We start from the raw sequence: 222,696 nt of genomic DNA, 5'->3' as shown, positions 1-222,696 counted from the left end.
CGTGTGATGTAAACAAACACACTCTGAGTTGCGCGCGCACACACACACACAAACACACACACACACACACACACACACACGCATTGGCCCGCCTCAGGCTCCGTGTGCCGCCTCCCCAGAGTGTCTGCCGGCTTTACTTTTATTGCCCGTATTGATCACGCCTCTGGCACGGCGCGTGGATCAATATGTGGGATTAGAGAGGAAAGTTAAGCAGGACCACCCCGGCCAACCCCCCCCCCCCTTTTGCAATCACCAATGTCAATGTCAGTGTAGGAGAAAAAAAAAGACATCATCTAATCTGAGCCACTTTGAAGTGATTTACAGAGCAGCACTCTAAAGCAGTAAGTCCATCTTGCTTTTTCCTTGCAGCATCGCATTGAAGGAGCAAGCGTCTTTGCCTTCCTTCTCAGACACAAGACAGTGATCAGGAGTCTTATGGCCGCTACTTAGGTATGCGCCGTCTTCTCGGGCGCTTATTGTAATTCATCACGCTCACCTTGTATTGTCCCATTCATCTAAATAGACTCGCAGTTGTCTTCTCTTTTGCTCCTTCATCCCATTCACTTCTCCCAAAAGCCTCCCGTCCTCTCCAAACATCCTCGTCTCATTTCCCACGACCCTGGAATAGATTATCTGTGGGGATAATTAAGACCTGCTGAATAATTAAGTGGGCAAAAATGGTAATTCGTGAATTATAAATGTGTTTATGATGGTCCGGGCGTAGAATAGCGCTTGCGTCGGCGCTGACAGGAAGATTGATGCGACGGCCTACGTGCGAGACTCTCTATCTCGCCAGCGAAGAGCTCATATTCATCACCACATTGGCGCTTTGCAATGTGCATAATAGCACGTCCGTGTATAATTGACACGCACGTGTCGGTGGCAGAAGCACACGGGGAAGTCGACGGGAGAATTCAAGTGGTCGCTTTTATTGTTCGTACTGTAAATACTTGGCCATCTACGCCTTGAGATAAGAGTTCAATTCATTCCGTTGGTCACTCGTATGTCGCGGCACCACTGGACCCGAGGTTATTATAGTTAACTAAATGGAATGAAATAACTAAAACAGAATAAAATAGAGTCGGCCACTTGGGGGCGGTACAGCACAGTCATATAGAATTGAAGAAAAAAACAATAGTATATACATGTGTTGCGCCACCATTTGTGTTCAAATATCCATGAGCCCATCTATGGCGTTTTTGCACTGTGTTAGCATTACGCTAGTGGATGAGAAAAACGTCAGCGCCTTTCTTGGAGCCCTTTTAAAACTCCTCACATGCCTGCACACTGAATGCAGTACATTGAATGCATGTTCCTGACAAGCGACTCTCATCCAGCCTGCGAGCAGCCCAGCTAGTGTGATTACATTTGCGATTAGCGCCACAGAGGCCAGTTCTGCCTGAGCACTTTCCTCGCCAGCAGCGGACAAATGAGGCATCCAGGCAGCGTTCTCCACCGATGCCACTTTGGAGGTCACCGACAGGAAGGAGTCGTTCATCACTCTGACACGTACGGGGAGGGGGTGCTGCAATCATAACCTCATTATAGTGTTAATCCGACAAACATGTTTGGGATTAATGCACTCCCTTTAACGCTGATTTTTATGAATGCACGCACGTTATTCTTTTTCTGATGGCAACAAAACGTCTTTGTCACTGCTGCTTACCTGTTTCCCGTGCACGTAATCAAGACAAATATGGAAATATTGTTGGGCTGAGTGTCTAGATAAGACTCATTATGTCCTGGATGGATATCAGAATCAGCTTTATTGAAATGGTGAAATTGTCATCATGACAGGAATTTTTGTCAGGGTCAGTCGCTTGATGCTAACACCGATTTTTGCCAACCGCTGAAGAAGCTGGCCCATATGGAGCTGCGTGTAAAAGTGCAAGATTTCACGCAGCAGGGTTATTTATAACCGTCTTGCTGGAGATGCATGGCCTCGGCGCCTGATTAGTGTCTCCCCGCCTCTCCTTCACTTCTAATTCTTGAGATCTTGGTGATTATCCAGATGTCGGTGACACCGTCTTCCGTATGGCCGTGACGCATACTGTATGTACAGATGGCCTGATAATTGCCCGAACATAACCAGCATCACTCTGCTTTTTAATTACATTCACGTCTAAAACATCTTTCCCACTTCAATTGAATGGAAATGGCATAAATGTGTTACCTGTACTCAGTTGAGTGTAAGAAAAGCATTTGCTGCGTGGTTCCTGAGCACAGTATCGAAAGATAAAGCTAGGGTGTCGTGTGATTAATGGGGCTTGAAGAAAAGGGAAAAGTTCCTGCATACATTTGCATTCATCTGTGAGAAATGCCGTTTCAAGTTTTCCGGTGAAATCTTGCATATCCTTAAGTAATACGTTGGCAAATATGGCAGTTGTCCAACCACAAAAACATCTGCATATATTTATTTAAGTGATACTTTTGTTTTCAATTTGAATCACTAAATTACTACCTAATAGTTATTGATGTTTTTCATCAAGGCTGGTGCTGTAAGCCTCCTTGAACATACATCAGATATACTGTATAATGTTTCCAAATTAAAGCAGCTTTGAGTGGCACTGAATTTTCCTGATGTTGAATCAGTAAAGTTTTCTTGTCCTGTCCTTGACTTGACATGTTTAATGTTTGTTTAATAGAATAATAAAGTGTAAAATAGCCTTTGGGAATTTGGTAGAATATAGTATGAGAACACCCCCCACACACAAAACATTCCCTAAAAATAGCGCCCTCGTGTGGTCTAAAGTATCAGTGCATGTCTCATGTTGCGCCGGTGACGCGTCAGTGTTTATCTCACGACCTCGTTGCTTCTGCGCGTCTCACGCGCATGCGCACTCCCTCCCCCAGTCGTGTAAAAAAAAAAAGGGTCGACAACAAGTACACGCCGGCGAGAAGCGCATCCCCCCCCCCCCCCCCCCCCCAGAACAGAGAAGAGAGTGATGAAGGGGCTGCAGTTGTCATGGCAACGCCTGGGTGGTGGGGGTGGAGCCTTGACGAGTGGGACCAGCGAGTTTGTTTTGTTATTGAAGGTCACGTGTGAGGCCAAGCTCCGCCTGCACAACAGACACACGCACACACACACACACACACGCACACACACACAGCTTCCAAGTGCGGTGTTGCTCGGATCGGTCACTTACTACAAAATGGCTGCACAGGCTCCACCACCGCCGCCGCCGTCGCCGCCGCTGACAACGACGACGACGAGGAGAAGGAAGCACGACTGAACGCTTCGACGGTAGGATGTTTTTTCCTTCCATTCAATACGAGCTTCTGTCCACAAATCGCTTTTCGCCCGTGCAAAATGCGGAATTCCTCGGGTGAATACGTCAGCGATCATGCAAGAATGTTTCCAATGCAGCCCACTTTTGACATGCAGTCCAAATGAGCGCTCTTTCATTCTTTTCGAGCTCGAGCGGACAATTTCGCAGTTTGCCCCTGACTACGTTGCACACTTGATACGATTCAAGGACGTCGTGTGTTTACATGCATTGACAGTGACACTCTGCTTCAACTTTTTTTCAAAGCAGTGCAATCAACTCGAGATAAAAGCCACGCAGAGCGAGTGCTTAGCACGTCGGCATCGCAGTTGTGAGGTTGCGAGTTCGAGTCTCGTTTCCGACGACTCGAGTTTTCATGTGGGTTGACTCTACACTTTCGCGCTCCATCAATTATTATCTATAATTTGATGATCAGGCAGCGCGATGAGCTCGTCATTGGTCTCCCTGGGTTCAAATCGAAGGCCGGCCTTACTGTGTGGAGTTGTGCATGCTTTGCAGACATGTTAAGAAAACAACAACATTACAGATAGCAATGTTGTACTTGACAGGCCATTAACCAATGAAACGATGTCATTTTGCTTATATATCTTTGTTATAGGCCACTTATATAGATAGCAATATTGTACTTGACGGGCCTCTAACCAATGAAACGATATTGTCCTTGTAATTTTGTTTGTACTTGACGGGCCTTTAACCAATGAAACGATATTGTCCTTGTTATTTTGTTTATCTTTCTTATAGGCCAGTTATACTGTTATTGACTACCAATGACACAGGTTAAAAGCAAATCTGAATCTGAGATCGTTTTATGTGTCCTAAACGTATTATTATTATTATTTTTGCCTATTTTCCTTGCGCGTCAGGTTTTTAATGTTTTCACTTCAGTTCGACTTATAATTTATAGCTATGATGTTTCAGAAAAAAATTCCACCTGTTGCTCAACCTAACCCTTTGTGATATACTACTATATGTTACTAAATATAATCAAAGTCAAAGTCAGCTTTATTGTCAATCCCTTCATATGTCAAGACACACAAAGAAACCGAAATTCCGTTTCCTCTATCCCACGGTGACGAGACATAGTACACGATAGACATACAAGTAGACGACACAAAATAAAAACAAGAAGGCACAAACAATAAATAATAAATAAATAATATGAGCGATGAATAAATAATAAACAAATAAATAAATAAATACTAGATTACATTTGAAACTGTCATAACAAATAAACCTTAAAAGTTGTCCCTAAAAGGCCAATGAATATTCAAGACATAGAATCTTCATCATCATCCTCGCAACATTCCCAGTCAATCGGCAAGTCGGCGGCAGTACCCGGATGCTCGCAAAGGCCCGGCTGACGTCAGCCGCTACTTTGCTAATGTGTCGGACGTCCCAATTTGGGGGTTAGGAAAAGGCGGCCGCAAAAGGCAAACAGAGAGTTGAAAGCGGGTCGGTATGGAGAGGCCAAGTTGCGGGCCCCTCCGAGCCAAGTGTATTCACGGAGAGGCGCCGAGGGAGGCGGGGCTCCAGAACGCCAACAGACCTTGAAATACTTCGATTTGTCTGGAGCTTCGGTCGGGCAGAGAGCGCAAGGCCGAGGGGTATGCCGTGCCCTGCCCTGCCGTGCCCTGCCGTGTGCTGCCAGTCTTGCTGGGTTTTGGTGTCGGCGCTCAGATGCTTTCTTGAGTGGTCAGCGTGATCTTCCATGCTCTCAAAGGCACACTATTGCTGTCTTCCAAATCAAAGCCACTTCCCTTTTTCCAACAAACGACTTTCTTTTCTGTTTGTCAATGTGGGAGACAGCTCTGGGCTGGCTAAATAAGGGTTCTGTTAGACAAGCACGCCCTCAGGTACAGGGACTGTCCTTGTAAGACACATTGTCCAAATATGCTTCCATTACGCCATCTATCTGATGGTGCGCTCCATCAAGTTAGCCTCCGGGCTTTTGTTTGGAGCGCTTTCTTTCTTTCTTTTCTTTTCTTGTCTTTTCTTTTCTTTTCTTTCCTTTCCTGCTTATCAGAAGGCATTAGAGAGGTTGCCTCTGTTCACAATTGCTTGATGCTAGTTTAGCCGGCTAAGAGCTCGCTTGAGTCTTTGTTTGAGCAGAATTGCACCGTTGCTTTTGCAGCTGCTGCTAAACGTTCCTCCAAAAGGTTTGCCAGGCAGGCTCTTGTTTGGTCTGCAGCTTCGGCATTTCTGGCACCACGCCGAGCCAGCGCCTGCCTGCCTGCCTGCCTGCCTGCCTGCCTGCCTGCCTGCCTGCCTGCCTGCCTGCCTGCCTGCCTGCGTGGCTGCCTGCGTGGCTGCCTGGCTGCCTGCGTGGCTGCGTGGCTGCGTGGCTGCCTGCCGTGGCTCGCCCCTCCCCCACACGTGCAACGGAAGCGACCCTATCAAACGCTGAAGAGACAGACAGAAGCCTTTCCATCTTCACAGGAATGAAAGACATTCAACAGACGCACGTTTCGCCTCGTGCACGCCCCCCCCCCCCCATTCTGCCCCCCCCACTCTGCCTGCTGACGTGAGGCCGCCCTCGGCGCGTGCGTGCATATTTCTGTTTTGATTGTGCCTGCCTTCGGCCTCCCGGCGAGCGTCTGCTTTTAAGAGGGCTGTTATCCCATTGTTCTGATGGGACACGACAATGCTCAGCTCATGGGCCGCCGAGCGATGCGCACAGTAGAGCCGCCAACGTAAACGCACTAACAGCCCATCGCTGTGACCTTTACGTCTTTTTAAACACACAAACAGATTCAAAGCGATTGAGCCCAGAGCTGATGGCATATCCAAGATAGGTGCAAAGGTGATAGCCTTGAAATGATTCCAACGTCTTGTGATGTTTCAGCTGAGAGAAGAAGCCGCAAATACAAGTATTCGAGAACCGTTTGATGGAAGAGAAGAAAAAGAAAAGGCCAGAAGAGAAGAACAAGAAGGAAGTTGCTTCCAAAAAGGTGGGTGAGCCCTCTCTTTCCGTTCAACTGACAATCAGACTGACTGACGGCTGTCAATCAAGATTTTTTTTTTTTTTAAACACACTTAGAAATGATAATATATGAGGAGCCCTTGTTTGTCTTTGAATATATTTCCGTCCTCTTCTTTCAGGACACTGAACAGACAACCAAAGGTGAGTTGATGCTGAATCATATCAACAACAACAAAATTGTAGTTGTCTGTAATTTAACGAAAGTCAAAGCGACGTTGACAAATGGATGATGTGACCTGACTTTCCGACTGTATTAAAAAGTCCAAGGCCGAGTGACGGGTTGCTGTCACTATGCGTGGGTTCGCTTGAAATGGAAATCAATTAAGTTTGAGGAGAAGCGCTGAGATCAATACCTGCGGCGCAAATCCATTCACTAACGAACGCCATAAGGTGATTTCATAGCAACAGAAGATCACATTGTAGAGAAAAGTCCATCTGCGACCTAATGAGTCTATATGATGTTGGTGCACTGCATACAGGGAAGGGAGGGAGCTAATTAGGAGCCCAGGGATCTTGTGGAGTCTGAATAAACAGATACCCTGAGCGCCGCCATAGTAACAGAACGTGCCCGCATCCTGGGACCGAGCCAGCCAGCCAGCCAGCCAGCCAGCAGGAAGGAGCCGAAAGATGGGATGACTTGTTGTGCTTCTAGTCTTGCAAGTGAAGTGAAAGAACCCTAACCCATGCCTCTGGTTGAGTACGAAGGGAGAGAAAAAAAGCTAGCGAGGAAAAGAAAGAGACCGAACGGAGCACACACTCTGCTTTCCTGTTTGCCTGAGGGGGCCCATTGTGGGATCCACCGACCCGACCTGACCCGTCTGTGTGTGTGCGCGTGCGTGCGTGCGTGCGTGCGCGTGACACCAAGTCGGAGTCGCTTGTCCCCGTGTGACCGGCAACAGTTACAAACCTCCCATTTTTCTTGCTCAGCGCCGTTCGCCGTCTCTTATGATCTTCAAAGAGCCTACTTGGACCGTCTAGGTCTTTGCAAGCATATTGCAGCGGACCGACCCCCAACCCTCCCCCAAAAAAACAGCAGAACAGGTTTAGCGAAACTGAATTTTAAAACCTTCAACACGATGACTTCGACCACGCTACTTCCTGGTGCGCAAGCATTTCTAAATACGGCTAAGCTTGCCCAGGATGGCCACTTTCCTTGCCAAAGTTGTAGAAAATAGTCTGGACACTCTTTGAACAAACCACACCGCTCGGCTGTTTTTAGTTAAATCCACGTCGCTGGTTTTTGGGCGGCCATGTTGTTTCTATTCCCAATTGAGCACGTTTTGGCTGAATATTTTGTGATTTTTCTTTTTTTTTGGGAGGGGGCAAAAATAGGCAGTATAACCTTTGCCGAGAGCAGATCCAACAAGTTGCTAGTTTCTAGTTAGCCTGTTCCAAAAGTGACACGGTCGCCACCTCTTTAACATAATGGCCGCATCTTTCTGTTTTTAAATGACTCTTTTAGTGGCTTGAACCTCCATCCATCTTTGGCTTGGTGGTTTTTAAATGATGATTTCACATATGAAAATGTCCGTAGATCATGTTGGTTGATAAACACAGCCAATATTTGTAATCACGGTCGTTAGCGTTTAGCGTAGCCGCTATTTGATGAATAGCCCAGCCGAGTTTGCTGTCAGTGCAGACAGTGCAGCTCGTTCTTTTTCAATGTCTTGCATGGAGGCCGGGCCGGGCCGGGCCGGGCCGTCTTCCTTAACTACCGTTTCACATTCATTCATTTCTAATGAAGCATTTGAATCGTCTCTCTTGTGAGACGCGACGCGACGTGGCGCGGTGCTCTCATTTCCCAAGCCCCAAAGACATCACATCAATGTACGCACTTTGATTGACTTCTTGCGAGCTTTTCCCACTCATTTCGAATTCACAGCTTTAAAAGCCAAGGTAATCAAATGTGCACTATCGTTGTCAGATGATTGTAATGTCAAATGAGCAATATTAGTCACATGAGCTCCCCCGATTCCCAACTGAACCATACCCCCAAAATGATGAACGCAACAGCGTATAGCACTTGCGGCCTTGGTTTTGCAGATTAAAAGCTCAGCTTTGGGAAGCTCCTAATCACTCACTAAGCAAAGTTTGCGGAAGTTCCAATGCGTCTGCTCGCTCCCCCTTGACGAACGGAAGCGTGGACGGACGACGGCGCTTTAGGCGGAAGCGCTCGTGCGGTCGGACGCGTCGCCAATCCACACGCTAAGTACTTTTGGCTTTAAGCTGAGCCAGGATCAATACTGACGAAGCAAATTGCTAGTTGAGCGTGAGCGTGGAGAATTTGATGACAGCTGTTGTTCAAACAAAAGCTTTGACAGTCGTTTGACGTCTTAAACAGCCTGCCGAGCACGCTATCATCTTTCCTATCCCAAATATTCCCAACCCCTTTCAAGTGGGAAATGAGGAAGCCTCATCCATCCGTGTGAGGCGCGCATAGCCTGCAGGCCGCCGCCGCCGCCGTCGGATGTGCATTTTTGATGAAGCAAGCGGCAATTCTCCCGTGAGGCTGTCGGAGAAGGTGACTTTTGACAGAGGGCTGTGCTCGGGGGACTTTCAAATGATTATTTCTTTTTTGGTGCGATCACACCTGTCTTGACATTATTTTGACGCAGCGGTTTGCTTCTTTTGAAACAAGACTGGACAGCAACGTGGCGTTCTGTAGGCAAGTAGCGTTCTAATTGTAAGCGGATTTTCGACCTAAGCTGGTTTCCGCCAGTGAGACTGGAACTTGCAGAGGGGGCGGAGTCTCTTCTTTTCATGGCTTGCTGTACCTCGTTCCCTCTGTTCCCGTGGATCCGCTCGCTGGCTGGCTGGCTCTCGCTCCCTCCCTCCCTCCCTCCCTCCCTCCCGCCTGCCTTGGTTTTATTTCTCCTCTGTGATTGGCTGGGAGAGCAGCTGGCCCCACTTTCCCCTTCCCCCAAAGCTTCCAGAAGAATCGACGTCACGCGTCAGAGTCTCGACGGTGTAAAATCAGCCTCCATAAATGTGATTAAAGCGAGCTTTTACGTGGAAGTGGCAGTCCGTCTCGCCTTCTGTGAGGAGAGCGTCCAAATAGTGAATCAGAACGAGGGCGGCGGGGGGGGTTAATGACATCTGATGAGACGCTTCAGCCGCCAGATGCAGGGGTAACCGGAGCGTTCCAAGGTTATAGCCCACCGGGGGGCACCGACCGATACGACACAAATACACACTCTCCGACTGACCGTCAAAATGCAAGCGGCCGGCCGGCCGGCCGGCCTCCCCTCAGTGTGGGCCTCAGCGTTGCATAACGCTTTTGTTTGTGTGTGTTGGGGCTGGCCTGGTGTGTGTGAGTTATTCATTGCTTCAATGCGCACACTTGGAAGCTGAGCCAATGGCAGAGCGCCGCTCTTCCTCACTCATTTCAAAGTGTTTATTTGACGCCTGTCGTTTATCAGCACGAGGGAGGGAGGGAGGGGAAAACATCCCCGTTGGCTCAATTTACATCCAATAATCTCCTCGGGCACGATGTGGACGCTGCTTTGCTTTATGACCGACTGTCTGTTTACATTCGAGTTTACCATCGTCCATATGATGTAATGTGGCCATTAGCCATCGTGCTCAATGGCCATGTGACCCACTCTGTGACCCGCCAGGAGATAATCCTATTTGACCTCGGGCCGGGGGACCTCCTGACCTCGTACCTCTTCTCACACATCGCTCGCTATTGAATTGTTACCACCATAAGATAGATGTGCTGTCAGATGGTTAGCAGCGCGTCTGCTTTTTTGTGCAAACAGTGCCGGACTCCGCCAAGCTCGAGCCCGTCCCTCCTGTCCCGCCCGTACCCCCGAGCAGCGGCGATGGCAAGCGCGCCCCTGGCGCCGCTTGCCAGCAGCCTCCTCAGAGCTCCTTGCAGCAGCAGCAGCAGCAGCAGCGTCACCCGGCCAGAGAGGTGCCCCCGCGCTTCCGCCAGCACGAGCACAAGCAGCTGCTGAAGAGGGGCCAGCCGCTCCCGCCCGGGACCCTGACGCTCGCCGCCGCCGCCGGCCACCTGGAGTCCTCCTTTGCAAACCTGCCCACAGGTAAGCAGAGATTTCTTCTGCTCAAGGTGTTTCAACACCGCTCTTTGATTTTCACTCGGAAGAAAAAAGGCAGAGTCAACACAGCTGGCACGTTTGTGTCTTTTCCTTCCGGAGAGTGAAGCCCATCCATTCTGGGGCGTTTTCTGTCGACGCTTTGACCAAAGCAGCTCCATCTCCGTGGCAATCAGACGGTCATCCCGCACCTCCTCCTCCTCCTCCCACACTTTGTGGACTATTTCCTCTTTTGGGGGGAAGAGGCTTGTATGGAGCTAGCTAGTTGGCTGGACATCTCGCTGGGCCTGGTTTGGCATCACTCGAAAGCCCAAGGAAGAGAAAGATTGGTGGAGCGAAGCGAGCCTGGCCGAGGTCCAGCGCTGTGGGCTGGAGTGAGTCACGGCTTACGGTAAAAGCTAGCGCTTGTCTCCTCCCCTTCTGCCCTCCCTCCCTTCCTCCCCTCCTGCCCTCCCTGCCCTCCCTCCCCTCCTGCCCTCCCTCCCTTGTTCGATAGGCCTCCCCGGTTCTCCTTTCACTAGTGCTCTGTGTCAGCAGTGGCTGAACGCACGCCGATTCTTTACTTTGCTTTGCCGACGTCAACAAAAAAGGTCTTCTCATGTAGAAGACGGATGGAGTCGATGTGCTCTTGTGATGACGCCAGAGCGTCGGGGATTCCCTTCTGATGTGATTAAACATTGACTCTCCATTAAGAACGGCGCTTGATGTTTGCTATCTGGGCCGCAAACTAGCCCCGCCTCCTCCTTCACAAACAGCATCGCAGCACGTAGCGTGTAGCTGGCCACGGGCGAGCGGGGATTAGTCCACGCTACATGTATGTCTGTCGGCTTTGCCATTATTCCGACAGAGTCGCTGCGTTGCCATTGGCTCGGCTCGCACTCTGTATCCTGAGGCTCTTTGATGGAGAGGAGGAGGAGGAGGAGGAGGAGGAGGAGGAGGCGGCGTGTGAGAGGCAGCTATTTTAAGACTGGCATGTTGGAGAAAGCCCTTGACCTGGTTTATCCTTTCAGGGGGGGAGGGGAATGGAAAACATGACAACATGCATGTGAACTTGGAAAAATGCATGCCTCTCCTGTCACTCTCCTGGTTATTGAGCTATTTGTTTGATTTGCTTCAATTAGGAAGCAATTTTTTGTTTTCTGAGGTGTTGTTGTACTGGCTGGCTGGCAGCATGCATGCTCAGCTCAGCTCAGCTCAGCTCCAAAGCATCCGGTCCGCGGGGGACTTCATTAAGCCGGCCGGGATCAGTCCATCTGAGTGAGGGCCGCACATCCCTCCTGGATCACTTCCTCCTTCCATCACTCAACCAGCATCTCGCAGACGTCATCTCTTGTCTTTGCTATTGATCTGATTTCAGCAGACAATGGCTGCGTAATTATAAAATGAGAATTGGGATTATTTGAAGACAACTATATTTTTTCTAAATAACATTTATTATTTGTTTCATTCATTTGTTTATGACTTATGTTTCATGCAAACAGTAGATCCACAGTACTGGCAGTTTTCACCGAATGTCCGGAGCCTCTCTCCCTTCCATCTGCACAATCATGAGGTTCAGTGGGCAGAACCTCCAGCATAGCAGCACTGTTTTCCACTAAACATTGATGTATTGTGTTGTGGTGCGTGGGCACTGGTATCACTAGTGCACACTGGCAGCCTTGATCCGGGGAGCTGCTGACATTTTCTTTTTTTTCTTCCTCCCCGTTGCCAAGCTCTCGGCTCCTGCTTCTCCTGTTTCCTCCATGCCTTCCATTAATTGACAAGCACGTCATCCTCTGTTGCGTTGCTCTGCTTTGACGCTTCTCCAGTGACATGTTTGAGTCCAGATCCACATGAACTTGCTTATTTGAATCCAACAATTGCCAGAGCAGCCTTTTAGAGCTGCAACATTGGCTGCTCTATGTTAATTAAGAATAAACATTTATTATCATGACGTCATGCCGGTTGCACGTGGTTTTTGCTTGTGCTATTCAAGAGGTTTGCAATTGTGCACGCCGGTGCTAAATGCACAATGAGTGAGTGGTCTTGGTTAAATATTTGGTGCCATTTAGTGAAAGGTTAAAAGCTCCGAGGCTGTGTTTAGAAGAGCCCCGCTTTTGTTTTGTTTTACCTCCTCATGCCATTTGAGTGCTTGGCGCTCCATCCATCCAACCAGCCACCAACAATACTGCTCCCTCCCTCCCTCCCTCCCTCCCTCCCTCCCTCCACATTACTGTCTGTCCCCTCCCCTCCCCTCGCCCAGCCTGCTTTCTCTTTAGGGCTTCCATTTCCAGCGAGGGAGCGTATCAGTCGTCGGGATAGGAATAGAGCATGATATAAATAAAGCCAGTGGGGGGGGGGGCAATAGATTGAGTCGGCGAGACCCAGCCAAAGCAATGTTGGAGGGAGGGAGGGAGGGAGGGAGGGAGGGAGCATGTGGGGTGAGGAAGGAAGGAAGGAAGGGAGGGAGGGAGGGAGGGAGAGGGGGGTGTCTCACGCCGCGCAAGAGCTGTGCAACTTCTTGGCAGCATTTCAGAGGCTCGGTGAGGCAAGCAGACATATTGAGACAAGGATGGTCCCCGTGTCGCACAAAACCTAGTTCCTTGCACGATGGTCGGGAGGCACCTCTCCACAGGTATTTGGGCGCGGGGAGCGCGGCGGAGCTCACGCTCGTCCTTTCCTTTGCTCCATGCTTGCTTGCTGTGCAGTTATTTTTGCAGCGGCAGTGCATTGTGGGCACGCGCGACACACTTGCGCTGCGCTCCTCCGCAAATGTCATTGCGAGCGAGTGAGGCGAGGCAGGCGTGCATGCTTTTACACGTTGCAGGCAGAGACGGTAGCTCAGCTCACAGCCTTTTTGGCTCAAATTCAGGACTGAGAAAATGGCGGTCCCGCTCCTCTTAGTGGAGTGACGCTGGAGAAAGGCTGCGCTGCGCTGCGTTGCGTTGCGCTGCGCTGCGCTGCGCTGCGTGTCAGAAGCACAGTGGCCCCTTTTCGCCTCACTCTCGCGCTGCTTTCTCTCCTCCTTCCTTTCTTCCTTCCTACTTACAGCGTTAAAAAGTAAGCCGGAATTAAAGGCAAATGCTCAGTGCAATGCGATTGCCGCCAAGGCTCCCCGTTTGCATGCGAGCTTAACTCGTCGAGGACGCATGTAAACAGTCGCACAGTAGAAAGGTGAGATAGAAAGAAAGAAAGATAGATAGATAGATAAATTGATTGATGATGTGGCGTCGTCGGTCGGGGTGCTGATCAATGCACACACCGCACTTGTATTTGCATCAGCGTCGTGGAAGCGGTCCAAGAGAAAATAATAGCGTCTTACTTTGAATTGTCAAAGCAGTTTTTTATTTAAAAAAAAAAAATATACGTATATATTTCTATGTTCACTGTTTCTTTTTTTCAATATTTTTAGAATTACAAAAATGATATATTTGCTGCTGCAATTTAACAAAACAAAAACCAGCCAATTAATCGGATGTTTAATCCGATCGGTTAAACGCGCATATTTACGGATCAATTCTAATTTGTTTTGAAGCATACGACAGCTGTTTGCAACTAAGTTGAACCGTCGAATGTTTTTCAGTCATCGAGCTTGCAATTAAGAACAGAAGTGGACTTGTTCCGTTGCCATGGTATTTCACGTTGTATGTGGGCGTGATGACGTACTACGTACCTAAGTTGAAAGCCCTTCCTCAGCCAATTTTCTTTTTTTGTGCTTCTCTCCAGAACTGCCCCCACAGAGCAGCCCGGGAACCCAGTATGAGAATCCCCTTTGGGGGCACCTGCCAGCCGACAGGAGCGCTGCAACTTGCGCTAATACGAGTTGCGGCCATCAACTGATCATTGACCAGAAGGACACGGAGGCTTGGCCTTCAATTACGCTCAGCCAGAACAAGGCCCGTCAAGGACGATGCTCTTTGGACACTGAGCCCGGTCACATGACCAGCAACAGTAGCACTTGTAGTACCGACAGTCGTAGTAGTAGTAATAATAGCGATTGGTGTTGTCATCCGACGATGGCCACAGGGGCCAATAGCCAGACGGGCCACTTCCCCGTCAACCACCTCAGCAGTAAGGCCAACACTGGACTCAGCCCTGCCAATCATACTGGAAGCAACATGCACTCAAGCCAGGTTGCAGCCAATCGCTGGGGTTCCGGGTCCGGACCGTCTCAGTCCTCCGCCGGCGGTGAAGGGAAAAATGACGGCAGCAGAGGATGGGGCTCTTTGCCAACCTCCAACTGTAACTTGAACTTGAACCCTAACGCTAACCCGTCGGCGTGGCCCGTGTTGGGCCACGATGCGGCGGGGGCAGGCAGCTCAGGGGGAGCCAACGTCATTTCACCCCCTCAATCCACTCCAAACTTCTGTAATCCCACTGGCCCGCCGCCGCCGCCATCAAGCCAGACCAGCACCCATCCCGGAGCCAACACTAACAGTAACTCCTCGGGTATCGGCAGTGCCTGGGGTAGCATCATGACCTCTGACGTGTCAGAGTCACACCCTTCGCCATCCACAAATGTGTCTTTCAGTTCAGAACCTCAGAACCTTAAAACTGACGGACCAAATCACACAAATAAGCCGGAACAAGCGAGTCCCGCCCGCCACCTGCCCAGTTGGGGCAATGCATCCGCGGGCCCGCCTCCAATGGGGGCCAAGCAGGTCAACGGAGAAGATAGCGCATCTTCGGGATGGGGCCTCGACGGTGACTCGAAGGCGCCGTCCTCTAAAGACTCCGGCTGGGGCCAGGCTGGAAGCGGGTCGGGAACTCCCGGAGCCTGGGGCGAACAGTCCGGCGGAGACTGGGCCAAGAAGCAAAGTGAAGATGCTCAAGCGGGCTGGGACGGCCCCAGCTCGCCTCCCCAGGACCCGGCGGCGCAGAGCGGCTCTTGGAACCGAGCGGTGAGCACGACCGCTGCCAGCGAAGGAAGCGGCGACAGCACGGAAGGACATCCCCGATCCAAACAGCATTCGTCCCAAGATACCCCCGCTCCTCTCTTGCCCGCCCAGGATCTCGACCCCAGGGTCTTATGTAATACGGGCTGGGGGCAGACCCCCGTCCGCCAGCACACGTCGTGGGACATGGACAATACTAAAAAGAAGAATGACATTGCCAGCGAATCCTGGGACTCTCAAAGTGGTCCCGAAGCCCAGGGGCCTTGCAATACTAACATGGGTCCCCCGCAAAGAACTGACACTGGGAGCAAAAGCGAGGGAGCTTCGGGTTGGGGGGGAAATTCAGCCGCTGCTGCTGCTGCTGCTGCTGCTGCTGCTGCCGCTGCTGCTGCTAGCAACCATCCCAGCCCCGGCTGGGGAGATCAACCCAACACCGTTAAGCCCCCGAGCGGCCCAGGTGGCTGGGGAAACCTGCCGAAAGGTGTGCCCGCCTCCGCTATCCCCAAGAATCAGTCTTGGGGTGACGAGAGGTCGTCGGGGTGGGAGGAGTCTCACGGCAAGCCGACGAGCCAGAACTGGGGAGAGCAACCTAAAGCCTCCCACAGCTGGGGCAATAGCGCAGTGAGCAACTCTCCAAATGACTGGGGAGAACCCGAAGAGAGGAAAAAGAATCCAAGCAACTCTTCCTGGGACGGAGACGCAGGGGGCTGGAAGGAAAGTCCTCGAGGCTGGGGGGGGGGAATGCAAGGCGCCACAGGTGCCGGAGGCAAAGCGGGCTGGGGAGAGCCCGTTGCTCCGCGGCCCGGCGGCCCTCCCCAGGGCTGGGTGGCAAAATCTCAGGACGGACCCGCCGGCGCGGCGGGGGCCGTCGGCTCTTGGAGCGGCGCGGCCTCAGTCAAGCAGGGCTGGACCGGCGGCAAAGCCGAGTCGTCTGCCGAAGCCACGGGTTGGGAAGAACCCTCGCCGCCGTCCATCCGACGCAAGATGGAGATAGACGACGGGACCTCGGCCTGGGGCGATCCTGGTACCTACAACAAATCCGTCAATCTGTGGGACAGAAACAATCCAGCTCAAGCTAAAGCTAGCGCTGGAGGCAATAACGCTGGCGCTCATCCCCACAATCACGCCTATCAAGGACCACCTGCACCTTTACACGCTCACGGTCCAAATTCCCAAAACCCAGCGCCCACTGGTGGCGGCGGCGGCAGCGGATCCATGGATCCCGTTTTGCATCACCAGTCGGGCTCATCTCACAACAGGGGGCCCATGATTGCGCAAGGTAAGACCATGACATCATGATTTCGACATGGGCAAATTTAGCAAAGGAACTCCCCTTCTGTTTTCCTAACCAAATTGATGCTTCGAAAGCAAACGTGATTGATGCGCACATGGAGCAGACATTCATTTCTTGTGTCCAGATTCTCGTTTCACTTCTAATTTGAAGTCAAACACAAGCTGGTGAGTTAGTTAGGGCAGCACGCTCTTAAGCTCCAAGCTGTTGATGGACTTAAAGGTCAAATCTTGACCTTGCTGCTGGCCCCTTTTACATCTAATTAGCTACCCAAACGAGATAAGCAGTGCAGTCCAATCTCAGCGAGGCTGGTCACATGACACAATATCAGCTGCCTTCATCTTGTGCGTGTGCGTGTGTGTGCGCCTGGCTAACCTCGTGGCGAGCAAAGGAAGTAGAGGAATGGTGTTTACAAAAGCGCCTTTTGAAAAATGAAAATGATGAGATGGGGCTGACTGGCTGGCTGACTGGCTGCCATCTGTGTTGAGGGGAGAAAGTCCCCAGTTGAAGCGTGTTTGGGAGAGCGCCCCCTGCTGTTGATATTGCCCTTTTATACATGTGTAGCTCATGGCTTTTTGAAAGAGCAGAAAGTTTTTTTTGGTTGGGTCCATCCAAGTGAAAATGAAGCTAGCCTTCAGCATAGGCTCTCTTCCTGCGCTAATCTCCCCCTGGCACCATCGTGCCAAGACCGACCAGGCTGCTGTGCCAGTTCTTAAATGATTGACTTCCCCTCCTGTTCACCTGTTTAACCAAACACAAAATGAATACATACATTGATAAAAAGATGAATTGCTTGTCAAGTGGCTTTTCTCTGAATGCAAGAAAAAGAGAGAGAGAGAGAGATCCAGGAGGTGATGAATAAAACCACTCTGGTCGGTCCTGACAGAAAATGCGTTTACTATGATCTTTCTGTGTCCACCGCCAGGCTGGGGAGAACTTTCCAGCTCTCACAGCAAAGCAGAAAGCTCTTGGGGGGAAAGTGCACATTCAACAGTCAACGTGGACAAGGGTACGTCGGCCTGGGGGAAACCCATCGGGGGCTGGGGCGATGGCAACCAGGACAACTACAGTAGGGGGAACCCAGCTATGACAGCCGCATCTTGCAAACCCGGTAAATTATGAACCTAACTGACGATTTTCTTTTTTTTAATGTTACTGTCCTGCATGTTGTTATTGTTCCTGCTGGAGGGTTCTCTCAAGATGCGTCAAGGTCATCATCGAGCGACCGCTTACGGCCAAGCGCGACTTTTCCCACAAACCTACCCTGCCCTCTAGTGGCCCCAAACATATTGCAAGGCCCGTTTTTAACACGCCTGTTTGTTTGTTTTTTAATCCCCAGCCTCCAAAGCTATGCAAGATGGATGGGGAGGCGGAGGTGAAGAGTTGCTCCTCTCAGGAGGTCAGTGGGATGCGGACGACGGAGACATGTGGAACAGCGCTGCTTCCCAGGAGGGCAACACCTCCACCAACTCTTGGGGAAACGCAGCCAAAAAGATGTCGCAAAAGGCATGAGGACCATTTTGGACAGCATCTAACCAAAAGTGTGTTTGACTGTGATGTTCTGTCGTTCCAGGTCAAAGTTCCAGGGAAGCCAGAAGATACCTGGATTATGAATCGTCTTATCAAACAGCTGACGGACATGGGCTTCCCGGTAAGGATTTTTTTATTTGATATCCAATCGGGATTCACATTTTGTCATTGAAAGATAGATCTTTTGTTTGTGATTTGCTTCTCAGCGGGATCCGGCAGAGGAGGCTTTAAAGAGCAACAACATGAACCTGGACCAGGCCATGAGCGCCCTGCTGGAGAAGAAGACAGAACTGGACAAGCGGGGGGGAATGGGGATGGCCGCCGGACACGACTACAACAACGGGCTTCTCAACAAACCCATGAGCTGTCCTCGACCTCCACATCTCTCCAAAGAAGCCTCCACGGATCCCCGCTCACCCTTCTCGGACAAAGTGAGTCGGTGGCCGGTGCCGACGTCCGCTGTGAAATGCTAACGGGTCGGGCGGGTCGTCTGTTCAGCAAATGCAGAGTGGAATGTTTGGTGGTGGTGGAGCAGCACAAGCCCGGGCCATGCCTCAGCCGCCGCCGCCGCCGCCTCCTCAGCCGCCAGTGCCGCCTCTCGGCTCTTCTCAGCAGCCGAGTCTCCGCGCTCAAGTGCCTCAGTTTCTCTCCCCTCAGGTAGGTCCATGGCGGCGGCGGCCAAAGCTTTCAAAGGCTTTTTCCCCACACCGTGCTATCTATCCACCCGCAGGTTCAAGCACAGCTCTTACAGTTTGCAGCAAAAAATATCGGTCTGAATCCTGCACTTTTAACCTCGCCAATAAATCCTCAACATATGACTCTTCTGAATCAACTCTACCAGCTGCAACTGGTGAGTGGCGTTCGGACTCCTCGCCATTTTCAACATGTCTTCTGAGACTCCTTCAAATGGGGCATCTGGTTGACTTGCAGGCTTACCAGCGTTTACAAATTCAGCAGCAGATGTTACAGGCCCAGCGCAACGTTTCTGGACCCATTCGACAACAAGAGCAGCAAGTGAGTTCCCGCTCAAATGTTTTTCGTGGGAACGGCTGGGATGCTTTGAAAAACCATTCTTGAGCAGTTCCCATCGTTCTCCTTCCAGGTTGCACGTACAATCAATAACATGCAGCAGCAGATCCAACAGCACCAACGGCAGCTGGCCCAGGCGCTGCTAATCAAGCAGCAGCAGCAACAGCAGCAGCAGCAGCAGCACCACCACCAGCAGCAGCAGCAGCAGCCTCCCCACTCCCACGCGGGCCTACATCACGGCGGGACCAAAAGCAACCTGGACTCGTTTCCGGGCCACCTCCAGGCGCCGGGCCTTCCCGACCTGCAGACCAAAGAGCCGCCGCAGTCTTCTCCAAACCCTTACAGCCCGTATTCGCTCTGTAGGTGGATTGATTGCTCCTTGAGATGAATGCAAATCAATTGTGTGTGTCTTTGTCAAACTCAGCTGGACTGAATCCAAACATGAATGTAAACTGCGTGGAGGTGGCCATGTCCGCCAAGGAGCCACCCCAGCCCCAGTCGCGCCTTTCGCAGTGGACGCACCCCAACACTATGGAAAGCCTCTCTGGAAGCTCCTCCCCCTTGGAACCCAAACACGGTGAGGAGCGAGGCGAAAGCATAGCCGCCAACTTTGAGCCAACTCGGTGTTCCACGTTTTAGGTACCAACCTGGGTCCGCCTGGCAAGGCTGCTCAACTGGATGACTCTTACAGTCCTTATAACCTGATGTCCAGCTCCGAGTCCCCCGGCAGCCCCCTTGTGGGCCCCGACAGCTGGGGGCCGCAGGGGAAGGGGAGCAGCGGCGACAAGATGGCCAACGGGACAAACATCAACTGGCCGCCGGGTACGACAATGTCCGGCGCGCGTTGCCTGCCGTGGCAAAAAGAATGGCGGCGGCGGCAGCAGCAGCATTTCAACTTGGACTTTTGCAGAGTTCTGCCCAGGCGTGCCCTGGAAGGGTCTCCAGAATATCGACCCAGAGACGGACCCCAACATGACGCCGGGCAGCGTCCCGAGCGGTCCCACCATCAACACTAACATCCAAGATGTCAACCGCTACCTGCTGCGAGACCGAAGTGCGGGTGAGAGTCCTTTTCAAATGGGGCCGGCCATGTATTGTCATTTTCCATTTGGATTTTGCCTGCTCTGCTTCTTCAGTTCTCTTCACCATTCCTTGTCTGCTTTTCTTTCATGGCATTTTCTCTCTGCTGCTTTTTCTTTTTCCTTTTGTTTGTCTGTGCGCTGGCTGCCGTCTCGGGCGGGCCGGGCTCAGGCTCTTCCCCCACTTCATCTCAGAACGAGGCTCTGCCTCCCTCCTCTGATTGGTCAGTCAGTGCCTACACTAGCTCGTTCAGTCTGTCGTCCCCGGAGATGGACGAAACAGGTACACGGATAAACCCCGCCCCCAAGTGCAAATCAATCCTGTCCTTTCCCTTCTCGTAATAAAACACCATGACCCTCCCGTCATTTCACCTGATTGAATAGGTCACATTAGACGGAGTGTCCATTTTGCCAGCTTGCCGCCCGCCGTGGTGTTGGTGACCCTCCTCCTCCTCCTCCTCCTCCTCCTCCCCCCCCTCCTCCTCCTCCTCCTCCTCCTCCTCCTCCCCCCCCTCCTCCTCCTCCTGGTGCATGGGAACAAACACGGACGGGATAGCATAACTTGTCGCATTCATTGTTTGAGTTTGCATGAGCAAGCAGGTTGCATCTGGTGGAAGGCAAAGTTGTTACATGACTAACTTGTTTACGTTTTGACAGTTAGTTGTGCTTTTGCCCTGGAAAGCTATTAGCATGGAAACCCCTTTTGAGGAGCTCAGAACTCCATGTGTTGACTCGACTATGATAAGTGCCGTTGATGCCTGAGCGAGCTCTTGTCATTCTTTTCCTTGTCTCCTTCCTTTTGCTTGTGTCGGCGCGTAGGTAAACTGTCCGAGATGAAATCCACTTGGTCGCCGGGTCCCGTCTCGCACAGTCAAGCCTCGCTTTCCCACGACATGTGGAAAGTGCCGCAGGGACCCCGGAGCAGCTCCACGGCCCCCTCCCGCCCGCCGCCCGGCCTCACAAACGCCAAGTCGTCCTCCACGTGGGGGGGGAACTCTCTGGGTCTCTCCCAAGGCTGGAGCAGCTCTTACACCACGGGTGGGTCGGCGAGCCCCAAGAAGAAGAAGAAACTACTTCTCATTCTACTCAGTGACACGTGCTCTTTCTTCACTTGCAGCGGGCACCACGTGGAGTACAGACAGCGGCAGCAGGACCAGTAGCTGGTTGGTTCTGAGGAACCTGACCCCACAGGTAAGAGCACTGGACGCATGCAAAGGTGGGGCACCGTTGATCCCCCCCCCTCTCTCGCTCTCTGCGGCAGATTGACGGTTCGACTCTGCGCACGCTGTGCATGCAGCACGGCCCACTCATCACATTCCACCTCAACCTGACACAGGGCAACGCTGTGGTGCGCTACAGCTCCAAGGACGAAGCTGCCAAGGCTCAGAAGTCCCTGCACATGTACGTATCGGTCAGCTCCCAGGCCATCGCCCCCCAACACCCCCGTCATGTTGTCATTGCTGTGTCTGCGTCCAGGTGCGTGCTGGGGAACACCACCATCCTGGCCGAGTTTGCCGGAGAAGAGGAAGTCAATCGCTTCTTTGCACAGGGCCAGTCGCTGGGCGGGACCACCAGCTGGCAGGCCGCTCCGGGCGCTCCCAATCAGAGCAGGATGGGCGGCTCCGGCTCGGGAGCCTCTCACCCCATCGGACACGCGCCCCACTGGAACAACAACAATGGAGGCTCAAAGGCGGGCGGAGAGCTGCTGTGGGGCGGCGTGCAGCAGTATTCCAGCCTGTGGGGGCCCCCTAGTGGAGAGGAGGCTCGGGTCATGGGGAGCCCCAGCCCCATCAATACGCTGCTGCCCGGAGACCTGCTGAGCGGGGAGTCCATGTAAGGACAACGGAGCAAAAACCTTGAAGAAGACAAAAAAAAAAAAAAAAAAAATCAATATGGAGATAATCAGCGTGAAGGTGAGAGGAGTTCATATCCTCGCCCGCCGCTCCACTTTGTCGCCTTCCCCTGCTTCTTCTTCTTGTCGTCGTCGTCGTTGTTGTTGTCAAGTTACAGTTCTGCCAAGTCGCACTTGGAGACACAGGAAGATGTCTTTCAGTCATTTCAAGAGAAACACTTTCTACACATCTTGAACTCCGCTTAATCCCTCTCTGCCTTTCCGAGGCAATCGTACCGCACCTCAGAGACCCGCGACGAGGCGTCATTCCCAAAGTCCAAAACAAAAACGTCGTCAATCAGAGCCTCTCCTCTGCTGGTTGTACTCTTCGGCTGACTCGCAGCACTAATATTGGCCTTAACCTCGTTCCCGCCCCGCATACGGACGGACGGACCCTTGCACACAGCCCCTTATCTCTGAGCCAGTCAGTCGAGCGCTTGCTACACTTCTACAAACAGCGCAGAGCCCCCCCCCCCCCCCCCACACACACACACATGAACGCTCTCAAAGGGAATGATGCAACTTGTGTTCGCCTTGTTCAAGCCATTTATTTTTGTAGTGCAGTTAGTTTTCTTTCCGGAAGCATTGCAAAGAAATTTCAAAAATGCTTCTTTTTTTCTCCCCCCCCCTCAAGACTTATTCACCTTAGCGGGATGTTTGGGTACATGTGACAGACTAACAAAATGAACCACTGCTATTATAATGACCATGCACTTCAACCGGCAGTCTGACCTTTTCACTGCACCTCAAGACAGGAAGAAGACAAAAAGTGTGTGTGTGTGTGTGTGTGTGTGCGTGTGCGCGTGTGTGTGTGTGTCCCCACCGACGTGCAATATAAGCCACAACAGACTGTCCCTTCCTTCCTTCCTTCCTTCCTTCCTTCCTTCCTTCCTTCCTTCCTTCCTTCCTTCCTTCCGTCCATGCTCCCTACTGATGGAGAAAAGAACCACAACCTGCAGCACCGCAGACTGCCACTAAATACTGTCAACCCCTCTGGCTGCCAATGTGTGTGTGTGTGTAAAGAGAAGGCATCAAACCAAAACAAGACCTGTTTTTACTACCCCCCCCCCCTTCTTTGTCTTCTCGTTTGGCCCAAATGAATGAAGTCCATGTGAAAGACCTGGTCTGATCTAGCACTTAAGAGGAGTTTGCCCCGCCCAGACCCACTGTGCCCCACCCCCTTCAAGGAGAATGACTGACTTCAAACTTAACACGAATGTGAAGATGTCCGTGGGGGCCCAGAATGAACATGGTAGCAGGAGAATGATGGTGGGAGGGGGCAGCCGGGAGTTTTCTTTTTTTTTTCTTTTTTCCCCCCGCCTTGTTTTCTGGAGAGGCGTGTTGTACTGGCGTCATGGGAGGCCAGCCAGCCGGCGTCCTGGCGTGGCCGCTGAGTGCCTGCCTGCCTGCCTGCCTGCCTGCCTGCCTGCTTGCACTCTGCAAGCAGACCTCAACTGCCTCCCTCTGTCTCTCCCCCCCACCTCTGCCGCCACCCCCAATTTCCCTTCTCTTCCTCCAGTTGGAGAGCAGCCTGCCTGTATTCCGTGTATTACTACTATTCTACTACAACTACTACTACTTCTATAACTACTACTACTGCTGCCCTCAGCAACCTCCACTTCCACTCTGAGATGGAGGCATTATTATGATTTTTTTTTTTTTATATAACTCACATGTTACTGTTGTTTGCTGTTACTCTTTGTTTCATTGCGGATTGATGATCTCATGGCTTTATGCAGTGTTCAGCCCCTCACTCCCATCAAAACGGACGACTTGTAAACACGTGAGCCCGCTTCCTGTGTCCGTCCAGCGAGGATGAGTGGGTGGTGGTAGTGGGGGGGGGTCCTCCCTCAGCATATGACGCACTCACGCACGCACGCACACTCCGCCACACACTGGTGCTTTCTGTTTCACCTCTGGGAGCACTCAGTTCTACTTGGAGCCACCTCCACTGAGACGCAGCCTTCCATTTCTATGCAAAGAACAAGGAGGTGTGAACTCGCAGCCATTGACAAGCCCCGCCCCCAGCCATCCCTCTCCGTCTGCCAAACGTCACCACTCCATTTGCCACCTTTACTCCCAAGGCAGCTTCCCGTCAAAAAGACCACCTGGACGCCCACTCGCGCTTGAGAACCTTCTTCAGACTCGTGCCAACTGACATCCAAATATCACGATCATGTGACGACGCCTCCTCACTTCATGGTGGGAGGAGGAGGAGGAGGAGGAGGAGCCGCCCACGCTGCTCTTTTTTTCATCATGAGAAGGCAGTTAGTTATGTGTCTGTGCACTGTTTATGGGTCACATCGGGTACATCTCTTTTAAAAACCAAAAAACAGGATTTGTTTTTGCATAAACATAAAAGAAAAGTACAAAAAAATGTTTTAGAGCTGTGCACTCCAAATCTGAGGTGTGTCTCCTGTTTTTCTGCAAGCTGTCGCCTTCTCACGCTGGAGCAATTTGCTCCTCCAGCCGGAGGGTGGAGCCAGCTTGAAACAGGAACACATCTCAAGTTCGGTACCAAGTCTTAAATTTCTTTTATTATTTCATTTGTTTCATGTGTGTTTTCGCTCTCTCTCTCTTTTTGAGTCACTTTTTAGACTGATCATTCAACAAAACAATCACTAATGCCTGTTTCTTTCTTTCTTTCTTTGGTGTGTGTGTATGTGTGCATTTTTACTCCACACTGGATTTGAATCAAGGAACGGGACAGTTAGAGCGGGTGAGCGGTATTTGCGGTTTGGTCTCAGATGCGCCTTGGAATTCTCGGCGCAGCACCAGCACTCAGAGCCCCGCCCACTTTTCCTCCCACTTAATCCCCCTCTTGTGTCGGAGGTCAAATGTGCTTTTGTTTTTTGAATGAAAAGTTAGTTGCACGAACTCAACGGTGACTGGAACAAAGAAACAAAATGAAGCGTCTCAATCATTGATCAGAAAAATGGGCTGGCTAAGAATCGGCTCCGCAACGCTCGATTTGAAGCGGGTTGGGCAAGTGTCATTCAACCAATGTTGTGTCTGTTTGGTTGGGGGCTTTTTTGAAGAAGTTTTTGTTTCTACAATTAACATGGCTGAAAAATATCTGACAGGGTTCCCTAGCCCTATTTTAAACAAATGCCTGGGTGGAATATGCACATGCTAGTTTACACACGTCACGGGTATGTGTGTGTTTGTGTGTGGCCCCTTGTACCCTCCCCAACATTGAAGAGATCCTTAACATATCAGAAGAATACAAAAATAATAACAACAAATACTTGAATCAAAAGAAGCGCCAATAATGTAATGTGAACACTTTTTCTAGGTTTTTTTGTTGTTTCCAAATCAAGAAATGTTGAAAAGGATTGACTTTGAAAAGGCAAAACAAACGTGTGTATGGATGTGTGTTGTGTGGGAGTGTCTGCACAAGGCTGCTTGTAGTGTAGGCCGGTGCGAGCATGTCGGCCATTTTGTTAGTAAACTCAGTATTGTTGTGACTCTAGCCTCTCTAGCGAGCGTTGCACTGAGTGTCCTCATCCAGCTAAACCCAACGACATGACACAAGTACCCGAGTGGGACAGTTCTCGTGTACGTGTTTACTCAAGGACTACAACAACAAAAAGCGGGAAAAAAAAATACGTGTGCGTATGTTGTTTTGTCTTCAATGTAATGTTTATCTACCTTTAGTGGCTTTCATTGTGGACAATAATCCAAGGAAAGTATGGGTCGTTGAGTATTGCACCAATTTTCAGACGACGGGGTGTCTGAAAAGTTCCAGGACTTGTGTAACAAACTATATTTTGCACTTGAGTGTCTGAGCAGAGGTCTGAGCATCTGACAGTTCCTGGCAGAGAAGGCTGTGAATTAGAAAATATCTTTTGTGGCACCATTCCTGGGATATTCCTGACGCAACTCGTAAAAACAGAAAAGAAAAAAAAATCCAGACGTATGTATAAAAAGAAAAGGACACAAAAAAAGGTATCTGTGGCCATCGAGGTTTGGTGGGGGGTAGAAGGACTTCTGCTGTCTGAGGTGCCTACCTATTATTATTTTTATTTTATTTTTTCTCTCTCTTTCTCACATTTCATTTCATTGTAAACGCCGGGCCACTGACAGTTTACAAAACACTTTTGTTTCCTTCTGGACTTCCAAAAGAATTAAACGATGGGAATGTCAGGGGGGGGGGAACGGTGTTTAAAAAAAAAAAAAAAAAAAGGATAAAAATGACAACAAAAAAAGAGGACAAATGCTTCCATTTTTCAAAGTGCAACCGAGAATGGCGATTTCTCGTGTTACTTTAAGAACTCTGGGATCGAACAGTGTTGTGTATCTGTTGGACTATCTGAAAAGCCTGTATGTTGTTTTTTGGTTGATTCTCTATATTTTTGACTTTATACAAAACAAAACAACAATGGAAAAAAGAAAAAAAAAAGACAATTGCTCACTATCTTGCACACCTGAAAAAGTGGATCTCGTCTCAGGAAGGCCAGGGTTCCAGAGTACCAACTCCACATCATTTTAATGTACATTTTGATGACAAATATTATTACGAACCATCTAAGCACTGAAAGTTATGGATTTGGAGAAGGAGGAGCAAATACCAGTCGTTTCTAAATCCGTAGCAGTTACGTAATAACCAAATAATGGACTTTAAATGACTATGGAGTGCTTTATATATCTATATAAAAATCTATATATTAAAATTGCTTTACATTTCAAAACAGAAAATGTGGATTGTTTAAAAAAAAAAGTCAGTGAATAAGATGCAAAATGCTGTTTAGTGTTTTTCTTTTTCTTGAGGTCCCATCCAGGAGCGTTGTGCATTATTCTCTTACCTTTTTCTTTTTTTTTTTATTGTGTGTGTGTGTGTGTGTCACATGAAACGATGAGTTTTTGCAGAACATTTGTTCGCACGGCAAAGGATGTTTGTGAAAACGAGGAGCTGGTTGTAAAGGAACACGAAACTATGCACAAGGGTCGGAGGATGGCCATTTCATGGCCTACACTGGCGTGGTTGATTTATTGGGGGGGGGGGCGGGGGTGTCCAGTATGCGTATTGTTCATTTGAATATGTTTGTCCCCTGGTTCCGATCGACCTAGCGTCAGTCACATCGCCATGCTGTGTATTCCTATAAACCAATGAGCGTCTCACTCTTTAGCACTGTGGGATTCCAGCCTGTCACCCTCAAGGTTTTTACGAGGATTCTTTTTTTTTTTTTCTTCAAAGGGGGGGGATCAGTGGGTGTTTGGAATTAGGGCTGCTTTTTCCGTGGGGGGGCGTATTAAGAGAAAAGAAATGTCTGTACTGAGATTTATTGATTTTCAAAGTCAGTGGCTTGTAATGTTTTATTTTGATTTTTCTCTGTGTATATCTTCTTCTCATAGAATGTGATTGTTCAAACGACATGCACCGAAAAACAAATGTTTTCATGAACTATGGAGCTTCTTTCAGATATGAATAAAATAGCGATTTTTCTCGGCTGTTTCAAAAAGATTTGTTCTTTTTCCATTCAGGCTTTGAGTTTGATGTGTCTGGGACAGGCATAGTAGTTTTCCTGCGACTGTCTCAAAAGGGTGTTAGCATGCAATGGAGAGGTGAGCTCCTCCTCCAGGGCGTTGTTCGGGGGGACTCCAGAGTTTTCCTCCTTCCTGCTCATTTCCTCATAAATAGGAACAGCAGCCGGCCCGGTGGGAGGAGGACGATCGGCCTTCACCTAAAAACCAAAATATTTCACGTGGCTAGAACGCAACTAGAGTGAGTCCCCATTTTGGTGATTATTCTTTGGGCCTACTCACACAATCTCCCAGAGCGAGCCACAAGAGCAAGATGAAAATGAGGACCGTCGCGGAAAAGATGGCCATGAGCAGAGGGGGGTAGAGGGAAGAGCACTGACACCCTGCACAAACAAACTCGCTGGGTGAATTCATGCCCAATTGGACCTCTGGAACGATGAAAAGGAACATCATGCTTACCTGAGGCCTCAACCAGCAAGAAGAGCTGAGTGGCAGAAACGCCCTCGTCCGGGTTTTCACACACGTACATTCCCGAGTCGCTTTGGTCTAAGTGCGACAGGTTGACCTTGAGCGCTGACGAGTTGCACCCACCCGAAAGGTTCAGACGGCTCTTGTAGTCGGGGTCCAGTTTGAGCTGGCCCCCTGGACCCAGGGACAGAAGGGTGCGCTGAGCGGAGCCTCGGCGGTGGTACAGGTGGAGAGTGGTCAGGTTGCCGCGTTCCTGCTGAAGGGGGCACGAGAGCTCCAGAGATTGCTTTCCTACCAGCTGCACGAAGCTCACATCTGCATTGACTGCACACACACACACACAAAATGACATAAGCCAAAATCTGACACTGAATTTAAAATGCTGCTCATTCTTACCCTCCAAGAGCCAAAGAGCCACAAGATAAAACACGATGCCGGTCTTCATCATCTTCCAACTAAAGCTCAGTCACAATGAGCCTCCCACCACATCCTGCGCTCACTTGATGTTGTTCTTTGCCACAAAGCAGGAAGAAACATCATGGCCGGAAGCAAGCCACTCTTATTATTCTTATGTACCTTCACTATTGGCTTTCACACTTAATAGTTAGATGAATAGACCACTTATTACTTTCCTAATGTTCTTCATTGCTTTTCACTACTCAAATGATCTATTTCAGAATGAATGAATAAGTGAATTATTTTACTAGTCCTGACGTAAAATGACAGCCATGTTTTGTACACTTTTATCATTTTATTATTATTATTATTATCAGAGAGTTATTCCAGGCACAGATGTGTGTGTGTGTGTGTGTGTGTGTGTGTGTGTGTGTGTGTGTGTGTGTGTGTGTGTGTGTGTGTGTGTGTGTGCGCCATGAGTGGCTGATAGGACTCAGGTGTGCAGTTCCAAGGTCACGTGACCTAATAAAAAGGTTCCCAGGTGAGGATTGTTCAAGTCGGCAGCTCTCGGTGCAGGCAGAGTGTTTGTGTCCAGAGGCCCGCAGCAATGGCGCCTTTACTCCTCGTTCTCGTCTTAGCAGGTGTGACCTCCACGCTGGCTAGCCTTGACCTTCTCTTCTCCAAAAAGAATCTGTTGGATTATCACCATAAAGAGCCCGAACGAGTTCCGGCCGACCAGCGGCGGCCCCTCAACACGGTGCGGGTGACCTGCCGTCCCGACTCCTTGGAGATCCTGATTCAAGCCGACCTGTTTGGCGCGGGGATGCCGGTCCACAGTTCCGAGGTGCGCCTCGGAACCGCGGAGCGTGAAAACACCCGTTGCGGCGCCACGCCGTCCTCCGATCAGGAGTACAAAATAGTGGTTGGCCTTCTGGACTGTGGCACCAAATATTGGGTAAGCTATTGGGTCAGTGTTTCTGAAGCGATTCCAATTTGTCTGACCAATGTTGTGTCCACAGATGACTGACGTGTCTCTGGTCTACACCAACCTGCTCATCTACACTCCGGCAGCCTCGCCCGATGGCCTGATCCGAATGGACGGGGCGGTCGTTCCGATCGAGTGTCACTACGCCAGGTAAGGAAGTGTGTGTGTGTGCGTGATGTGTTGCTATGAAGTGATTGAAATGTCGTGTTGGTGTTTAGGTGCTACAGTCTGTCCAGTTCTTCCATCATGCCCACCTGGATCCCCTTCATGGCCACACAAGCTGCAGTGGAAACTCTGGACTTTAAGCTCCGAATCATGACAAGTACGCCGCATCGGTCACGGCTTCCCTTTTGATAGCCTCCTCAAATGTCTTTCTGTTTTTTTGTTGTTGCTGTCAGACAATTGGCAGTACGAGAGGAGCGCCAACGTGTACTACCTGGGCGAGCCAATTCTCCTGGAGGCCTCGGTCCGCCGGGGCCATCACGTGGGCCTGCGAGTGTTCCTGAGCAGCTGCGTGGCCACGCTGCAGCCAAACATCCACTCTGTGCCCAGATATGTTTTCATCGAAGACGGGTGAGAAATCCAAATCACAATTCCGTTGACTTTATTGAGGCTGCTATGGAAACGACAAGTTGTATTGAACAGGTGCTTGTTGGATTCCAAGCTTCAGTCTTCCAAAGCTCGCTTCTTAGCGAGGACACAAGACGATAAGCTGCAATTGGTGATTGATGCCTTCAGGTTCCACGACGAAGACAGAGGAGAGGTGAGCCGTTGCCTCGGTTTGAAATGTGCATCTGCAGGCTGTAAAATGGCCGCCCGCCACACTTGTCTTCTATAGCTTTACATCACGTGCCTCCTGAACGCGGTGCCCGTCCACGATACGGAAGCGCCCAACAAAGCGTGTACTTTTGTCAACGGGAGGCAAGTGTCTGCTTCCATTTTGTACACTGTAAAGCAACAATATTTTCAAGAAGCACTTTTTCAGGTGGCGTTCGGTTGACGGCAACGACTACCTGTGCGGCTATTGCCAAAGTCAAGGCAAAGTTGGCAATGCTCACAGTCAGCCTGCCAAGTTTGGTCCTCGTGGTTTCGGCAAGCCAGCGAAACCACGAGCTGCTCAATTGAAGAGCAAACTTCCTGCCGGTGGTACGTTTCAATGTCCCACTTTGCAAGCGACTGCAATTTACTTGACTGTCTTGAGGGATTGTTGTTTTTTTTGTCCGCCAGGGTGGGAGCATCAGGCCAAAGTTGGTCCCGTGTTGGTTCTGCCCAAGCAGAAAAGTTGGACTATTCCTGAAGAGGAGCTGCCGCCAGTGCTTCAAAAGATGACTAGGCCTGCTCTGTACGGCAGCCAGTGGCAGAGCGGCCTCAAGCCTTTGAAAGGTGAGTGCCGCTCTCCAGAAGGAACTTCTACGTATCTCTGCTCAAGCTGCACGTCCTGCTTTAGAACCAGAGAAGGGGGTCATTCCTGGCCTGTTCACTGAAGACCTGCACCAGGATGACCTCACCTCTGACGGAAACGTCCACCTCATTGACGGCACAAGTGAAAACGACCTGAAAGGTACAAGAGATGCTTTAAAATGGGAGAACTGGTTCTTAATCTCTTTTTTCTGGTGCAGATGGTGATGATGATGAAGAAAGTAAAGTCCCTGAGCCAACACCCACCCTGCCAAGTGGACATGACTACTTCACTGAGCATCCTCAGGTGGATTTCACCCCTGTCTCCAACTTGACTGATGCCTCTGACAAATCTATGAAGGAGTCAAAGAGATAATAAAAGTTGCGATCAAACTTGATTTGTTTTGAATGGTGTCAGAATTTCTTTGGTCTGTGGGGCAGCTGTGCTTGAGCCCAATAAATTCTGCTGAGCAACACCAGCACTAAATGCTTCCAAATTGATAGTGCCTTACCCACTTCTGCTTTATATACATATCTCTTGCTAAGGCATTAGCATTGATTCTCTAATAGTAGAATGTCAAAAGTCCCAATGATGGTCACACACACACATCTGGGTGTGGTGAAATGTATCCTCTGCATTGAACCCATCCCCGTGTGATTTTAATCCATCCCCTGGGGGAGAGAGAGGGGAGCAGTGAGCAGCAGCGGTGCCGCGCACGGGAATCATTTTGGTGATCGAACCCCCCAATTCCAACCCTTAATGCTGAGTGCCAAGCAGGGAGGCAATGGCTCCCATTTTTATAAGCTTTGGTCGGCCGGGGTTTGAACCCACAACCTTCCAGTCTCAGGGCGGACACTCTACCACTAGGCCACTGAGCCAGTAACACTGCTGATTCTGAAAGGAAGCCTTTTGAGTTTCCTTCATTTGATCATGCGATGTCTGCTCAGTTTGGGTCACATGACTGAAGTTGGGAAACCCCGTTGGTAACCATTGACCTTTACATGATTGAGTGAGGAAATTAGGGAGTTGCGATTGAGCTATGAGCCCTGCCAAGTGACTAGTTTTGTTTTTGACATTTTTAGAATTGCCCATAGATGCTACAAGATGGCATTCAGTGAAGCTCCGCCCCAAACTGGTCTCCAGCCAATCAAGTGCCAACAAATCAATTGAGAATTGCTTACAGCTGCCTATCTCAGGTGACCTTAGTATTAATTGGACCGGCACGCCAATTCCGCTAACAGGAGAACGAAGGATGTTTGCCTCTGTTGGTCAGCGCACCACATTAGCAGCAAACACAATGCCGGCGGCCTTCTTCTGTCTCTCGCTGCTCCTGTCGTCTTGCGCGGCCATTCGGACTTTGAAGGAAGGGCCCATGATTGACAAAGACGGGAGGGAGTACAAGTCCCCCGTGGTTGTGGTCGATACTGACGAAAGCCCATCCAACCCGTTGCCTCCCGTGCTGGTGACGTGCACCCCGTCGTCAATGATCATCCAGGTGAAGACTGACATGTACGGACCGACGATATCTCCAGAGGAGCTTTTCCTGGGCGAGGAGTTTTTGGGCCTCGGACAGTGCCAGGCTTTTGCTGCTAGTGACTCTGAGCTGGTTATCAAGGCTGGACTCCAGCAATGTGGCACCCAGCTAACAGTAAGTATCTCACGCGCATACCGAGGGCCAGATAAAAGGACTAAATGTGTCCTTTTTTTTTTTTTTCTACCAGTTGAATGTTGGCAGTCACATGTGGCTTGAGGCGTTCTATTTACAGGACTGCAGTTTATTTTCACAATGGCCCCTGTGGTGTGAAAACATCCTGGTTTTTTTTACTAACCTGACACTTTTGCCTCTACGTAATTGGAACAGAGCCTATGTGCCCAAAAAGAGTTCCCATAAAACCTTTTCCATCTGCAGATATCTGAAGACTCCTTGATCTACTCAAACCAGCTGACCTTTTCACCTGTTCCCTATCATCATGACGTCACAAGGAAGACCCAACGTGTAGTGCCCGTGTCTTGTCACTACAAAAGGTGACACTAGTGACTCTCCTACATATTGTAGTGTATGCGTCAATGAACACTAGGACTCATTATTGTCCAAATCTGCATTTCTGCTCAAAGTACCAGAAATGTATTCAAAGTCTGCTTTATTGTCAATTTCTTCACATGCCAAGACACACAAAGAAAATTCAAATACGTCTTCTATTGTAAGTGTGTATTGTGTTTGTACAGGACACACATTGTGAGCAGTCCTCCTCAGGCGCCCCTTCAGATTCTCGCTACATCTCGCAAGACCCCGTCAGCAACCTCGGACTTCTCCTTGAAGCTGATGTCTGGTGAGAGCAGCGGCAGCTACCTTTTGTGTTGACTTTGCATGTTCAGCTTTGTGTCCTTGGTAGATGACTGGACAAGACTGAGGCTGTCCAATGTCTTCTACTTGGGAGGCATGCTCAACATGGAGGCGTCCTACACCAATCCCGGTCCGGAGCCCAGACGGCTCTTCGTTGCCGGCTGCGTGGCAACGCTGAGCCCAGAGGCATCATCCGTGCCGCGATACTTCCTCATTGAGAACGACGGGTAAGATGCAAAGTCTCAAGGAGGTCCACTGGTGTCAAAGTTGTCTCCCTCCCTTTCTCTCAGGTGTCTCGCAGACTCTAAACAGCCAGGATCTAGAGCACGCTTCCTGTCCCGGACCAGGGCGGATGTTCTGCGGCTGCAGCTGGATGCTTTCCTCTTTAACCGAGATGAAAGAAACACTGTGAGTTGCTTCGAGTGAAATGTCACCGTAGACATTTCCAACCTTTTTCTTTTTTTCAGCTTTTTCTAACATGCCGGCTGAAAGTCACCTCTGATATGTGGAGGAGCAGCCCTGTCAACAAGGCTTGCACTTATGTGAATACAAGGTAAGCGCCCTGAGCGTGTTTGTGTGAATGTGCTCAAAGTCCTTTCTCCATCAGATGGGAAAATGTTGACGGGAGCCCTGACGTGTGCCATTGCTGTGATGACACCTGCAGACAATATTCCCACAAGCATCTAAAACTTGATGGTAAAATGCAAACAAAGCCTCTGTAGCGAATAAATGTATTGACCCCATTTCCTTCTTTTGCAGGTACCAAGGTGTGTGATGTGATCAGTCTTGGCCCACTTGTGATTCTGCCCAAAAAGTAGGCAAGCAACAAGGTTGTCAATAAAATAGTTATTTTCACAACTATCTGTTTGGTTTTGTCCTCCCTCACTATTCCAAGAGCATGCATGTTGGCTGAAGAAGACCGCTTTTGCTTCCCGGGAAATTGCATCGAGACGAAAGTGAATCTGCAACGTCAATATCGTTGCAAACCACCTCATCGTCTTTCAGGCGCGACGCTATCGCCATCTTCTGGTCAGTCTGTGAAATGAGGAGGAGCGGTCGTGTTACGTGTCGTGCGGGACCAATGGGCAACTCTTACTTCAAGCACACTTTTTAAAAACGGTGTCCTTACATCCTGTTTCCAATTGCGACTTGCTGGCTGCAACTTCTTGACTCACTGGACGCATTCTGCTACATGGAAGAAAAAGCCCCATGCAGTCAGTCCCTGCAGGTAGATGACGTGGAGCCTGCATTCTTCCAAATTGGACATCAGCTTTTGCGTGGAAAGGATAAAGTTCCTTGATTGATGCAGGTGAGTGACAAGGCACCTTTGTTTATGTTGTATATGATATTGTAGTCCCCTCCCCAAGCAAAGTAGCTCACGGGAGCCCTCTTAGAATAAATATAGATGCATATTTAAAATCGTTTCTTTATTCAACTCGGTGACTCTGTCATATACTACTACCTCTATTGGTACAAAGTTATGATCATTACTGTATTTTTCATTATAGACGGCAGCTATTGCTTCAAAAATGTTTACTCCATCCACCGACGCACACTTTGAAATGACAATTCATAGAAGAAAATATAAAAGTGCTGTATAGTGAAAAATAGTACATCAAAATACTCCTAATAAACGGTACAGCAGAATCCATTCTCTTTAAATGTGCATTCAGTCATGTGTATGGAGTTCATATCTCATGTTATTTGTATACAGTCTGTTGAATTAAAAAAAAAAAAAAAGACTTCAGCAGATATTACTCATGAAATCTTGGAAACCTCATTCAGCATTAAAAAAACCCAATACGGTGCATTTGTATGTATAAAAGAGGTAATAGAAACAACCAATCATTTCTAACATTGCAATATCAAATTGAAAATGTCAACAATTAGTCAAAAGTCATCACACCTAATATTCGTGTGTCAAGTATTGAGTATTTCGGCCGCTGTTGGCATGAAGTGCTGTTCGTATCCCGATGCGTCTTGTTCCTCTTCTGATGAACTCCCAGCGTCATCCACTCCGCTTAAATCCTTTCCCTCCGCCGAGTCAACCATTTTGCTGTACTGCTCTTTGCCATATTGTCTTTGCCTTGTACATCCTGCTGGGTTTGTGTGCTCTTCAGGGAGGCACTTGTGTTCACATACAGGTGGCTGGGTGAGCACTATCTCTAACGTAGACATGGTAGGATGTGCTTCATAGATGGGGACGCTGATCCAAGCCAAGGCCTCATTGGCCTGCTTGGCCTGCAGTCACACAGTTAGTTAAGACATTTTCTGTTCTAGCCTTTACTGTGTGTTATAGAATTCAACTCACCTGATACTGGAGCATTTGGAAGATGGTGCTATTGTACGGATCTGGTACGTTCTCGTTTATACACAGACACGTCTTGCTTGATCCTTGATGCAAACTGTCATACAAGCATGCTATGTTAGTGACGTTGAAACGGGAACAAGCATTAGCATCAGACAAAATAATCTCATATCTCACCTGTATAAAGCAAAAAGACAGCACATTATGACCAAGAGACAGAGCAGGGGGGCAAATATGTGTGCTGACAAATAGAAAGAAGGGGATGGATGATGAGATATATATATACGTATCTATATATATATATATTTTCATCAGAAGGCTCATTGTGAGAAAATAGTTACATTTTGATTGCAACACAAGATGCTCAGGTTGCTTTGTGACGAAACTGGTGGTGACGTTGGCTCCTGGCCCAGCTTCAGTCACAGCCTTGATCCACACTTGACACTCCTGATTGGGCTTGAGATTGGCCAGCTCAAACGTCTTATTTTCTCTCTGATGGGAAGCGCTCACGTTGTACACGGCTGTAAAGCAAAGTAGGTTGCTTGAAATCAGGTCAAGGATCATTGGATTTCAAGGATTGCACGTTTGCACTTTACCCATTTGTCCATGAACGCCGATTTGGTAATAGAGGATCTGCCCGTTCTGTTCCGTCAGCACTGCAGGCTCCCAAAACAGTGTCGCATGCGTCGCAGCAATGGTAATGACTTTAAATGAACGCACTTTGGCGGGAACTGAAAAGAGACCATTCATCGTGACGATTTTTAGGAGGGAATAATAACTGGATGGATGGATGGATGGATGGATGGATGGATGGATACCTACTTCCATGACAAGAATATCCAATCGCAGATGAAATAAGACGGCTTTCTTGATTGCTCGTAACAGCGAACAGTGACACCTGGTAGGCTCTGTATTTTTCAAAATGACCTGTAAACGCAGTCAAAGGCCATGATGAAAACTATGTAGCAATGACATTAGCGTCAAAAGTAGCCAAAGAAAACCAACCTGTAAATGTAAGTGTAGTACAGCTTTTATTGACTCTGATCCAATCAAATCCTTTGCCCAGAGGACTTCCTGCTTGTTTGTATTGCACCACATATTCCTTAAATGATTTGGCATCAGGGAGATGAGATGGAAGATTCCACGAGACGGTGAGGTTCGCCATATTCATCCTGACATCGATAGGGTGCTCGCTTGTCACTTTACCTAAAAAAAAAAAAAAAAATCCTCATCAGAGAAGAGCATTAGCTACAGCAGACATTTTTGACAATCTGGTCAAGTGATACCTGGCGTTGTTGGAATTGTGATGTAAGCGGGCAGAGTAGCACCATGGGCGTTGTAGGCTGATATAGCGGCCGACGATATGTTCTTTAGAGAGGAGTTGAGATAGCAATGCGGCCCGTCGCACACCAAGCGGTCCCTCGGCTCAGCGGCGGAAATATTCATTAGTACACTCGTGCCGTGTTTGGAGAACAGCTTGACTTCGTAGCCCAGAATGTGGCCACAAGCCTGCGATAGAGGAAGCTTCTGGGGAGGGGGGGGGGATAATGTCGCATGAGGCAAGACATATGACTATATTGAATTATATTTTCTGTTCACCTATAATTATTACAATGACTAAATTCTGTGTTGTCTACCTTCCAGGTCATAGCGCAGTCCAAATTTGTGGCAGGCACGCCGCAGTCCTTCCATACATCTATCTGTCCAGTGGGGGCTAAACAAAAAACCCCAGGTGTGCTCCAACCATTAGACGAGTGAATTTTTTGAAATGGTGACTTTGAAACCACCTCCCTCATAGGTAGGCTTACCTGTTTCAAGGCTGATTCTGTGAATTGCACTCCAGTCACTGCTCAAGCCCGTGGCACAGGAACAGCGAACCTGAATTTCATACACGATACCAGCCTCCACCAGGCCGTCAAAGTCGTAGCTGCCTTGCGCTCCAATTTCTTCCTACACCAAAAGTAAAAGGCATTGCTGGGTGAGCAAATATTTAGATTTGCACCTAACCCCTGAAAATCTATTTGGAAAATCCATGAGGATTTGCAGCCATTGACAGTTACACCTCATGCCAGCGTTTTTCTGCTTGAGTCCGAAATTGCACATCACACCCTCCCAAAGAGAGGTGCGGCTCATCGCAGATGGAACTCCAGGATATTTCCAAAGGATCTTGGGGGCTCGATGAAATTACAGGAGGCGACGGCTTCACTAAAGGCAGAGAGAAGACAGAAAAATGTCAACTCAAAAGAAATACTGTCACTATATTTCCAGGACTCACTAATGTCTCCTGTGTCGAAAACAGCCACTTGAGATGTGGCAGAACCGTGTTTGTTGTCAGCCTTCACCCAAACTTGAAGTTCACTGTTCATGGAAAAGTGTTCCCGGCCGATCATCCCACTCAAACTGGCCCCAGTATCCACAAATTGCTCTCTGGAGAGGATATTTGGGGTTACTTTTTCCACCTCTGTCATTCGCTGGTCAGCAGCGTCATGTTGCTCTTACCTGCCGTCTGCTGTTTTCCAGTGGAGACTGGACTTTGTCGGAGGATCAATTCTGTGATTCCAATGACAGTAAATATCAACCCCGCAGCTGTCATGACATGGAATGTGGCACTTGGGTTTGGAAGGGGGCTCTGGAGGACCTAATGAACCCAAAAGAGTAAGTTTCAAAAAAAAAGAAGAAGTTCAAAGTTGCAATGCAGCAGAAAATAGAGCTCTGCCGGGCACTAACAGGAAATGAGCAGACGGTATATGATTTTTTCACAGCACGTTTGTCTCAATACGAGCGACAAGCTTAAGTGTGTGTGTGTGTGGGGGGGGGTCGCAAAAGAGCCTACCTGCAGCGGCAAAAGAAATTGCCATGTTGACTATTAAGATTGAGAAAAGCCATCTTGGAGCCATTACATTTGGATCAAGTCCTCATCTGCCTGTCAAAATAAACACATTGATACTCTGCTGTTACTCATCAAATAAATATGTAATAGTTGTGTCAACGAAAAATGTTGCTTACTGAAACCGTGTTTTTCGTGTATGTCAAAAGGAGGTATTCTGTCAGCCAGAGGTTCCACTGACTTGGCAGGCCTTGGGCAGATCCAGTATGTGCTGTCACAACTTGAAGGCACAGGTAAGTGTATTGCGTTGAAATATATGCAAATCAGTTGATATTGATTATGCCTCGATTAACACACAGCACAATTAGTTGCTGGACAAAAAGCAAAATAGTAATCAAATTCTTCTTTTAACTTTTTTAATTTAGTATTTGATTGTTGCAAAGAGACTCGTTTACACCATAGCAAGTGGTTAAGCACACTGTTACACAACTCAAGGTAGAATGACTTTGAATGTGACTATTACAGCATCGTGGTGGTTATACCTGTTATTTTCTCGAAGTTAATCATTTTTATCTTAATACTAAACAGAGTTCACACAGCGCTAAATGTGCATACTAAGCACAACATTTTCTTATTTCCTTTTCAAAAGTTCGATTGGTGTACTTCCAGTTCTTCATTTAAGCAAGTCTTGACCAGATTGACGACTGGCAGACCTCAGATGAAGCGGATTTTACAGGCACAAAGCAACTTAGTGTCGCTGAAATGTTGATCTTTTTACACAGCACGTGTCGAAAAGGTAACATTTTTAAGTGCGTTAAAATGACCCCCCCTCCCTACCCCCAATGACGTCACTTTACATTTCCGTTTACCGTAATCGAAAACCCAAACTTGCTGGGTGGAGACGTTCAGTGACTATACTTTGGAAGTTTCAGTCTAAAATCAGAATACGCGTGATGAATAAGTATGATATACGTATATAGTAGCGTCGTACCTCATCTCCGATGAGAGCCCAGATGTGAACGAGCTCGCTTTCCGTCAAGCGTATGTTGTCGCGATGTCTCACGTGTTGAGCGGAAACAATGGACCGCCTCGCCCGCCAGCATATTGATGACGTAACCACCACGTGATACGGAAGTCAGTGCCTTCGCGTTCTGAGGCGTTTATAGTCGACGGCCCTTCAAGGATAAATGTTTTCCAACGCAAATATTTTGTGCTATAATGACATAATTCTGTTACAATTCGTCCATTCATCTGACAAATGAAAACAGCTCAGTTTGGATGCTTTCACACTGATACAACTGTGAGTGTCAGTTTCAAAGGTTAGATGTTGTATAGTTCTTGTCACACGCTTATCTTAAACACTGTGTACAGCTGTTGCTCATACCCTTTTGAAGGTGGAGGTAGAATGTCCAAATGGAGGTAAGCAGGCATGCAGGCCGAGGTAGAGAGGCGATGGCAGGCAGGCAGGCCGAGGGAGAGAGGCAATGGCAGGCAGGCAAAAGGTGGTAGGCCAAGCAAGGATAGGGGGGAGAGGGAATGGCAGGCAAACAGGTGGCACACAGGTACAAATCCAAATTGTTTGTAAATCAACTAAGGTTTCAACATAAAGGGTTCAAAGAAGTAAACTAAAGTTTGGTTCCTAAATTCCAAGAGCTACAAGCCTGGGGCAAACTTGAAGTAGCTTGAAGCGGGCTTTTTAGCGGTAAAAAACTATGTCACTACTGTCTTCCTTCCTTGTCTAACTGAGACTAACTACCAAGTGGGAGCAGCCTATTTATTTCCCTGATCAGGTGACTGATCAGGTGACCAAATGCTTTGTCAAATAACGGTCCATGGCCCAAGGCCAGCGAATCTTAAACAAAAGTAAGAATTTAATCTAAGGTAACTAAATTGGCTCCAACAACAACATAACCAAACGTTCATGAGGAAAAAATGAGTGCATACATACATGTAGGTGTGTGTTTAATTTCAATAATATACAACAAAATAAGTGTATGCAATTCTGCAAATCAGCAAAGGGAACTGATTTCACTCTTGCTGCAGCCCCACTTGCAGCACGCATTGGAAAGACCCAAAACCACTTCCCGGCCCTTGCGATCCGCCTTCCTCAGGGCTTCAAGAATCTCTTCGGTGATAAAAGAACGAGTTGGCCGGCTGAAGATTCCGTCTTGGTTTTCATTTGATGTGAAAGCAAGATCTCTGTTTCTGTGGAGTATAGTCTCCATCACAGGATTGTGACTCAATTCCTCCGAAGACTCTTGATGGGAGTCGACTAGGTCTTCTGCTGCAGTAAAGAGCAAAAGATGAGTTTGGAAGGAATTCTACAAGTGCCATCCATGTCACTACAATTGGAAATGACAAAATTCCTTTCCATAATAGACAAGGATACTGTCTCACCTGCGGTTCTGAGCGAGCGTCTCCATCGTGAGCCGCCACAAGTGAAGATGACTGATCGGATGAACTCCCGACCACAGAGCTTGACGCCGTAAATTGGATGGTCCATAGGCTGAGCTTCATTTGCAAGCAGACATAGCGCCAGAAGCACAACTTTCCACATAGTACCCTAAGGGAATCAAAGCAGAGAGGGCCAATTACTTCTGTTGTGCCGCAATTAGGTTCCTGTGTCCCTGTCTGCAACGGCTTTGACTATGCCACTGACCCAAGCGGGCTTTATAAAGCTCTCTGAAGTAAGGGGGACATGCATATTGCGCATGCAGGATCCCCTGACAGATTGGAAATGGAGATACAGTCCGAGACCTTTATGAAGAATAAAAAGCGGACCAAAGGTCAGAGGCACCTGAAGTGCTTTAGTCACTTTTGTTGTCATTTGTGGAACTTTTATTGTCCCCCGAGTTAATAGTGTAAAGCGAGCTCTCATCCTGAATTGTCGGTATATTGAAAGAATCACAATGGTCACGTAGAAAAGTCAAATGATTTTAACAGCATAATAACTCAAATATTCATGTTTTGAATTCATATAATTTCACATTCATAAAGTGCTCTTGTGTTGAATTTCATGATACTGTGACCTCATATTGTGGGAGGTGAGTGTATATGCCCCTCTCACTTAATACTTGAATCTAGATCCTTTTGGGGTTTAGTTATTAAAATTCAGATTCAAAATTCTTCAGATGTTAATACAATACTTACGTAACCACAAATAAATATCACTGTTAAAGGTGTACGTTCACCAACGTCACGATAATAATAAAGTACATTAAACCAAAATCACAATTGCCTTTGTATGGTATTATCCTGCCACGTTAAACCACCAATACCAATTTGTACGACGTCCACATTACCACCCTGTCTTTTTGATAATCCTGCCATTGGTTGAACACAAAGGTGGGCAGAGAGAACAGAGCCATTACTGGTGACATTTTCAAAGTCCGATAACATGCAACTCTAGTTATGAGTCACACAAAAGTGAAACACATTTTATCTGTGGAGCCACTAGTCAAAGGTCATTCATTTGGAAAATTACAAAAGTGTGATGAATTTGTAATTAATATGACAATGGCAAGCAAATGGCATTTTAATAATGACATTCATTTGAAAAAACTCATAAATGTCACCTGCAGTTAATGCCTTCATATCTGTGCATTATTATAATCAACTAAATCCGCAGGTGTTCTTGCACCCATCCATTTTCTATACTGCTTGTCATCGCTGGGGTGGCAGGTTAGCTGAGGTCGAACCCAGATGAGGCAGGGCCCATTCTGGACTGGCTGCCAATCAATTGCATGACACAAATAACCACTCACACCTATGGACAAGTCATATTGGGTGTAACAACTGAAGTTGCCAAATATCATTTGTCTAAATCTCATGCTTTAACGTAATAAGTTTCATGTTCCAAAGTTTTAATGTGATAAGTTTCACATTTTAAGCGATAGGTTCATGTAAATGATCAAATATGCTAAACATATTGGTTTTCTTGCTGTCATTCCAAGACTATTTATCCAGTCATGGCAGTCAAAGGGTCTTCTTTTTGGTTTGTTTATTTTTTGCTCCAAGAATATTTTGAAAAAAGATGAATAATATGCAATGAAGCTCAATATATTTGACAAGCATTTTCATCACTTGCATCTGCTGGGGACGGTCAGAAAACTGGGCGTGTTGGGCTTTGTCGGAACAAGGTCTTCTTACTGTCACTTTAAGAACATTTGCTCGTAGCCGGCCAATCAGAGGGCACGCAGGGGGGAGGAACGGGAACGGGAGCGGGGTGGGTAGCAACAGTTGCCCTGGTGAGGACGAAGCGCCATAGCCACGGTAGCCCTGGCGACAAGAACCCGGCAACGAGAATCAACAACAACAACGACTGAATCGGCTCTAAATTTAAAAGAAGAGCTTTTAACGCCGGGAAATACACACGTGGAATCACAGGTGAAGCCCGTGGCACACATGGAATATTTTGCGTCCATTATGCAGCGAGCTTCTTTTTTTTTTTTTTTTAACCCTTGTTTCTGTCAGGCAGCTGGATTCTAATATTACTCTGCAAACTAACCGTAATGGCGATTATGTATCGCGTGGCTTCCCGGAGTGTGGCCATTTGCGCCCACTCGTCTTTGACTTGTCAGTCTGCCTGCAGTGACGACGCAGCCACGGATGCTGCGGGCCGTTGTTATGGCGATGTCAAAAGCGAAAGGTAACAGTTACAAAATGGCGGTTGTTGAGGCGCTCGGGTGCACTGTTGGGGGAATTCGAGGCGTCAGTAGAGTCACGCCACACCTGGCTCCAGTTGTTTTATGCCCCCACGGCGTTCTAGATCGACTTCCTCGTTATATTCGCCCTTTTCCCACAACGCGGATTCAACAGCGTCGCAACACAAAAGCGTCAGATACACAAAGAAATGCCGATTTAGGATTCGAAGAACGTGCGAACAATAAATGCGATAGTGTTGAAGTAGGGAAAGGATCGTGCTGCCTTTGGTTTAGATACTCGTAATAATCGAGAGAGGTAGCCAGCTTGGGCATGTGGCGGACATTGACGATTGAAGAGGCGTGGCAAGAGGGGAGCGTCTGCGTGGGTGTCACGTATTCTTCGTTAGAATACAAAATACATGGGCTCATTTTTCTTTTCAGTCAAACATTTGATGGAAGGAATGCTGTCGTTTTCCTTGTCGTTCTCAATACAAATCGATGATCAAACAGTGGCCTGTTTTGGACTTTCAAACCACTTTTGATGGAAGGAATGCTGTCGTTTTCCTTGTCGTTCTCAATGCAAATCGATGATCAAACAGTGGCCTGTTTTGGACTTTCAAACCACTTTTGATGGAAGGAATGCTGTCGTTTTCCTTGTCGTTCTCAATGCAAATCGATGATCAAACAGTGGCCTGTTTTGGACTTTCAAACCACTTTTGATGGAAGGAATGCTGTCGTTTTCCTTGTCGTTCTCGATACAAATCGATGATCAAACAGTGGCCTGTTTTGGACTTTCAAACCACTTTTGATGGAAGGAATGCTGTCGTTTTCCTTGTCGTTCTCGATACAAATCGATGATCAAACAGTGGCCTGTTTTGGAATTTCAAACCACTTTTGGGCCGAGTCACTCGTGTCCGTGTTTTCTAACTCTTAATTGAGCCAAGGAGGAACATACTTGAGATTAAAGAATATATCATGGCACACCTCCAAACAAAAATGTCACAAAAAGTACATTTCCAGTGAAATAACCATGATCTCGACTCACTTTACGCATCCATTTTCTTAAGCAAAGCTCCTATCCTGTCTCAAAATGTTTGAATTTGTTTGTTTCCTATACCCGAGCAACGTATCATATTTATTTTGCTACCTTGTACCACAGTCAAGAGGCTGTGTGATCACATTACAGGGAATAAGACACTAATGCTGCATCTCACTTGTGGCTTCCACATTAGCAGTATCATTAACTGGCAAGCAGTATTTCACAATCATCATTTCATCCAGGGAACAAATAGGAAAACTCCTCCAACTGCCTGCCACTTTTACGTCAAATGCCTGATTTTAAGGGTCTTGATGTGGAAAGGTAATATCATAATAGCTCCCTCCCATTGCCTGTGTTCCCTTTTGTATTTGACAAATTGCATTCTAGACTATCTGACGTAATGATTGATTTTTTTTTTATGCTACTAAAAGGAAAAGAGGCGTTATGCTGTCTGTGTTGAGCATACTTGTTCATGCAGAATTGAACCCCCAGCGGCCCGAAGATCATGGAATTTTCCTTTTCCTGCTTCCAGGGTGATCACCCAGCCAGTATAATGGCCACCACGGGCTATGTCGGCGAGATCCAGCCAACAGCCCCGCCACAAGGGACCGTTGTCACATCTGGACCTCCCGATGCCAACTCCGCCTCGGCAACCGCGCCCCAGTTCCTGGCTGAGATTCAGACCACTGTGGTCACCCCCACCGTTGTCACCCCAACAGCCCAGACCGCAGCCACCGATCAAGCCGCTTCCAGCGGGACTCAGAAGCCCAGTGGCGGCAGTCAAACCCAGGCCCCGGCTCCGACCCAGCCGGCGCAGACGCATTACGTAACAGCGGAAATCCAAGGCTCCCCCACGCCGTCTGGAAATGGCCAAAGTGCTCCTCAGTACATTGTTGTTACAGTGACAGGTAATGCGTCCCGACCTTTAGCTCCGTCTGTCTGTGTTCAGCATAGGCCGAGATTCTTAGAGTCTTGGGAATCAGCGAGCGCCCTCAAAAAAACAATGCAAAAATTGTCATTCGTCTAGCAGAGGGCTCCCTTCACTCGAGCGACAGCGTCTCCGACTCCAGCTCCCCTCCAGCTGCGGTGCAGACCGGAGTTCCCACGCAGGTCGTTCAGCAGGTCCAAACAGCCCAGCAGGTAAACAAAAGACTTTTTGCGTGTTGTCTCTCGCAAGCTCCTCATATCTTTGTTTGCGCAGAGGTCGGTGGTCCAGGCCACCTCGCAGATAGCCAAGACTGAGCCCGGCACACAGCTCAATGTCGCCAGTCTGCAACCAGTGCATATCAGCCCTGAGGTAAGGTCAGACCTAAATATGATTGACAATTAAAAAAAAAAGTTAAAGTTAAAGTCCCAATGATCGTCACACACACATCTGGGTGTGGTGAAATTTGTCCTCTGCATTTAACCCATCCCCGTGTGATCTTAATCCATCCCCTGGGGGAGAGGGGAGCAGTGAGCAGCAGCGGTGCCGCGCTCGGGAATCATTTGGTGATCTAACCCCCCAATTCCAACCCTTAATGCTGAGTGCCAAGCAGGGAGGCAATGGGTCCCATTTTTATAGTCTTTGGTATGACTCGGCCGGGGTTTGAACCCACAACCTTCCAGTCTCAGGGCGGACACTCTACCACTAGGCCACTGAGCTGTGACAGCAAATCAGCTGTGACAGCGAGGGGCTAGTTTGTATTGCGACTTATCAAGACATCATCCACGCGGTGGTGGCGCCATGTAGCTCCTTTCTAGCGGTGGAGCGACAACATTAGTCAGAGAGCAGATTCGACAGAAGAAAGGCATCATGCAGTGTAGGACAGTCAGCGTATAGGCCTCAGAGCCAGCCCACTGCACTCTGGCAAAGTCATCTAGATCCCAGTGGACAACATTCACAGTAAGCAGCCATTCTTCTGGCTCACCAGCTGCCTGCTGCTGATACCAAGTAGGTCGTCAGAGACACCAGCGAGATAGCACTATTGGGTTTTGGTCCCTTAGGATATGAATTACATGTTGTCGTGCGTTTTTAAAAAAAGCCCATCAGGCGGATATTTGCCGATTAGTAGTTGCTCGGGACTTTTATTCATCTTGAACTGTTTGTTCATTTGTGTTTGTGTAGGTTCAACAGCAGCTCGCGCCAGTACAGGTGCAACATGTCTACACCAACCAGGTGCAGTATGTGGAAGGAGGAGACGCCAACTACACCACCAGCACTATGTTAGAATCACTTCCAAACCTTTCCCAGTTTCTCTCGTCGCGGGGCTGACATTCATTTGACTCTCCCATCCAGTCGTTCCGGCACCTTCCCTTACACCGACACGGCCCTGTACGCTCCGAGCGCCGCCGGCCAGTATTACGAAGGTCAGCCCACCCCGGGCTCTCAGGCCTCCACCCCCGGTACGCCTCTCACCGTCTCCGTGACCACCGGCACGACAGGAGCCGTGTCCATGTTTGTGGCTCAGCCCGGCGGTGCGACAGGGGGCGGGACCACGGTGGTAACCGCCGGCGGTACCGCCAACGGGTCAGGGGATGGGACAGGCGCTAATGGCGGCGCCGCTGGAAGTTATGTGATCCAGGGCGGTTACATGTTGGGCGGCAGCAGCGGCAGCGGCAGCAGCAGCAGCAGCAGCGGCGGCTCAGCCGGCAACAGTCAGAGCTACTCCCACACCGCCCGCGCCTCCCCGGCCACTGTGAGTATAACGGAGGGCGAGGAGAGTAGCGTGCCGTCGGCAGACAAGAAGGTATGCGGAGGCTCCGAGCCAAGGAATTTCTTTTCATTCTGTTTTCATCCGCACCACCCGACCGACGTGGGCAAGTGGAAAGCACAATTAAAAATGCCACGCACGAGCGCAAGAGAATTGGAATAGCACCCGGTGCCCAACAATCTTCTGTTGTTCAACCCGTTTGAGGCTCTTGAAGCGGAACCATATTTTTGACTGTGATTTCCATTTTGAAGAAAGCCAAATCATGACCTCATTGCTTTCACACCATTGCAGTGCATGTGCTAGCGGGAGGGGCGCCTTTAATTTGCCTGAAATGCCCCTCAACTATATTTGCCATTCCCAATCATACAGAATTCCATTTAATAACGGTGAGCAACTTTTGTCTGGCAGACATTCCATCAGTATTTCAGGTCATGAATTCATTGCATACCGATGTTGTAAGCCACGGCACGCACGCACGCACGCACGCACGCACACCAAAGTATTTGTGTTTTCATTTCCAAACTTAAAGTGTTTTCTGTCTGTATATCAAATCGGAATATTGGAAAAGCGTGTGTGTGCGCTACTCACTAAAAGCAAGGGATGTTGGGCCACTTCAGAATGATCTTTTGGATCAAAATCCACCCGACTTTTTTGTGACTAGTGTTTGTTGATGTTCTGATGGCTTTGCTCATTGCATCAGCCTCCTGCATTTGTTTCCCCCCCCGCCCGCCCGCCTGCCTGCCTGCCTGCCTGCCTGCCGGTCAGGTACAGTGGTTGCTGGACAACTACGAAACTGCCGAAGGAGTCAGTCTGCCACGTTCGACCCTCTACTGCCACTATCTGCTGCATTGCCAGGAGCAGAAGCTCGAGCCGGTTAACGCCGCCTCTTTCGGGAAACTCATCCGATCTGTTTTCATGGGACTACGGACACGACGCCTCGGCACGCGGTAAGACGGGACGGGACGACTGCGTAAAGAGCTTTCTACTTTCCAGTACAGATTGGATTTGTGACTTTTTCTTTTTCTGGACAGGGGCAATTCTAAATACCACTACTATGGTCTAAGAATCAAGGCAGGCTCTTCTCTTCTCCGCCTCATGGAAGATCAGCAGCATCTGGCTATGAGGCAGCAGCCCTTCTCTCAAAAGCAGAGGTACCCACATTGTTTTGTTTGGGTCATTATGATTGTGCCTGTATTGTCTCGCTTTGTTCTGGTCCAATCAGGTTGAAGCCTGTGCATAAAGTGGAGGGAATGACCAATGGGACAGCTTCAGGAGTTGGACAGCAGCAACTTCAGCAGCAGGCTTCTGGACAGGTGGACATCAGCACTCAGGTTCAGCAGTACCAGCAGTTCCTTGGTTGGTTATTTTCTTTGGCAAATCAGCCTACCATCCGTCGTTTTCTCTAATTGAGTTTTCCTTTGGTCAGACGCAAGCAGAACACTTCCCGAGTTCCCAGATATCGACCTCCAGGGGAAGTCCCTGCCCGAGGGTATTGAACTGGATCACATAAAGAGCTTTCAGCTGCTCTACAGAGAACACTGTGAGGTAATGAAGTCAGACCAATCGGCTTAGCTGGTCCCAACACATGAAATGATTTCATAACTTTGTGGTCAAGACATGATCAAATCTGAGCCAAGATGCGCTCTGATTGTTGTTGTTTCTTCTCTTTCTCTTCAGGCCATACTGGACGTGATGGTCAATCTTCAATTTACCCTAGTGGAGACCCTTTGGAAAAGCTTCTGGAGGTTCAGTCAGAGTCAAGCTGGAGATGGCACACTGGCTGTGTGAGTGGTTCACATTTCTCCTAAAATGATGCCCGTTTTTCACAAAATGCTTTCTCTCCAACAAATGGAGAAATAGAAATGTATGAAGGAAAGCTCCGTCCGTGTGTTCCCAGTCACGATGAATCGGAAAAACGTCTGCCCAAGTCCTGCCTGGTGCTGCTGTGCAAGTATGACCCGGTGCTGCGCTGGAGCCGGGACTGTGACAACAGCCTCTATCAAGGCCTGGTGGAGATCCTCATCCCTGATGTCCTCAGGCCAATTCCCAGTAAGAAATGTCAAAAGAAGGAATCTCACACTTTTAAGAACATCTGGTTGTCTGTCGTCTTTACCTTTCACATTTGCCTTCTGCCCTCAGGTGCCTTAACTCAAGCCATCCGGAACTTTGCCAAAAGCCTGGAAAGCTGGCTGACCAACGCCATGATGAACATTCCCGAGGAGATGGTCCGCATCAAGGTACGTGACTGCTCAAATTGAAAAGTGGCTTCTTATGACAGCATCGCTAACGTCACTTTCCTTGTGGTGCCAGGTAACGTCAGCCAATGCGTTTGCCCAGACCCTGCGTCGCTACACCAGTCTGAATCACCTGGCCCAGGCGGCTCGCGCCGTCCTCCAAAACACGGCTCAGATCAACCAAATGCTCTCCGACCTCAACCGTGTCGACTTTGCCAACGTTCAGGTCGGCGTGCTTTCTTAATGCCGCCGGCCGGCCAGCGCAGCGCGCGCGCGTGGCACCGGGCCAAAGCCCGTACCGACGGCTGCTCGCCTTCTTCATCCCGTGCAGGAGCAGGCTTCGTGGGTGTGCCGCTGCGAAGACCGCGTCGTGCAACGACTGGAGCAGGACTTTAAGTTGACCCTCCAGCAGCAGAATTCCTTGGAGCAGTGGGCTGCCTGGCTGGATGGCGTGGTTTCCCAGGTGTTAAAACCTCACCAACACAGCGCTGCCTTCCCTAAGGCGGCCAAGCTGTTCCTGCTCAAGTGGTCCTTTTACAGGTGCGCCCGCCCACCAGCACACAGTATTTGCATGGGGGCTGAATTCATCCATCTCACCTGTTCTCCAGTTCCATGGTGATTCGGGACCTCACCCTGCGGAGCGCTGCCAGTTTTGGCTCCTTTCACCTGATTCGCCTTTTGTATGACGAGTACATGTACTACCTGATAGAGCATCGAGTAGCCCAGGCTAAAGGCGAGACCCCGATCGCCGTCATGGGAGAGGTAAGCATCCGCACACAAATAATCAGCATCGTATTTAGTACATCCTAACTTTCATCTTCTGCTTAGTTTGCCAGTTTAGGACGAGGTCTAAACATGCTGGATGGCGAGAAAGGTAATGGCGCTCATATACGGCAGCGAACATGTCAAACATGAAACTTTTTTTTCTCTCGTGCTTCAGAAGAAGAAGAGGAAGAGGAGGAGGAAAGCGATGAGGAAAGTCAGGAGCTGTCCTTGCCCTCCGACGCCGTGGTGTTGGGTGACGAATCTCTGGAGCCCCCCGCCAAGCTGGCCAGAACGGACCAGAGGGTTCTCTTCACCACAGGACCGCCTGAAAACTAATCAACGTCAAAGAAGAACAAAAAGAAGACACGTGTAGATACAGCAGCTATTGTAAATGTTGTGAACAGTTTTGCTACCGTCTGTCCTGCTTACTTTGTCTCTCGCTGGTTAATGCACGCACGCGCGCACACACACACACACACACACACACACACAGAAGAAACAAATCCCGCGATACAAAAAAGATGCAGTGTGCATTTGACCTTCACTTGTGTAGATTTTTACGAGGACATTTTTCCCCTGTCACCGCATCGACGGAACATTGGCTGTCTCCTGTTGGTGAAACGAGTGACCGTTTTAGCTCCAAATGTCACTGCTCATGGAAGAATCGTTGAACCCACTGTGCTGTGTGTATCTGCAAAGGTAACTTGAGGTCAAGCAGTGTGTAAAACTGGACCTTGAGCTCTTAATGTCTGCCATTTCTTTCTATTTTTTTTTTTTTACAGGAAAGTCTCATTTGTGGGGATTATGAGGGTGTTTCGCTTACGTGTGCGACAGAAACAGTCCAGTGCGCTCTCAGTGTGTTTGAGTGAACAATGAGATCAAGTGTCTGATTGTGTTCTTGTGAATCACGACACGGTTTTCACCTGCAGGCAATTTGTTCACTTCCTCTACTGCCTGTAAAGAGACATTTGTGCCTGTCACAGCTGCTGTACAGACAAAGGCACAGCTTTGGGGGAAGGACTCTGGTGTTGCTGCAAAAATCTCCAGTGTGTGTCATATGTTTCTTTCAAGTGCTTCATTCCAGTTTTATTTGAAAACATGATGTGCCGCTGGGAAATGTTCTCCTCTCATTTCATGGTGTTTTTATTTCTGTCTGTGCCAATCGGTTTTTGTTCCATCCTGGTTTGAAATGATTTTCCTGTGCCTGAGTAAGAACAGTGATGTATCCCGCTATTCATGTTCCATTTTTGGAGTTTTATTGTCACTAAGTGAACCTGTTGTGCAGTGTAAGGTGCTGTGATGTCACACATTGTAGACAACCCTCGTGTGAATTTTTGTTTCTACCTTCTGTCTGTCGCGAGTCATATCTGAAGACTTATCCACACGCAGGCTAAGACCGAGCCTCTTTGCACATATTGTCTTACCATACATGGTCGAACGCAATTCTCTAGATGTTTTTCCATTGTGTTTTAAATTGTGAGGTGCAGATGTCACATTTTGACACCCACCCCTGCCTGCGGTTTCCGAGGGCGTTGTGACGGCCAGTCTGCTCTGTCCTCCACCGCATTGATGCATTCCCGCCAATGGCTTTGTTTTGCTTCGCAAACCCATCTTCGTAAACACTGTCAGTCACGATCGGTTCATTATGATATGCCACTGTTGGAGTCGCTCTGACTTTTTAGTCACCGCAATGTAGGCCGACTTGTTTTTAAGGGCTGTTTGAAGCCTCAAACCAGCACGTCTATTATTTTTAGGGAGTCCAAATCGATATGCCGGCTGATTACATATCACGCCATTCTTTGGGTGAAAAAAAGTCATTGTTGAGTAAAATGTTAAGTCTTTTTTAAAGTGCATTGTTTCTTATAATAATAATAATAATAATACAAAGTCAGTAAACTAAAGCTGTTCAGTGTTTTATGGATTTGGTCTACTTTAAGTATGACTGTGCCTTTGGAGGTGGTAGAATGCAATTCAGATGTTTAATTTTAAATATATGAATTAAAGACTTTTTAAAATTGCATTCCTTCTCTTGTTTTCTCAGAAATTCACCTTTGCGAATGCATTCTGAATTTGAAGTAAGTTCAAATACATTTCAGCAGTATTTACTCAAATCTGCGTGCCAGACTTGCAGCTGAGACTTCCTGGGGGTACTTTTTTCTGCAGCATAGACCAATGCACTGCATCAGAAACCACAAATGAACACAAAAGTAAAAGTTCTGTCATTGCAACTTTAAAGTCGATGAGTGTCATCATTTGAGAAATGTATGCACTTAGTCTTTATGGATGATTTCTTTTCATTTTTGAGGCACACTATTCATTTAACATTCTGGTGCAATCCATTTCATGTGAATTCATGTTTAAATGTTTTTTTTTTCTCAATGTTTAGATTAAGCACAACAATTCCAACTTTTTGAGAGCTTGGTCATAATAACAATATTACTATTATTATCATTATTAGTTTGGGAGAAACACTGCAGTGTCAACAATGACTATACAGTAATGAATAGGAATATATGACAATAATGTACTTGCGCCTCCACAGACGCTAGAAGTCGCTGTCATTTTACGGACACACAAAAGTCACCGAGCGGCGCCATTTTTGATTTGGTCAAGCGACGGCAAAACATGGCGAAATTGTGCTCTCTCCTCTGATTGGTTGAATTCCTCGACGCAAAAGGTCACGTCTTGTTGGCGCCCTTGCGTCTCAACAACTGGCGCGTTTTTGAAATAGTCCTTTGGAAGAATGTATTTTTCGACCTAAAACGTGGGCCTTTAGGAAAACACAAATCCAACACTTCTACCTCACGTTCTTACGACCAAAGGCGACGCTCGCAGGATGTGCGCACCAGTTTGGGGAACTGTTGAGTGGCAACGTTTCTCTCCGTTTTACTCTGCTAGCTTGTTTTCGCCCGTATTTATGCTCGCAACAAATAGACGTGAGGTCTCTGATTAGTTTGCTGTCGACACGGACACGCAAACAGGAAAGCAGCTTGGGGTAGTTTCCGAAGTGTTCCTGTATTCGGTAAGTGTTTTGGGCAAGAATATGACCAGTGTGGCAGTATGAAGCACGCAGCAAGTGTTGGGCTCTGTCTTGGCAATAATAATGTGTTATTACTAGATTATTACTTAGCTGTAGAGCTTCACAGTGTCATTGGTGCTTTTCTATGTGGGTGATGTCAAACTCATCAGCAAGCTAATTGCTTCCTCACAAATGCCATTTGTATCAACTGATAGATAGTTTTAGCTGAAGTATTGCCTTCTTGTAATGATTGTTACTTCTTGCCTCAGGTCCTTATTGAGAATGGCTGGTGTTGTGGCAATGGCGTCTGTCATAGAAGATTTTGACACGCAGGTATTTTCACATATCCGTATATAGTAGCTATTACACCGTTCGGGTCACATATTTCAATAACTTTCCCATTCCCAAATGTTTACAGCCTTGCAAGAAATCTAGCAAAGATGGCGGCAGTGCTGTTGTCAAGACAATCACCAGCTATTTCTCCCCTGTGGCCAAGGTTGTGGAGAAAGCCTTCTCACCTCCTCGCTCCAATAACATCATGGACTATTTTAGCCGTGCGCCTCTGTCCAGTCCCTCAGAACATCCTAAAGGGAATGGTCAGAAGTCTTCAGAAAAACGCACCAGCCCAGATGTAGGTGTGAATCAGCTGTCTCGCAAACAGAGGAGAAAGACAACGAAAGCCGCACGTAAACTAGTCGATCTGGAAACGGTTATATCAAATGATGAGGCAAGCTCCTTTATCGTGAAAGAATCCGACTTGGCGACAGATTGCCCAAATGTCTGCGCTGTCCTTGGGAGTGATACAGCTGCTTTGCTAGCCCAGATTAGCGCCGATGCCTATAGCTCTAATCGATCGATGGAGAGCGACACTCGTCAGCTTGTTAAGCAGGCTCAAAAAGATGAAGCTCACAAAAGTGCCTCTAAATGTGGGAAAGATGCCCAACCTGAATCAGATGAGTCAATCAATAGCGCCTCATCTCCGGTTGTACATGCAAGAAAGGAGGTGAAAACAAAAGCTGTACACAACTCAAGAAAGAATAAACATAAGAAGGAAAATCACTTTGAATCCGAGCTGAAAAGTGCCGAGAGGTCTTGCGCTGTCCACGCGGAGGTTAATGAAGACACTGAGTCGAAGAGCAACACAGTCATGATCTCCTTTGAGGATTTCTTACGCAGTCAGAGCGAGGTCAAGGGTGAAGAAAAAAGGACCGGTGTGCAATGTGAAGACATAAATATACCTCAAGAGGCTGATGAAATGGACACTCACCAGTCGGACACCTCTAAACCTAAAGAAGACGACTCTCTCCAAGTCTCACCTCCAACCATCTTGGTTCAGGCTCAAATGCACACCATCTCAAACCCCGAGAGAAGCGGAGCATTGCAAATGAACAGGAGAAAGGCTGCGAGCCGTCTTACAAAGGAAGCGTCACCTCCTCACACGGCGTCCCTAACAGCCAAACGCAAATCCAATGTGGTTCTTGAAGAGGAGGATCTTGACCTGGCTGTGCTTGGGAGTGAACCCTTGTGTCCTGACGTTGAGAGAAAACAGTTCATGGCGGCCTTCAAGCAACCCGGCCTGGATGGCTCCAAAGCAAAGCTGGCCAAGAACCAGGCCAAGCAAAAACAACCGATAGAGAAAGATGAAGAGGAAAATGATTTTCAGGAAAACACAATGGTTATAAGATCAAAAAGAAAATGTAGGAAAGCCGCACTCAAAGTCTCAATCGATGGCGTCCAAGAGGAGCCCGACGCTCCTTCAAATCCTTCTATCGCAACTTTGACGAGGTCAGCCTCCAAAACAACTCCTGTTAGCAAAGTGGATAGTTTGAAGGATTCTCATCATTTATCCCCCTCCAAAACACAACGCAAGTCCAAACATGGAGTCTACGAAGTAGAGATTGTCTCTCCGCCTGACGGTGAAGAGTCTCCAATCAGGTAACACGTGAATCATATTCGCATTTAATATTGATACACATTTGACAATCAATGACCTTATCATATGTTCCATCAGGATAAAATTGAGAAGACTTCAGCGAAATGTATCTGAAGGTGACAAAAATCCTCCTTTGGCGTGCCATGTGAGTAAGACATGATTGATGATAATTCAGCGACGTTAATAGACAAAAGACATCGGGATGCTCATACTGTTTTGTTTCTTTCAAGGCGTCGGATAACGCCACAAAACACAAGAAGGCCAAGAAACTGGTGGCGAAAGCCAAAGCCGTTCAACAGATTAAGAAAGACGCTGTGGAGAGTAAGAGCGCCTTGAGGCGTTCGGCAAGGACCAAGGCTTCCATCTTGACGAGTTACTCTGAAGACGAGGTAGGATTTTCCAATTGGAGTCATCTGCGACTTTCATGAGGACAACATGGAGGAATTGATGATGGCACCTAGAAATCTTGATTTTGAATTTTGTTCTCTGCCTGCTTCACCTCAGATGGAACCACAAAAAAGTCCGACTAAGACTAAGTCTCTACGCAATCTAAATGACGTGCTGGGAAAAGCCCCCAAAGCTCCCTCAGGTATCGTTTGACACATTTCATGTTTATCCGTTCAATCAGTCCCTGAATGCTTCTGTATTGTCCTTGGGAAAGCTTCCTTGGCAGGCCTGGAGAAGACCGCTCGCAAGTCGTCTTCTGTGATTTCCATCTTTGACGAAAGCAGCCAGGAGGGCTCCCAAAACTCTCAAGACGATGAGCAGTTCAGGGCTCGCCGAGAGTTTCTCAAGAGTGGCCTGCCCGAGTCCTTCAAGAAGCAGATGGCTAAGGCTGCTGCCACCAAAGAGACGTACACACTTTCCTGTGCCTCTTTCCAACCGGTGCTCCACGTCACGCAAATACCCACAGGTATGCTTTCAAATCTCTCTCTTTTTTTTTTTTTTTACTTTTATGGATGTGTTCTCTCAAATTGATCAATGTTTTTTTTCTTCTTCCAACAACAGATTGTCCTCTATGGAGTCTACCCTGGCCCGAGTCTCCCCAACTGTGCCATCTCAATGAGCTTTCCATCCAAGTTCCTGAGCCCTATCTTCCTCTAAACGGCCCCTTGGGCTTGAAGGCAAAAGCAGAACGTGGAGTCTTTTGTCAACGAGTAGGTTGAGCTTTTCGAAGGCTTTTTATCGAAAATTAGCCCCGCCCACTGTGGCTGTTCATCTACTATTGTGTGAATTGTGCTTTTGCCTCCTGCTCCAGGGTTCGGGCTGGAGGCTTGAGATGTCTGACAAAGTTCGTCAGCTTCTGACGGACGAGGTCATGGCCACAAACCCTCTCTTCCCTGCTAAGACGTTCCTGCCTCGCTTCTTGGCCCGACGTGCTGATCATCAACACCACTTAGGTAAGTCTGGCGTGTGGACAGTTACACAAAAACAGAGGGACTGTTATCTAAAACGATGAATTTTTTGCTTGGAAATGATTTTTGAACACAAAAAAAAACAAAAAAACAACCGTGGTGTTTTACTGACTTGACACAGAGGCTGCAAGCACTCGGTCCTCACCTGAGCCAGTGGGAGGGAAGAGGAAGAGGATGGACGACAAGGTGGCCAAAGTAGCTAAGAAACAGCGGGCTGCCCATGATGAAGAAAACACTCTGGAGCCAAAGAAGGGAGGCCGCGCCAAACGAGCCCAGAGACTCCGACTGACAAATAAGGCAAAAGACAAGCCTTCGTCGGGAGATGACGATCCTAGAATTGCGCTCGATGACTTGTGTGTGGAAACGGACAAGAAAGGTGAGTGATTACATAATGTCGGGCCTCTTGGCTTTTGTGACCCCGAATGAAATCAAAGGACAACGTTTGCGTTTTCCCCCAGTCGAGGCCATGGAGGATGTGTTGTGGACGGAAAAATATCAGCCGCAGTGCTCCGGCGACATCGTCGGTAACAAAGCCTCAGTGCTGAAGCTGCACAGGTCAACAACCAAAATGGCTTTTTTAGGTTGAAATAACCCGCTGACTTATTCGGTGTCTATTTTTGTTTTTGCGCAGTTGGCTGAAGGAATGGAAGCTCCGTGCAGACAGGGAAGAGAGAAATAAGCAGAAAGAAAAGACACAAGAGGAAGGCAGCATCGGTGTGTGATTGAAAAATAAAAAGTCTTCATTTGCCAACAATCTACTTTGGTGAAATGAGTGTGTGCATATTTCCTTTGTTGCAGATTCTGACTGGGACTGCGGTGACGAGGACCCCTTGTTTGCCGAAGACTCCTTGTGCAATACCGTCCTAATTACAGGACCCAAGGGAATAGGAAAGACCGCCTCAGTCTACGCCTGTGCTCAGGAGTTGGCTTTTAAGGTCAGAAAATGACAAACCACTTCATCTGTCCTGTGGGTGCCCGTGGAGCTTTCCGTGACATTTTGGTCTGCTCCTCCAAGGTGTTTGAGGTGAACGCTTCTTCTCAGCGGAGCGGCCGTCTGATTCTGTCCCAGCTGAAGGAGGCCACTCAGTCGCACCAGGTGGACAGTCAAGGAGTCAACGCCAACAAGCCGGCATACTTTAACAGCTACGGCACAAGCAGCAGCAGCAGCAGCGCCGGCAAGCATGGATCCTCTCCAAGTATGTACTACAATTGTCCAGAGAAAGAGTCTTCAGTCCTCTCAAGTCACTTCATTTCTTTATCATCCAGGGAAGCCAAACTCTCCTCGCAAGGTCGTCTCATCTCCCAGGAAAGCGCCCAACTCCCCGAGAGGTGCCAAACGAGGAGGCCCGGCTCCGACCACTTTAGCTAACTTCTTCAAAACGAGCCGAGCCGCCGGCGGCAAGGAAGCGCAGAGCGCTACGCGGGATGAGCAAAAGAAAGTCAAGCCACAGGAGGACAGCGCAGTCAAATCAGCCTCGGCTTCCGAGGAGCAGAGCAAGAGGACGGCAACCTCGCTCATCCTGTTTGAAGAAGTGGATGTTATCTTTGACGAAGATGCCGGCTTTCTCGCCGCCATCAAGACCTTCATGAGCACCACAAAGAGACCGGTCATCCTCACCACCAGTGGTTAGTCGAAACACGGAGGCCACGACGGCAAGTGTACCTGCCCATTTTGACGAGATGTTGAATGGTTTACAGATCCCGCATTCCGCACCATGTTTGATGGCAACTTTGAAGAGATCCATTTCAAAAGTCCCCCTTTGGTGAGCGGCGACCTCATCGGGGGGTTGGGTTCGTTCACCGCATGCTTCAATTGCGCCTCACCGTCTCTCCTGTCTCAGCTGGACGCGAGCAGCTACCTGCGTCTGTTGTGTCTGGCCGAGGACACGAGAACCGATCAGCGCGACGTCGACGCGCTGCTCCGACTCAACGGCTGCGACATCCGCCAGAGCCTGCTGCAGCTGCAATGCTGGACCCGCAGCGCCGGCGGGCGCCCCCTCACATCACCCTCGGACAACGCGTGCGGTAAGTGCGGCCAGTCGTGTCAGTTATATTCACGGCTCCTATCAAATTACTGCCATGATGGATTGTTGAAATTAGGAAACGAACCCAAGGGTGAGAGCAGCGGTGAAGCGGCGGACGCGTGTCCTCGACCTCCACGTGAAAGCGGCTGCACGGAGAGCCGGCTGGGCCTGCTGAATATTGAACCCGAGAGAGATGTTTGGGACTTGCTTCGGGTAAACTGCACCATGACTATTATACTAAAAATAAATCACGTGTGTTCTAGCGGTTCAGTGTGCGGCGGCAGTCATTGAGTCATGACGGTATATTTCGCATCACCAGATTGAGACGCATGAGACGGCTTTGTGGGAGCTGCTAATGGAGAGCACTCGCCAAGGAGTTCACTTGCTCTACTCCAACATGGAGACCCTCTTACCTTTACCACACACGACGCTGATCCCCGCCTACAAAACGGAGTCCCTCTCTGAAATCACACCTTCCCACGCGAGGCCGCCGCTGACGTCTGAATCGGCCGATTGCTCAGATGACGACGGTCCGTTCAAAGTACCCCGCGGAAAGAAGAGGAACAAGAAGAAACGCGTCCTACCTGACCTGGATGGACTGCACTCAGACTCTGACTCCGAGGAGAGCTTCCTCTCGCTCTGCAAGCAGCGAGAGGGAGCTCGGGCCAAAGAGGAACCCACTGAAAGACTAGTTCCACAAACGGTCAAAAGGAAAGCGCTGACTCCTGCGGAACATCGAAAGAGTCTTCCTGTCTCCCAATGTCTACAATCCATAAGTGACTTTTTCGACACTATGTCCGCTATGGACTCCGCGCTCGTTCATTACGGAGACGGTCCTCACGGGGGACCTTCCCGAGTCACGGCGGCTCTGAAGGACGGAATGAGCGACGAGTCCAGAGTTGAGCCCGACACGTGGAGCTGGGCGGTAGGCGAGCGTGCGCTGGAGATCCAGACCGCCGTGGAGGCCCTGAGCTTCCACAAGTGTCGGCGCTCTGCGGCCGAGGCCTGGGAGCGAGCCCGGCGGCTGGAGGCGCAGCTGGCCCGAGACGCTGCGGCGGAACTCACCCTCCCTGTGGCTGCTCATTGTCAACAATACAGCTTCACTCAGAGCAACCTCTGTCAGCCGCTGTGAGTCCATCATATAGCCACGAAACCTTTCTTTGTGTGAACCTTCTCCAATCAGAAAATGAGCTTGTTGTTTACTTCCAGAATAATGCAGAGGAGAAGAGACGCTGTGGAGAGTGTGGCGTGCAGCACATTTGGCGCGCTGGGCAACAGATCTGCAACTGCTGTGGACTACATGCCTGCCCTGCGCACCATCTGCAGGTCTGAGAAGATTAAGGAACGAGGCAAGGTGAAACGACGGTAAGCATGACAGGATGTGGGTAAGCGGTTTTTTTTGGGGGGTCTTCAAGCAGCCACTCACTCAGGGCTATGAATAAAAGTGTGATCTGTTCTTCCGTCAGGTTCCTGCACTACCTGGACTCCATCCATCTGGGTCTCCACAAGAATACTCTCCAATACCTTTCCCGAGACTTCCCCTAATCCTGGGAGAAAAGGCTACATCCACTTGTGGTTATTTTCACAGTGTGTTGTCTGCTGGCCACCAGCTACATTGGTAACCCACTTCATGAAAGTGGTGCGACCTCACTCATCACATCAGTGTGTTTGTGTAAAGCGTCGTTATACTCAGTAGCAATTCTATATTCTTGACTTTGCTTTTGGAAAATTGTTTTCTATTGGCTTTTCAGAGCAACTATGAATCTGTCATTTTTGGTGTGAAAAAATAGTATGAAATTGATGTGTAGAGGGCCCCATCATGTGGCCTTCCCTTTGAAGGCACTTAATCACATTTTTACATTTTTTCTACATTCTATTTGGACACTTTCACATTGGGATTGTGTTTTGAGTGAATAAATGTCTTTTTTTTTTATAAGGTGTCCTCCTGTTCGCGTTTATGAGTGTGAGAGAAAAAAAAAAAAAAAGAAGCTCTTGACACTTATAAGTGCAGTGAAGAGGAAGGGCTCGCCTTGTGTTGTGACATTAACCACACCTCGCCAGTTCCACTTTTCGTTTGAGACCTTGTGTTTATTGGATTTGGCCGCTTGTGAAACTATGTAGGCACCATGGTTCTTTTCGAGGGCGCCGCTCGTAAGCCGCACTGTGGAGCGCCATGGCAAACTGGGAGCGAAACAAGAGGATCTTACTGGAGCTGCTGAAGCTGCCCGAGAACAGACTTTGTGCAGATTGCGGCGTGCCCGGTGAGGCTCGACTCAGATGTTCTCCTGTCGAGAACACCAACCACTAACCTTTTCATCTCCGGCAGATCCCGACTGGGCGTCTTACAAGTTGGGCTTGTTTATCTGTCTGAACTGTTCCGGTATCCACCGTAATCTGTCCAGTCGGGTAAAGTCCATAAAGCTTGACTACTGGGAAGATGCGCTTGTAGAGGTAGAAACACACGTGATACTTTACAAATGTTTTGATGAAAAAAAACAAACAGTTGGAGTGCCTAACAGTTCTCTAACAGTATTTATTTTGCTGTGCCTTGGAAGTTGATGAAATCCAGCGGCAATGCTCGAGCCAGAGCTTTGTATGAAAAAGCACTTCCTCCTTACTACTACCGGCCACAGCAGACTGACTGTGCGTAAGTAGGTTTTTATTTTCAATCTCAAAAATGAGCCCACGTCATCTCTTTATTGGTCACGTTGAGCGAAAGGGAGGTAGGTTTGGGATTAGCTCGAAGAAACCTTTGAGCTTGCAAATACAGCTTCTCCTCCCTCATGTGTGTTTGTTGAAACCCCTAGAGTGTTAAGAGAGCAGTGGATACGAGCCAAATATGAAAGACTGGAATTCACAGGCGAGACCAAGTATCCACCTCCGTCTTATAGCACAGGTGTTGTTTGCTCCTCTCTGCCACGAATCAGCCATGAACTGTCGTCGGGTTGAAGTTTCTCTTTTTTTCCATTTGATTCCAGGCTTCTATGAAGGCATGCTATGGAAGAAAGGCAAGGAGAACACACAGTTTCTCAAAAGAAAGTTTGTCTTGTCTGAGAGGGAATTCACGCTGGCTTACTACAACAAGGACAATGTAAGTTAGCTTGCAAATAGCGCTCAAGTATTTTGACCACCAAAAGGGATGTGGCATGTCTACATTTTCTTTAGGAGTCCAAAGGTCCAAAAGCGCTCATTTCTATCAAGCACTTGAATGTAACATTTCAGCCAGAGAAGATTGGTCATCCCCATGGGATGCAGATTACTTACCTGGACAACGACCACACCAGGAGCCTTTTTGTGTATCATGAAAGTCCTGAGGTGGGACTGCGTGATCATCTGAATGTTTTTCCTTCCCTGTTCTCATTGACTTTGGCGCTGCTGATGGGTTTCTTTTGCATTCAAGGAAATAGTCACATGGTACAACGCCCTTCGTGCCGCTCGCTATGCATACCTAAAGACGGCGTACCCGACCGGGACAGACGCCGACGTAAGCACCCAAAACATTTTCAATGATGAACTCTGATCAGATGTATGAAGTGAGAATCTCGAACTGTCATTGTCAGCTGGTACCAAATATAACACCAAACTACCTTAAAGAGGGATATATGGAAAAAACAGGGCCGTCGGTAAGTTGTTCCACTCCAACTGCATCGGCCATTTGCTTGTATTGTATTGTATATGTTCGTACTATTTTTACCAGCAAAAGGAACCATTCAAAAAGAGGTGGTTCATTTTGGATTCCCAAAACAGGAAGTTGCTCTACTTCAAAGGCTGTTTGGTGAGAACAAAAACAAACGCTTGTATTACCTTGTGGTCAAGTCCCTCGTCTGAAAGTCGTTGTGAATGTAAGGATGCTGAGGAGCTGGGGGTCATCTTCCTTGGCACAGAACGCGACAGCTACTCTGTTAGGGATTGTGTCCCAAAGCACACCCGTGGAAACAAGTGGAAGTTCGGCCTCATGGTGGAAACACCCGAACGGCAATTTGTCTTCATGTGCGAGCGTGAGAGTGAGCAAAGAGAGTGGCTGGACTCACTCAGACAGGTCATGTCCAGGCCTATGACACCACAGGATTATACTAGTAAGAATGGCAATTTGGCAATTGTGAGTGAGCACAAGGGTCGTCGGCAAATGGTCATTATTTTTGTTTCTTTGTCTTTGCAGCTGAAACCAACATCAGGAATAAGCGATGAAAATTGGAAAGCAGGATTTGAATGACACAGCAACAACATCGGCAGTGTGCCATGAAATGACTTTGTTACTGTTGAAATGACAATTGGAATCGTTTTTATCGAGGACTTACATTTATTTTGGACTATATACATATACTTCTGACAGTCCATTTTTCCAACTATTTCCTTATTTTGTAGCTCAGGATTTGAATGACACAGCAACAACATCTGAATGCTCATCTGCAGTGTGCCATGAAATGACTTTGTTACTGTTGAAATGACAATTGGAATCGTTTTTATTGAGGACTTACATTTATTTTGGACTATATACATATACCTCTGACAGTCAATTTTTCCAACTATTTCCTTATTTTGTAGCTCAGAGTCATTTTGTATCGTCATGGCTGCACTGTAGCCTTTGCGAAGCATTTGCAGTTCACCTTTGTGACACCTGGGGGCAGCATTCCACGTTTTATAACACCAAATGAAGTTTGTCCGTTTATGACTCGCCGTCTTTGCCGCCGGTTAGTGGAGGTCAGGCGTGCGAAATACTATGGGACCGCCGAAAACGTGAATTCCATTCAGAAATCGTGGCGCATAGCAGTCGGCTATTTTAAAAATGCAATAGCACTGAGCTCACAAAGTGTCCTCTGTTCCGTAACGTGTGAAGAATTTGAAGAGCGACACCAAAAAGCCACCGTCCGTTTTGTCCTACAAAGGCAGGCAGGCAGGCAGGCAGGCAGGCAGGCGCCCAGTTTGACAGTAGTGGCTGGCTGGGCCTGACGTAAGAGCAACTACCGAAGAAGTGACAGCCAACGAGGGGACTTCATGAAGCAATAGACTGTCCCTTATTCTGGATTAAAAACATGAGGAAGGACGTGAGGATACTGCTCGTCGGGGAACGTAAGTAGCGAGTGTGTTGTGGCTCGGCTGCAAAGCAAAGCGCTTATCCGCTTATGCTGTGGGCTAGCGAGGAGGCTAATAGCTAGCACTTCACTGTCCCACTGTGATGCATGGCAACAAACAAAAAGAAGCTCTACGAATATATCTTGCTCATCATCCGCGATCAGAGTATGTTTAGGATCTATGGTTTGCCACCTGAAACAAAAGATCAAGTGATGATTATAAATGACATTCAATACATCCATTTTGATGGAAGGTTTTTATTTGATTTTTTTACATCTGCACAGCCAAGGTGGGGAAGACGTCACTGATCATGTCTCTGGTCAGTGAGGAGTTTCCTGATGAGGTGATCATTTATACATGCAAATCTTGGTTAAATAAATGGATTGTTTGTTGGTGCTATTTTCTTTTTTTTGCCCAACATGTCAGGTTCCTCTGCGAGCTGAGGAAATCACCATCCCCGCAGACGTCACCCCAGAGAGGGTCCCCACACACATTGTGGATTACTCGGGTACTGTGTTGTTTGTTTGCTGTCTGGTCTGCTCCAACATGGAAAAACACCTTTCTTGTTTGTTGACATCTTGCAGAAGCAGAGCAATCAGATGAGCAGCTCTATCAAGAAATATCTAAAGTGGGTTTCATTTTTGCTCAATAACTTGTTTCAACAGTTTGCAGTGTTTTCCCTCCATAAATGCCAGGCTGATTTGGACTATTTTCCACAGGCAAATGTTATCTGCATAGTGTACTCTGTCAACAACAAGAAGTCAATTGAAAAGGTGAGCCAAGATCCTGCCGCTGTGGCTGTTGTTGATTTGGTCTGGGTGTGTCTCGAACAATGGAAATGCATCGTAGTATTAGTAACCCTGAAGCGAACCTACAAGCGCATTTATTTACTGTTAAAACTGACAATCTAAAATGGAGCATTGTTAACGATGTAAATGCCGATTTTTTTTATTTTTTATATACATATTATTTTTCTCCCAGGTGACAAGCCACTGGATTCCCCTTATCAATGACAGAATAGACAAAGACAGCAGGTGGGTGTTTTATTTTTTTTAGTTGCGCTCCGTTTAAGGTGCTTTTCATCCAAATACTAAAAAAATATGATTGTATTGTTGCATACATTGTATACATGATTGTATATGAATGTCAGTTATAGCTAAATCATGTTTTAAATGGTGGTCATTAGGTTTAACATGGTAGTACTTTGGTGCTTGTGACGTGTGTGTGTATATATGTATATATTTTTTCTCCCCAGGGTACCATTGATCCTTGTGGGCAATAAGTCTGACCTGGTGGAGCACAGCAGCATGGAGACCATCCTGCCTATTATGAATCAATACCAGGACATTGAGACGTGTGTCGAGGTAAGATAACATGACCAGATGGAGACCCGCTAATTTGGAGGTCGGAACGCGCCGACTGTGCAATCGTCATAATTACGATGCATATTTGAATGGAAAAACACTACTCGGCCCCAAATATATAATTGAGCATGCATGGCAAGTCGTGTATGACAAGATGAACCTGTACTTGAGACAGCTACAAATATGCGAGTCAAGCCCAATCAGTTGCTCACAGGCTTCTGACCTCGTTTGCGCCCCGACATTAAATGGATTGATATCGTTGAGCGACCAATCAGGCTTGGGAATGTGAAGGAGTCTGGTTTTTGTTCGGCGACGTGAGCCTTATTGACGAGACGAGCGACAGGCCAGGCCAGGGTGTTAGATTAGCTGCAAAGCCAAAGTAGAAAGAAGGGAGGACAGGACAGGACAGGACAGGACAGAAGTGTGGCCACTTAGAAGTGGAAATAGTTTGGACACTCCATCATGTGGCAATTTATCTAAACAGGCATGCCGTGCCTGCCATTTCTCACCGCCAATAATAGTTAAGCGGATGCTCCTTTTTTCCCCTCGTAGTGCTCGGCCAAAAATCTGAAGAACATCTCCGAGTTGTTCTACTATGCCCAGAAGGCAGTTCTCCACCCGACAGGACCTCTGTACTGTCCAGAAGACAAGGAGGTGAGTGTTGCAATTTTGCCGATGGAGATATTTTGCTCTCGGAATTTTCAATATAGACATGTGCGTGTTTATCTGTCTGACAGCTGAAGTCTTCTTGCATCAAGGCTTTAACTAGAATCTTTAAAGTGTCCGACCTGGACAACGACGGCATCCTGAATGACAACGAGCTCAATTTCTTTCAGGTAATCCGTCATCGTATCGCGTCTGCGCTCAAATACTGCACTTTCCGGCGTCATGCTGACATCGTATCGCTACAGAGTTGTGATTATTATCTTGTTTGTTTTTTTCATGTAGAGAACGTGCTTCAACACGCCACTGGCGTCCCAGGCCTTAGAGGATGTTAAAAATGTAGTCAGGAGAAACATGGCCGATGGAGTGAAGGATAACGGGCTCACGCTTAAAGGTTGGACGTCGTTGCTCAACGCTAATATGAGAGGAATTGTTTGCTCAGCTCCTCTCCTCCTTCATTTCAGGCTTCTTGTTCCTGCACACTCTTTTCATACAGCGCGGCCGACACGAGACCACCTGGACTGTGCTCAGGAGGTTTGGTTACGACGACGACCTGGAGCTCACGCAGGAATATCTCTTCCCTGTGTAAGTTGCTTTGAGGCAGTGACTTTTGGTGAGTGGCTCACAATTTCTCCCTCTTTCAGAGTCAAGATTCCTCCTGACTGCACCACGGAGCTAAACCACAACGCTTACCTCTTTCTTCAGAGCGTCTTCGACAAGCACGACAAAGTGAGTGCGACAATGTCTCGACATGTTGTTCTCAGATTAAGACTGTCGAGGTGTGCGTCTTCAGGACCGAGATTGTGCGCTATCGCCAGAGGAGGTGAAGGACCTGTTCAAAGTATTTCCCTACACGCCGTGGGGTCCGGACGTCAACCACACAGTGTGCACTAATGAGGAGGGATGGATCACATACCAAGGATACCTCTCCCAGTGGACGTGAGGGTTTTTTTTTTTTTTTACTTTATGTGTTTACAAAAACTCACGTCCAACTGCCTCGCAGGTTAACGACATATTTGGATGTCCAGCGGAGTTTGGAGTATTTGGGTTATCTGGGCTATTCCATCATCTACGAGCAGGAGTCCCAAGCCGCTGCGATCACAGGTAGACGATGCAAGAAAAAAAGAAAAATCTGAATGAGAAGAGTTAATATAGGTCTGCTTTTGATTTTCAGTGACACGAAACAAAGGCATCGATCTACAGAAGAAACAGACCCAGCGCAGTGTGTTCCGCTGCAACGTCCTCGGCGCCCGAGCTAGCGGGAAGAGCGGCTTCTTGCAGGCCTTCCTGGGAAAGAACCTTCAGGTCGGTCCACGAATGCAGGACAATCCCGTTGCGATCGACAAATGAATTTAGCCCTCGGAAAGGCCACCGGCGAGCTAGCGCGTTAGCAGTCGTTTGATTCTCATGGGTTTTGTTTTTGTCCCCATAGCGACAGAGGCGGATTAGAGAAGATCACAAGTCCCTGTACGCCATCAGCACAACCTATGTGTATGGTCAAGAGAAGTACCTGCTGGTAGGTGACTTTTCAATTGCTTCGAAACGATTTGCTCGGTCGGTGCAAATGTTCAAACTTTCTGTATGTGTACATCCTGAGTGTAGTGAATTTGAGAAGAGCTCTAGAGTGAAGTTGACCATGTTTGCTTTTCACCAAATCTCCTTCCAGCTCCATGAGATGATGCCCGATTTCGATTTCATGTCAGAAGTGGACCTCGCTTGCGATGTGGTCTGCCTGGTCTACGACGTCGGCAATCCGCGTTCTTTTGAATACTGCGCCAAAATCTACAAGGTGTGACACACTTGCTTTTGCGCTTTTCGCCCAACGGTGATAAAGTGCAAATGTTGTTTGTGTGCGTGTGACAGCAATACTTGATCGACAGCAAGACCCCGTGCGTGGTGATAGCCGCCAAATCGGACCTGCACGAAGCGCGGCAGCAGTATAGCCTTTCGCCGCAGGAGTTTTGCCGCAAACACAAGCTCCACCCGCCCCAGCCGTTTACGTGCAACACCACCGAGGCCCCCGGCAAAGACCTCTACACCAGGATCACCACCATGGCCATGTACCCGTGAGTACCCGACCGGAGCCTTCGATGGACATTGGAGGTCTTTGAGGGTGTCTTAACTCCTTCAAAACGCTCCCATGAGATCGGCTTTCCGAGCAGATTAACCGCCACTAAGCCGCTCAAGCCCTCGGAATCGCATTTGAGCTTTCCGGAAATTGTGTTGTCTGAACGCGGTGGAGTGAACTAAATGGCTTACTTAGCTACAATCAATTTGGCTTCTGATTGACTCTGTGTTATTTAAGCAGGCAGCCAACACAGATGTTCTTTTTAAAAAAAGCAAAAAAAAAAGCATCCCTCCTCTGCTCTAAGGTCTCCTCCATCCCGCTTGCATGTGTTTTACGCCTGTTGTCTGTTTTGCATGCGCGTGCGTACACGCATTCTCGTGTGTGTGTTCTTGCCCCCGCAGCCACGCCCGTCTCCGCTGCATGTGCGCCTGCAACAAGTGCACCTATTGCCTGTGTCAGAACCTCCTCAAGATGGAGTTGCTGCGCACCATTAAGGCCCAACTGCGCAGGGTCGTTCACAACAGGTTGATCATGTTGAGCCATATCTTGTGTTTGGGCATAGTCGCTCGCACTCCTTCTGTCTAGTTGTGGAGCAGCTGCAGAGGTGACGTGATGGCAGCTTCTTAGACGCCCCGCCCCGCCCCGCCCCATAGTGTGCGCCCTTGTGTCATATTTGAAAGATGTACTTGAAATGGTAAATGGTAGGGTTCATTAGCTGCATGATAGATCATACAAAGCAAAATCTTGTGTTTGTTGTTCTTTCCCCACTGTGTAGTGAAGCGCAAGAAATTGTTCCAGATGTATATTTTGGAGATGCAGAAGTGAATGTGCATTATTTCTAAAAACAAAACAAAGGAGCAGATTACATCAATGTTAGCATCTCACCTGGTCTGTGTTGCCGTCTCACCAGGCACATGGCGCAAGCAGACCTGAAGAACTCCACTTTCTGGTTGCGGGCCAGCGTAGGCGCCACCGTGTTTGCCGTGCTGGGCTTCGCCATGTACAGAGCGCTTCTCAAACAACGGTGATGGGACGGCAGCGGCAGACGTCTGCATCCTCTTTCCCGCCGTGGTTCTCGTCCCGTCCTGTCCCGTCCCGTCCGGTCGTCACCCGTGCGACCGACCGGCTTACCTACTGCCTGCTTGATCCCGCCACATTCATCCTTTCATAGTAAGAAACCATTTTATATGCATTTAATCATCAAGTGTCAATCCTGTTTTGGTTTGTGGGGGTTGAAGTCAAATGCAACTTGCGAATGCCTACCAGTCAATTCTCAGACACGGACATTGTGTCCATATTTGTTTTTAGTTTTTCTCAGGTCAAGTTGAGGCAACCACAACGGGACTTGAGTGTGTTAATAGATGTGTATATGCAGTATATTCTGGATGTTGTCCTGAAAAAGGTTTTAGCAATGACCTGGTGGCCTCTTGCACCATCTAGTGGCGTCCAAACAAACTTCATTTTAACACTCATGGATGTTATGCAGCCGTTTATTTGGATTTAATTTATAAATGTGTCAACCTGTTCACATGCTACAAATATATTTTTCTTGTATTTTTGTATTTAGCGCTCTCAAGGCTATTTCCTCGCTGTTTTTAACTTGTCTTGGTTTGCAACTAGCTCTGTATGTACTTCTCGTTTGTTAGAATAACTAATAGCCAAGTCCCCCTTCCACATACACACACGGCAATCTTTCACAACTTTGTGTATAATTGGGTCAAATGGCGGCTAATTTCACAAGTCAAAGAAATGATTTTAAATAATGAATAAATTGCATTTACACCCATTGACGTGTTTGTCGTCTTGGAAAGAACAATACAAGAGTGACAAGACATGCACGTTACGTACACGCACATACAGTCCAATGCACATTTTAGAGTCACAGTACACGTAATCACTTTTCACAATTGAACTCATGTTACCCTTAAAAGCGTTCCCAACTTGAACAGAAATTGGCTACAAGTTTTAAAAATAGAATGTTTACAGAATCATTTCACAAACAGTAAGACTCCTGGAAAGTGGAAACTGTTTTAAATTCTTCATAATAGCTTTAAATTTGGTCAGACATCATGTTAGCAATCATTTGCGCAAAACTTGAAATAATATCACATTTTCGGGACACCCTGTATACAATATTAGTAGTGTTAAATCATCTGCATAATTCATCGTACATAGATATGAAATATAAATGAAAATTTAGACAATTATATTTGAACAAGGAATCAATTCATGCTTTCATTATGTGTGTCAGTTACAAGTGTTTTGTCCTAAAGCATATACACTAAAACTCACTTTCCTACTTTTACAACCATAATTGGAGCTTCACAAGTGGATAACTATATATATAGATGGATGTAGAAGATAAATACATTTTACTCTCCTTCCAAAATGTACTTAAAATGTCAGGAAACAACAAGGGAAGGAAGTATGAGAGCAGCATTCAGCTGAGCGACTGCTCTCTGATGAACTCCTCGAGGACGGTGATGATGCGGCAGGCTTCGGGCAGGTCGCTGTGCTCGGCCCGGGCGTTCTGCAGGAGCACGTCGCCGTTGCCGCAGCCCTGCAGGAACTGGCAGCAGCGAAACAGAGCGTAGTGGCTCATCTCGGCCTGACGCACAAAGCGCTTCAGGCTGTTCATGTCCTGGATGGCCTGCCAAGCCAAGACGACGTGCATGAGTTGCTTCCTCCCTCCAGTAAATCAAAGTGTGTTCTCCCACCTTCAGTTTGAAGTTCTCCAGGATCTGTCTGAGGAGGAAGGGGTTGGCCCTTTCGGCGGCATTCAAAAAGGCCTGACTCCAGTCCTCGCAGAAGCGGTTATTGACTGGAATACAAAATCCACACAAGATTTTGACGCCTGGGCCGCGGCGGCAGCGCCAGGTTGACTTACCGGTGTTGGTGAAGGTGGGCGGCGTGACGGCGCAGTCCAGGGTCAGGTGGGAATGCGCGTCCTCGGACATGGCCTTGCAGAGGGAGGCCGCCGTGGTGTCTTGCTGCGACAGGCCCTGCAAACTGGCTGCTTTGATGAACCTGAATGAACGTGACGTTACAACATGCACAAAGCACCGAGGAAAACAACGCCTCTCACCGGGACACGTCTGTCTTCGTCCTGTCGTCCGCATTGGTGACCTCCACGTGATTGTGACTCAGAGCCTGGATGAAGGTGAGCGAATCTGCTTTAGTATTGTTTTCAATCAAACCTACTACATCTCATGCCCGTGACACTTACGGCGTGCAGCAGGAAGCTGATGTTGCTCTGGACCAACTGCACCACACGGTAAATGTGCATGACAGACTCTTCGTACCAGCGACTCAAATAGGGACGTAGCTCCGTCTCCAGATTTTGGAGCTGTCGCATACAGACACATACTAGCGTCTTTGGCTTTTTGAAAAGCGCTATACAAATTTAATGAATTATTATTATACTGTACACTTGTATGACGACAAAAGAATGCTTTTTTCTGTACCTCGGGCGTTTGCAGACTGCTGCGCAAGCCTTGAACATACTTATCGAGCTCCAGCCTATACGTGCAGCAGTCAAGGAACACGGCAAGATGAGTGAAGATGCGACATGCCGATAAGGACCAAAAAAGGATATAAGTTGAGTCCTTTTTCGGAACCTCCCAAGAAGCAGATGACGTGTCCGTTGCCATCGGCGTCGGGTTGGTCCGGAGATCGCTCCTGCTCCAGAAGACAGCAGTAGCAGCCCACTGCCTGCTCCGGGAGACTGAGTTCCACCGTGGCGATATTGCCCATCCCTCCCAGCAGGGCTCCTTTGTTCAGCCTCCTGGCGATGTACGTGCGAAGCTCGGGTTCCGCCTCGACGGGAAGGCTGCTGTCAATCAGAGTCAAGCTGGAAGGCGGAAGGCACAGTGGTCAGTACGATACATGCATGGAATGAATGGGCCATGAAGAACTGGGAAGCCACTGAACAGGAAGCAGATGGAGAAAGCACAGTGGAATTTAATAGATGACCTGCATCAGGAGTGGGGAACCTTATTATTATTATTATGATGATGACGACATCAGAAGCCAATGATTGCTGAGCAAGTGACAATGAGATGATAATAAATGTAATGTTGCTCCCCGAGGCAGCCTGCGGATGTGCACAAAAAGTGAGAGGAGAGCGAGATGGCGGCGGGCGGCGGCTGGCACAGGCGGGGCACACTGCTCCTGGGTTACCTAAAGTCCTCCTGACTGGTTGTGGAGTCTGTGCGCCTCTGGTTCCAAGCCACATTTTCCTCTGGAGCCTCCGATCTATGACATGATGCACTTTTATCATCAAATTTTCACATATGGTGCTTGCAGGTGAGGAAGGAATACAATGTTCAACTGTAATGCAACCATGAGACCAGAAATAGATGGGTAGGTCGGTAGATCAGGGGTCTCAAACTCCAGTCCTGGGGGGCCGTATTCCTACATGTTTTCCAAGTTTCCCTCGTTAAACACACCCAATTCAAATGATCAGTTCATCCTCACATTCATAATTGAATCAGGTGGAAACTTGGAAAACATGTAGGAATGCGACCCCCCCCCCCCCCCCCCCCCCGAGGACTGGACTTTGAGACCCCTGTCGGTAGCTAGATTGATAACTATTAAACCCAAAGAACAAACAATTAATGATGCTAAGAAATGCAACAATGCTAGTTACCTCGTGCCCTCATAGAGATAAATGGCATAATAGCAGTTCAACTGAGTCTTCTGGCCGTAAGATGCGATTTCCTCGCTTTCAAAGTCATCTTTCTCCTCCACGTCAATGGAATCTTGGAATGACGACGTCTGGGATGTAAACATGATCCTGACAAAGCGAGCAGGCGGGAGCCAATTGTTTGTTTGGTCGTTACGTGTCGGCGATGCCCTGGTTTTCCTTTGCTCTTTTAAAGGAACAAAAACAAGCGATATGATGTCGCCCGAATGCAAATTGTAAACATGTTCTTTTTGAAATGCGCATGCGCCAACCATGTACGTTTTTAAATAAGTCCGACTGTAACAAGTTGTATAATCTTAACGCCGAGGGAAAATGTTGAAATAAGATACCGTCACTCTAATTTGTGAAACCTGGAAACCTTGGGAGGAATCATTTAAACGATTAGAGTTAGTTGACACGTGTAGGGGTTTTGTTAACTGAACAGAATTTTGAGATTGTTATGAAATCAATTTAGTCAACTCTGTGATGCCTTTTTACTATAAGTGGATATTTTCGAACAAATTATGGGTACAAATAATTTAATTAATAACAGGGTCCCTATTGTATCCATTATTTGTTGCTGTTCGAATTATCACTGCGCTTGAAAATGCCCAAACGGAAGCCGTCAGGAGTCAGTTTCAGTCAACGTGCTCATTTGAACAAGAACCGCTACGAGGGACGGTCGAGGAGCGGCCCTGCATTAATAAATCAACGAAAAGTCAATATTGTACGTATGGTACCGTAAGATTTTGATTGAAACACATAAAGTGTTGCGATAGGTTTGTTATCTCGGTAGTAAGGAGCGCATTTATGTTGGCTGAAGTTTTCTTCAATTATTTTTTGTAACGCATTAGCTCGTGTGCTAGCTTTAGCATTAGCACCACCTTGCGCAACGTGTTCAACAAGTTTGCAACTAATATTAGCTGACATCAACGCCTTAACTGCGGTTAATAAACCTATTCGAGTTGTTTACATGGTAACAGTAATTGTGTTGGGCGTCTTTGTTCGGGTTAGTGTTGTGATCATATTTGATTCGTGGCCGTCACATGTGAGCACGATGCCTTGAAACTTTCCATTCGACCAGGCCCGAGCTGGAAGGGCAATTTCACTAGCGGACTCTTTTCTGTTGATCTCATGTGAAGCAGAACACACCATCGACATAATAGTTTATTGTTGTTTTCGTGTGAGTTGATTTGCTGTAGCCGTTCCACATCTGTGACGATTTATTTTCACTAAAAATCCAAATTAGACACGACGGCCCTGCTACGTAGCTAAGTTAGCTGACTTTTAGCCTCACGTTTTCTCAGCCAAAGCGTAGAACTCGGGACCATCAAGCAAGGCTTTCAGTTCGCACATCATCTCGTATTACACTCGAAGGGTTTGGATCGGAATGTGTTTACACGTACACGCATTCGTAGATTAAATGCATTTAAATGATTGAGCGGGTGGCGTGGGGGTTGGGATTGGATTAACTTGAAGGATTAAGCCTGCTTGTAGATTTTAACCGCTCGTGTTGTTTAATCTACTCGTTTTGGGCCTCTAGCCTCTTCCTAAAGTTGATTTCGAGCCGGTTATTTAGCCAGGAATGGCTGAAGCACTTGAGTACAAGTACACAAATGTGTTTGAATTTAAAATGGAAGTCTCGATTCAACTCGTCTTTGTGAATAAAAATAAAGTACAGATTTCCCATCACTGTTTTCAACACTCATTATCTCCGTTTTTTTGGGAAATGATGCATGACATACAACTGACTCTCACTGATGGGCTTTGTACTCATACTGTCTGATCTCAAGACTACTTCTTGACGACCCCCACCCTCTTCGCTATGTGTTATCAGTTCGTAAGAGCAAATGAATGTGCACAGGATGGAGTGGCAGCCAGATGAGCAGGGACTGCAGCAGGTCCTCCAGCTGCTTAAGGACTCGCAATCACCCGACACAGCAACGCAAAGAGCCGTCCAAGAAGTATCCTGACTTTGTCACATGAAAAAAACACACATTTTGTCTCTGAATGTTGGAAAATTGATGGAAAATAGGAGTTCCATGAAGAATTGCTGTTGCTCAATATGGATCTTTAAATGATCATTATCAAATAATTATTAGACCAATATGGAAGTTAAAATAATCAAATATTTGATCCTTAACCGCTAATCTAGAAACTTGAACAACTCAACCAGTTCCCTGATTTCAACAACTATCTCATCTTTGTCCTTACAAGACTCAAAAGTGAAGGTAAGCCACTGAAACGCGATCATTATTATTTTTATTTTTTTTCTTCAATAAAAACGCCAATTCATCTTGCACCATTTTTTTATACTTATACCTTCAAAGTGTGTCCCGTATCTGGAACCCTTGCTTCTTAACAGACGAGCCGACTCGCTCTCTCAGCGGTCTGATTCTGAAGAACAATGTTAAGGCCCATTACCAGAACTTCCCGCCAACTGTTGCTGAATTCATCAAGCGGGAATGCGTCAACAATATTGGCGACCCCTCGCCCCTCATCCGCGCCACCATCGGTGAGTGTCGATCTCATCTCATCACGCCCTTTGCCGCCTTTGGAGGTGATGCATATCGTCAACCTGACTACCCGTGAAGGTTTTTCTACTCATACTGTCTGATCCAGAGATGCCGGCAGCCCTCCGCGGACACTCTCGTGCTTCCACCGGGGACTAAAATCCTGCCTGCGCTTTGTCTTTTAGGCATCTTGATTACAACAATTTCCTCCAAGGGAGAGCTGCAGTCGTGGCCTGAGCTCCTGCCCCAGCTCTGCAATCTGCTCAACTCGGAGGACTACAATACATGCGAGGTACATCACATTCTCAGAAGAAAAGATTCTGAAAATTCGATCAGCGGGCTCAATTTCTTTGCGCCCGTGTCTCAGGGCTCGTTCGGAGCACTGCAGAAGATCTGCGAGGACTCGTCGGAGCTGCTGGACAGCGACGCTTTGAACAGACCGCTCAACATCATGATACCCAAATTCCTTCAGTTCTTCAAGCACTGCAACTCCAAAATTAGGTACAAGGCGGAAGCCTGCTTTATCTTCCCGTATAAATTGCATTCAAATGAATGTTGTGGTGTGCCTGCGCAGGTCCCACGCCATAGCTTGTGTCAACCAGTTCATCATTGGCAGAGCACAGGCCCTCATGAACAACATTGACACATTCATCGAGGTTGGTGTTTGGATGCCCGAATCAATCAGAGCTCGATTCTTATTCTTTTTTTGACGGACAGATGTTTGTTTTCCCACCTGCACGTCACCTCTTTAGAGCCTCTTTGCGCTGGCAGCGGACGAGGACTCCGAAGTCAGAAAGAACGTTTGCCGAGCTCTGGTCATGCTTCTGGAGGTCCGCATCGATCGGCTCATCCCCCAAATGCACAGCATCATCCAGGTAAGGGAACCAAACCAACCGCAGCTCATTCAACTCTGACTCTTTTCAACCTAATTTGTAGCGCATCTGGACATGATGACACACCCAGCTCATTGATTCACAATGATACCTTAAGTTCCTAAACTTCTGATCCAGATTTGCTGCAGCTCAATGCCAGAACCTTGTTTGAGCTGTGCTGCGGTCGTTGCCAACATGTTTTCGCTCTTCTCGTGCAGTACATGCTGCAGCGCACACAAGACCCGGATGAGAACGTCGCTCTGGAAGCCTGCGAGTTTTGGTTGACTCTTGCTGAGCAGCCCATCTGCAAGGAGATGCTGTCAGGACACCTGGTGCAGTGAGTAACAAACATTTATTGCAGTTGTCTCACTAGATTGATCAGTTTGTGAGATTTTTGCTTTGACTTTTTCCTCCCCCACATCCTCATGTAGACTAACGCCGATCTTGGTGAATGGGATGAAGTATTCCGAGATAGATATCATACTGTTGAAGGTGAGTTGTTTTCCTGGTCCGTTAAAAGTACCGGGCAGTGTTTTGTAAACTAAATCTAATCTTGTTTAAGCAGCTGATAGAATTGAATTGGTCTCAAGTGGCTCTATGTTTTGACCAGGGAGACGTGGAGGAAGACGAGGCCGTACCAGACAGCGATCAGGACATCAAGCCACGTTTCCACAAGTCGCGGACGGTCACCTTGCAGCACGAAGGTTTAGAGGGCGGCGACAGCGAGGACATCGAAGACGACGACGACGACGATGACGACGACACGCTGTCTGACTGGAATCTGCGTGAGTAGAAATGCGGCCAAAAAAACAAACGGATCGACCAGGAGTTTGAAAATCAGGTCTCCATATCTGGAAGTGATGAAAAACCCAGCTCATTGATTAAAAGATGATACATTTTGTTCCTAAATGTTCTGATCCAGATTTTCCAGACCTGCATCCATTGGGATGTTACAATGGCTATGGCACATTTTGTACCCTCTTGGCCAATCGTCCGGTCAAATGAAATGTTCTTTGAAGGCTGCTTCCAAATCTTCTCGGTAGAAGGATGACAGGAATTGATTTGGATGCGCAGGAAAGTGTTCGGCGGCAGCGTTGGACGTGCTTGCCAACGTGTTTCGAGATGAGCTACTGCCCCACCTGCTGCCGCTCCTGAAGGGTTTGCTCTTCCATCCCGACTGGGTCGTCAAGGAATCCGGCATCCTCGTATTGGGCGCCATCGCCGAAGGTAAGATCCGTGAAAGCAAAATGGCGGGGAAATAATTGTCTTTGTGCCTTCCCCAGGCTGCATGCAAGGCATGGTACCTTACCTGCCCGAGCTCATCCCGCACCTTATCCTGTGTCTGAGTGACAAGAAGGCCCTGGTGCGCTCCATCGCCTGCTGGACCCTCAGTCGTTACGCGCATTGGGTGGTCTCCCAGCCCCCCGACTCCTACCTCAAGCCCCTCATGACGGAGCTTCTTAAGTGCATCCTGGACTCCAACAAGAGGGTCCAAGAAGCCGCCTGCAGGTGAGCATCTCCTGCGTGGCTTCCTCACGTGGAAATGATGACCCACCCAGCTCATTGAATAACAGTGATACATTTTGTTCCCATATTTTGTTCTGATCCACATCATTTTTTATCAAATCATTCGTTGACTGGTAGAGTCATTTCTGTGCCATAGATTAGATTAGTCATGTTGTTGTTGTTGTCCTCCATCTTTGTTTTCACCATAGCGCGTTTGCCACCTTAGAAGAGGAGGCATGCACAGAGCTTGTCCCATATTTAAGCTTCATCTTGGACACGCTGGTCTTTGCATTTGGAAAGTACCAGCACAAGAATCTCCTCATCCTCTACGATGCCATTGGAACACTTGCAGACTCGGTGGGCCACCACCTTAATCAGCCCGTAAGTACTGAAATATCTTCCGCACGTTCATTCGTTTAGGTGTTTCATCATTTTTTTTCTTTCAGGAGTATATTCAAAAGCTGATGCCCCCTCTCATCGCAAAGTGGAATGAGCTCAAGGATGAGGACAAGGATCTTTTCCCTCTTTTGGAGGTAAATATTCCCAAATCTAATACAAGGTTTTGATTTGAAAATGTCCCTTTTCTGCCAGTGTTTGTCTTCAGTCGCCACGGCACTTCAGAGTGGCTTCCTGCCGTACTGCGAACCTGTTTACCAGCGGTGCGTCACACTTGTCCAGAAGACTTTAGCTCAGGCTATGGTGAGGAGGCCTTTTTTCTTCTTCTTTTTCTCTTCTCTCTCTCTCTCCTTGTTTAGCCCAGACATTTATACCGAGGCGCGACCTTTGCAGATGTACAACCAGCACCCTGACCAGTATGAGGCCCCTGATAAGGATTTCATGATCGTGGCCCTGGATCTGCTCAGTGGCCTGGCTGAAGGTCTGGGAAGTCATGTGGAGCAACTCGTAGCCCGGTCTAATATCATGACGCTGCTTTTCCAGTGCATGCAGGTACAAATGGGCGAGCGTGTTCTTTTTTGTCTGTCTTGGATGTTGATGCTCAGATTGGACAAACACTAAGCCTGCTGTTAGACGAGCGCTAATGAGATATTTGTGTTGCAGGATACGATGCCAGAAGTGAGGCAAAGCTCCTTTGCTCTCTTGGGAGATTTGACAAAGGTCTGCTTCCTGCATGTGAAACCTTGCATTGGTGAGTGTTTTTCAAAACTCATGACACCACCACACTTTGTTTATTGTAAAAAAAAAAAAAAAAGAATTTGGGTGCGTCTTGTTTCCAGCTGAGTTTATGCCCATCCTCGGCCTCAATCTGAACCCAGAGTTTATTTCGGTGTGTAACAACGCCACCTGGGCCATTGGGGAAATTGCCATGCAAATGGGTGAGTGGAGAAGTTGATGGCAGCCGCCATGTTTGCCATGCCATATAATAGATAAGGTTGCTTATGTGTTTTTGTCCTTTTCTTCTCTCTAGGTGCAGAAATGCAGCTTTACGTTGGAGTGGTTTTGCCCCACCTGGTGGAGATCATCAATCGACCCAACACGCCAAAGACCCTGCTGGAAAACACGGGTATGTATGCATGTGAATTGTGAAGTGTTTCTCTTTTTTGATTGAAGCAATGATATTCTGAATACTTTTGTCCTTCATGTGCAGCCATTACAATAGGCAGACTGGGTTATGTCTGTCCTCAGGAAGTGGCGCCACAGCTTCAACATTTCATTCGGCCATGGTGAGTCATGGTCTTTTTTTTTTTTCTTCTTCTTCTTCTTCAAAATCATTCAAACTCCCCCATATGTTAACTTATCATTCTGCACCACAATGTTGGTTGAGCATGACTTTGAAGACCCGGTCAGCCTGCATTCATGTGAATTTTGATTTTTGTCTTGCCAGGTGCACATCGCTGAGGAATATCAGGGATAACGAAGAGAAAGATTCAGCCTTCCGTGGGATCTGCGTGATGATTGGCGTCAACCCGGCCGGTGTTGTGCAGGTGAGCTGACGTGATCACCGAGCAGATTCATCTTGTGACCCCTTGATAATAAAAGCAAGCTCTTTGTGTTCAGGACTTCATTTTCTTTTGTGATGCTGTGGCCTCCTGGGTCAACCCAAAGGATGACCTGAGGGACATGTTTTATAAGGTTAGTGACATCAATTGTTTGAATTTAAATGATTCGGTGCATCTCGGGTGGGCTCGTCACACTGTGATGATCACTTCTAAGACATTCGAAATCTGACACACTCTGCGGATGACCTTTTTTAATCTGAGAAGTGCGGAAGAGCTGCCCCAGAAATGTTTTTTTTCCCTAGGAATTCTCAACATTTGAGCTATTCATGGACATGAAGTTCCAATTTGTGTGGGTCAAACTTTATTGAGCATCGACCTCCTCCCTTTGCTAGATCCTGCACGGCTTCAAAGACCAGGTGGGTCAAGATAACTGGCAGCAGTTTTCAGAGCAGTTCCCTCCATTGTTGAAGGAGCGTCTGTCGGCATGCTACGGCGTCTAACAAGTCCACACTGGATGCTGACCCGTTCGGTACGTTTGCTCATTGAAAAAGCAATGAAAAGCATTTAGTCTCCATGTTTGACTTTTTCTTTTTTGGTGTCTCCTTTAGGTGAACATGGGGAGGGGTTACCAGGGGACTCATTGCACTGCCCAGCGTAGCAGGGAGGGACGATGTGGAGGGACGTGACGGGCCTTCACGTGGCAGAGGGTCCCCTCCCCACCTTTCCCTGTGCCCTGTGTCTCTGTAAGGGAGGGAGGGTGGGCGGTCGGGCGGGAGGGAGGGCTGGGTAAATTTAGGGATGTACGTATACCTCTTGGATTTCACGCCTCGCTAAATCCAACACGCTCAAAAGTGACATTCACCAATAGCACCACAGGGATTCAAGTTAGTTGGTGGTAAAAGGGGAGGCCCCCTCGCCTCCATTTGATTCAGTCTCAATAGTGTTGAGGGGCGGGGCTCGTCTTCTCGGTACATTCAAATCAGCATCGGGTGTCGTAGTCCCACATCTCCCAATGAATGCACAGTGCATTCATGTGTGTGTTAAAAGTAAGGGGCGGCACCTCTGGGCTTAGCCAGAGGCTAAAGAAAACACGCTTTTCTCATGTAATAAATGCAGGAAATGTGCATCAATAGTTGCACCTTTTTACAGGAAGTAATGCAGAAACCCTTTGGTGTGCAGGGCCTTTTCCTCTCGTCATCTGTACATGTATGATCCGATTGCATGTTGAATGAATGACTTGTGTAGTCATAATAAGGAGGCCCCTGATGTATAGCAATGAAGATGCTTGTTTTGTTTCCCCCCCTCTCCCACATTTGTCATCTTAATGTTCAAATGGGGTTCCGTGAATTATTCAAAGAGCTGAAATACTGTAGGCAGGTTAAGGATTCTGCTGCTGCTTCTGTCAAAACGTCAACTTTCAAAACGGACATAATGAAAAGAGAAGATGTAGGTTCTTACTGATATAAATGCACTTTTTTTTTTTTCCTTTTGTAAGAATTCTAGAATTTCTTGAGGGGGTTTATAAACCTGTCAGGATTGTTAGTCCATTTTAAGCAATGATTAAAAAAAAACAAAGGTTATACTTGAGGCCTCTTAACATAGTCATAATAATTTAGCTTCTAAAATTGAAGAGGCGGGACTACTTCAGTATTTTTCATCCCAGTGCAGCTTTGTGTAAAAACAAATTCCCCCTTCAATCCATTTTTTGAAGGCAAATGGCAGTCATTACGAAGATGTCATGAACCTTGCATGCGTTCCAATTTTTCTTTCTAATGCAGCCCTTTTAGGAGGGACTCTTGCGTAAGAGCTTTGCTGATGGCAATATGATGCTGAACTAATGGGGTAATGTTCCTGCTTTTGCTTCAGCTGGTAATTGACAGCTAGCTGACATGTTATTCCGCCTGTTGACACTGTGTCCGTACGTTCTGGCTGGAAATACACTGATCTCAATCGTTCAACCCGACACTGGATAGCTGGCTCGGGCCATCTTTCTCCAGCTTTGTCTTCTAGCCGTTGTCCATAGTGGACGATTGTATTGGCAGAATGCGTATGGCTTTTAGCCTGTGGGGTGTTTTGCTTCCATGTTATTTTGCACCAGCCCTACCCTAAGGTTATGTGCCGGGCATAGTTGGTCGGGGAAGGGGAAAAAAATGGTGTGGCCACTGCCATGAAACATTTGCCTGCCAGTTAAGGAACATGTAACTATCACCTTGTGTCCCTGAGTATTAGCTAGCTTTATTAATTTAGTTTATGACTTCAATGTTTTCGGCATGACCTTTTGTAGCACAATCGCATTGGCTCATTTAAAGCTGCTGAAATACAATATGCTCACTAATGACAATGCTTGTTCATTTTCTAGGCAAGAATTAAGGCAGGAGTTTCTTGCACATTGTAATAAGTGAAGATTTTTTTTATTTTTGTGCTTGTGGTATTTTAATTTATTTTATGTTTTTTGTGCGGTCTGTGCACAAATGTTTTTTTGGACTTCAAAAGTTTTTTTTCTTTTTATTCTTTTCATTTAAAGAACTATTTTATAGTGGACCATTTAATTGCATCAAATTTGATGTTGTGGTTGACAGAGTCTGGGCTGGGCGCATACCTTAGGGAAGACATCTGATTCATAACTTTGTTTATCAAGGCTGGCGACTTTCACCTCCCTTTTTGTTTAACTGTGGTGCAGGTGGGATGTCTGCTGATGTACTCCTTTTTAATTTTGTCAAAGGGGGAAAATAAAAGTTTTCTATTACACGGTCTCAATTCTTTTGTGCATAGAATTGAAATGAAATGTGTTGTTTTTTCTCCCTGGAGAAAGTTACTCCTCTACTGTCTACAGTTAAATACTTTTAAACACTGAAGAGAAAAACCTGGCTAGTGGAGCTTGATGGAAAAATAAGGTACGAAGTATGCTGTAGTTACTACAGTGTAGTACAATGGCCAAAATCGAAGTGCGCGTAAGCCTTTTTTTTTTCTTATTGCGCACGCTGATGAGGTAGTGTTGCACCCGGAAGTTGTAGTTCGCCCACATCTACTAAACAGCTGATTGGTACACTACTACGTTCTTCGTACATGTCAATCAGATGATTTTCGCTTTTGTGTCGTGTAAGAAGTGACCATCAGTTCAAGGCGTGATGACATCGTTTTGACTGTTGATTGCATCTATTTGACGTTCCCATAAAATGAGATCTAATGAGCGGTGTTTTCAATATTTGAACTAACAATTGGCTTTATGCTTCGGTGATTTGTGTTGCTATTCTGTGTAAGATAGCATTGCCGGCCGGGGAACTATGCAATCAGCAAAAGAAGTGATGTGTAGCTTTGTTGGGCATGTATAATGCTGCTGCTTCGGCTTCGGCTATGGATAACGCTCGGATAAACAAAGGGGCTGCAACCGGTAACGATGGAGAACAAAGTGGACAATGTCACGACTTTGTTTATAGGGAAGCCTCAAGTGCAGAGCTGCAAAGGTAAGACTGCAACTACCGATTGGAATGATGTCAAAATGACCCAATGCCGAGTGTTTCCCAAGCGAATTGCGTCAACCGCTTCCCTTTTCAAGTCATGTGAAATGTTGATTATGTACCTGCCGAAATAAACAAATCAATAAAAAAAAAAAAAAAAAACTGTATTGAACCCAAGACTCTTTACACTCTAAAAAGACACACTCACAACCACTAAAAGCAAGATGGCACAATAAAATAATGTTTGTGTCAAGTGAAACGAGTGGACCTCATCTTACTTCGGAATATAGCTACTGTGGACTTTTTTAGGTTAGCTGGCAACACGGGTTTATGCGCTAAATGTAAGTAAAGTTGCATTCTTCCATTTAGTTCAGCCAGGCTTCTGTAATTGTTCTCACACGGGCACAGATCTATGAATAAAGATACCAGATTTGTAGTAAATAACAAATGATTTTTGGAATCAATTCCCTCCAGTCTTCCGAATGCTGCTGCATGCCCTGAGGTCAGCGGGTTGCTGTCTTTGCCATGGGAAATGGTAACCCACATTGCCTCACACCTTCCTGCTCACTGTGTCATCTCTGTGCTGCCAAAGGTGAGTGAGTCATCTTCATCCCTCCATCTACCTTTTGACCCTGAAGCACCCGAAAGAGCAAAAATCTCATCTTTGCAGGTCTGTAATGCTTTGAGCAATGTCGGGAAGGACAAAACTACCTGGCAGCTGCGGGCACGCAGACTCATCGGGACGGAAGCTAGCTTTCCAGTGAGGCCGAGGGAAGATTTCGATTGGCCTTTTGCTTGCTTGGAAATGGAGACACTGATTACCTGCTGGACCAAAGTAGCGCAGGTCGTGACCAAGGAGCCTCGAGCTGATGCCGACTCGCGAGACCGAAGGGACTTGCAAAATGGCCAACCGGATGGAGCGGCTCTTAGGGAGCCCGAGCAGATGGTGGCTTATGATGATGACGACGACGAAGGGGTGTTTCTTGAACAAATGGGTGCTCAACTGCCGCCTGTTGTGCATGAGGCCCGATTGAGGGAAGTGCTGGAGGGAAGATTGGCCGATAATCCACAAGCGATGATCAAGGAAGATGGGGATGGCTCTTTATCTGACCGTCCTGATCACGGACAAGATTTGCTTCACCCTGGCTTTCAGGGCAATGCGGGACTTGTAGAAAAAGAGCGGCGGCAACCCCCCAGAAGTGTGAGTCCGCCGCCAGCCTTGGAATGCGTCACCCTCCTTTCGGGCCACATCGCGCAAGTGGACACGGTCCTCTTAATAGGGGGCCAGGGGGCCGTTTGCGCCACGGGCTCCAGAGATCGGGATGTTAAACTTTGGAATCTGCAGGCGGACTCCAGTCATATGTTGATGCACACGTTGAGAGGCCAGGGCCACTTCAACACCCATCAGGGCTGGGTGTGGAGTTTGGCATCTCAGGGACCCCTTCTGGCTTCGGGGGGCTTCGACAGCACCGTCAAGTTGTGGGACCTCCGGGCCGGTGGGGCGGAGAGGGGAGTGATCAGGACCGAAGCTGCCGTCACCTGCCTGTCCTATCTGCCAGATGTCTTGCTGGCCGGAACATTGAATGAGAAGATACAAATGTATGACCCTAGAGGTGAGACAGACGCCTTCGCTCCACTCCGTCCGTCCGTCCGTCCAAATTCAACAAGACGGTGGTCTCTTTTATTTGACTCCAAGCCGGCGTTCCCTTGGTGAGGACCCTGCGACACCACAGCTACGCCGTCTTTTGTCTGGCGGCCGACGACAAGTACATCATTTCGGCCAGTCGAGATCGCTCTTTGGTCGTACACGATCGCAGGGCGGACAAAAGCGTGTATAAAGTTCGGGTAAGTGTAAGCGCACCGTGGAAATGGTGCTCCTGTGACAGAGAGCGACTCCAGTTGTCTGCCTTTTTGTATTTTCAGCTGCGCTCTTACCTGTATTCCATGAGCTACACTGACGGCGAGATTTGGGGAGGCGACATGGGGGGCATGCTCCACTGTTTTTCCATGCAGCAGGGGGTCTGGAAGCACCTGGCACACTTGGATGTGGGCCACACGGCTAAGGTCACTGGCATTCACAAGTCCCCTGGAAGCCTCTACACTTGCTCCTCTGATTTTACTGTCAAGGTAATGTGTCGCAAACCTTGAATGGATCGATGATTGTCGACGTTCATGTAACTTTTGCCACCTGCCCGCAGGTGCACATCCCCTGCGGGCCCCCAAAGACAATATGCACCTTGCGCCACCAAGAAGGAGTCTGTGGGGTGAGTTCAATGCACGACTTGGCTATTTATATGGCGTCGACGTTCAACACAATCCACTCTGCTGCCATTTGGTGAATGTGACCGTATCGTATTTTGCCGGTTTTTTCCCTTCCGCCAGCTGAGCGTGGAGGCTGGAGTCCTGGCTGTCGCCTCAAGGGATATGTGTGTGGACATCTGGAGGCCCAAAAAGAATGACTTTTGACCAATACATTGGGGACATAAGATGTGCTCAGCATTTAAAAAACGTCTTTGATAGCTACAAGCTAAAATGATGTCAATAAAATCATAAAGTATGTCACCGCGTGTGTCGTGAAGCGACATGATGAGTTTCAACTTATGAAATAAACAACAAATCATTTTACACAATATTCAAGATGTATGGGTTTTTTTTTTTTTTCCTCAGTGTGACACTATTACAATCCAATCCTATTTTCAGAAAAGGGTTTCACTTACAGAGCATTCAAATGAAATGATGCGGATCAGGCTACACAAGCACGGTACAGATTTTGAAGTTAACGTCAAATGACGGCCAAATCTCCCGCTGAGTGCGTCATCTCAAATTAGGAGTCTCAAAGCAGCACGCAGGACTTCTTCTCTTTGAACGGGTTGGAAGAGGCAGCGACGCGGGTGAGGAGAGGATCGCTGCGCTTGTGCTCCTGGCAATACTGGACCAGGTCTCCTGCTGTGAGGGAGATCTAGGACGGAGGTAGACAGACACTGGTGCTTAAATGGCAACTTGTATCTTCCAAAAACAAGCACACGTACCTTAATCCTCTCCATGCTTGCCTCCAGCCGAAGCTGCTCCACCACCACTTTTTGCACCTGAGCGAAACTGTTACTGCAACTCATTTTCCTCAGGGTGACTTGCTGAATCCATGTGATGTCCTGCAGAAGAAGAAGAGATGCAAACACAGCCAAGTGTACTGCTTGAGAGGACTGTTCCCTGAAAAGCTCATCTTTTTGACCTGCACTACAATGTGATTCCCTGTTGGGTGGGGGTTGAGAGGCCCTTTGAAGGTTACTTGAAAGGGCAGCCTGCAAAGGTCACAAAGATCACTTTTTTTTTTTTAGATTAAACATTGATATGCCTTTCATAAAAGACATTTTTTCCAGGTATACTCCAACGATGTGAATGTCAATCGCTGTCCATCTTACAATTACTAATAGAATTTTATTTTGTGTGCAGAGGCATTCAATAAAAATCGGTTCTGGGAGTTGAGTACCAACACATACGCTTGAGGGCGCTAAGGAGCTAGATGACTGTTTGACAAACACCATTTTCAACGAAGAAGCCGACTATATTTGTCCTTCTCCGCATACCGTAGTGGCGTCATTGCTCCCGTATATGTACATGCGGTGTTTTCTGAATGTTACATTTGCAACAAAAGCGGAATAGTTACACATTTGTGAAAGCCCTTTGCTTTACAGGAACGGTATTTTCAAGCGCCCTTACAAGGTTTGTAAATAGTTTGCGCCTTTTTAAATCCATATCCTTCTTCTAGCCGTAGTTAGGGGCATAGCTTGATCGTTAGCTTGCGTTAGCTTAACCGTAGGCAACATCCAGTTGTAGTTGTCAGGCTGCTAGCTAACTGTTTCACTCCCACTTTTCACGATTAGACATGGCGGAAAAGGCCCCTTCTGTTGCTCTCGAGGCTGTGCTTAAAGCCAGCAGCGACCTCCCCGAGGATTTACCGAAGATCAAAGGCTATGATTTTAACCAGGGGGTGGATCTCCAGGCAGTGCTCAGGTCCTACCTAACCACAGGCTTTCAGGCTAGTAGCCTGGGCTTGGCCATCCAAGAAATCAACCAGATGGTGAGAGCTTGCAGATGTACGAGGATAATTACTCATTTACCTCTAAGAGATGTTGGAGAAGATCTCTGAGATATTTCTGTATTTCCCCCTAGATTGAAAAACGCGTGGAGACCGTTGAAGCCGATAATGAGTCCGGTGATACGGCATCCCGCCCGGGCTGCACCATTTTCCTGGGATACACTTCAAACCTCATCAGCTCTGGAGTCAGGGAGAGCATCCGATACTTGGTAGAACACAAAATGGTGCGTTTGCTGTCACAAACGGCTTCTGTTGACTTGCAGACAAACATTAAAAGTGACTTGTGTTTTGTTGACTTTTGTGTAGGTTGATGTGGTTGTGACCACAGCAGGAGGCATAGAGGAGGACTTCATCAAGTGTCTGGCTAACACATACCTCGGAGACTTCAGCTTACCTGGCAAGGAGCTTCGTCTGAGAGGAATCAACAGGTTGGTTAGGGAATTATGTCAATTGCGTCTGCCAGTATAGACAGACACTCTACCATCTGTGCTTCAAGGATCGGGAACCTTCTCGTGCCCAATGATAACTACTGCAAGTTTGAAGACTGGCTCATACCCATCCTGGACCAGATGTTGCTGGAGCAGAATACAGAGGCAAGTTGAATAGGGCCACCTAACTAACTAGCGCTATACGACTTACTCGTTTCAATTTCAAACTTAGGGTACCCGCTGGACTCCTTCCAAAATGATCCACCGGCTTGGCAAGGAGATCAATAATACTGAGTCTGTCTACTACTGGGCGTATAAGGTGAGTCCACTGACTTCAAAACAAATACACTTACAGGATAGCTAGAATAATAACGATGGATCCACCAGATACTTGACTTGTACGATTCTAAACGATGATTTAAAAAAGTCAAAGAGAATTCCATTATGTTTGCATTTCCTTTGCGTGCATACATCATATCTTGGATTTGTTTTCTTTTATAGAATAACATTCCAGTGTTCAGTCCAGCATTGACAGACGGCTCTCTTGGCGACATGCTTTACTTCCACTCGTATAAGAACCCTGGCCTTGTACTGGATATTGTGGAGGGTAATAGAGCAAAGGCGCCCGCCCGCCTTGGTTAGGCCGTTATTTGACAATTTGCCCTTTCTAGATATACGCAGGTTGAACAGCCAGGCAGTGTATGCCAAAAAGACGGGGATGATCATTCTGGGAGGCGGGCTGGTCAAGCATCATATAGCCAATGCCAACCTCATGGTTGGTAACTCCGCAAACCATTACCACACATGATTCTAAGCTTTCTAATTCGTTTTCTTTCACATCAACAGAGAAATGGTGCAGATTACTGTGTGTACGTCAACACGGGTCAGGAGTTTGACGGTTCCGACTCTGGTGCCAGACCAGATGAGGCCGTGTCCTGGGGCAAGATCAGAACTGATGCCAAACCTGTCAAGGTGTTTATTCCTACGATAGCATGCTAGTTAGTGTTTGTTTGAAATAACCATCGACCCGTGCAGCACAGCTGTCAAGGCGATTCCCTTCACCGCCAATCAAGCTAACTAATAAATGCCACTCAGTTGGGATGAGTATTATTTTGTCCTCAAGGTGGCGGTATTGGCTCATTGTCAGCTCCAGTAAGAATGTTTTTTTAATTTTTGCTTCATTTGTTTCTAGGTGTATGCCGATGCCTCTTTAGTCTTCCCTCTGATTGTGGCCGAGACCTTCGCTCTCCATGCCGACAAGCTGACTGCAGGCAAGAAAACTGAATGAAGGCTGAGAAGCACTTTGTCTCATTACGGTTAAACTCTTTTTTCCGAGGGGGGGGGGGGGGGGGGGGACTTAGGGTTCATGCTGGGTAACTTTTTCAAGCACCGCAGCATTCCTGTACAATCAGTGCTGCCATGTGGAAATGAGACCGCACGGTCTTTCTTAGGTTTCACGAACAATATTTACTTGTTAGGACAAGTTCTATTACTCTTATTTAGACGGCTGGAATAACAGTCGCACGTTGCGGCATGAACCAAAGAAACCGTCAGTTGGGTGTCAGCAGACGCTAGGGAATGAATACCAATGCGCCCATCGGACTTTTATTTATTTCACTTTACAATTCCATGATTCAACTGAGCAATGAACTGCGTGGATGCTTTTCCAGATTACGTAAACTATCACAGATAATGCGAAATTGCAAAGCACACAAATGATTAAGGAATTGCTTTTATATCATTGTAAGGAAAAGTATTATTTTTTTATTTTAACATTGGGAGGAAGGTATACAATAATATTGTGTGCATGTGTATATATATACATGTGTGTGTGTGTGTGTGTGTGTGCATATATATATATATATATATATATATATATATATATATAGATAGATAGATAGATAGATAGATAGATAGATAGATAGATAGATAGATAGATAGATAGATAGATAGATAGATAGATAGATAGATAGATAGATAGATAGATAGATAGATAGATAGATAGATAGATAGATAGATAGATAGATAGATAGATAGATAGATAGATAGATAGATAGATAGATAGATAGATATATATATATATATATATATATATATATATATATATATATATATATATATATATATATATATATAGATAGATATGCACATTTGTTCAAAGACTGTTGATTTGTATTTTGCTGCTTAAAAGAATCTGTAAGCGCGCATGACATAATTTGGAGCTTTCTCTTTTAAATAAAAGGAAGTGAGCGCTGTCTTCTGACTTACTTGTTTGGCGAGATTTCCCAACTGACAGAAGCAAGCGCCACGCCGTTGTTGATGTTGGAATTTGTACTTGTTCAGACACAATACATAGCATAGCTCCCAAGATCCGCTCAGTGCTGAAACGGCCCCAGAATCAAGTCCAGCCATTTCCCAATGTGATAAATCAGTCTGATGTTGTGGCAATAATATTTCCTGTGCCTAATTACGCTTCCCATATCCTCAAATTGTTTTTCTAACCCACCTATAGTTTCTCTATGTTATACCGAAAAAATTGCTTTTATAGTAGGTTAACTAAAACCTAATTGTGGTTCAAAGTTGCTGGCCATCTTTTGCTTTTGGAAATGAGCAATGGAATAGGAAGTGGGGCACAGTCAAGTTTCCCAAAAAAACCTTAAGCCCAAAGCGCTCCACACGCACATGCACAAAAAATTGGGTGTTCCTTTCCCACTCCAACATCTTTTCCATTCAGGTCATTTATGTATCAAGTGACCCTTTTTTCCGCCAAACGCGGCGCAGTGCAATCATCAAACGTTCAAGTCAGCCAAGTCGTCACTTCAATAAGTGTCTTTGATTTTTGTCCTTTTTTTTTTTTTTTTTAAATGATGTCATCACATAGCGATGGTAACCATCGAACCCAAAACGAAAGAGCCTATTACTCTGTGGTTACCTTTAAATTCAAACACTTTAGCGTACCAATATTAAAGGTTTTGTGAGCCTGGAACAAATTGAATCATATAACATGATTTCCTACTAAGTCAAGCAGCGTGACAGAACAGCTTGTTGTGACTCGACTTTGGTTCCACTCTAATGTGTCATGGAAGGACTACAGAGAAGGCTGAGAGGACAGCTATGGGCCCTTGTGTGCATGTTCAATTCTTGTCAGAACATTCCCCCCAGCCCCCTCGGTAGTATTTAGTGGTTTTAAGTTGACGTTGGGATTGGATACCATTCAGGTTAAGGGGGCGCTAAGACTGGATTTCAGTGCGAGCGCTGAGCTGGAGTCACGCTATGATAATGTTGTGTGGCGTCTGCACAGAGCAGACAGCCCCCCCCCCCCCCCCCCCCCCCACTTGGGAACAATCAGCGCTGTGTATGTGACGCTGCAGTCAGAATTTTGTCTTTTCCCATCCAATTTTGGCCTGTCATTTGTAGATTAGGATGAATGAATGTATCTTGACTTCTTATCTTCGCTGTGTTTACCAGTTATTACCGCGGCAACGAGTACTTTGTCAACTCATTGGCCAGGTGAGTAAGTGCAAGGGTGTATCAAGGGAGGGGCTGGCACAAAGGTAAACTTTCAAATATGAAAAGGGAATCCAAGAAAAAACGTCTGGCACATGCTGAGAAACAGGAAGTTTCTTTTTTGACTCTCATAATGGCCCATGTGACACGGTTGCTATAGCAAGGCAGCAAGGACAAACAGCTCAATCATTGACATCGGAATAATAGTTTATTAAAACGTGATATAATAGATTTTCATTTTATTTCACACATCCACCAAATAGTAAAATAAAGTATTGTAAAATGTACAACTCTGGCGATGCATTTTTCAATGTAACACTGCACTAATCATTTCCTGATTTGAATGTAGACAATGTTGTTTGGATGTGCTCTGTTGTCATGCCATGATTTATTGCGCAATCATAGAGCTGTGTTTCCGGCGTTGTCGTGGCAACCCCCACCTTCGCAGATGCTTTGTCACTCTATTTGTGAAACGATATTACACTTCACACCTGTCGAGGGAGTCTACTGGCAAAAAAACCCAAAACATTTTTCCACAGCTTATTAAGAAAACTCAATTGTAAGACCAATCATGTAAATACTGCAAAATGTTTATACTTTAGAGAAATATATGATTTTTGTTGTAAATATTGCTTTATTGAGAGTGAGCCAAACATTTAAGCTATTTTTAAAATATGCTGTGCCACAGACTACAGGGCCGTGACTATGTGTGTGTGCGCGTGCGTGCGTGTGTGTGTGTTCAAGCCGAATACACAAGAAATTTCATTAGTGGTTGACGTCTCATTCCAGTCCAATCGGGTTGGTGCAGCGAGAAACTGAAGTAATTACAAATCACGTATTGTCCATAAAAGATTTATTTCAATGTGCAAATGACCTCATTCACTGTAATCAAGCAGACATGAATAATACAAAAGTCATAGTTTAAACTGTCACCTCAAATGGTATATCTGAGTTGTAAGGGAGAAATGAGAGTGCAGGCCCCTGTTCCTGCTGAACTGAGCCAGCCGACGTCACACACTGATTATCAGCACAGCAGGCACAGGAGACTGGTCCAATAGGGGGTTTAGACGAACAATATTTATTTTCACATGGGACGAATTGATTCATGCAAAATAAAAAAAATTGTACACGTGTGCTTTCAAGAGTGGTGACCTTTTGCTTTTTCAACAGATTAGCGGTTATTAGCAGACGGCATTATACCAGCTCCCATAAAGCTAGGTGCAGCGCCTCATCCCCACATTGTCATAACACAACGGTGAGTCAGCCGCCGTACACACGCAACTCTCAAACAAATGCAATGAATGGCCACGAGCTTTTTCGAGTGAGCACAAGGAAATTGTTTCAAAAGCTAGGGCAGCCTTTTACAGCAGCATGCAACCAGTCGTGCAAATAATGTCGAAATAATTACTTGATAAATCTGAGGGATAGATATTTTTCAACATCAATACTGTGTTTTGCAATGATTGAAAATAGTTACACATTGTAGAGAAACCATATAAAAAATATATTCTTCTAATAGTGTTGTGAATGCTCAGAAAAATGTAGTGTCCATGTCAGATATGTGCCTTTAACTGCTGGGGGGAGAGAATTATTGATACAAAAACCAAATCGTAGCATTGGAGTCATTTTTGTCAATAATAGTAATATGCAATCGTAACCCGTGACCTCCGACCCCTTGTAGTCCGCAGCCCTGTGGCGACAGAACTTAACCACTGTGAACATGGTAGATTCTGTTCACATGTGCGCTAAGTCCTGTCGCCGCACGGCCAGAACAAAGGTGTGTGTGTGTGTGTGTGTGTGCGTGTGCGTGTGCGTGTGCGTGCGTGCGCGCGCGCCCGTGGCGTTCCTCATGCCAGCCATTGGAAATCCCTGGCAATGTGATTCAGTCTTTAGTCTCCAAAATCACTCTGCCGGGAATTCCCCTGGTCAACAGAGACGGCTTGCGACGGGAAGTAGCGTCGTCATTGTCGTGGCGGTCGCATCTACAACACAACACAACACAAGAGTCACCATTACCTTTTATCGCTCGCTCGCCCGTGCGTGCGTTTGTCGTCCACTCCCAGACTTCCCGTGTCCTCTTATAAAAATAGCTTTTCAATGACAGAATGGAGAATTTGCTTGGAAGGAAGTGGCCAGTCAAGTGGCACTCCCTCTAATAGACGTCGCCTTTGCCATTTCATCTAAGGGCGGAGCTTGCGCTTTAAGAAATCATCTGAAAGGCGCCGGTCGTGCTATTTATTTTTTCGGTTACTGTAAGCAAACCAAAAAAACAAGGTCATCCCTGAAGTCTACATTGTGCTGCCCCCCGCCGCCCCGCGTTGGATAAGAGCTGCTTTTTCAAGCGGCGTGTACAAGCGATGAGTCAGCAGGACACTTTGGGGAAAGTCCAAATAAATGAAAGGCTCTCTGCGGGGACGCCGAGCACGCCACTCGGGACGCTCTTATCGCCAATCTGCGGAAAAGTGGAGGCAGAACATGGCCCCAAAATCGTTTCATTTTGAAAGATCAACAATGTCATCAACTTTAGTGTGGATTCAGAAAAACGTTATGTAAGAAGCAGCAGCCGCTAATTATGCTGCGTTTACAATGTCTACAAAAAGTGCAGTAACAACATGCTGGATCCAGTTAGGAACTCAGATGCAACACTTTATGGAAAACATTTGCAGTGGAATCTTTATTTTTGTATTTGATTACATAAAGCGTCCTCATGAGTGGCTTGAAAATAAACTCGGGGTCATTTGAGGTCCGACACCCATCAAAGGCATCATCCGGCCGACTCCTCCCAAACACTCACTCCATCCTCTCATCTAGTGCTATTTTCCTTGCCTTGTCATTTTTTCCGTGGCTTTTCCCAGCTTCGAACCCGCAGCTGTTCTTGCCTATGGGCTCATTCCTTCCCTTCCCTTCCCTTCCCTTCCCTCTTCCCTTCCCTCTTCCCTTCCCTTCCCTTCCCTTCCCTTCCCTTCCCTTCCCTTCCCTTCCCTTCCCTTCCCTTCCCTTCCCTTCCCTTCCCTTCCCTTCCCTTCCCTTCCCTTCCCTTCCCTTCCCTTCCCTTTCCTTTCCTTTCCTTCCCTTCCTTTCCTTTCCTTTCCTTTCCTTTCCTTTCCTTTCCTTTCCTTTCCTTTCCTTTCCTTTCCTTTCCTTTCCTTTCCTTTCCTTTCCTTTCCTTTCCTTTCCTTTCCTTTCCTTTCCTTTCCTTTCCTTTCCTTTCCTTTCCTTTCCTTTCCTTTCCTTTCCTTTCCTTTCCTTCCCTTCCCGTATGATGACGCACATTGTCCAAGACCTCACCTCAAAACGCTCGTCTCACTCGAGCCCGTCCCGTTTCTTTCTCTCTACCGGGACGTTTATTATGGTTCGATGTAATCATAAGGTTCAACGTTGTGCATCCCGAGGCGTAGAAGAGGGAAAATGAGTCTCACGGAGGGAAGATGGCCAGGAAATGTACCTCAGTGGAAAATTGACACGAAGGGCAACTAGGGCAGTGGGAAAAAACGTTTTTTCAATTGGACTCCCGCTTTCCTTTCTCTGCTTTGTGGCACAATGGAGCTTTTAAGTCTATTGTAGTCAAATGAGCAGAGTGCCTCAGGATTCACCATTAGGCCCCCTTTTGTTTTGAACAAAAAAAGCTGCTATAACTGGTAATACTGCTGAAAGTGGAATATTGGAATATTCCCTAGTTCATACCTAGTGGCGGCAAAAAAATCATAAAAAGAGTCAATCAGAGTATCGTACCGTCTTTGGTACGATATTGGCACACACCGTTGTCAGCGACTCGCTCCCCTCTTCGGGGTTGACTTTGCCGTTTACACAAGGGCACACGGTTAAGTGGAAAAGCCTCTGTTGAGACAGCTGGCTCCCAAGCCCTTGTTGTTTCAACACATATCTTCTCCCGATGCCCTGGCGCTCGCACGCGCATCCAAGAGAGAGGCCCCGCGCCGTATGCGCGCCATACTATGGATAAACAAACACGCTTATGTCAGCGGCGCTCCTGGGCAAACATGGCATGTGCGTTAGCTCGCTGGCTCCCGACTTGGCCTCATAAAGCCTAGAATAGCAGCAATACAATACGCACACGCTGATGTGACATCATTCGCACCTCCAGGCTGGCAACAGCTTCACGCAGCTAACAGTGCACTTTCATAATATCACATGCTAATATTGTCAATGCCAATGGAACAAGATTGCAAAGTTGAACTTAGCAGTAGAAAGGCTCATTGGATCTTTTCTTCACCAAGGTGGAAATGCAGCGCAGCACCAGTGGATTTTTGAGGCCACACACACCCACCACACACACACACACACACACACACACACGCACCTTGGTGCCGCGCCACACCCTGGAGCCGGCTTAGCAGCACACACTGTGTGTCTGGGTATGCGCGCGTATTCATTTCATGTTGCGTGCGAGGGTGTAATTATTACCGAGACGGTGACATTCAAAGGCTGACTCTGTGTTCCACGCCGCACTTGGCAGGGAATCAGCGGGATGGGCCGCTCGGGGTGACATTCAGCTATGGCGATTCCACTTGAAGATTTTGCCAAATCTCCCGGGCACCACCAGCGAGCCCTGCCCCAAACTCGTGGTTCTGCTGCGTGTAACTTTATCCTGGGCCCGATCCTTTGCCAGTTACCGCCGCCACCGGGCTTGTACTTAGTCCACAGCCGCCCCGCTGCCATCAACCACACATGCGCGCACGTTTTTATTCCACTACGCCATCCCTTTCCCTCTCCTGCTGCTGCCATTTCTGCATTCCCTCCTCCTAGGAATTGTACCTTCCTAGCATTCATTCCCCTGATGGGATACATGGCCCATTGTTGCTCTCATAAGCTCCAATTTGGTGTGGACCGGTGGCTCCAGAAAGCATCCCAAAAAGTCCTTTCCTTTCATGGACTTTTGAGATCCTACGAGGCCTCGGAACAATGAGAGGAATGTTTGAGACACTCCAGCCGCATCCCGACGGCGACTTTTAGCCGTGCCGCCGAGACGATGACACGCATCCGACGGTTGCGCAGGAAGGCGGACAAACAGGTTGAGGAGAGCCAGTGATGTCATTGGCAAGGGTGGAGCTCAAACTGGCAGACAGACGTGGAAGCCTCCCGTTCAAAGAAACGATTGATGTCTGACCTTTGTCACGTAGACGCTTCAAACTCGGAGCATAGGAGAGCAAAGCGGCGCACTTGAATGAGGACTGAAATGCCCCTATCAACAGGTTGCAGCCTTTGCAAAAATGACGCCAGCCTCGCTCGCTCAGCGAGGAGTGCGCACAGTTCAACACGCAACAGGAAGTCAAGTGTACAGACTTGCAGGCTTGTAAAAGAGCTGCCGGCCGGCTCCTCGGAGCATTGCTGCACCTACCTGAGAGAACATTGTTACTCCTGTCTTTGCTCTCCCGTTGCTCTCCGGTGGTGTGGCGAAGTCAGCCTCTCTCTCTCTCTCTCTCTCTCTCTCTCTCTCTTTTGCTCTCTCTCCCCCCCAGCGTCCAGTCCCTCTCTCTTTTTCCTTGAGCAGTGCAGACAGCAGTGTGTGTGAACGCGAGTGCGTCTGGGAGCCAGACGGGGTGAGAGTAAGCGAGTGGGCGGGTCTGGGCCCAGTCCAGGGGATTCCTTTATGACGATGTCAGACGAGAAGGGACCTCCCCTTCCGTGTGTCTCGCAGTACCCCCCTGCTTTCCTCCCCCACAGGAAAGGGGGCAGGGAGCGAATTGGCCACACAGCCGCTAATAAATGAGCAAAGGCTGGCAGTCGCAGGCAGGAAATGTGCACAAGTTCAACAGACAAACATGATGAGATGCTTGGAGTCCCTTGATCCACATCGACTTCAAATATGAGAGTTGTGAAAACTTCCATTTCACTCTAAATGTCTCATTTTTGGACAGTGCTTTAGAGTCTTCACTGGTGAGCTAGTTTTAGGGCAGAGCCACGGGCGACTCACGTGGTCTTACCTTCTACCTGCAGGCACCTCGTTGCTGATCCTTGCCCCGGACAAATGATGAAATATTTGTTAACGGGTAACGCAATCAGCACTTTGTGACGTATTGGTTAATCTACACCTGCTATGATTGCGACGCTACGCTAAGCACACACATGCACATGCGTTTAAACACTCAGAGCGAGGGCCAGCGGCATCACAATCTTGTGGGGGGGCGCCATTAGCCACTTTACAACTTCCCCTTGGAGCCTTTGTGCGCATATGTGCGTGTGAGAACAACAAAGTCCTACACACACAGACAACTACGCCCCTGTAGACGTCACGCATTCCACTTCCACACACATGCACACACACTGACTTGTCTCTTAGCAACACATGCATTGAGGCCAAGTCAGATCCGACACGTGACCGCAAACCCCTTTATTTTTACACAAATTCAACTTTATTTTCGATCGATTGTATTGACGAGACGTAGCGAGCAGTTGCTATACTTGCACAGTAAGCGGTATTGATGAGTTTGCAGACGGACGGCGGCACGCTGCGCACACTCACTCCCTTCTAATTTGGCCTCGCAGACAGTCGGCGCTTTGATTAGCCAGACGACAGTTCAGACTGAACAATGCCCTCCAAACGTAGACGCTCCCGCCCGCTTGAGTGGAATCAGGATTGTCTTCCTACATGTGCAAGAAGACACATTTATGTATATTAACCTTCAAAAGATAGTTGTTGATTTATTATTGCCTAAATTTTACGACCAAAACAAAGTGTTCAAATGGCTTAATTTTTCAGTTGGTATGCTTGGATACAAGTGCGTCGGCCAATCAGGTGAGCTAATAAGCTAGCTGACCATATCGGTGGTGCGTGAGTGAGTGAGTCATTGTACCGCACTATTCTTGGCCGCAATGTCTGGGGCACAAAAAAATAAAAAAGTAATAACACTTCCTCTCAGTTGCTATGTGCTGTCAGCTCAAATTATGCATCAAATGTTTTATTTGAAGGGCAATCCCCGAGAGGGATGCAGCTAATAAAAGCTACGAGCTATATTACATTTGAACTTTTCACCTAATGAACATTGAATTAATCCGTTGGCATCACGAAATATTTGTCGTCGTTCTTGATAGAACATGAGGAAAAAAAAGCGTGTGACTGACTGACTGACTGACTGACGGGTGCCAAGCATCTGGTGACGGGAGGTGTAGCCTTATTTTGGACAGCGGTTGTTACGATGTCAACTATTTGTGGACCTTTTCGTGCTGGACTCGCGCACGTTTGGCCTTGACCGCCTATTTCCGTCTACATTTCAAGTGACACACATATCCCATATGGATCTGTGTACGTTCATGGAACAACCCGCACGCGGTGCAATTTGCACCAAAATAAGTTCAAGCTTGTGAATTTTGAATGTTCCAGCCCGTAGCTGGAAACTTGAAGGTTAAAAGCTGAGACTTAGTCAGTCCGTGTATACGCTGAAATGAAATGTCCAATACGTATTCTCCACATTTGGAAGAGGCCATATTCTGATGTTTAATTCCACCCCCCCCCCAACCCTCTTTACTTTGGAATGACTCATATCCCAAATACGCCACTTGAGAGCAAACCTTTTTTTTTGTCATTTGAATCATACTGTGTAAGCCCAGCACTATGTCATCTAGCAGATGCTAAAGTGAAGCTTACGGTGGGAGCTGATGAGGCGAGGTGCGCGCCCCTCCCAGTCATCGATACGGCAGCCATCTTGGCACTTATTTCAGGCTGATGAAACGCTTTGAAATATCGTAATGGAGGAATGCGTTGCTTCGTTTGAGCGGAACGATCTGCTCATATAGGAGGAAAATTTCACTCGGCTCATTTTTTGAAATGACGTGTTTATTCGGAACCCGTCCCACAAACCTCAACACTTTCCAATTTTTTGTTTTGCGTCCATTTTTTTTTTTTAATCAGGGTTGAGCTCGTTAGCATCTCTTTAGCCTCTCATTACTCCCCCCCGCCAATAAGCTGTCAGCTCGTAGGTGGCCTTCCCTCCTCCAACTGTCAGCTCCCTCCTCATCCTCGGCTACTCCACCCTGAACATCCCCATTCACTGCTTTTTATACGGCCAGCTCACCACAAAGCGAGCGGCAGGCAGGGTCATAAAGTGCACAAAAAAGATCTTGCACGCATTGGACGTTGCCGCCGCGCCGGCCAGGCCAGCCGCGCCAGCCGTCTCCAAGGCGCTGACTGACTTGACTCACTTGACTTTGATTGCTGTCCTTATTCGTTCTCTTTCTCTCGTGGGTGCGCGCGCTCTGCTCTCTCTGGTATTTATGTGTTGGCGCAGTTACCGTGGAGACAAGACATACAAACACTGTGGCGGTAGACAGGAAGTACTGTGGAACCACAATGGCGTCACTGCGGCTCTGCGCTCGCTCGCTCGCTCGCCTGTCCCGGCCCGTCCCGGCCCGGCCTGGCTCTCTCCCGTTTGTCTGGCTGAGCCAGCGCGCATGCTATTATCCTCAGCGAGGGAGACCACACGACTCTGTCGCTCCTTGCTTTTTCAGCTGCCCGCCTCACTCTCCTCTCGTCGGTCGGCCATGTTTGCCGCGCTTTGGAAAAATCGCGTGTCTGATTTGCGGTGTCTGCTTCTTTGGCTGATTTGCCGGAAAGCGGTCGGTGCCGTTTTCAGTGTTTTGCGCAAGCGACTGAGTCATAATAAGATTGGGAATACAGTGGCGAGGCTGTTCAAGAGAACCACTGACGTTGCTTGCATAAAGGGAGTCAACAGGTGAGCGACCCAATGCGTGCCGAGTCTTCCATCAGAACGGCTTTAGCGGCCAGCCCTCTCTTTTGTACACGTCCCAACTCTAAATATAGTCAGTCGTCTGGAAAAACCCCTCGAATTGATATCGCCCTCTCCCACTGGGCGTGCTAAAAATAGTAGAAGCACCTTTGCAAACTCCACCCTGAAGCCGCGCGGCAACTTCTCGCTCGTCGTTGGCTGGCCTCGGGGCCTTTTCTGGCTTGTTGACTTTTGCCGCTGGTCCACATGCTTTTGTGTGCCGCTGCCCTTTTGTCGTCTTCCGCTCCCCAAACGTGTGCTACTCTGACGTTTGCAACTCCATGACCTGTAAAGTGACACTCGGCAGACAAAAGGCAACTCAAGCAGCGCTTTTGCTCTGCTGAACGTCTGCAGCTAGCTCGCTCGGCTGTGATTCCAAATGGCATTGTGCACTTTGCGGTGTTCTACAACTGGGATGAATCCTGGCCAAATTTGCAATGGATGCGCAATGACCTTCTGGAGGCAAAAATTGAAAAATACCTTCAGGGAAACAAATCCACTCTGCCCATCCTCTCTTTGAATTTTCCATTGTTCGGACTTTTCTTGTTGTGGGGAAACCCCACGGCACCGTCTTGGGACCCTCTGGAACTATTATCGGCTCTCTTTGACACTCCTAATGGTCGCAAAGGTGATCCGCTCTTGCCATCCGTCCTTCTGTCCCCCCCCCCCCTTCCTTCCAACTTCCCGTCTGCCTTTTTGTCTATCCAGCCGTCAAATCGCTCGACCACCCGTCCAGCTGGCCAGCTTCGCGGCCATCGGGGGGGGTCTGGCGGGTGCCGAAACACGGAGAACAGATGAGTTCCCAGGATACACAAACCAAGATGAATCCCAACTGGATTGCGTGGCGGGCGGTGAGCTCATCATCAGGGCGAGAGATGAATCAAGCCGAGCGAGGGCAAAGAATTAGGAACAGATAAACTTTGGTCTGTCGGCGGCGGTGGGCGCATGTTTTCAAGGATGATAACGCTGGTACTTGCCGCACGCAGCAGGCTTGGATTATGAAAACGACTGGTAGCTAGCCGTGTTGTTACAAGCAAAGTTAGTGGGAAAAAGACATTTTTTTTCCATGTGAGGAAGCACATCCAGTTGAATAATATCTACTGATAATTGATTGTGGCTGCTCAGCTTGGGCTCCATTGTCACGTGCAATGCGTTTCTGTTGGTCAGAAAGAGAGGAAGTCTATCTGCGGCCACATGGCGTTTCTGTTCCTCCGTTCAGGCCGGTGACATCACTCGGCGTGACACGCCGGCCGGCCGGGTGACTTCCTCGGCGCCGTTAATCACGCTCCCCGACGCACTTTACGGCTCCGCACCGCACCGCACCGCACGGCGTCAGCTTCCCGGCCGGCTCCGGCGTGAGCCGTCCACGCCGTTTCCCAGCCGCTTTAATGGCGACCCCTGACCCTCGTCATTCGCACCCCCTTAAAGTTATAGCCGTGAAATTCAGCCAGCGGCCAGCCGTGCCTGCTCCTCACCTGCTGCGCAAGGGAGGACAAAGCCAGAGTTTGTTCTGAAACAAGGTGTGGCTTTGACTTGGAAGAGTCACAGTAAAAACAGCCGTTGGAGGGCAGGCAGGTGATAGTTGATCTGCTTAGATAACACAAAATGGATCATCAATACTGCGCTCTGCTTGGCTCAATTTAGTTGATTAAAAAGGAAACAATTGGTAAGACGGGAACCGCATTTTCCTGTGCTCTGCGGGCCTTGACCCACTTAAGTAAAAATCAAGCAGATGTTCAAAAAAAGAAAAATCTTAACTACCCCTTAGTTCAGAGAACGCTATTAAAAACTGAATACAAACTGCACATTTCTGATGCTTACTTTATACCACTGCAATTACAACCGCAAAACTGCAACAAAAAAAAGTGAAAACAAGATATTCTGGGATATCGGCCGTCCTCTAATTTGTTCCAATTTTTTAAACAATTTTCCACTTCGGATAATAAGGGCAATTGTTTAAAAAAATATCCGAGATTAACAAAGTGTACTGGCAAACCTCAAAAAAAATCCAGAGTTTTTAACAGATTCCCATGACACAGTGTAAAAAAGGTTAACCACTGTAACATGATTTAAAAAATAAAAAAATAAATAAAATCCCTACTTTAATTTTGACATCGACTATGTACGTGTATGGCAAAGCTGGAATCTTCTTTCCTCAAATCAGCTTGGAGAGAGTCTTGAAAGTGCAGACGTGCCTAATGTCACCAATTAATGCGTGTCCAAGTCTTTATCTTGTTGCAATACTTGCATAAGCCCAAAGGCCACTCAGCGCCCCTAGAAAAAAATAAATAAAGTTCCCACGCGCCAACACAGCTCAACATGACGAATCAGAAGAATTGCCAAGCTACTCATTGCTTTTGCAATCTTAAAGCATGACCTGCTCTTCACTCAGCTTAACACGTTTTTTTTTTTTATCCCTTTGCCTTTGTTGTTCTTTTCCAAAATCAAATAGGCACATTGTTTGCTGAGCAAAACCAGGTGCTTGTAGAATGTGTGGGCGTCGCACAATAAATGGCTGCTTGAGCCAAGGTGTGCTCACAGCGGGCGTTACTATGTGTGTGTGTGTGTGTGTGTGTGTGTGTGTGTGTGTGGGTGGGACGGGCACACGGGCCCCACTCACGTGCCCTTGGCCTTTGTCCTTTATTTCCAAAATGCACTCATCAAGTTGAAATTTGTTTGCTGTGTTGTCTTTGGACAAATCACCTCAACCGGTTCCTTGTGCCCTCACATTTGCTCTTTGCGTGCACATTGTTGCAACGGTCCTTATTTGGCTTCCCTTTGACTAAGTCGGAGTATGAATGTGTGTGTGTGTGTGTGTTTCCTCCTGACTCTGAGTCACTGCTTGTCTGACTCACGCGTGCTAACAAAAACATACAGTTGTCATGGGGACGCTCGCTCCCCCTCCCCCCCGGCCTCCTTTTTTGCGGGCAGCGCTGCATCCTGGGCAGCCCTGGCACTGCTCAATGGGTGGCGCCCCTATCTTGGGTGGGACGATGCGGTTTGAACATACCGAGAAGCTGCGGTGGGAAGCAACCGAGGGCCGAGAGGAGATCTTTGAAGGGGCAGGTGCGCAAAATTGAAAACGGTGCACATTTGTGTGTGTGTGTGTGTAAACAATCTAAATAGCCTTGTAGCCCCCTCTGGACGCTTATGAAGGCAAATAGAGAGGGTTAGTTTTATGAACAAAGTTAGCTTTGCTCGCCAGCTAGCTTTCTTGGAAAAAAAGGTGATTTTTCCATATTGAAGTTATTTAAAGAGGCTAGATGTTTTTTTAAGCCAATACAAGACGACAGAGTACGTTTGTAGAAAGACGCATGAAAAGAGCTTTTCAGCACAAGAACCTGGCCTTCTTTTTGTGCCCTCTCTCTATCTTGGCACTGGGCAAAAATTGCAGCCCGATTCAATCTTGTCAGAAAGGTCACTCATCAGAGCCTCATAGCAGTTTGGCCTACTTCCTGGAAACTAAATGAGGAAGATGCACCACCTAGTGGAGTGATTGTGTTTCATGGGAGTATTTTTCCCCCCCCCGTCAAACTTTTGATTTTTGCTGGGATATCCCCCAAAGCGCTCGGTCTCCAGGTAACTGCAGGGCACATAAACAACAACAAGAAAAAAGAGCTATTTCTGTGTGACCCAAGAAAAAAAAAAAAAAATTCAAATAAGAAATGATTGTGTATGCAGGCTCTGAAAGTGTGAAGCCAAACCAAGTTTCATCTAGATCACATCCAGATTGTGCCTTTGGCTGGAAAATCCCATTTGGGAATTTTTATTCATCTGTCACATTGCATCAAATCAGATTTGAATTGGTTGTGCTTACGTTTCATCCAGACCCCGAATCCATTTCCCAGGTGCTGTCGGTATTTACTGCGCATTTGAAATATCAAGTGCGGCGCTAATCAAGAGTATTTGGCTTGTTGTCCACAAAGCTCCGAGTCGGGCTGTGCAACAAAACTGGTGTTGTGCAAAGCAGACAATGGCACACATCTTTGACCTTTATGTGGCCCGAGCAGCTGTCTGCTGGAGAATTCTGGGAACAAGATGGGGCCTAATCCTCATCTGAAGTGACAAAACGTGCAAGGACAGACAGACGACAAAAACATTCAATCGGAGAGGAAAAAAAATTCAATGTAATATAAGAAAGCAGTGGGAATATTTTCCCAGCGTGCGAGCGGCCGGCTCCGCTTCAGACGCAGTGGTGTCAACACATTAAATGTCACACATTGGCATGTGCATGACAGCTGCGTGAAATAATCCCTCATAGAAGTTTGGAAGCATGGCTGAGCTGAGACGAGCTAGCTGACGTCGTCTGACTTCAGACGACATTCATTGACAGGCTTCCCTTTGTTCGCTTCGTTGGCAGATTCAGTTCAACAAAAGTCAGGCTAAGCCACACACGTACTTCAAAACAAGGGAACTAACTGGATTGTGAAAGTGGCCTTTATTGCGTACGTGTCTTCTGCAACTGTGAACTTGAATGGACAAAGTTTATGTACAGTAACTAATAAACAATACGGTGATGAGGTCACAAAGCCAAACTCTTCTTTCAGCCTTTCATAGGTGCCATTTTCCTTCATATGTTCAGATTTTCTCGTTCTTATGATTCATTAAGAAACGAAATAATCCCGGCTTCATACGAAATAATATCCAAGTCGTTTTGATGTCATCAGTGATAACGTTAAAGGCCTTTGTTACCTTTAAATTGGACAATTCCTTCAAAAACATATGTTTGAAAGTAATACTGTGTCTTCAATAGCAGGGCACCTTTAGCAACAGCCATAGTTGCTTTTAAATCCCCCCCCGTAAAATAGGGCAAATTATGACTTAAAAAAAACAATTGCTCTGGCAGAGGATGTTGTATTTGTGGTGCAAGTCTGCCCTCTGCTGGTGGAGGGCGGCGCACTCTGTCACAGTGAACTCCATGTTGCCATGGCGATGCTTATTTAAATATAAAAAGATGTCCGCTAAAGTAGAGGAACGATCCTACAATGATGTCTGGCTCCTTCCAATTCATTCTTTAGTTTGTTTGTCCTCCTCTCGGCTTGGAAGCATCTCCTCAGAAATTACTGAAGAGCTCGTATTTCTTCATCCAGTCCATCTGCGGCGCCCGCCTCTTCTCCTTGGCGTGGAGCTTCCGCTTTTCCTCAGCCGCCGTGGCGCTCAGGCCGATCTCGGCGAACGGGTCCGAAAATCGACCTCGCTCGTCGCCAGCCGGCTAAAGAACCGCGCAAACAAAGTTGGAAGTTACAAAGCAGATATTGGGGGAGAGCCGACGGCCGCACCCACCTGCGGGCCCTTGCCGTAGTTACTCTGGTCCGAGGTGGTCGACCTGATGGAATGTGAGGTGGAGCTGCCGTTCACGAGAGGGCTGTGAGATCCGTTGGAGATGGAGGGACCGTCGTAATCTGTGGCAGCAGATTCATGTCGTACTTTCAGAGCACGTGGCTCGGAATCAAACGGTGACCTTTTACCTTTCACGTGGCTGACGGTGGGGACGATGCCCTTCATCTTAAAGTATTCGTCGGCGTCGGGATCCACCACCAGCAGCCAGGTCTCGTCGCCTCCTTTTTTAATGAAGGCCACCACCTCGGAGTGGCGCATGCCCTCGATGCTCACGCCATTTACCTAACGAGCAAAATGTTGGAAAGGGGAGAAACAGATCGATCAATCAATCAATCAATCTGTTTCCCCCCGCACTTTCTTACTAGCCCAGTAGGGGGCGTAGTAGTTCAACTTGCTGTCAAACTCCACATGGGACTGAGATGGAGTGTATGGTGTGGCGTGTGGGAGGCTTTTGTTTTCTGTTCTTACCTGCTGCCTTTCACACTTTCTAATAGAAAACGTGCTGTATCAATATTGTATTGATTGATTGCAGTATGCGCATGGGTGCCGTTGACCTCCGAATGCGGGTTCGGTGCGCCTGTGGCTGCGTCTAGACCTGAGCCTCCCTGTGTCAGGTAGTTTGACAACATGCGCAGTTAGCCATGTACATAAATGATGAATGGCTCGCCTTAGTTTCGGGCCTGGTTTCAGATGTCTTTGTCCTGAGGAGCACCTAAATTTGTGCTTATCATCACGACCTGCATAAAATATATTGACAGACGTAACTGGTCTTTCAGGATAAATAAGGTAAATAGGGGGGAGGGGGCAAGTTGTTCATTTATTAATTTGCACTGCTAATAGAATAAAGGAGCATCTTGGTCACGAGTTGAATAACAGGTGTCGTGTTTTGCAGGCCTTCATTAACGCTGCATCCCACACATGACAATGCACGCTGTTCTCAGGGATAATTAATATGTGCTGTTGCAACGGGGCTGCTTCTCCAGGGAAACACCTGAGCAGCCCTTTCGTGTGTGTGAGAAAGGGAGAGAGTCACCATCCAAATGAAGAGGTGACATCCATCTGCTCAATGTCCCCCTCCCCCCTCACTCCTCTGCATTTTGCCTGCTGCTTTGTATTTGTAAATCAATTTGTTTTTAATCAAACTATTTATACTTTGCTTGCAAATGAGATGATTTCAATGAAGCCCTTAAATGCAACTACAAAATTCTAAGCCATCCCAGTAGAATGTAGTGTCAACTTTTTGAACCCTGAGAGGTCATGAGAATGCTGGGAGAGTCAAAGCAGTTTCTTACAATCTATCAACTTTGATGTGACTGCTTAATACACACAACATGAAAGTCATTGCTAGAGTGATGTTGCATCCCTGCAAAAATAATGAACGATATTTATCTTTAAGGACCATGCGCAATCCCCTCCCCCCCCATTCATTTTGCATGGTGGGCAAATGAGAATCCTTTTTCCCTTTTAGTGGTGAAATGGCCAGTTCAAGTCGGTCCTTTGCATTACTTCTCCTGTCAACTTCCTTCATGAGGCTGATTTATGACCCCCAAAAAATGTGATATACCACCTGACCCTCCTTCCCCCCCCCCCTCGATCTCCACATTGATACAGTGCAGACCAAATCCAGATCTCAGGTCTTGTTGGCAGACGCAGGCGTGAGCCCAGAACTTGTAATTGCTTTAAACGCTGCGCGCCCGCCCGCCCGCCCGCCCGCCCGGGCTAACATCTGCTTTCAATGAGCCGTGTGCTCGGGCTCTTGTAAACTGCACAGCAATCGGAGCTCTTTTCCTTTTATTGTTCGTTCCCTGCAGTTTGGTTTGATGATGATAATGGTGATGATAGACATCTCATAATGACTTTCATAACCAAGCGGGCGTTTTTAGAAATGTTAGCCTTTTTTTTTCTTCCTCTTGGTTGTATTTTTAACAAGGAATGAGGTTCTTGGGGGGATTTGCTTCCCCTTGTGGAGACTCTCTTCAATGATACTGTGTAAACGTGATCAAGTGGTCGGTCACGTGTCACGTTTCCTTTGTTTAATGAGCTCTCTATTTGGGGGCGGGGCTAAAGTTAGCTCCGTGTGAGAATGGGACCCATGCCGAAACTGAAAATGATTGACCGCAGAGTCTTTCAATATTTGCGGTTGGACATTTGCAAAAAGCTCTTCATACCTCAACGATTCTATCCTGAGGTCGAAGGCCAGCCTGGTCGGCAGGCGAGCCCGTGTCCAACGAGCGGATGTACTGGCCCGGCCTGGAGCGATGACTGTGGAGGTTGAAGCCGTAGCCCGTGTCGGCGCGCACCAAGTGGCACAGACGCGGCGCCAGCTCGGTGGGGTCGCCGTGGAGCCGCGATCGGGACTGAGCCTGGGCGGAAACCTCCTGAAACAAAAGCACACACTTTGACATGCTTTTTCAGAGCGAGTGTCCATTTGCAGCATATCACTGCCAAGACTCCCAGCATGGAGGATAGTTGTTGTATAATTGTGACCACGTCATCACACTGATCTACCGCCTACACAAATAAGTGCAGGATGATATCACTCCCCCCTCCCCTCCCCATCACCAATGATATGAGCGATATTACTGGGTTTTCTGCTTGGTGGAAATGTTCCTCAAGTGATTCGCTTGGAAAGTTGCCGTCTTATCCCCAAAAGCTAAAACTTCCTGCGGGCTTATCACAAATGCAAAACAGCAGCAGCAGCAGCAGCAGCAAATATGGTGACATGTGGTTCCATTTGAGCCCCTCAGATTGTCCCTCCTGACTGGAAGCGCGCTGCCTTGCCAGAAGTGGGAAACAGAGCTGGATCTTCCACAGGAGAAAAGCAATATCAAGTCTTTTGTGTTTGGAAAAGTGGGAATCGGAGAACAAATTGCAGAAACGTGGAGCCCAGGAAGGAAAACGGCCAGGAGGGAGGGAGGGAGCGAGCGAGAGTGAGTGCGTGCGTGCGTGCGTGCGTGCGTGGGAGGTGAACATCATCACAGGAGGATTGAGGAGAGCAATTGAAGACAGCACAATTGAGAGATTGGGCAACCTGACAGAACTTTCCAGAGGGGGAAAAGCAATGGAACTCCACTTGGATAAACACTGCACAGCTGGGAGTTATTAGGTTGGGGGGCCGGGGAGCCCATGTAACCTCAGTCTGCCCCGCGCATGCACGACTCGCCGCACCCCACCGATCACCCCCCGAGGTCTCGCTCGCCATCTTTCATCAGTCACAGGTTAGATCCGGGACTGAAAAGAGAATGGCGTGCGATTTGCGCCCGGGCAACAGACCCCCAACGGGGAGATTGAAATGCGATGCCGTAACCGTGTTTGGTTGACGTCATGATTTATGAGATAGGTCAGGGGCCAGACAGACTAAACACATCCCAAGCTTCAGCTGAAACGATTGGTCAAGCGAAAATAAAAAAGGTCTCTGACAAAAACAAAATAGAATGCCACACACATTCAAAGTCACAGATAATGTAGTGTGAATTGGGAGTCAGTCGTGCTGGCTGATATTAGCTACAAGTGGGAAAACAAACAGCTGGTTATCTGCTTAGGGTTAGGAAGACTTTGAGGTGATTGGAAAACATTTCCAATGCAGCATGACTCAAAACAAGCGCACACGTGCAATTCAAGCGTACGCGGGATGTGTTTTCATCCCCTCAATTCCTTTGACTTCATGTCACAATGAGCCTCTTGTTTCTTTCTGGCTAAACATGTTAGACATGAGTTTTTTTTTTGTCTCTCTCTCTCTCTCCGTGTCTGCTGTACATGCCGTTTGGATTAAAAACAAAGCACGAAGACCACAATGTATCCCAGCAGACATGTTGTCAATTGTCTCAGGCATTCCGATGCACAAGTAGATGAAAGCATCTGCTATTATCCATCCATCCATCCATCCATCCATCCATCCATCCATCCATCCATCCATCCATCCATCCATCCATCCATCCATTCATGTTCTCTCTCTGACTGGCCTTTGAAAAAGAATGTCATTGTGATTCCAAGACACTATTAATACATTTCAAAAAATGGAACCGTCAGCAATACTTGTGCCGAAGAGCGCTCGCTGTCTTGTATAGCTACCAACTATTTAGCGCGGTCGGTAAAAACACAATCAGCTTTTCTCTTTTTCTCTGTTTTCAACTCAATGTTGCTTCTGTTGATTCATTCATTGTGATGTAAGAGTTTCACAGTCCAGAATAGCAGACGTGTTGGTGTTGTGCTGTGACAAGTAGCTGCGGCAAGGCAAGTCAACCCCGTGGGCATCAATCCTTGCACTAATTGGCCACTTTTTCCAGTTACTTAAGGCCCAATTAAGAACATTATAGAACTCTCATCTTGTGAAATCGTTGCTGTTGAATGCCGGGGATTGCCCAAGTACAAACGCACACTCATTGGCCATGTTTGAAAAGCAGAATATTACAAATATTTGGGTTGCGCACGGCCATGTGAAAACCCGCAAAACCCTGAAGAAGATCCCTGGGTTACTCCGTTTCTAACTCCAATATCTGGTTGTATCGAAATATCCCCATTGAGAGGAACATTCATTTGATCCGCAAGGTCCTTTGAGTACAGGGAAAATTCCCAAATGTAAAATAAAAAAAATCCAGCTGTGGCTGTCAGACTGTAAATATGAAGTGGTAGCTTAAAGTTGTAATATCACCCATAACCACCAGATGGCAGACCTTTGGATCTATTTGTCCATATTTGAAAGAACTAGATCTGATAGGAAGTGTGCCCGCTCCCCCCCCCCCCACAACAGCAATATAACTTTATTTCTATCCCTGCAGCTGTAACAAAGTCCCAGCGACGGCTTGTATCTCGAAAAAGTCAATCCGCTCATGAGTCCAGGTGCCCCTGTATCGAATTAACACTTGAACGACAGTAATAGGAATACAATTATAGACTTATTGTTCAATTATTCTAATTAAGTTGTTACACAAATAAAAACAAAGGCTAAAAAAAGCACATTATATTTCCTCATGTTGACATTTCCATGAATCATTATTAGCGAAGCTGCTGGCTGCGACTTACTGGAAAGTTCACTGTCATTAAAAGTACCGCAAGGATTGCATTGCTCATCTTAATGCGAGAGAGAAAGCAACAGTAGCGGTGCCAGCGCACTGGGCAAAATGTCACCGTGGGTTGCCGTAGCAACAGTCGGGGAACTTGTGAACTGAGCGCCGACGGGTCAAATCGTACCGATATGACGCGGCTCTTAAATGGAAAAGCTTTTCTTCAATCAAGTTGTTTTGCTCTCTTGCTGCTGTCAGTGTTGCTCAACCCGAAAAGAAAATGGAACTGGCTCGCACAAGGTCAATTGCACAGGGGTCCGTGAGGAAATGACAGATGGATGGATGGATGGATGGATGGAGAAGAGCAGAAAAGCATGAACAAAGAGGGGGATTGGAAAGAAGGCGCTTGGGAGAGGCAGAGAACATGAGAAGCCTTGTTTGTGGAACAGCTCGGCCTTACGCCGCCTCCTGAGCTCTTGGTGAAATAAATCTCTTTGTAGAGCACACTGACTGACCCTACATGTTGTTTTCATGGTCGGCGCTTTTCAAATTTGCAGTCACCTCTCTGTTGTTATTTGAAGGGGATCAAGCCCATGCAACTACAAATATTTTCAGTGGCCATCCCTCTTGCAAAATGTTTTTTTTGTATGCAGTCCCCCCCCGCCCCTCGTCGTTTCTATCTTTTGGATGTCATGCACATGTTCACACCCTTGTTATCAGTAGTTGGCAGACGTTCCATGGCGCCGCTTTGCCCGTCAGCAAGTTTGTTTTCTCGCTGTGCGGCGGCGTTGGGCGCAACGTGTATTTCCACATCAGATGGAGGTGATATGATTTTCAGTATAGACCGCTAAATCGTTCTACAATGTCACATGGTGTGGGCAGCTCATATAATAATCCATATTTCAAGTAATCATTTGTACTTATTTATAAAAACGGCTTCAAATAGTGTGAATGGCACACTGGCTTGGAATAAGGACATCAGCATCTCTGATGTTGCCATAGCAACCCGACATTTCCTACTTTAGCCGTCTATAATAATGGTAGAGCAGCCAGGCTAGATCCCAGCATTTATCTTTCTGTTGTGCACACTACACAAACGGACGTATTTTCAAATCATCATGAGGCACGTGTAGTAGCAACACAAAAACCATTTCGAATTGCACATTGCAATGGCGCCAAAGCGCTATTGTTAACCGTATGAAACTACTCAACTCACTTCAAGCCAGTTCCTTGACATTTGATCCCACGAGATGGCGGCAAAGGACTACTTTTAGCGAAAGGAACCTCCTTAAGTGGTGTTATGACATGGGAGCGTATGTCTTGGAAAGAAGTGGACTTCCTGCTGGTTATTGATGAAGTGATGATGACCACTGACAGATTGTCCAGATGAATCATGCAAAATCTCGGAGCACGCTTTTCTACTTAACGTGTGGCTTTTAACAAATGTCAACATTCTTTCCAGCGTGTTTAATTGCGATTCGGAGCAATATGACATCCTGTTTAACGTTAAACCAATCTGGCAAAGGAGATCAGGAGTGGAACAAATTTCAGCAAAACATCACAAGATGTTTGCAGGAGCACCTTCGATCCAAGCGCTAGGAACATTTCTCGCGGAATTTCTGCTGAGCGTGCATGTTATCTGGCTGCCTTTCCTTTGTATTCTATATGGCTCGCGTTGGCAGGTAAAAAGAGGTTCTTTGGAGAAAGTGACACACGGACGTTTTAGCAATCATGCATGAGACAAAATGTGCTGTGTCAGCATAAACAGATGGTAGAATATTTCTTTTTCAGCGGCATCAATGGAGCCATTGTGCAGCTAACAAGCCTTAAGATGTGGTTAAACCTTTCTTCCGTTCATTCAATTTGTAAGCTATATTTTGTTGACAATTCCCCTTAGGTGGCCGGTCGGGATTCCTCTCCGCAGGTCGCAAAAGGAAACCACACTCCGGATATAACTGATAAGCTGAGAGGAATTTAGGGGATGTCTCTTTGTCACGTATGAACATCTAAGTGAGAACACGTGTTGTGGAAAAGCTATCTAGCGCCAGCACGCATGTTGCATTTTTTAGCTGGAAACCTTTATGTGACAAAGATGCATTTCGGCCCATTTCCTCTTTTGCAGAATTAACATCAAATGTTTTTTTTTTTAAGGTCACATTGTCTGAACTTCCTAGTTTGCTGACCTCTTCGAACAAAACATCTGGAAGACGTTCAAAAAAGCCTTCTGGCCACTCCGAGGATTTGCATGCACTGCGTGACAAGCTCGTCGGTCGTAAAGCGGCGCGTCAGCTGGATGTGGATAAACAAAAGTAAGATACACGCATCACCATTTTCAACATTTGAAACAATTTGAAGTGCTCGCATCAACTCAGTAAAAGTCATACACTTATTAAATCATTTCCTCAAGAAGTTGTTTACTTTTTGAAACCAAATAAACATTTGGTTCAGAAACGGAATTGGTTACTAAACAATAATTGGGGAAAACATTTCTAAAACGCAAATCAAATCGTATCCGATGAATTGATGGAATAATCCATTCCAAAAATATTGGACAGTGACGACCCTCTGTCATTTTCTGTCAAATATGGAGTCCAAATTTTGTTTGAATGAGTTTAAAAGTGTTTTTATAGGGAATAGGAGTAGTAAAACTGTATTAGGAGGAAAAAAAAGTTTTTTTTAAAAAATTTTTTATTATGGGTGTCCTGACTTTGTGGACAAACAAGAACCTTTGGAGTCACCCACCCTGTGGTGCATAATTGCAGGTATGTGTGACTGTAATTCGTGTTTACCTTCTTGGAAGCCAATGATGGCAGCCTCCTGGTGTGTTTGGGCACCTGGCAACTGGTACTCCTCTGCAACATGGACTCCACCATGGCAGAGCCGTTCCTCCCGTCCTCAAGCTTGTCCTTGCTGGGGGAGGTCGGGTCCGGGGGGGAGAACGGGGGAGGCGGCTCCTCTCCCGGGATGGCCATTTCCTCGGTGGCGGTGAGGCGCAGGTTACGCAGATAATCGTGCGTCTCCTGGTCCACCACCAGTAATCTGGTCTCATTTTCCACAGCCTTAATTCGCTGTACCACCTTGAGGAATGGGAGATAGACAAAGTGCAATGATGGCCACCTTTTGTGCTTTCATCAAACTGCAGGAATTCTATACGGATCTATCTGCAGTATGTTGCAATCTTCCGACTGCACGAGCGGCACAACTTTGTCACTCACGTCCATCGTCATAAGCGAGTGACGCCTCTTTCCGGAATGACTGTCAAGGCATTTTCACACAACAGTCCTGATCAACAGGTTTGTGAACGCTAACTTTCATGTACTTGGAGGGCTCTTATGTATGTCCCATGCACCAAGTGTGAGCCCAAAATGCGTTCTTAGAGACGGAAGCAATCACCAGTGTCAAACTCAGGGCACGGGGGCCACATGCTGGCCCACCCGTCCTATCATGTTCGGTAAATGAAGCACGTGTGCTTTGTTTCTTGCTTGGATTAGTTCTTGACATTTTAGCAGAGAATCTGAACCAAAATTGCGTAATCCGTTGTACAGCCAATGTGTATTTTCGCCACACACCTTCTTTACATATATATTAGGTGTTCCAAAAATATTTGTACCTGGTGGTGCGCCTCTCTCTCCACGTTGACCCCGTTGACCGCAACCACACGGTCCCCCGCGCGCAAGCCCGCCGCCTCTGCAGACGAGTCGGGCTCCACTTTGCGGATGAACTGGCCGGTCTTGCCTTTCTCACCGTGCAAGTGAAAGCCGTAGCCTTGCTCCCCCTTTGTCATGACGCAAAGCCTCGGTTTCCTCTCGCTCGCCATGTCCGCTTGTACTTGTAATCCTTTCGCAGAGTTCAGCTGATTGGAAAAATTGCCACTTCAAGAGTAGTCAGAACGCATACCTGCCAACTTACGCACGCTTGCAACAGTCAAGGCAACACTTCCGAAGTGATCAAATCCACAGAGAGGATAACATGCATTCATAAGCCAGCAGAGAAGGCGGAGTATTCAATTCCAAAATGTGATCCTCGGAGGTTCCAATGCAACATGATGGATGTTCGTGCACAAGTGAGCTCCAACTTTTTCCCTCGACGTCTAACCGTGACAACAGCCCATGCGGGGCCCTCAGCACCACCCACCCACCCACCCCCTCCATCCATCGCAAAGCACAAAACAGTGCAACACTGCCTCCGTGTGGCACAAAACATACCACGTTCGAGTAAAAACAACAGCGGTTCTTTGCCAAATATTGCCTAAGAAAACGTCACTTCTCCTTGTACCACATTCATGACATGAAAATAGAGCAAACCGCTCTTTCAAAACAAGATTTTTTCATTCAGTTGATATTATTGTAAGTCAGTGCAGCATTATGCATAGTTTGAAGATAATAGAGGAAATAAAAATCAAAGAATGATTTGAAACTGATGGAACGTCGCCAGTGATTCCTCTCAGTTGCCACTAGAGAGAACCAGCGTACCACTAGTGCGAGGACGTTGAAACCACTTGAAATGTTTTACCTCACAACGAAACAGACCTGTACCAGGGGACAAGCAAAAACAAACAAACAACAGAGCAGTGTTCTACAACCTTTATTTGAGCCAAGGACAAAGGTTATACTGGAACAATAATGCCTTGGTCTCAATTTACCGTAATTTTCGGACTATAAGTCGCGGTTTTTTTTCATAGTTTGGGTGGGGGGGCGACTTATACTCAGGAGCGATTTATATACATATATATGGGGTTTTTCACTTTTTTGGGCATTTTATGGCTGGTGCGACTTATACTCCGGTGCGACTTATAGTCCGAAAATTACGGTACTCACAATTAGTGTCAAGACCAAAAAATGCATCATAGCATCAGATGGACCAACAAATAGAACACAACACTATTCAGCATGGATACCAACAAGTACAAGGACCACAACAGATTTATGGGGGGGAAAAAGAATCAAAAGCCAGGGAACGCAAAATTGAGTATTTAAATATAAAATGAGATGTGATCATTAAACTAACTATAATCATGAATTTGATCTATGGCCACTGTTTGAATTGAAATGCAACATTTCCCCAGCTGCCTCCAGTGAAGGTGGAAGGTTCAGTCTCATTTGTTACCCTGATAACCGGGGGGGGGCAGAGCAAATATGTTTTTCTCATAATGACCACCAGAGGAGCAAAATTGACAGCTTATACGTACGTTGTCCGTTCATTTTGTTTCATCATACAGTAAACATAAAAGCACACCATCATGCACGCCATGAGTAAGGTGCATTTCTCATCAGTGGTATTTCTAACCGCAACAGCAACAACTTGAGCCGAGCCAAGCTGTTGCTTTGCCTTGAGCACACTTGTTCATTCGTGATACAAAACAAAAGAGCGCCATGCTTTCAGGCCAAACTATGCCTCTTTAATGACAATCATCAGGGGACAAGGTTCTCACTGATGAATCATTTTGCTTCAGGACATTTAGTCACGTCTACAAGTAAAAGAAGAAAACTCAAAAAAGGGCGAAAAGAACAGCGCATTTCTGCCAATGGAAACATTGTGACTGACTTCTGATTATGTCATGTTATGGCAAAATATGCTCATTATACAGTCGCCAGAACCGTTTGTTTGTTCATTCAGGCCGTTATCTTCATTGAGACAAACGTAGTGCTTTGGTGCCTCCTTGTAGCATCTCCGTGCCAAGGTTTTGTAAGTTGAGGAGTTTCATTTTGACATGTTTTTGGACTGCTAGGCGATTACTATGACTCTTATTTTTTGGGAGGAGGGCATCACACACCGACTGCAGTATTATTTATTTCTCAATCAGAACCACCGATATTTCCCAGGAAAAAAAAAAAGACATGAACATCATACAAAAATACTGCTCTCGGTCATGGAAGAATTCCATTTATTGACTCCTCTTAAATTGAACGAATAAAAACGAAACTCTGAAGATGAATCCAAATCGAATCTTAATCCAATGAATGAAAGCTAAAGAGCAGTCGAATGCTAAACGGCGGGCGGCACTTTTGTTTGTGTTGCGTCATCTCACAGCTTTGATTGACCGTTCAAGCCATTTGAGGAGTCATTGTCAGGTTTTGCCGCAGCAGCAGCAGCCTCCATCTGGACAGCCTGTCAACACACACACACACACACTTGGTTCCACATTATCTGACAAAACCTTTGAGGCTTGTCATCTTACCTGGCTGTTCTGAATGTTTCCATTGTGGTTGGGATTCCTGGCTGGGAAAAGAGGCAGGTGGTTGTCGGTGTGTGCGGCAGATGGAACCTTCTGGGCTTTGTGGAAACAGAGCACCTTCTGGAAGCTCTGCCGGAATTTGACCGAGAGGAAGCCGTATAGGATCGGGTTGGCGCAGGAGTTCACGTAAGTCAGGATGACTAAGAAGAAGTAGACGGCTGCTGTGGCGTTGTTCTCGGGGATGATGTGCACCAGGTTGACGATGTTGGTGGTGAAGAAGGGCATCCAACAAAGGACAAAGACCAGGACGATGATCACCACCATGCGGGTGGCCTTGCGCTCGGACTTACGGCGCTTGGTCACACCCGCGCGAGTGCCGGCTGACCTCACCTGGAGAAAACAAAGACAATTATGTCACTGAATGGAGAACCCCTGGGAAAAGTCTGGGAGACCTTGATGTACCTTGATAACAATGAGCAAGTAGCAGATGCTAATGATCAAGAGCGGTCCGAAGAAGCCGAGGATGGATGTGTAGAGAATGAAGACCACGGACCACCAGTTCTGCATCTCGGGCCACGTGATGTTGCAGGTGTCGAAGCCCTCCTGTACATGCGAGTAGATGGTGACCGGCAGCACCACCAGGAACGACACCAGCCACAGCATGGCGCTGAAAATCCTGGCCACCTGCGGCCTCCTCCACCCGACGCTGCGGATGGGATGAACCACCGCTAGATAGCGATCGATGCTCATCACCGTCAGGCAAAAGGTGGACATGAACTGGCTCATGGCGTCGGCGGTCATGCACACCTTGCAGAAAAAATCCCCGTAGGGCCAGTAGTAAAGCACGCTGTTGGTGGCCAAAAAGGGGATTCCCAAGATGTAGAGTTCGTCCGCCACGGCTAAATTCAGGATGTACAGGTTGGTCACCGTCTTCATCTTGGTGTAGCGGATCACCACGAAGATGGCCAAGGAGTTGCCCAAGAGGCCCACCATGAAGACCACGCTGTAGACCAGCCCCGTGACGACGCGGAACGCCAGCGGCTCCGTCTCGTTGGACATGCTGCCGTTGTGCTCCGTCATGTGGTGCTGAGGGAAAGACATGTCCGCCACCTCCTCAGACACTGTGATATTGTAGTCGGCCATCTTTGGGCAGGGTTATCCAAATGGAGCTTTTAGGAGAACAAGAGAAATACACACATTTCAAGTCATTATCTGCATGATGTGTAAACATGACACGACGTTTTGCTACAATCCTGCTACAGTCGAGTCAACACGTAAGTCTAACACAGGCTAACAAAAAACAACAATGGTGGAGAACAAGAGCGTCCTATCTGGAATTTGTGATGCGGATACGTTTTGAAGCTCCTTTCAAGTGGAAAAAAAAGTCTTTTTAAATGGAACAACACCTGCGTTGTCAACATTCGTGCCAAATTTGAAGGACGAAATGACGAGAAGTGTTAGCCGCCGGCTAGGGTGCTGGATCGTGACGTAAAAGCTTTGCTCCCACCGCAGAGAGAAAGAAAACAATATGCCGTTCTGATGTCCAGTCAGTCCCGTGGCGCTGGCTGCTAGTTAGCGACCTCGGTCTTAAATTGCTATGTACTCCCCCGCCATGAGTGACCGAGACTAATTTGATAAATGGTAGCTGTCAGTTTTTGCGAGCTGGGGCTGTCGAGAGCTGTTTCACAAATACAATAACTGGTTTGATGTCAAGATTCAGTCAACCGCGCTCCAAAAACAGGAGTGACGTGCAGCCCGCAGTGCCTTGTTGAGAAAACAAACAGCATGTTTGCTTCAGGCTACATGCTGCCACCCACCGCCGCCCGACTGACATCTTGGGCCAGCGGTTCTTTCTCATTCTTACAGCATTATTGTCTCTACGGCTACATCTCGATTTAGCCCGAGGCCGTTTTTTGTCTTGACATATTCAAATGAAGTGCAGGCAACAGAAAAACGTGTCGTACATTATGTTTTTCAACACTTGACACAATCTTTTCCGTTTGGTTATGAAAAGTACAGCGACACACACCCAACGGAATGCATTCATGAAGTCTTTATAAAAGTGCAAAAAGCCATTCAAAGTGTAAGTTCAATGTAGAAAGTCCAAACATAGCACACATGTTTTGAGAAATGAACTTGTTGGATTACAATGCTCATCTTAGGTCAAATTCATATTTCATCTTCATCTCACATGAGCCCCATGGTTTGTGTTTTGATTCCACAAGTTGCAGAACTTGCCTCTCGATGCATCCCTATTTCCTTTTTGTGTCATAACGTAGATGGTGAGGACGGGCCGTATCCTACCTGTGACCGCGCTCCTCATCTTCTCCACGCCGCTATCTGGAGTGATGCCTCCGTGCTCTCTCGGCATCAGAACAGTCTTGGAATTTCTTTCAAGGTCAAAGACAAGAACCTTTCCTCGTCCCTTCGAAGAGTCATCTTTATGACCGTCAGCACGCTCCTCCCGCCATCTTCAGTGGCCTAAACATGAGGGTGAACTTTGCCCCGTCGTGCAGGTGGCTTTGGAAGCTTCGCTCCGGAGACGACACCGTGTTGGAAGCCCGTCAAGGATGGATGCACGGTGAGTATTTATGTGAGGGAAATGTCACCCCTCCTTTGGTTGCCAAAGTCCCACCCATAGGTGGGTGTATCTCCGGTCGCAGCTCAACAGCGGCAAAGCACACATTTGATCCCAATTTCTAAATCGGTTTTCAGGCCAACCTTGTACGATGTCTCGAAACAAATATAAAGAAGTGTGCTTATGCATGCGTGGGTGTGTCGTGATGGAGAGTCACAATGAGAGCCCTCGGGATGGAGAGTGTGAAGATAGTTTATGAAGACGAGGGAAATTAGCGTCAAATTAGGACACGCTTTCTGTATTTTCCACGGTGAGCATATGTTTTGTTGACAATGGTCAGTTGCTGACGTCTTTTGAAAAGACCTGTTTGGCTGCTCCACATTCGGACCAGGTTGTAAGTCAACACACAGCTAGCTGTGTATAGAAATGTGTCCCGCAGGGCAAGGCAAACAGCACATGGTGGCTGATGAGATGGCTCATTTACAATGGATCGCGCACAATGGCCACGTCTCAAAAACGCATGTTTTTGTTCGATCATCAAGAATACAAGAATTCAAGTCACAGGATTTAGAAAGCAGGAGAAAATAGTTCGTGTGAAAGGTCCCCTATATTCAATTTATTGAATAGAAATGATTTTTTGGCAAACCTATGTGGCTTTGCAGAGGACGTGGCGGCGCCAGTGTTGCCAGCATGCTGCCAGCATGCTGGCAGCATGCTGCCTTCTGAGCGTCATCTATTCATCTATTCCATGAGTGAAGTGTCTCATCAAATCAACTTGTTTTGCACGTCGACACTCAAAGAAGAAAGGCTAACCACAATGTCACTTGCAAGCTTTTATTGATCCCCTCCGCCCCACTTTGCACTTTCACCACTTCATTATCTGAAGCCTCCGCAGAAAGTTGACACTCTCAGGCTTCAAAAGAGGACAAGTCCAATGACTTGAAAAGTACAAATAAGGTCATCTCAATCGCACACCCAATTGGCAAAGTATGGTGGCGTCACTCACTCACTCGCTCCCTTAGTGCATGGCAGAAAGTGAACCAAACCTTTTGGGCATGATGATGTGCTGAGCTTTTAAAAGAGCATCATTAGCACAAGACATAATCCGCATTTAAATAGGACTGATACAAGTTGGCACAAACAGCCCTGGAGGTGCATCGTCATTAGCAGCCAGTAGCTGAAATGTGCAGTTATTTTAGGCTTTTGACTAAAACAGCCCCTAACATTCACAATCAAGTTCAAGAGAGCATCCAAATTGTCCGTCTTTGATTTTGTTGCCATTTCATTGCTTTCTGCCAGAGTGGAGTTGTATCTGTCAGCCAGTGAGTGACATTTCAGTGTCCCTGGCCTGTGCAATCCAAATCACAGCAGATCTCGCTGGCCTACAAAGGCATATTGACTTTAACAAGCCTCACTGACGCACTACAAAGAATTTAAAAAAAAACAAAAAACAGGATCCTTGCTTGAATTGTTCCATTTGACCCAGGTTCACTTAAATGCTAGTCCAGAAATTGCCAAATAAAATATAGTGAACATCATTCAAATCTTGGTTAACACGTTTTGGGGGAGTTTTCTCATGTGAGTGTCTTTTTGTAAAATGCCATATTTGCATTTCCATCCTAACTTTTTATTTTTCCCACACTTGTTTTACAGCTCTTTTATATGTGAGTCAACTGGAAGTCATGTGAGTACATTTAATGATTGTCTCTCTTCACACTTTGCAATCCTTTGGCAATTTCTAACGACTGGAGCTTATGAAAGCATATAAAACTAAAAATAAAGAACAAACTATATCCTCTTCCGCCCACACGTTAGTTTTATTGCGGATGCTAACGTTTCGCTATGAACAGAGAGATGCTGATAAGGGTATTTTATCACCACTGGGCTGTTGTATCCTTTGTTGTCTCAATTATCACATTTAATATCGAACCATATTTAAGTGTGATGGCTTTCTAATTGCGTGGAAAGTAAGACTAATTGTTGACGACTTATTAAGTTGCAAGTTAGTGTTAAAAGATTCATTCCTTGGCAACATCATGTCACACCTATAATCAGAGTTATGCAGCATTTATGATGGTAATAAAGTGACGTAATTGCTCTGTTGAGCCTTTTCGTTGTCCCTGGATCCAAAGTTCCACATGCTATTTATTTCTCTTTTTATGGGAGTGATAGAATTTGAATCATTAACTAGACAAAAACCAATCAGCTCCAAATGTTCTTTGATTACTTCCACTTATTTCATAATGAAATGAGAATGAACAAATGAGAATGAAAAAAAATTCAACCAACATTTTGTATACAAAGTGATCTCGAAGTTCCATCAAGCACAGGACACAAATGTTAGCTTCGCTCCGTGCTGCTGCACAGCACGAGCCGTACGGAGTAGACCGAATCCAGGATGTAAACGCACAAGTTGAGAATTGTCATGACGCTGACAATCACCAGTTTATCCCATGAGCACAGGTAGCCGCAGTCGGGCGGTCTCCCGTTGTCGCGGAAACTAAAAAGCGGCCAGATCACCACGGCCGTCGCGTACATGGCGCACGCTAAAACGTCATAGGCGATCACTAGCTTGTCGAAAAAGGGAAATAAGGAGGTCAGCTGCGCCACACTCAGCAGGATGATGAGCACGGCCAAGATGAAGCACAAGGAGTACGCCGCCACGCACCACTGCAGCGCAGGAGTGCCGCTGTACTGACGTTCCTCCAGAGACGTGAAGATGAGACAGGCCAGGAAAGTCTCCAGCATCTTCATCACGCCCGGCGCCGTGGAGAGGAAGCCACGGATCTGGCCGCCGGGCCGAAGGCGATTGAGAGTCACCTCGCCCACGTAGACCCCGAAACACACCCAGGACACCACGGAAGCGCCCATCTGTCTGTAGCACACGTCGCAGGTGAAAAACGTCGGGTAGATGACGGAGGCGGCCAAGCACATGATGCTGGCCAGCACGGCGAAGGCGGTGGTGAAGTCATCCCAGGCGAAAGGCAACTTGCCGCTGAAGGTGGTGAACTCCAGGATGACGATGAGGAAGGTGAAGAAGAAGCAGAAGCACCAGGTGAACATGCACCAGGCCCAGTAAGGAGAGGGGACGTGGCCCACCGATGCCACCAGACTGAAAGCCATACACGTGAGGACGCTGGCCATCAAGCGCAGGATGCCCAGCGGCTGGGTCACAGCGCGAAGGTCCACGTGGATCATGGCTGCTCCGGCAAACGGCAGTCACCTCACAAAAGACCACCCCGCCCCCCCCTCTTCTCCACTCACTCCATCTTTTTGAGATCCGCGTTGGCGAGAAACTCTCGATGTCTCTTCTGGAAAAGCGGAAGTCGACGTGCACAGCATCCTTGATTTGAGTGTGCGCTTTATGGCCCCGAGCTGTCATTGCTGATTGGACCTGCGCTGCTTCTTATCAAGGCCTCATCGAGACACACTCGTGCTGGACTTTGCTCTCTTTGCCTCATTGGGAGGCTTATCTTCTACAGAGTGGAAAAAATGACTTCTCAAGCCCAAGAGGGATCGTGAGACCTGTGCTAAGTTAGGCTATTATAGTTTGCCAATAACTAAAATGGGAAAAAGCATTTTCACAATTCAAATAGTCAACATCACAAATACTCCATATATATATATATATATATAAAAAAACTAAAAGGAATGCTAAAACTAAACGACAGCAAAGTATTTAAAAAATAATAATAATAACAACCTGCTATTAAAAACGAATTAAAACTAACGACTACATGCAAAATTCAAGTGGAATAGAAAGTAAGTAGAATGAAAAATCCAAAACTATTACGACCCAGGTGGAAAAAAAAAAAAGTCTAAATCTGCAATATTTGAAGCTTCTGCCAACTTTGCAATGCTATCAGTGCAGTTCTTAGAATGAATTATACAAAAGGATCCAATATGAATTATGAATGAAGATGTATTGATGTAGCATCATTAAGGCAAAATGAAACCAACACTGGCAATGAAGTCTAATTGATTTGTCAATATTGACACGCATTCAAAGAGCAAACCGTAAGTGCGCAAAACCAAATAATAAAGCTCCAACTTTTTTTAAGTGAGATAATTGCTAATGGAGGAATGAGTTCATGGCTTAGCTGGAAGATTTGAGACTTTGAAATGACTAAATGGATTTGATTTATTGTTGTAATTGGTATTGATTTGTTATCACTTTTTAACGAATCAGCCAATTATCACAATTATAGCCTGTCATAATAGTGGCTTTGGCATCAACCTCAAATAAAACCGATATGATTTTGGCCATAGTTTAATATCATGAAGTCTGTATATTGATAATGACCCACCTACTTTCTCCAGAAGGTTCTTGACTTCTTTTTTTTGTGACTCAGTTGATTGCAAGCCTGAATAGACACCACACCTATTGTGATTGTGTGGAAGCGTTGTCCAAACTCCCAATATGTGCCCTTGAACCTATGCACACCCACCCCAACACACCCAAGGAAGCGGACTTTGAAATGTGAAGGGCGCGTCACTTTAATGAATAACTCATTCACGGCTATCATCACTCACTGTCCACTGGCACCAAACAAAAGAGCATTTTTATTCATTTGCTGCATACTTTACATCCCATGTCAACATGAACGGCTGAGTTAAGAGTGAAAGCGCTAACAATGCGCTAACAACGTTACATCAAAAGTGGAGAAGATGCCAAGAAATGCCATTTCCGACTTGATATCGTTCATTAGAAATCAACTAGATATAACCTTTACAGAAAACTAGACTTTAGTTTCGACTCATAAAGAAGACCAGCCGGAAGGAGTAAAAGGTATCAACAATGTAAGCAATGAGGTTGACGCAGGTCATGAAAGTGATAACCACCAACAAATTCCACCCGCATGAATTTGGAAAGCTATCGCAGATGCTCGGTCGGGGGTTGTCCTTCAAGCTGTAGTAGGGCCACACCACCACGGCGGTGATGTACATCAGAACGGCCAGCACGTTACAAACGATAAGAACTTTATCAAACGGCACCGGAAAGACGGCAAGAAGTCGGCATATGGTGAAGATGATGACGAGGAGCGCGAAAATGAAGCAAATGGAGTAGACGGCCACGCACCACTGAAGCCCCGGGAATTGCTCGTATGAGATGTAGCGCAAGCACACAAAGATGATGCAGGCCACGTAGACTTCCAGCACCTTCAGGAGACCCGGCACTGTTGACAGAAAACCGCTGATCTCCCCGGGTTTGGCCCGGGTCAAGCCCACCTCGGTGGCGTAGAGGATGAAGGCCAGGGAGGAGAAGACGCAAGCGGCAATCAGTTGGGAACACGAAGAGCAGGTGAAGAAGTTGGCGAAGATGATGGATGCGCTCAGCACCTGGGAAAGAAGAAAATGGATCAGTACCTTCTGCCGTCTAACAAATCAACTTGTATTTGAACAAAGATAATAATAGATCATTTGGGGCTAAACAAGTCAAATGGGATCATTTATCAGAACCAGCCAGTTGGGAATTAGCGATTTGAAAAAGTCTTCACAGTGAACAAGGTGGGCAATTCATTTTGCAACGGGCCCACATGTGGCCCCTGGACCGTACTTTGACCGTACAACACCTGTTGTTGAACTTCCATACATGTGACTAAACTTGCATTCAGGCTGACATTCGTCACCGCAATGCCCGACCAACAGCATGCAACAAGTCACTAACTGCAAGGCTTAAGATCGGAATCACAGATTTAAAAAGGGACAAACACCATGAGCGTGGCCAACATGGCGAAGGCAGTGGTGAAGTCATCCCAGGAAATAGCCAGCTTAGCGTTGACGCTGAGGAACTCCAGGAAGAGGACCAAAAGGGTGACGGCGAAGCAGAAGCCCCAAGTGAACAAGCACCACGTCCAGAAGGAGTTGGTAGTGTGTCCCATCGACACCACCAGGCCGAAGGAGATGCAGGTGCAGATCACCTCCAGTATCCTCACGATGCCCACGGGCGCCGTCAGCGCCCTGAGGTCAAGTGTCACCATAGCGACTTCTCTAATAGATCTTCCGTCCGTCCACTCACTAAGAGCCTCAGAGGCAAGTTGTCATCCCGCGCGCGACTGCCGCCCCAACATCTGCAGCAAGCACAAAGCTTCCTGCCACTCCCTCTCCGTTGCCTGCACCCATTTAAGGTCCGAGCGAGCATCAACGCGCATGCGTGCTACAAAATGCATACAATATTTGCCTAGGAGGTGATGGCTTCCGTTTGCTTATCAATAGAGTGGCGCTTGCGTAAAGAAAAAGTCTTTCCCACCCAGTGTGACGCAGCTTCTCTCCCCGCCAAATCGTTTTGGGTGGTGTGTTGGCATTATCAGGAGCTCATTGATGCAAATGTTTAAGGTCCCAATGATGGTCACACACACATCTGGGTGTGGTGAAATTTGTCCTCTGCATTGAACCCATCCCCATGTGATTTTGATCCATCCCCTGGGGGAGAGAGAGGGGAGCAGTGAGCAGCAGCGGTGCCGCGCTCAGGAATCATTTGGTGATCGAACCCCCCAATTCCAACCCTTAATGCTGAGTGCCGAGCAGGGAGGCAATGGCTCCCATCTTTATAGTCTTTGGTATGACCCGGCCGGCCGGCCGGCCGGCCGGGGTTTGAACCTTCCAGTCTCAGGGCCACTGAGCAGGTCCAATGGTTTAACAGGAACAATGGAATGTGAACTTTTGTACTGTCGAAGAAGGGCGGGTGTCGAGATAAGCTGTCCATATACTTTGTATCTACAGCTTAACCGCATTGACCTGCGTCACATCAAGAAATGTACTTTGTATCTACAGCTTAACCACATTGACCTGCGTCACATCAAGAAAGATTGATAGATGACTTTAAACTGTAGGGAAGTGATTTGTTCTTCTTTTTGCTTTGTGACGGTTCCTCTTTTTAGTCGCTGCTGCTGCTGCCTTTAGTTTCACTTATGCCTTCCTCCGTCTACCCCACGCCTCCAGCCCAGCCCCATCCTTCCATCTTTCTTTTTCAATGTTATCTTGCTGCAGCTGCAACCGCTGGATCAATACAATGCAATACAAATGCAGCAGGCGTCCTGTTTTGATCTAATAAGGCTTGATGATGGCTTCAGTTTCCCTGGTGCTCGCTCTTCAGGGAGAGTGCAGTGAGATACGTGTCCTCTGTAGAGAAAACCAGGACAAGAATCCTTTGATCCCACTTCATGTTTTGATGCACACTTTTTTTCTTCTTCTTCTTCTTCCATGAAATGAAGGCACACACCCACACTGTAAACTGACTGCATGGTGTTGTAGTGCAGTGCACTTGTCTATTTGTGCCCTGTGATTGGACACTTTTTATTCCTCTACACTAACCAATAATCACGATCACTAGTGTTTGAAATACTTTGGTGTCAATCCTGCCACCCACATCACATTGCTTACAAATGTAAGTGTTTTTGACGTGTCAACAATCAACAGTAGACATGATTGTATCGGTCAATGTGGAAATGCAGTTACTATTGTCTTTGATATTGATTAATTAGCCACGTAAACAAAATGTTTTGGTTGAACGCTAGTGTAACATTTTTCACACGGGGATGGGTTAAATGCAGAGGACAAATTTCACCACACCCAGATATGTGTGTGTGACCATCATTGGGACTTTAACTTGAACTTTTTCATTGTATTATACTGACCTCTAGCGGTCATACGCATGAACGCCCTAAAATAATGACTTCTAACGATAAGAAATCAATTCTATTAGAAATATACCAAAGCGAGTGAAAAAAAAAGTCAACTTTGATATAAAGGTCCCGCATTCCTGTGAGAGCAATTTGTGCATTTTTGAAGTTTGGATTTTTTTGTCCCTAATGTGTGCTAATTCTCACGGTATTCACTTGTGTGACCTCTTGCTGGTCCCGAACTGACTGTCATGAGATTTTCCGTCACGTGTTCTCCAATATGTGTCAGGAGAAGTACAACCCATTTTGCAACTGCTATACAAACACTTTCACAATGAATGTGATTTTCCTTATAGTTGACAATATTGCACAACTATCATTGTGTGAATGCAAACAGGCACAGCGGGGCTACGCTCAGAAATTAATGAGCTGTCAGAAATATCCAGTCGTTGATCATTTCAAAGTCTGCTTTATTGTCAATTTCTTCACATGCCAAGACACACAAAAAAATCGAAATTATGATCCCACTATCCATCCCACGGTGACAAGACATAGTACACAATGTACATACAAGTAAACAACACAAAAAATAAAAACAAGAAGGCACAAACAATGAATAAATAAGAGTGATGAATAAATAATAAGCAAACAAATAACATCATAAATAAGAGGAGCAAAAATGGAGCAAGTGTGCATACAGCAGACAGTCAGAATAGAGCGCAAAAGTACAGGACGCTACGCTGCCGAGGGGGGGGGAGAGAGTTTGGACTAAAAATAAAATAATATGAGCAAACTCAACTTCTACCACGGAAAAAACATCCCCAGCTCATAAAGAGTGACTGATTGATTCAACGTGTATTCACAGTATAACTTGTTTGAATGGTCACTGACGTATCCAGTCACATGGGAGGGGGGGCGGAGTTGAATTTGAAACACATGAAATAATACATCCTCTCCTGGTCTTTTTTATAGAGTGAAGCGCTGATTGCATTTTGAGTGTGATCTTGAGTTTGTGCTCTCTCCTCTTCAAGTCAAGCAGACATTGAGGAAACTTCCATCTCTCTCCTTACTGGTGTCAAAAGTCACAGGTAAGTCAATCATGTTTTATGGCATATTCCCAAAAATGTAAAGCGCCAATATGTCCCTGCTGTGTATCTGTGTGAAACCATTCCATTTTTGCTGCTTCTCTCACTTAATGGAAACTAGAAAAGAGTGTGTTTTGATGACTTTGCAGTCCAAATTGCATCCTTCTTTGTGCGCTATGTAAAGTCGGTCCAAACATATATGGAGGGAGTCATCTCAATGGCGTGTTGTAGAAAACAGGGTGAGGCCCTGGTGCAAGTTAGTCTGTGGTGAGCTTGAATGCTTGAGTGGCTTGTGCTTCTCTAAATGCTTTTGTATGGATTGATGGTGATGGTCAGCTCAGCAGGGACTGAGCGGGAAAGAGCAACGGTTGGACCACGATCCAATTTGGAGTTTTGCCAGGAAATATGATCGCAGCTTTCAAGCATAAGCCATGCCTCCCTCTAATCCAATGATTGCTCAAGTGCTCTGGCTCCGTGACCCTAAAGCATGGACTCGGACTATTGCGTTTATCAGGTCACCATAAAATAATAATCTTTACACGGCTTGTCGTAAAACATGAAATGGTAATGGTACATTCGAATCAAAGGCTTCACTGGGCTCAGAAAAACACAATGCAGAAGTGACAAATGTCAGCGCTTGCCCTGTGATTTTCACTTCTGTGCACACAATTGAAAGAAGGCTTTATTTATCCGCGCTACCGCAACATCCGTTTCGACATAAGCCTTGATGTTTGAACTTGTTCAAAGTATCATTTACAAGGAAATCGTTTGCCGTGTTGGGAAGGAATACCGTTGTGAGTCCTATCCTAGACAAATGAGCATTACACGTACTTTATGAGCTCACACTGTACCAAAAGAAAAATGAGTATTGGACTTACTTTACGAGCTCCTTGGACATACTGTGTCAAAAGGCCAACTTAGAATCCATCTTAATTCATGTATGATTTTTATATCACATATATTATCATTCTTATTATGCATCCCAGCCTGTTTTGGGTTAAAGACAGATTTGGAAATAAACGCAACCATCACACCCACAATCGTCCCATAATCATTTTTCTCTCTATTATCCATCCATCCATTTCCTGTACCGCTGTATCCCCACGGGGGTCGCGGGCTTGCTGGAGCCTATCCCAGCTGTCATCGGGCAGTAGGCGGGGGACACCCTGAACCGGTTGCCAGCCAATCGCAGGGCACACAGAGACGAACAACCATCCGCACACGCACTCACACCTAAGGGCAAATTGGAGCGCTCAATCGGCCTACCAAGCATGTTTTCGGGGATGTGGGAGGAAACCGGAGTGCCCGGAGAAAACCCACGCGGACACGGGGAGAACATGCAAACTCCACACAGGGAGGGCCGGAGGTGGAATCGAACCCGCACCAGTGCTAGCCAGTGCGCCACCGAGCCGCCTTCCCTCTACTATTATTATTCTTATTCTTATTATATAAGTGCATGAAAGAACTGCAAATATTGACGATACATCTGTTAGCTAAACCACTCCCGCTAATATTTATATAGAATTCCTGCCTCCAATGCTTTTGTTTGCCGGGAGGTGACTAATAAAACATGAGTACTTTATCAAAATTTCCAAAGCAGTTCAAAATGCTCTGTCATTTGTCTGACTGCTTTCTCTGCACTTGGAAAATGTTTGTTTCTCATCTATGAAAGACTTCTCAAGATGGAAAAAGGACACCTAGGACAAGAATCAGCCCCACCCTACCCTGGCCCGCCCATGGCCTATGGGGGTGCAGCGCCCCCTCCTGGATTTTACCCGCCCATGAATGCAGGACCTCCACCTGTTGTATACCAAGGAGGTCTGTGGGCAGCTTCATATGATGCTCAGTCTGAGAATCTTGATCTGAAGGTTCCGAACTCCGGACTTATGACATGTATAGCCTAACACTGTCTCGTTTTCTGGTGTTTCCATACGTCATGTGCTGCTCTCACTGCGGCTCCAGGTCCATCTACCACAGCCTCAGGTGAGCTAGTACATGTAATACAGAGGTGTACATACATGGTGCAAAGAGCCCCATTTTTCACATTTAAATATCAGACCCAATACAAACTCTAAACAAATCAGTCAAATTCAGAATTTGTCAGTACACGTGTGCGCAATGCAAATGAATGCATGTTGCCTGCATGAGGAAGTCAGTGTGCTTCTAAACTGACCTACAGAATAGTGCCCGTGTGCATCACAATGAACCTTTGTCGTCTTCATAGTGCACAATCGCAATTTGGCATGCACCTTGAGTCAGAGGAATTGAGGAATTCACAGCATATTGTTGGCTACACCACACGCAAAAGTGTCCTTCACTCTACCGTGTGAAGTGAGATAATCATGTTCAAAATCGCTCGTAAATATGATTACCTGATATGTCAATGCCAATGACGTGCGTGACATGGTACACAAAGTCAAAGTCTGCTTTATTGTCAGTTTCTTCACATGCCAAGACACACAAAGAAATCGAAATTACGTTCCCACTATCGTGATCGTTTCTACGTTTAGTGCCCTCTGCTGGCCAATTTGTGCAGTTGCGGTAAAAGATGAATTCAAGAACCACCACTTGCACTTGTACCTTTTTTCCCCAAGAATTTGTGTTTTAAATGAAATTGCATATGCATATTTCAATAGAAATTTTAGGATGGGTATTATTTTTCAAAGATAAAAAGCCACGATGATGATAAAGTCACGGCGTTTTATTCTATATTCTATAATTGTGTTGTATTCTTTTTCAATGACAGTGACTCACTTGGTGGTAACACCTTCCTTGCAAGATAGCCCTGGAGAAACCGTATGCCCCCACTGTCGGCAGACAGTGGTCACCCACGTAGAGCGTCAGGCAGGCCTGATGGCGTGGGCCATCTGCGGATGCCTCGCCTTCTTTGGGTAAAGAGAGGAATCGCACAAAAGCGAATTATGCCCAACGATATTGATACACTTATGATGTCACTTTCCCCACTGAACATGACTTTTTTGTTTCCTGCATCAGGTGTTTTCTCTGCTGCTGTATACCATTCTGCGTGGACTCCTGCCAAGATGTGGTGCACCATTGTCCAAACTGCCACGAGCAAATCTACATTCATAAGCGATTATAAAGTGCTCCAAACTGGGAACTTGATGCCGATCACCATTCATTCCCAGCAGTGGGTGTATTTGCTAAAGTAAACGTTGCAAATGCTAAGGTATTTGTGATGTTTGGATGCGGCATTGCAGATGACCAATCAATGATTAATCAGTTAGTGGGAAAGCATGTAAGTGATGAATATTCGGGCTGGGAAATGTGTCTTTAGAATACAATTGGAAGTGCTATGATTCTGTCCAAGAATAAACGTGTGCAGTTATAAACAGCAAATGTGTCCATTTTTATTCAACTGAAAAAAGTACACAATAAAAGGGGTGCTTCAATAAAATAGAGTAAAATTAACGTAAGACGCTAAAGTGAAAAAGATGACTGACATTATCGTGACGTCATGGCGTGATCTCGTCAACAAGTCAGCTGTTGTAATGGTGCATTCACTTACATCTGGAATCGGTATGAACGACGGGAACGTCAGCTGCACTACGTACAAATGATTGGTGAAAACAGCAATTCGTTGATTTTAAGTACAAGAATCCCTCTTTGTTCACATATGGAGCTGAAAAATCGTCGGACACGTCAAATGTTCCGTTCTCAAAATCCGACATTACGAAAAATATTAACCATACATATTTCTAATACACAACACTCAAACAAATTGTGCATTAATGTTGAATTTTGTGGGCAAATGTGATTCATCCCGAGTAGGGCGTTCAACGTTTGTGCTCTTTTGGTTTCTGGAAGAGCGAAGCTTGTGGGGGAGTTCCTGAAGGCATCATGGGACAAGAGGGGGGGGGGGGAAGAGGAAGAAATCCACGTCGTCTCCTGCCTGCATCGTAACGGGTCCGGTCCGGTCGAGTAATGTTCTCGGTGTGTCCACTTCCTCCAAGAAGAGCGTAAATGTCGTCATAGTGGCTGGGAAACTGGAATACGGCTCTAAAAACACTCCAGTCTGGATCATACGGAGAGGACTACAAAATCAGAATGGAGCTGGAAGACGGAGTTGTGTACCAGGACGACCCGGGAACATCAGCGATGATGTCTGAGCGGGTATCGGGCCTGGCTAACTCTATTTACCGCGAGTTCGAGAGGCTCATCGGAAAATATGACGAGGACGTGGTCAAGGAGCTCATGCCGCTGGTGGTGGCCGTCCTGGAAAACCTCGACTCTGTGTTCGCCGAGAACCAGGAGCACGAAGTGGAGCTGGAGCTGGAGCTGCTCAAGGAGGACAACGAGCAGCACGAGCGCGAGAAAGCGCTCAGGAAACACGCGGAGGAGGTGAAGACAAAACAAAAAGGAATGCTAAAACTAAATAAACTACAGCAAAATACTTAAATAATAATAATAATACTAACAACCTGCTATTAAAAACGAATTAAAACTAACGACTACATGCAAAATTCAAGTGGAATAGAAAGTAAGTAGAATGAAAAATCCCAAACTATTACGACCCAGGTGGAAAGAAAAGTCTAAATCTGCAATATTTGAAGCTTCTGCCTGCCACTTCTGCCAACTTTGCAATGCTATCAGTGCAGTTCTTAGAATGAATGATACAAAAGGATCCAATATGAATTATGAATGAAGATGTATTGATGTAGCATCATTAAGGCAAAATGAACACTGGCAATGGAGTCTAATTGATTTGTCAATATTGACACGCATTCAAAGAGCAAACCGTAAGTGCGCAAAACCAAATAATAAAGCTCCAACTTTTTTAAGTGAGATAATTGCGAATGGAGGAATGAGTTCATGGCTTAGCTGGAAGATTTGAGACTTTGAAATGACTAAGTGGATTTGATTTATTGTTGTAATTGGTATTGATTTGTTATCACTTTTTAATGAATCAGTCAATTATCACAATTATAGCCTGTCATAATAGTGGCTTTGGCATCAACCTCAAATAAAACCGATATGATTTTGGCCATAGTTTAATATCATGAAGTCTGTATATTGATAATGACCCACCTACTTTCTCCAGAATGTTCTTGACTTCTTTTGTTTGTGACTCAGTTGATTGCAAGCCTGAATAGACAGCACACCTATTGTGATTGTGTGGAAGCGTTGTCCAAACTCCCAATATGTGCGCTTGAAAGTATGCACCCCCACCCCAACACACCCAAGCAAGCGGACTTGTGAAATGTGAAGCGCGTGTCACTTTAATGAATAACTCATTCACGGCTATCATCACTCACTGTCCACTGGCACCAAAAAAAAGAGCATTTTTATTATATTATATTACATATTGTAAAATAATATGAGCAAACTCAACTTCTACCACGGAAAAAACATCCCCAGCTCGTAAAGAGTGACTGATTGATTCAAAGTGTATTCACACTTCAACTTAAACAACACAATAAGTGGGTTTTTAGTCAGCGACATCAGTGACCATTTGCCAGTTTTTATGGTTTTTGATGACAACTATAAAATTACTCAACCGGCCAAAAAAACAGGAATACAGAAGAATTAAAACAGAAGAAACAATAAACGCATTTAAAAATGGTTTAATGTCACAAAACTGGGATACTATATACAATGAAAATCACATTAACTGTGCATATGAGGAATTCTTAAAAATTTTCAAAAGGTTATATGACAAATGCTGCCCTGTAAAAGTAAATAATAGGAAACTAAAGTATGTAGATCATCCCTGGATCACAAAGGGCTTACAAAATGCCTGTAAAAAGAAAAATACACTTTACAGAGAATTTATAAGACAGAGAACTAAAGAGTCAGAAAATGAATACAAACAATATAAGAATAAACTAACTAATATTATAAGAGCTGCTAGAAAAGAATACTATAGTAAAATATTAAATGATAATCAAAATAACACCAAAGAAATATGGAATATAATGAATACTGTAATAAAAAATGGCTCTAAAAAATTAATTAGCCGAAATATTTTATGATCAATAACACTGAGAAGCATGATATGCAAGAAGTGGCTAATAACTTTAATAAATTCTTCGTAAGTGTGGGACCTGATCTGGCCAAACAAATCCCAGATTCAGTAACAACTGAGGAGCAGTGTAATAGTTTAATAGATAGGAATCTGAGCTCAATGTTCATCAAAGCAGCGGATGAGAAAGAAATGTTTCCCAATGCACAAACAAGCCATCCAAAGACTGTGATGACATTGATATGACTACTGTAAAACGAGTGATTGAGGGGATTTCTAAACCATTAACATACATCTGTAACCTATCATTTCAGACCGGTATATCCATCCATCCATTTTCTGAACCGCTTAGTCCCCACGGGGGTCGCGGGAGTGCTGGACCCTGTCCCAGCCGTCATTGGGCAGTAGGCGGGGGACACCCTGAACCGGTTGCCAGCCAATCGCAGAGACAAACAACCATTTGCACTCGCACTCACACCTAGGGACAATTTGGAGTCTTCAATCGGCCTACCAAGCATGTTTTTGGGATGTGGGAGGAAACCGGAGTGCCCGGAGAAAACCCACGCGGGCCCGGGGAGAACATGCAAACTCCGCACAGGGAGGGCCGGAGGTGGAATCGAACCCGCTAACTGTGAGGCGGATGTGCTACCCAGCGCGCCACCGAGCCGCCTCCGGTATATTTCCAGATAAAATGAAAATAGCAAAAATCATACCTTTGTATAAAACTGGGAACAAACACCACTTCACAAACTACAGACCTATATCATTACTATCACAATTTTCTAAAATACTGGAAACACTTTTTAACGACCGACTGGACAAATTTATAGATAAATATAAATGACTCACTGACAGTCAATACGGATTTAGGTCCAACATAGCAACATCACTGGCACTAATTAAATTACTAACGCAATAGACCTAAAACAATATGCAGTTGGGATATTCATAGCTCTAAGAAAGGCATTTGACACAATAAATCATGTTAGTAATTTAGTATTTTGTTGGGATAACTGAGGCAAAATGATTTATGGCTGGGTATTTAGGGATTATTAAAAAGGGGTGGGATTAAATAAATTATACTTCTTCCCACTCCTTTTCAGGCATGTGAATGTGATTTATGGTTTCTTTGTGGTTATATCTTCATTGCTACTCTTTTAGTTTGTGTGTATGTATGTATGTGTGCATATGTATGTGTATATGTATATATATATATATGTATATATATATTTTTATAGGTATATATATGTATGTATGTATGTATGTATGTATGTATGTATGTATGTCTGTATGTGTATCTATGTATATGCATGTATTTAGTCATGTCTTTTCATTGTGTACAGTAATCTTATTTTTTTTCCATATGTTTGAAATAAACGAAACGAAAAGAAACAGTGTAACTTGTTTGACTACCTTGTTCGGTCACTGACGTATTAATAATATGGTGGGGGGGGCGGAGTTGAATTTGAAACACATGAAATAATACATTCTCTCCTGGTCTTTTTTATAGAGTGAAGCGCTGATTGCATTTTGAGTGTGATCTCGAGTTTGTGCTCTCTCCTCTTCAAGTCAAGCAGACATTGAGGAAACTTCCATCTCTCTCCTTACTGGTGTCAAAAGTCACAGGTAAGTCAATCATGTTTTATGGCATATTCCCAAAAATGTAAAGCGCCAATATGTCCCTGCTGTGTATCTGTGTGAAACTTCCATTTTTGCTGCTTCTCTCACTTAACGGAAACTAGAAAAGAGTGTGTTTTGATGACTTTGCAGTCCAAATTGCATCCTTCTTTGTGCGCTATGTAAAGTCGGTCCAAACATATATGGAGGGAGTCATCTCAATGGCGTGTTGTAGAAAACAGGGTGAGGCACTGGTGCAAGTTAGTCTGTGGTGAGCTTGAATGCTTGAGTGGCTTGTGCTTCTCGAAACTGACTGAGCGGGAAAGAGCACCGGTTGGACCACGATCCAATTTGGAGTTTTGCCAGGCAACATGATCGCAGCTTTCAAGCATAAGCCATGCCTCTCCCTCTAATCCAATTATTGCTCAAGTGCTCTGGCTCCGTGACCCTAAAGCATGGACTCGGACTATTGCGTTTATCAGGTCACCCTAAAATAATAATCTTTACACGGCTTGTCGTAAAACATGAAACGGTAATGGTGCATTCGAATCAAAGGCTTCGCTGGGCTCAGAAAAACACAATGCAGAAGTGACAAATGTCAGCGCTTGCCCTGTGATTTTCACTTCTGTGCACACAATTGAAAGAAGGCTTTATTTCTCCGCGCTACCGCAACATCCGTTTCGACATAAGCCTTGATGTTTGAACTTGTTCAAAGTATCATTTACAAGGAAATCGTTTGCCGTGTTGGGAAGGAATACCGTTGTGAGTCCTATCCTAGACAAATGACTTTATGAGCTCACACTGTATCAAAAGAAAAATGAGTATTGGACTTACTTTACGAGCTCCTTGGACATACTGTATCAAAAGGCCAACTTAGAATCCATCTTAATTCATGTATGATTTTTATATCACATATATTATCATTCTTATTATGCATCCCAGCCTGTTTTGGGTTAAAGACAGATTTTGAAATCAACGCAACCATCACACCCACAATTGTTTTTCATTTTTCTCTCTATTATTATTATGATATAAGTGCATGAAAGAACTGCAAATATTGACGATACATCTGTTAGCTAAACCACTCCCGCTAATATTTATATCGAATTCCTGCCTCCAATGCTTTTGTTTGCCGGGAGGTGACGAATGAAACATGAGTACTTTATTTATCAACATTTCCAAAGCAGTTCAAAATGCTCTGTCATTTGTCTGACTGCTTTCTCTGCACTTGGAAAAGGTTTGTTTCTTATCTATGAAAGACTTCTCAAGATGGAAAATGGACACCTAGGACAAGAATCAGTCTACCCTAACACCTACACCTCGCCCATGGCCTATGGGGTTGCAGCGCCCCCTCCTGGAGTGTACCCGCCCATGTATGCAGTACTTCCACCTGTTGGATACCAAGGAGGTCTGTGGACAGCTTAATATGATGCTCAGTCTGAGAATCTTGATCTGAAGGTTCCGAACTCCGGACTTATGACATGTATAGCCTAACACTGTCTCGTTTTCTGGTGTTTCCATACGTCATGTGTTGCTCTCACTGCGGCTCCAGGTCCATCTACCACAGCCTCAGGTGAGCTAGTACATGTAATACAGAGGTGTACATACATGGTGCAAAGAGCCCCAATTTTCACATTTAAATATCAGACCCAATACAAACTCTAAACAAATCAGTCAAATTCAGAATTTGTCAGTACACGTGTGCGCAATGCAAATGAATGCATGTTGCCTGCATGAGGAAGTCAGTGTACTTCTAAACTGACCTACAGAATAGTGCCCGTGTGCATCACAATGAACCTTTGTCGTCTTCATAGTGCACAATCGCAATTTGGCATGCACCTTGAGTCAGAGGAATTGAGGAATTCACAGCATATTGTTGGCTACACCACACGCAAAAGTGTCCTTCACTCCCATGTGTGAAGTGAGATAATCATGTTCAAAATCGCTCGTAAATATGATTACCTGATATGTCAATGCCAATGACGTGCGTGACATGATACACGTGCTCGTTTCTACAGTTAGTGCCCTCTGCTGGCCAATTTATGCCGTTGCGGTAAAAGATGAATTCAAGAACCACCACTTGGCGCTTGTACGTTTTTTTCCCAAGAATTTGTGTTTTAAATGAAATTGCATATGCATATTTCAACAGAAATTTTAGGATGGGTATTATTTTGCTCTTCACACCTTTTTTGAATTTGTCTACACTGTTTTTGCCATTTTTCACATGTCCTGAGTGTTGTTAGTCACCTAAATGTTGAACAGAGGGTGTGTTTTACCGAAGTCAAATTCCTTGTTTGGCACGCTCAAACATGGCGAATAAAAAACTCTTGAATCTTGAATTTTTCAAAGATAAAAAGCCACGATGATGATAAAGTCACGGCGTTTTATTCTATATTCTATAATTGTGTTGTATTCTTTTTCAATGACAGTGCCTCACGTGGTGGTAACACCTTCCTTGCAAGATAGCCCTGGACAAACCATATGCCCCCACTGTCGGCAGACAGTGGTCACCCACGTAGAGTATAAGCCAGGCCTGATGGCGTGGGTCATCTGCGGAACCCTCGCCTTCTTTGGGTTAAGAGAGGAATCGCACAAAAGCGAATTATGCCCAACGATATTGATACACTTATGATGTCACTTTCCCCACTGAACATGACTTTTTTGTTTCCTGCATCAGGTGTTTTCTCTGCTGCTGGATACCATTCGTCGTGGACGCCTGCAAAGATGTGGTGCATCATTGTCCAAACTGCCACACGCAAATCTGCATTCGTAAGCGAATATAAAGTGCTCCAAACTGGGAACTTGATGCCGATCACCATTCATTCCCAGCAGTGGGTGTATTTGCAAAAGTAAACGTTGCAAATGCTAAGGTATTTGTGATGTTTGGATGCGGCATTGCAGATGACCAATCAATGATTAATCCGTTAGTGGGAAAGCATGTAAGTGATGAATATTCGGGCTGGGAAATGTGTATTTAGAATACAATTGTAAGTGCTATGATTCTGTCCAAGAATAAACGTGTGCAGTTATAAACAGCAAATGTGTCCATTTTTATTCAACTGAAAAAAGTACACAATAAAAGGGGTGCTTCAATAAAATAGAGTAAAATTAACGTAAGACGCTAAAGTGAAAAAGATGACTGACATTATCGTGACGTCATGGCGTGATCTCGTCAACAAGTCAGCTGTTGTAATGGTGCATTCACTTACATCTGGAATCGGTATGAACGACGGGAACGTCAGCTGCACTACGTACAAATGATTGGTGAAAACAGCAATTCGTTGATTTTAAGTACAAGAATCCCTCTTTGTTCACATATGGAGCTGAAAAATCGTCGGACACGTCAAATGTTCCGTTCTCAAAATCCGACATTACGAAAAATATTAACCCTACATATTTCTAATACACAACACTCAAACAAATTGTGCATTAATGTTGAATTTTGTGGGCAAATGTGATTCATCCCGAGTAGGGCGTTCAACGTTTGTGCTCTTTTGGTTTCTGGAAGAGCGAAGCTTGTGGGGGAGTTCCTGAAGGCATCATGGGACAAGAGGGGGGGGGGGGGGGGAAGAGGAAGAAATCCACGTCGTCTCCTGCCTGCATCGTAACGGGTCCGGTCCGGTCGAGTAATGTTCTCGGTGTGTCCACTTCATCCAAGAAGAGCGTAAATGTCGTCATAGTGGCTGGGAAACTGGAATACGGCTCTAAAAACACTCCAGTCTGGATCATACGGAGAGGACTACAAAATCAGAATGGAGCTGGAAGACGGAGTTGTGTACCAGGACGACCCGGGAACATCAGCGATGATGTCTGAGCGGGTATCGGGCCTGGCTAACTCTATTTACCGCGAGTTCGAGAGGCTCATCGGAAAATATGACGAGGACGTGGTCAAGGAGCTCATGCCGCTGGTGGTGGCCGTCCTGGAAAACCTCGACTCGGTGTTCGCCGAGAACCAGGAGCACGAAGTGGAGCTGGAGCTGCTCAAGGAGGACAACGAGCAGCTCATCACCCAGTACGAGCGCGAGAAAGCGCTCAGGAAACACGCGGAGGAGGTGAAGACATTTTGTGCTTCTTTTATGACGCTAACCTTTGTTAGCTTAGCTGGGAATTCAAAGGCACTTGACACCGGCACCACTCCCGCTTTCTTGCGGATATCATGCTAATGTAGCGATGCTAACACGCTCGCTATAAAGTGCGCGCCTTTCGTGGCACGGTGCGGTGCGTTGCACGTCTGATTGGCATCCCGATGCACCTGTTAGTCTCACGGCAAGTCAGTGAAGGCACCACGTCAGAACCCTGTGAGACGGTCCTGGACTGGTGTGACTCAGCAGTTAGGCCATCACTGAAGAGCTGGACTCAAGGAAAAGACGCTGCTGACAAAGCATCTTCATGTCAGTTCACTTTGAATTTTCAGCGGCATTTCTAATTACAATCAATCTCCTCCCCTTCAAGAAGCTCAACTTTTTCACCAAGAACCACCTCAAATATACTGAACCGAGATTCAAATAAAGTAGTCGGCCCAAGTGTTAATCCAAAATTAGCCACAGCCAAACATATATTTATTTTTGTAAGTAATTGTCATAATATGCAATGTGAGTGCGGGGGGCATTACTTCCAGGTCATGTGATCCTTTGACAGTAATCAACTGAAAGGGAGCAGCACAACTTGTTTCCTTTTTTTGGTCATTTTAAGTGATGTGCCGTGATGGACTGAGAAAAAGTGTGCTTGCTTTCTTTAAATCTTCCACTTCCTGCTGTCCACCTAGGGCGAGATTTCATTCGGCAATTTGGGTCCATCATTTGATGGAAGAGAGCATCAACATTTGTCTTGTTTTCTTACTATTTATGGAAGCGGGGAAAAAAATAGTCATGCAGATATATCAGTAAATCTCACTGAATTCCTGCAATTTTCAATGCATTATTATTGGTTGCTGATTTTTTTTTTGTGTCCAAAATGAGCCATTTGATGGAGTCTAATCCCGCCTACGTGTGTGTGTGCGTGCGTATGGGAGTAGAAGTTCATCGAGTTTGAGGACACACATGAACAGGAGAAGAAGGATCTGCAGAACCATGTGGACAGAATGGAGTCCCACTCGAGGCAACTCGAACTCAAGATTAAGAACCACGCTGACCAGAGTAAGCACTAAGAATGACCCTTTAAAAACTACTGACATACGTAATTAAAAGGGGCCAATAATGTATATTGTTAGAAAAATCTCTCCCTCATTTCTCCACGCGCGCGCGCGCACACACACACACACACACACACACACACACTTTTGCGCAGATTTCAGGGAAGCACTGTAATTGGATTACGGGATTTATGTTATTCCCATCCTAATGCGGCACTGCATCACCACCTCGTCTTGTTGGCGGATTAAGGAATATTTTATAGTGTGGAAAAGTGTTGATTCACTCAACTCGTAAAGCGAAAGCCTCCTTTACTGACAAATTTGGGCTAAGTGAGTTCTGCCAAACCAATAAACAGTAACTCGCCGTTAAATTCGCTCTTGGAAAAAAATAACATGAAATTGGCTCCTTTGCTTCCGCACCAGCTATTTCTCCATTTTCATTTGTTGAGTCATAGCTGTCAACCAAATCTCATTTTAGTACATTCTTTGCGCTCTGTGTAGACTAACAATGTTTTGTGCCTTTTTGTTTAGTCGGCAGGTTAGAAGAGCGAGAGGTGGACCTCAAGAAGGAATACAACTCCCTCCATCAGAGGCACACAGAAGTACGTGCATGGGGAAGGAGTAAAGGCAAGACTGGATGAGGTCAGTCCTAACTTGGCTCGTGCTGACTTTTGCAGATGATCCATAATTACATGGAGCATGTCGAGCGAATCAAAATGCAGCAAAGTAGCGAGGCGTCTGAACCGAGCAGTGCGGGGCGACTGCGGTAAGTTTATTATTATTTTTTTTTTTACAGTTGAGTTGTGTTTCTATGAAACATTTCCCCCACTTGGCAGGAGAGAGCGCCCCCTTTCTTTGGGCATCTTCCCAACATCGGCTGGGAGCTCTCCGCTCATTGCGGACCAACACGCCCGCGCAGTGACGCCGAGCGCAGAGGGCTGGAGGTTCAGCGACACGACACACACTCGCTCCACCACCAGCCTCCAGGTGGGTGACACGCACACATTTGCAAAAGCCTTTGGCTTTTTCGCTCACCTAAAAAATAGAGAGCCTTTGATTAGGCGTGCTCACCATCACGTGAGCTGCCGTCAAAGACCTCTCTATTTTCAGACATAAAGCGGCCATGAATATGCAAGGCAGTCTCATGAGCCAACAAATCACAGTGATGTGCTAATGTCATTTTCAGTTTGCCAGCTGACCTAAGCAAACTGCTCGGGGATAGCGGCGAGGTCTTCTGTAATTTCACGACAAGTGGGACAGTGCAGTGCATGATGCGAGTTCCGCTTGCCGTGTGACCGGCAGCCAACCGCTGATGGAGAGGCACGCTGGGCCAGAGTATAATTCTCCCTTATGTAATCAGCGCTGCCTGCCGTCTGCTCCATGTTGCATCTTGGCCTTTTCGACCTCGCTGAGCTTTGAAAGGCAGACAGCATGTATTGAGCTTTATGAAAGGGGTGAGATCGAATTAACACCAACCCCTTGATTCATTGAAATTCTATTTTTTTTAAATTTAAGAATAAATCATCACAATATTGAGGAAAACGATCAAGTAGAAAGATTGTTCAGCACTTGTAGCACCATTTATTTTCTCTTTGTAACAGATAAAAGGCATTTCCAATCATTCACTGGTTTGAGATGTGAGTCATTTGGGTTTGAGTGTAGTCATGGCACAAACCAAACAATTCAGTCAAGGCACGCTATTCCTATTCTGCCTTGTACTTGCACAAAGATAAAAAACTTCATGCACACTTACTTGCTTTGGGGCGTTTGCGTTTCTGCTGAAGGCACACATGAGCTTCAATCTTACTCTCCCCCCCCCCAAAGCAGCAGGACTTTGCCACCTCCCCAAGGGAAAGGGGGGGTAAGAGTGTGCAAGACTCTACTTGGGGGAGTTCACTGGCTGACGACTGCAAGGTAGTTGAATGAATGCCGGGCGGTGGCTAGCGTGGACACAGCCGCCCGCCCGCCCGCCCGGCCGCCACGCGTCTGCCCCAGGCAACGCTTTGTTTGTTTGTTGGTGTGTTGGCTATTGTAGTGGTTTGGTGTGCTTTCAGGCAGCGTCGCTTCACAGATCGCCTGCCGTTGATGGCGCTCCATGCAAACGCGTTGTGAGGAATTTAGAGTTGGCCAAATTGATAACGATTCATCTGTTCAAGTCACGAACAACGCGATTGCATCTGGGTTCTCATCGTTTGGATTCAAAGCGCATGTTCATTTCTTGTCTTTATTTTGACCTTTCTGTGTTGTTGCAGCTGACTAAGCTATGATGTCACTCATTTGAAAATAGGCCAGCCTTTATTCATTGAATGTTGTGTGCTCGTAGCATTTGACTATTACTCGTTGTTGTCTTGGATCTCGTGTGCCTCATTTGTGATGTGCGTTCATCTGAGTGTCGCTTCCGTTGTAGTCATGTGATGTCATCTTTGTACGGTGACATAAAGCTGAATGTCATTTTTGAAGCTGTTTGCGAACAAGCCCCACCCCTTCATGGTCAATATCTTCTTTGACATTTCTCCCTTGCGTTTATGAGTTCCAGTTCTCCAAAAGCCAAAGGTGTTTTCTTGATCTAATGCCAACAAAGTTTACAACATAAGCGTTCGGACTTCTTATGTTGTAATCTAAGTACTTGTGATCCCGTAAACCATCTATGACGTCTCTCATCCGGCTGAGCCTTTTACCTTAAAAAACCTTTTTGAGAATGAATTTGGCTGAAATAAAATTCCATTCTTTACAGGATGAGATGTCAGACTTCACTGGCTCTAAATCTGCCACTCCCATGTCCACCACGGCCTCGGATATTGGGAGGGACGATGGGAACAGTAAGAGCGCAGAGGTACAAGCGGCACCCGGGACCAGATCCGTATCAGTTGGTAAAAGACCCTTTTATTTGTCACAGAATCTTTATTTTTTTTTATGCACCGTTTGTTCATTATTGACGTTGGTGAATCGCGTCTCATTTAGGTTTACCCGATAATGAAGACAGCTCAGACGTGCAGGACATAATTGAGTCCACACCCGAGCTGGACATGGATCTGACGGGCCATAAGGGCTGCAGGTAGCACAGCCAACATCTAATTGAAATTTATTCAAGTATATTTTGACCAGACAGAGAAGAAAAAAAAAAAATATATATATATATATCTCCCCCTCCTGCTTTGCTTCATTTCCCCTCAGCACTCCGACCAAAGGCATTGAAAATATGGCGTTTGACCGCAACACGGACTCGCTATTTGAAGAGCTGTCGTCTGCAGGCACAGGGCTAATCGGGGATGTGGATGAAGGCGCCGACCTGCTGGGTGAGTGACGGCTCCATGCTGAAGTTGCACATTTTCTTTTATGGGACGAGACTATAGAACATTTTGAACTGAATGTGTAAATACTCGATTGCTGCTGTGTGCTCGCACCAAATGTACCAAAAAATGAAGGCAAGTGTTCATTAATTAAATGTTATTGTAGTTTTAGTACCCATCTTAAATCTTGCCGTTCTAGCCTACGAAAAATAGCTATAATATATTCTTAGTTGTACTGTACCTTTCCAAACATACTTATATATATTTCTTAACAATACAAGTTATGCACTCCCAAAGACATATTTTTGTCTTTTCAGACTCCACACATTCAATCCCAGGTACTTAGTACTTAGTGTAAAATGGCTGGTACTGAATTACACGTATAACAAGCACAGCTAATGTTGTAGGTGTCCAACTTTGGATTTTGAAATTGGCAGCAACACCTGGAGTTTGCCGCAATGTTTCACAGCTGGCTTGGGTCCAGCTCATTGAAGCATCTGCCTGTGTTAACGTCGCCTCTCTTTCTCCTCCATGTCTCATCCCCCCCCCCCCCCTTTGTCCATATTCCTAGTGGAGTACTCTGGTGTGTATGACCTCGAAACCAACCGTTCTTTTATGTCATGTCCCTCCTGCAAACGCCGCAGCGGCAGCGCACAGTGTCATACTCATCATTATTTCATACTTAGCTTTAGCTTTTCTTAGCCAGCCAAGATCGATTGACTTCTTTAAGCCAATCTGACGTTTAGTTGGATGCATGGAGGCGTTTGGTGAGGAATCATATAAAGATGCTCTAACTTTTCTTTTTACAGCTTGAAAATCAAATTTGTGATCTTTCCCTTGATTGCTATTCTCTTCCAAATGTAAACTAGCCACATAAAGACAACCTTTATTGATATTTGCTTGTGGAATCAGCAATGAAACATCATCATTTCAATCATTCCAGTGTCTCAAACTATATCTGCATTTCTTTTTTCCCCCCCTTCTCTCCTGCTTATTCTTTCCACCTGGCTGGGATTGCATGGTTTTCTCAGACCTTAGTTTGATTGGTAAGACCGCACCCGCTCAATCCATCCTTAGCCTGCCAGTCATGTGATGCGTGCCGCACATGTGCACCAGCTTGTGTGTTTGCTGCTTCTAGTTTTCAAAAAGCTTAGCATGACAAATGGCAATTAGTTTTGTTTGAATGTGTTGCCTTTAAATACGTAGTGCTAAAGTAGTGCTTTGGCTTGCTGGCAAATTGTGTATAAGAAATAAAATTCCAATGTTGTTTTTTTTTTTTTTTTTTTCCTTTTTCTCTCAAGGTATGGGCCGGGAAGTGGAAAATCTCATTCAGGAGAACTCGCAGCTGCTTGAGAGAAAGTAAGTTCAAAAAGCATTCTAAAATGTTGTCTGCTGAGCTCACTTGTCTTGTTCTGTCCAATTGGAAACGATGTTTGTTGACTAAAATGCTCCGCCGCAGGAATGCCCTGAATGTGGTGAATAAAGACTTGATCTTGAAAGTGGACGAGTTGACGTGCGAGAAGGAGATGCTCCAGGGCGAGCTGGAGGCCGTGCAGCAGGCCAAGGCAAAAATGGAGGAGAAAAACCGAGAGTTGGAGGAGGAACTCAAAAAGTAAGCAGAGCACGATTGTAAAGTAACAATCGAAGCAGTTCAATTTGTTTTCGAGATAGTCAATCCTTCTCACTTCGTAATGCTGCTTTGCAGAGTGCGACTTGAGATAGAGGAGGTGCTGCAGAAAACAAAAGAAGAAGAAGACGTGAGTCTGCACGGAGACATTTACTGGGCCTTTGCAGAGCTAAACTTGGACTACTTAACGCATTAAAGGATCTCTAAATGCTTGTTTGTGGTTTGCAATGGCTGCCACAGAGCGACGTCCCGACAGCCCAGAGGAAACGCTTCACCAGGGTGGAAATGGCCCGAGTGTTGATGGAAAGGAATCAGTACAAGGAGAGATTGATGGAGCTCCAGGAGGCCGTGCGGTGGACGGAGATGATCCGGTAAGGAGATGAGACAACAAAGGAGTGCAATTGGAGGTGGTTCTTTCCGATGCTCAAAGGTGATGTTGTGTTCAGGGCCTCCAGGGAAAATCCGTCTCTCGCAGAGAAGAAGAAATCCAGCATCTGGCAGTTGTGAGTCCTTTTCCAATTTTCCATTTGTTGCTCCGTTTTCTTTGCAATTACTGGACTACATTTTTCTCTTATCTTCTTCGGGATTTGCTTTTGAATTGACAGCATTAGGTAAAAGTGGTTCTGTAAATAATCTCCCAGTCAAACCTGAAGTCCAACCCCCTGCCTAACCCTGTTACAAACTTGAACGTATATCATCATCATCATCCTCCACAATATGCAACTGCAGCCGTTTTTCCATGACAAACTGCTCACGTTACCTTTCGTACACGTACTTTGTTTTCTCCCGTCTCCTGCTTGCTATTTTCCATTTTTGGTGTTTTCCTGCTGTTTGCTCACAGGAGAGAACTTGAAACAGGCAACACATGGGTAATTTGAGCTATACTTTGAGACAATATCACATATTAACTGCTAGTGGTCTCCCGCCACAAATTGAGTTAACCTGGCATTACTTTTCATGAATTACATAGGAGAAAATGTTAAAGTAAAATCCTTCAACCGTTTTTTTATTTTTATTTAAGATGCCCAAGAAAATTGTTGGGTCGACACTTTATTTTTTTATTTTTTATAAATTAGTTTGAAATAAATGATACGTGACAAATTAGATACGGTCGCATCCATATAAAACAAAGTGCTAAAAGATGTGTCTGTTGGGGAAATGATGGGCATTAAAAATGCATATTCTGGACTATTTATAATCAAATAGGCTAATTCAATTATTCTCTGTAGTCCAAGTTGGTGTAAGGTTGTCTCATCCTCCCAGCATGCTTGGCCGTCCGTAGTACAGTGACAGGAAAGTGATCTTTGCTGGTTGTTGGGTGACAACCTGTTGCTTTGTCCCCCCCCTGCATTCTTCACTCTCGGTGGCTCTGTTTCCCTCTCGGCTGTGTGGCTTCCCCGTCGTCAGCTTCAGCAGGCTTTTCAGTTCCTCCTCCAGCACCCCGGCCATAAAGAAAATGGAGCCCCAGTCCAACGTGAAATACAACGCTCCGTGCAGCATGGTGAAACGGAGCAGCACGTTCTCCCAGTTCCCCACAGAGAAGTCCAAAACGTTCGACTTCCTCAACGAAGAGTGAGTAAAGCGCTTGAGACCGTTCTTTCACTTCATTTTGACCAAGACTGACTGATCTGTACAGCTTAAAGATCTTCAACTTCCTTGTATACTGAGAGGCATTTTCTCCCTTTGCAAATAATATAGAAAAGACCAGTGCAGTTCCCCGTCGCGCAAAGAGCAAAAGCGAGCCCAGTACAGGCAGGTCAAAGCTCACATGCAGAAGGAGGACGGTCGGGTTACAGCGCACGGCTGGAGCCTGCCGAGCAAGTTCAAGGTAAGATGTCGAAGGAGATGAAAGCATGAGCGTGTCTGTCCTTCAACTCTTTTGTGACGCTGTGACAGGGAGCAAACGGCGGACAAACGGAGAACAAAATTAATCTACCCGTGCCCGTCTATTTGAGACCATTGGAACAGAAAGACGCTTCCATGAAGGTAATGTATCCAAACAAGTCGACTCGAACGCACAACATCGGGCCGATTGATCTCCTTGGGTTTCCCAGTTGTGGTGTGCGGCCGGCGTCAACCTCTCCGGAGGGAAAGCGTCACAGCCGTTTGAGCCTGCAAAGCAGATGAAGGGATCTCAGAGTAGCCTGGACCATTTGGAGCAAGAAAACAAGGTCAGAGTCGGGATTTAAAGATTAGCTGCTCCCAACCTGGTAGGTCCAGTAAATCCCTATAACATGTTTTTGCCTACCTTGTCAGGATCAAGAGAAAGTTGAGGAGCTGATCCTTCAGGATGAATTGTCTAGTCGGGTGTGGGTGTGCACCAGCACCCACTCCTCCACCAAAGTCTTAGTGGTGGACGCCGCGCAGCCGTCTGACCTCGTCGATACCTTCTACGCCTGCAACACCCACATCGTTTGCATCGCCAGCGTGCCAGGTAAGTCTTGGTTTTTACTACTCATCTTTTTATTGCGGCCAGAATGCTACCCACGCACTGATTTGGAGACAAAGTCGTTTAGTATGGGAGATGACAGGTTTTATCGGATATTCTTTTCCAGGCGTGTCGGAGTCCGATTATCCAGCAGGTGAGGAAGTCCCTCAAGACGTGGATGCAAATCAGGGCGATGTGGTATCCTTGGCCGGCAGCGTGGCCAGTGTGGGTTCGACGGGCAGCGACGGTGCCCTGGCAGCTGAGGGCACCACCGCCATCCCCCAGACAGCCAGCACGGGTGGTCTGGAGCAGCCGGCGGAGCGCAGTGCCATCCCTGCCTCGGGTACTTGGCAACAGTCTCCTAAATGCATTGGTGTGACAAGATGGAAAAACATTTCCGCAATGTCCGCCTCAGCCGAACTGTCCAGGCAGACGAGCCCGGCCGAGGTTCCCACCGCCGAAGAGGCGACGGAAGCAACCGAGGCAAACGCCGGCGGCAACGAAGAAGGAGAGGAGGACCAGGGACCGGAGCAAAACCAGGCCGGAATCTACACGGAGCACGTTTTCACCGACCCGCTCGGGGTGGGGCCCGATGAGTCCATTTCTGCCGTACAAAGGTGACCCATACGCAACATTATGCGACTGTGGTGCCAGAATGGAAACAGAACAATCTTTCCACGTTTGACTTATCTGCTCTTTGTGATCCAGCGGCTCTGCGACCAGCATGCCCGATGACTCTGACCCCTCATCCCTGGAAGTCAAGAGGATGAGCAGCGCCCTCCCCACCATGTGGTTAGGAGCTCAGAATGGATGGTGAGTTGCTAACATCACATCCAGTAGAGGGCGCTATGTACTAACTGTTGACAGAATCCTGAGTTGTAGAGTTTGATCTTTGTCTTCCTCAAGTCTCTACGTCCACTCATCTGTGGCACGTTGGAGGAAGTGTCTTCACGCCATCAAGCTCAAAGATTCCATCCTCGGCATCGTGTGAGTACACAGCTGCTTGTGCGAGGGCACACGCAAACATGAAGAACCAAAGGTGCCTTCTTGATACAGGCACGTGAAAGGCAGAGTCCTGGTCGCGCTGGCGGATGGAACCTTAGCAATTTTCCACAGAGGCATGGGTGAGTCTGTTTTTATGCGTATTGACGTCGTGATTCCCGAAGCGTTGAATTAAGAGTCGATTTTTAGTCTTCCTTTCGTACGTCCTATTCAGGCGGTCAGTGGGACCTTACCAACTACCACCTGTTGGATCTGGGACGACCCCACCACTCAATCCGCTGCATGAGCGTAGTCCACGATAAGGTGTGGTGCGGCTACAGGAACAAAATCTACGTCATCCAGCCCAAAGCCATGAGGATAGAGGTCAAGCATATTTAGCGGCAAAATCAAAGCCTCCCGCGCGACACCTAAAAGTAATCGCCAAATGTCACATTTGCATTTGTCTCGACCGAGTAGAAGTCGTTTGACGCGCACCCGCGCAAGGAGAGTCAGGTTCGACAGCTGGCTTGGGTCGGCGATGGCATCTGGGTGTCCATCCGACTGGATTCCACACTGCGATTGTTTCACGCCCACACCTTCCAGCACCTCCAGGACGTGGACATTGAGCCCTATGTCAGCAAAATGCTCGGTAGACCTACCCGTCCGTGCGTGCGGTCACCTTCCCTGGTTACGGAGCAAATGGAAACTAAATGTGCTTTGCAGGTACGGGTAAACTGGGTTTCTCTTTTGTGAGAATCACAGCTTTAGTGGTGTCCTGCAGCCGACTCTGGGTGGGGACCGGAAATGGCGTCATCATTTCCATCCCGCTGTCTGAAGGTAACAAATTGCAGTCTCCTTTCCTTGGCGTTGTTCCCCCTAACACGGCTTCACATCTTCATTCTACTCTTGCACAATACACTTGAATGCATATTGCGTAACGTTGTGCCCGTGCCCCCGCACACGCTTACTCTCATTTGCGCCGTCTCATTTATTGCTCTCCTCTGAATCAAAGTGAGCATACATCCTGTGTCGGTCGGGCTGCTCTAAATGCAACAGTTGTTGCTCCCGAGGCTTCTTGAATACGAGATGACTGGGTTACCATGGCTACCGGCTTTGCAGCCACACTGTGCGTTCAAGCGTCCAATTTGGAATCCGTTGGGCGTTTGTCTCAAAGCGAGAGAGGGATGGAAACAGCAACACGTGCGTCAAGCACTGGTTTGCTTTGGCCCTCCTTACTTATTCTTCCTATGCGACGTGCAAGCGAGATCAATACTAAGTAGTTTGACAAGTTCTCTCTTACCTTTCAGCCAACAAGACATTAGCGACGGTGCCAAATTGGCCCGGCAGCGCCGTACGGGTCTACAGTGACGATGGCGCAGAGGGCGCGTTGCCAGCGAGCTTCGTGCCGTACTGCTCCATGGCGCATGCCCAGCTCTGTTTCCATGGACATCGAGACGCTGTCAAATTCTTTGTCACCGTGCCAGGTGAGCGTCAAGCGCTGAGACGGCCGGCGAAACTCACTTGCAGTATTTGAGATTTGAAATGGACTCCTACTAAAATCTGCTGTGAGCATTTCTTCTAACATTTTCTTCTCGGCAGGTCAGGCAATGCCACCTCCCGGAAGTGCGGATTCGGGCTCTGACGACCCTCCGTCTGAATCTTCGGACACGGCCGCATCGGAGCCCAAAACGTACCTTGTGATGAGTGGAGGAGAAGGCTACATTGACTTCAGAATGGGTGAGTACAATGATGACCGCACGTGCGCAGGTGGTTTTGTCAAATATAGCACAATCCATTGTGAGGTTCAAAGGCACTTCAAAAAACATTCAAATGACACAGTAGGGTTTTATTGATTTAAAAAAAAAAAAAAAAAAAAAAATGTTGTCCTTTATATAAGCTCAAGGAACGGTAAAGAGCACTCTGATCATTACGTTACTCTCAGTGCAGCAAATGCTTAGCAAAGCATTCATCCACCAGAAACCAAACTTAATCAGACACCTTGGCACCGACCAAGATAAGACACTTAGGGCTTGATTTACTAAAGGTTTGCTTGCACGTGCTGAAGAAAGCACAGGCTCGATTGCTCTCGCAGAGAGACACGAAATCTGATGGTACCCAGCTTTGCGTCTGCGAAAAGGCAGCGTATTTGCTAATTGATGACTTCAACAATGTGCGGCGGCTGATTTGGCGTCTTTAAACGGTGCATCCGAAAGGGGAGCTGCAAACTGTGCGCGAGCGTCAATGCGGCAAGGAGATGCTTGCGAAATGAGAGTCGACGAGGCCAACGGATCTTTTCCGCTCCTGCGATACCGGAAACAAAAATGCTCGCTACATACCGTGTCTTCTAGCCTTGTGGTTCTGGAGCGTCAGTCACAAGGAGGAGTCATGCTGTTTCTTAACGTCTGTAAAAGTGCGTCGCGACCTTGGAAAATGGAAAACCTCTGCTTTAACGCGTCATCCCCTCCCCTCCATCCTGCTGTTCCATGCGCGCGGATCCCCAATTTTGACACTTCAGGTGACGAGAACGGAGAGCTGGACGGCACGTCCGAGCCTACGTCGGGCCAACAGTCGGCGCCCACCAAAGCCGAGCGAAGTCACCTCATCGTATGGCAGGTGGCCACCTCGCTCGATTAAGCGCCCATCACAACGTCCTCAGCCCGCATGCGCAACTTCCTTTTTTAGTTGGATAGGATTCTTGAGTCATTCACTACTTTGTAAAAAAACAAAACAAAAAAACAATTATTTTGTATCAGTATTTTTTTGTACAGTTTATTCCTAAGGTCAGTAGGGATGTTTGCTAAGTTAAACAATGCGTCCACGTGCTCCCGAGCTTGGAAACGCTGTTGCACACAGCTGTGAAAGGTGTGGACATTTTCATCGGATCAACTGCGGGCATCATTTCACCATGGACGACACGTTTCGCGTTTCTGCCGACACGGGAAGAAAGGGAGAAGGGAACTTCTGGATTTTATCTGACCTATTATTTTATACTATACATGTTAAGCCTCTTGGCATTTTACCACATCTCTGTGTGAGAGCGCAGGTGTGTTTGTGTAGGTGCGTGTGTGTGTGTCTGTCTGTCAGTTTAGCTTTGTTCACAATTCTCCGTCACAGTCAATTGACTGTATCCTTTCGTTTGGGCGAGGGTAAAAGTGCCACAATCTTGGTGCTTTCCATTCCTCTGTCACTCACGGGCACTTTATGGCGATGGACTAGATTCCATATTTGCTTGGACAAACAAACACAACTGCTCTGCGTGCCAATAAGGTGTCATCCCAATAACCAAATGATGACTGAAGGACAAAGGGGGAAAGGAATTTAATAGTCTTGAAAGGTCTGTGTGCTTAATTGTGTCAAATCAACTTGAATAGGACATTTTGACTAAGTGTAATATTTGAATGTGGCACCTTCTAGTGGAAATGCACACGTCACTAAAGAGACTAGTGTGCAACACGGTTCCCTCCGTCAGGGCATTCTTGTGGTGTTTGCTTTAGGCATCTCTGAAAATTTGAAATTTTGTCTTGATGCTTGCAGGAGTAGTTTTAATGTCTGAAAAGGTCAGGCCGAGTCTGGTCTTCTGTCCTTTGCCGGCATTCAAAATAATGACATTATCTTGCGTTTTTACCATTCCAATATTTATTTACGTTTTTAACAGAGCCTACCTTGGTTCCGAATGTAACTTTTTATCAAACCGGACTATTGTGAATAATGCAGTGCAATGAGTTTACGTGATTGTTCATTTTAAAGCAGTAAAAAACAAATTTTTCTTTATTTGAATATTTAGCAAGTCACAAGATCACATTTTGCCAACAGTAACAAAATGTTTTGACATCAATGTACTAAGCTATGCATGTTTTTTAAGACAACACTGCAATGTTATTGGCTCTTTAGTGCCACCATTTTGTGTAGGGTGGATGTGAGTGTGTGTGTGAGTGTGTGTGTGAGGAAGTGTGCTTGTGAGTTTGGATGCAAACTGCATTTGGCCGTCCGTGTGTGTGTGTGTTGCGTCCTGTAGTGTTAATGTGTATTTTACATCGGGGGGGGGGAAATCTCAAAATGCCATGACAGTTCTCCTCTTGGTCAGTGTTTGCTAAGTGAACATCATAGCCTTATTTTTAACAATCTATTAAATTCAATTTCACCAAGATCTTGCCGTTGTCCCCTCTTTTTCGATAGACCAAATGGTTGAAAGTGTCTGATCTATTTCCAGCATAATTTTGCACCTTTCAGGAATTTGAAATCTAACAGATTTGTTGAACAGTATACAGTCGGCTTGCTAACCGAATCATGTTGCTAAGCGATGGTCATAAAATAACCTCATAAAATGCTCATAAAACGCAAACATCCAATCCTGTCAGCAAGCTCACAATTCTTACTGCTTGTATGTTGTCTGCTGTCATTTAATGGATACATTTGAAAAAGTGTCCAATACATAGTTCAAACTGCTTAAAATCCACATATGATATATTTTTTTCTACTTCCCCAAAGGTATCTTATACAATACAACTTTATTTATAAATCCCATTTGACAACATCTGCAGCTGTAACAATGTGCTGTACAATTGTTTGCCTAAACGCCTGGTCTTATGCTACTATCAGGCTTGCTTGGTGGGTGGGGAAGCTGGTAGCAACTTCCTGGGTGTTCATTATTGTTGCTGCTATACTTTCTTTAAACGTTAGGGGGCGGTGTGGCTCAGGCGTAGGTTAGATGCAACATCACCAAATGTAAAAAAAAAAAAATCCATGAAATTACATCACAGCATAAAGCCCATCTTCCGCCTCCTCACTTTTCCTCCAGCTCTCGTCACCCGCCCTCCTCTGCTTAAAGCATGCGGGGGCTGATGCACCCACCCACGCACGCACGCACGCACGCACACACGCTGAGGCTTTTGACGTCACACAGTGTGATGTCGCCCATACAGGGGATTCTGAGAACACAACATGCCAGGATTGTAATGCTTTACAGCTGACATGCTGCAAAAAAAAACGACTTCCTGTGCCAAAGCTGGGATTGGTAGCAAAAAAAGGAAGATATACTTCACAATGAAACTGATGGCTTTTGTTCATATGACGAGCCAGACAGTATGTGCAGGTTCCGTTGTTGTATAACATCCGACCGAGATGGCCTCCTCTGTGGCTGTCCTTCATAACCCATTGTAGTTATGCATTCATAACGATATGTCACTTTATTCAGGATGATTTCTTTGTCCTGTGCTACGAGGAAGGTGTCACCTGTCTCTGTTATCAGCAAAAAGGTGCCCTTCATTGGAGAGAAGCCAGCCAGCCAGCCAGCGGCAGTGCTGTTTCATAAACAACAACAACATTGCCTTTTCAAGATGGCTTCCATTTAAAAACACCTCACTCAAAGCTGCCCATTCAATCTTGTTTGGGATTATTTGCTTGGCTGGCGGTGAATGCTGAGAGCCCATCAAGTCTCAAAAAGACGAAAGGCTTGCCAGTAAAGTGAAAAATATGGCAGAGATAAGGAGACATCTGCTTTGTGCTCCCCTCGCAAGTTGTTTCTGGCAACTTTTTACCCTTTACTCCCTACATTTGGAAACAGATGCTGAATCTCTTCAAAAATGAATCTCTCAAAGTAGCCTGGTAAAGGTCTTTCAGCCTCAGCAAATGACAAAGGCAAGAAAAAGTCAAATCAATCAATGTTTAGCTCTTGACTAAATTGCCCTGCTTCCACGTCGGAGGTTGACTTCGATTTTTGTCTGTTTATATCTATTTCAGGGGTGGCCATTTAGTCTCGTCCTACCTCTCGTTGCCGACCCAAAATGACATCACAGTGCCGAAGGGCTCATTTTGCAAATGTCACGGGACTAAAGTTAGAAAGCAGGTGAGTCCTGATGGTTATAACCTGAACTTGAATTAGCTGTGTGTTTTTCCCCCTTCTATCTGCTTAGGTACACATACTTTATTCCACCATCTTTTGTGCATTTTTCTCGGCCGTTGAGTGTTTGGAGGCAAGCAGGCAGCTGCTATTGTGTCACCAACACAGAGGAATGTTCTAATCCTCCAGAGACATCTGGCAAAAGGGAGATAGAGGAGAGAATGTGTTTTCAAGGCTTTGAATTAATGACATAACTCTTGGAAGAAGAGGATGGGATCGAAATTGAGTGCATGCGTGTCTTTGCGTTCTGCTTCCTTCGTGTGGGTGTGGGTGGAATGTATGTACACAATGCATGATCACATGTGATTTAAAAGCCTTCTTTAGTCCCAGTGAGAGTGGTCTTGCTCTCCCACAGAGGTGTGCACTATTTCACAGTGACGAACGGGCTGGCCTAAGCACTTTCCGAGACAGTACAACAAAGCATGTCGGGATATTTGCAGCACGCCGTGAGCAAATTGAAAAAGCCTGCAGGCAAAGCAACAAACTAAAATGTTTGTTACTTCTCAGTAAACAGAGGTTGGGAGAGAGACAATACGGGGTGCCATGGCGGCGGCGGCCTGTGTGCGTCCATGTGTCTATTTTTAGCCCCTGACGAAAGTGCTGAGGAGGCTGAACCGGGGTTGAAAGCAGGGACAAATAAATGTGACACCGTGCGCAAGCTATCACGTCGATATGAATGATCGTCTTCTGTACCGTCCTATTTTTAAAGTGTTTTTCTCTTCTTCTGCCCAAACGTTTGCTCATGAGATGCATAACAAGTAATAATTGTAACGTTCATTTCCAAAGAAATTTGTTCCATTTTATTTGCTGATTCTAATTAAGATAGTTCTGCTTCAATCTGTTTCATTCTAATTAAACAACAATAAATTCATTATTCTTGTTTGTGATGGTGTAGATTACTGCGCTGTTGAAGACCGGCAAGATCCTGTTTGTCATATTTTGTCCTCCTCCATGTGTAGCTACAAAAGTAGCCAAAGAACAGAAGTCCAGGAGGCAAGGTAAGACCAATTTCAGTATCTACTACATTTCTATGAAAGGGAAGCACAACACTTATCGGCTGTGAGGAAACCAGCAATTATTTAAATGTTGAGCTACTTGCAAAAGAGAAATGAATTCGTTTGGATACAGTGCACCAACCCCTGTTTGTTAGCATTAGGCCTGGGTAAAAAACAGTCCCGAAGGTAAGTGTCAAAAATGATCTTTGGACTTGTTTAGAAATGAGAAGAATAGAAAATTGCCATTCATTTCATGCAAATGATCTGTCATTGTTTTTTGTGTGTATCAAAAGTACTTGTGGTATCTGTCATCGGTGACTATTCAAGATTTGAGTGCCGGTACTTGTACTGGTTATCGGTCTAAAGAAATAGTGCTATTGAACATCTTTATCTTTTTCTTTTTTTACCGTAATATGAAATGCAATGCACACCTTGTAGGTACACAAACACAAATGTACTTTTGTGAGCTCACGCTTACAATTAGTGACTCATTTGCGCTTCAGCTCTCATATTGAGTCTTTGTCGTCATTCCTACCGAAGTGGCCTTTGAAATACTAATCGCTTCCCTATCGGGCCAAAGCCTATGAATACATTTAATCGATTGGGCGTACGAGGCATGCGCGTGTGTTCCTGTGTGCCCTTTGCTGCTCTTGTTTGTGTGAGCGCGTCTATTATGGGATGCGCGAGGGAGCTTCTCTGCAGTCTGGGTGACATCACCGGCCAGGAGCGCATCGCATGACAGGCGGCGAGGCCAGGCCAGGCCAGGCCACGAGCAGCCGAGACTGTAACGTTAGCCACGCACCTCGCCCGCTGCACTCCTTTATTTATCCTCTCCGTCCCTCGGGGTCTCGCTACCCCTTGGCTGATGACGTAGACCCTCCCTCCCTCCCTCCCTCCCTCCCTCCCTCCCTCCGCTGTTGTTGCCCTCCCTCGCTTCCTGTTTTTTGGATGGACAGCCTTTCACTTTTATGATTGGTGGCGCCGGCAGCCGTTTTCCTCTCCGAAGGGACACTTTTGGCTTTCGGCTCACTTTTATATCATCTCCTTTTGTAAATAGCGGCAATGACTTGATAAGTTTGTATTTCTCAGTGCCATGCGAGCTTTTACATCCTTTGAAAGCAAGATTCTGAATTTGAGTGTGTCCAGTTTGGAAGCGTAAAGAATGTTCTGACTTTTGATGGGCAGGATGCCGTTACAGTAGCTGCTGATGTAAAGCTAGCGTCAACAAAGTGCTGTTATCCTATTTGCTTTTCAATATAGCAACAGCCGTAAAGTCGGAACATAAATACTTCAAGTGCAATTTCATCTATGTTTCTGCTGCATGGCCACATGAGAAATGGAATGTGAAAAGATCTCCTCCCTCAGTCACCGCCATGAGATGGCTCATTAAAATGCAAATGTGTTCCTTTATAAGAGCAACTCATTTAGCGTCTGTCCTTGAACGCGGCCTCCAGCTTCAATTCTGTTCACGACGCTCGCCTTTTGTGGCCATCGCCGGCCACAATATTAGGTACACATGCGCTGCCGTTTTTTGAGATACAATTCAATAGCCGTGTTTACCTACCGCCGAGTATGTACTTTGGGCAATGAGCAGAATTGTGACACAATGTCAATGTCCGTGTTGGTGGAGCGGTGTGTTTGCTCAATCAAAGAGGTTCACGGTGATGTCAGCGTGAAGGAGAGTGCAGTCCATCATCTTGTGTTCAGCCTTCCTGGCGTGATGTGCGTCCTTGCAGGCCCCATAGTCAGATAAGCGGCTGGCTCGTTCTTGCGATTATGATGTCAAGGTAATGCAAGTGCTTTTCCTCACAAAAACCAGACCATCAAAATAGCAAATGACTCGTTCGCTCGGAGTCATTTTATCTTTAGTTGGGGACCCTTACTTATCAATTCAAAGTGATTAGGAAGTAACACCTGACCAGTATTTGTTTGTCAACATATCAAATGATGGCAAGCTTTTTTTTGTTTTTAAGAGAGCAGTCCTAATCACGCAATGTGCTGCCTACAAGGGAAAGTCGACTTAGACTGGATTTTTAGGCGCCTGGTTTACTATCTGATGAATGATAAAGCAAAATGAACTCCGCCTTTTCTTTCTTTGTTGCCTCTCGCCAACAAAGGCGCACAGGGGAGGACGCAAAGGAATTACATTTATTAATCTTTTGCCAAGGTTGACTTTCAGTGGCGGAGCTCTCTGACCTCTGGAATTTTTGTGTTTTGGCAAGAACATCATTCTCTAGGAGGAACTAGCAGATTTCAGAAGTGTACGCTCGCTCGCTCGCTCGCTCGCTCGCTCGGGCCTCCCTGTTTTATGTGACGTATCGCCTTGGTCTTTACGAGGGCATCGGGCGCTTTAATGGGATGGCAAAGATAAGATGGATGATGGACTGGAAATCAATAGAGCACAATGACAGATCACGAGCTGCGCCGAATATGGAAGAATAATTGGATTCCGTTTCATCCCGAGTTAGCGTAGCGTCATCCCGAAGGATGCTTGACCTTGGATGGAAGTGACAAGCAAACATCTGCGCTCTCTTTAAATTTGTCGGAATCCATGCCGGACGAACAAATCGCTTTCGTCGGTCCGTCTTCATCAATGGGAAGGTTGACGGACAGACGATTGTGACGTCGATTCCCGACACACTTGTCAATTATTCGTCTTGAAGCGTTGACAGACTATTGATCAAGGAAGCTAATCATCTGGAACGACTGCCGATATTTACAAAAGAGCGCTCGGTCTTGCTGAAAAGAAAACAAATGACACATATATGTGTTGTTCAAAATCTGAATCGATTCAGACGTTCTTCTTGTAAACGTCTCGGAAGAGCGGCGGTCAAACTTCAAATCTTAATTCACGAGGCCGGTTTCAAAGGGTACTTTGCAGTACTGTACAAAAGCAAGAGCCCAATAAAGTCTATTGACGTCAGCGGCCAGATATGTAAGGCATCTTCGGTCAAATAAAAAAATAAAAATAAACTTTTATCAGCATTCGAGTGTGGTTATCCACTAAAGATGATTAGACGGTAATTGGGCTTCTTCTCAAGTTCTGGCACTCATCTACACAAATCACAATGTCAAAAATAACTTTCGACTAGCAATCATGATTAGTATGTGAACAATGTGGCTAAGGCAGCTCCTTCACTAAGGTGCGTTCGTTGTCATCTAATTTGTCCCGTCACATCCTTGCCAGCAGCTTTAGTGGATCTTGTAAGAGTTGGCTCGGGTATGAATAGTGAGGATTATCACCACGTCCAGCCCAACTCGCCACAGGGGCTAAGAATATGTCGGATTGGCGCAAAGATTCAGAAGAACTCCTCGGTCGGGTGGGACAGTGACCCAGAGGGGGAGAGGATTGAGGTCAGTTAGGTGCTACCAAAGTTACTTCCAGCTTATACAAGAGGAAGAAGGAGTTATTTTTGTTGTTGGACAAAGGAGGGAAAGGGAGCAAGAGAGAAGAGATTGAGGCTTGTAGGAGGCGTTGACAGAAACACTGGCTAATGGAAATCTTTCCAGAATTAAAAGAATGCTTTGAATAGGTTCACGCGTAAAAATGTCAGATGATGTGAGGACAGATGAATAGTGCAGATTTAAGGGAAGGAAAAAAAAAATGTCCTTGACCATATTTGGACAGATGGAGGTAGTTCACATTATGAGTTGAGTGTATTTTGATTCTTTGGCTGTGGACGCAAAAAGGTCGCAGTATTCATTCGCCCATTCCTTGATAGGCCAGTGGAGATTGGTAGAAAAATCAAATCAAATACTGCCCACTGGTGCGCGGTTCCCTCAATGAATCCCAATGACACGTGACCTTCAATGTTCACCCCTGAAATTGCCGTGATTGAATCCTGTCAGTCCTCATGTGAAACAAGGGCATTCGATCGCACCCTCAACTTCTCATGTTGACTCTGCTGTCAGTATTTCTTCAAATTTTGCTTTTCATATTTGCTCAAGCATTCGGGTGCCAGCGTCAGTAGGGTTGAAAATTTGTCGATTGAAAAATTTTAATACGTAATCAGGATTTGGTTTTTGTACACGTTTGCTGAAAAATGCTTCTTCTGTCATTTACGTCATCGCCAGAGCTCTTTGGTTCATCTGGCGCCATTAAAACTCGGACTTGTCGGCTAAGAGATGGGCCTGCGAGCGTTTGGGGAGGTGTCAAAATGAAGAGCTATTAGCGGCTAACTAAGCTCCATCCTCAGATTAGCCGTGATCAACCGCCGAGTAAGAAGTGGATTTGGCTCTTCCTTCACTTGCACTCTTTGTGAATCCCAAACAGTATCCTCTTTCTATTTCCTTGCTTCCGTAAGGCTGTTCAAAGGAAAAGCACACGGCAAAGCACAGCTGTCGTTTGAACATCAAGCCGTATTATTTTCAGTCCAGCTTTATGCCGATTCAACCCCGAAAAGAGCGGCGGCGGTTCTCCGATTGGCCACGCGGGGTCACGGCCAGGTTGCCCTCTTAATTACCTGTGATTAGACCTTCCTGCTGATGCTTCATTAAGAAAGCTAAAATAGGCTGAAACTCTCCGTAATGAGCATTTTCCCATCCAGGAATAAAAATAGGAATAGCCTGGCTGATTGATGAAAAGAGTTTTGGAATCATCATTTTAGCTATTTGGGAATTGATGCGCTGTTGTGTAAGACTCGCAAGTAGGTTAGAACACAAACGGCTGCAAACGCTTGCAGGGATGATGTAAGAGTATTATTGTATGATTGATTTCACTTTCATCCCACCCTGCATGTGTGTTTTGCTTTCCGCTCGACTTTTTTGTTGCACCTTGGTCTGTAGATTCTCGCTCATCCAAACGTTCATAAATTGGAGATCAGCGTTACGCGACGACTCGTGTTGGAGTTCTTGAAGTTCCGACTGTCGCTGAATAATGACTTTGTGTATGCGATAGTTGGAAGGTGATGCCAGCGTACAGTTAGTCAGTGCACCCTAGCCCGTGTTTTGATCTTTTTTTTTTTTTTTTTTAAACTAGTTTTTACAGCGCCTCATAACTCTTGCACCCAGCGGTGTCAGAGCAGCGTATGCTTTACGACGCGAGGCTAAAAGATTGCACGGACACGCCCTAATAACGCCAAGGTCAGCATGTCGGCTCAGAGCAGACGCCCTGACCGGATGGCGATGCAAAAACATGACCCCCGAAATGTTTGGTGAGCGCTTCGGCCCCAAATAGAAAGAGACAAGTCAAAAGATTGTACAGGCGCCTTTGACGAATGCAGCCCTTTTTATTTCCATGAGCGGTGGCGGTGGCAGTAGTGGCAGTGGGATTTATACCAACCGCTGCTGTCTGAAAATGCCCCTGGCTGCTTTATGACTGGAATATGAATCAGAGTTGGAGTGCAGACAGCATGGGGATGTGATCTATGTCCACTCTGGTTCACATCCAGCAACTCCATCACTCCCATGCCCACCCGAACGAATTCACAGCGGGATGAAATTAGTGGACTCTCCAGCAGTCGGATTTTCATTGGGTGGCTAACATCACTTCTGTGTTAAATTAGAATGATTGCAATTGGAAGACTGGAGTCCCTCTCGGTTCCTTTTTAATCCTCTTAAGCATGATACTAAAGGCTTTTTCTTACTGTGTGAATGAAGAAGTTTGATGCAGAGCAGTAACCAAACAAAATGGAAAGAGCCACTTCCTCAGATTGAGTCATAAAAAAAAAAAAAGACAGATTGCCATCAGATAGCAAAGCTGACTGTCAATCAAGAGAGAAAAAAAATGGCAAAAGCGATCGAGCCCGTGACCTGTGGCCTTAATGTGTATTTTTCTGACATGAGGATGCAGTCATGTTGATTCAGGTCACTTGTGTTTGGACATGAAGAGGGCGGCTCATGTTGCCCCAACAGCAAACTTTTTTCTTGGGAACCTTTTTATCATTCGTCCTGTTTCTTTCTGTTCCTCTAAAGCAGCGGCTCTGTTTATTTTTCCCCGCTCGACATATTTTTCCATCTCCGTGCGTTCTCTGTGTTTCCTCGCTTTGAGAATGGCGGCAGCTGGAGGGCAAAGGGCGGCGCTTGTGCTTCTCGCTGCCAGGGCGGGGCCAAAGTGTCCCGGTGTGGTCACGGAACCCGGACGGCCTGCTCTGTCTGACCTCTGATAACACAGCGGTGACCCTTGTAAAGCTTTGACCCTGCTCGTCGTGGACGGCAGAGAACCGATGTTTTTCTCGACTGTTTTCGACACGATACACAGAGAAAGCCCGATTTATTTACCTTTGTTTCATATCGAAATCCAAACCTTCAATAACTATCAACTTTCCATTTGGTTCGGATTGTAACACATGAAGAATTTTCCGGAGGGAGGGGCCGGCTTCACTGATGCTTTCCACTCTAAGAAGCCTGGAGGTAGCAGAGGTCAAAGTTCATCTGGACGTGTGTCCCTTCTTGACTCGTTTGACTGTTCATCCGATTCTTCTGCCGCGTCTCGGGGCGACGGCACACTGTCGTGTGCAATTTCTTTTCTGGCGGTGGCGGTGTTATCGGCGCGTCCTCATGGCGTGCTTCACTCGGCATTAGGCTGATAAAGGTGATGTGTTTAGTTAGAGCTGTGCAAGCTTCCTGCCTCTGTCTTCACCCAGAGTGATTGCATCTCCACCGTGATGCTTCAGACACTTTTACATTCTGGCTTTGTTGCCTGGATGCCGAGCAGAAGGTCGCTCTCCAGGTGACGTTATTTATATTGCATCCTGGGTGTGTGTGTGTGTGTGTTGGGGATGCTGAGCACTTTGGCCGTCATCCATTTGGAGAGCGAGAGAGGCAGAAGAAGCATCAGCAGGGAACAACTTGCATTTACACAGTCTTGTTTGGCAAGCCGGCCGCTTGCTGAGATTTCCCTGACAGCAAAATGAGGATTAGCATGTTTATCCATGTGAGAGCTAACAACGCAAATGTGGCAAAATGACATTTGCGCTCCGATCGTGACAAAGATGGCAAGCGCGCAAAGTAAACGTACGGGCTTTTCTCGCAAAATCAACAAGTCACTTTTATGATCTGATCATATTAGTCAGTTTATAATTTCAAAGGTGTATTGCGAACAAGTATTGACTGTTTGCTGTGGAGTTACAAATGAAGAAATGACATTTTATTCATTAGTTTCGGGGGGAAAAAATTGTTTGATTCATGAAGTACTTTTGTGCTTTCGTAAAGTTACCTCTCGTTTTTTTCGTACCTGTGTCCATTCGACGACTCTTGATTTGGATACTTTGCCTCGATTTGAATCCAGAAAGTAACTCGATGTCGATGGCTTCGTTGAACAGACCGGACACAAAAAAATGGTATTTTGAGTCGGGCAGCTTGTTCTCGGAAACTGTGGACTCTTCCTGTTCTATCTCAACATTTGCTCTTTTTCCCTTTACAAAGACCTTTTTGGGACTGCGTTCCGACACAGATAATTAAAATATACATTTTGCTCACTCTGGCTGTATGGCTGAGTACCAAAGGCCTAGACCGGATTGGCTTTGATTCTGGTGCCAATTCTTACCTCTGCTATGATACAAGACAGGAAATTGCTTTGGTTGTTGCTTTGTGAAAGAAACGTAGTCAAAGCGCATCTTTGAAAAAGAAAGGCGGGCTGTTTATGGCATGATGTAAGAGGATTATCAGCTCTTGGAATCAAAATGTCCTGATTCTGAGGGATCAGAATTTGGGATGGCATCAACAACCAGCCTCCCTCCAGTTTGCCTGTGATACAACACACACATCCCTGCCAACTAATTACAGACTGAGATGGCGAGGGATTAGGATGAAAGCGAGTTCCTTTGTGGCGGCGGGGCATCGTGACGGCGGGGCAGATGGTGTCCAATGCAGTCGACCCGTCCCAAAAGGACCCCGTGCACTTTGAGGGAAAGTTCCCTTATGCAATCCCACGACCGGGTGCGCTCCGGTTTTTGCCGACTCGGGCTGGCTGGCGCTGAAGCCAGCCAGCAGCCTGAGTCGGCTTGCTCCACGCCCCTGAATGGCTGCCCACATTTTACACCTGTCGCAGAACATTTGGACGTGTCAAGCGGCGGTGTAAGCCACACCTGCTTTCATGTTTCTATTCCAGCTGGCACAGCACAAGCAAACGCTTGAATACGCTCAAAGCGGCTCACGACATCTGCTGAGAACGTTCGGATTTGATGGCGAGTTAGCAAAGGTCCAAATCTCGGTTAAACATTCCAGACATTGAATGACTTACTTTGGCAGGGACATCCACTCCTCTGGTGAGGTGAGTGTGCTCACGAAGTCAACAGACATCTGAGTTGAGGAGTAATGGAGTCCCTGATCCAGCATGTTTGCTATTCCAGATTGGTCCAAGTCTTTAGTTTGTTGCTACCAAGAGACCCCTTGGGAACTGATGCTATCATTGTATATCGCCGACTACTCTCAACCGCAGATTGATGACAAGTTTGGGTAATTATTGGATTTCCAAATAAAAATATCAGATGACAAATTTGTTTGGGGTATTCCTGGGGTAGCTCTAGCACCCCTCGGTAACGCCGCCTCCTCCCCTGCATTAGTTGTCCTGTTGGCTCCAGCAAGTCTCAGCATATTCAATTTCTGAGGGAATTGCAATTTCCAGGTGCTTTTTATTGGATCACATCATCCGTCTAGCCATCCTCACTGTTGAGAACGTGTCTGTCCTCTGGGGAAAATCTTGAACGCTACCGCCAACTTTTACAGAGCTGGTGTGAGCGTAGAGAGGAAAAACCGAGATGACTTTGAAAACTTGCACAGAACTTACACGATGGCTCCCGTTCTGTTGTTTGAGCCACCGACAAATCACATCCACCTGGTCACTTAGCCTTTTTGCTGGCCTGCTTTCCAAGCCTGTTTGGAACAGATGGCGGAGCCTCCGAGAGGCATCGGCCAATCGCGGCGTGGGGTGGAGACGTACGTCTACCCGGCAACAGATTTCCACTGCTTTCTCCCCAAACAGTGACTGTAAAGTGTACACAGGCAGACTAACAGGGTACATCCTGGTCCAAAGACTTTAGTCACTTATTGCAGGTACAAACAGAACACAATACAAAACATTCTGCTCTGTTGGAATGACAGACTGTTACAACTGCTAGTGTGTTATAATAAAGGGGATGTTTGAGAATATTTGTCATTTTTCACATGTCCTGAGTGTTGTTAGTCACCTAAATGTTGAACAGAGGCTGTGATTTACCCAAGTCATATTCCTTGTTTGGCACGCTCAAACATGGCGAATAAAAAACTCTTGAATCTTGAATGATCACCAAATGTCCTGTGCATGGATTGAGCAATCCTTGTCACACAAAAAAAGGGTCAAAAAACAGGATGTATTTGCGTATGCATTGAGGCCAGAGAACGTATTCATTGATAGGAATTTGGCAGAGCGACCAGCACGGTGAGCAAAACATGAATACCACGCAAGCTTTTTTACGGGCGGGCGGGCAGGGGCGTTCTGTCACTGTGTGTGTTTAACTGCAGGCAAACGCACACAAATGAAGATGTGAAAGCAAGAAACAAGCGTCACTCTGTCCACCCTCACACCGGCGGCTCACGTCCAGAGTTACAACGACACGCTGCCCTTTTTGGCAGACTCCGCTGGAGGCTTTCTCATACGATAGTTCACCTTTTAATAGATTCGCTCATTAAAAGGCCTTGTAATGCAGAGTGAACATTTTGTCCTTGAAAATATTGCTGGGATATTGAACACCGGCCGTCATTTCCCAGAACATCTGCTTTGGGTGTTGACACCTCCTCTCACGCTCACACTGTAAATCATTCATTAAGTAAGCCTGGACGTTAATAGTTCAGGCAGTAACAGCAACTGCTGAGCACGCACACACGCGCAGGGAGGGAACATTTCAATCCACACTTGATACACATTACATGGTTTATTTGGGTGCTTCTGTTGGTTTGCGTCAGCTATAAAAACGTCAAATAATCACGGTCATAGGACTTGTGCATAAACAGGAAGGAAATAATGGCCACGCTGCAAAATATTGACACTTGTTTTTCATCATTATATTTAGTTACGACAACTAACCCAAATCCTGCTGGAATAGGCTCGAGCTCACCCATGATACTAAACGGATGGATGGAAGTTGAACATGAATCCACCGCAAATTGATGAAACTGCAGACCGAAGCCTCAAAATGGCAACGCCAATATTTAATCAGTCAGTCAAACATGCCACGTTTCTATGAGAAGAAAAACCTGTTGGAGTGATTTTAATTCCGCAAAGACAGCACGGGCAGCAGGCGGGAAAACCAAGACAGGCAAATGCAAATGAACCCCTCAGGGCTTTAAGTTTTCGGCAGCGGCAGACTTCAGAATTCATTATAAAGTCCCAAAAGTCTCCAAAGTGATTCCTTGCCAAACATTTGCTTTACCTCCTCAAAGGTACCCACCCTCGAGTTGCCAACACTGGGCTCCTTATCGAAATTTGAGCAAGCTATCAAATGCAACTCCAATAGGAATTCTTTGCAGTGTAGATGCAGAGGCCGGCCGGTTTGACACCGAATCCAAACACAACATTTGGACATCTTTCACGCACGTGGAATATTTGATTAGGCAGGATGTGAGGCGCAGGGCGGCTCAACCCCGACACAGACGTGTCCTTATTTTTGCCTGTACTAATTCAATAGATGACTCAACGTCCCTACTTAATCAGTCTCACTTGCTTTGTTAACTCGCCGTTCTACTCTTTAGCATATTAGCTTTCGGACTCTGGTGCTCTCCGAGTACGCCTTTGAAGCCCTGAGGAGCAGCGTGCACACGGGCTTCTTATTTGCTTGGTAAACACTCAAGCTGGCACTTCACGTTGCCCTCGAGCCAGGCCGCATCCACTCTGACATTAGAGGTCAGATACGAGAAAAGTTGCAACATGACTGGAGGAAGTGAGTGAAAAGTGCAACACGTGACACATCACGCTTGCGACACTATCAGCACGCCGCAAACTAGAATGATTAAGATCAGCAAACACGATTATTTTAATCCGGATTGTCAAGGTACAGTTGTTGGAAAATGTACTCTCAGTAAAAAGATATACTTCAGAAACAAAATGGCCGCCGAGCCGAGTCCTAGTTTTTGTCATTCTAATCCATATTGTAAAAGTACAGTCGTTGGAAACGAAATCCTCAAAGTATAGATACTTAAAAAAAAGAAACAAAATAGCCTACGTATGTATAGATGCTCCTCAGATGTGTCCAATTGACAGCACAGATGACACACATTTTCATGTGAGCCATGATTTCACACTACCTGTGTGTCAAATTGGAACCATGGAAACCAACATTTCACAAACAGAACCAGTGTCTCGACGATAGACAAAGCTGATTTCCCAGCACACCAAGCAAACAATATTGCATGCAGCCGTCATTACATTTCTATTCATCTTAGGTTGCAACCTTTCATGTTTTTTTAATCGGCTTTTGCGCATTTAACAAATGATAGCTTGGCTGTAAGAATGAGATTAGAAATAGTTTGTATCCTCTACATCAAGCAGAATGATCTGTACGTGGTTATTTCGAATCCTGGTTCAGCAGACTCTGACTGGCCCCGGTTGCAATTTGCTGCCTGAAGCCTTCTCGGTTGTATCGATTATGTGTACACAATTCCTAGAGGGCACTCATGACTCGACACTTTTCCAACTCCTCCATCCTTTAGTTGTTTTCGGATCATCTGCCTTTCCACTTTGCTCCCTGTCCAGTTTTATGGGAACCGGCGTGGAAGATAAAAGCAATAATGGCTGCTCTGCACTTTGGCTTACATTTCATCTAAATGGCGCAATGATGTATTTGGAAAGATGACACAAAAATGTTAGATCGCACTTTGAGCACTTTATGTGACTCCAACAAGACTGTAAGTGAAGACTTCATGCTCTCGTTAACACCAGTCAAGTTTACGTGGACACCAACAACATGATAGCTAGAAAGATAGCTAGCTAGCTAGAGAGCTACACCAACAGATTGACTTGCAGCATTGTATTGACTATTTTAGATGGATCCATAGCTATAGCGTATGTAAGTGTGTTTTCTCCAGAAATAGCCACTGATTCAATAACACTGAGGCTCAAGGAAATTTGCGTTTCACATTTCAGCAGTACATCAAAGCTTCCGTGTGTTGCCCGTCCGTGTGTACTGGGATGTAAAATCATCCGTGGAAATGTGAGATTGTGCTGTCAGTTCAGTAATCGCCACCTTTAACGTTGACCTCCTTTTTTTTTCCAATTTCCAGCCCTCATAAGTCATCTCTCAGCTGCTTGCCTCTCGTCACTTATTTTTAGCAATATAGCTCAGTTTTCTATTGATCGTATCTGTGTGTGTGTGTGTGTGTGTATGTGTATGTGGGACAAGTTGGAGGTGAGCCACATTACTTTAGTTCATCTGCAGGGTGTACATAGTTTTGTTTGGACCCCCAAAGTATTTTGGATTCTTGACAGTTACGTACACTGGAAATAACAACGAGGGAAAAAAAAGATGGAATTTATCCAGAACATTTGTGAGTAACTTGGCAAATGTTCTCGCATGAGAGGGCACGGGGTTCAGGCCATGTTCCAGGCTGTTCCAGGTTGTTCCAGGCTGTTCCACGCTAAACTCAGCCAGCTGTTCCTTTATGGACGCTACTTAGTTATACTGTGACAGAAATGGGTGCACCTCTAACTCTTTCCATTAAATTAATGGCATACATTTCCTGTGCTTTTCTTAGTAGCTATTTTCTAGGCTAAGGGCCCGATTTACAAAAACTCCTTTTAAGTCTTGATTTCATTGCATTTTAACCGTGACATTAATGCTGGCGGAGTTTTGCATTTGCGTCGGCGTTTGTCTTTTAAGTGCAGTCCCTGACTTCTTTTCCAGTAAGTGATCAGAAGCAACCCTCCGAGCTCACCTAATGATTTTTCCAGCGGCTCCCCCTCTCGTGTTCCTCATCCTATCTTTGCTGCCGCTAGTGCTTTTCCATGTTTGTAGGACTGCAGTCGGTCAACTAGCGATGACCTCTCGTCGTCCTCCTCCTCCTCTATAGTTGCGCAGTTGTGTGGCCTTTCACTTGCATCTTCGCATGCTTATGCACAAAGGAGCACATTTGAAAATGCTGTCGCCGCCACGAAGCGTCACTTCTAGGACACTAGCTGGGAACAAGGAGGCTATTGAGTGGTGCAGTAAGGGGAGGGGAGGGGAGGGGCGGGGCGGGGCGGGCCCGCCATTCGGGCTGCCATTTGACAAGGGGGTGGGACTCAACCACACTGGGGCGGGGGTAAGGTTAGAACGACACAGGATGGCCCCGCAAACACTTTTTCTTTAACCGTTATTGTATCTTGGCCAAATTGATGATTTCTTTTCGGCACTTGTTTGTCTGAACCCCGAGCATAAGACACTGAGACAGAAAAAGCAATTAGGTTGAAGAGTTCATACATACTATAGTTCCAATCCAAAAGTTTTTAATGACTGGAATGTGTTCACATGACCCTTGGCTGCGCATCACCTCAATTATCTGCCTCTGTGAGCGTTCATATCGTTGGTCTCCCTCGCACATTGCTCGTCTCGGAGGCCTTTTCCTCTCCTGGCCCAAAGCAAGAAAAGTGAGAATATTTGCAGCTTGGCAATAGTTTTGATGGGCAAATTATGGAAAGTCTTTTCATTGAATTTACTGTCGCTGTAAGAGTTCAATACGTTCAGTTCTCCTGTCCTATTTTGATCACTTCAATTCCAAGCTCTGAGCAGACATTTGCGTTCTGCGCCGCTCCTCTGTCTTCATCCCTAGTTTGTTTTTGCAAGTTACAGACTGTTGTGACCAAAATATTGCTAACCCGCTTGGTGTTTGTCGCAGTGACATAACACATTTGTGCAGTCGCGCTGACCTGCACTCTGGATGACCGCTCCGTGGCGTGGCGCTCGGCTTTGCATAGAAACAAACAAGGGAATTAAAGAAAACAAGGATGTGGACTCGTTACGGGGGGATGCTGGGCTGATTTTGAAATTGAGAAACTTCCGCAGTGGATTTGTATAATGCAAATAGTGGCTTGTGTCGGCTCTGGTCGGAAAGCGTCAAGGTGTCCCTTGTACAAAGTATTCCCAGCCCTGATGGTGAACCCACCGCCATCCAGATGTTGTCCTTCTCACATCTGATAGATCCAGCAAAAGCCTCGGGGCGAGTCTCCATATCGCGCTCTCTAAAAATAAACCTTTGCCCTTATATAATAAGCGAATATGCGCCAGCAAGCGAGAGAGAGGTTGATCAATGGCAGTCGGTCCACACGGGCATGCGATATGTTGAGCGAGCACTTTTGAGCCTCTGGTTGAAAGTCACAAGTGGGCCATCTCTAATTCATTCCACACAGTAAGACATTTATGCAACCTTTTTTCTTGGACTTCAAAGCAAAGAGTACAATCTGTTTGGAGTTCAACTGGAAAAACAACAGGGGATCCCATTTTGCATGCTATGCAGTAGGGGTGTAACGATTCATCGATACACATCGATTAATCGATATAATGCTCTACGATTTACCCTAACCCTAGTTTGAAACCCTAAATAGCAATGGCAAAACTCCTTGGAAACCCTGGTCGGAAACCCTAACCCTCGTTTTGAAAGCCTAGTTAGAAACCCTAATCTTAGAAACTCTAAAAGTAGTTTGAAACCCTCGTTGGAAACCCTAACCCTAGCTTTAAAACCTAGTTTGAAACCCTAACCTTGGTTTAAAACCCTAGTCGGAAACCCTGAGCCTAGTTTGAAACCCTAATTAGCGATGGCAAAACTCCTTGAAAACCCTAGTCGGAAACCCTAACCCTAGTTTTGAAAGCCTAGTTAGAAACCCTAACCCTAACTCTAGTTTTGAAAGCCTAGTTAGTAACCCTAACCCTAACTCTAACTCTAACTCTAACCCTAACCCTAACCCTAACTCTAACCCTAACTCTAACCCTAACCCTAGTTTTGAAAGCCTAGTTAGAAACCCTAACCCCAACCCTAATCCTAACCCTAACTTTGGAAACCCTAGTCGAAAACCCTAACCCTCGTTTTGAAAGCCTAGTTAGAAACCCTAATCTTAGAAACCCTAAAAGTTGTTTGAAACCCTCGTTGGAAACCCTAACCCTAGCTTTAAAACCTAGTTTGAAACCCTAACCTTGGTTTAAAACCCTAGTCGGAAACCCTGAGCCTAGTTTGAAACCCTAATTAGCGATGGCAAAACTCCTTGGAAACCCTAGTCGGAAACCCTAACCCTAGTTTTGAAAGCCTAGTTAGAAACCCTAACCCTAACTCTAGTTTTGAAAGCCTAGTTAGTAACCCTAACTCTAACTCTAACCCTAACTCTAACCCTAACCCTAGTTTTGAAAGCCTAGTTAGAAACCCTAACCCCAACCCTAATCCTAACCCTAACTTTGGAAACCCTAGTCGAAAACCCTAACCCTCGTTTTGAAAGCCTAGTTAGAAACCCTAATCTTAGAAACCCTAAAAGTTGTTTGAAACCCTCGTTGGAAACCCTAACCCTAGCTTTAAAACCTAGTTTGAAACCCTAACCTTGGTTTAAAACCCTAGTCGGAAACCCTGAGCCTAGTTTGAAACCCTAATTAGCGATGGCAAAACTCCTTGGAAACCCTAGTCGGAAACCCTAACCCTAGTTTTGAAAGCCTAGTTAGAAACCCTAACCCTAACTCTAGTTTTGAAAGCCTAGTTAGTAACCCTAACTCTAACTCTAACCCTAACTCTAACCCTAACCCTAGTTTTGAAAGCCTAGTTAGAAACCCTAACCCCAACCCTAATCCTAACCCTAACTTTGGAAACCCTAGTCGAAAACCCTAACCCTCGTTTTGAAAGCCTAGTTAGAAACCCTAATCTTAGAAACCCTAAAAGTTGTTTGAAACCCTCGTTGGAAACCCTAACCCTAGCTTTAAAACCTAGTTTGAAACCCTAACCTTGGTTTAAAACCCTAGTCGGAAACCCTGAGCCTAGTTTGAAACCCTAATTAGCGATGGCAAAACTCCTTGGAAACCCTAGTCGGAAACCCTAACCCTAGTTTTGAAAGCCTAGTTAGAAACCCTAACCCTAACCCTAACTCTAGTTTTGAAAGCCTAGTTAGTAACCCTAACCCTAACTCTAGTTTTGAAAGCCTTGTTAGTAACCCTAACCCTAACTCTAACCCTAACTCTAACTAACCCTAACCCTAGTTTTGAAAGCCTAGTTAGAAACCCTAACCCTAACTCTAGTTTTGAAAGCCTAGTTAGTAACCCTAACGCTAACTCTAACCCTAACCCTAACCCTAACCCTAACCCTAACTCTAACCCTAACCCTAACTCTAACCCTAACCCTAACCCTAGTTTTGAAAGCCTAGTTAGAAACCCTAACCCCAACCCTAATCCTAACCCTAACTTTGGAAACCCTAGTCGAAAACCCTAACCCTCGTTTTGAAAGCCTAGTTAGAAACCCTAATCTTAGAAACCCTAAAAGTAGTTTGAAACCCTCGTTGGAAACCCTAACCCTAGCTTTAAAACCTAGTTTGAAACCCTAACCTTGGTTTAAAACCCTAGTCGGAAACCCTGAGCCTAGTTTGAAACCCTAATTAGCGATGGCAAAACTCCTTGGAAACCCTAGTCGGAAACCCTAACCCTAGTTTTGAAAGCCTAGTTAGAAACCCTAACCCTAACTCTAGTTTTGAAAGCCTAGTTAGTAACCCTAACCCTAACTCTAACTCTAACCCTAACCCTAACCCTAACTCTAACCCTAACCCTAGTTTTGAAAGCCTAGTTAGAAACCCTAACCCCAACCCTAATCCTAACCCTAACCCTAACTTTGGAAACCCTAGTCGAAAACCCTAACCCTAGTTTTGAAAGCCTAGTTAGAAACCCTAATCTTAGAAACCCTAAAAGTTGTTTGAAACCCTCGTTGGAAACCCTAACCCTAGCTTTAAAACCTAGTTTGAAACCCTAACCTTGGTTTAAAACCCTAGTCGGAAACCCTGAGCCTAGTTTGAAACCCTAATTAGCGATGGCAAAACTCCTTGGAAACCCTAGTCGGAAACCCTAACCCTAGTTTTGAAAGCCTAGTTAGAAACCCTAACCCTAACTCTAGTTTTGAAAGCCTAGTTAGTAACCCTAACCCTAACTCTAGTTTTGAAAGCCTAGTTAGTAACCCTAACCCTAACTCTAACTCTAACCCTAACTCTAACTAACCCTAACCCTAGTTTTGAAAGCCTAGTTAGAAACCCTAACCCTAACCCTAACTCTAGTTTTGAAAGCCTAGTTAGTAACCCTAACTCTAACCCTAACTCTAACCCTAACCCTAACCCTAGTTTTGAAAGCCTAGTTAGAAACCCTAACCCCAACCCTAATCCTAACCCTAACTTTGGAAACCCTAGTCGAAAACCCTAACCCTCGTTTTGAAAGCCTAGTTAGAAACCCTAATCTTAGAAACCCTAAAAGTAGTTTGAAACCCTCGTTGGAAACCCTAACCCTAGCTTTAAAACCTAGTTTGAAACCCTAACCTTGGTTTAAAACCCTAGTCGGAAACCCTGAGCCTAGTTTGAAACCCTAATTAGCGATGGCAAAACTCCTTGGAAACCCTAGTCAGAAACCCTAACCCTAGTTTTGAAAGCCTAGTTAGAAACCCTAACCCTAACTCTAGTTTTGAAAGCCTAGTTAGTAACTCTAACTCTAACTCTAACCCTAACTCTAACCCTAACCCTAACTCTAACCCTAACCCTAACCCTAACCCTAACTCTAACTCTAACCCTAACCCTAGTTTTGAAAGCCTAGTTAGAAACCCTAACCCTAACCCCAACCCTAATCCTAACCCTAACCCTAACTTTGGAAACCCTAGTCGAAAACCCTAACCCTAGTTTTGAAAGCCTAGTTAGAAACCTCAATCTTAGAAACCCTAAAAGTAGTTTGAAACCCTCGTTGGAAACCCTAACCCTAGCTTTAAAACCTAGTTTGAAACCCTAACCTTGGTTTAAAACCCTAGTCGAAAACCCTGAGCCTAGTTTGAAACCCTAATTAGCGATGGCAAAACTCCTTGGAAACCCTAGTCGGAAACCCTAACCCTAATTTTGAAAGCCTAGTTAGAAACCCTAACCCTAACTCTAGTTTTGAAAGCCTAGTTAGTAACCCTAACCCTAACCCTAACTCTAACTCTAACTCTAACTCTCACCCTCACCCTCACCCTAACCCTAGTTTTGAAAGCCTAGTTAGAAACCCTAACCCCAACCCTAATCCTAACCCTAACTTTGGAAACCCTAGTCGAAAACCCTAACCCTCGTTTTGAAAGCCTAGTTAGAAACCCTAATCTTAGAAACCCTAAAAGTTGTTTGAAACCCTCGTTGGAAACCCTAACCCTAGCTTTAAAACCTAGTTTGAAACCCTAACCTTGGTTTAAAACCCTAGTCGGAAACCCTGAGCCTAGTTTGAAACCCTAATTAGCGATGGCAAAACTCCTTGGAAACCCTAGTCGGAAACCCTAACCCTAGTTTTGAAAGCCTAGTTAGAAACCCTAACCCTAACCCTAACTCTAGTTTTGAAAGCCTAGTTAGTAACCCTAACCCTAACTCTAGTTTTGAAAGCCTAGTTAGTAACCCTAACCCTAACTCTAACTCTAACCCTAACCCTAACTCTAACTCTAACTAACCCTAACCCTAGTTTTGAAAGCCTAGTTAGAAACCCTAACCCTAACCCTAACTCTAGTTTTGAAAGCCTAGTTAGTAACCCTAACTCTAACCCTAACTCTAACCCTAACTCTAACCCTAACCCTAACCCTAGTTTTGAAAGCCTAGTTAGAAACCCTAACCCCAACCCTAATCCTAACCCTAACTTTGGAAACCCTAGTCGAAAACCCTAACCCTCGTTTTGAAAGCCTAGTTAGAAACCCTAATCTTAGAAACCCTAAAAGTAGTTTGAAACCCTCGTTGGAAACCCTAACCCTAGCTTGAAAACCTAGTTTGAAACCCTAACCTTGGTTTAAAACCCTAGTCGGAAACCCTGAGCCTAGTTTGAAACCCTAATTAGCGATGGCAAAACTCCTTGGAAACCCTAGTCGGAAACCCTAACCCTAGTTTTGAAAGCCTAGTTAGAAACCCTAACCCTAACTCTAGTTTTGAAAGCCTAGTTAGTAACCCTAACCCTAACCCTAACCCTAACCCTAACCCTAACCCTAACTCTAACCCTAACCCTAACCCTAACCCTAACTCTAACTATAACTCTAACTCTAACCCTAACCCTAGTTTTGAAAGCCTAGTTAGAAACCCTAACCCCAACCCTAATCCTAACCCTAACTTTGGAAACCCTAGTCGAAAACCCTAACCCTAGTTTTGAAAGCCTAGTTAGAAACCTCAATCTTAGAAACCCTAAAAGTAGTTTGAAACCCTCGTTGGAAACCCTTACCCTAGCTTTAAAACCTAGTTTGAAACCCTAACCTTGGTTTAAAACCCTAGTCGGAAACCCTGAGCCTAGTTTGAAACCCTAATTAGCGATGGCAAAACTCCTTGGAAACCCTAGTCGGAAACCCTAACCCTAGTTTTGAAAGCCTAGTTAGAAACCCTAACCCTAACTCTAGTTTTGAAAGCCTAGTTAGTAACCCTAACCCTAACTCTAACTCTAACTCTCACCCTCACCCTAACCCTAGTTTTGAAAGCCTAGTTAGAAACCCTAACCCCAACCCTAATCCTAACCCTAACTTTGGAAACCCTAGTCGAAAACCCTAACCCTCGTTTTGAAAGCCTAGTTAGAAACCCTAATCTTAGAAACCCTAAAAGTTGTTTGAAACCCTCGTTGGAAACCCTAACCCTAGCTTTAAAACCTAGTTTGAAACCCTAACCTTGGTTTAAAACCCTAGTCGGAAACCCTGAGCCTAGTTTGAAACCCTAATTAGCGATGGCAAAACTCCTTGGAAACCCTAGTCGGAAACCCTAACCCTAGTTTTGAAAGCCTAGTTAGAAACCCTAACCCTAACCCTAACTCTAGTTTTGAAAGCCTAGTTAGTAACCCTAACCCTAACTCTAGTTTTGAAAGCCTAGTTAGTAACCCTAACTCTAACTCTAACCCTAACCCTAACCCTAACTCTAACTAACCCTAACCCTAGTTTTGAAAGCCTAGTTAGAAACCCTAACCCTAACCCTAACTCTAGTTTTGAAAGCCTAGTTAGTAACCCTAACTCTAACCCTAACTCTAACCCTAACTCTAACCCTAACCCTAACCCTAGTTTTGAAAGCCTAGTTAGAAACCCTAACCCCAACCCTAATCCTAACCCTAACTTTGGAAACCCTAGTCGAAAACCCTAACCCTCGTTTTGAAAGCCTAGTTAGAAACCCTTATCTTAGAAACCCTAAAAGTAGTTTGAAACCCTCGTTGGAAACCCTAACCCTAGCTTTAAAACCTAGTTTGAAACCCTAACCTTGGTTTAAAACCCTAGTCGGAAACCCTGAGCCTAGTTTGAAACCCTAATTAGCGATGGCAAAACTCCTTGGAAACCCTAGTCGGAAACCCTAACCCTAGTTTTGAAAGCCTAGTTAGAAACCCTAACCCTAACTCTAGTTTTGAAAGCCTAGTTAGTAACCCTAACCCTAACTCTAACTCTAACTCTCACCCTAACCCTAGTTTTGAAAGCCTAGTTAGAAACCTTAACCCCAACCCTAATCCTAACCCTAACTTTGGAAACCCTAGTCGAAAACCCTAACCCTCGTTTTGAAAGCCTAGTTAGAAACCCTAATCTTAGAAACCCTAAAAGTAGTTTGAAAGCCTCGTTGGAAACCTTAAGCCTAGCTTTAAAACCTAGTTTGTAACCCTAACCTTGGTTTAAAACCCTAGTCGGAAACCCTAACCCTAGTTTGAAACCCTAATTAGCAATGGCAAAACTCCTTGGAAACCCTGGTCGGAAACCCTAACCCTGGTTTTGAAAGCCTAGTTAGAAACCCTATTCTTAGAAACCCTAAAAGTAGTTTGAAACTAGGGGTGTAACGATTCATCGATACACATCGATTAATCGATATAATGCTCTACGATTTGTTGGCATCGATGCTAAACGTAAACATCGATCTATATCGCCCGTTTTTGACCTCGGACATTAGACGCGACTTTATTTTGAAATCCAGTTCATTGTTGCTTGCTTCCTCTTTCCGGGAGCAGTGCGCGGCGTGTTGTGTTGTGAGCAGAGCAGGCACGTGAAAGGGGAGCCGACAACTACGCGGCTCCTGGGCTGGTGCTATGGCTAGTGTCTGTCCAAGAAGACGAGGAAATTCGCTCCCCTTTGGGCTTCAAGTCATTCGTTTGGAAGCACTTTGTAATTTCCTAAATAAAGAGTTTGCAGTACCTTGTTGATTTTGCGTATGAATTGTTATAAATCAGGATATTGTTCTATATCGATCGTAGAGCACTATATCGTGATGTATCGTGAATGAATCACAGCAGGCTTTAAGATATCGGCAAATATCGTATCGTGATTCTTTGTATCGACATGATATCGTATCGTTACAAAACCCGCGATTTACACCCCTACTGTGCAGAAATCTTATTTTCATCAGATTTGGATTGGGGACGTTGGCGACCGTGGAGGCTTTCTCTCTGAGGAGTCGTATATTTGCAATTCTAGACATAGTTTGGCCTTTATCTGTTGGACCCGGAGCAAAATACAGATTGAGGAAAGTACAGATTGTGAAGATGTGAGACGATGAAAACGTGGCGTTACCAAACAAGATACCCCCAATAACTTGTCTCATCACTCATCCTCCCCGTGTGACTTGATTGTTGTTGTTCCCATGGTGACTGCGAGTGAAGAACTGCGCACTCACTGGGACTTTGGTTTATGCGGCGGTGAAGGCAAAACAACAGTTGCAGTGTGACAGAAGGGGGGACGGGATGGGGCGGTATGGGAAGGGAAGGGAAGGGACAACATGTAACACCGAGGAAGCCTGTTGTCAGTCGTAGCACCCTGTTCATCACTTCCATGTCTGAGTGAGGTGGGCGTCAAATATCAGAGAGTGCGCGTGAACTGTGCGTTCCAGGCAGCGGCGTCATTTTAATTGAGGTTTAAGGACAAGTGCAGGGAAACCCACGCAAAACGAAACGCATTACAGTTAGCATGACGCAAATGTATTCATTGGAAATGGAGTTCCGAGTGTTTGTTGATGCATTTTATGATTTTGATATATATATATATATGGAGGAGGAGTAGCAATTGCTAGTCGCTTAGCTAGTCTAATGTTGTGTTGCCCCCAACCTTCCACTTTTTATTGCACCTCAAATTGGTATGTGTGTGACTCTCCTTGGATTTCTCAGAATTCTTCCAGACCTTGTCACACACTCCTGGCTCTGCCAATCATCGCCGGTCCAAATATACAATCTCTGACACCATTATGTCAAAAGCTGATTTGTGTCTATGTGAGGCGATAGATAGATAGCTAGATAGCTAGATAGATAGATAGGTACAGTAAGTCAAAGGTCAGGGGAGAATAGATGACACTGACACGGTAGATATTCGGGGGATGCCGTTTGCCTTTCACGAAGAATCAAAGAAGACTGGCTGGCTGAGTTTGGGCTTCAAATACGTTAAGTGTGAAGAGTAGCGAGCGGCTGGGTGCTTCCTCTTCAAAAGATGAAGGAAAAGACGATTGCTTTGGTTTGAACTATTGAAGCCGTGTTTTTCATGAGGCGCGTGAGAGGCTTGATCTGTTTTGGGCCTCCGGTTATTTGCTAAGTTTGCATTGACATCACTTACCCCTAAGATCTGACCAGTGACTTTGTAGATTTCCCCACACGACAAAATGTTGTAAACAATAATAGAACAGATCAAGTTAAGCAAATCAAAGATACACAGGTGCACAATTTACAGCAGCTGACTTTGCGTGATCCGCAAGTTCCTCATGAACGCACAAGTCAAACGTGAGCGCTGGACCGCGCCAATGTGATATTGGCTCACCTCACACGCTCTGCACGACAGACTCTAAATAAAGAAAAGGATCATGTGCTGAACTCATTTTAGCTATGCATCAACTCCTCCATGATACCATATCTGTTTCCAAAACAGCTATAGCTGCTAGGACTCAGTTACCGCTGATCATGTGTGTGTTACTATGATTGCACATGACTCGTAGATAAGGCGGCAGCAGCAGCAGGAGGTCTGAAGGAGCAGCGGCACACGCAAACACCGATATTAACACCAAGCGCACTGAGACAGCATGTCTGGAAGGCCCACAGCAGAGCGGGCGCTTTATGGACTGTGAATGTGATGTGCTACATACGCGTACGCACATACATACACGCAATGTGGGGGGCAAGGTGTTTGCAGCCACAGATAAAGGCTTGTCATATACTTGGAGATATGGAACGCCATCTCACTTAGGATCGCCGTCCTTGCACAATTCCTCCAGGAAAAAACATTGCGCATTGGATTTTCTCATTGTTTAAAACGAGTCACACATACTCCAGCAGAGACTGGAATAGTATATTTGTGTAGATGCACTGTGAAAAAAGGATCCCACTAAGGGGCAAACTTTTGCGAGGGTTAGCGTAGGGAGCAAAATGCGTGTTAACGTCAGGGTTCGTTCGAGGTCGCAAACTCAGCCAAACGTTGGTTGGCCAACACTTTGTTCTTTTCTTGTTGCAAGGAAGTTTTGATGGTGTTCAAAATTGCACATTTTTGCGACCTTCAACAAAGCCTGATGTGAATGCAACATCGGCTACCTTCAAAACTTCAAAACATTTGCCCCCTTAGCGGGATAGCGGCTGCTTATTTTAAATTCTAGCTTTTTACTCAAATACACTTCGGAAATAAAATGTTAGTTTCCCACTAACCACTTGTTACTGCAAAATCAAATCTAATAGAAAAATTGCTCAGTGAAGTAATACCTGAAACGAAAAAATGAGGAAATCTTTGTTGACCAACATCATCATAAAATCAGCAAATATTCGATACTTTAGGACTTTTACTCTAGAATCGGACAATTACAAGTATCGCTTTCAGGACATGTCTCATATTTCAGTAAAGGAGAACCACGGTTGACATGAGTGGAAGGCAAAGGTCAAGCATATTGGTATTCTTATTGGTGAGCGAGGCTACGTGATTTCGAGTCAGGTCATGTGCATGGCGGGGGACAGGAAGTTTTCACTGTCACCGTGCTGCTGATGTGGATGTGGAATATGAACCTGCACAACGGCCCTTATCTCTGTGAGCAGCAGACGTGCTCAGCGGCCGCGCGCACTCATGTAAATCTTTGATGACCCTGCAGTCAGTCTTTCCATGTTTTTCTATTCACTAGATGTTAAATCAGATCATGCTGGTTTTTTTTTTTTACATGCATGGATGATACACAGCTTGAACGCCCACTCAACATGCATCCATGTTGCCTCCATCGATCCGTGCATCCTCAGCCATTTGTCATCTTTTCGTCATTTTCCCCCCTTTAACTAACGTCCATGCGTTACATTCGTCAAGCCGACCGCTCCGTCCATCATCCTTCCTTCCTTCCTTCCTCCCTTCCTCTTCTTTATTTCTGTTTCCTTCCATATTTGCTATTTCATCCATCCATCCATCCACCCTTCCAGATTGAGCTGTCAGCCCGGCATCGACTGGTCCACTTAGTCCTTCATTTATCCATTCATCATCGTTGGTTTTCATATATCAATTCTTCCTCTCCTTCCTTCCATTGATCATCCCCGATCTTGCCATGAGAAATATATGTTCCAGCGTCGTGCTGGATGTGAAATGTGTAAATGATGAATGGATGAGATGCAGCTGCTTTCTTGTGACAATGCGCTGTGGAAGAAAACACTTCCTTTGTAGTTTAGAGAGCAGGAATCTCATTTGGATGAGGACGAGATTATCCATTGAACGCTTGAAAGTAGCACGTCCGAGGGTTCCGTGCAGCTGGATGCAATTACATATTCAGGACGTCTGAATGTGTTTGGGAAAGCCAGTGAGTGATTTTTTTTTTTTTTTTTTTTCTTCCCATCCCCCAGACACGGACGTTGAAATGTGTTGCTTTCTGTTCCATAAAGCAGGTTATTTAGTTCAGTTTCTTTCCTCCATCTTGCCGTCTCCATCTATCCATCCTCTCATTTGTCAAGCGGCCTATCGGCCTGCTGTTTGCTTTTAATTTCTCTGTGTGAATCTTAATGGGTCACCTTTTTTACACTGTTAGCTTGAAGTGATTTCCTTCCTTCCTTCCTTCCTTCCTTCCTTCCTTCCTTCCTTCCTTCCTTCCTTCCTTCCTTCCTTCCTTCCTTCCTTCCTTCCTTCCTAGCTAGCTGTTTTCTTTAGCTTCCCAGACATCCGGTAGCCGCGGTTGAAGCGAGTTCACCTTTAATGTAAATCTCTCGACACTCACGAAATGCGTCCTGTTTATTTTCCTATGGCTATTTTCAATGCATTGCGCTGCGTTTTGTTTTGCAAAGCTCGACACAATTTGCCAGCCTGAGCTGCAGTAAACTCCAGACAGTAATTGATGAGACAGTGTGTGCTCGGGCCTCGGGTCTGTTTACTATTTAGATCGTAAACTTGAGGTGTCAAGACTCATCCAGAGTAGAAGAAACGTTTCCCTCATGTGGGACTAATTACGCTTCTATTTAAACCATGATGACGCTTGCTGTGTTTTTTCTCTCTAATGGTGGAATAACAAATAGTGAACATAGTGATGGCTCCAGTCTTGTCATGCACAGATCATCAAATATACTTTGTCTCATCTTTCCATCTACGTCTCATTACCAAATTGATTCCCTTCTATGTCCTTGAGGCACAGGAGAAGGAAGGCGTTTTGTCACTGGAGACAGTTTATAGGCAAAAAGGCCAGTGGTGGAGAAAGTGTGTGTGTTTGTACGTGTGTATTTCCACATGCATGGCAGTGCAATTGACAAGCCTTGTGCCTCTTTGCCCAGTGGCTTTGACTGGGACTAATGGGGGGAGCAACACAATCAAGCCAAGTGTAGAATGAAGTGAGCATGTGACCAACGGGAACATACTGTCCTGAGAGATATCAGCCGCTTGTCCTATCGTGCCCATCCAGGCGCCTTTGTTTGTGTGTGACCTACCTGTAGCATATCTCCATTTTATTTTTATTTTTATTTTTTTTACACAGTAAAAGTCATAATCCACATTCTGTCTTGAATATTTTTCTTCTTCTTTCCCTTTTCCCCTGGCCCCCCGAAATGTTCCATTTGTATCCGGAGCAAGTATTTAGTCAGTTGTGCTTAGATAACATTTAACAGTAATTTGATTTTATTCACCTATTTATGCTTGTGACGTACAGTGACAGGTAGAGCAATTATACGCCTTACTGCTAGATGGCAGCAGTAGCACCATTAAGGTAAAATACTTGGGATTTTTCTAATAGAAAATATGTGCCTCGGCTCAATAAAAGGTGTCTGTCCTATGATATGAATATATTTGAGTTGTTCCTGCGCTATAATCCGTTTGTGGCCAAACAGAAAAACCTTCCTGCCGTTGCTTTTATTATTAGCAACAGTTACAGGCTTGTCACTTGAGTGTAAATGCATTAGTTGTTGTACTAACAGCATTCCCTCCGCCTTTCCTCATTCCGGACGGACTCTACCTCATTTATTGTTCAAAGGGAAAGGCAGGCAGGCAGGCAGGCAGGCAGGCATCTGTGTATTACGTGCTGCTGCCCCAGGCGCTGTGCAGACTTGTGTTAAGTAATAACACGGCGTGACGTCAAAGGCTCTCCGTCTGAGCTGCGAGAGGGAGGGAGGGAGGGAGGGCGAGGATTGCGGCGCTAACGGGATTGGAGGAAAGCGAGGGAGGAGGGGAGGCAAACGCTGGAAACAGCGTGTGAGAATCTGCATGTGTGTCAGCTGCTCCTCGTCTGTTTGCTTGATAACGCCGCGCCGACAAACAAGTCTTTAAATAGTGTCTCAAAAACAAACTGACAGTCAGCTCGCCTTCATTTTTCTTCCTAGCAGCTCTCGGCCTATAAGTGGAGACTGCGCATTCGCCACGGTGCTGCTTATGTAATATTATCATAGTTATTCCTCTAGACCAAAGTTGTACATTTAAAAAAAAAAAAAAAAAAACAGTCAGAGTACCCTCCCATCTGTGTGATGCGAGTCAGTCAGTCTCCACTTCTTGGTAAACACAAGTGACAGAACTGGCACCGGACTGAAGGATACGTTTGGGGATTACACCCTAAGACAATATAGCAGTCTTAGCATGCCTTGTTATGGCTGCTGACCTTTCTCCGTCACTTGATATCTGTCTTTTAGAACTGTAAATACCACAGGCATGCATACACGCAGATTGTATACTGCGGTGCTTAAAAAAAGCACCAGAATCAGCACAGAATGGAAAGTGGCAGTTTTGACTTTGGCCCTAGAGGACACTCCATATAGTATTAAGTTTGGCTGAGCTGTTTACAGTCAAAACAAGCCGCGGAGCCACATGAGCGCTAACTTGCACTCTAATCTGAATGCACTTGGCTTCGTCAAACCTTCTAATCTTCGGGTGCTGGCCTGCCTACTGCCTGGTCTATCGTCGGTGAGCCCCGCTGCGCTTTGCATGGGAGACTTTTTCGCATGTATTTGCAGCTTTGCAACCAGCACATGACCGTGCTCGGCACAACTAAGTGCTTCAAGAATGTCTGAAAGTCCACCCTGTCCATCGGCAGGCAAAACACACAACATTGACTATTACAAAAAAAAAAGGGGAAAAAACGCATGCAGTCTGTTCTGAATTAGGAATAGGAATGACTGATGAATATTGTTGAAAACATGGAGTACATTAAAGTTACGATTTCATCCATATATATATATATATATATATGGGGGGGCTCCCTGCGTATGTTCGTGCTCTTTAAATTTGGCAACAGCGGCTTGCGTGGAGCCCGAGCGTGACGTCAGCAGATTACATCAGCACCTTGGATACGGGCTCGCCACTCACTATAGGGATCCTGCCCCGTTTTGGACCAATCACGGCGGTGTTTTCCACATTGCGTTCGACACCACCCACGCAGCCACTTTGCTGCTGCTCGCTTTGGGACGATTGTTCAGCAGCAGGGAATCTCCACTCAAGCACAATCCCTTCACAAGCAACTGTGGCAACGGCACGTGAAGAGAAAACAGGTAAGCGCTCCTTATTGTCCTATTTTTGTTTTTGTTCTTAAAATGTACCGCTTGACGGCATCGCTTCGGCATGTGAACCATTTGCTGTCAGCAGCCCTGCCTTATCTCTGACGTAAGCACTCGTCACAGGCGTCCCTCCCATTTCGCGGAATCAAATGTCTCTAGATTGATAGCGCGCAGCGACCAATGAGCAAACGATACGGGCGCTACTCTCTGGGCGGGACTTGCGTTTCCAGCCAATCGAAGCCACCTATATTGTTTTGACCTCTGTAACCGCATCACCGCCTACCTCGTGCCCATGGCGGAGGAAATCTATAAATAAGGGCGGTCGTCAGCCAGGCGGAGTCGAAGTCGCAGAACTCCCGAGAAGGAGGGAGCTACTCCGCCTAGCCTGCTGAAAAAAGCTCGAACTCACCTTCACACCCAGAAACTCAAGCAATCGGCAATCCTCAGACATTTTTCATCTACCGGAATACCTTTTTTAAAAACAAATCTTAATATATTACAGGTGAAGAAAGTAGCAGTACTTTGTTCACTATTTGCACTAGCAGTACTCGACAACTACTGAGAATTGAGTTTTTTCAACCAAAGTGAGTATTTTCAGCGTTCCGTTGAGCTCTTGAGGCTTTATTTTGGCTGCTTGACGTACTGAAAGCTCTGTTAACTCTTACTAAGCTGATTTGCTGCGTCAGTGCACGAAAGTTAAAGGTTCGTTTGTATGGGTGTGGGCTTAGATGGTGCGACTCCTAGTTTGTTCTGCAAAACCATGTCTTTCTTTATGATAGCTTTCGAATGACGCGTTGGGGAATAGAAATTGTCGTCTGTCGGTCGGCTCGATTTTCTCCCACTCGTAAATGAGATCGATGAAAGCCAGAAGATCGCCACTATTGTAAGCGTATTGCTCGAACTTTGCTAAGCTGAAAAGGCTGAATGTGTTATTTCGCAATACTTTGCTGTACATTTACCACAAAGGGGGCTGGTTCCATGACGGCGTCCCTCCCCAAAACCAACGAGATGAATATTTGAGTACAACAACAAAAAGAGGAGTTTTTGTGTGCCTCCGTTGACCTAGCCTTTTTTTAATGTCGATTAGCGGATTCAAATCCTTTGCACGTTTATATAAAAGACAGTATTTGTCAAATGAGAGGACGTATTTGCTTTTTGCTGTCTGTGTAGGTAGATGGGTGGGTGCAGCCATTGTTTTGGGTGTTTCAGATAGCCGCACAGTCATTGGATAGACATTATTGACTCAGTCAATTCTATGTCCTGCTTTCATGGAGGATTGTATCATGCATTTGAATTCCCATCAATTGGTATTCTAATGTAATGAGATCTTACTTTTTTTTTTCTCTCTCTTCAATCTTTAATCTGACTAACAGTTGTATGTATGCCTTTCTTTTCCTTTCCAGAAACTGTGTGGAAAGAAAGTTCTTCAAGTCCAGCACTTTTGCCCTCGGAACACGATCGAGCCCACACTTTGGTCCCATAGGCCATTTTGCCTGAAGCGCACCCGTGTGTGTTGTCAACCAACCACGGCTAAACAAAACCGACCCAGTCGAGCCATTTTCACTCACGCACGCCCGGTCTCCGCTTACCTGGTCAACCTCAGCAGTCAGCTATGCAGCTTGAAATCCAAGTAGCTCTCAACTTCATCATCTCGTACCTGTACAACAAGCTGCCCAGACGGCGGGTGAACATCTTCGGCGAGGAGCTGGAGCGGCAGCTGAAGCAGAAATACGAGGGACACTGGTACCCGGACAAGCCGTACAAGGGCTCGGGCTTCAGGTGCATCCACGTAGGGGAGAAGGTGGACCCCGTGGTGGAGAAGGCAGCCAAAGAGAGCGGGCTGGACATCAACGACGTCCGCCACAACCTTCCCCAGGACCTCAGCGTTTGGATCGACCCTTACGAGGTGTCCTACCAGATTGGGGAGAAGGGCCCCGTCAAAGTGCTGTACGTCGACGACAGCAACGAGAGCGCGGCCAGCGCAGGGGGGCTGGATCTGGACAAGGAGATCAAGAACAGTTTCAATCCGGACGCGCAGGTCTTCATGCCCATCAACGAGCCCATGGGCGGCATCTCGCCGGGCTCCAGCTCGCCCTCCCCTCCTTTCGGCCACTCGGCGGCCGTCAGCCCCACTTTCATGCCCCGCTGCACGCAGCCTTTAACCTTCACCACCGCCACCTTCGCCGCCACCAAGTTCGGCTCCACCAAGATGAAGAGCAGCGGGCGCAACGGCAACAACGGCGGCACTAATGCCGGTGCTGGCGGCAAGGCGGCGCGCACCTCACCCACCAACCTGGGCCTCAATGTGAACACTCTCCTGAAGCAGAAAGCCATCTCCACCTCCATGCACTCGCTCTACGGACTAGGCCTGGGAACGCAGCAGCAGCAGCAGGCCAAGCCCTCGGCCCTGTCCCCCAACGCCAAGGAGTTTGTGTTCCCCAGCCTGCAGGGCCTGAGCAGCCAGAGCGCCCTCTTCCCGGCGGACAGCTCGCTGGGTCTGGGCCCGCTTCCGTACGGCAACGCCTTCGACGTGTTTGCGGCCTACGGCGGCCTTAACGACAAGTCCCTGATGGACGGCTTGAATTTCAGCTTGAGCAACATGCAGCATTCTAACCAGCAATTCCAGCCAGTCATGGCCAACTAGTACCCTGAGCTAGTACTAACGACCAGATAATGTGACCGCTAGCAGCAGCAGCAGCAGCAGCAGCAGCAGGAGGAGGTCTCAAACTTCAAGTGCACATTTAGAAAAACAAAAAGGAAAAAAAAAAAAAGAGAAGCGAATGTCAAGGTTAAAAGGAGAAGTGACAGCGTCGGTCGGCTATAAGATCTCAGTCACGAGTCTTAAGAATACGAGCCCGAGGGTGAACGACTTTGCCCCCTCGAGTTACAACTTTTCTTTTTACCTACCCTCAGTGGTGACGCTTGTTGTACGAGATGTCCGAGCTTGGTAATCCAAAACTTCAACTTGCATTATTGTTATTTCATTTGCCAACCAAGCACAAACTATTTTTTTATGTTACTGTTTAAGATATATTTAAACGAAAAAGACAAAAAAAACACAAACTTCACCACGAGTCATGGCCTCTTTCAGTATTTCGACAGAACTGGACATTGCCAATCTTTCAAGAATTCGGCAAAGCTAAGTGGGATTTTCTGGTCTTTTTTCTAATTGTATAATTTAATTTAGTACAGAGTTTGTAAAATATCAGAGTATCTATTGTTTCTACGACACGGTATTGCATTTATATCTTTTTACTACTACAGTGATCTGTGATGGCTGCAGCAACTTTGTTTTCTTTTTTTATTGAAATTATATAATAAAAAATGAATCCATCTTTCAAAAAAAGACATTGACTATTCTAAAGACTGTGTACAGATTATTCCGTAGTGGTGGGATTTAAGAATATTTGCTTTTTGGGGGGAAAACACATAGTTGTATTTTCTGTTAAGAGTAAAAAAAAAAAAAAAAAAAAAAAGATTTTTGCTATATTATGGACAAAATGTAATCGTATATTAATTTTGTACCTACATTGTGCAATACTTGATAAAACAAAACGGTATAACAAAGTATTCGGAGTCAGTGTCTTACATGTTAACAGGGACTGATAGTTTATTAAGTTTGTATTAAAAGGCTTGAAAATAACAGCTGGTTCACTTGGGTCTTTGTGGGGATGTCCAAGCCACATTTGAGTTCCAAGTACTTAACTTGGGAGCTTGTAGGCACCACTTATCATCAAATATTCAGTTGACTGCAGTGTTAGTGAGAGACAAAGTTCACAAACATACATTTGAAATGATCAAACATTAGAACAGCAAAATCAACCCATTTGAATCCATGTCAAGGGGCGGCCATTTTGTTATTTACTGTCCACTGAAAATGACATCACAGTGCCTAACGACTCTGCTTGCAAACATCACGTGACCAATTCCAAACAATTGAGTCATTCTTGGATGCACCCGGAGCCTTGAGCCACTGTGACATCATTTTTAGTCGACAGCAAGCTGCAAAATGGCCGCCCCCGAGCTGGCTTAAAAAATGGCTTCATTTTGCTGCTTCATTCGTAGTCCGTAAATGCAATATTCATCCGGATGCCGTGTTAAGACTCGCGCAGACACATGGAAGCCATTCTTTCACTTGACTTTTCCTTGAAATGAACAAAAAGCCCAAATATTCCAATGTTGACAAAGAGAAGGACTGTTTGCGGAATTGAAATGTTCTAGGCAAGCGGCTCGTTCCAATTCACCCAGTGATTTTGAACACTGTGCCTTGTAAATGGATAACAAGCTCCAAAGGGTTTGAGGACACCTTGTTCATAAAAGTCCCTGTGTTGTTGCACTCAAAGAAACACTGCGGAGAATTTCAATAAAAAGCTGCACGCAACCTTTGAGAGCATCCCGTTTGTGCCGCTGCTGCCGTCCGTCGCCGCATATCTCCAAATGTCCGAGACTAAAATAACCCTCGTGGTGTATCATGATCCCTCTGGGGGCCGCCTCATCGTCACTTGACTGTCTGCGTGTCCCCTGATACTCTTACGAAGGTGGGGGGGTGCTGATCGTGCTCTGTAAAGTTCACCGTGAGTGTTTGTGTGCTGATACTGTGTGCACAACAGAGTGTGTGTTTGTTTATCATCATCGGGGTGAATGTCTCAGGGGAAGGTCGGGCTTCAAATGTCTTGAATGCTTCCCCGCTGCTTTTTGCACTCTTTTTTTTTTTGCAGTACGTCATCTATGGAGCCGAGGCCTTTACTTTTATACCTATGACAATGACATGATTTATACTGTACGTTCTCATAGTAATGTAACCCGATTACGGTTATCGACTTCACCGCTTGTGTCCTTTGGCCAAAGATAGCGACGTGAGTCGAGCCCTGTTATGTCATAACTTGGAAAATGTTCCTTCACTGACTGCTCCGTGAAAAGTCCTTCGATAAGTACGAGACGGGCGAAAATATATTACTCTGGATTTAATAAGCAGGTCATGTCCTCCGCTGCGTCTGACTGTATTCTCAGGAGACTTGAGTTGAAAATCCAAGAAAAAGTCGAGAAGTATATTGAGCAGTATTTTTCCCCAGCACGAGGCATGAGTCTCCATTGATATGCTACAGTGGCAATCTTTGATTTTGGTATTTGTCCACGATCTCAAAGAAATCAAAGCATTAAAAGCCAAAGCAGTCATATATATATAGTGCAAAGCAAACCTCTTTGTGTCCTTTAACGTGTCATTTGAAATTCTGCGGAATCTGAGGCAACTTATCTTGCTAGACTGCTAATGACAAAAACAACAATTCCTTTCCATGGGAATGTTCTTTCTGACATCAAGTAAATCATTTGAGACAACCGTCAGAGTGTTGCTCAACCGGACTGATTGCAAAGGGCCTTGTGACCCTTTACCTCCAAATCGATTTACTTCAAATTGACATACGTCATTTTAGCCAGGATGATATAGATGAACATCCAAACACTAAGAATAGAAATGAGGAGAAGGCAAATCTTGTGCCAGGCTGCCAGTCTGCCCTTCGCCTCCCATAAAAAGACATTGCAGCTCAATGGCGCTGGTGGTGGGTGCCAGCTGACAAGACTTTATGGTAATGTTACCCTCCTCAGCAAAAAAAAAAAAGCACTTAATGGCTTTTCATTGGCCTGCCTTGCCTTTCAGCTCAGCCCATCTATTTCTGGAAGCATGGCAGAGCTGATTGAGCAACGATAAGCTGGCGGGAATGTTGCTTTGCTATTAGCATGACTTCACTACACCTTATCTGTACTGCACAGGAGAAACTATAGGAGGATCTGTTGGCTCCTTAGCTGGGGATATTAGACCTCTTTTATTTTCTAGCAAACGATAAAGCACATTGCCCGACGAGGAGCTCGGGGTGTTGACATAGTTTCCAACAGTTGCTCACACCCAGTTGGAACACACCAGTAATAGCCGGTAGGCACAAACACTTTGCATCCCTTCAAATATGCAATTGTAATTCCCCCCTGGAGCTGCAAACTGGCATTAGTATATGCAGATGGAGGCATGATATTCGAAACAGCGATGACTTGGAAAGCGCTTTTCCGCTTATTTTAGATGCATTACACGTCCGCTTTATCTCCTTGTACTTTCTCTGTTTAACATTTATGAGGCATTGTGGGAGTTGTCTGCTTTGCTCTGTGCACTCAAATATTTCCCCAGCAGACACCCGTGTGTGCGTGCGTGTGTGTGTGGGTGTGTGTATTAGTGCGCGCCCAGCCCTTTAAACTGCAGATGATCTTATCCGCAGAGGGAAACGAAAAACAAAGACTTTGCGGCCTCCCCCACCCTAACTTTTACCTCTAGTCTACACTTGACTCATTTTTGGCCTCCAGGGCTATCAAGCTAGCACGCCACTCCCATACCTGCTGCTGAGCTCCCAAGAAACGCGACAAGGGCAAAAGTCTTTTTAAAAAGCAACCAGGGGTTGGGCTTGATCAGCGCTGAAATCATGAAGACTCTTTGACTATACTGTGTCTATGGTACCATTCGTTGAAGCTAAAATTCCATATTTTTAAACTTCTCAACAGTCTACAAAGACCACTGTGTTCCCACCCCTCTGCTATTAACTTCTCCGGGAAAGGAGATACTTTCAGTAGTGTCCAAGTGACATGAAACACCGCTTGCCATGCGGGAATTAATCAGTGCAGTGCAATCTGCAGATCAGTGGCACCGGTGCCGCTCGTGGGGGGAGCGACAGCAGGGAAAGAAGGTAAAGGGGGGGGGGGACACCTGCTATCCATCACTTCGAAGTGTGTGTGTGTGTTGAAAGAAAGAAGGAGATAGGACGGTGCAGCAACAAAGGAGTCTTTTGTTGTCCCTCACAAGCTTCATGCTCACAAGAGGCTGATTTGCAGCCACGATAGCGAGCATTGCTAAATTGTGCACAGCATGCGTGGACAGAATACAAGCGTGCACTTTTGTTGAAGATGAGAGAGGTGGCAAATGTACTCCAACTCTGGATTTACATGCGAGATTGATGTGTAAAAAGAAAAAGTCTGGTCAAAAGTGCATTGATGTTAGCAACTGCTGCTACCTTAATAGCATCATTATTCCTGATGGCGCGTTACTATAACAACAAATTGTGATCAGCCTCAACAAGGAGTAGTGTCAAAAGAATGTTTGAGGAAACGAAGACTGTCAAAGTCAAAGTCAGCTTTATTGTCAATCCCTTCATATGTCAAGACACACAAAGAAAGTAGGTCACCAACATTACTGCTAACCAGCAGCTCATTGGCTAGCTGCGAGCTTGTTGTTAACGTGTTAAGATGGCAATACTTTGAGCCGCCATTGCACTTGAATTCCATTTCTCAGCAGAAAGAGAAAAAGCCATTGAAAGTTTCTCCCTGCAACTCTTGAATCCATCCACACTATCTTTCACGTACGTCACTGCAAAGTTTTCTCTCCAGTTGATGCTTCTGAAACACCTTTCCTCTGTCTACTTAAAGTCAAGTTGGATTTACCTGACACATACCTCAGAATGCCTTGAAGGCTCCATGAATAATATTTGCACATCCCTTATGGGAGAGAGAGTCAAGCGGCTGGGCCGAGAAATGTCCGACTTCTCTTGAAATGGTTTCCTTGCTTGTGGACGAGGATTTGCTCAGTGAGGATGTGCGGGGGGGGGGGTTGTGTCCTTGAGACCTGCTATGAAGATTGACTGGAGTTATTGGAAAATGATAGAGTGAGAGCACAAGCAGCAACCTGGGCCAGAGCCTGTGATTGGATCTCTTTTGTGAAAGTGTTCAGGGAATGTCGCCACAGCTGGAACAGCAAATGCGAGGCTCTGGAATTTCAGCTATCTCCACAAGAAAGCTTCCCGGGACGCTCGTGCGCAAGCCCAAGCACAGTCCTTAGTCGTTTCACTTTGGACCAAAGCTTCAGAAAATGTTCAAAACTGGAGTTGTGTCCTGCTACTTTACTTAGTCAAATGTATTGAGGAAAATATTTCAAGTTTCATTGCTGCTTGTAACTATTTAAATGGCAATTTACATAAGCAAATGTGCAAATGGATTTTTTTTTTCCATTGACAGTAAGAACTTGACTTGGTGTTTGCGTAGAAACGAAAGACAAAAAGAAAAAGAGATGAGTTATCCAAGTTGCCCGAAGCAGCAGATGTCAGCGACTTTATGAGGAGAACAAAAGACACATCATAGTACACCAATTTGTCCCAAATTCTACTGGTTGTAGATGACGTTTCTTGACTGTCACGAACAAAAGCGTTCATTCAGAACGAAAGGAAGTACGTATGTCGTCGCTTTTGCTGAGTCACCTTTGCGTGTTTTTGGATAGGGAAAAGACATGCTACCGTGCAGTGTGACTATGAGGCCCACTTATGTAAATATAGCACATTAGGCCATTGGCGTATGACGCACACTTGCTGCTGGAGAGCGTAGCCATTGATTGAAGTGCATGTGCTCACGGTGTGACGCTTCTGGTCCTTTCCTTTGAAATTGAAAGAGCCCATTTCTCCATTTTTCACACAATCTTGGGACTTTGTCGCTTCGGACGGATTTTCTTTCTTCGGAGCTCACACTTTTAGTCGTTTTTAACAATCATATCTTTTTGCACGATTGGGATCGGAATGAAACAGAAGATGAATCATCGTCGAACAAGACGCTGGTGTATTTAGCCGCAAATGTTTGCTTTGCACACAGATTGCCGGTGGATTAAATGATGTCACTGCTCTCCCACACAAAAACCAAGATGCTTCAAGCTACTCCGTTCCGTGTGTGTGGAGGCAGGCAGGCAGGCACGCTCGGCTCGCCGTGTGCGTAGGATGCTCTGATGAGTCCACAATACTTAGGAAGACCATCAATGAAACAAAGTTTGGGTTAGATCCTATTTTATAAATGTTCAAAATAAGTCCGTTTGGATTTCAAGCTCTTTGAATCAGAATATAAAAGGAGCAAATGCACGTGTTAGCTGCTTTTCACTCAATCATACTTTTGCAGCGGTGGCACATGTTGACAGCCTCCACAGAGCACTTTAGTGGAACATCTGTGGATAAGAAGGAATGATCCTTGAATGCCTCTCACGCACACCCACACTACTGGAGAGTGGAAAAAGAGAGAGAGAGAAAAAAAAGACAAGAAAAGCTGCAGGTAGCTTCCTCTCCATGCATGGCCACGGAGCGACACAGCAGCATGCTCGATCTCATTTCTATTTCCGCACTTGTTCATCCTGCTAGCGGTTCACAGTCGGCCCGAAAAACATCAATGGGGCGGTGTGATTGAGTTCTGTCGGAGGAATATCGGAGTAGCTTGGAGCCAAATAAGGAGAAGGGCGACTTCTGCCATTGCAATGTGCTTCTTATACACGTTAAAGACGTGCGCTGGCTGGCTGGCTGGCTGGCTGGCTGGCTCGCTGGCTGGCTCGCTGGCTGGCTGGCTGGCTGGCTGGCTGGCTGGCTGGCTGGCTGGCTGGCTGGCTGGCTGGCTCGCTGGCTGGCTGGCTGGCTGGCTCCTCATAATATGGTCATTATTCTTAGCTGGGTGGATGTAGTCACTTAAGTGCAAAGAATGTCTTGTATCCAGTTGAGAGGCGGCCTTTATTTGAGCAAATAAGGGTGGAGCTGACACACTCGTGACACACTCAAGCCTGTCAGCAAGGAGCCCCAAAAGGGGGCTCTCGAAATCCTCCCGTGTCATTGTAGCATCGGTTTACATTTGGGTCCTTGATATGGACCAATATCAGCAAGCGGCAGCAGCAGCCGCCGCTTGTAAGGGGCCCTAAGAGGGAGGTTACCAACAGTGAGACCTTGTCCTTGTTAATTTCCTACCTTGCCTGCCTGCAAAACCTAAATCTAATTCGAACAGGAACGCTTCATCCTGATGAATCTAGTCCAAAAATATGGAGCCATTGGTGTGTCTTGTTGACTGCTGATTGTGTTTTTAAGAGCGGATTTTGGCCAAACAGCAGGCCACGTGTGAAGGATAAAAAGAGTGAAAAGAACAGATGGATGTCTTTTATGTAAACAGTACGGAGGAGCAGGCCAAGTGGACAGACACACAGCCTTTCAGATTGTATCAAAGGTGGCAGATTGCTTTCATTTCCGGGGTTCCTTTGCGTGCACATTTGAAGAATGAAAAAAAAAAGATCACCTTAACGCAAATCTATGTCAAATAAAGTTTGCAGTTGTTTTGGACTGGGGATGAGTCGCATTTAGCTGACGGGGTGTTATGTGTACGCATGTCAGTTTCATATGCGCGTGCATCTTATTGGAAATGGGTTGGATTTAGTGGCACTGTTGGCCGGCCGCGCTCCAGCTCGACTGCAGACGTCAGCAGCTCGCTAAGAAGGATGGGACGGAGGATGAGTTCTTGGAATAAAGCAGATGGTGAGAGAGAGGGCGCAATAGTTGGGCTGCAGGCAAAACGTCAAATATTACATTTCCAAAAAAAAAAAAAAAGACTTCGATTATCAGACCTGAGGTGAGCTTGTAAACACCAGTTGATGAAAATGTAATGCTGTTGCTGGGCTGTCTTCCTTCCTTCCTTCCCTGCAATCGTACCGGCGGCGGTCGGACAGCCGCGCACGAGACGTGCTAATGGTCGGGTTGAGGCTGACGCAGACGCAGCGCAAAATAGAAACCTATGCGAGCGACGTCGCCTCGAGACCGCAGGCTTCTCGCTGAACCAGAACACAAGGATGATCATTTGGTAGAATCCCCTCCTACGCAAGGAAACCACAGACACTGATTATAGGCTATTTATTTGTTTGATGCGTGTACTTGGGTGTCATTAGACAAAATGATGGATCCCTTTTTTAAAACTTTGACTCATTTTAGGTGTGTGTGTGTGTGTGTGTGTGTTGGGGGGGTCATAAAAAGCAGTAGGTGGCAAACTACCAAACATCACGTCACGCTGATTCTTTGTCCAATAATCCAATCTTTCATTAGCTTCTTTTGCACATCAAATAAGCACGACATATGACAAGATAACCTTTATCCCAACGTTGGGTTTTGCTGATTGGTTTCGACCACAATTGAGCAGCCTGTGAGTGACCCGAATTGTTTTCATGCATGGCAGAAATCGATGGCAGCTCCTTCTCCCTCACCTCTTAACCACCTACTAGCATCAGGAGTGCTTGTCCCTGGAGAAATACTGATATAGCTTGCAGCCAACCACTTGAACAGGATATTGAAAAGCAGGCAAGGGACAACAGGGACACCGTGTTCCTGACTATAACAACAATTAGCACTCAATCCATACATTTGATATCATTTTATATACTTTATAATAATAATAAGAATCATTTTTATTTATTATTATGCTTTTCTAAACAAAAGGCCATAGTGACAACTTGAATTGGGTTTTTTCCTGATCTTTAAGAGAGCAAACCTCTGCGTCTGGAACATTTCACAAGACATTGCACAACATTTACACACAAAAAAAAAAGAAGAAGCAGGTCAAACCCATCTGACATGATCTACCCGGAGGGGACACACACACACACACACTGGATCCTCAGTACCCCGCCTCTCCTCAGCTCCTCTCAAATTCCCTTTCCAGCTGCAGTAAGGTTGGATGAGCCTGTATATTCTCCTAAAAATAGTAGCGTGCAAATCATCAGCTACCCTATTGTCAGGGAGGATGAAGAAAATAACCCAGAGAAAGAAAATATGCTGCATGTGGTTTGGCTTTCACTTGTGTCCTCAGCTGTGAAGAGGCAAACAAACAAACAAAGGTGCACGCACGCAGGCACGTAGGCACGCAGGCTGCCCAACACATAAATAGCATTTTCTCTCACATCCTGAAAATTTCACTCACATTCTCTCATGCAATGCGTGAGCATGTTCACTCGTCATTTGTCGTGGTCCCGATATGTTGCGTTTTGGTGCCTGGGAGTCATCTAAGTGAAGAAATGCAGGCAGACAGCTTCAGTCTCAGTGCGGGGAAAGGTGAACAGATGGACACACTGATGCAAGCACCTAAAGCGGCAGATGGAAAACAATTGGAATGTGTGTGTGTGTGTGTGTGTGCAGATAGGAAAGTCACACTTGATTTGTATGATTCAAGTGTATTATAATGGTGATTAGCGCTGCTCTGCAAGAGGATAAAGAATATATGCCTCTGAGTGTATTCTGTCTGCATGTGTTGCTAGCTACTTTTGTACAAATCTAATGTTTATCATGACCACAACATTGATGATAGAGTATGTGAATGCCATCACCTGAAAGTACAAGAAATGCTTCAACTTTGATCGATTGGGTAGCAAAAGCCATCAAGAGTTCTGGAGCGCTGGCCATGGTCTGTTTTGCTTGTGTCACGAGCCAGGCTCCTGCCTCTCTCTCCCTCAAATGTCACGCTGTGCCAAGTGGAAGAGATTCAGCTGACTCACAAACAACCCGCTTTGCCAACTGCCGCCCGCCCGCCCGCACTCACACATAGACACACGCCAGTTCCGAGGTGTGGTGAGGAGGAAAGCAAGACAATATGAAACAGCATCAAATCCCAATTGGAATTCAACAGTGGCTCCATTTAAACGCAGCCAAAGGATTGAGGAAAAGAAACAAAACAAACAGCGCTCAAAAAGTCTCTCACGCAGCCGCTTTTGAAGTAAAACCGCGGCGAGCCGAGCGACAACAAATTAATGATTGGCTCACACTGAGTCACTCCTCCAATTACACGTTGCGGAAAGAACGTGAACACGGGAGCTCACGAAAAGAGGTGGCGAGTTCCCCTGGGGTACAACAAGCAGGCCCCCTCCTCTTAGCCACGTGACACGTTGCGCAATATAATAGGCATGCAACATGCAAACACTCACTTCTGTGCAAGACAGACCCAGTTCTGCTAAAGCGAAACAAGGTCACCTTTCAAGACGGCTCTTAGCTACCCAAAGCCACGAATGATATAAAAATACACTTCAAATGCTCCTTTCGATTAAACCCAGAAACGCTCGGATACATCTCCATCAGCAAACGTTGCATTTTGCGTGTACAATTGTTATGTCGACAAAGTTTAGTCCGTGTCTTACCTATATGTTATGTGCTAACGTGCGAAGCTAAGTATTCGATTAGTAGGGCTCACTCATGTCCACCTTTAAATTGCCCCTTTATGTGCGGCTTGATGTAACTTGCAATGTAACTTAGCTTAGTGTAGTTGCAACCCTCTCACCTCTGATCCAACCAAACCTCCACCACACCTCCATCATAATAAAGGTCCACTCCACCCCACGCTCTTGGCTTCATAATCAGAGTTGCCGAGCTAAGCAGAGTGAAAGCACAGGAAAGACAGTGCTTCACCAGCGCTCGACCACCGTGTACTTCAATCGGTGGGCCTGAGCGGGCCCCAAAAGCTCAGATTACATTGCACATAATGAGAGGCCTGGCTCAGCAGGCTCACACATACAAACAGAAACACACACGCACACACACATGAACGCACAAATACGCACTCATACAGAGGCATTATTGCGAAAGCCCACTTCTGTTCTGTTCTCCTAGTCTTGATGGTGACAAACTGACAGCTTCATTTAATAGTCTATTTCTTGCTAAGCGTGTATACGTAGGCTTTGCCGCTTTAGCCGAGCCGTACCTACCAAGGCCATTAGCATTGTGACAACCTTAATTGGAGCGTAGTCACTTTGCGAGCCTGCCTGCCGCAGAACACCATCTTACGCCCGTAAATGTAATTGTATTCCCAAACGGACGACGACGGTGAACCTTCCCCTCGTATGCGTATGCTTTTGTGGGTCCAAATAAAAAGAGAACGAGTGAGGTCATAGACTTTAGCCGCAAAGGCTTCCAGCTCAAGGTTTGCAAGAGTACAAGCAGGCTTTGTCAAAGCCGTGTGTGCACTGCTCTGTGCTGCATTACAATGGAATGGAGACAGAGAGAGGCCCTAACAACCTCTATTGATTAGGAGTAAAAAAAGAGTTGCACCTAATACCCCAGCCACGGGTTGGTTCTGCTGCAAACGGGAAAAGACCGACCCATCCCGAGAACTCGCTTTGGAACATAATGGGACTGGACTCGAAAATGAATCGTAACGCAATGTGATCTCATCGTAATGATCCCGCCGTCCGTGTATGTCTATTTACACCCTTGCAATAGTAATGGCGCTCGCTATGTAGGGCAAAGACCCCCACCGAGGGTGACGCTTGCCCATCTGTATGTTAGCAGGACGTTTCCTGGATCGTACCATGATAGCTTTTAGGATAGGGGAGTGGATGGTCTCATTAGAACGCCAACAAATAATAAGAATGTGGACAAAAACAAATACAGGCAGGGCAATGAAATTGGATTCATTATAAGCCAAAATAAAAAAAAGATGAATAATCTGCCTGAGATGTGCCACCCTCACAAATACTTATGGAAATAAGGTTGCTTTGACTCACGCTTCTCTGCTCGGCAAATTGAAAATATTACCGAGTGCTACTTGCATAACGTGTAATGTTCTTTTGTTTCTAGAGCTGGAGCTTATGTCACCCTTGAGCATTTGTTGCTTGGCAAAGTATAGACAGCACTGCACACTGCACTGTATGTAAAATGAGGAGGAGTGTGGGCCTCTGTTGTGCGTGTCAACAAGTAACCTAAAAAAAAAAAGGAGTGGGGGGGGGGGTCGTTCACAGCTGCCATGTATGCTCACTCGCATTATGATTGTTTGTGTTTCAGTCAAAAAGACTAGTCATGCATTATGAGGTAGGACGTATAGTTGTGTTTTATTACGCTTCATACTTTTGCATAGTACGCTATGGATGTTTAAGATGTCACTCGGGCTTTAAATCCCAGAATGAATTCAGCAACTTTTTCACCCGTCCGGCTGGAGCTGCAGTTGTTATGGCAACAGATCAGGCGTAGTGATGTCCTCGGGCTAGCTTTCATTGTGATTCCCCAATGCAGCAGCAGCAGCGGCGCTAGCGGCAGCAGCAGCGGCGGCAGTCTTATTCAAGCAGCCTCCTTAATGGTCAGTCGGCAGGTGCTGCCCACTTCTGGACCTCGTTAATAAGCGTGGGCTCTGCTCCGTGCGTCCCTCAGGGCTTCCGGAAGTAGACTTATTTCCGTATACCTTTTTAATAATAAGAACATTTGAATGAGAGATGTGACCCTGAAAATATATTTGAAATGCTAATTTCATGTCTGTCTCTCATTCTTTCTCTCTTTCTTGCTTAATTCCTAAATCATTGGTATTGCACATTGTTGTGGTATTATTATTATTATTATTAGAGTAGCAAAACCAAATGTGCTAAAGAAAAAAAACAATGGCAGATTCGGAATCAGGGAAAAACATATCTAGAAAAGTTTCAATGTATCTCTGACTAAAAATGTATTCAAATTGAGTTGAGCTGGAAACGCCAGAGGTCAAATGTCATGTGATGCTGCCGAAGCTGCTCAGGTTGAATGCACAAACGCGCGTGCGCGCGCGCGCGCACGCACACACACACACACACACACACACACACACGAGCTGCACGTGAGGCTTTCAGCCGAGGTCAGCTTAGCGGCATTTGCTTGGCTGCCCGCTCACATAAACACACGTGGGCCCTCACAGAGATCTAGCCATCTGTACACCCCAGCGATTAATCTTCCCACTTACCTGTTGATCGCTCATCAGGCGTCACACCCTCTCTCCAAACAAAGCTGACAAATAATTGACTGCTGCTACACAGTAAGCTTCATTTCTCTCCGTGTCTACGGTTTCATAAGAAACAGGTACGGTCGTCATGCAAGCATGCGACCAACCTCTCCATAACACACCGTGAAAACAATGAATGATTTTCATACTCTCATGACGCACAAGGCTGAGCGCAATCCAAAAATAGGCAGACTAGCTAGTAATGTGTTGGAGGGAGAGGCGCAGGGCAGGCATTCCCTTCCATTTCACGTGATGAGCAGTGACGCCATCCTCCCTTTTGAAAAAGGCTCCGGCATCGAACAGACCTGTTCCCATGTCGCTCACTATTCTATTTAGAATGTAAACAAAGAAGCCTGACATCCCCAGAGGACATCTGAGTTATGAAATGTTAGACCCAAAGGTCACGGGCGCCGCGCGCACATCAACAGCGCCCGCCACAATTTAACGCTGCTGATAATCATTATGTTAATGAGGAAATGACATTGGAAAATGTACACGACCCCATGATGTGCTCAAATTAGATCAGCGTGTGCAACAGAGGAGCTTGATTTGCGCTGAACTGGTTTCACAAGACTACAAAGAACCCACAATAGTTGTCAGCTTCTTCCTCCAAACCCAAAATTGTGTTCCAAGTGTGAGTCTGCGCACACATTTGTGTCGAAATCTTCACTCGCCTTTACCCACTTTTATAGCGGACACTGTAAAAGCAATCTAGCTCAAAAAGATCCTTTTTTTTTTTGTGTCTGTCCAAACTGACCTTGGAGGAGACTCACTGACTAGTCCTAGACTCAACCTTTAAGTTGGGACTCCCTCCAGCGTCCGCGCAGCTTCATAGCATTTCCCAAAGAGGGAGGAGGTCCAATCTGTCCCGCTGCTGCCACGGCAACAGGACCTGCGAGGTCATTGTGCTGAGAGCAGAAAGAATTCTATTTAGAGGGCCTGCATGCTTTGGTTCAATGAGGAAAGGCCTGGTTGAGACCGGATGCTGCTTTCAAACTCCAGTGAGGCCAGAATATGAACGAATCCGAGGAACAATTGAAGTTCCCAGATTTGAATATTCGAATGAATCTTTCTTCTTATTAATTTCTCAACTCCGAATTGCAAGTGTCAAAAGTACTTGTTTAATCTTCACCCAAGTAAATAAGATAGCTGTAACTTACTTTTTGCCTTTTGATTGCACTGCCCTCAGTCGAACTGAAGTAAAATGCTGCCCTCTAGCGGACAACCTTGCAAGTTGCAGTTATTTCTTATTTTTTTCAAGCGTGGCTGTCGGATGGTAAGCTTTTGGATTCTCGATCAAGCAAAAACATAACAAGTTTACACAATAGAGCATTGGAATACAATATCAATCCCTCATTTGCAGTATTCATGACGCCACTTGCTTCTGTGTATCATGAATGACCTTCAAAGTCCAAGTTCCTCCTCCGTACGGTGTCACCGAGGGCATTCTGTCTGCACTTGTCACGCTCGTTATTATGGTCTGTCTGGCTTGGCCTAGCTGGTGGTCTTCATGTGAACTTGGTGATAAAGTCAGCCAGGAGTTGAGCATCAAGGGAGGGGTTTGTGTGGAGCTTAGCCACTCACTTGTCAGCAGCTCTAATGAAAGTGGCCCTTCTCTGGGCGGCCTCATTTTCATTAGGCGGGTCAGAGGTCGTCGCCGAAGGCTGGCTTTCTGGCGAGCTAAGAGGCTAGAAGGGTGAGTGCGTGGGACGTAAAGGCGAGGGAGGGGGGAAGGGGCTAAATATTCAAAGATGAGACAGGGGAGATTACGCTGCTTTCCGTTTGTTTTGTTGGCGACTTCTAATGAGCTCATCTCGTCCCCCACGACACCTTGGCTCAGTATTGCGATCCAAATACAGAGATCCTTATTGACTTTCAACCAGTTGACTTTCCTTTCTATTCTCCTCAACATGGCCCAAAGGGAGTAAATCAGCCCGTGTTTTCCCTTTCACCCTGGCCGGCCTCTTGCACATGAAAGGCCAAAGGATGGCCAGTGGGGTGTGTGCAATGCGAGGGCCCCAAACCCAGACACAACACAACACACAGCTCCACGGGGCCTCCACAGCTGGGCTGGGCTGGGCTGGGCTGGAATGTGACCCGCTTCAGATTTGAAGGCCAGACAAGGCCCGGTTTGTGTGCTTGTGTGTCAACCTCAGACGGAGCACCAACTGCCTTCGCAGTCAAACTTTCATTGAAAATGGCAAGGATCCGTAATTCCGTCTTAAAATCATCTTTATTCATTCGTCGGCGTTCCGTAGCGATAATAACATGGAATGATAGGTACGGTTCCGTCTACTGTATACTATTAGAAATAACTCCGAAAAATAAATATCGAGTATTTTGTAAATGATTCCACCTGACAGGAACCAAAAAGCTTATGGATTCTGGTCGAGAAAACGGAGGTGTCACATCCGCATAAAATATGGAAAGAACAACACGTATGAATCATTAGGAGGCTAAAGTTAAAGACGGACGGGCTCTAATGTCAATTTGGTCACATTTGAGTTCTACCAAACACTGTCTGAGATTTCCAGTCTTTGATTTCACCATTGGCTCCTGTGAGAAGATCCAGTCCGACATCAGAGAGCTCGGCGGCTTCTCTATGGGGTGCCGGGCGACTCCTTAAATAAAGCGCAGCTCCTCTTGCCGGAGATCTCGCCAAGCTTGCGGACCTTGCGGGCGCTGGAGGAGCCCACGAAGCTGTCCGGCTGCAGCACGGCCATCCCGTTGTGGACCTCCCCCATGACGATGAGCTGACTCTCCGCCACGGTGATGTTTGGGCAGGGGCACTTCCAGTCCATATTCAGGAGGGTCACCTCCAGGGGTTCTTTGCCGAAGAACTTGAGCCCCATCTTGTCATCCTTCAGGATCTCCTCCACCGTCATGAGAGCGTGACCCGACTCCTGCTCCTCCGTCAGTTCGGTGACCCGCGCCAGGATGACAAAGTCGCTCCTGCAGAAGCTGGCCACCATCTTACTTCGAGGCTTACACGCCTTGCAGTTGTGGTTCTTGGGAAAGGGGCACATGCTTTCGCAGGCCTCTTTGGACTCAAAGTTGTTCTCGTTGCCGCCGCAGCCTCCGTAGACGAAAGACTGACACTTGTCCAGGGCCTGGCTGTAGGCCCACCGATGTTGGTAGGCCTTGCACGGCCCCTGGAGGCTGGGCAGGCTGCAAGGGGCCGCCAGCTCCCCCCCACATGACAGCATGCAGCTCTCATAGGCGTCAAAATGGTTGCGGTTCTTATCGCACTGGCCGTAAGTGAAGGGGAAGCAGTTGTTGCGGCTGGACTCGTAGTACCAGCTGACGCTTTCCTCTCCGCAGTCGTCCGTGTCGGGACTTTTTAGGCACTCTGCAGGCGGGAAAGGCAGATTAGTCTGGTTTCCTCGGGCTTCTTTCCCCCTCGCCTCTCTCTTGATGACCACCGCCAAAGGGAAGTGAGAAGATACGCTTCCTCCCACATTTTTGGCCGTGCACGTATAGATGCCGGCGTCTTGAAGCTGCGCGTTATAAACGACCAGTTGGCCGATGTTGGTGACCACCACGTTGCCTTGGACGTGATTGGGACGCATGACCACGTTGTCTTTGCCCTTCACTTGCTTCTCCCAGGTGATTTCCGGGGGCGGCTTCCCGGTCACCTCGCACAGGAAGTTGGCCGTCTCGCCCACAAACACGGCCTGCCGCTGGCCGGGGCCGCCGTGTATGCTGGGCGTCTGGATGTCCGCCGGAAGGGTGGTCTGAAGAGCCGTGGTCGGGCGGAGAGTTGTTTCGGCCGGGATCGGACTGGTGTTCGGCCACGTCAGGTGGTACCTGTAGGAGAGTTGACGATCGAGTCAAAACGGGAATTCTCTGTGCTGTGTAGAAATTGTCCCCCAAAAAAAAAATCAGGTTTGGATTTGGAATACATCACCTGATCAAAAGTGAGCCATTGAAAATACTTAACATGTTACCTGCAGGTGACCTCAGAGATGGAGATACCCTTGGAGCACGCCTCGGCGTCCATGTAACACTTGTTATAGTAAGTCATGCCGTCAGAGGCGCACGTGAAGTGGGGCTCTCGCTCGCAGCGGTCCCGGCACTTACACACGGGCTGCCCGTCCCAGATGTCGCACTCGGAACCTTGCTGGGAGCACATGAACTTGTCGCAGGTGGCTCCTTTGGGCATTCCGATGGGCCCCTTGTTGCCCTTGATGTCGATGTAGCGCGCCGCCACGCAACTCTTGTTGCCGCATACGTTGAGGCAGCACTTCTCAAACGTCTCGCAGTCCTGCAAAGAGCAAGAGAAATCGGATTTCTTGTCAGCGGCGGCAAGGTTCCTTCTCAAATGTCTCGCAGTCCTGCAAAGAGCAAGAGAAATCGGATTTCTTGTCAGTGGCAAGGTTCTGGGTTGCAATCTTGGCTCATGCCTTCCACAGTGGACTTTTCATGTGCTCGTGTGGCTCCTCCAGCTTCCATGCACATTGGGCTCATTGATGGCTCTAAATTGACCAGAGGTGTGAATGGCCTTTATGTGCCCTGAGTTTGACTGGCAACCAGTTTGGGGTGTACGTCAACTCTCTAAAGCTCATATGGGCTTGGGGTCTGACAGTACTGGGTTTTTTTTTCTTTTTTGCCTGCTGCTGCTGCAGTTAACGTATATTTCTTGATCGCCATAAAAATGTTTTACTTTGACAAACAAGTTAGTAACCAATGACGCGTTGCATCCTTCAGATTAAAATGTATTTTCCACCAGCCTGCTCCACCATGAACTCATTTTACAGCAGCATATTGACCACTCTTGCTATTTTCACTTTCTTCAAAATAATAGTAGTATGTTCATATCCATATCGATCGATGAGAACTCACCTGGTCGGATTCACACTCGCGGATACAGGTGCTCATGGCATCCACCCACAGGTTGGGGTTGAGCTCATTGGGGCACAGACCCGCGTGAGAATACACCACCTTAGCCACAGACATCGGCATCGCCCCCACCCTGTCCATATAGAGCACCAAAGTGTACAAATAGGCCAAAAGAAACCAAATCCATCGCGGAAACAGCATCCACCACATAGCGTGCGTAACAGCGCGGCAGATTCAACCCTTGGAAGAAGCGAACAATAAAGGCGGCCCAAAAAAAAAAACCTCCGAAAGTATGTGGAAAATTGTCCAATAGTGCAAAGTAGACGGAAGCTAGGAAGTCATGGAAGTTGCTCGCCCAGCCAGCCAGCCTGCCTTCCTGCCTGCCTGACGCACTCACTATACGCTCAATATGGCCAGCAGGGAGATTAAGCGCTGCTGCGTGCGAACCACTCCAAGATCTAACGCCATCAATTACTGGGGCGCCAAGAGCCAGCCAGCCAACCAACCGAGTGAGTGACTTACAGTTGGGATCAACTTAATTCTACACGTTTGCAGGCTCCAGCGAGACACCTGCGCACACGCACACTGGACGCCTTAACCCTTCGTATGCAAGCCGCAAACACATAGTCTACAATGTTAATAAAAAAAAGGAAAGGCTTCCCTTATAAATGAGTTGATTTATTGTAACGTCAAAAGAAACGAACTCTTAATTGAGTAGTACAGCCCAGCATATCCTTTCACTCAACCGCACAGCCACATCAAATCAGTTAATGATTCTCTGTATTAAATTGAAGTCACTTCTCTCGAAAAAAATGTGACATATTTTGAATTTGATACGTGTTAAATAGAACCAACTCAACCCACGAGCTGCAGTTGTAATTGTCGCCTTTCTTTACAAGTGTTTAGACTGCTGTAAAAAGAATTGTACCGTGAAGGCTCGACTCATTCTGTCATCTCTCTCTACACCAGACGATGGCGCCAAACGCACTTTTCTCGGCAGGCTGTACTTCATTCTTCAACTCTGACAACTTAGTGCTTGATTGTACAAAAAATGATACCAGCACAATGTGAGAATGTTCCCTTCAAAGACATTTGGTGGTCGTCCAAACAGTGATAGTCTTCTGTTTGCTGACCTCAAAAGCCAGTCTGTCTTTAGGGGAACATTAAAAGTCAACGTGTGTGTGTGTGTGTGTGTGTGTGTGTGTGTGTGTGTGTGTGTGTGTGTGTGTGTGTGTGTGTGTGTGTGTGTGTGTGTGTGTGTGTGTGTGTGTGTGTGTGTGTGTGTGTGTGTGTGTGTGTGCCAATGGAATCTGTTCTTCCCAAACTGGGTCCCTGCTGAGCCAAAAGAGGCCCAATGTGTTTCAGGCTGGACCTGCATAGTCTCAGTCTAGTTATGAAGACACACACGGGCATGCATTGAACTTCCTATTATGCATGATTATTTTTTCTTCATTTGATTGATTGATTGATTGATGTATAGTTGACATGTTTGAATCAAAGAAATTCATTCAAAGTGCTGCAGGAAAGCCAAGCCCAGTACCTGTGCTAATTTTCAAATCCTCTCGTGAGCTACTACCTACAGTTTCTGCTGCCCGCCGCGGAGGCACAACGAAGGTTTCTTTAAAACAATGAGGGGCTGTTTATCTTAAGCTCATTATGTGTGTCCCACTGGAGAACAAAGGTGTCCAGCCACAGCGGGGCCTTAAGCTGATTCCACACGTCTAGACGCAAAATACCGCTTGATAGATGCACACAAATGAAATGTACCCTTACTGGCCTCAGTATGATGTTTTTTAAGAACGACTATCAAAAACGTCATACAGTAAAAGCGCCTCTATTGTAACAACTCTATTGTGCGCTTTCAATTATATTGGCTGTCATTCCAATGCTGACCACTAGACAGCAACAAACTTGAAGACTAAATTTGAAAGAACAACAGGAAGTATTATGCTTCTGCTTTTAATGACATGAGTTAAACTAAAGATGATTGAATTGATAACTTTAGAACATTGACAGTACTCCCAAGCTGAAGGTATATCTTAAACATGGTTTATGCCTGCACTGTCCCTGGAGCTGATGTACTATTTGTGCTCCTTGGTTTGCTTTGCCTGAACATCTGCTCACCACATGGGACTTTGTTGTATTCATTCATTCAAGAGGCGTCACAGATACGCAAGGCGTATGAGTACAACCACAACTCGCTGCTTGTTTATATTCTTTACATCAGAAAGGGAACAGAACAAAGGGGCTTGATGCTTTGGGTCATAACAAAATGGTGGCTTGTTGTGCAAACCTGGGTCACATAACAATGTACAGCTGGATGTGGGGAAGGGGAAAAACAAAACTTTACAAGTTTATTTATTTTTTTTTTAAATTACAAATATTGCTGCACTTTCCCCCCCAGTAGTGCACTGTGCAAAAATAACGCTTTGCGTTAGTTTAATCATTTCTAAGAAAACAAAATATTGACTCCAGCGCCCTCTAGTGTTTTTAATGTTACATTTCAACGGTGTCAGAAGACGTTATCTGATGTCAGATGGGACAAGTGTGTTAAAATAATGATGGAGCCAGACAAGAGATGAGGTCATTCACCATGCTTTATCAAAGAACATAAACAGGTCTCCAGAACAAAACTAAAAAAAAAAAAAAAAACTTCAACAGTGCCTACGATTATTTCTGCAAGTACAACAGGACACATCTTTTATAAAAATATCAGACTCTGGATGCATAGGTTAAGTCAAACTGTATTCTGCTTTAAGTCTAGAACACTAAACAAAGCCACCGATAGTGTTAGTCTCCTTTTCACAGAAGCAAACATGAGCCATAAACTCATTCCTTTTTGAACACGACGCTCTCACCCTGTCTAGCCGCGTCTTCGTAAAGTCTTTAACATTGTCTCATTGCACTTTCTTTCACACCATGCGTGAACTTGAACTTCTGGCATTTAACGTTTTGACACAAACACAACAGGCCTATTTGGTTCAAAACAAATGCAACCAAAACTATGCTTGTTCATAAAAAATAGATTTCATAAAGTAAGAGCTTCTGGTATACCTATGAAAAGTAAACTGTTAGAACTTGGTAAGAAACCTTTTGATTGTGGGACCACTGTCAGGAAATGGAACATGATGGTACATAGAAGAGCAGCATTAACATTTCCATTTGACACAAGGCTCTCAACAAAGAAGACAAAAAATGATATGCAACGTCAGCTTGTTAGTGCAGTTTTAGGTTAGTCAGGTCAAAATCGAATAAAGTTACCATTAGAAACCAAAAAAACAGGCATTAGAAAGGTGTGCAATAAGGAGGCAACACCCCATTTTGTCGTTGGAAAAAAAGAACTTTCATTCCCCTCCACTTGACCCAACAAACAAACTTGTTGAGCTGCATTGCTTTGTGATGCAGAGATATTCCGTAGTTTGCTTACTTACCAGCAGGTGAAATAAGCTTAGTTTTGAGCACACTTCCTTGCAGCGTACAAAGAAAGTTGCAACCTGCGGACATCCAAGGTAGAATCACGTGCGGCCAACCTTGTTAGTCAAGGAGTTGCCCGGCCTCATTACTGATATAACTTAAAAAAAAAAAGAGGTGGTGAGGTATCTGGGATTTTAAAACAAACTTCAATTGGTACACGTGGGAAACTGAAATAACTCAAAGTTTTCTTTTCCACATTGTGTGCAGACAGCAGTTAAAAGCGACCACCCATTCCAGCGACTCCAAGGTTGAAGCAACAGCATGTGCGAAGGTGTGTAAGCAAGCTGGAACATCTTCCAGCCTATGCAAATAGTGCGTGACAACTTGCTTGGAGATGGACACGTCCATATAAGGCTATTGCAGAAACCCCAGGAAGACAAGCTAATGCCCCCGACCCACCCGCCTGTTGTGGTTCCCCTGGAGCCTTGGCACAAGGCGGAGGAGAGAAGGGGGCCCACGTACGTCATCTCTCGTCATCCAGTCATCTCTGACGACAAGTTAGGAACACCAAAGCAGCGAAAGGGCCCGGATCAGGACAAGGAGCTCGAGAACTGGAAACGAACCAAGCAGGGAAACCTGGGAGGCGGGGGGGGGGTCTAGTAGGTGAGGCGCGAGGCCGTCATGTTGTAGCAGGGTCTGTCGGTCAGCCCCCCCGGCCCGGAGAACAAGGACAAGCCCTCGGATTTCTCCAACACAACCTCCAGTTCCTGAAAGTCCTGCAGCCGGGCGACATCCTTGTCCTGGAGGGGGAAAAAAAAAAAATCACGTACAGCGCATTTGACAACCTAATAATGAACGGCAAACATTTGACTAAAAGGCCCGTTACCTTTCTCAACATAGTGTTTGGTAGCTTGCGGATCTTCTCCACGTGCTCAGAGCTGATGTCCAATTCACGGCAGCAGACCCTCAGCAGAGAACGATAGGTGAGCTCCTGGCGGTCCAGTTCCACCTCGATGAAGTCATTCTCACGGGCGTTTGGGTTCTGGATGCGCACCTTCAGTACTAATTCTACAGAGGGGTAGGGACACTCGTTCAGCGCTATGACCCAAATATTGTCAGTCACTCTGCCCTCACCTTGCACATTGACGGGGAAGGTGCTGGTGAAGAAGAACGGCTGGAACGCCGGCAAAGGTCCACCCGCTTGACTGTAGCCGATCTGCTGCGGGACGGATTGCTGTCTGCTCACTGCCGGGTTGGGGTTGGTCACCGGAGCGCCGTTGCCGCAAGCCAAACCCGGGCCGGGCGAGGCCAGAGGGGGCGAGCGCACGCTTCCGTTGTGCTGCACGGCGTGGTTGACGAGATGCGGCTCCACCGACAGATCCACGGGCACGGTGCAGTTTACGACCGTGTGGTTGGCCAAACCGGGCGGCGCGCCGTTTTGCTCGGCCGCCGGAACAAATTCCCGGGGCTGAACTTGGCTGTGAGCGACGGAGTTTGTCGGTGGAACAGGGTCGTCAGACGGCAGGCTCTGCGAGGTCTTAAAGTGCCCAGTTGGAGAAAGTGGAGCCGAAGTGCTGTCCATGGACTCGGTGTGTTCCGCCGATCCGTTTTGTGCCAGGTGCTGAGAAAGGAGGAGCTCCATCTTGTTATCCATCTTTGAGTATAAGAAGGGAGGGTTGGACAAATAGTTGGGGATGATTGGCAACTCGGGTTCCTTGACTTCGGGCACGTCCTCCACTTCAACTGTAGGCAGAAGGAAAACAGCGTTTGTCTATGTTCGGCATCAAAATGTCCCAGTCAAAACCGACGACAGCCGCTGTGGTTTACCTCCTAAAAGCCGTTTGATCTCCGGTTTGGATGTGAGCTGTGAGGCCAGCTCTTCCTTAGCTGTGAGGATGTCTTTGTCTGCACCGCTGCTAAGTAAGTAGGACACAATCTGCTTATGGTTTCGCTTGCATGCCCAATGCAGGCAAGTCCTGGTGAGATTAAAGACAAGATGCCAAAAACATCATCTGCTAGGAGCAGACTCGAATGAATCAAATGACAGGATGAGGTAAGTATTTCTAAAAAAAATAAGACTCATTCGTAATGCGATGTGCCTGTTGATATTTTGTTTGCTCACTGTTTTGTTTTTGTTTCAAACCCCAGATTAAGCATTAAAGGGATTTTCGACAGGCAGCACCTAAGGATTAAACCGTGATTTCCCTAATTGGGTATCACAAACCCATGTAACTCACCAAGCAACTTCTTGAAGTTGTCTGTTCTTTACAATAAGTGAAGGCAAACATTTTTGGTGGCTTGTGACGTCACTTAACCTTATGTTTTTGTGCTTCAACTTACCATCCATTGATTTCGTTTTGCGAATTGACGTTTACTCCACTCTCAACCAATGTCCGCACTTCGTCGATGTCCCCGATTGCAGACGCCTCTCTCAGTCGCTCCTGGAGTTCTTTATCCAACGAAATGGTGGACATGTTTGCACAGATTTCAGAGTTCATGAGATCAACTAAAAGCTCATGAGTTAGCCTGACAAGCAATATTGGCCAAACAGCATTAAGCAGTCCACCGGGCTAAATATGAACTACTGTGCTTGCTAGCTTGACTCGGTGACAGCACACTGCAATCGTTGGTGCTAATCTTGGGTGGTGATAACAAACTGCTTCCGCTAATGCGACTTAGCCACCAGATTCTTTGGAGTTACAGAAGCCGCTTCTTCGTTTGCATTCGGTTCCGTTTGTACTGTTACAGTCCACACCCGATTTCCAGGCAATCTTGTCGGCGTTGTCTGCGTTCCTTCGGTGCGGGTTGCCACAAGCACCGCCACATCGCGGGGGACACTTTTGGACGTTACAACGACTACTCAGACCCGCATTGAGCGGGTTGAGCTCTTACTGCAATACGGCGGTGCGTCCGTCATCTTGAATGTGGCCAATTGACTGAAATGCTGCTAAAAACAGTACATACCAAGATACATACAAGAGCACACTTTTTAAGAATATGCCCCCTTGATTCAAAACAGTAGCAAAAAAACCAAAATATACCAAAATAATGACATGGGTTGAAATAAACTAGAAATAAATCAAATCAATAAAACAAAACGTGACCACCAAAAAGATATATATATATATATATATATATATATATATATATATATATATATATATATATATATATATATATATATATATATACACACACACACACACACACACACACACACACACACACACACACACACACACACACACGAACTAAGGGGGGATTTATGTATGTTGTGTGTATAATAAAGAAATAAAGTGCACTAGCATAATAGCCATACAAAATAGCTTTATGATGTGTGTGTGTTTTTCCATTGTTCTGCAGTTGCATAGCATAATAGCCATACAAAATAGCTTTATGATGTGTGTGTGCTTTTCCATTGTTCTGCAGTTGCATTTCCGGGTCAAAAGTCGAATTCACTTTCGCATGTTCGTGAGGGGTGACGTCACTGCAGCTGCCATTTTGATTCAATGTACTTTGAGCGCTTTGGGATGGTGTGAACTGCAGCTCCGCTATATATTGTTGCGTTTAACGCCAATACTTCCAAGCTGAGCAAAATGCTTTCCGCAGCTCAGTTGCTCGATGAGTTAATGGGCCGAGACAGAAATTTGGCCCCTGACGAGAAGAGATGTAACGTCAAATGGGACGACGAGAGCGTAAGATAGCATTTTCGGCTAATTTTAGCCTCGTGTGCATGTCGCTAACGTAACTGAACGTTTGTTTGCGGAGCATAATCGCGTTGTTGATGTCTTTGAATATTTGTTAGCGGTTATTCGTGCAATTACTCAATAAAACAGTCGTAAATATACACTCGATTGAATGTCGGTGGCCCACAGTGCCATAAATGAAACCACACACGTTGAACCATTGTTAGCCTGCGAATGATGGACCTCACAATGAGGCATCGTTTGCATGCATTGCGAATAGATTGGAACCCTTAACCCGAAAATATGTTTCACTTAAATTGATCTCACCTGTCGAGATCGATAACTCGGGCTATAATCTGTTGACCTTGAAATAATATGTCTCATATGTGTTTCTAGGTATGTCGATATTATCTGTGTGGCTTCTGTCCAGCGGAATTATTTACAAACACACGCTCAGATTTGGGTAGGTCAAGCTCTAATTGATGTGTACAATCACAACAATGACAATTGAACTGTCACTGATTAACAATGTCCATTTTCTTTTCGAAGGCCCTTGTGAGAAAATCCACGATGAAAATCTTCGCAAAGTGTAAGCAATGCGTCCTGTGTCTTCAAATGTTGTGCAATGTCTTTTCCTTTGCCTACTAGTTATTAATATTGTGTTGTTTATTTTTGTGTGTGTTGTTCAGATATGAAAAGAGCTCACGTTACATGAAGGAGGGATACGAGCGGGATTTTCTGCGCTATCTCCAGTCGCTCCTGGCCGAAGTGGAACGGCGAATTCGTCGAGGGCACGCTCGACTTGCACTTTCCCAAGCTCAGCAGAATGCAGGGGTTTGTTTTGTCTTTTTCTCTTATAATACCTGTAAATGTGCAAATTATAGCGAGAGCTATTATCATTCGCTGCTAAGGTACAGTTTATTTTTCACAGCAACCTCCTGCTCCAGTAGGAAAGAATGAGGAGAAGGCTCAGGTTCTGACCGAGAAGATTGAAGATTTAGTCGTACAGGTTTGTTGAAAATGATGCCGTTCTTTTCTTTTTCACTTGCGTGGCTGATTTAACATTGTACTTTGTTTTGCACAGATTGAGGAGCTGGGCTCGGAGGGCCGTGTGGAGGAGGCTCAAGGAATGATGAAGCTGGTTGAGCAGCTCAAGGAGGAGAGGGAACTGCTCAGCGCCAATCCGTCGGTGAGCCATCTAACTGAGCCTCATCGGCCCACGTCTACTGTCTCTTTGATCTGATTGAAGGGACAATGTTCGATTTTGTTCAACAAAATACGATATGTTATCCGCTGTCTTTCCATTCAGACAATCGAGAGCTTTGCAGCCCAGGAGAAACAGATGGAAGTGTGCGAGGTGTGCGGAGCCTTCTTGATTGTGGGTGACGCTCAGTCTCGGGTGGATGACCACTTGATGGGAAAGCAGCATATGGGCTACGCCAAGATCAAATCCACTGTCGAGGAGCTCAAGGTAATATGGCCACAATTTGGCAGATTATGGGAAGTAACATCATGCACATAGTTAATATTTATCAGCAATCGCGTTTTGGAATGAACTCTGCTTGACTTCCACTAGGAGAAAATCCGACGTCGCTCAGAGGACCCGCAGGGGGAAAACCCGGCCGTTAAGAAAGACCGAGAAGAGCGTGAGAAGGAGGAACGAGAAAAAAAGCGCAAAGAAGAGGAGGAAAAGGAGAAAGAACGCGAGAAAGAAAAGGAGAAGGAGCGCGAACGTGAGAAGGAGCGCGACAGGGACAGAGAACGCGACAGGGATCGAGACCGGCGGGCACGGCGAAGCCAATCGAACAGCCGCCACTCCAGCCGAGCGTCAGATAGGAAAAGAAGTCGCTCCCGGGATCGTCGGAGGTCCAAGAGCAGAGACAAAGACAGGGATCGTGAGCGCAGACGAAGCAGGTAACCCAAATTGTTCTTCTGTACACTCAAGAGTCATCCTAGACAGTCGACTGCAGGTCTCTTTGCTGTTTAATACGTCTGGCAAAACTGACATTTTCTTATTCCGCAGAAGCCGAGATCGAGAGAGGGAGAGAGAAAGAGAGAGGGACAGGGACAGGAGACGCAGCCGTGACCACCCTGACCGGAAGCGACGCTCCCGCAGCCGCGACCGGAGGAGGTCGCGAAGCTCTGAGCGCCGGTCTCATCGCCAGCGCAGCCGCAGCAGGGACCGAGACAGGGAGACAGATAAGGAGAGGGACAGGGACAGAGAGAGAGACAAAGACAGGGAGAGAGACAAAAAGCGCTCATCAAAAGAAAGAGGTGATGGCACGTGACGTAAACCCCCCCCCCCCCCCCCCCCCCACCAAGATCGACACCAATGACGATGACGCTTTTCTTTTTCCAGAACGTAAGACGTCGGAGGAGAAGAGCAGCAACTCCAAGAAAGACAAGAACTCTAACGGCGAAGCAGCCGCCGTCAAGGCTTCCACCGATGCGGAGCCGATGGAGGCGGGGGCGGAGGCTCCCGCCTCGGCTTCCCCGCCTCGCCTTAACGGCCAGCAAGAGCTCCTCCTTTCTGAAGGTGACACTCAGTCCAATTAAAACTGATCTGATAGGACCTCAGATCAGACTCAGGTAAGTGTGTCCTTCTCCTCGCCCCCTGACTCCCCAAACCCTTCACACACTCTCCCTACCCTGCCTCCTTCTTTGCATTCACTTCAACGCTGAAAATGTTTGTCTGATGTACCATATCCTGTTTTTGCATCATAAGTATGCACTGAAGACGAAGAACTAGGCCCGATGAATGAGAAGAAGGTAGAAAGCATTCACGCAAAGCAAGCCAAGAGGCAAAGGCCAGTGTAGCCCTGAGCAAACATGCCCAGAGGTACCCCTCGTTTTGTATTGCTTTTTGATCCTCCGAGATGTCAAAAGGAGCTGGAAAAAAAGATGACATTATCCAGTTAACCTTCCACCAATTTGGCAGTATTGATTCGACATAGTTTACAATTGGCTAAACGTCAAAAGTGTGTACCCTGAGGTGGGAGGATTATTTTTTTTTTTGTTTCATAATAAATATAAACACACACATAGACCAGCAAATGCCATGCAATTCCTTCATGTGCCTGACAATGCTTTGCAGTGTGTGTTTTGCGGGGTGGGCTGATGGTGGTGGTTGGGGTAGTTCTAGGAGCCTTTCACGGACAACGTACCTTACTAACTGGAGGCTAGGGTTTATGGCATAATTTGCAGCTGACTTCCACACCTCACAGCGTTGGTGTTGTGAGCGAGACCACATGTGAAAAGGGCAAATTAAAAATGAAGGATACTCTCTGACTGTCAAAGTGTGCAGGTACTCACCCCAGGTACTCCTTTCTCTACCCACATCCTTTTGTCAATGCTGTTGCCAAGATTGTCAATCTGTATGTTGTTTAGCTTTCACCATCAAGTTTTTGGAGAGAGACGTAATTGAATCATGTGTTTGTCACATCTGTTCACTTTCATAACTACAAAAATGATGTCATTTCAAAGCGGCGTCCAACTTTGTAGACAGTCGGTGAGCATTTTCAGGCAAACCGTGATGACAAGGCGTGTCAGAGGAACTTTGTCATTTTTTGTGTGCCATGTTCTTTCTGAGCCAGTTGTTTTCTAGAAAAGCCGTCGCTGATCTCTTTTACTAACATTCCATTTTATGACCATGTTTGTCCAACAGGAGATATCCATTGGAGGAAGAAGAGGAGGTCACCCCAGCCTCTCTTGGATCCTGGCACGTCGCAGCTTATAAACAAGGTGATCCACATATGCGTAGTGGCTTGCTTATATCAAATCAAGAACATACATGTTTAAAGAGGGAGGAAAATATGACTCCATTGGTTTTCGTGTCTCTGGTGATCTCATATTTGGATGAGTCGTTGTGGTTAATCAAATATGTATTTGGAGGGGTTTCGACATCGGTCGGACCTCACCCGAAATACCAAAAGTGGTAGGCAGACTTCACCCTTTCCTTCTTTTTTTTTTTAATTTTTAAACAATCTCCCCTTTTTCCTTTGCATTTATTAATACCTCTTAGAAGGAAAACAATACTTGTAGTTTATTCTGGTGTGTCAGGTGACGTCCTACTTCTTTCTGATGATTTCTTTTTAAACTTTTGAATAATGTAAAATGTTGGCGGGGCATGGCTCCCCCCCCTTCCACATAGATCTTAAGATTTGCTCATTTTGCTGTAAAAAAAAAAAATTACTGGTTTCCGTTTGATCCATTCATTTTGATGGAAGGCTGAAGATGTTTAGGTTTGGTCAGCTTCAAATGTTCAAATGTGGTCTTGAGAAATAAAAGGTAAAAACTTGACCCTTGTTGTCTTTTGTATACATGAATACAGTTTCTATAGGGCCTCATAAAAGTCACCAGTTGTGTACATGTGACAATGACAAATAAAGATCTATTCTACCTATATTAAGGAGTAACTATGAAGGACTTTGTTTTATTAAAAAAAGTCACTAAATGTTTTGCCCTTTGTTTTATGCAGTGACTAAAGAAAGTCTACACATCTTAAAACATCAGTGAAATAAGAGCAAGCATTTTGCCACCCAGCTAATTAAGCAAGATATTCAATCATAAAAACACATTTAGCTCTATTAAGATGTTGCATATCTTGTGTCTTATGAAAGAAAATGATTGGTTTTCCCCTGCTAATATTCCATTGAGGATTGTAGACGAGTGTGGAGTCGTAATCCAACAGCACCCCTTCAAGGGATGTACCAGGCATGCCATCCCTCTCCTCCATCGGCTCCTCGTCTCGATCGCACCTCCCGGCCTCGCCGTCCGTGACAAAGCCGCAAGTCTTCTGTCCCTTCCTTCCCGCGCGTCAAGCTGCCCGACAAGTTGGCGGGCGGTGGCCTGAATCCTGGGCCTCCATTTGACAAATTTTATCTGAGGCGGTTGGAAAAACAATCACAGCTCAGGCGACATCTGGTAATAAACATACATTTGGGGGGGTTAGGGTTAGTTCATATGACTTCAACCAGTAGGTGTCAGTAATGCGCATTGAAGCTGGTCCCACCTCACAGTAAAACAAAACGAAGAAGAAAACGACGTCACTTCCCGTTCACGAACGAGTCGTGAATTGTACACATTTCCCGTTCACCAACTGAACGGAGCTGTGAGTGAACGAGTGTGAGTGAGTGAGTGAGTGAGTGAGTGAGTGAGTGAGTGAGTGAGTGAGCGAGTGAGCGAGTGATTTGCATTTCCAGTTCATCGCGAGAACGGATCAGTGAGGGGACGAATCCGGACTTTCCCGTTCGCGAGTGAACTGCCTTCCTTCCCCCCCCCCCCCCGTGCATCAACGGATCAGTCAGTGAAGGTGTTGCGTCTCCCTCCTGGCGTCAACTATGTAAGGCAGAATGTCGATTTACGATTTGCCAAGGAAAGAAAGAACCACTCAGTGAAACACCACTTCTTTTATGCACGTTTTCTCCAAGCTAACGGCTAACTTTAGTGCATGAACGGATGCGCCGTTATGCAACAACGGGGAGATGATGCTTCTCTTTGGGTCATCTTTATAACACTTAAAATAACGTGTATGCATATATACGCCTAAATATTGTTATCCAATATATCTACTGCAGCTTCACATTAGATTGCTGGTTTGAAATGTACTTTTATTATTATTTTAATAAACATTAAAACCTGTTAAAACTTGTCTGGTGTTTTATTCCTTGTTTTTATTTTTTGGGGCATGAAAACAAAAATCTGACATTTGGTGCACTGCTTTATATGACAATATGTATATGTGTTATACGTTGTGTAATATGTGTTGGTGTCCCCCCCCCCCCCAATAAAGAGCAAGTAGTCAAATACACATTCTTGACACGTACAAAAAATGCATGCAGTTATTAGGTACAGCTGAAAATGGAGTGTCTGTGTGACGTCTCAGATCAACCAGCCAATCAGGAGGTTGTGGCACTTTTCACTTTCACTTCAGCTTTGGCCATGATTTTTCCCTAATGAAGTGGCCTGTGATTAGGTACACCTGAAAATGGCGGCGTACCTAAAGGAGTGTCCGTGTGACGTCACAGAGCAAACAGCCAATCAGAAAGTGGGGGTGAGGGCGGGTGCGGCACTTTTCACTTTCAGTTAAGCTTTGGCCATGATTTTTCCCTAATGAACTGGCCTGTGATTAGGTACACCTAAAAATGGCGGTGTACCTACTGGAGTGTCCAAGTGACGTCACAGATCAAACAGCCAATCAGAAAGTGGGGGTGAGGGCGGGTGTGGCACTTTTCACTTAAACCGGGGGTGTCGACCTCCAGTCCTCGAGGGGCCGCGTTCCAATATGTTTTCCAAGTGACCCTCGTTAAACACACCTGCGTGAAAAGTTTTAGCTCCTGCAGAATGTGAAAGGAGCTAAAACTTTTCACGCAGGTGCACTTAACGAGGGAATCCCACGGACACTCCATTAGGTACACCGCCATTTTCAAGTGTACCTAATAACAGGCCACTTTATTAGGGAAATATCATGGTCAAAGGTCACAGGTGTCAAGCTCTAGTCCTCAGGGCCGCGTTCCAACATGTTTTCCAAGGGACCCTCGTTAAGCGCACCTGCGTGAAAACTTTTAGCTCCTTTCACGTTCTGCAGGAGCTAAAACTTTTCACGCAGCTGCACTTAACGAGGGAATCGCACAGACACTCCATTAGGTACACCGCCATTTTCAAGTGTACCTAATAACAGGCCACTTTATTAGGGAAATATCATGGTCAAAGGTCACAGGTGTCAAGCTCTAGTCCTCGGCGCCGCGTTCCAACATGTTTTCCAAGGGACCCTCGTTAAGCGCACCTGCGTGAAAAGTTTTAGCTCCTGCAGAATGTGAAAGGAGCTAAAACTTTTCACGCAGGTGCATTTAACGAGGGAATCACACGGACACTCCATTAGGTACACCGCCATTTCCAATGTACCTAATAACAGGCCACTTTATTAGGGAAATATCATGGTCAAAGGTCACAGGTGTCAAGCTCTAGTCCTTGGGGCCGCGTTCCAACATGTTTTCCCCGTGTCTGTGTGATTCCCTCGTTAAGTGCAGCTGCGTGAAAAGTTTTAGCTCCTGCGGAACGTGAAAGAAGCTAAAACTTTTCACGCAGGTGCGCTTAACGAGGGTCACTTGGAAAACATGTTGGAACGCGGCCCCGAGGACTAGAGCTTGACACCTGGGACCTTTGACCATGATATTTCCCTAATAAAGTGGCCTGTTATTAGGTACACTTGGAAATGGCGGTGTACCTAATGGAGTGTCCGTGTGCTTCCCTCGTTAAGCGCACCTGCGTGAAAAGTTTTAGCTCCTGCGGAACGTGAAAGAAGCTAAAACTTTTCACGCAGGTGCGCTTAACGAGGGTCACTTGGAAAACATGTTGGAACGCGGCCCCGAGGACTAGAGCTTGACACCTGGGACCTTTGACCATGATATTTCCCTAATAAAGTGGCCTGTTATTAGGTACACTTGGAAATGGCGGTGTACCTAATGGAGTGTCCGTGTGATTCCCTCGTTAAGCGCACCTGCGTGAAAAGTTTTAGCTCCTGCGGAACGTGAAAGAAGCTAAAACTTTTCACGCAGGTGCGCTTAACGAGGGTCACTTGGAAAACATGTTGGAACGCGGCCCCGAGGACTAGAGCTTGACACCTGTGACCTTTGACCATGATATTTCCCTAATAAAGTGGCCTGTTATTAGGTACACTTGAAAATGGCGGTGTACCTAATGGAGTGTCTGTGTGATTCCCTCGTTAAGTGCAGCTGCGTGAAAAGTTTTAGCTCCTGCAGAATGTGAAAGGAGCTAAAACTTTTCACGCAGGTGTGTTTAACGAGGGTCACTTGCAAAACATATTGGAACGCGGCCCCTCGAGGACTGGAGGTCGACACCCCTGGTTAAAGTGAAAGGTGCCACACCCGCCCTCACCCCCACTTTCTGATTGGCTGTTTGATCTGTGACGTCACTCGGACACTACATTAAGTACACCGCCATTTTCAGGTGTACCTAATAACAGGCCAGTTCATTAGGGAAAAATCATGGCCAAAGCTTAACTGAAAGTGAAAAGTGCCACACCCGCCCTCACCCCCACTTTCTGATTGGCTGTTTGATCTGTGACGTCATTCGGACACTCCATTAGGTACGCCGCCATTTTCAGGTGTACCTAATCACAGGCCACTTCATTAGGGAAAAATCGTGGCCAAAGCTGAACTGAAAGTGAAAAGTGCCACACCCGCCCTCACCCCCACCTCCTGATTGGCTGGTTGATCTGTGACGTCACACAGACACTACATTAGGTACACCACCATTTTCAGGTGTACCTAATAACTTTATGCATTTTTTTGTCTGGTGTTTTATTCCTTGTTTTTATATTTGCCAATCAAAACATAAAAATCAGACATTTGGTCAACTGCTTTATATGACAATATGTATATGTGTTCTACGTTGTTATATGAGTTGGTGTCCCCAAAATGAACAAATGTAGGCATAACGTTTTTTTTTTCCAACCTTTTATTCAAACACAAACACATTGAATGTAATAACACCATCAACTACAATCCAACAAATACAAAATTAAAACATCAATGTCAACAACCAAAGCCAATTTGGTTGTCACTTTCAATCTCAAACTATTGATAGTATTCAGGAATAATGACCTCAAGTATAACGTGCATGTTAACAAAAAGGTCAAAATGGCCTAAAAGATATACATTTATAACGCCGCCCTACAGCGTCATTAGCGACATTTAATGCTTTGCGCCTGCAGACATTAAAGATGATAATGAAACCTAACGACGACCATACTATAGCGCACTTGCAGACGTGAGGAGCGTAGAGTTCAAATACCCTCTCGATTTTATTCCATCAGTATGGTGAAAAATTGAACTGCAAACGCATCCCTTGCCTCCTCTGACCGCACCTCCCTGGTAAATATGATCAAATAAAGATGAACCGGTAAGAGACCTGCGATGACTCGTTGGTGAACGAGCAGTTACGTCATTTTTCTTCTTTGTTTTGTTTTCCGGCGAGGCGGGGTGGCAGCAGCTTGAATGCGCATTCTACGGTGTGGGATAAGTGACGTTCTTGCATGTTGCTTGGAGTCATATGAACTGAAAAAAAGAACGCATAACTTCAGGAAGTGATCCGTTCACTCACGTTCACTGAAAGGATTCGTTCTTTTGAACGAATCGTTCACTCACGAGCCGACACTCAACAGCAGGGGGCAGTATATGCTCGAGTGAACATAGAGCTTGTGTCTTCCATTTGAAACTGCTCACTAAAAGACATTGCACGTTGCCCCAAGGGAACTAGTCAGAATGGATAATGGTCTGTGTACTTTCACTCAATCTTAGTTGAAGGCCAAGAGGCAAAGCATCACGCAGATGTTACCGAGGCAATTCATCAATTGTGCTGTCACCGTGCTGATTAATGACGGAGCCTCCCAGTACACGCTCACAGCTTCTCTCAGCTTGTCAGTCATATTTTGATGAAGGAATTCAATTTGCCCTAAAGGCTCCTACTTCTATTGCACAGCTGCAGCACTAATATTCCATTGGCCTAACATTTAATTACTTCACACAAGATGCTGGGGTGCCTGCCGTGCAGCCTTTCAGGCATAGCGCCGCCGAGACTCTATGAGGTTTTTTTGGTTTTTTTGCCAGTGTTTTAGCTCCCGCATCATTGGCTCTCCATTAGCTGTCGTATTTAGTTATCGATCACAGACAGGCTTTTCATTACATTTTGGGGCCTTGTTGCTTATATCTCATCTTTGTCTGTCAGAGGGGATTCTCCTTCTCTTGGCATCATTATTGACCTGTGCATTCGCCGCTGATTGCCATCAGATCAATACATCCTATCCTAATAAGGATAAGCGGTATCTCATGTTAAAGCCCATCATGCTTTATTGATCATAGTTACCTGAGACTTGAATTACTTGTCCGTCTGTTTTGATTTCATGCGAATAATAACAGAGTGTGAGCTAATTGCATGCCTTGACTAAAGTTTGATGGAATATGAGTCCTTCTTTCGGTTGTATTCATTTTACGCACAAGCGGCAGGCACCCTCCAGCATTCTCCATCTGCTTTCCTCTCCGAGAAAGTGCTGATAATGCGCTTTTGCCTCCCCTTTCATGGCACATCTTTTCCGCCCTATGAATAATGAATCTGGTTAATTAGGCTTGTCATGATAGCGTATGGTCAATTGGTAATTCCTTCCCGTTGTAGTTCAAACAAAAAGCAGAGCCCTTCCTTTCGACCCTCCCACCGCTGTTATTGTCGGCAGTGTGAGAGATGGATGAGAGAGGGATGGTATTTGTTGCACCCCTCCCGGGACGCTGGCGGGCATTGCACACGGGAATACAATGAGATAACAAGATAAAAGCCTCGTGTCGAGCTTCAAAGCGCAACCGCGGCTTGCTTGAATAGAAGAAGAGTTGGCGGCATTCGTGGCGGGCAGATGGCAGCCATAACCAAGCAAGCATTCATCAGAGCGACTACACATCCTCTCATGAATATGAAGGCGTCAATATACAAGCAGCTAATTTGATTTGCAACAAAAACAAACATCTTCCAGATGAACCTCGGGGCATCAGCTGGTGGACGGACGGACGGCTGGCCGGCCGCCAGTAATATCGATGAACCTTTTGATGTGGAGGAGTCCACTCAAACCTGAAAGTCAAGAGGTCAAGGGTTAATAGTTAGCGGCGCCACCTGCCCATATCAACTCTTAATATGAAGTTTTCACTTATGTGCCTAATCTACATGCTCCTCCATCTTCTCCACCTTTATCAGCATCTGGCTGCCGCCACCCTCAAGGACAAGGGTAGGATCCTTTACTCTGTGGAGAGAGTGATCCCATTCCATCTGTCATCCCGACAGGACCTACAGATGTGCGCTAAAGATTGCGGCCGACCCATCTTAATCGCATTTACCTCGCTCGCAGTCTGTCACACTCTTTGGTCCGGCAGCGAGCTCACATCCACAACATCTTACCACAAACTAAATGATATCGCTGGAAGACAGAAAAAAAAAAAAAAAAAAGCATGCAAAGATAAGGTCAACACCTCAAACTGTAATTTGCCTTCATGAACCCTTTTAAAACTATACTGTTGTGGAGCCATCTCAAGACTGTTGGGGAGGAATGTTTTGATGCTCAAGCATGTTGTCTCATTCTCCCATTTGTCTGCGTTGCTGTACTTGTTTTGTTGTAATCACATCTGCAAAGGGGCTCTCCAATGGAGCAGTGCTGCTTGCCCAGTGTGGGCCGACAATCCACGCTCAGCAGAGCGCCTAATTGCGCTGATAAATTTGAGAGGGGAAACAAAAGCTCTCGGGAATCAGAGTACCTCATATGAACCTGCAGATGAGGGGCCATGGCTTTTAAAAACGAAGAATTTTTTTTTTTTTTCAATTTCAAATAAAAGCCTGATTATTCACGGTCATTTTTAAAATAAATGGTCATTGTTCAGAAAAAGAGTTAGGCTTCTAAGTGCATCAGTAACAGATTAAAAACACAAGTGTGTGTTGCAAGCGAGCAACAAAAACATTTGATGGTGTGCTGAGAGATCGTCTTCAGGTGCCACGCTGTCGCCATCTCCTGGTCAGTTGGTGAAATGCTGGTGTCAACCTGCAAGAACCTCAAACAAATAGACGAGCAGGATTATTCCATTTGTGTCTCATGCTACTTGTTTGGTGTAGAAATAAAAATTGAAAATCAAACTGTTCGAATGTTCCTCACATGTTCCGGGCAACAAACGAGAAAATCAAGCTGTATTCCAATTTTGCAAAACAAAAATCAAAGAGACATGGACGGACCGAGACACGAACGAGAGTCATCTTTCATTTCTGTTAGTAACCTTGCTTTGGTATTTGTAATGTGATGCAATCATGTGAGAGCGTCTTGACGTTTTGCCCTTCGCCACAACCTTGTCTCATGCATAATGTGATTTTTTTTTTTAGTTGAGGGAGATGATTTTCTTATTTTGACTCTGAATGCTCTTTGAGAGCATCTTGTGCATGAGAGGCTGCAGCCAAAACCTCAACACAGCAACTTAACACAGCAACTTAACACCCCCCACCCCCCGCCTTCCATAAAAGGATGCAACATGAACCATTAAATTCCCTTGACTCCACCGACAAGTGTCAATCACGTTGATGTTTGCTTCTGCAAGCTCACCTAAAGCATCACAAAGCAAATTGCAGAAGTCCATTCCAATCCCACATGAATTGCGTGAAGGCTGATTTGGAAAAGAAATGATTTTGTGTCTTATTCTTTCACAGTGGAGCAAAGTTTATTGCAAGCGCAGCATTTGGAAAATGTTACTTTTTGCTTTGTAAGACATGATTTAGTATTTGTTTTGTGCGCCGGAAAGAACCGATGTGAACTTTTCTTCTGCTCATTAATTTTATTTTGGCAAAACAATCATTTGTTCTCATGTTGAGAGCAATTAAAATGCCAGCAAAGCATTCTCTTGCAAACTATCAGAAGCAGCGACTTAAATAAGTTGTCAATATAA

The 222,696-nt window shown here is 46.3% G+C and overlaps 26 protein-coding genes across 59 annotated transcripts; 15 read left to right on the top strand and 11 right to left on the bottom strand.

Annotated features, from left to right (window-relative positions):
- Window positions 1–3,103: 3,103 nt before the first annotated feature.
- tnrc6c1 (trinucleotide repeat containing adaptor 6C1) lies at window positions 3,104–21,965 on the top strand. Of its 2 annotated transcripts, XM_037255795.1 has the most exons (21): window positions 3,104–3,244; window positions 6,130–6,235; window positions 6,387–6,408; window positions 10,029–10,313; window positions 14,031–16,478; window positions 17,416–17,601; window positions 17,830–17,996; window positions 18,064–18,141; window positions 18,227–18,451; window positions 18,519–18,677; window positions 18,751–18,870; window positions 18,951–19,034; window positions 19,123–19,408; window positions 19,474–19,626; window positions 19,689–19,871; window positions 19,960–20,109; window positions 20,301–20,411; window positions 20,948–21,166; window positions 21,246–21,319; window positions 21,390–21,529; window positions 21,605–21,965. In XM_037255795.1, the coding sequence occupies exons 2-21, from the start codon at window positions 6,173–6,175 to the stop codon at window positions 21,963–21,965; spliced, it is 5,514 nt and encodes a 1,837-aa protein (XP_037111690.1). In that variant the 5' UTR covers window positions 3,104–3,244; window positions 6,130–6,172. The 2 variants fall into 2 exon arrangements, with proteins under 2 accessions (XP_037111690.1, XP_037111691.1); XM_037255796.1 differs by lacking the exons at window positions 3,104–3,244; window positions 6,130–6,235; window positions 6,387–6,408; window positions 10,029–10,313 and adding an exon at window positions 12,915–12,939.
- An 870-nt stretch (window positions 21,966–22,835) lies between these two features.
- LOC119126228 (zona pellucida sperm-binding protein 3-like) lies at window positions 22,836–31,126 on the top strand. Its single transcript, XM_037257364.1, has 11 exons — window positions 22,836–23,024; window positions 28,764–29,322; window positions 29,387–29,502; window positions 29,571–29,674; window positions 29,751–29,925; window positions 29,998–30,115; window positions 30,191–30,273; window positions 30,338–30,498; window positions 30,580–30,735; window positions 30,800–30,913; window positions 30,972–31,126. The coding sequence occupies exons 2-11, from the start codon at window positions 28,975–28,977 to the stop codon at window positions 31,124–31,126; spliced, it is 1,530 nt and encodes a 509-aa protein (XP_037113259.1). The 5' UTR covers window positions 22,836–23,024; window positions 28,764–28,974.
- Window positions 26,847–28,518, bottom strand: LOC119125502. Its single transcript, XM_037256087.1, has 4 exons — window positions 28,368–28,518; window positions 27,963–28,295; window positions 27,786–27,886; window positions 26,847–27,703 (listed from the first exon to the last, which is right to left on the bottom strand). The coding sequence occupies exons 1-4, from the start codon at window positions 28,417–28,419 to the stop codon at window positions 27,500–27,502; spliced, it is 690 nt and encodes a 229-aa protein (XP_037111982.1). The 5' UTR covers window positions 28,420–28,518; the 3' UTR covers window positions 26,847–27,499.
- Window positions 31,127–32,010: 884 nt separating the features above from the next.
- On the top strand, window positions 32,011–33,953 carry LOC119126227 (zona pellucida sperm-binding protein 3-like). The gene is made up of 8 exons (XM_037257363.1): window positions 32,011–32,399; window positions 32,661–32,776; window positions 32,978–33,081; window positions 33,145–33,322; window positions 33,386–33,503; window positions 33,563–33,648; window positions 33,703–33,791; window positions 33,855–33,953. Exons 1-8 carry the CDS (start codon window positions 32,049–32,051, stop codon window positions 33,911–33,913), a joined length of 1,101 nt encoding a protein of 366 aa, XP_037113258.1. The 5' UTR covers window positions 32,011–32,048; the 3' UTR covers window positions 33,914–33,953.
- A 548-nt stretch (window positions 33,954–34,501) lies between these two features.
- On the bottom strand, window positions 34,502–39,335 carry il12rb2l (interleukin 12 receptor, beta 2a, like). Of its 5 annotated transcripts, none has more exons than XM_037255891.1 (16): window positions 39,222–39,335; window positions 38,410–38,510; window positions 38,237–38,326; window positions 37,903–38,050; window positions 37,679–37,830; window positions 37,466–37,608; window positions 37,212–37,353; window positions 37,041–37,117; window positions 36,690–36,930; window positions 36,409–36,609; window positions 36,226–36,330; window positions 36,000–36,134; window positions 35,745–35,924; window positions 35,581–35,644; window positions 35,407–35,500; window positions 34,502–35,336 (listed from the first exon to the last, which is right to left on the bottom strand). In XM_037255891.1, the coding sequence occupies exons 3-16, from the start codon at window positions 38,298–38,300 to the stop codon at window positions 35,016–35,018; spliced, it is 2,067 nt and encodes a 688-aa protein (XP_037111786.1). In that variant the 5' UTR covers window positions 38,301–38,326; window positions 38,410–38,510; window positions 39,222–39,335; the 3' UTR covers window positions 34,502–35,015. The 5 variants fall into 5 exon arrangements, with proteins under 5 accessions (XP_037111786.1, XP_037111790.1, XP_037111789.1 ...); XM_037255895.1 differs by having other exon boundaries at window positions 36,409–36,603; XM_037255894.1 differs by having other exon boundaries at window positions 36,690–36,927.
- A 444-nt stretch (window positions 39,336–39,779) lies between these two features.
- On the bottom strand, window positions 39,780–43,197 carry LOC119125517 (relaxin-3-like). 2 transcript variants are annotated; one of them, XM_037256104.1, is made up of 3 exons: window positions 42,738–43,197; window positions 40,628–40,793; window positions 39,780–40,514 (listed from the first exon to the last, which is right to left on the bottom strand). In XM_037256104.1, exons 1-3 carry the CDS (start codon window positions 42,780–42,782, stop codon window positions 40,240–40,242), a joined length of 486 nt encoding a protein of 161 aa, XP_037111999.1. In that variant the 5' UTR covers window positions 42,783–43,197; the 3' UTR covers window positions 39,780–40,239. The 2 variants fall into 2 exon arrangements, with proteins under 2 accessions (XP_037111999.1, XP_037112000.1); XM_037256105.1 differs by having other exon boundaries at window positions 39,780–40,511.
- Window positions 42,451–50,096, top strand: rfx1a (regulatory factor X, 1a (influences HLA class II expression)). Of its 7 annotated transcripts, none has more exons than XM_037255846.1 (18): window positions 42,451–42,616; window positions 44,445–44,820; window positions 44,940–45,052; window positions 45,114–45,209; window positions 46,020–46,117; window positions 46,191–46,590; window positions 47,377–47,552; window positions 47,637–47,756; window positions 47,828–47,961; window positions 48,032–48,150; window positions 48,283–48,389; window positions 48,503–48,654; window positions 48,745–48,842; window positions 48,916–49,065; window positions 49,171–49,379; window positions 49,448–49,601; window positions 49,668–49,713; window positions 49,780–50,096. In XM_037255846.1, exons 2-18 carry the CDS (start codon window positions 44,466–44,468, stop codon window positions 49,938–49,940), a joined length of 2,688 nt encoding a protein of 895 aa, XP_037111741.1. In that variant the 5' UTR covers window positions 42,451–42,616; window positions 44,445–44,465; the 3' UTR covers window positions 49,941–50,096. The 7 variants fall into 7 exon arrangements, with proteins under 7 accessions (XP_037111741.1, XP_037111739.1, XP_037111738.1 ...); XM_037255844.1 differs by having other exon boundaries at window positions 47,371–47,552; XM_037255843.1 differs by having other exon boundaries at window positions 46,191–46,641.
- Window positions 50,097–52,287: 2,191 nt separating this feature from the next.
- atad5a (ATPase family AAA domain containing 5a) lies at window positions 52,288–59,927 on the top strand. Of its 2 annotated transcripts, none has more exons than XM_037255799.1 (21): window positions 52,288–52,626; window positions 52,893–52,956; window positions 53,042–54,558; window positions 54,635–54,701; window positions 54,787–54,945; window positions 55,061–55,145; window positions 55,218–55,469; window positions 55,565–55,713; window positions 55,815–55,956; window positions 56,093–56,335; window positions 56,427–56,526; window positions 56,603–56,685; window positions 56,770–56,906; window positions 56,987–57,167; window positions 57,238–57,597; window positions 57,670–57,734; window positions 57,813–57,996; window positions 58,072–58,208; window positions 58,315–59,123; window positions 59,205–59,360; window positions 59,462–59,927. In XM_037255799.1, the coding sequence occupies exons 2-21, from the start codon at window positions 52,906–52,908 to the stop codon at window positions 59,538–59,540; spliced, it is 4,956 nt and encodes a 1,651-aa protein (XP_037111694.1). In that variant the 5' UTR covers window positions 52,288–52,626; window positions 52,893–52,905; the 3' UTR covers window positions 59,541–59,927. The 2 variants fall into 2 exon arrangements, with proteins under 2 accessions (XP_037111694.1, XP_037111692.1); XM_037255797.1 differs by having other exon boundaries at window positions 56,093–56,347; window positions 56,430–56,526.
- A 119-nt stretch (window positions 59,928–60,046) lies between these two features.
- Window positions 60,047–62,995, top strand: adap2 (ArfGAP with dual PH domains 2). Of its 3 annotated transcripts, none has more exons than XM_037256019.1 (12): window positions 60,047–60,256; window positions 60,322–60,446; window positions 60,551–60,642; window positions 60,803–60,891; window positions 60,974–61,086; window positions 61,161–61,310; window positions 61,396–61,479; window positions 61,556–61,618; window positions 61,693–61,770; window positions 61,843–62,071; window positions 62,155–62,217; window positions 62,442–62,995. In XM_037256019.1, the coding sequence occupies exons 1-11, from the start codon at window positions 60,169–60,171 to the stop codon at window positions 62,181–62,183; spliced, it is 1,140 nt and encodes a 379-aa protein (XP_037111914.1). In that variant the 5' UTR covers window positions 60,047–60,168; the 3' UTR covers window positions 62,184–62,217; window positions 62,442–62,995. The 3 variants fall into 3 exon arrangements, with proteins under 3 accessions (XP_037111914.1, XP_037111912.1, XP_037111913.1); XM_037256017.1 differs by having other exon boundaries at window positions 62,155–62,220; window positions 62,389–62,995; XM_037256018.1 differs by having other exon boundaries at window positions 62,262–62,471.
- rhot1a (ras homolog family member T1a) lies at window positions 62,935–68,949 on the top strand. Of its 2 annotated transcripts, XM_037255905.1 has the most exons (20): window positions 62,935–63,065; window positions 63,353–63,411; window positions 63,495–63,576; window positions 63,653–63,696; window positions 63,788–63,841; window positions 64,050–64,102; window positions 64,324–64,432; window positions 64,985–65,086; window positions 65,170–65,268; window positions 65,381–65,489; window positions 65,560–65,680; window positions 65,740–65,824; window positions 65,889–66,034; window positions 66,099–66,199; window positions 66,270–66,400; window positions 66,528–66,611; window positions 66,762–66,884; window positions 66,959–67,161; window positions 67,565–67,687; window positions 68,074–68,949. In XM_037255905.1, exons 1-20 carry the CDS (start codon window positions 63,029–63,031, stop codon window positions 68,189–68,191), a joined length of 1,983 nt encoding a protein of 660 aa, XP_037111800.1. In that variant the 5' UTR covers window positions 62,935–63,028; the 3' UTR covers window positions 68,192–68,949. The 2 variants fall into 2 exon arrangements, with proteins under 2 accessions (XP_037111800.1, XP_037111801.1); XM_037255906.1 differs by lacking the exon at window positions 67,565–67,687.
- c8h17orf75 (chromosome 8 C17orf75 homolog) lies at window positions 68,638–72,123 on the bottom strand. Of its 2 annotated transcripts, XM_037255971.1 has the most exons (9): window positions 71,812–72,122; window positions 71,343–71,417; window positions 70,759–71,013; window positions 70,628–70,688; window positions 70,390–70,509; window positions 70,249–70,313; window positions 70,051–70,190; window positions 69,881–69,984; window positions 68,638–69,813 (listed from the first exon to the last, which is right to left on the bottom strand). In XM_037255971.1, exons 1-9 carry the CDS (start codon window positions 72,120–72,122, stop codon window positions 69,604–69,606), a joined length of 1,341 nt encoding a protein of 446 aa, XP_037111866.1. In that variant the 3' UTR covers window positions 68,638–69,603. The 2 variants fall into 2 exon arrangements, with proteins under 2 accessions (XP_037111866.1, XP_037111867.1); XM_037255972.1 differs by lacking the exon at window positions 71,343–71,417 and having other exon boundaries at window positions 68,854–69,813; window positions 71,812–72,123.
- Window positions 72,124–72,431: 308 nt separating this feature from the next.
- LOC119125390 (transportin-2-like) lies at window positions 72,432–81,442 on the top strand. Of its 2 annotated transcripts, XM_037255849.1 has the most exons (25): window positions 72,432–72,574; window positions 73,712–73,811; window positions 74,003–74,078; window positions 74,213–74,362; window positions 74,546–74,652; window positions 74,728–74,861; window positions 74,935–75,016; window positions 75,113–75,235; window positions 75,451–75,569; window positions 75,664–75,724; window positions 75,843–76,017; window positions 76,307–76,459; window positions 76,516–76,741; window positions 76,948–77,119; window positions 77,185–77,271; window positions 77,330–77,437; window positions 77,528–77,686; window positions 77,798–77,885; window positions 77,974–78,072; window positions 78,165–78,260; window positions 78,345–78,420; window positions 78,582–78,681; window positions 78,755–78,829; window positions 79,089–79,225; window positions 79,305–81,442. In XM_037255849.1, exons 2-24 carry the CDS (start codon window positions 73,713–73,715, stop codon window positions 79,194–79,196), a joined length of 2,673 nt encoding a protein of 890 aa, XP_037111744.1. In that variant the 5' UTR covers window positions 72,432–72,574; window position 73,712; the 3' UTR covers window positions 79,197–79,225; window positions 79,305–81,442. The 2 variants fall into 2 exon arrangements, with proteins under 2 accessions (XP_037111744.1, XP_037111745.1); XM_037255850.1 differs by lacking the exons at window positions 77,185–77,271; window positions 77,330–77,437; window positions 77,528–77,686; ... (6 more) ...; window positions 79,089–79,225; window positions 79,305–81,442 and having other exon boundaries at window positions 76,877–76,948.
- Window positions 81,443–81,691: 249 nt separating this feature from the next.
- Window positions 81,692–84,713, top strand: fbxw9 (F-box and WD repeat domain containing 9). 2 transcript variants are annotated; one of them, XM_037255930.1, is made up of 7 exons: window positions 81,692–82,160; window positions 82,629–82,746; window positions 82,825–83,767; window positions 83,851–83,993; window positions 84,078–84,281; window positions 84,353–84,418; window positions 84,537–84,713. In XM_037255930.1, exons 1-7 carry the CDS (start codon window positions 82,021–82,023, stop codon window positions 84,618–84,620), a joined length of 1,698 nt encoding a protein of 565 aa, XP_037111825.1. In that variant the 5' UTR covers window positions 81,692–82,020; the 3' UTR covers window positions 84,621–84,713. The 2 variants fall into 2 exon arrangements, with proteins under 2 accessions (XP_037111825.1, XP_037111823.1); XM_037255928.1 differs by having other exon boundaries at window positions 83,851–83,999.
- Window positions 84,714–84,774: 61 nt separating this feature from the next.
- On the bottom strand, window positions 84,775–85,444 carry LOC119125534 (guanine nucleotide-binding protein G(I)/G(S)/G(O) subunit gamma-7-like). Its single transcript, XM_037256129.1, has 2 exons — window positions 85,184–85,444; window positions 84,775–85,113 (listed from the first exon to the last, which is right to left on the bottom strand). The coding sequence occupies exons 1-2, from the start codon at window positions 85,265–85,267 to the stop codon at window positions 84,988–84,990; spliced, it is 210 nt and encodes a 69-aa protein (XP_037112024.1). The 5' UTR covers window positions 85,268–85,444; the 3' UTR covers window positions 84,775–84,987.
- Window positions 85,445–85,715: 271 nt separating this feature from the next.
- On the top strand, window positions 85,716–111,451 carry dhps (deoxyhypusine synthase). Of its 2 annotated transcripts, XM_037256028.1 has the most exons (12): window positions 85,716–85,874; window positions 86,036–86,232; window positions 86,325–86,474; window positions 86,557–86,678; window positions 86,747–86,843; window positions 86,911–86,997; window positions 87,180–87,285; window positions 87,350–87,453; window positions 87,525–87,650; window positions 87,871–87,949; window positions 91,356–91,440; window positions 111,421–111,451. In XM_037256028.1, exons 2-11 carry the CDS (start codon window positions 86,038–86,040, stop codon window positions 91,358–91,360), a joined length of 1,071 nt encoding a protein of 356 aa, XP_037111923.1. In that variant the 5' UTR covers window positions 85,716–85,874; window positions 86,036–86,037; the 3' UTR covers window positions 91,361–91,440; window positions 111,421–111,451. The 2 variants fall into 2 exon arrangements, with proteins under 2 accessions (XP_037111923.1, XP_037111922.1); XM_037256027.1 differs by lacking the exons at window positions 91,356–91,440; window positions 111,421–111,451 and having other exon boundaries at window positions 87,871–88,350.
- LOC119125458 (Na(+)/H(+) exchange regulatory cofactor NHE-RF2) lies at window positions 103,346–113,381 on the bottom strand. Its single transcript, XM_037256020.1, has 6 exons — window positions 112,880–113,381; window positions 112,059–112,346; window positions 106,435–106,644; window positions 104,395–104,548; window positions 104,210–104,328; window positions 103,346–104,138 (listed from the first exon to the last, which is right to left on the bottom strand). The coding sequence occupies exons 1-6, from the start codon at window positions 113,084–113,086 to the stop codon at window positions 103,980–103,982; spliced, it is 1,137 nt and encodes a 378-aa protein (XP_037111915.1). The 5' UTR covers window positions 113,087–113,381; the 3' UTR covers window positions 103,346–103,979.
- A 1,641-nt stretch (window positions 113,382–115,022) lies between these two features.
- On the bottom strand, window positions 115,023–118,043 carry LOC119125456 (somatostatin receptor type 5-like). Of its 2 annotated transcripts, XM_037256016.1 has the most exons (5): window positions 117,749–118,043; window positions 116,252–116,613; window positions 115,907–116,047; window positions 115,448–115,834; window positions 115,023–115,377 (listed from the first exon to the last, which is right to left on the bottom strand). In XM_037256016.1, exons 2-5 carry the CDS (start codon window positions 116,585–116,587, stop codon window positions 115,294–115,296), a joined length of 948 nt encoding a protein of 315 aa, XP_037111911.1. In that variant the 5' UTR covers window positions 116,588–116,613; window positions 117,749–118,043; the 3' UTR covers window positions 115,023–115,293. The 2 variants fall into 2 exon arrangements, with proteins under 2 accessions (XP_037111911.1, XP_037111909.1); XM_037256014.1 differs by having other exon boundaries at window positions 115,907–116,613; window positions 117,749–118,042.
- Window positions 118,044–120,010: 1,967 nt separating this feature from the next.
- Window positions 120,011–121,316, bottom strand: LOC119125487 (myeloid-associated differentiation marker-like). Its single transcript, XM_037256070.1, has one exon. It carries the CDS (start codon window positions 121,218–121,220, stop codon window positions 120,363–120,365), a length of 858 nt encoding a protein of 285 aa, XP_037111965.1. The 5' UTR covers window positions 121,221–121,316; the 3' UTR covers window positions 120,011–120,362.
- A 1,250-nt stretch (window positions 121,317–122,566) lies between these two features.
- Window positions 122,567–124,204, bottom strand: LOC119125486 (myeloid-associated differentiation marker-like). Its single transcript, XM_037256069.1, has 2 exons — window positions 123,737–124,204; window positions 122,567–123,362 (listed from the first exon to the last, which is right to left on the bottom strand). The coding sequence occupies exons 1-2, from the start codon at window positions 124,001–124,003 to the stop codon at window positions 122,769–122,771; spliced, it is 861 nt and encodes a 286-aa protein (XP_037111964.1). The 5' UTR covers window positions 124,004–124,204; the 3' UTR covers window positions 122,567–122,768.
- Window positions 124,205–126,566: 2,362 nt separating this feature from the next.
- Window positions 126,567–130,086, top strand: LOC119125521 (LITAF domain-containing protein-like). 2 transcript variants are annotated; one of them, XM_037256112.1, is made up of 5 exons: window positions 126,567–126,732; window positions 128,402–128,547; window positions 128,683–128,712; window positions 129,476–129,620; window positions 129,724–130,086. In XM_037256112.1, exons 2-5 carry the CDS (start codon window positions 128,412–128,414, stop codon window positions 129,827–129,829), a joined length of 417 nt encoding a protein of 138 aa, XP_037112007.1. In that variant the 5' UTR covers window positions 126,567–126,732; window positions 128,402–128,411; the 3' UTR covers window positions 129,830–130,086. The 2 variants fall into 2 exon arrangements, with proteins under 2 accessions (XP_037112007.1, XP_037112008.1); XM_037256113.1 differs by lacking the exon at window positions 126,567–126,732 and adding an exon at window positions 127,646–127,667.
- A 708-nt stretch (window positions 130,087–130,794) lies between these two features.
- Window positions 130,795–137,366, top strand: LOC119126226 (lipopolysaccharide-induced tumor necrosis factor-alpha factor homolog). Its single transcript, XM_037257362.1, has 6 exons — window positions 130,795–131,088; window positions 135,596–135,734; window positions 135,879–135,899; window positions 136,756–136,900; window positions 137,004–137,197; window positions 137,274–137,366. The coding sequence occupies exons 1-5, from the start codon at window positions 130,795–130,797 to the stop codon at window positions 137,107–137,109; spliced, it is 705 nt and encodes a 234-aa protein (XP_037113257.1). The 3' UTR covers window positions 137,110–137,197; window positions 137,274–137,366.
- Window positions 137,367–137,871: 505 nt separating this feature from the next.
- Window positions 137,872–151,930, top strand: spag9a (sperm associated antigen 9a). 7 transcript variants are annotated; one of them, XM_037255813.1, is made up of 32 exons: window positions 137,872–138,378; window positions 139,341–139,461; window positions 139,989–140,059; window positions 140,135–140,223; window positions 140,294–140,444; window positions 141,288–141,371; window positions 142,192–142,327; window positions 142,419–142,512; window positions 142,632–142,753; window positions 143,319–143,330; window positions 143,779–143,793; window positions 144,049–144,106; window positions 144,207–144,359; window positions 144,453–144,504; window positions 144,615–144,745; window positions 144,821–144,877; window positions 145,782–145,946; window positions 146,073–146,202; window positions 146,271–146,360; window positions 146,429–146,545; window positions 146,631–146,808; window positions 146,930–147,145; window positions 147,218–147,419; window positions 147,511–147,615; window positions 147,709–147,789; window positions 147,859–147,926; window positions 148,019–148,167; window positions 148,261–148,432; window positions 148,507–148,620; window positions 149,091–149,267; window positions 149,383–149,520; window positions 150,299–151,930. In XM_037255813.1, exons 1-32 carry the CDS (start codon window positions 138,079–138,081, stop codon window positions 150,415–150,417), a joined length of 3,867 nt encoding a protein of 1,288 aa, XP_037111708.1. In that variant the 5' UTR covers window positions 137,872–138,078; the 3' UTR covers window positions 150,418–151,930. The 7 variants fall into 7 exon arrangements, with proteins under 7 accessions (XP_037111708.1, XP_037111707.1, XP_037111710.1 ...); XM_037255812.1 differs by having other exon boundaries at window positions 141,285–141,371; XM_037255815.1 differs by lacking the exon at window positions 143,319–143,330 and having other exon boundaries at window positions 141,285–141,371.
- A 30,628-nt stretch (window positions 151,931–182,558) lies between these two features.
- On the top strand, window positions 182,559–186,327 carry tob1a (transducer of ERBB2, 1a). 4 transcript variants are annotated; one of them, XM_037256039.1, is made up of 4 exons: window positions 183,010–183,268; window positions 183,490–183,497; window positions 184,088–184,130; window positions 184,248–186,327. In XM_037256039.1, exon 4 carries the CDS (start codon window positions 184,297–184,299, stop codon window positions 185,326–185,328), a length of 1,032 nt encoding a protein of 343 aa, XP_037111934.1. In that variant the 5' UTR covers window positions 183,010–183,268; window positions 183,490–183,497; window positions 184,088–184,130; window positions 184,248–184,296; the 3' UTR covers window positions 185,329–186,327. The 4 variants fall into 4 exon arrangements, with proteins under 4 accessions (XP_037111932.1, XP_037111934.1, XP_037111931.1 ...); XM_037256037.1 differs by lacking the exon at window positions 183,010–183,268 and adding an exon at window positions 182,559–182,678 and having other exon boundaries at window positions 184,088–186,327; XM_037256036.1 differs by having other exon boundaries at window positions 184,088–186,327.
- A 6,855-nt stretch (window positions 186,328–193,182) lies between these two features.
- On the bottom strand, window positions 193,183–209,406 carry ankrd40 (ankyrin repeat domain 40). 2 transcript variants are annotated; one of them, XR_005098471.1, is made up of 6 exons: window positions 208,869–209,406; window positions 208,356–208,504; window positions 207,663–208,271; window positions 207,415–207,596; window positions 206,814–207,328; window positions 193,183–193,193 (listed from the first exon to the last, which is right to left on the bottom strand). XR_005098471.1 is itself a non-coding variant. In XM_037256001.1 (5 exons), the coding sequence occupies exons 1-5, from the start codon at window positions 209,024–209,026 to the stop codon at window positions 207,185–207,187; spliced, it is 1,242 nt and encodes a 413-aa protein (XP_037111896.1). In that variant the 5' UTR covers window positions 209,027–209,406; the 3' UTR covers window positions 205,694–207,184. The 2 variants fall into 2 exon arrangements, 1 of the variants encoding a protein (XP_037111896.1); XM_037256001.1 differs by lacking the exon at window positions 193,183–193,193 and having other exon boundaries at window positions 205,694–207,328.
- On the bottom strand, window positions 200,490–203,656 carry wfikkn2a (info WAP, follistatin/kazal, immunoglobulin, kunitz and netrin domain containing 2a). Its single transcript, XM_037255925.1, has 3 exons — window positions 203,118–203,656; window positions 202,223–202,539; window positions 200,490–202,082 (listed from the first exon to the last, which is right to left on the bottom strand). The coding sequence occupies exons 1-3, from the start codon at window positions 203,322–203,324 to the stop codon at window positions 200,876–200,878; spliced, it is 1,731 nt and encodes a 576-aa protein (XP_037111820.1). The 5' UTR covers window positions 203,325–203,656; the 3' UTR covers window positions 200,490–200,875.
- A 595-nt stretch (window positions 209,407–210,001) lies between the features above and the next one.
- luc7l3 (LUC7-like 3 pre-mRNA splicing factor) lies at window positions 210,002–214,513 on the top strand. Of its 2 annotated transcripts, XM_037255951.1 has the most exons (11): window positions 210,002–210,223; window positions 210,611–210,677; window positions 210,764–210,803; window positions 210,904–211,048; window positions 211,146–211,223; window positions 211,299–211,403; window positions 211,524–211,685; window positions 211,791–212,128; window positions 212,238–212,488; window positions 212,574–212,803; window positions 213,879–214,513. In XM_037255951.1, the coding sequence occupies exons 1-10, from the start codon at window positions 210,125–210,127 to the stop codon at window positions 212,768–212,770; spliced, it is 1,482 nt and encodes a 493-aa protein (XP_037111846.1). In that variant the 5' UTR covers window positions 210,002–210,124; the 3' UTR covers window positions 212,771–212,803; window positions 213,879–214,513. The 2 variants fall into 2 exon arrangements, with proteins under 2 accessions (XP_037111846.1, XP_037111845.1); XM_037255950.1 differs by having other exon boundaries at window positions 212,574–214,513.
- Window positions 214,514–222,696: the final 8,183 nt, after the last annotated feature.

Source organism: Syngnathus acus, chromosome 8, assembly GCF_901709675.1.
Source record: "Syngnathus acus chromosome 8, fSynAcu1.2, whole genome shotgun sequence".
Classification (NCBI taxonomy): Eukaryota; Metazoa; Chordata; class Actinopteri; order Syngnathiformes; family Syngnathidae; genus Syngnathus; species Syngnathus acus.
Note: the sequence above shows the minus strand (reverse complement) of the source record. Positions and strands in the feature narration are given on the sequence as shown.

Bases quoted from the DNA above. Each gene is read 5' to 3' on its own strand.
- tnrc6c1 (XM_037255795.1), top strand. From the start codon at position 6,173: ATGGAAGAGAAGAAAAAGAAAAGGCCAGAAGAGAAGAACAAGAAGGAA. The intron at 21,167-21,245 runs GTGGGTCGGCGA...CTTCACTTGCAG, and splicing joins GAGCAGCTCTTACACCACGG to CGGGCACCACGTGGAGTACA. The intron at 21,320-21,389 runs GTAAGAGCACTG...TCTCTGCGGCAG, and splicing joins TGAGGAACCTGACCCCACAG to ATTGACGGTTCGACTCTGCG.
- LOC119125502 (XM_037256087.1), bottom strand. From the start codon at position 28,419: ATGATGAAGACCGGCATCGTGTTTTATCTTGTGGCTCTTTGGCTCTTG. The intron at 27,887-27,962 runs GTAAGCATGATG...TTGTTTGTGCAG, and splicing joins CTTGCTGGTTGAGGCCTCAG to GGTGTCAGTGCTCTTCCCTC. The intron at 27,704-27,785 runs GTGAGTAGGCCC...TTTGGTTTTTAG, and splicing joins GGCTCGCTCTGGGAGATTGT to GTGAAGGCCGATCGTCCTCC.
- LOC119126228 (XM_037257364.1), top strand. From the start codon at position 28,975: ATGGCGCCTTTACTCCTCGTTCTCGTCTTAGCAGGTGTGACCTCCACG. The intron at 29,675-29,750 runs GTACGCCGCATC...TGTTGCTGTCAG, and splicing joins TAAGCTCCGAATCATGACAA to ACAATTGGCAGTACGAGAGG. The intron at 30,274-30,337 runs GCAAGTGTCTGC...GCACTTTTTCAG, and splicing joins TGTACTTTTGTCAACGGGAG to GTGGCGTTCGGTTGACGGCA.
- LOC119126227 (XM_037257363.1), top strand. From the start codon at position 32,049: ATGCCGGCGGCCTTCTTCTGTCTCTCGCTGCTCCTGTCGTCTTGCGCG. The intron at 33,649-33,702 runs GTAAGCGCCCTG...TTTCTCCATCAG, and splicing joins TGCACTTATGTGAATACAAG to ATGGGAAAATGTTGACGGGA. The intron at 33,792-33,854 runs GTAAAATGCAAA...CTTCTTTTGCAG, and splicing joins CAAGCATCTAAAACTTGATG to GTACCAAGGTGTGTGATGTG.
- il12rb2l (XM_037255891.1), bottom strand. From the start codon at position 38,300: ATGGCTCCAAGATGGCTTTTCTCAATCTTAATAGTCAACATGGCAATT. The intron at 37,354-37,465 runs GTGTAACTGTCA...CTTTTGGTGTAG, and splicing joins CAGAAAAACGCTGGCATGAG to GAAGAAATTGGAGCGCAAGG. The intron at 35,337-35,406 runs GTGAGTTGAATT...GTGTGACTGCAG, and splicing joins TCCAAATGCTCCAGTATCAG to GCCAAGCAGGCCAATGAGGC.
- LOC119125517 (XM_037256104.1), bottom strand. From the start codon at position 42,782: ATGGCCACACTCCGGGAAGCCACGCGATACATAATCGCCATTACG. The intron at 40,794-42,737 runs GTTAGTTTGCAG...TGATTCCCTTAG, and splicing joins GATACATAATCGCCATTACG to GGTACTATGTGGAAAGTTGT. The intron at 40,515-40,627 runs GTGAGACAGTAT...TCTTTACTGCAG, and splicing joins ACGCTCGCTCAGAACCGCAG to CAGAAGACCTAGTCGACTCC.
- rfx1a (XM_037255840.1), top strand. From the start codon at position 44,466: ATGGCCACCACGGGCTATGTCGGCGAGATCCAGCCAACAGCCCCGCCA. The intron at 47,962-48,031 runs GTTGGTTATTTT...TCCTTTGGTCAG, and splicing joins GCAGTACCAGCAGTTCCTTG to ACGCAAGCAGAACACTTCCC. The intron at 49,602-49,667 runs GTAAGCATCCGC...TCTTCTGCTTAG, and splicing joins CGATCGCCGTCATGGGAGAG to TTTGCCAGTTTAGGACGAGG.
- atad5a (XM_037255797.1), top strand. From the start codon at position 52,906: ATGGCTGGTGTTGTGGCAATGGCGTCTGTCATAGAAGATTTTGACACG. The intron at 52,957-53,041 runs GTATTTTCACAT...AAATGTTTACAG, and splicing joins TAGAAGATTTTGACACGCAG to CCTTGCAAGAAATCTAGCAA. The intron at 55,146-55,217 runs GTATCGTTTGAC...TCCTTGGGAAAG, and splicing joins AGCCCCCAAAGCTCCCTCAG to CTTCCTTGGCAGGCCTGGAG.
- adap2 (XM_037256019.1), top strand. From the start codon at position 60,169: ATGGCAAACTGGGAGCGAAACAAGAGGATCTTACTGGAGCTGCTGAAG. The intron at 60,643-60,802 runs GTAAGTAGGTTT...TGAAACCCCTAG, and splicing joins CCACAGCAGACTGACTGTGC to AGTGTTAAGAGAGCAGTGGA. The intron at 61,619-61,692 runs GTAAGTTGTTCC...TATTTTTACCAG, and splicing joins TGGAAAAAACAGGGCCGTCG to CAAAAGGAACCATTCAAAAA.
- rhot1a (XM_037255905.1), top strand. From the start codon at position 63,029: ATGAGGAAGGACGTGAGGATACTGCTCGTCGGGGAAC. The intron at 65,269-65,380 runs GTAATCCGTCAT...TTTTTCATGTAG, and splicing joins ACGAGCTCAATTTCTTTCAG to AGAACGTGCTTCAACACGCC. The intron at 65,490-65,559 runs GTTGGACGTCGT...CCTTCATTTCAG, and splicing joins TAACGGGCTCACGCTTAAAG to GCTTCTTGTTCCTGCACACT.
- c8h17orf75 (XM_037255971.1), bottom strand. From the start codon at position 72,122: ATGGTTGGCGCATGCGCATTTCAAAAAGAACATGTTTACAATTTGCAT. The intron at 70,191-70,248 runs GTGAGAGGCGTT...ACGTTCATTCAG, and splicing joins ACGAAGACAGACGTGTCCCG to GTTCATCAAAGCAGCCAGTT. The intron at 69,814-69,880 runs GTGGGAGAACAC...TTGGCTTGGCAG, and splicing joins TGGAGAACTTCAAACTGAAG to GCCATCCAGGACATGAACAG.
- LOC119125390 (XM_037255849.1), top strand. From the start codon at position 73,713: ATGGAGTGGCAGCCAGATGAGCAGGGACTGCAGCAGGTCCTCCAGCTG. The intron at 76,742-76,947 runs GTGAGCATCTCC...TTTTCACCATAG, and splicing joins GTCCAAGAAGCCGCCTGCAG to CGCGTTTGCCACCTTAGAAG. The intron at 78,073-78,164 runs GTGAGTGGAGAA...TCTTCTCTCTAG, and splicing joins GGAAATTGCCATGCAAATGG to GTGCAGAAATGCAGCTTTAC.
- fbxw9 (XM_037255928.1), top strand. From the start codon at position 82,021: ATGTATAATGCTGCTGCTTCGGCTTCGGCTATGGATAACGCTCGGATA. The intron at 84,000-84,077 runs GTAAGTGTAAGC...TTGTATTTTCAG, and splicing joins AAAGCGTGTATAAAGTTCGG to CTGCGCTCTTACCTGTATTC. The intron at 84,282-84,352 runs GTAATGTGTCGC...ACCTGCCCGCAG, and splicing joins CCTCTGATTTTACTGTCAAG to GTGCACATCCCCTGCGGGCC.
- LOC119125534 (XM_037256129.1), bottom strand. From the start codon at position 85,267: ATGAGTTGCAGTAACAGTTTCGCTCAGGTGCAAAAAGTGGTGGTGGAG. The intron at 85,114-85,183 runs GTACGTGTGCTT...CCTCCGTCCTAG, and splicing joins CAAGCATGGAGAGGATTAAG to ATCTCCCTCACAGCAGGAGA.
- dhps (XM_037256027.1), top strand. From the start codon at position 86,038: ATGGCGGAAAAGGCCCCTTCTGTTGCTCTCGAGGCTGTGCTTAAAGCC. The intron at 86,233-86,324 runs GTGAGAGCTTGC...ATTTCCCCCTAG, and splicing joins TCCAAGAAATCAACCAGATG to ATTGAAAAACGCGTGGAGAC. The intron at 87,454-87,524 runs GTTGGTAACTCC...TCACATCAACAG, and splicing joins TAGCCAATGCCAACCTCATG to AGAAATGGTGCAGATTACTG.
- LOC119125458 (XM_037256020.1), bottom strand. From the start codon at position 113,086: ATGGCGAGCGAGAGGAAACCGAGGCTTTGCGTCATGACAAAGGGGGAG. The intron at 106,645-112,058 runs GTAAACACGAAT...CTTTTGTTTCAG, and splicing joins CATCATTGGCTTCCAAGAAG to GAGGTTTCCGCCCAGGCTCA. The intron at 104,549-106,434 runs GTATGAAGAGCT...TTTGCTCGTTAG, and splicing joins CTCAGGATAGAATCGTTGAG to GTAAATGGCGTGAGCATCGA.
- LOC119125456 (XM_037256014.1), bottom strand. From the start codon at position 116,587: ATGGCCGACTACAATATCACAGTGTCTGAGGAGGTGGCGGACATGTCT. The intron at 115,835-115,906 runs GTACATCAAGGT...TGTTTTCTCCAG, and splicing joins ACTTGCTCATTGTTATCAAG to GTGAGGTCAGCCGGCACTCG. The intron at 115,378-115,447 runs GTAAGATGACAA...GTGTGTTGACAG, and splicing joins GAAACATTCAGAACAGCCAG to GCTGTCCAGATGGAGGCTGC.
- LOC119125487 (XM_037256070.1), bottom strand. From the start codon at position 121,220: ATGATCCACGTGGACCTTCGCGCTGTGACCCAGCCGCTGGGCATCCTG.
- LOC119125486 (XM_037256069.1), bottom strand. From the start codon at position 124,003: ATGGTGACACTTGACCTCAGGGCGCTGACGGCGCCCGTGGGCATCGTG. The intron at 123,363-123,736 runs GTGTTTGTCCCT...CTTCTTTCCCAG, and splicing joins CCATGTTGGCCACGCTCATG to GTGCTGAGCGCATCCATCAT.
- LOC119125521 (XM_037256112.1), top strand. From the start codon at position 128,412: ATGGAAAAAGGACACCTAGGACAAGAATCAGCCCCACCCTACCCTGGC. The intron at 128,548-128,682 runs GTCTGTGGGCAG...CTGCTCTCACTG, and splicing joins ACCTGTTGTATACCAAGGAG to CGGCTCCAGGTCCATCTACC. The intron at 129,621-129,723 runs GTAAAGAGAGGA...TTCCTGCATCAG, and splicing joins GGATGCCTCGCCTTCTTTGG to GTGTTTTCTCTGCTGCTGTA.
- LOC119126226 (XM_037257362.1), top strand. From the start codon at position 130,795: ATGGAGCTGGAAGACGGAGTTGTGTACCAGGACGACCCGGGAACATCA. The intron at 131,089-135,595 runs GTGAAGACAAAA...AGACTTCTCAAG, and splicing joins TCAGGAAACACGCGGAGGAG to ATGGAAAATGGACACCTAGG. The intron at 135,735-135,878 runs GTCTGTGGACAG...CTGCGGCTCCAG, and splicing joins ACCTGTTGGATACCAAGGAG to GTCCATCTACCACAGCCTCA.
- spag9a (XM_037255812.1), top strand. From the start codon at position 138,079: ATGGAGCTGGAAGACGGAGTTGTGTACCAGGACGACCCGGGAACATCA. The intron at 142,513-142,631 runs GTAGCACAGCCA...ATTTCCCCTCAG, and splicing joins ACGGGCCATAAGGGCTGCAG to CACTCCGACCAAAGGCATTG. The intron at 148,621-149,090 runs GTAACAAATTGC...CTTACCTTTCAG, and splicing joins TTCCATCCCGCTGTCTGAAG to CCAACAAGACATTAGCGACG.
- tob1a (XM_037256037.1), top strand. From the start codon at position 184,297: ATGCAGCTTGAAATCCAAGTAGCTCTCAACTTCATCATCTCGTACCTG.
- wfikkn2a (XM_037255925.1), bottom strand. From the start codon at position 203,324: ATGTGGTGGATGCTGTTTCCGCGATGGATTTGGTTTCTTTTGGCCTAT. The intron at 202,540-203,117 runs GTGAGTTCTCAT...TGCTCTTTGCAG, and splicing joins GCGAGTGTGAATCCGACCAG to GACTGCGAGACGTTTGAGAA. The intron at 202,083-202,222 runs GTAACATGTTAA...ACTCTCCTACAG, and splicing joins ATCTCTGAGGTCACCTGCAG to GTACCACCTGACGTGGCCGA.
- ankrd40 (XM_037256001.1), bottom strand. From the start codon at position 209,026: ATGAACTCTGAAATCTGTGCAAACATGTCCACCATTTCGTTGGATAAA. The intron at 208,272-208,355 runs GTAAACCACAGC...TTCTGCCTACAG, and splicing joins GATCAAACGGCTTTTAGGAG to TTGAAGTGGAGGACGTGCCC. The intron at 207,597-207,662 runs GTGAGGGCAGAG...ACCCCTCTGTAG, and splicing joins CTTCCCCGTCAATGTGCAAG to AATTAGTACTGAAGGTGCGC.
- luc7l3 (XM_037255951.1), top strand. From the start codon at position 210,125: ATGCTTTCCGCAGCTCAGTTGCTCGATGAGTTAATGGGCCGAGACAGA. The intron at 210,224-210,610 runs GTAAGATAGCAT...ATGTGTTTCTAG, and splicing joins TCAAATGGGACGACGAGAGC to GTATGTCGATATTATCTGTG. The intron at 212,489-212,573 runs GTGATGGCACGT...TTCTTTTTCCAG, and splicing joins GCGCTCATCAAAAGAAAGAG to AACGTAAGACGTCGGAGGAG.